At 42.5% G+C, this 285,657-nt stretch overlaps 17 protein-coding genes, 1 non-coding gene and 1 pseudogene across 33 annotated transcripts in view; 11 read left to right on the top strand and 8 right to left on the bottom strand.

The window, feature by feature from the left end:
* prr36a (proline rich 36a) overlaps positions 1-7,898 on the bottom strand; it is a 21,605-nt gene extending 13,707 nt beyond the window's left edge. Inside the window, exon 1 of the mRNA XM_061830397.1 lies at positions 7,725-7,898. The gene's annotated coding sequence lies outside the window, so the exon portion shown is untranslated. The remainder of the gene's footprint in view (positions 1-7,724) is intronic.
* Positions 1-55,798, top strand: part of LOC133506351 (lysozyme g-like) — a 69,749-nt gene extending 13,951 nt beyond the window's left edge. Inside the window, exons 1-6 of one of the 2 annotated variants that reach the window (XM_061830409.1) lie at positions 51,434-52,592; positions 52,744-52,803; positions 52,925-53,002; positions 53,784-53,980; positions 55,381-55,519; positions 55,602-55,797. In XM_061830409.1, the coding sequence (XP_061686393.1) occupies positions 52,800-52,803; positions 52,925-53,002; positions 53,784-53,980; positions 55,381-55,519; positions 55,602-55,738 (555 nt within the window). In that variant the 5' untranslated portion in view covers positions 51,434-52,592; positions 52,744-52,799 and the 3' untranslated portion in view covers positions 55,739-55,797. Of the gene's footprint in view, positions 1-51,433; positions 52,593-52,743; positions 52,804-52,924; positions 53,003-53,783; positions 53,981-55,380; positions 55,520-55,601 lie in introns of those variants that run through there. The other variant, XM_061830410.1, reaches the window with a different exon arrangement.
* LOC133506423 (mucolipin-1-like) lies at positions 13,836-30,375 on the bottom strand. 2 transcript variants are annotated; one of them, XM_061830555.1, is made up of 14 exons: positions 30,180-30,375; positions 23,825-24,102; positions 23,588-23,755; positions 23,139-23,295; positions 22,163-22,247; positions 21,869-21,965; positions 20,602-20,701; positions 20,181-20,287; positions 19,966-20,115; positions 19,796-19,897; positions 19,589-19,711; positions 17,377-17,583; positions 16,372-16,502; positions 13,836-15,690 (listed from the first exon to the last, which is right to left on the bottom strand). In XM_061830555.1, the coding sequence occupies exons 1-14, from the start codon at positions 30,205-30,207 to the stop codon at positions 15,654-15,656; spliced, it is 1,770 nt and encodes a 589-aa protein (XP_061686539.1). In that variant the 5' UTR covers positions 30,208-30,375; the 3' UTR covers positions 13,836-15,653. The 2 variants fall into 2 exon arrangements, with proteins under 2 accessions (XP_061686539.1, XP_061686538.1); XM_061830554.1 differs by having other exon boundaries at positions 19,589-19,897.
* LOC133506424 (EKC/KEOPS complex subunit Lage3) lies at positions 30,567-31,912 on the top strand. The gene has a single exon (XM_061830556.1). The coding sequence runs from the start codon at positions 30,720-30,722 to the stop codon at positions 31,095-31,097; it is 378 nt and encodes a 125-aa protein (XP_061686540.1). The 5' UTR covers positions 30,567-30,719; the 3' UTR covers positions 31,098-31,912.
* Positions 34,859-40,239, top strand: pglyrp2 (peptidoglycan recognition protein 2). The gene is made up of 3 exons (XM_061830401.1): positions 34,859-36,312; positions 37,616-37,826; positions 39,462-40,239. The coding sequence occupies exons 1-3, from the start codon at positions 35,469-35,471 to the stop codon at positions 39,763-39,765; spliced, it is 1,359 nt and encodes a 452-aa protein (XP_061686385.1). The 5' UTR covers positions 34,859-35,468; the 3' UTR covers positions 39,766-40,239.
* LOC133506352 (lysozyme g-like) lies at positions 42,538-49,440 on the top strand. 2 transcript variants are annotated; one of them, XM_061830411.1, is made up of 6 exons: positions 42,538-42,652; positions 42,797-42,827; positions 42,916-42,993; positions 47,230-47,426; positions 49,040-49,175; positions 49,248-49,440. In XM_061830411.1, the coding sequence occupies exons 2-6, from the start codon at positions 42,824-42,826 to the stop codon at positions 49,382-49,384; spliced, it is 552 nt and encodes a 183-aa protein (XP_061686395.1). In that variant the 5' UTR covers positions 42,538-42,652; positions 42,797-42,823; the 3' UTR covers positions 49,385-49,440. The 2 variants fall into 2 exon arrangements, with proteins under 2 accessions (XP_061686395.1, XP_061686396.1); XM_061830412.1 differs by lacking the exon at positions 42,797-42,827 and having other exon boundaries at positions 42,585-42,652.
* A 15-nt stretch (positions 55,799-55,813) lies between the features above and the next one.
* On the top strand, positions 55,814-64,651 carry LOC133506348 (lysozyme g-like). 2 transcript variants are annotated; one of them, XM_061830403.1, is made up of 9 exons: positions 55,814-57,048; positions 57,754-57,834; positions 60,205-60,260; positions 60,863-61,100; positions 61,707-61,746; positions 61,832-61,909; positions 62,002-62,198; positions 64,260-64,398; positions 64,458-64,651. In XM_061830403.1, exons 3-9 carry the CDS (start codon positions 60,250-60,252, stop codon positions 64,592-64,594), a joined length of 840 nt encoding a protein of 279 aa, XP_061686387.1. In that variant the 5' UTR covers positions 55,814-57,048; positions 57,754-57,834; positions 60,205-60,249; the 3' UTR covers positions 64,595-64,651. The 2 variants fall into 2 exon arrangements, with proteins under 2 accessions (XP_061686387.1, XP_061686386.1); XM_061830402.1 differs by having other exon boundaries at positions 55,814-57,834.
* A 242-nt stretch (positions 64,652-64,893) lies between these two features.
* LOC133506350 (zinc finger protein Gfi-1b-like) lies at positions 64,894-69,487 on the bottom strand. Of its 4 annotated transcripts, none has more exons than XM_061830408.1 (6): positions 69,371-69,487; positions 66,116-66,301; positions 65,918-66,039; positions 65,759-65,851; positions 65,397-65,565; positions 64,894-65,307 (listed from the first exon to the last, which is right to left on the bottom strand). In XM_061830408.1, exons 2-6 carry the CDS (start codon positions 66,294-66,296, stop codon positions 65,138-65,140), a joined length of 735 nt encoding a protein of 244 aa, XP_061686392.1. In that variant the 5' UTR covers positions 66,297-66,301; positions 69,371-69,487; the 3' UTR covers positions 64,894-65,137. The 4 variants fall into 4 exon arrangements, with proteins under 4 accessions (XP_061686392.1, XP_061686390.1, XP_061686389.1 ...); XM_061830406.1 differs by lacking the exon at positions 69,371-69,487 and adding an exon at positions 67,949-68,264 and having other exon boundaries at positions 66,116-67,809; XM_061830405.1 differs by lacking the exon at positions 69,371-69,487 and adding an exon at positions 67,638-67,932.
* Positions 69,415-103,800, bottom strand: evi5l (ecotropic viral integration site 5 like). 4 transcript variants are annotated; one of them, XR_009796483.1, is made up of 21 exons: positions 103,348-103,800; positions 100,980-101,148; positions 92,269-92,639; positions 91,218-91,407; positions 89,065-89,289; positions 88,333-88,407; positions 88,093-88,218; positions 87,828-87,971; positions 87,651-87,740; positions 86,389-86,486; positions 86,205-86,265; positions 85,998-86,051; positions 84,363-84,503; positions 80,983-81,099; positions 80,028-80,168; positions 79,739-79,924; positions 78,606-78,752; positions 78,381-78,476; positions 76,324-76,419; positions 72,539-74,146; positions 69,415-69,503 (listed from the first exon to the last, which is right to left on the bottom strand). XR_009796483.1 is itself a non-coding variant. In XM_061830400.1 (20 exons), exons 3-20 carry the CDS (start codon positions 92,508-92,510, stop codon positions 73,838-73,840), a joined length of 2,535 nt encoding a protein of 844 aa, XP_061686384.1. In that variant the 5' UTR covers positions 92,511-92,639; positions 100,980-101,148; positions 103,348-103,800; the 3' UTR covers positions 69,528-73,837. The 4 variants fall into 4 exon arrangements, 3 of the variants coding, with proteins under 3 accessions (XP_061686384.1, XP_061686383.1, XP_061686382.1); XM_061830400.1 differs by lacking the exon at positions 69,415-69,503 and having other exon boundaries at positions 69,528-74,146; positions 79,739-79,921; XM_061830398.1 differs by lacking the exon at positions 69,415-69,503 and having other exon boundaries at positions 71,306-74,146.
* Positions 103,801-105,064: 1,264 nt separating this feature from the next.
* Positions 105,065-125,396, top strand: tmem192 (transmembrane protein 192). The gene is made up of 6 exons (XM_061829923.1): positions 105,065-105,251; positions 106,108-106,260; positions 108,342-108,603; positions 108,689-108,811; positions 123,827-123,932; positions 124,920-125,396. Exons 1-6 carry the CDS (start codon positions 105,225-105,227, stop codon positions 125,032-125,034), a joined length of 786 nt encoding a protein of 261 aa, XP_061685907.1. The 5' UTR covers positions 105,065-105,224; the 3' UTR covers positions 125,035-125,396.
* A 1,557-nt stretch (positions 125,397-126,953) lies between these two features.
* apela (apelin receptor early endogenous ligand) lies at positions 126,954-130,798 on the bottom strand. The gene is made up of 3 exons (XM_061830200.1): positions 130,699-130,798; positions 128,720-128,816; positions 126,954-127,283 (listed from the first exon to the last, which is right to left on the bottom strand). The coding sequence occupies exons 1-2, from the start codon at positions 130,796-130,798 to the stop codon at positions 128,728-128,730; spliced, it is 189 nt and encodes a 62-aa protein (XP_061686184.1). The 3' UTR covers positions 126,954-127,283; positions 128,720-128,727.
* Positions 130,799-138,381: 7,583 nt separating this feature from the next.
* marchf1 (membrane-associated ring finger (C3HC4) 1) lies at positions 138,382-160,358 on the top strand. Of its 4 annotated transcripts, none has more exons than XM_061830195.1 (10): positions 138,382-138,505; positions 141,707-141,853; positions 144,378-144,764; positions 148,510-148,566; positions 148,691-148,764; positions 151,453-152,190; positions 153,039-153,219; positions 154,949-155,093; positions 158,679-158,715; positions 158,880-160,358. In XM_061830195.1, exons 3-10 carry the CDS (start codon positions 144,687-144,689, stop codon positions 159,052-159,054), a joined length of 1,485 nt encoding a protein of 494 aa, XP_061686179.1. In that variant the 5' UTR covers positions 138,382-138,505; positions 141,707-141,853; positions 144,378-144,686; the 3' UTR covers positions 159,055-160,358. The 4 variants fall into 4 exon arrangements, with proteins under 4 accessions (XP_061686179.1, XP_061686177.1, XP_061686178.1 ...); XM_061830193.1 differs by having other exon boundaries at positions 158,679-158,729; positions 158,823-160,358; XM_061830194.1 differs by lacking the exon at positions 158,679-158,715 and having other exon boundaries at positions 158,823-160,358.
* A 244-nt stretch (positions 160,359-160,602) lies between these two features.
* tma16 (translation machinery associated 16 homolog) lies at positions 160,603-164,433 on the bottom strand. Its single transcript, XM_061830197.1, has 8 exons — positions 164,395-164,433; positions 163,881-163,955; positions 163,670-163,776; positions 163,426-163,463; positions 163,269-163,353; positions 162,505-162,653; positions 162,380-162,422; positions 160,603-161,414 (listed from the first exon to the last, which is right to left on the bottom strand). Exons 1-8 carry the CDS (start codon positions 164,416-164,418, stop codon positions 161,240-161,242), a joined length of 696 nt encoding a protein of 231 aa, XP_061686181.1. The 5' UTR covers positions 164,419-164,433; the 3' UTR covers positions 160,603-161,239.
* tmem154 (transmembrane protein 154) lies at positions 163,988-174,702 on the top strand. The gene is made up of 10 exons (XM_061830198.1): positions 163,988-164,092; positions 165,415-165,495; positions 167,530-167,918; positions 168,433-168,528; positions 170,391-170,465; positions 170,670-170,723; positions 171,106-171,276; positions 171,359-171,413; positions 171,556-171,632; positions 173,059-174,702. Exons 3-10 carry the CDS (start codon positions 167,813-167,815, stop codon positions 173,061-173,063), a joined length of 639 nt encoding a protein of 212 aa, XP_061686182.1. The 5' UTR covers positions 163,988-164,092; positions 165,415-165,495; positions 167,530-167,812; the 3' UTR covers positions 173,064-174,702.
* A 1,196-nt stretch (positions 174,703-175,898) lies between these two features.
* On the bottom strand, positions 175,899-182,705 carry LOC133506684 (probable RNA-binding protein 46). Of its 3 annotated transcripts, none has more exons than XM_061831060.1 (10): positions 182,452-182,705; positions 181,103-181,285; positions 180,802-180,982; positions 180,575-180,731; positions 180,376-180,499; positions 178,624-178,718; positions 177,777-178,152; positions 177,491-177,690; positions 177,125-177,259; positions 175,899-176,413 (listed from the first exon to the last, which is right to left on the bottom strand). In XM_061831060.1, the coding sequence occupies exons 2-10, from the start codon at positions 181,269-181,271 to the stop codon at positions 176,282-176,284; spliced, it is 1,569 nt and encodes a 522-aa protein (XP_061687044.1). In that variant the 5' UTR covers positions 181,272-181,285; positions 182,452-182,705; the 3' UTR covers positions 175,899-176,281. The 3 variants fall into 3 exon arrangements, with proteins under 3 accessions (XP_061687044.1, XP_061687043.1, XP_061687045.1); XM_061831059.1 differs by lacking the exon at positions 182,452-182,705 and adding an exon at positions 182,169-182,338; XM_061831061.1 differs by lacking the exons at positions 177,125-177,259; positions 182,452-182,705 and adding an exon at positions 182,169-182,337.
* Positions 182,706-183,446: 741 nt separating this feature from the next.
* Positions 183,447-232,134, top strand: LOC133505796 (cilia- and flagella-associated protein 251-like). The gene is made up of 5 exons (XM_061829258.1): positions 183,447-183,925; positions 195,131-195,291; positions 212,412-212,663; positions 214,316-214,825; positions 231,600-232,134. Exons 3-5 carry the CDS (start codon positions 212,481-212,483, stop codon positions 231,642-231,644), a joined length of 738 nt encoding a protein of 245 aa, XP_061685242.1. The 5' UTR covers positions 183,447-183,925; positions 195,131-195,291; positions 212,412-212,480; the 3' UTR covers positions 231,645-232,134.
* Positions 200,468-200,540, bottom strand: trnat-ggu (transfer RNA threonine (anticodon GGU)). The gene has a single exon. It is a non-coding gene; the product is annotated as a tRNA-Thr (tRNA).
* Positions 232,135-251,213: 19,079 nt separating the features above from the next.
* LOC133505795 (F-box/WD repeat-containing protein 7) lies at positions 251,214-284,547 on the top strand. Its single transcript, XM_061829257.1, has 11 exons — positions 251,214-251,623; positions 257,841-257,923; positions 259,446-259,587; positions 266,345-266,479; positions 267,445-267,568; positions 267,669-267,805; positions 269,601-269,714; positions 272,971-273,152; positions 277,208-277,433; positions 277,514-277,724; positions 281,222-284,547. The coding sequence occupies exons 1-11, from the start codon at positions 251,585-251,587 to the stop codon at positions 281,488-281,490; spliced, it is 1,662 nt and encodes a 553-aa protein (XP_061685241.1). The 5' UTR covers positions 251,214-251,584; the 3' UTR covers positions 281,491-284,547.
* Positions 278,157-278,275, top strand: LOC133506809 (5S ribosomal RNA; annotated as a pseudogene).
* Positions 284,548-285,657: the final 1,110 nt, after the last annotated feature.

Genomic DNA, 285,657 nt, shown 5'->3' with positions numbered 1-285,657 from the left:
TAAAGAATTTTACTAAGCAGCAAACATTTGACATTTCATCAATTTTCTCCTGATCCAGGGAGCTCACGCCTGTCCCGACTCACTTCAGGCAAAAGTGCCAGTCGTACATTTTTTTTTTTTATTTCCCGTTTTTAGAAAAAAAAAAAAAAAATTATGCAAAGAAAGCAGTTTCACCATTAACCCTTGTACTCAACTTTAGATAATGAAATATGACCTGTGCACATTTGCTACTGTCTAACACATTTTAGATTTAAAGAGAAAAAAAAAAAAAAGTAGTACTTAAAGAGAATCAAATGACGCCTGGCGGAGCAACGAGCAGGCATTAAAGCTAGCATAACAATATCAAACATTGACAGACCGGAATGTGATACGAGGCCACGCCGGACGATCATTAACTTTGTGTACAGCCATGCCACAACCAGTGCTAGTAACTCCTAAAAATAAGTCTAAGTTCCAAGAAGTGGGAGGATGATCGGGCAGGTAACAATGCGACTGCACTTACCACAGAAGGGAGTACAGTAGTCCATTTTGGTCATCTTACCATGTGAAAGTTAAGCACGCAATGACCGCTTCCTGGAATACCAACAACTTAACTTTTTGTCATGAGACACACGACAACATGTGAGCCAAAAGGATTCCGAAAATAAGAGTTCCTTCAAGGGATTTTTTTTTTTTTTTAAGAAAAACAAAGCGTGTCCCTTCATCTCCTACTCAACTATAAAAACAAAAGCACGTCCTGTGCCCGAAAAGGCAACGATGTTAAGTGCACGCTGGAGCCACACCGTCATTCAGTAGCGCTACAAGTCAAATGTGGACTCGTGGCTCATCAGCGAGCGCACTTAGAGAACATCACATCCAAGAGCCCAAAGCTCTGAGGAACTGGATGACTGTGCCACTTATTCCTGGTTCTAACATAGACACTTGATCAATGGATGAGCGAGGACCGATTTCGCAGGCGCCGGCACACCAACCCACCTAATGCTCAAAAGCGGTCTGACGACATTACGGCGGACAACTGGACATTTGGGACAAAACAGTGTCCCAATCCAAGTATCAGGAAAACAGTGGAAAACTTTGTAGTTGCAGTAATGCAATCCATGCTGCTCTTAGTTTCATTGCAGCGCCTCGGTCGGTTTAATAATTAATAAGGTCCTTTGTTTTCTGGGCGTGGGAGAAACCATAGACAGCTGCTCCACCAAATCTGGGTACTAAAGGTGCAACCACCAACTAACTTACCAGTTGTGCAACCAGATAAATTCAGACATCCAATAAATTTGATTAAATTGCCACCAATCAACAAATTCATCATGCTGTGACTTTCAATGCGTTTCTCTTGGAACAGGTGCCAAAATATCAGATCCAGAACAGTCCCACTTTTCAGTAAGCAACTGTTTGGGTACTTTTGGTGGAAATACAAGCATGACCTTGAGTGACCTAATATAAACTGAATGTTGATTTATCATATCTATCAAATGTGCACCAAACCATGGATAAAAACGTTGGGATTACTATCATGGTTCCCCAGGACGGCAATCTTCTTGTCATTAATTCCCCACCACACAAGTCCTTTAACAAGTACCAAGTGACTGGAAGCCTGTCAATAAGGCCAACAGTGCCAGGAGGTTAAGGATGGCGTCAAGTTAAACAGAGTAAGCCCGTTAGCCTCGGAGGGGCAGGCAGCCAGAAAAAGGGACCCGATCGGCTATTGCCTGCGCGCCATCCCGTTGGGCCAAAGGGATCAGGGTTACAATCTGTTGTGAACTTGGCAGCAGCAGCGCATCCTGCTGCTACGAAAACAGGCCGTCTGTTGACTAAAGTTGCTAGGACGGTCGTACGAGCCACGAGAAGAAGAGATGAACATGTGGTGGTGGTTGTGGGACCCACAACAATCCAACCACATTAAAAATCAGCAAATGTTCAAAACGTGTTTGTCAACATCTGTGGTGGATTATGGCCACATTAAAGATACCACAAACGGGGGAGGGGAGGCTTATTGTCTCAACACCATCTAACGCTGAGGCGTGGCACTGAAAGGAAAGGGGGGGGGGGGGGGGTCTTGTCCACTGGATTAACTGGTGCAACAGGATTGAGGAGCTCGCACTGCTCAGGTCCATCAACTCCCCCAAGGGACAGCAATCGATACCAAAAATCCAGACAGTCCTATCTGTGACATCACAGCCTTAAAACTACTGTGCTACTTTCACAAACAGACCTTGTCAGACAAAAAAAAAAAAAAAAAAAAAACGTGCTCAACAGTTCTATGGCAAAACCAGATTAGGTCTGATAAGAAAGAAATGAGGTGGCAAAACTTCCTGTCGACATTGCGCTCAAAAGAGAAAAAGGTTCTCACGTTGTTTGCTGGAAAAACATAACCCAAGTTCACAAACCCATCAAGTGATTCAGAACTTTGAACGCATACTAGGGAGAAGACCACAATCTGTATGATGCACAAACTGAATCTCAAATTTTAAGATGAGAATTTGTCAGTATGGTTGTCAAACTACGCAAATTTCTGAGTGATCTGCGATTCATGTCAAACGCAAGTCTCGAGGGTTAAAGTAGGGAACATGCACACAGATACTCGGGCCGAATTTGATCCCAATTCACACCTTCAGATCAAAAAGTCAGCCTCATTTTTTACTTTGGCAAAAAGAATACGAGTCATTATGCTGCGTTTGAGATTTTTTGCTTCTTAACCTGCTCGGAAAAACTTCAGGGCAAACTTTTGTAAACGTTGCGGTAAACCTGTTCCAAAATCTACAAATCGCACATTGTAATGTGCCTGGACAACACCAAGTTAGGCCAATTATGATTAATGATAGTTAATTAGGACAAAACCTGAAGCTCACCCCGCTGCCAGGTAAAACCTCACCGCAATAAATACGACCAGGTCTTGAAGTGGCTCAAGCATCCAATTAAGATGGCTCCTTATCTAGAGATTGGATGGAGCTCAGCTAGGAACTGCAGAAGTGCCCAGAGACAGAAGTCCAAGTTTACCAGCCCCTGAACCAATTCCCCGATCCTGTGTGAAGAAGTCGGACAGAAATCAGCAAATTGAGCGCGATACGAGGTTGGCGAGCTCAAGGGTTCTGATCACTTAGAGATACGAGGCCAGTCGCTATCAACCACACCCACGAAACTGAGCAACAAATCACCAATACACAAGTGCATTATTGTATTATTATTAGCAAAACTGCCTCTCGTGCACACCAAATAATCAACTACTTGCGATAGCCAATAAAAAGGCTCCTAAAACAATTCCAGTTGGGAACAAAAGGACTACTAACATTAATAAAGACAAACATTATAATGGAAAGTATGTGTGCCTTGAGAAGGGAAAACGCAGTTTCCCTAAAGCGACCATAAAGATGACGATTTATTCTTTCGATACATTTATTGGCCTCGGCTTGCAGTACCAGACGGGCTGAGAGCCTTAAAAATAAAAACTGCAGCGCCAGCGTTCATTACTTAATCCTAATGGGCAGGGAAGCGCTAATAGGAAAAGCAACGTTGAGAGGTTGTACGCTCGCAGCAACTTCCGGTCGGGACGCAATAAGTGCCAAAAAGATGAAGCACGAGAACACGCGGGCGGATGCGTTGGATTTTGACCGTTAGCTTGGGACGACTGCTCCTTATGATCCTGCATTGTTCCCATCAGCCTGCAGATGTTTCCTTTGTTTTCTCTACCACAGCAGATAAAATGGGAGTGTTTTTTGTTTATGTGTGGCGTAACGCGCGTGGGACCACGTGGCCCGGTTTCAAATTGCAAGTACAGTCGCTCTCCTCGTACACCTTGAGAGGAGAAAAAAAAAAAAAAAAGGCAGAATTTGTCCTCCAGCCGTTGTTTGAGATCATTTGTTCACGTTCGCCTAATGAAGCTTACGATTACAACGCTTCCGCGATAGTTCTCCAGAAGCTTGTCAAGCATTTTTTTTAAAGTGACAGCGATCTCCGAAATAGTAAACGTTCCTACGACGACCGGCTGCCCCACCTGAAATACTGCACGCGTTCCCAAAAATCACCCCGTGTCTCCCAATTTGTCAAAACACGGTACAAAGTACATCTACTTGACAGGACCGAAGGAAATGATTCGCTAAGCCACAGGTGTCAAACTCAAGGCCCGGGGGCCAGGGCCGGCCCGCCACATGATTTTATGTGGCCCACAAAGCCAAAATTTAGAGTTTCCATTTCTATGACATTTTTACTAAAAATTTCAAATAGTCAGACTACTCAAGCATTTATGACCAAACATGAATAGTTGAAAAACACATGACCTTTCATTTCTGATTCTGGCTCATAAATTATGTAAACGTGATGAGACGATTAAACATTTTTAGTGTTTTACAGTCAAAACGGCCCTCTGAGGGAAACCCGAACTACAACGTGGCCCGCGACAGAAATGCGTTTGACACCCCTGCAACTAAGGAGACCTCAAAAAATAAATAAATTAAAAAAAAAATTCTGGAATATTTAAAATTGGTGAAACTTACAATTTTTGGAGTTACGTGCAATGCAGTGGAGTACAGAGAGGGATTGCAAATGAAACACTGTCTGGAGACCAACTCTATGCCTTCACTACTAAATATATAGCAGGCAAGTAAAACTATGGGAGTTTGCATGTTCATTAATCGGACACTCCAAATTGCCCCTAGGTGTGATTGTGAGCGCGGCTGTTTGTCTCAATGTGCCCTGCGATTGGCTGGCAACTGGTTCAGGGTGTACCCCGCCTCCTGCCCGTTGACGGCTGGGATAGGCTCCAGCACTCCCCGTGACCCTCGTGAGGATAAGCGCTGAAGAAAATTGATGGATTAAGTAAACTATGAGAATTTGGCCTGGCAAAATCCATAAGACATGTCGGCATTTAGGAGTCAGTGACCCTTGCGGGGGTGGGGGGGTGTTCCTCCTGAGTCAGTCAAACACACGGTTTCACATCTCTTTGAGACAAGTCAACTCGCAAGACCGCTGCCATAATTACATTGGAGGTGGGGGGGGACGTGCTGCTCGTCGAATACAAAATGAGTTCGCACAATATCATAACGCTTGTAATATTGCTGCTGCCAACGCTATACAGCTACGCCATGAACTTCATAATCCTAACGCCCCCCCCCAAAAAAAAAAAAACTCAGTATTGCATCATGAGCATATTTTGATGTAAATCCAATGTGGTGCATACAAACTGACATCCATAAATATGTAATTCGAAACGAAAAGTAGATGTTTACAGAAGTATTCAAAGAATTTTGAGTCAATAGTTTAAAAAAAATTAAAAAAAATTAAAAAAAAAAAACTGTAGAATGCTTAGATTGTTGGCCTCACAGTACTGAGGACCCGGGTTCAATCCCGGCCCCGCCTGCGTGGAGTTTGCATGTTCTCCCCCTGCCTGCGTGGGTTTTCTCCGGGCTCTTCGGTTTCCTCTCACATCCCAAAAACTTGCATTCATTGGAGACTAAATTGCCCCAAGGTGCGATTGGGACCGTCATCTCGTCTCCATGTGGCCTGCGATTGGCTAGCAACCACACGGAAGGAGATTAGTGCCACCAGGATTTGAATTTGAAATGTAAAGTAATAACATTTTTCAATCGTTGCTACAAGTCGCTATCTGAAATTCACCGTCTGTGCCATCAGGCAGAACAGGCAGCCAATCGCAGTTCCGCGACATACTAAGAAAGCAGAACTGGATAGGCTGGCTGTTCGGTTCTGACCTGAAGTAACCCTGCGTTGGCGGCACAGACTGCGAATTTTAGACAGTTGAATTGTTAACACTGAAATACAACTATTGAAAATGTGATCACTTTAAATTTCAAATTCAAATCCTGGTGGCACTAATCTACTCCCATAGTAGCCCGCCTCGTGCCCCGAAGATAGCTGGGAGAGGATCCAGCGCTCTACTGACCCTTGTGAGGCTAGGCAGCTCAGATCAATGTGTATTACATTTCATAAAGTTTAAAAAGGTCAAGTGTCATCCCTATAAACATTCTAAAATAGATATTGTCATGAAAAATACATAACATTATTCACTTCAATGTCTACATGAAAAAATATGAGCGGAGAACACGTCATCCATGCGCAACGTTTCGGAAGTCTTACTCAACATCCAAGTGGTCGCCATATATGCTGCATCTTCTGCCCGTGATGTCACCCCAGACGTTCGCCATTGAAAACACGCTGTGCCACCTACTATGGGAGACGAACACGCCCCTTCCGACGCGGAAGCTCGTTTCGAAGAAGAGAACGTCTCACAACCGAGTGAAGTTACCAGGTCAATATTACCCTATTATTTCGAGCCATATTTAGATGATACGCGGCTCGCGGCCAAACCGGCACCCCGTCCGATCCACTTCCGTGGCGGAGATGAGCCAAGGCCGGCTGGGACGCGCCACCCCAGGGTGGCTCATTTTCGGCACCAAGGTGGCTTAACATCTTACTTCTTTACGCAGTTGTCGTTGCATGTGGCTGAGTACGCCATTGCCGGCAGCGTTGTTCAGAGTCGACGCGGCAGCCGTCCGACGCGCACATCTACACATTTAGCACCCCTGTCATACGTACACGGCTATTTTAATACGTTATGAGAGGCTGATTACGTGGTCCACCACAAACTCTTTTTTTTTTGTAGCTGTATACATACCTATCATTTGGGACCCACAAAGCTCTTCCCCTTTGCACCTATGCAATCCATTTTTCATGACGAACCGGGTCTCTTAGAAATTTATGAAGGGTAAATCCACCCCCCCCCCCCCCGACTGTTCGAGCAATATCCAGCAATGCAACAAGCCGGAATTTTGGCTAACACGAAGGAACAACGAGCTATCTTCCCGGAGGAAAGATGAATAGAAACAAATGAGTCCACTGGAGGGCGCTCCTGCCTCTTCTTGAAAACAAATCCCTGAGAGGATTTTCATGACGGGAGTTACAAAAAGCCGTATATATACACACGTCAAAATCATGTTTTGTGGTGAAAAAAAAAAACAGACTGGTCCATACCTGCTGCTGTTTTTCCATTAATAACATACTAAAAGAAAAAAAAAATTCATCCATTTCATGACACTTGACCTTTACGTAAATAAATCCAAGGTCAATTTAATACTCACTGGATACTTTTCACAACAGAAAAAAAAAAAGATTGATATTATGCTTGGGGTGTTGCTGCATAAAAATGAGACTTTTTAGGTCACATACACAAAGTTATTCTTCTGTTTCAAAACTATATGAATGAAACGAATTTAAAAAAAAATGAATTTGCACTGAACCGCTGTTCCCCGGTGGAACAGCTGTCAAGGCTCCAAGCAGAGCATTAATAGCGCCATTTGTCGCTTGAGACAAACAAAACAAACAAACAAAGCGCATTAGTGCAGCCAAAGGCCCAATTGGAGCCTTGGGAAGACAATTATTCCGGTTTCGCCATGGCTATAAAACAGTCCGCCACCTGCCAAGCAAGTGGAGGAGGAGGAGGATGAGGCGGCGGCGGCGGCGGCGGCGGCGGCGGCGGCGACGGGAGGGTCAAGCCGAAACACAAGGCTTGACGCACGGCCGCAATGAGCAAGAAACACCGCCCCGTGCTGGGCGGTGACAAGTTAGCGTTAGTCTAATCATCACAACCGGGGAAATAAACAATTAGCACCTCCCAAGCTCAAGTAGAAGCCATTGAAATCGTCGCCGTCAAGCTTTAATTGACGACAACGAGGAGGACAAAAGTGACGGAAAAGAAGGACGGCAAGTGCGCCTACCTTTCAGCCGACGGGGTCGGGGACGGAACAGGCAGTCGTTCCCTTCCGCGAGCTCAAATGTCCGAGGGGCGGCCGATTTCACCAGGTTTCCCTTGCGTCGCCCATAAAGGATGGAGGCGAGCGAGCCGTGGCCGCAAGCGGGGAAATGTGGTAGCCGCAAAAACGACGACATGCAAATTTAATCCCTGCGCCGGCCAATCGGCGAAAGCGCGTCAGCAGGTTGAGTTCTCGCGATGTCTCGCGGGGCTTCACCGGTCCAAAAATGACTTTAATTGGGACGCGCGTAACCTGTGCGAAATTTCATTTTTTTTTTCACTTCATTCATCAAACTTCAAAATGCTTTTGAAAAAAAAAACGACGTGTCCTTTATGTGTATATGTGTAAAAAATAAATCTGTCACAAAATGTATTTTAAAATGTAATTTACATATTGTTATATATACATTGTTTCATACATTGAAAGTTTGTAGTGTTTGGTAAAAAAAAAAAAAAGGAAATTTCTCTTCCCAAAGTTATAATGTAAAGAAAATAATCTCGGTGACTCAGCCAATATTTTTTAATTAATAAAAAAATGTCCAATTTTTATTGCTAAAAATTATCCATCCATCCATTTTCTTCGCTGCTTATCCTCACGAGGGTCACCTATCCCAGCTGTCAACGGCCAGGAGGCGGGGTAAACCCTGAACTGGTTGCCAGCCAACCGCAGGGCACTGCTAAAAATTAATCATCAAAAATTATTTTACTTAATCACCCTCCTTTTAAAAGTGAGTCTCCAATTTTTATTTTATTTTAGGGTGTGTCAAAAACTTTGTGTTGAAGAAAACCAAAATTAATTCCCCTCGGCACGGTGGAGCAGCTGGTAAAGCGTTGGCCTCACAGTTCTGAGGACCCGGGTTCAATCCCGGACCCGGCTGTGTGGAGTTTACATGTTCTCCCCGTGTCCACGTGGGTTTTCTCCGGGCACTGCAGTTTCCTCCCACATCCCAAAAACTTCCAACATTAATCGGTCACTAAATTGCCCGTAGGTGTGATTGTGAGTGCGGCTCCTGTTTGTCTCCATGTGCCCTGCGATTGGCCGGCGACCAGTCCAGGGTGTACCCCGCCTCCTGCCCGTCGACAGCTGGGATAGTCTCCGGCACTCCCCGCGCGACCCTCGTGAGGATAAGCGGCAAAGTAAATGGATGGATAGATTTACCAAGCCGCAACATCATTTTCTCTATTTTATGAATGTTTAGAAATGATACAATGAACATTTTATTGAGAAAAATATCCTTCTGACCAATAATAGTTATCAATAATGCACTTTCCGGTCCTAAAATATTCACGTGACCTCAAGGAATGTCCTTATTGACGTTCCGATTGGAGTTCTCCAGTTGTTCTCCAGTTGTCTGCCGACGCCTTTTCAAGAAAAAAACAAACGAACTCTAAAAAAAGGCACAGCATTTTTTTTTCGGGGGGGGGGGTGGGTGGCCCACTCCCCAATGGTACAAGGGCCACACAATAATTGCGAGTGGCGGGTGAATGCCTTGCTGTGTGAGCGCGCTCCTTTTGCGTGGCTGCAGCTGCTGCCCGCACAATAGCTCATCAATGAATGGGCACGCACAAAGAGCGGCGACACAAAAGAATGGGACGGGGTAACGCTCAAGTTATATCGGAAGAACTCTGAGAGGTGGCCGCGGGGGGATGGAATGCGGGCCGTTTCGGGGAGGACGCCTCGAGTAAGTTGCGGGCGTCCTTCAAGAATCTGGCAGTTTTTTGTCGTTGCCTTCGCCAGAAAAACCCGTAAACTCTCCCTTCAGTGCACTGACGACTGATCGTGAGAATGTTCCTCTTTGTCCTTGTGCACAATGATTTCACTCCACTACGTTAATTCATCCATCCATTTTCTTTGCCAGTTATCCTCACGAGGGTCACGGGGGATCGCAGGAGTCGATCCCAGCCTGTCAACGGGCAGGAGGAGGGGTACACCCTGAACTGGTTGCCGGCCAATCGCAGGGCACATAAAGACAACAGTCGCACTCACAATGACACCTACGGGCAATTTAGTGTCCAATTAATGTTGCATGTTTTTTAGGATGTGGAAGGAAACCGGAGTGCCCGGAGGAAACCCATGCAGGCACGGGGGAGAACATGCAACCTCCACACAGGCGGGGCCAGGATTGAACCCAGGTCCTCAGAACTGCGAGGCCAACGTTTTCATCGGCTGATCCAACGTACCACCTTACGCTATGTTTATTAGTGCAAAATTAAAATATATTAGATTAGATCTCGTTTGTCTTTTAAACTAGAGAAACGTACAGAAGCATATTGCTGTCACACACACAAAAAAAAATCCTGTTTTTCAGGCTATTTTTTTCTGTTTTTGGACTAATATTTTCCCCATTTTTGGACTATTTTTTCCTGTTTTTCGGACTAATATTTTTCCCCCTGTTTTTTGGACTATTTTTTTCTGTTTTTCGGACTAGTATTTTTCCCCCTATTTTTGGACTATTTTTTTTTTGTTGTTTCTCAGACTAAAAAATTTCCCCCTGTTTTTTGGACTATTTTTTTTGTTTGTTTTTCAGACTAAAAAATTTCCCCCTGTTTTTCGAGTTATTTTTTTCTGTTTTTAGGACTAATATTTTTCCCCCTGTTTTTTGGACTATTTTTTTCTGTTTTTCGGACTAAAAAATTTCCCCCTATTTTTTGGACTATTTTTTTTGTTTGTTTTTCAGACTAAAAAATTTCCCTCTGTTTTTTGGACTATTTTTTTCTGTTTTTCAGACTATTTTTTTCTCCCTGTTTTTCGAGTTATTTTTTTCTGTTTTTCGGACTAATATTTTTCCCCCTGTTTTTTGGACAATTTTTTTGTTTTGTTTTTCGGACTAGTATTTTTCCCCCTATTTTTCGGACTAATTTTTTCTCCCTGTTTTTCAAGCAATTTTTTTTCCCCCCTGAGTTTTCAGAACACATCGAACTCACGCGAGAACCTGTGAACAAATGGTAGCCATATTGCCTCCATCCTCTGTTCATTACATCACACTGCGACATTGGCCGTTGAAAGCACGCTGTGGCCCCTACTATGGGACACGCCCCCTTCAGACACGGACGCTCTTTTCGAAGAAGAGAACATCTCACAATCGAGTGAAGGGACCGGGGCAATATTACCCTATCGTTTCGAGCTATATTTAGATGATATGCGGATCACTTCTAACTAACAACAGACTCAAGGCAGAATGTATGAGCCAACCCGGCCTAAGCTGTGCTTGGCGCCGACGGGTACATCGACACATTTAGCACCCCTGCCTTACGTACGCGGATCTTTTGTTACATTATGAGAGGATTATGCCCCCCCCCACTATTGTTTTTTTTTTTTTTTTTTTTTTTTTTTTTCAGTAGCTGTATACACACCTATCTGTCATTTGGAACCCACGAAGCTCTCGTCCTTTGCACCTGCGCTTTCCATTTTTCACAACGAACCGACTGTTCGAGCAATATCCAGCTATACAACGAGCCGGCATTTTGGCTAGCACGAAGGAACAACGAGCTTGCTTCCAGCAGGTAAAACTAGTAGAAACAAACGAGTCCACCTGGGGGCGCCGCTGTCCTTTACGTCACTTCCTGCTTCTTCTCCAAAACAAATCCCTCGAGAGGATTATCGCGGCGGGAGTTACAAAAAGCCAAATACGTCAAAGTCACGTTGTGCGGTGAAAAACTGGTTGGGTCCGTTCCGGCTGCCTTTTTTTTTTTTTTTTTCATGAATAACATATTAAAAATCATCCCATTTCATGACAGTGGACCTTTAAGCAAGAAATAACGGAAGACGTCAACAGCAACACATGTAGACAGATAACGCTGAGTCGATCCGAACGGGACTAACTGTCCATTCCCAAATTCTTTCCGGTGACGTTTGCACCTGGGTGCGTCCATCTCAGCGATAAAAAAAAATCCCAGACAATTACGAGGAACCGATGACTTAAAAGAGTGTAAACTAGTATCTACTTCCTCAAAGAAGAGTATATTTAGCAGCGGTGGGTTGTCAGGAAGAAACGGGCCTTCTTTCTCGGAAGCGCTGACCTACATTTGCGTCGCCGTGTCACAATAATGACGATATCGGTGTGTCCTGTTCAGATTGCGTTTTTGGAAAATATTCCGGGCTATCAAACACACAAACCCGCCTCTGACGTTCGGGCACGGCGACTCGCTACGCACAGCCGAGAACGAGGGCCGTGTTCCGGTCCGCCGACGACAGTGGAGCGGGTTTTCCTCCGAGCCGAGTTCAATGCAAACAAACAACCGTCGGCCTTCGTTGTGTCTCACAGACCCCGAAAGCTGCGCCGCCCTCATTTTGATGATGCGACGAATTATGACTTGCAAGCGGAAACGGAGTCGTACATAATGCATGATCGTTTTATGATTACGGGAAGGTAAAAACGCCCGCCAAGTAATCAATAAGCAGTGAATAAAGTCATCGCTTATGATCCTGAAAACATCCCGAAAGAGGAAATGCACAAGAGCGCTCCCTGCGGAGTTCTATTACTCATTTGCGATGCAAATATTAGATTGGTCCAAATATGACCGGCAGATATTAAGCGGTAATGTGCCCTCTTTGGAAAACTGAGGGGTACTGTAACTGCAGCCTCAGCCATTTACGCTCACATTTGAGAGAACATCCAGAACTCCAAACGGGAAGGTCAGAGCACAGATTTGAACCCACAACCTCTGAACTGTGCGGGGGGGTACTAACCTCTCAACTTACAGCGCCACCGAATTTCAAGACTCGAAATATTTAGATTGCTTTGGATTCTAACTGCTGCTGATTTGATGCTTTGAATTAGTTGCAAGTGAGAATCATCCATCCATTTTCTTTGCCGCTTATCCTCACGAGGGTCGCAGTGAGTGCTGGAGCTTATCCCTGCTGTCAACGGGCAGGAGGCGGGGTACACCCTGAACTGGTTGCCGGCCAATCGCAGAGCACATCGAGACAAACGGCTACAGTCACAAAATCACACCTGGGGACAATTTAGAGCACGGGTGTCAAACTCAAGGCCCCGGGGCCAGATCTGGCCCACCCCATGATTTTATGTGGCCCACGGAGGCAAATCATGCGTATCAACTTCCATGATTTCTTTGTTCAAATCTGTACCAAAATTTCAAATTGTCATATCATAAATGATAACATTGCGCTATTACAGGCATTTTTGTCTTACCAAACAACAATAGTTGGAAAAACCCATCACCCTTGATTTCTGATTCCAAAATTAGTTCATAAATCCATCCATCCATCGATTTTCTTTGATGCTCAGCCTCATAAGGGTCACTGTGAGTGCCTATCCCAGCTGTCAACGGGCAGGAGGCGGGATACACCCTGAACTGGTTGCCAGTCAATCCCAGGGCACACGGACACAAACAGCCACAGCCACAATCACAATTTAGAGCAGGGGTGTCGAACTCATTTTTGTCACGGGCCACATTGTAGTTAAAGTTGCCCTCAGAGGGCTTATGAATGTGAAACCACGACAATCTTCCACCTCATTATGTTTACAGATGATCGTTTTGTAATCACAAATCAAGGCTAATGGGTTTTTGAACTATTGCTGTTGTTTGGGCAAAGAATATTGCTTGCAATATCTCAATATGATCATTTATATGACAATGTGAAACTTTAGTACAGATTTTTTTTTTTTTTAAATCGTTGAAGTTGATTCTCACAATTTGCTTTCCTGGACCACATAAAAACATGTGGTGGGCCAGATTTGGCCCCCGGGCCTCGAGTTTGACACCTGTGATGTAGTGTCCAATTAATGTTGCATGTTTTTGGGATGTGGGAGGAAACCGGAGTGCCCGGATAAAACCCACGCAGGCACGTGGAGAACATGCAAATTCCACACAGGCGGTTTCGGGATTGAACTCGTGACCTCAGAACTGTGAGGCCAACGCTTTCCAGGTGAGTCCACCGTGCCGCCGAGAATCAACAAAATTCGAAAAATAAAATAATGGAATATTTCAATTTACGTGTGTAGCGAATGTATATAATAATTATTTGTTATGGATGGTCATGGGAACATTTTTAACTTTTTTTTTTTTTTGCAATTTCAAAACTTGCAACTAACATGATGATATGACGTCAAAAGATGATCCAGGACACTTTAATCAGCAACATGTGTAGACAATACTTCATGTTTCCACTTGTTACCATTTTTCCAGTAGTGATCAAGTGTGGAATATTTCTATTTCAAAAATGACACTGAGGGTTGGGGCATCTTCAGATAATATACTGTATATCATTTATGGATCAAATTCACATTGGTTTGCTTTTTATTACAAATTCATGAACGAAAGGGAGACACTTTCGGCAATTGTGCGTTTTAGTTGCAATACAAAGCATCATAGAAAACAGCCGTAATGACGACAAAGGCGGACTTAAAAAAAAAATTTAAAAATTAAAAATAACAAGGAGAACCACATTAATGTACAGTACATTGCCATATAAATTTTGACCTCTTGGCTTTCTAAAATTAACAAAGTTGCTCCCTGAAGGAATTTTGCGTTGAAATAATTAATAATAGTTCCTTTATTTGATAATAATGATCAAATCGCAAGTGCTTATTTTAGTCTGTGAGTACAGAATGCAAAATTTACTACAGAAAACTTTATGAAAAAAAATGGTGCAGCAAATTATAACTGCAGCCTCACATTCTCAACTGGCAAGTAAAAAAATAAAAAATAAAAAATCCGATTTAAAAAAATAATAATAATTTGCATCTGACTTGGGGCTTTTGATTCAAAAAATTTTAAAATTCTCGTACCGCAGGTGCATTTCAATAAATTACAATAATGTTGAAACGTGGATTTATTTTAGTGGTCAATTAAAAAAAAGGTAAAATTCCACATTATTCAGATTAATTCTAAAAATAGCAAAATGCTGTTCAGCAGGCTATTTCTCCATTAAAAATTATATTTGATTGTGTAATAGTTGTATTTTTTTTTAGACCGTGAGTGTGAGCTTTTTGTAAACTGCAAGCATCACAATTATTTTTTAAAAAATAAATCATGGGATATTTCACGGTCAATCTACAGTACACGACTTTTTTTAAATTAAACAACTGAAATTAATGGAGTTTTCCCATCATATTTTAATAAACTTAGACACACCTGAATTTACTTCTCAGGTAAAATTTAGAATTTTGAGACTGGATTTACTTCATCCAATTTCGTTTGGTTCTCAATTTGCCCCTCTAAGTTTTTGTCCTGAAATGTGCTTTGTGTTTTCATATGTATTTTTTTTTAAATGATAAAATGCATGAAGTCCATTTTTTTTTTTTTTTAAACAGACCTGTCCAACTCGACATTGCACAATTGTTTTTGTCTTTTTGATGAATAAATGCAAAAAAAAAAAACCCAGCAAGTTGTGGTCCGGTGAGGTAATCTTCCTTCCTTGATCCATATTTGAAATCCAAAAAGTAAGGAAGGGGGACGGGGGGGAAGGGGGGGGTGCACGGGGTCCTTAAGTGAAGGTCCTGGCTCCACAAAACATAAGAACACTTAAACGGGTGCACCCTATAATAAGGCCAACCTCTCCGAGGCCGCAGTCAAACTGGATCCGCCTCAAAGTTTTGTGTGCATTGATTGGCCTGATAATTGAAATTTGCTAACAAGCTAGCAGGAACAAAATAATTTCTTCTGGATGTAAAAACAATTAAATACAGATTAAAAAAAAAAAACAAAAACCCACTGAGCTGGCACTACTTTTGTGGTGAAATAAATATGTGCCCTATCGTCATTGTCCCTGATGAATTCATGACACGTGCCCTCCTTGGCAGGAATGTCGGTCCAACCGATTGATTCATCCGTCAGTCAAGTGCTGAGAAAAAAAATTGGAGTTGGGGGGGAAAGGGGGGGCGGGCCTCGTTCCAGAGTGGCTGTTCTGAAATTTTAACCGAGTTCCCCCTCAGTTCACCAGCAGGACATCCTCGTATGTTGTCATCCTGACGGAAATACAACGACATGGTTTGGGTGAACGCACAAAACTGGACGCGCTGTTTTAGGTGAACAATTTATCACATTACAAAGTCACACGGTTAGCATCAGGCAGTGATTTAAAGGAGACTTATTTTTATTACCCCCAAGTGTCCAAGCAATGTCCAGCAATGCAACGAGCCGGCATTTTGGCTAACGCGAAGGAACAAAGAGCTACCTTCCCGTAGGTAAAACTTATAGAAACACACGAGTCCATTTGAGGGCGGTCCTGCCCTGAACGTCACTTCCTGCTTCTTGTCAAAAACGAATCCCTCGAGAGGATTTTCATGGCGGGAGTGACAAAATGCCATATACGTCAAAAATCGTGTTTTGTGGTGAAAAAAACGGATGGGTCCATACCGGCTGCTGTTTTTTCATTAATAACATACTAAAAATCATGCATTTCATGACAGTGGCACTTTAAGGTGGTACTGGTGGTAGTCAAAATTGAATTTCAATCGGCGGTTTATCCACTGTGTGCTCAGCAACCAGAACAGCAATGATGCGTTGTCACAACTTGTTCGCATTAAATTGCATTCCCAGCTCAGAGGAGCTCGTTACATTTATCCACTTTGCTATCAAAAGTGGTTGGACTCGTCAAAAAAATAAAATAAAATAAAATCAATGTGGAAAAAAAAAAGTGTTGTCACCTGTCACAGCAGCAGAAGAAGGAGCACGGCGATGTCTCCACGCCCCTGAACTTGCCGGAGCTCGGCGCGTCGGTGCACTCGGCGATGAAGGCGTGCAGGTCTGTAATGTGGAAGGGCTCCTGGCTTTGATGCTGCGCGACAACACACGTCACGCTGACGTTTACATTTGTTGCCAGGTTTTCATACGTAATAGACTTATAACGTTACATCATCTATAAATGAATTACCGCCTAAAGTTCCAGCAAACTTTGGTTCTTGTTATTTTTGGCACACAAAAAAGTTCCAATCTGTCCCCACACCAAAGGTTCCTGGACCACTCAAAAGTACTACCCCTGTTGTAGGCTTCATTTCGGCCCAGGTAAATCACCTCAGAACTAATAAAATAGTTTTTCCGGTCCAAACAGAAGTCTCTGCAACACGGGTGTCAAACCCAAGGCCCGGGGGCCAGATCTGGCCCGCCACATGATTTTGTGTGGCCCGCGAAGCCAAATCTAGTGTCAATTTCTGTGATTCTAGTGAAAATCTGTACCAAAATTACAAATCATCATATATATTTGGTATATATATATATATATATATATTATATCATATATCATAAATGATAAAGTTGAGATATTACAAGCATTTTTGTGTTACCAAACGTGAATAGTTGAAAAACACATTACCCTTGATTTCTGATTCCAAAAAATAGTCCATAAATTGATGATAAATATGGTGAGATGATTCAATATTTTTGTTTCGCAGTCAAATACAGTTCTACCACACAAATAAATCGTAAAAAAAAAAAAAAATCATAAGATTGTGATTTCTGCATTTTTCTTTTTAAATGTTCTCTCTCTCACAGCGGACATGTACCTACGATGAAAATTTCAGAGCCCTCCATGATTTCTAAGTGGGAGAACTTGCAATATAGCAGGGTGTTCAAATACTTATTTTCTTCACTGTAAAAAAAAAAAAAAAACAAACTGCATGACTTAAAGACAGAGGCTGAGTTTGCCGGCCCACCTTGATGGCCTCGTAGGCTCCGGTGATGAGCGCGATGAAGAGCGACAGCACCATGTAGATGAAGAGCGAGATGAAGGTGTACAGGTAGACTTGGCTGAAGAGCCAAACCAGAACGCTGCTCTCCTGCATTCCCGAGAAGGTCACGAACATGTCGTCGCCGTTGATGAGCGAGAAGAGGCATTCCGACACCATGGACAGCGAGCGGAACTGCAGCACAACACGCCACGCGGTCCGGTGAGACACGTGAAAACATGACTTTACTACCGCAGGGCGCTGTAATATTCATATTCAATATGTGGCTTTTGCTTACGGTCATGCTACCCTGAGAACGCCCGATCTCGTCAGATCTCGGAAGCTAAGCGGGTTTGGCCCCGGTTAGTACAGTCAAGCCTCGGTTTCCGAACGTCCCCGTTTATGGACAAATCGGTTTTCGAACGAAAATTTCGAGATTTTTTTCGCTTCTGTTTTCGAACGAAAATCGGTACTCCAACGCCCCCGACAAAACCCGGAAATAACAAACGTCGCGTGGCCAGACCAGCTGACCCACGACGCGCTTTGTTGCGAATTCCCACGCTGCCGAAAAAACCCGAAAACAACATAATGTGCGCGGCGCGAGCAGCTGACCCGCCCACAACGCGTTTTTTTTATTGTCAATTCAAACGCAAATTATTATGTATTGTTATTCTGTATAAGGCAGATGTGTCCCGGTAGTGACTTTTGTTTTTCTTCTTATCGAGGACGACCGTATTAACCCTCGATTGTGGCTCCAAAGAAGGCAAGTTGCTTGCTTAAAGTTATTCTACACTTTTGTTCCTAAAAAAAAAGTTTACAAGGCTGCGGGCCGAGTCGCTACAGATACGGGAATGCGCTCACAGCCTAGCCTACTCTACTACTAAAGCATACGTTTTAAGCAAAAAATAAATGTATTTCTTAAAGTATTTTATTATATAAAGTATTTGTACTCTGCAGTTAATTATCAGGAAAAGCGAAAGAAAATGCTTTAAAAAGCCCAATTTTTTAGACTTGGAACGCATTATTTCTTTTTCCATTTATTGTAATGGGAAACATGGATTCGGTTTTCGAACAAATCACTTCTCGGACCGTTTTCTCGTATGGATTGTGGTCGAGAACCGAGGCATCACTGTACTTGGGTGGGAGACCGCCTGGGAATCGCTGTAAATAGTAACCGGGAAGTGTTGTGTTCTGAGAGCTAGCAAAGCGAGTTGATGCTCCGTCTTATTACTATACCGACCATTGAGCAAACAACATAAAAATAACAATGTACAATGTTCAAGCGTGTGAGCCAGAACACACACAGGCGGAATTCGACGTGTTGGGAGGGACGTGGCGCTGACGCCGTACAATAACAGTCCCATGAAATGGACCGCAGAGATCTGAGGCTTTTCTGAGGAGTTGGTTTAGATGTAGAGAACATATAGCAGATGGCCAGACTTTTTTTTTTTTTTAACACCAAGTTATACTTCTCAAGCAGCGAAGATGCAAACTCCGGGATTGAACACCTGCGCCACCCTTATAACGTATGTTGTTGCTTTACCGTAGGAGCACGAGAGGCTATAATTTAGCGGCTAATACCCAGTAATGATTAAATGACTAATGATTAAACGCGTGCAAATTTCCCCGCTGATGAGCGAGCCTCAACTGTGACAGCCGGAGCTTTATCCTGTCAGGTTGAGGTTAAAGAAGGAAAAAATTTGGGTGCGTTTTCTCAGTTTTGGTGCAAAACAAGTCGCCATCTTGGCTTAGCTAGAATGAATGGTCTGTAATACGACGCACCGGCGACGTCAGGGGCGGAGTCAAGGATGTTTCTTTCGGTTTGGCTCTGAAAATTGGCACATATCCAGATTTTACTTGGATTTCAAATATGTTCTCTATTTTCAACTTTTGTTTTCTCTCCAATTACCGTACAAAATATATGTAATAATAATATTACTTCCCTTTGGAGGGTTTATTGTATGTATGAATTCTGAGGAGGGTCTTCCTTTAAGTTGCTTGGCCAAGGAATTGATATCGGTGAATTTTGCCGGTTACCACGCGGTTAATCTGCCCGTTAACGCGTCCCCCCCGCTCGTCGTGAGCGTCGTCATCTTGCGTCTGGCCGCACGTCTCGCTCCAAAAAAAACGGCTGGAGGTGGATTGCCGACCGTCACGCTAGTTCGCAGCTTCAAATTCAAATCAATAAAGTCGAGGTCACCTTGACGTGGTACGGTCCCAGTACGATCCAGCCGCAGAAGCAGTAACCCAGATAGATGACGGCCACGCAGCAGCAGAAGCGGATCACGTTGGGGAAGGCCGCCCGAAGGGTCACGATCAGGATCTGCACGATTACAATCCGGTGATGAATAATCTCAATTTGCAGCGAGTCGGATAACAAAAGACGAAAAGTGTCCGTGCGGCGTACGTTGTACTTCTGGAAGAAGGTGAGGTAGCGGATGACTCCCACCCACACCAAGAGGGTGGAGGTCCCTAAGAGGATCCCGCATAGATCGTAGGAAGACATGTTCTGTCAAAAGAGAGGGGAAACGATGACCTCCCGGACGTCACGCGTGACCTTTGACATTTTCCACTTACCTTGGACTCGATGCCGATCTTGATGACGCTTCCGGTGATGGTGAGGATGTCGCTGGCGATAAGGAGGATGTACCAGCCGTTAATGAACTCAAGGCGGTCGGCCCAACACACTTTGCGGTTCAGGTTCTCTTTAAAGAACTGCACGAACTCCTGGCAAAACACGGAGACGCCGTCAGCCAGGGGCGGACTATTTTTTTTTCCAAGTTGGAGCTCACCTGCTGCAGCATGACGCCTCGCAGTATGGAACGCCCGCACAGCAACAACGACAGCGTGCATATGAGCGCCACGGCGACATCGAATGCAACGCGGGTGTAATTCTGAGCTGGGGATTCAAATAACAAAACAAAATCTTTGAATGACTTTTTCTGCCCCTTCAACGTGCAACAATCTACTAAAACTTTACAAAGCGAATACATGATAATTAGCATATGGAATGTAAAGAATGAAAGAGTTATGCATCATAATTTCATGTTTTAACGACCTTCAACAGTGTGCTGTTGCCTTCTGCCGTGTGCGCTTTGGCCACCAGGGGGCCACCCAGCAGGCCTCAGAGGAGTGAAGTTTTGGTCTTGTGGCTTGTGTGTGAAGAGGATTTGTTCCGAGTCTTTTTTCTGCGTGCGCGTCGATCACACTCACCCTGCCCGGACACGCTGGGGTCTTTACACTCCTTTATGAACGCTTGGTTCTCCAGTCGTATCTTGACTTTGCCGCTGTGAGCCTTGTTGTCCAGCACGATCTACGTGACACAGACATGAGTCATTTCCTGTTCACAGTTGCGAGGTCCTGGGTTCACCGCCTGTGTGGAGTTTGCGTGTTCTCCCCGTGCCTGCGCGAGTTTCCTCCGGACACTCCGGTTTCCTCCCACAACCCAAAAACACGCAACATTAATAAATTGCCCCTAGGTGTGATTGTGAGTGCGACTGTTGTCTGTCTCCATGTGCCCTGCGATTGTTCTGGCAACCGGTTCAGGGTGTACCCCGCCTCCTGCCCCTTGACAGCTGGGATAGGCTCCGGCACTCCCCGCAAGCCTTGTGAGGATAAGCGGCTAAGAAAATGGATGGATGGATGGATGGATGAAATAACTATTAGCGATGACGCGAAGAATATACGTGACATCATGTATAATGATTATAATGCGGTGATCTGTAAATAAAGCGAATTAATAAAGAATGCCACATTGCAGGGTGCACGGTGGATCAGCAGTTAAAGTGATGGCCTCACAGTTCTGAGGACCCGGGTTCGATCCCGGCCCCGCCTGTGTGGAGCTTGCATGTTCTCCCCGCGGCTGCGTTGGTTTTCTCCGGACACTCCGGTTTCCTCCCACATTAATTTGACACTCTAAGTTGCCGCTAGGTGTGATTGTGAGTGCGACTGTTGTCTGTCTCCATGTCCCCTGCGATTGTTCTGGCAACCGGTTCAGGGTATACCCCGCCCCCTGCCAGTTGACAGATGGGATAGGCTCCAGCACTCCCCTCAACCCTCGTGAGGATAAGCAGCAAAGAAAATGAATGGCTGCCACACTTTGTGGACTTCCTGGATCAGAGACCGACGGCCGAAACTCTCAAACTATTTACATAATTGACAATTGCTCACACAAGGATGCTAGCTAGACGCCGTTTACGCTAACGTAAACAAACCCCATGAACACTTTTTTTTTTTTCTTTAACTCATCCGGGATCGAGAAAAGTACAATCTTGTTATCTCCCAGCCGCGTTCACAGAGCGTACCCAAAAACACGAGCACTACAACGGCCACCAGGACCGCGCTTCATCATTTTGTTTACATGGCCGGAGCGGCGCAGAGTCCCGGGAAAAGGTTCTGCACTCCTGCTTTTAAAAACAGTAGCGCAGGTTTCTTTAACTAGAAGGTTGGAATGTCTGCCCAGAGCAAGTCATGTGCTCACCTTGATATAAAAAGTGTAGCAGTCGGGTATCTCATTGTTGATGATGGTCTGCACGTTGATGGCCTTCAGCTGGAACTCGATCGTGACGTTGATAAACCTTGCGGGGACGACACGGGGACACGGGTTGAGTAACCTCCGTAAAGAAGTGACCCAAAAACAAACACGCAAGCCACGCGAGCCGAAGCGTGCGCGCGTCGCGCTGGTAGTGAACGTGTCGAACGCTGCCAGATAAAATCTTTGCCGTGACGGATTGAAGTGTAAAAAAAAAAAAAATAGTGAAAAATGAAGCCTTACTTGTGGAACTTGAGTGTAAAGTTCTTGTAGGAGCTGGTGAGCGGAGCGGGCTGGGGCGCAGACATTGGGTTAACTCCCACGCAGTCTAGGTAAAGTGAGGAAGAGATGGGTCCGGTTGAGTCAACATGGCAGATAACGTGATTCGTGACAATGGTGAACATCACAAACCTGGTTTCTGGGATATTTTTAGCCATAAGAAATAAAAATTGCCTTTCTAAGACAGTACACAGAAAGTTTAACGCTAGCGCCGCCGCGCTAACTCTAGCACCGCGCTAACAGGGCCAGTTAAAAAAAAGCATACTGGTAAAAGTCACTGAGACACGGCAGTAACACGCTAGTGCAGCGCTAACAGGGCCGGACCGGTAAAAGTCACTTGTTAGGCACATGTATTACACCGGTCTCACTCCTTTTCCCGCTCGAGTGCCCCCTTGCAGCCGGTTGAAAAAAATGCACAAGTTAGCCGCATCACCGCATAAACCGCAGGGTTGAAAGCGTGTGGAAAAAAGTCGCAGCTTGTAGGCCGGAAATTACGGTATTTAAAAATCTTTCAGTAAGTTGCTAACATAAATGCCAAAACCCAAATGAGGAAAATTCACTATTGAGTATAGATGGATATGAATACTGTATGAAGAGGAAGTGAATATTTATAACAAATGAAGATTATTTATAGCCCAGCTCTCTGTGGGCTCAGATACCATTTTTGTTTCCTTTGTTGCATTGACTTCCTTTTAAATTGACAAAACCTAACTCAACAATACTAACTTGTGAGAAAAGAAGCAGTTATATGGATTATATATTAATCAAATTAATGTTTTAAAAAAAGGTGAAATTACCTTACAAATGGAACAAAAAAAAAATTCTTGAGAAATGTCAAATGCTGTATTTCAGGCTCCATCAAGGGATCTTAAAGGCAACGAACCGCAGAGTCTGACAATAAATCATATTCCAGAACTAGAAAAAAACAAAAAATATGGACCTGTGACGATGAGCGGGTCGATGTTGAACGTGTCATTGGCGGGGTCGATGCGGCCCCTCTTGTAGTACTGCTGGCAGAGGGACAAAGCGCTGCCATTCACACCGACGCCGAAGACGTACGCGTAGCGGCCCACGGTGGTCTCTGGCAGGGCCAGATACTGGAACAACATGACCAGAGAGCCATGAATTCATGGCGTCCCGACACGCACGTCCATTTTCGAACGCCCTCATCTGGGGTCTACGCTGAGGTGGGCCCCATCCCCAAGAGATGGTGTTCACCCTGTTCGCCAACCTGTCGCAAGACTTAGGGAAAATCTGAATTCTCCGTTTCAAAGACCACCACAGAATTTCCCATTCAGTCACTGGAGTAACAGACTCGGTGAGACGAACCTTCTCGCGAGCTAAATGCTGACTTGTAGACGATACGTGGATTTTTTGAGGGGGATGTACCTGGTCCACAGCATAGAAGATGTGCTCGTAGACATCCTTTTGTGTGTACACGGCAAAAGAATTGTCTGACGACTCGTCAAAGTCTTTGAGGAAGAGGTACTTGAACGTCATGGTGTTCTCTTCCTTGAAGGTCACCACCACTTGGTTGCTGAGGCCGAACAGCACCAACTGCAGCGATAGCGGGAACAGGCGTGCTCGGAGACGACAGACGACAGACGAAAAATGCGACTTTTGTACCTGAGCAGTGACGACGATGATCTTGAGCAGCTGCAGGATCAGCTTGTAAGGCTTGCGACCCTTGGCGTGGTATTTGTCGCATGGGCTCATGAAGAAGTACTTCAGCTTCCTGCGAATGTCCTCCTCGCCTTGGCTGGCGCTCACAAAATGGCCCGGCACAGTGGCGGGGAAACCGTGGTTGTTGTGGATGTTGGTGTGGTTGCTGCACGGAGGTCCGTGTTCTCCGCTGCTTTCCGTCGAGCCGTAGTGGCTGTCTGGGCCGCAGTGCTTCTTGTTTTCTGGGAAAAATTAAAGAACAGCAACTCCTTAATGAGACTCCAGACCTCTGCCAAGGCCTCAGCATGTCTCTGAAATCAGGGAGCGTGGAATAATATCCTACTTAGAAGTTATCTGACGAAGTGATTTGATCGATATAAACCACACCAAATACGAGAAAAAAGACGGCAGAAACAAGTGACACTAGATTCGTTCTTTGTGAAAAGGGGGCGAGTCAGTTGATAGTTTTGCAGGCATGAGCATTTCACGGAAACGATCGTTCCGTTACCGTGTCGTTACCCAGCCTGAGAAAACACGGAACCGAAAGTCCATTTCCAAGATCTCTGGGCTTACTTTTAATAAAATTTGCCCATGTGTGGAATGTAAAACAAGTTCTCAACGAAATACAACAATCTGTATAAAACGAACCTACATGAACCCCTTTATTTTTAATGATTAAAACGCCCAGCTTTGTCAGTGTGGTTTACAAACGGCACCGGTTTCAGCTTCTGCGCTACGCATGCGCAAGGTCGAGTTATTCATATCCGGGTCACTCAAACGCTAGTCAAACATGTCGGTTGTTAAGCGTAAAAGACAAAATGCTCATGCCTGCTAAGGCTTTATTTTGAAGTACATGTAAAAACCGGTTCCCATGAGCATTATCAATGGGAAACGAAAAAATCGTTTCCCACCGTTTCCCAGGACAAAAATCAACGGAACCGAAAGATCGGTTACCATATTTGCCGAAATCCTCATGCCTGGTTTTGCATTGTTTTTTTTCTTGGGAACTTTAATAATGCTCTGTTTCATTAGCATTTCTGTTTTGTTTCAAAGATTTCTTAAACTCAACTTATGAGTTAATGCTTTAAAAAGATTAAGATTCTAGGCTTGGAACACATTGTTTCCTTTTCCATTCATTGTAATGGGAAATATTGATTCGGTTTTCGAACAAATCACTTCTCGAACCGCCTTCTCGAATGGACTGTGGTCGACAACCGAGGCTTTACTTTAAACGTAGATGAGCCAGATGCCAAATGAAGCCAGATGAAAACGGATTTAGCATAACAGCTACGACATCCATCCACGCGGACGCATTCACATAGTTGAAATTTTCTTTTTTTAAAAATGTCAGCAGTACTGAAAATAAAGCGGTGGTCCTTTACATGGCTGGTTTGCCAACGAACTCTACAGTGGATAGACCAAGCAACCCCTACAAAAACACATGGCACAACACAGGAGAGCAGTCCCTTTAGGTCCAGAGTCAACAGTTCCTTTCCATTCATAAACAAGTGACATTCGTTCGAAGACAACAATCTCCAAACTCCGGATCGGGAGAGCCGCTTGTTTTAAAAGAGGCCAACTTATGCCAAACCATAGAGGTGGTCCGCCACCCCCGTGTCAATGTCCTAAAACCTCTTCCACAAAGATGATCTCACTTATCGGTGATCAGTCTCATTGCCACCGTTCAGGTGACCGATCAGTTGGGTATGGAGGACGGTCGATTGGACTGAGCATTTTCATCAAATAAGAACATTCCTGTTGCATCAGTGTAACCATTCCGGTTTTATTACGCATTGGTCAATGTTGAGTCTAACCTAGCAACTAGTAATTCTTCTTTTTTTCCTTTCGGCTTGTCCCATTAGGGGTCACCACAGCGTGTCATCTTAGATGAACGCATATTTGTTTGGCACAGTTTTAGGGCCGGATGCCATTCCTAGCCGGGGAGAGAAGCTGACAGCACCTGGAATTCCCAGGCGGTCTCCCGTCCAAGTACTTACCAGGGGCGAACCCGCTTAGCTTTCGAGATCTGGCGAGATCGGCCGTTCTCAGGGTAGCATGCCAGTAAGCCTTAGTAACTAGTAATTCCGTACCATATTTAGCTTGTTATCAACTTAAAGGTCCACTGTCATGAAATGCATGATTTTTAGTATGTTATTAATGAAAAAAACGCAGCCAGAATGAACCCATCTGTTTTTTCACCACACAACATGATTTTGATGTATATGGCTTTTTGTCACTACCGCCATCAAAATCCTCTCCAGAAGAAGCAGGAAGTGACGTTAACAGCAACAGCGCGCTCAGGCTGGCTCATCTGTTTCTCTTAGTTTTACCTGCAGGAATGTAGCTATTTGTTCCTTCGTGTTAGCCAAAATCCCGGCTCGTTGTATTGCTGGATATTGTTTGAACACGCGGGAGGATGGATTCATTCTTCATACTTTTCAAAAAGACCGGGTTTGTCGGGAAAAATGGATTACACAGGTGCAAAGAACGAGAGCTTCTTGGGTTCCAAATGACAGGTAGGTGTCTATACAGCTACTAAAAAAAAATAATAGTTTGTGGGGGACGTAATCCTCTCAGAATGTAGCAAAAGATCCACACACGTAAGTCAGGGGTGCTAAATGTGTCGATGTACCCGTCGGCCCTGAGCACGGCTTCGGACGAGGGGCACTGCTTCGGACGGGCTGGCTCATACATACTGTCTGGGAGTCTGCTGTTAGTTAGAAGTGATCCGCATTTCATCTAAAAATGACTCGAAACGATAGGGTAATATTGCTCCGGTCACTTCACTCGATTGTGAGATGTTCTCTTCTTTGAAAAGACCTTCCGTGTCCCATAGTCGGTGGCACAGTGTGTTTTCAATGCCAAATGTCCCAGTGTGACGTAATAAACAGACGATGCACGCAATATGGCTACCACTTGGATGTCGAATGAGACTTCCGCAACTTTGCGCACGGATGACGTGCTCTCCGCTCGTATTTATTTTTTCGGACGGACATTGGAGTGAATAATGTTAGACGTATTTTTCATTACAATGTCAATTTTAGAAAGTTTATAGGCATGACACTTGACCTTTAAACATTCTGTTGACCTTTGAAGTGTGAAATAAAACTATCAAAGTTGAGTTGATAAAGCATAATCGACAATCACCTCTGATATATGAGACCTTAACATAGCCGGGTAACAATATTTTTCTTATTTTTTCATTCGGTTAGTTAGAGTCTTTAGAACTTAATGACATTTTGTGCGAATTCCTGCTCACAAAGAAGGCCACTCGTGATTTAGCCACGTCACATGGTTTTGAGCATAAGGCCAGCAAAGCAGCAGGGCCATCCAGCAACCATCCGGCCGGGCAAAAAAACAAAAGTCAGAACCGTCAACACGCGAGCTCAGAACAAACAAGATGCGCACCGCATTTGAATTTACGCTGTCATCAAGACACACAAACAGCTGATTCAACTTCCTGGATGGAAATGAGAAGTGTGTCATTGAGGGTGAATCAGCGCTAAGTGCGACCGACTTTTGCTGTCACACTGTGGACCGAAAAACAGAGGACAGAAAGCGAGTTTCTTTCGGCTTGTCCCGTTAGGGGTCGCCACGGCGTAACGGCTCAGATGAACGCTCGTATTTGTTTGGCGCAGTTTTTACGCCGGACGCCCTTCCCGACGCAACCCCTCTTGGGGAGCAGAGGCCCCGGCGAGATACGAACTCACGATGACGACAGATGAGCTAAAAACATGTCTGATCAGCTAGTAACAATTAAACTTTTCCAATTTTCTCTGTGGGAAAAAGTGGGACGCCTTTAGCAGCGGCTGCTTTTGATATGAGCGGAAAGGGGAAGTCGCCCCAGGCCCCCCGTCGCCATTTTGTACAGACCGGCAGCATCATGATAACTATGATGATCTTTTCGAGACTTCATAAAACTTCGTAAAAACGGCCTAAGTGACAGGAGTTCCCGTGCGTACGTAGCGACAGCCGTTGCGTGCCAGAGGAGAGGACAAGAATCCAAACACTTGAGATTTAACGCAGACAAAAGGCAACGAGGCCGACGTACATCTCCGATCAGGGGAGCGTGCCGATCGTCGCCGCCCGATTGAGATTGGACAAAACAGAAGCGGAACGCACGCCATGCCTCGACACACACCGTCGCTGAAGCGGAGTGTAATCCGCGCAAATATCCGGCTCTTCGGGTTCGCGAGCATATGCGGAGCGAGGTCGAGAACGGCGACCGGGCGACACGCCTGTCAATCAAAATGCTCTCCGAGCCGCTTATCGCCGCTGACCATCTCTCGTCTGGCAGCGACGCCGGCGGGCGAGCCCGAAGCCCAAACGGTACTTTTTAATAAAACTTGCAATAAAGGAAGTGCCTCGTTAAAAAGTGCTAAGCAGCCCATGCAGCTTTTTTTTTTATGGATTTTGTGTCATGTTTTAAATGATTAGGAAACTTAGTGTAAACATCTTTTGGTCAAATATCTATGGAGGTAGATTAATGCCACCAGGATTTGAATTTGAAATTTAAAGGGATCACATTTTCTATAGTTGTATTTCAGCGTAACTTTTCAATGTTAACAATTCAACTGGCTACAATTCGCTGTCTGAAATTCAACCGGCTACAATTCGGCGTCTAAAATTGACCGTCTGTCCCACCAGGCAGGGTTACTTCAGGTCAGAACCGAACAGACAGCCAATCCAGTTACCCATTCTTAGTATGTGACGTCACGTGACGAACAAAGTGGAACTGCGATTGGCTGGGTGTTTACTTTCCATTTCAAATTCAAATCTACTTCCATAAATATCTTTTTTTTTTTTTTAACTAAGAACTATATGAACTTGGTGTTGCAGTTCAAAGCTGTTTGCAGGTGTTGCTTGTTTGGTAGACTAATACAGTATATGAAAAACTTTCAGTATGATGCAATGACAAAGCAGTTATCTAAATTTATACCCAAAACGGAGAACAACATATTTCAATTTTCTTCATCTTTTTAAAAAAAAAAAAATTGAACACTACATTCATGATTGTTTTGATGAATAGTTGTATTTAGTTCTTGTTTTTACTTCCACCCCCAAGTATAGTTCTTGTCTCAGATCACGTTAAATTATGCGGATGTGCCAAAACAAACCGTGCAAGTGACTCACTTAATGGGACAAGCTGAAAGCTGCTAAAGCAGCGTGAACAACTAAATGAGCTGCGTTCAAATAAAACAAAACAAAAAAATTGTTTGAATCTACAGTTTTTAAAATAGTCAAGTACCGCATACACTCTAAGGATGTAAATAAAAATCTTCACAATGCTTAAATATTTTGTCATTAAAATGTGAATTAAAATGTAAATATATTAAATGAATCAACATTTAAAAATAGTATTGCAAGGAATCACGAGTCTGTTTCATGAGATTATTTATACAAATACTTCACATTTGTTTCACTAATAAATCTAAATCCACACACACCAATTCACAATATAAAGTTAGAAAGGGTGAGGTAGAAAACAGCACATTTTTGTATGTGCATTTTTAAAAAAAAAGAATTTAAAATGCACAAAATAACATTTTTGCAATAAAAATAAACATAGTTAAAACGTACAAAAATTTAAACGGTACTTTAAAAAATGACAGTAGGAAGTTGGTTCGATAGGGATCGCTTGCATCAATGCAATATTGGAAATTACTTCCTTTGTGTCAGTCATGAAAACAAAAGAACACCTTCTGCATTATATGACGAAAGAGAAGCAGTTTGGGAAAAAAAAGATTTAACGTTCAAATGTTTTCTGGATGACATGGACTAATATGAGGTCTTTGCAGTACCACAAAATTTAATCTGCGAAAAAAATGCTCGACAGAATGGATTAATATTAGAGTTCATCGCAGTACCATAGAATATATTCATTAAAGAAATGCAATTTAGCATGTTTGCAGTGATGTTTCCCCCTCGAGTAATATTAGTAACTAACAACTTCTCAAGATCAACTTTACCTTCTCAAACCAGACTAGTTTAGCAAGGAAATCCAAATATCATATTAATTGTAATAATACTGAATTACGAGTTGAATTATATAATCATATGTACATCTGTTTTGGCAACACCTAACTCATGTTATCCAGAAGATGACTTAGCGAAAAAGCCCAACAACAGCTGACCAGAAAGTTATTATTGACCGAACAAAATGCCGTGACACAGAAACAGACGAGTTATGACAGAAGAAGGGGGGGGAAAAATGACCATAACTGTATCTATATATACTGTACTGGTATATCAGCATGAAAACAAAGTGGGAATAAATAACAATAACACGATGAACCAAGAGTTGTGTAGATTATTTTACCTGGGCTGTCATGTTCTGTCGCTGACATATTTATGTGTAGAAATAAAAATACATATGTCCAATGGACAAAACATCGAGCTGTTTACTCTTCTTCCTGAGTTGTCCCAGTTTGTTCTCAGAGTAAGGATGGGCGGTCGGCTGAGCGACCCGTTTCCGGTCTCGGGGTGGTCACGTGATCAAAGCAGAAGTTACCGGCGAGAGGACTACAAGAAAATCTTAGATATTTTAGCGCGTGACATCAGCATGGCCGTTTAACGTGTCTCTTGGGTGGCCATATTGGAAAGGTCGATATTCCCTTATTGAAGACTGCCATCATTGAGGCGAACGCTATCTTTTCACAAAAATTTCAAATCCATATGTGCAAGAAACTCCCAATTTCCGAAATCGTAAGGGTTTTACACAACCGTGTCTATCACAATTTTCCAGCATCCATGATCTTTTATTTTTCTTGAAGTGCACACATGGATTACCTTGACCTCCCTATTTTGGCTTCACCGTCAGCACACAGTTCAAAATGGGCGTATCTAGCCGTCGATATCTATGAGGACGACTCGCAAAGCAAACAACATGGCGGCGCCTGAAAACGACGAGCGTGTCAGCAAATTCGAACTCTCTCTGGATGTTCCGTTCCCGTCGTCGCGCGAGGCCGCCATCGCTCTGCGCTCGCTGAATCCCGACCGCGAGCCCCGACGCGGAGGTATCCACAAGCGGCTGACCCTCGCCGGAAGCGTCTTGAGCGTCAAGTGGGGCGCTGACGAAGCTCGCATCCTGCGCGTGTCCGTCAACTCCTTCCTGGAGCACCTGGGCCTCGTCTTAGAGACCATGCACGCGTTCCCCACCGAGGATCGGGACCAGTCTCCTCAGAATCGACCTCGCGCACCTTCAAATGGCACACCGGATTTGGCTGGCCCCTGTTGACAATGTGGCCAATCAAATTCTTGATTTGAAGTAAACAATGCAGAGGCCCAAATAGTTTTGTCCCACGGACGACCGCCTCACTATAATTTTTTATTTTTATTATGCAGCGATACCTTGACTTGGAAGTCTCCCCCGGCCCCCCGTTTACAATCCATTTATTATACAGGACAAAACTGAGAAGACTCATGGTGTCACAGCTCACACCCAAGCATTCACGCACAGTGGGAGCAGCCAACCAGTCCTCGTGGCTCCATTGTAGGAAAATGATTGGGACTTTTACATTTAATTTCACCTGGATACAATTGTCAATAATGTGAGAAATTGTTTAGGAAATGGAAAACCCGTTGAGAAGCCGACAAAAGTAATAAAAACTGGGTGAATATTAACCCATGAAAATCAGACATTACTTTTGAACGATGGTTGAACAGATTATATTGTTTTAAAAAGTACCAAAACGGGCTAAAATTGATGTGTATTCTTAACATTTGCTTGTACAACCTTACGAGGTAATAAAAATGAATGGATGGGTGGTTGTGAAGTATTTCAGTACTTCAGACTTGCCAAAACTCCACCAGGTTGGATACGAAAGAAGGAGAAAAGGATCTACAGTTTGGCCAGACAATGAATGAAGAAAAGGGGAGAGAAGGAAGAATAGAAGAGCGAAGCGTGAATGAATGACCAGGAAGCGGCAATGATTAGGAAGGAGGAAGTTACAAAGGCACTGAACAGAATGGAAAAATAGAAAGACAGTTGGTCCTGATGACATACCAGTGGAGGCATGGAAGCAATTTGGAGAGATGGCTGTGGAGTTTTTGACCAACTTATTCAATAGAATACTACCGGGAGAGAAGATGTCAGAAGAATTGAGGAAAAGTGTACTAGTCCCCATTTTTAAGAACAAAGGCGATGTTCAGAGCTGTCGAATTGAGGAATAAAGATGATGAGCCAAGCAATGAAGTTATGGGAAAGAGTAGTGGAGGCTAGACTCAGGACAGAAGTAAGTATCTGCGAGCAACAGTATGGTTTCATGCCTAGAAAGAGTACCACAGATGCATTATTTGCCTTGAGGATGCTCGTGGAAAAGTACAGAGAAGGTCAGAAGGAGCTACATTGTGTCTGTGTGGATCTAGAGAAAGCCTATGACAGAGTACCAAGAGAGGAACTGTGGTACTGCATGCGTAAGTCTGGTGTGGCAGAGAAGTATGTTAAAATAGTACAGGACATGAGGTGAGGTGTGCCTTAGGTGTGACAGAGGAATTTAAGGTGGAGGTGGGACTGCATCAGGGATAAGCTCTGAGCCCCTTCCTGTTTGCAGTGGTAGTGGATAGGCTGACAGATGAGGTTAGCCTGGAATCCCCTTGGACCATGATGTTCGCAGATGATGTTGTCATATGCAGTGAAAGCAGGGAGCATGCAGAGGAACAATTGGAAAGATGGAGACATGCACTGGAAAGGAGAGGAATGAAGATTAGCCGAAGTAAAACAGAATATATGTGCGTGAATGAGAAAAGTAGAGGGGGAAGAGTGAGGCTACAGGGAGAAGAGATAGCGAGGGTGGACGACTTCAAATACTGTACTTGGGGTCAACAATACAGAGCAATGGAGAGTGTGGTCAGGAAGTGAAGAAACGGGTCCAAGCAGGTTGGAACAGCTGGCGAAAGGTGTCTGGTGTGTTATGTGACAGAAAAGTGGAAAAAAGGATGGAGCTGCCAGGCTAAAGAGCGAGAGGGAGACCAAAGAAAAGGCTGATGGATGTTGTGAGGGAGGACATGAGGACAGTGGGTGTTAAAGTCGAAGATGCACGAGACGGGCTTAGATGGAAAAAGATGACACGCTGTGGCGACCCCTAACTAGACAAACCGAAAGGAAAAGAAGAAGAAGAATTGCCAAAACTCCACAATGTTGACGGACTGACGCTAGTGATGGAGTTTCACCTGATGATCGATGATGTTGTGACCTTTGCACCTTGTCGGTGTTTTGGAACTTTCCGCGGGCCGAATCAATATTTGTAGCCGTGTGCTCGTTCTTCCGGGCACAAGTGCACGCACACGCGTTGGGAACAGCAGCAAATTTGGAAAGAGGCCACACGCCTGGATTTTGTCCGCCGCGCCGCCGTTCTGGGTCGTCTTTTGTCCGCTTGAGCCGAGATGGCGTCTTTTCGAGCGTCGCTCTTCGTGTTGGCGTCATCCTACTGCTTCGCTTTAATGTCGAGCAGGCCGGCAGGTACGTGTTGGATTACCCTTGCGTGCTGTTTTATTGCGTTTACATATTGCAGACACATGCAGAAAGTAAAAAAAATATGAGTATGTGAGTATTTTAAAGAAAAATAGATGTCTATGAGACCAACTGTGTTGAACAAAATGGTTGTTACAGATCCATTTGCAGTTTTTGCCTAAATTCGTCTGATCAGCATATATATTATAATAGCGTTGCGTTAAACTGCTGCAGATTTTACACCAAATTGAGTGTCATTATTTCAATATACTGTACTGCGTATACATTTTGGGACATTTCTATTTATTTTCTAATGTAAACTCTTCCCTTTGTGTCCCCCACCCCCACCCCTCGTGAAACTTTACCAGTACTACGTGATAGGATTCCTGCAACTGAATCCTGTTGTGCAACTCCTCAATCAATAGATTGTTGGCTTCTGTTTTTTTTTTTTTATTTTGTATTTTTTCCTTAATGCCAAAAATTTTACTGTCATGTTGTTTACAACGTTGGTATTTGGTTTCAAGAGCGGTTGAGAGGTCACATCTCATTGTGTGATATATATATATATATATATATATATATATATATATATATATACATATCCATCCTCTTCGCCTCTTATCCTCACGAGGGTCACGGGGAGTTCTGTAGCCTGCCCCAGCTGTCAAAGGGCAGGATGCGGGGTACACCCTGAACTGGTTGCCAGGCAATCGCACGGCACATTGAGACAAACAGCCGCACTCAAAATAACACCTAGGGGCAATTTAGAGTGTCCAATTAACGTTGCATGTTTTGGGGATGTGGGAGGAAACCGGAGTGTCCGGAGCAAAACCCACGCAGGCACGGGGAGAACATGCAAACTCCACACAGCCGGGGCCGGGATTGAACCTGGGACCTCAGAACTATGAGGCCAATGCTTTTGTACCTCGGTTTTCGAGGGTTTTGGGATACGGCAATGCACTCCCAGCCAAGCATACTCTACTAGGCTAAAGCATACATTTTAAGCAAAAAATACATGTTTATTAAATGATTTATTATATAAAGTATTTAAACTATACATGTATACTACTATTATTATTATTATTATGTATACTACAACTACTATGCAGTTAATTATAAGGAAAAGCTATTTTAAAAAATTCACTTGAAAATATTTTTTAGGCTTGGAATGCATAATTTAATTTTCCATTCATTGTAATGGGAAAATGTGCTTTGGTTTTCGAACATTTTGGTTTTCAACCAGCCAGATTGTTTCTGAGAACCAAGGCACCATTGTGTGTGTATATATATAATAAACTAACAAAGAAATCAGACAAATTTGACATTGTTAGCATTCAAACGGAGCGACATCCAGCGACTACAGCACAGTTCCACCCTTGAGTAACAACTGCAGAACTGGTTTAACGTAGATCAAAGAGTGACCTTTTATTTTGAGTCTTTGAGCAGACAAGGATACCCACCCTCCTAAAATTGTAAAAACAAAAAAAGGGTCCTAATCAGCCTGCCGTCCACTGAACCTGTCTAGATACATAATTCATTCACCCGTGCATTTTTTTTTTTTTTTTTTACAGCGCTTCTCTTCCTTACAGGTGAGCTGGATTGATGAGAGCTATGTAGCTACCGGTAACTAGCGAGATAGCTACTACTAACTACTGACTAAGCTAATTAGCTGCCTGGTGAAGCTAGCTTGGATTTACACTGAGATGGTGCAAAACAGACCACCGCCATGGGATCTTGGTTAAAACGTGCCATTTTAAGCTAAAAAGGAACATTTTGGGAACTGCTTTTTCTGCGTCGACTTCGACCCGTAATATGGGGGGGCGTAACAAAACTGTGGAACAAGGTTTAGGTGGTATGACGGGTGAGGGAGGGGCAAAGTCGGTTGGTGGAAGTAGGAAGTTTAGCAACTGATTGTTACTGATATAGAACTAGACTGGATGACATCCGTGACTCTCAACCAGAAAGGAAGGCGAGACTAAGGCGCGACCGACTGGCACTGAAAAGATTTCAACTTTAGATAATGTCGAGACCTTTTTTTAGGAGAGTTTCCGTTTTCTCCCTCATTGATTTCATGACTTTAGGGGTGAACCAGGACTTGGTATCAGACGCTGACTTGCCTTTTCATCTTGTTTCCTGTTAGGTGTCCACCTGCGGAGCATGCGCAACTTCATCCATGCAGTGCAACAGGTGGAAGAGACCAACCCGGGTCTTTCCCCTTTGGCGCTGGTCAGGGCCCTGCGCAGGACCGCCGGCCACGACGACGCCATGACGATCCACTTCCTGGGTGCTTCTAACAACCTCACCGACGCGATGGAGCTGGAGACGGCCATCCTCAACGCCTCGTCCTTCAGCTTCTTTGACAAGGCCGTCCACCACATCGTGACGGACAGCGGCGAGGAGCGAGGCGTGGCGCTCGCCCCGGACGGCACCACCGTCGCCCTGGCGCCTTTGCTGCTGGGAATCGAATCCGGACTCAAAGCCAAGCAGGAAGCCACCTCGGCCGTTGCGCTCTTTCCGCTCACTTTGGGAAGGACGCTCGGGTTATCCTTCCTCAGCCTCCAGGACATCCCGGCATCTCGTCGGCTGGGGCCGGACGGGTGTTGGGACAGCGTGGAACGCCCCAAGGTCTTCAAACTATCCAGGCCCGCCACTTTGGCCACCGACGCAGTTATTCACGGCGGTATGGACGGCATAATACTGGCCACAGACATCATCCAACTACCCAAATCTGAGGAGCCACATGCTCTTAGTGAGATCCTGAAGGAATATTACAGTTTTACCCTGCACGCGGGCCAGGGTCTTGATGCCTTGTCCAAACACATTAGTCCAAAGCGAAGGGAGCTCTCCCGAGCTATTCTGGAACCGCTTGACCTTCGGAAGGAGGTGATGGACACCCTCGCGCTGGTCTGGAGGTTGGAGAAGACGGAGTGGATCGCTCTGGACACTGGAGTCAACGAGACGGTGAAGGAAGGATTAGAGGCATTTGTGCACAAATACTGGGGTATTTAAGATCAAACCAAAGTCTTGCCCTAACCTTTTCCCTGACACTAACCTCAGACCGAATCCTAACACTCTTAACTCAGACCACTTGCCCGAGGTTCTACCAATTCCATCTCCTCAGCCTTTTTTCGAAATCTTAATCCAACCCGTCTTTTTCCTTTTCCAAGGTGAACTAACCTTTATTTCCCTTCTAACCATAAGACAAAATATTTTTTAACATTTGCTGGGACATTTGCTTCAGTAGCCTTTGTTTACAATTACAGAGGTCAAACGTTTCCTGTAGTTGTTCACCAGGTTTGCACACACTGCGGGAGGGGTTTTGGCACACTCCTCCACGCAGATCTTCTCTCTAGATCAGACGGGTTTCTGGGCTGTCGCTGAGAAACACGGAGTTTCAGCTCCCTCCAAAGAGTAGTCCGCCTTTCGCCCGAAGCTAGCTGGGATAAGCTCCGGCTTTCCCGCCACCCTTGTAAGGATAAGTGGCTTGGATAATGACATGACATAATATTACCTTTACACAACAAATAAAGGGATAACTGGTTTTGAAATCAGAAGACAAGGATAATCGTTCATTCAAGTATTGTTGAAGTTACGTTAGATCAGGGCTGAGCAACCTTTTTTAGGCTGAGGGCTACTTCGTGAGCACCGATCATATCAAGGGGCTACGTGACCTGTTTGCGACAAATTTCAGACTCAATTCATTACGCGTACATAAAATATTTTTGTTTTCATTTATTGTAGTAAGTGACATTCCAGTTATTTTACATTTTTAATTCACATAAGCAAGTTAGATTCAGAATTTAAAGCACAAATAATAGTAACAATTTGTGGGCTACGGTATTTTTAGAACATACCTCGCGGGCGCCTTATATGGTCCTCGCGGGCTACCATATGCCCGCGGGCACCGCGTCGGTGACCCCTGCTTTCGATAAACGCTTTAGTAACAGTAAAATGCAACATCTCCACATTATCTTTACTGTGAAAATCTTGGAATTTGAGCACAGATTTAAGCAAAAAAAAAAAAAAAAAAATACATTCGCAGAAGTTGGCGAACATGATTTTTTTTTTCGCGGGCCACATATGGCTCCGAGGTCTTAAGTTTGACACCTATGCCTTAACCTAACCGCTACTACAAACGGATTCACAATCCATCATCACTCCTCCCATTTATGGACCGTTTGTTGATCAGTGAAAATTTAGCTAACAGCTAAGCATGAAATTGTACTCGTAAATGTTTTGGTGTTGAAATCTGCGCACCTTCTGCATAAAACCCAAGGGGCCTTTTTTTTTTTTTTCTTCTACAGATTGTCCTCAAATCATCTCCCGCTGCCAGTGGAGGGCGAAGGCTCCCAAGGGAACCCCCATCCCGCTGTCTTTGCCCCTGGGCTTCGTCTACGTTCACCACACGTACGAGCCCTCGCAGCCCTGCCTGACCTTCGCGACGTGCTCCCGGGACATGCGCGCCATGCAGCGCTTCCACCAGGACGTCCGCAACTGGAGCGATATCGGATACAGGTGACTCGGGTTTCCCTTGTTGCTCAATCATTTGATAGACCGTTAGAATTTATCTATCTTCGCCGCTTATCCTCACGAGGGTCGCGGGGAGTGCTGGAGCCTATCCCAGCTGTCAAGGAGCCGGGGTACACCCTGAACTGGTTGCCAGCCAATCGCAGGACACACGCAGACAAACAACCACACTCAGAATCACACCAACGGGCAATTTAGCGTGTCCAATGAGTGTTGCATGTTTTTTGGGATGCGGGAGGAAACCAGAGAGCCCGAAGGTAACCCACGTAGGCACGGGGAGAACATGCAAACTCCACACATGTGGGTCTGGGATTGAACCCGGGACCTCAGAACTGTGAGGCCAACGCCTTACCAGCTGACCTACCATGCTGCCTTGATTAATCCCAGCGCCCACTTGTGTGGAGTTTGCATGTTCTCCCCGTGCCTGCGTGGGTTTTCTCCGGGCACTCCGGTTTCCTCCCACATCCCAAAAACTAATTGGACACTCTAAATTGCCCCTAGGTGTGATTGTGAGTGCCTCGATGTGCCCTGCGATTAGCTGGCGACCAGTTCAGGGTGTACCCCGCCTCCAGCCCGTTGGTAGCTGGGATAGGCTCCAGCACTGCCGTGAGCGTTGTGAGGATAAGCAGCAGAGAAAGAAAATGGATGGATGGATGCTCCTAATCAAATGGTTTTTAAATTTTTTTTGTTGGTATAAATACTACACAGTATTGAAAACAAATGTAGTACAATTTCACTCCACACTTTAAGTTTTCATGGCACAGTATTATGATATTGTATTTTCTATACATTTTACAAATGCCAATGTTTGCAAGTGTTCAATCGCGTTTCGTCATGTTTTTAATTTTTTCAAGAGAATTACTCTTTGTGTATTTAAAACACAGGGACCGAGGGCAAGATCCGGCCCACCGTATCATTTTACGTGGTCCGCAAAAGCAAATCATTTGCTTGAACCGCCATGATTCTTGCTAAAACCTAAATTCAATTGTCATTAGGAATAAATATTTACGTTTTTTTGTTACTAAACCAATTTTTACAGTACGGTAACCGGAACAATACTTACAGGTACAAAGTACTACCCTCGACTTTTGATTTCAAAAGTCGTCATCCATCGATTTGTTGTCTATGTTATAATATCAGGCGGCGAGTCAAAATTGATTTCAAAATCACAACGGCCCTCTGAGAGAAACGCTATGTTGATGCATCAGCACACAGGCTAACAATTAGCATCCAGGTGGTGGTGCTAATCTTGAAGCAATGGACATTTGAACATAGATGAAGCAACGTGTAGAAAGAAAATGTAATCACGCTTAACAGGCGTATAGTGAAGAATGACCAATATTACCGCCGTACTGAGAAGCCCAGAGAGGAGCTCAGACTTCCCGACAGGCTGAGGAGTGGCACTTCCATTCATTTCAACGGGAAAAGACGATTTGAGATGCGAGTCATTTGTGTTGCGAATGTGCTTCAGGACCAAATTCAAGTCGCACCACGAGGCACCACCGGACCTTTGTGGTCTATTTATAAGCCAGATTTTCATCTCCCGTGGGCCGGGTCTGTAGGTCTGAGGTTCCGATCGCAAGCAGGTTGCGTGTTTCACGCTGACGCGTTCTCTCCCGCCAGCTTCGTGGTGGGCTCGGACGGTTACGTCTACGAAGGCCGGGGCTGGAACCTCCTCGGGACGCACACGCGGGGACACAACAGCCTCGGCTACGGCGTGTCCGTCGTCGGCAACTACACGTCGGCTCTCCCGTCGCGTCACGCCACGGGGCTCCTGCGCCGCCGCTTGACGCGCTGCGCGGTGGGCGGAGGGCGGCTCGTGGCTGACTACGGCGTGCGGGCCCACAGGCAGATGGTCAACTACACTTCCTGCCCCGGGGACGCCTTCTTTAACGAAATCACGCGCTGGGACCATTTCAGACACTGAGCCTCTGCAGTATCTGCGTCATAAAAATTCACGACACCCCCCGAAGAAAAAACATCATCATTTGTTATTTCGGTTTCGTGACATGTCAAAGTGTTCCACAATCTGTTCTATTGTTTTGCGCTTCCGGGCCACCGTACAATACACAAAAAGAGGCTGCTGTTTTCCGGCGGCTTACTAAAGACAAAAGTGAAAGTATAAATTTGAAGCGTGAAAGTGAAAGTGCTCAAGAATCGATTTCATTTTTCAAGTATGACTTTCACTTGCCATACTTGAATTTTGTTCACGGAATATTTAGAATATTATATGGTATTTTATTCTACACTTCAATGTTCTTTTGGGGGGGGGGGGAGAATGTTATACAACAATATTTTATAATATATAATGAACTTTATTCTGTATGCTTAAATGTTTGCTGCCATACTGCAATTCTACTTTTCCTTCCTCTCACAAGATAAAATTTTCCCTTTATTTTCACTTCATTCTCCTTATTTCTCTCATTATTTATAAACTACTTAGGAAAAAAAAATCTCATAAGACGAGGACCCCCCCTTATAATAGTTTGACTTTATTTTTTTCAATTATTTTTCAAATATCAAAATAAATGCTTGTAATAGAGTTTAAAGGAGTTCATTGTAAAATTAGAACTTTAAAAAAATCATTCCAACTTTTTAAAAAAATTGAGCATCATTCCTCAATATATTCCATAATATTCTTCTATATTTTTACCTATATTCTTGTAAAGGGTTAGGGTTACCTTAATATTTTTGTAAAATGAAAACGTCCTCATAATACACATTTTCATCATATGATATGGCACTGTCGCCGACGGTGCCTTTAGATTGGCAGACTGGGATGGTGGTCCCCCTTTTTAAGAAGGGGGACCGGAGGGGGTGTTCCAACTGAAGGGGGATCGTACTCCTGAGCCTCCCTGGAAAGGTGGATTTAGGGGTGCTGGAGAAGAGGGTACGAGTACGAAGTCCAATCTCGGATTCAGGAGGAGCAATGTGGTTTTCGTCCTGGCCGTGCAACAGTGGGGAAGTTCTACACCCTCGGCAGGGTCTTCGAGGGGAATTCCAATCTCGGATTCAGGAGGAGCGATGTGGTTTTCAGTCCTGGCCACGGAACAGTATATGAATATTAAAGCGCCATGCAGTAATACTATGATTTTCCCCCATAATATTGCAAATTTGTTCAAATTTTTTTAGGTTAAAAAAAAAAAGTTTGACTATTCTGGACTATCTTTTTAGCTTGCTTCTACAATAACACCCCCATCCCCAAAAATCAACTTTATTTTTATGAATTTTAAAATGCCATCCAGTAACACTATGATTTTCCCCCATAATATTACAAATTTATTCACCTTTTTTAGGTTAAAAAAAAAAAAGTTTGACTATTCTGTCCTCTTTTTAGCTTGCATCGACAATAACAGCCCCCCCCAAAATCAACTTTATTTTTATGACTATTACAACGCCATCCAGTAATACTATGATTTTCCCCCATAATATTACAAATTTATTCACATTTTTTTTTAGGTTTAAAAAAAGTTTGACTATTCTATACTCTTTTTAGCTTGCTTCTACAATAACAGCACCCCCCCAAAAAAAAAATCAACTTTATTTTTATGAATATTAAAATGCCATCCAGTAATACTATGATTTTCCCCCATAATATTACAAATTTATTCACATTTTTTTAGGTAAAAAAAAAAAACAAAAAACTGACTATTCTGTACTCTTTTTAGATTGCGTCTACAATAACAGCCCCCCCCAAATCAATTATTTTTATGAACAGTAAAACGCCATCCAGTAATACCATGATTTTCCCCCATAATATTACAAATTTATTCGCATTTCTTAGGTAAAAAAAAAAAAAGTTTGACTATTTTACTAATTTGATTTTTTTTTTAAAGATACAACTGTCAGAAAATGTATTTTCTGCAAAAAGTAAACTACTTTTCCGAGAAATGGAAAGAGAAAGTGAAACATCCAAATGACCTATTGGCCCTAATCTCGTGAAATCTGTTTGAGATAATTGCCTCCACCCCAACCAATAAAGTACACATAAGGGAAAATTAATTTTTTTCTCAAAATGGCAACTTTTTGAGTAAATTTGCAGTCATATAACCACTTTTAAAATGATAATTATCATGATTTTAAAACTACACTAAATTTTCTTTTTTTTTTTTTTTTTCTTAATTCACATACGCGATACTTTTTCTTTCTTGGAATTACAATTCCCTCCTGAAATGACATTTCCACCCCCACCCCCCGTCTACAATAACAGCCCCCCCCCCAAAAAAAAAAAAAAAATCAACTATTTTTATGAATATTAAAACACCATCCAATAATACTATGATTTTCCCCCATAATATTACAAATGTATTCACATTTTTTAGGTTAAAAAAAAAAAGTTAGACTATTCTGTACTATCTTTTTCGCTTGCTTCGACAATAACACCCCCCACCCCCAAAATAAATAAAAATCAACATTATTTTTTATGAATATTACAACGCCATCCAGTAATACTATGATTTTCCCCCCATAATATTGCAAATTTATTCACATTTTTTAGGTAAAAAAAAAAAAAAGTTTGACAATTATACTAATTTAACAATATTTTTTTAAAGATACAACTGTCAGAAAATGTATTTTGTGCAAAAAGTAAACTACTTTTCCGAGAAATGGAAAGAGAAAGTGAAACATTGACCGTAACTTTCCCCCACGCCACCCCACCCAATAAAGTGCGCAGAATGACAAATTCAAACTGGTCAAATCTGCCCACGAGGCCACAGGATACGCCCCTCGGATCCCCTCCCCTCATCAAGTACGGATAAGGGGAAAAACTGAAAGCTGGCATAACAGTGAAGAAAGCGGCAACATCAAGACAGGTACGCTCTTTCTTTTTTATTTATTGAAAATAACATTTCACAAATACACAGCAGTTCCCTCACTGCGTTGACATGTTGCAACTTCTAAAGCACGTCCGCGCTATGGAGTGACACTAAAGCAGACGTTTTTTTTTCCGCCTGTAGGTGGTCACAAACACACAGACGAAGACGATGGGTGACAGCGCCTTTTCTTTGCCCTAAATTTCCACCTGTTCCGATGATGTTTTATTATGTTTTTGTTTCTTTTCCATTTGCACGTTTAGGTTACGGGAACATCATGAAAGTTGAAACAAGCGGAGCATCCCAGCAAACGGCAAACCAAGACGGGCTGCACTACGCCAGTAAGCAACTTATCATTATTATTATTATTATTTTAAACCAATCTTTGTTTATTCGGGGAGGACCAGTCGGGAGAAAGTAAGATAAACTTTTGAGAAGGAGATGACGTATTTCGCAGCGAGTTTTTTTTTCCCCTCAGATGATCAAGTGGAAAACTGCGCCCCCAAGTCATTTGATTGGTCCCTGCAAAGTCATTCGTTTTTACCTCGACTGGCTGAAAGAAAATCATTGTGATTATCCGCGTTATTCCAAAACAATGGATAATATGATTATCACAGCCATAAACGCATTCATGTTTCTGCACTTTGAGTTGTGCAGCATGCAAGGTGCTATACTACCACTGCTGCTAATACTAATAATAAAATTTGCCAGAAAAAAAAAAAAAATATATATATATATATATATATATATTTGGCTCATTTTATAGTAATAGTAGCTAGAGTAACAGTAGAGAAAATATATATTTTTCTGGCAAATTTTATTATGATTATTATCAGATCATGTTCCCCTTAGAATATTACAGGTTGCTTCGACAATAACAGCCCCCCCCTCCAAAAAAAAAAAAAAAAAAAAAAAAAAAAATCAACTTTATTTTTATGACTATTACAACGCCATCCAGTAATACTATGATTTTCCCCCATAATATTACAAATTTATTCACATTTTTTTAGGTTAAAAAAAAGTTTGACTATTCTGTACTATCTTTTTAGCTTGCGTCTACAATAACAGACCCCTGCCCAAAAAAAATCAACTATTTTTATGAATATTAAAACGCCATCCAATAATAATATGATTTCCCCCCATAATATTACAAATTTATTCACATTTTTACATTAAAAAAAAGTTTGACTATTCTGTACTATATTTTTAGCTTGCTTCAACAATAACAGCCACCCCCAAAAAAAACAAGTTTATTTTTATGACTATTACAATGTCATCCAGTAATACTATGATTTCCCCCCATAATATTACAAATTTATTCAATTTTTTTAGGTTAAAAAAAAAAGTTTGACTATTCTGTACTATGTTTTTAGCTTGCGTCTACAATAACAGCCCCCCCCCCAAAAAAATCAATTATTTTTATGAATATTAAAACACCATCCAGTAAAACTATGATTTTCCCCCATAATATTACAAATGTATTCACATTTTTTTAGGTAAAAAAAAAAACAAACGTTTGACTATTCTGTACTATCTTTTTAGCTTGGTTCGACAATAACACCCTCCACCCCCAAAATAAATAAAAAACATTATTTTTATTAATATTACAACACCATCAAGCAATACTATGATTTTCCCCCCTAATATTGCCATGAATGCGGCAGCACCTTTCACGACAGCAAACACATCAAAGTGCATCATTGCGTTTGGAATGATTATAATCAGTTTAAACCCCAAAATGCAAAAGGTACACTGCTGCTACTGCAATTACTTTCAGAAGAAAAATCGCTGGATAATGGGCTAGAATCACTCACTCGTATCATGAATGTATCAGCACATTGGTCTTCCCACTTTCTGGCTGATTGCAGCGTAAACACCGCGGCATGATGTTGCTGTGAATAATGACGCGAAATAGTACCTCCAACTTGTACCTCTTCCCCTTGTTTCTTGTGTTCAAGCGTCCGTCGGGGATGCATTTCCCTCGGTGACCGATGGTGTCGCGTGTAGTGCACTCGGTGCCAAATAGGCAGAAGCAGCCAAGAGAAGAAGAAAGCGTTGCAGGGACCAATCAAATGGCTTGGGGTCGCGGTTTCCCCCTGATCGTCTCAGGAAAGGAAAACTCGCCTCCGCGGATGTGTGAACCGGAAATGAGGCGTTTTATGCCACGAATAGCCACGGCCGACCGTGACAAGTCGAGTCCAGCTTCGTTTTTGCAGTGACAACGAGTCCAGTTGTGTTTGGGTGATTCTCTGTTGTTTCACTTGAAATTTATTTAGTAAGGGGGGGGGGGGGGGACGTCAAAAGCTTTAAAGTTTAACTACAAATAGTTAATTTTGTTTTCTGATTGAATATTTCTGGAGCGACGTGCAGATCAAATAGAGATTTTAATCTTCTTAATTTCCTTTCGCCTTGTCCCGTTCCAACCTGTTCCTGCGAAGTATTTATGCTTCAAGTAAATCCATCTGATGCATTGTTTGCCTTGAAGATGCATTATTTGCCTTGAGGATGCTCGTGGAAAAGTACAGAGAAGGTCAGAAGGAGCCACGTTGTGTCTATGTTGTAGACCGAGAGAAAGCCAAAGAGAGAGTACCAAGAGAGGAACTGTGGTACCGCATGCGCAAGTCTGGTGTGGCGGAGAAATTTGTTAGAATAGTACCGGATACGTATGAGGGCAACGGAACAGCGGGGAGATGTGCCGTAGTTGTGGCAGGAAAATTTAAGGGAGACTGCATCAGGGATCCGCGCTGAGCCCCTTCCTGTTTCCGGGAGTAATGGATATGCTGACAGATGAGGTTAGACTGGAATCCCCTTGGACCATCATGTTTGCAGATGATATTGTGAAAGGAGGGAGCAGGCGGAGGAACAATTAGAAAGATGGAGGCACACACTGGAAAGGAGAGGAACGAAGATTAGCTGAAGTAAAACAGAAAATATGTGCATGGATTAGAGGTACGGAGGAGGAAGCGTGAAGCTCCAGAGAGAAGAGATAGCGAGGGTGGGTGACTTCAAATACTTGGGGTCAACAATCCAGGGCAATGGTGAGTGTGGTAAGGAAGTGAAGAAACGGGTCCAAGCGGGGTGGAACAGTTGGCGGAAGGTGTCTGGTGTTCTACGTGACAGAAGAGTCAAGGGCAAAGTTTAGAAAACAGTGGTGAGGCCGGCCATGACATACGGATTAGAGAGGGTGGCACTGAAGAAACGACAGGAAGCTGAATTGAAGATGTTGAGGTTCTCGCTTGGAGTGAGCAGGTTGGGACAAGCCGAAAGGAAAAGAAGACAGCCATTTCCGTCCTTTTTGCAAAGTCCGCCACCATTTCTCCCTCAAAGTTCTTTTCCCGGATGCCGTACTCACCCATCACTCCTTCATCGCCCCCGTTTCCTTCACCAACAAGTCCATTACAATCTGCACCAATCACAACTCTCTCTCTGCCTGGGATGCTCAGAACCACTTCATCTAGTTCCTTCTAGAATTTCTCTTTCGACTTTAGGTCACATCCGACCTGTGGGCCAAAGCCGCTAATCACATTAAACATAGCGCCCTCAATTTCAAATTTCAGCCTCATCGCTTGATCTGACACTCTCTTCACCTCCAAGACGTTCTTAGCCAGCTCTTCCTTTAAGATAACCCCTACTCCATTTTGTCTACTCCATGGTAACATAATTTAAACGCTGGTCCTAAACTTCTAGCTCGACGACCTTTCCACCTGCTCTCTTGGATGCACTGTATATATATATATATATATATATATATATATATCAACTTTTCTCCTAATCATCACGTCAACCAACTCCTAAGTTTTTCCCGTCGTAGTCCCAACAGTCAGTTGTAGGCTCTGCGCATCCCTCTTCTTCCGACGAGTCCGCTTTCCTCGCGAGATATTTACAAAAGAAAGACGGTACAGAGAAAGAGTTTAACGCTAGCACCAACGCTAACAGGCTCAGTTAAAATAAAACTTACCGGTAGATATCACTGAGACACGCCAACATGCTCGTGCAGCGCTAACCGGGCCGGTAAAAGTCACTTCCTCGGCACATATATTCCACCGGCCTCATTCTTACCTTTTCCGCTCTAATCCTTGCGGCTGTTAGAAAAAAAAAAAAATGCACAAATTAGCCGCATCACCGCATAAACCGCAGGGTTGAAAGCGTGTGGGGGAAAAAAAGTAACGGCTTGTAGGCCGGAAATGACGGTAAATACTTTATGATACAACATTATTTTAGAGCACATCAGATTCAAAGTTTAAAACACAAATAGGAATAATAATTTGTGACCTGTGGTATTTTCAGAACATGCGCCTTAGTTGGTCCTTGCGGGCGACCGTGCGCCTGCGGGTGCTGCGTTGGTGATGAACGCTCAAATTTGTTTGGCACAGTTTTACACCGGACGTCCTTCCTGACGCAACCCTGTGCATTTATCCAGGCTCGGGACCGGCCTACAGATAGTAGTGGCTTGCGCCCCCTCACATAGGGCTGCATCAAATAAGAGATTTTCATAAACGTTAAAAACGCTGCATGTCTATTTTTACATTATTTTTGGTGGTACCTTCGCATTATTGACACCCGTCGCCTCTTTAAAGGTGAGCGGGCGTCCTACAAAATGGCCCAAACGGATCTGGACAGAATGAACAAGTACAAGGACAGGATCAGGAGCGTAGCAGCGGAAAAGGGGATCGACGCTGCTATCATCGCTGGCATCATCTCCAGAGAGTGCAGGGCTGGAAATACACTTCAGAGTGGCTGGGGTGACCACGGCAACGCCTGGGGACTCATGCAGGTCGGTATCATGTTCAAATTACGCCGTAGCGCAAAATCGACGCTTTGAAGTCGGTTTTAATCGGGGGCGAGCTGCATGATTTTTAGTATGTTATTAAAGCCCAAGTGTCATCCGTATCAACATTCTAAAATAGATATTGTAATGAAAAATACATTATAACATTATTCACTTCAATGTCTACACGAAAAAATAAATGTGAGCGGAGAGCGCGTCATCCGTGCGCAAAGTTGCGGAAGCGTCATTCGACGACATCCAAGCGGTCTCCATATTGGCTGCATCTTCTGTCCGTGATGTCACACTGGGACATTCGCCAATGAAAACACGCGGTGCACCCTAACTATGGGAGACAAACGTGCCCCTTCTGACACGGAGGCTCTTTTCGAAAAGGAGAACACCACACAACCGAGTGAAGTTACCGGGGTAATATTACACGATTGTTTCGAGCCATATTCAGATGATATGCGATCACAGTCGAGCCGGGGCCCTTTACTGTGCGCACGCGGCTGAGTGAGGCATTCTTGGCTGGGTTCTTCAGAGTCGCCGCCGTCCGCGAGCCTGAAGCGCAGCCTTCGCTGGGAAAGCGACGCAGCAGCCCGACGCCGTCCGACGCGCACGTCGACATATTTCGTACGCAGATCTTTTGTTACGTTATGAGAGACCGATTACGTGGTCCACCCTAAACCATTTTTTTTCGGAGCCGTATAGACACCTACCTGCCATTTGGAACCCACGAAGATCTCGTCCTCTGCACCCGTGCAATCCATTTTTCACGACGAACCGGGTCTCTTGCAAACTTATGAAGGGTAAATCCATCCTCCCGAGTGTTCAAGCAATGTCCAGCAATCCAACGAGCCGGCATTTTGGCTAACACGAAGGAACAACAAGCTACCTTCCCGCAGGTACAACTAATGGAAACATACGAGTCCACCTGGGGGGCGCCTCTGTCCTTTATGTCACTTCCTGCTTCTTCTCCAAAACAAATCCCTCGAGAGGATTTTCATGGCGAGATTTCCGAAAAGCTGCATACGTCAAAATCATGTTTTGGGGGGGGGGGGCATAGGCATGGCCCATATTGGCTGCCGTTTTTTTCATTAATAACATACTAAAAATCGTCAATTTCCTGACAGTAGCCCTTTAATGGGAAAAAAAAAACGGCAGCCGACATGGACCTGTGCGTTCTCTCCCCCCCCCTCCCCCAACCCACCACAAAACGTGAAAAAAAAAAAATGAATTTTGACGTACGGAGCTTTTCGTAACTCCCGACATTAAAATCCTCTCAAGGGATTTGTTTTCGAGAAGAAGCAGGAAGTGACGTAAAGGACAGACCCACCCTCAAGTGGACTCGTTTGTTTCTACTAGTTTTTACTAGTTGTTCCTCTGTGTTAGCTAGTCAACTTTGCGCATGGACGACGCGCTCTCCGCTCGTATTTTTTCGTGTAGCGTACTGCGGCTTCGTACCAAATTCCCAAAACACATTGGTGTCATTTGGTACCCTTAAATTGTTGTTTGCCCTGCAACCGACTGGAAGAAAGTGAACGCGTGTCCAGGTTTTCATGCGGTTGTAGTCCTAAAGTCTGCCGCCGTCCTTTACTCATCACTGTCATATATGCAAGGTGGATAAAAGGTATCACAACATACAAGGTGGATGGGACAGCAAGGAGCACCTCCGCCAGGCCACAGACATCTTGATAAAGTTCATCAACGAGATGGACGACCGCCGTGGCTGGAGTACGGAGCAGAAACTCAAAGGTTCGCTTCGTCCGCTCTCGCGTGCGCCGCACGCGTCATTTGGGGTCCTCATTTTGCGCTGAACCCCCGCAGGGGGGATCGCGGCCTACAACTGCGGTCCGGGAGCCGTGGGGTCGTACGGAAGCGTGGATGCGAACACCACCGGGGGAGACTACTCCAATGACGTCGTTGCCAGAGCTCAGTGGTACAAAAACTACGGAGGGTTTTAACGCGGTTTCGGGACAAAACAAAAACCCCGTCGACAGTCAATAAACCTGAATCAAAACCTGGCCTGTGTTCTTGTATTTACCCAAAGTTTGCTGGAATAGACTCAGACACACATGTGGCACTAATGTAGTAGTGTTAAAAAATAAAAAAAAATCCAAATGTATAAATCCTTTAAGTTGGCCTCGCAGTACTGAGGACGCTGGTTCGATCCCGGCCCCACATGTGTGGAGTTTGCATGTTCTCCCTGTGCCTGCGTGAGGTTTTCTCCGGGTGCGCACTCTGGTTTCCTCCTACATCCCAAAAACATGCGACATTAATTAGACACACTAAATTGCCCATAGGTGCGACTGTTTGTCTTTATGTCCCCTGCGATTGGCTGGCGACCAGTTCAGGGTGTACCCCGCCTCCTGCCGGTTGACAGCTGGGATAGGCTCCAGCACTCGCCACGATTAATGTGAGGATAAGCGGCAAAGAAAATGGATGGATGGATGAATTCTTTATGTAAACTACCAACTAAATACAATGAAGTCATGCCCACATGAAACGTTTTGCAGTTGCATTTAAATACCACAAGGCGGCAGCAAAGCTAAGACCTAAATTGAATGAGACTCCTCTTTCCAGTTAAACAAAGGTGCCACCAAAGTAATATAATTTATCTGTTGTCTGCGCTGCTTATCCTTACAAGGGTCGCGGGAGTACCGGATCCTACACCAGGTGTCAACGGGCACGAGGCAGGGCAGGCACCCTGAACTGGTTGCCAGCCAAGGGTAGGGGACATAAAGACAAACAGTCGCACTCACAATCACACCTCGGAGCCATTTAGAGTGTCCAATTAATTGGGCATGTTTTTGGGATGTGGGAGGAAACCGGAGTGCCCGGAGAAATCCCACGCAGCCAAGAGGAGAACATGCAAACTCCACACAGGCGGGTCTGTCCGGGATTAAACCTGGGACCTCAGAACTGTGAGGCCAGTTCTTTCCAGCTGCCCCACCAAAGCAATATAATTTATCCATTTTCTGAGCTGCTTATCCTCACAAGGGTCACAGGAGGGCCGGAGCCTACACCAGCTGTCAACGGGTACGAGGCAGGATACACTCTGAATTGGTTGCCAGCCAATCGCAGGGCACATACAGAGACAAACAGCCACACTCACAATTGCACCTTGGGGCAATTTAGAGTCTCCAATTAATTTTGCATGTTTTGGGGATGTGGGAGGAAACCGCAGCGCCCAGAGAAAACCCACCCATGCAACGGGAGAACATGCGAATTCCATACAGGCGGGGCCGGGATTTGAACCTTGGTCCTCAGAACTGAGTCCAGTTGCTCCACCGCGCTGCCAAATGCGAAATAAATTTTCACCAAAGCCACTTTTGAGTTATTTGCCATTTTTCTGTTTTCAGGGTGTGGTTGATCACTTCAGTCTCCTCTTTAGCAGGTAAAATGCTTTATAGGGTTGAAGTCTGAAGATTAAAACCAAGTATAAAAGATGGCAGCATAGGCTCCCCCCCAGACATTTACTGTAGGTCATTTGTAAATGAGTTAAAAATATGATGCTGTATGTTCGGATCCGTATCGCAATTTCAAATTCACTCGCGACGGGTTCTGGCACAGCCGCAACTTTCTCAACGGCTCGCATTTCAAGTTTGTTTGCCAGACATCGTCGCGCCGTGTGAAAAACAAAAAGTCAAACGAAACAGATGATTGCACGAATGTCCGCACCCTCTAGCATAACACAGCTCATACACGAAGATGATTCATTTTTTTGAGGGTTGGATAGGGACAATAATTGTTCCCACGGAAAATGACTTCACATATTACAATTACGTTTTAAATGTACTGACAAAACTCAAGTTGTTGTTTTTTCCCCCTGCATAACAAAATTATGTAAAATGTAAACACGCAAATTCGTATGTTGACCATCATATCGCCAATGCACTTTTTTTTGTCCTTGGAAAAATTACATTTTCCAGACTGTTCTTGACTTTATTTTCTGAAAATTGCAGATTTCCTTCACAATATCTTGACATTTTTTTATTTATTTTTTTTGCAAGATAACGACTCCCACCCATTACATTTTCACTTTTGTAAAATGACTTTTACTTAGCGCTCCTAGTCACTTTTTTAAATTTTTTTTAATTTTGTAATATCAGGACTTTATTCTCCTAATATTGCAACTGTGGCATTTTGCTATATTTCTGTGTCTTTATTTTTGTAGTATTTTGATTTTTGGCTCTGTAAAAATGTAGATTTTCACCCTTATTGCAACATTATTCACCTCAGATGACCTTTCTTCAGCGTTTGACCATCCATCCATTTTCTTAACCGCTTATCCTCACAAGGGTCACGGGGAGTGCTGGAGCCTATTCCAGCTGTCAACGGGCGGGATACACCCTGAGCTGGTTGCCAGCCAATTTAGAGTGCCCAATCAATGTTGCATTGAATGAATGTTGTTTGGAATGTGGGAGGCCTAACGGAGTGCCCGGAAAAAAAAACACACGCAGGCCCGGGGAGAACATGCAAGCTCCACGCAGGCGGGTACGGGATCGAACCCGGGACCTCTGAACTGTGAGGCCAACCCTTTACCAGCTGCTTCACTGTGCTGGCCTCGACCATACAGTATTCTTAAAATAAAAACAACAAAAAAAAAAAAGAATATTAGAAAATCAAAGTTAAAGCTGGTAACAAACATCCATCCATTTTCTTTGCCGCTTATCCTCATGAGGGTCACGGGAAGTGCTGGAGCCTATCCCAGCTGTCAACGGGCAGGAGGCGGGGTACACCCTGAACTGGTTGCCAGCCAGTCGCAGGGCACATCGAGACAAACAGGTGCCCTCACAATCGCACCTAGGGGCAATTTAGAGTGTTGCATGTTTTTGGGATGCAGGAGGAAACCCACGCATGCACGGGGTGAACATGCAAACTCCACGCAGGCGGGTACGGGACTCGAACCCGGGACCTCAGAACTGTGAGGCCAACGCGCCGCAAGTAGCAAAAGTGAAAGAAACGCTTGTACAGGCACCTCCCTGCCATAAACACTGGGGAAATTCCCCCAGGTGGAACTTGACAAACAAAGTGTACACACCCCAGAAAAAGGAAGTAGTCACGTAGACAAAAACAGAGGAAGTGCGCTGTATAAAAGCAGAAGCGGAGGAAACGGCAGAAAGATCGAGGCTGACTAGTTGGAAGACAAGAAGAAGAAGACGACGACTGGTACAGTATTATTGTCTATCTCTCCATCAATCAGCACAACATTTTTTTTTGTTAGTGTCATATGATAATGTGCAAATAAAGGATGCTTATCATCTAATGCCGACTGGTATTACTCATGCTCTTTTGATTTCACCCCCCCCCCCCTCGGTAGTGATACTAAACTGGACTGCTTGCGTGCCTGGTTGTGATTGCACATTGACGAAGACCATGGGTGAGAGCGGCCCCCCCCACCCCCCCCTTTTTTTTTTTTCCTTACGCCGAAATTTCTTCCTGTGAGCTGAAGAAATGTCGACGAGCAGTCTCGTGAATTTCATTTGAATGTACACGTTTAGGTTTTGGCGACATCACCAAGGTTGACACCACCGGGGCATCCAAGAAAACATCTGCGCAAGATGGGCTGACGTACGACGGTAACGGCGTGAACTCCCCCCCCCCCCCCCCCCCCCCCCCTTTCCTCTTTTCAACCTTTATTTTACTCGGGGAGATTGAGTAGATGACGGCGTCGTCCACGTACAGCTGAATTGAGAGGTTTACAATGAAATCATTAATGTGGAGCAACAACCACAGCGGTCCTAAAACAGACCCTTGTGGCACCCCTTTGTAGGCTTTCAGATAATTCGATCGGTAATCATCCGCTACCACAGCTTCAGTTCTGCGGGAGAAATAGTTCTCAGAATAGTTGTAGTTATTCTCAAAGTAATCAGTCTAAAAGTCATAGGTTCAGATTCTTCTCCTCGAAAGCCTTCCAAAGATCTAAATTACAGACAGCTACGAACACCTCAGATGTAGGAAAGGGCCTGAAGGAAAACGGGCTGTCAGTCACGAAACTCCAGTACGGGGGCGGACCCAAATGCAGGACTTCGAGGCAGGGGCATAATGTTCAATGCATCTTATTCTGGAAACTGGGTCATACACTGTGTAGCAGTCCGACAAGGCAGAGGTACAGAAACGCTAAGCTAGGCTAGGCGGAATTCAAATGACATGCAGCAAGGTCCGATGACTATGGGGTGAACCAACAACTCAACAGGACAGGATCAAACAAAAGGGCACAGAATCGCTGTGACTAGGGTTACTCTGGTAGCCACGCCCTCTTGGCACTGTTCCATGTTGCCATCGGCACTTCATTACCGGACGTACGTTTCCCCCAAAACCAACAGCCCAACTACTCACCCGGGTGTGGTCTCTTTGAAGGTGTGCCGGCGTCCAACAAGATGGCGCAAACAGATCTGGGCAGGATGAACAATTACAAGGCCATCATCCAGAACGTAGGAGCGCAAAAGGGAATCGATCCTGCCATCATCGCTGGCATCATCTCCAGAGAGTCCAGGGCTGGAAACGTACTGAATAATGGCTGGGGAGACCACGGCAACGCCTGGGGACTCATGCAGGTCTCGATCATTTTAAAATTGTGCAATTGTAGATGTCGTATTAAATCCGAGACGAGTGGTTAGCTCATCTGCCTCGTGGTTCTGAGGTTTGGGGTTCCAGTCCTGGGTCTGGCCACCCTGTGTGGAGTTCGCCTCTTGTGGGTACGCCGGCTGCCTTCCTTTCCACATTCCATTAACATGCATGTTACATTAAAGCCCAAGTGTCATCCCTACAAACATTCTAAAATAGATCTTGAAATGAAAAATACATATAACATTATTCATTTCAATGTCTGTACGAAAAAATTAATATGAGCGGAGAGCGCGTCATCCGTGCGCAAAGTTGCGGAAGTGTCGTTCGACGACATCCAAGTGTTCGCCAAATTGGCTGCATTTACTGTCCGTGACGTCACCCCGGACATCCGCCATTGAAAACTACTGTGGGAGACGAACACGCCCCTTCTGACACGGAAGCTCTTTTTGAAGAAGAGAACGTCTCGCAATCGAGTCAGGTGTCCGGGGCAATATTATCCTATCGTGTCGAGCCATATTTAGATGATATGCGGCTCACTTCTGACTACCAACAGAATCCCCGACAGTACGTAGCGTACTCAGCCGCGAGCGATGACAACACCGTAAAGCGGCCCACCTCGGCACCGCGATAAGCCACCTCGGCGCCGAAGATGAGCCAGCCTGGCCGAAGCCGTGCTCGTCCACGAGGCACGATGCAGCAGCCTTCGCGGGCGAGCCCGACGCGCACATCGACGCATTTAGCACTCGTCATACGTACGCGGATGTTTTGTTACATTATGAGAGACGGATTACATGGTCTGCCCCAAAACTTTTTTTTATTTTTGTAGCTGTATATACACCTACCTGCCATTTGGAACCCACAAAGCTCTCGACCTTTGCACCCGTGCAATCCATTTTTCACGACGAACCGGGTCTCTTGCAAACATATGAAGGGTAAACTCGATCCGAGCGTTCAAGCAATGTCCAACAATGCATCGAGTCGGCATTTTGGCTAACACGAAGGAACAACAAGCTACCTTCACGCAGGTAAAACTAATGGAAACAAACGAGTCCACCTGGGGGCGCCGCTGTCCTTTACGTCACTTCCTGCTTCTTCTCGAAAACAAATCCCTCGAGAGGATTTTCATGGCGGGAGTTACAAAAAGCCAGATACGTCAGAAATCATGTTTTGTGGGAGAAAAAAAAAACCACATGGGTCCATGTCGGCTGCCGTTTTTCCCCCCCATTAATAACATACTAAAAATCATGCATTTCAGGACAGCGGGACTTTAAGTGAACGCTCCGAAATTGTTCATAGGCGGAACGCAAGCGTGGCTCGTTGGTTATTGGTTTGAAAACTTGACCTCTTCATAGGAAACCCCCTTCTTCTATCTCTTGTTATTGCATAGATTGATAAAAAGTATCACACTCCGCGAGGTGGATGGGACAGCGAGGAGCACCTCAGCCAGGGCACGGATATCCTGATCGATTTTATCAATCAGGTCAAGGACAAGTTCCGCGACTGGACTGCAGAGCAGCAACTCAAAGGTTGGCTTGTCTCCCCGAAAACCGAACCCGCATTGACGATGCCGCCATCATGTGGCTTATTTGGTCCTGAACCTCTTTGCAGGCGGGATCGCGGCTTACAACATTGGGGTGGGAGACGTGCGAACCTACGAAAGGATGGACCTGGGCACCACGGGAGACGACTACTCCGGCGACGTCGTTGCCAGAGCTCAGTGGTACAAAACCCAAGGGGGCTTTTAACACTAGTCAAGTGTGAATAAACACGAGTCAAACCTGGACTCTGTTCAAGCCTCGACCACGTCTTTTTATTCGGGACTCTTTCACCACATCGTATCTTTAAGACGTTAGCCTAGCTTAACAGAGCAACAACACAGTAGCACGGACAGGGCCAGTTAAAAAAAAGAAACATACCAAAATCACAGCCGCGGCAGTAACACAGCAGCCACCGCTAGAGGTTAGCACGCTAGCTAGCGGCGTGCTAACCACTAGTGCTAACGGTTAGCAGGGCCAGCTAAAAAAAATAAAATAAAAAATAATAAATACCGGCAAAAGTCACTTCCTCGACATATATTCCACCGGTCTCACACTTTTCCGCTAGAGTGCCTCCTTGCGGCAACATGCACAAATTAGCCGCATCACCGCATAAACCGCAGTGTTGAAAGAGTGTGGAAAAAAAATAACCGCTCATCGGCTGGAAATTACGGCAACCAGTTCAGGGTGTGCCCCGCCTCCTGCCCGTTGACAGCTGGGATAGGCTCCAGAGGAGGCGACCCTTGTGAGGATAAGCGGCTCAGAAAATGGATTGATATTTCAAGGGGGATTGAAAACAAAATTCTTGCGACATCTCAACGTCATCAAAAGTGAAGACAATTTGATATTTTAGCAGGAAATATTTCAGCCTTTGCAGGCCACAAAATTACATACCAACAGTCACCTTGGAAACGGTGGTCCCGAGCTCTTTTCAGGTGACTGACTAAGTCCTGTGGTGTAGTCCTGGACTGATTCCCTACCTTTCTGTGGCTCATTGAGACCCCACGAGGTGATATCTTGCACGGGGCTGCACTCCGATTGAGCTTGATCGTCATGTTTAGCTTCTTCCATTTTCTCACGATTGCTCCAGCAGTGGACGCTTTTCCACCAAGCTGCTTGGCCATTTCTCCGAAGTCCTTTCCAGCCCTGTGTAGTTGTCCAATTTTGTCTTTGGTGTCTTCGGACAGCTCTTTGGTCTCGGCCATGTTACAAGTTTGAGTCTTTCGGATTGTATGTGGTGGACAGGTGTCTTTATGCAGCTAACGACCTCACACAGGTGCATCTGGTTCAGGAGGTGGTGGACTTTTAAAAGCGGACTAACGGGTCTTTGAGGGTCTGAATTCTAGCTGGTAGAGAGGTGTTCAAATACTTATTTGCAGCTGTACCACACAAAAAAATCCTACATTGTGATTTCTGGATTTTTCTTTTTAGGTGATCTCTCTCAGATTGGACGTGCACCTACGATGAAATTTTCAGACCCCTCCATGATTTCCAAGTGGGAGAACTTGCAATACAGCAGGGTGTTCAAATATTTATTTTCTTCACTGTACATGCATGTTTTGGATCACAATTTGTAAACTTACGGCAGCTAAATGTCACTAAGCTCTTCCTGATCAAATATCACGGTTTCAATATGTACAAACATGTATCATCGAAAAGCCAAATCTGAGTCCTTTTGTTCACCAAAAGGGATCGATAGAGGCAGAGGTCAAAATAATGGGGAACAAAACGGGAATTTGAACTGGCAACCATAAACCCAGGAAAGCTGCTGAACATACCAGACGAAACATTTTCGAGACTTTGTACCGCATGCTAAATCTGGACAAAAAAAGCACTTGGTGTCTTTGTACTTGGAACTGAATTTGCTTAGTTCACGCTGCTTCTTCACTGTATGTGGTGGGTCAGGTTTGTCCCCTGGGCCTTGAGTTTGACACCCAATGTTTTTTGTTTTTTTTTTAAATACAAGGTCCACGTTTGTTTTTGTTTTGACCCCCCCCATATTCCCCCCAATTTTTATTTTTTGTTTTTGCAAATCTATTGATTTAAACCTTCTTTTCACAACATCTTACTGTCAACTTATTGTATTTTTTTTTTCAATTCTTTTTTTCCGCTTTTCTCGTCTCAATCTCTCGTTCCAAAAACCACGCACCTCTCGAATCGTCACGTGACCGGACACACCTCGGGCAATAAAACGCAACGGCCGCTCACGCTGTCCCGACAAGAAGAAGTGGAAGAAAGCGGGGCGTTGGCTTCGCAAAAAGCGGACAGGGTGACAGGGTGAACGGCGGCAAGACGCAAGATACAAGGTGGGTGAAAGAACCTGGGGAGGGAATAAAAACAAAACAAGATTACTCAACGATGAGGGAAATCAGGCAACGACTTTTGGGGGAGGATCGATTGAATTACTCTTCACGTCATTTTTGTGTTATTTTAAGATTTGCGTGTGTGGGAGTTAATGAAGTACAATGACTTTTGTTTGCGCTGCTGAATACAACTTTTCGGGTACAACGGTTGGCGTGAGATACGATTTGAATCCGTTCCTTGACGGCGCTCGCGACTCGAGAAGCCGTCTCAAAGGGAGGTTCTCCATTCAAATGAATGGAAATGCCGTTAATCTGTTTTAGCCTTTGTAACACTCACACACACGCAAAACAAAAAACAACGTAATTTCCGGCCTATAACCCGTGACTTTTTCCACACGCTTTCAACCCTGCGGTTTATGCGGCTAATTTGTGCTTTTTTTCTAATGGCCACAAGGGGGCACACGAGCAGAGTCCGAATATACGTACCGAAGAAGTGACTTTTAGCGGTCCGGCCCCGTTAGTGCTACGCTAGGGTGTTACTGCCATGTCTCACAGATTTTTACCAGTATGTTTTTTTTAATTGGCCCTGGTAGCGCGGCGGCACTAGCGTTAAACTCTCTATGTACAGTCTTTGTAAATATCTCATGTTTCAATGTGGGCACTTGCGGCTTTTACACGGCTGTGGCGTATGTATGTACCAAATGGTATTTCCTTTACAAATGGACTGGGTGAGGCTTAGAACCAGGTGCACTCTGTAGGTCAGGAATTACGGTACTTAAATAAACATGAATAGAATTAAAAATAATGAAACCAGTTTTTGTCAGTCATCCTGGCGTGGGTGTGTGTACAAGAAGAATTTGTGACCTATAAATCAATAACTTGGTCGTTATGCCTTGCTTAGCCAACAACTACACTGATGGAAAAATACATTGCCCTGCTTCATGGGCGATTGAGAAAGGTTATTCATAAAAATACATATCTTCTTCTTTTCCTTTCGGCTTGTCCCGTTAAGGGTCGCCACAGCGTGTCATCTTTTCCCATCTAAGCCTATCTCGTGCATCTTCCTCACTAACACCCACAGTCTTCATGTCCTCCCTTTCCACATCCATCAACCTTCTCTTTGGTCTTCCTCTCTCTCGCTCTTCTGCCTGGGAGCGCCATCCCCAGCACCCTTCTGCCAAAATACTCACACTCTCCCCTCTGGACATGTCCAAACCATCGAAGTCTGCTCTCCCTCACCTTGTCTCCAAAACATCCAACTTTGGCCGTCCCTCTAATGAGCTCATTTCTAATCCTATCCAAGCTGGTCACTCCGAGCGAGAACCTCAACATCTTCATTTCTTCCACCTCCAGGTCTGCTTCCTGTTGTTTCTTCAGTGCCACTGTCTCTAATCCGTACATCATGGCCGGCCTCACCACTGTTTTATAAACTTTCCGTCACATAGAACACCAGACACCTTCCTCCAACTGTTCCAACCCCGCTTGGACCCGTTTCTTCACTTCCTCCTCACACTCACCATTGCTCTGTATTGTTGACCCCAAGAATTTGAAGTCGTCCACCCTCGCTATCTCTTCTCCCTGGAGCTTCACTCTCCTCTCATCCACGCACATGTATTCTGTTTTACTTCGGCTAATCTTCCTTCCTCTCCTTTCCAGTGCGTGCCTCCATCTTTCCAATTGTTCCTCCCCCTGCTCCCTGCTTTCACCGCAGATCACAATATCGTCTGCGAACATCATAGTCCAAGGGGTTTCCAGTCGAACCTCGTCTGTTAGCCTATCCATTACTACCAAAAACAGGAAGGGGCTCAGCGCGGATCCCTGATGCAGTCCCACCTCTACCTAAAACTCTTCTGACACACTAACGGCACATCTCCCCGCTGTTCTGCTGCCCTCATACGTATCCGGTACTATTATAACATATTTCTCCGCCACACCAGACTTGCGCATTCGGCACCACAGTTCCTCTCTTGGTACTCTCTCTTTGGCTTTGTCTAGGTCTACAACATAGACACAACCTGGCTCCTTCTGACCTTCTCTGTACTTTTCCCACAGGCATCCTCAAGCCAAATAGTGCATCTGTGGTACTCTTCCTAGGCATGAAACCATACAATTGCTCGCAGATACTGACTTCTGACCTAAGACTACCCACCACTACTCGTTCCCATAACTTCATTGTGTGGCTCATCAACTTTATTTCTCTAGAATTGCCACAGCTCCGAACTTCACTTCCACTGAACAAAATGTACTTGAATATGTTGTTAGATTTGTTTGAGGAAAAACAAAGAAACGTGTCGCATAAAAGAAGGGCTGGAATTATGTTTGCGAGTGTAAAGTCATAAATAGATATGAATTTTTGCCACCTCTTGCACACAGGAATTTATACAAAGGTGAATTTGGACGAGTCAGCATTTCCGCAAGATGTTGCTGTGGTGAGAAAAGCAGATTTCGTTTTGGTGTGGTGTTCACCTCCAGTTGAAGCCAGAGATTTACATCCAGTGTGCAAAATCACACATTTCATTTTTTTGTCTCAGTTGTCTGAAGTCAAATCAGATGAAAACTCTCCCGTTTCAGGTCAGTCAGGACCACCCCGATTATTTCGCTTTGTTCAATGCAACAATCATGAGAGAGAGAATTTGTCAGGAGCAATGGGTCAGGATTCCAGAACCTTGTGGAAGCTGATCCAAAACGTTTGAACCGAGTCATGCAGTTCAAAGGAAATTGATGTAAACGTCTGACATGGGAGAAAAATCATATCAAATTCTCTCCCTCGGTATTGCGGCATTTAACAAAATGAAATAATTTTGGTGATCCTGACTGACCTGTAACAGGGGAGGTTTAGTCTGATTTGACTTCAGACACTGAGACAAAAACTGAAACGTGTTTTTGCTAAATGTATGTAAACTTCGAGCTTCAACTTTACATTTAAATGTAATACAGATGAATACAGTTCAATTTGGTGTGCACTGTATAGTACTACAGTAGATTTGTGTGTGCAAGACGTTTTGTTTTGTACCCGTTTATGTTCCCGCAGGCTTGTTCTCTTGTGGTTCGGCTTCAGTAGGAGTGTTGACCCTTCTCAGTTGCCACGCATTTCTGCGTCCTCAACGGCCGTACCTCCTGTTGCGAGCAGCATTTATACCACCGCGAGCAGCAGTGCAGGGAGTACCGCAAGGAGCACACCTGGTACCACTTCAGGGAACATTCCATGTACAGGAGCCACGGATGCGGCCTTCGATTGCCCAGGGGACGCGTCGGAGACTGCTGGCACAGTTGAGTGTGACTGGCATATGCCAATTTGTCATAGACCACAAACGATCTTAATGTGTCTACTTCTGCAGATTGTTCAAATGATTAGTTAGTGTAATCCCTCGTTTATTTCGAGGGTTCTGTTCCAGCTGGAATAAGTGAAATCCATAAAGTGACATGTTTTTTGGGGGATTATTTGTACATATTTTAAAGCTGTATGAACCCCACCAGACATGTTTTAAGCTTCGCGACACCCCTATTAACATTTATCACTCTCATACTCTTACAAAGATTTAATATATTAATTAGACATATTTATACATCCATTTTCCAAGCCGATTATCCACACAGAGGTCACGGCCGCAGCGGAGCCTGTCGTAGCTAACTCCGGGAAAAAGGCGGACTACACCCTGAACTGGTCGCCAGCCAGTCACAGGGCACATATCGACACCATCGCTGAGCGGGAATCGGAACCGATGTTGCCCGGAACAAAATCAGCCGTGTGTACCACTACACCATCAATACTACATATTTATACAATGCATATACCCCCCGCATTACGTAGATTAGGTGTGATATGAACATGAAAAATTGTAACGTAACGTGATCTCACTGTTGTCTGGTTAAAGGTGAGCACACCGGGTGGAACGGGAGAGGAGGAAGATAACGGTGGGAGTGGATTTTGTGCCGGAATATGTTCATGTAAAAGCTGTTTAAAACGCACAAAGCGCTCAAATTAATGGAATGATTTTAGGTTGCGGCGACATCACAAAGGTCGACACAACCGGTGCGTCAGAGAAAACCGCTAGACAGGACAAACTGAAAATCAAAGGTAACGGCGTCCGCTCGCTGTCGGCTCTCCGCGCTCCACGAGACCGTCGCCCGGGGCGCCCGCCCCGACGTGGTGTGTTTGTCGCTTTGCAGGTGTGGCAGCATCCGACGCCTTGGCGCGAACGGATTTGGCCAGAGTGGACAAGTACAAGGATGTCATCAAGAGAGTGGGCGAGCAAAAGGGAATCGATCCCGCCATCATCGCTGGCATCATCTCCAGAGAGTCCAGGGCTGGAAATGTTCTTAAGGATGGCTGGGGAGACAACGGGAACGGCTGGGGACTCATGCAGGTCGGTACTACTTCTTCTAATGAGTGTTTATCCGTGGCAGTTGCACGAGAGGTTACGGCATCTGCCACAGAGTTCTAGGGTCGGTCTTCCTGTCTGGAATTTGCAAATTATCTCGATGCTTATCTGTGTTTTCTCTCTCGCTTCCTCCCCCATTACAAAAACACGGGCGTGAGGTTCTGTGAAAAATCGAAATTGTCCATCGACGTGAATGTGAGCATGAACGGTCATAGGTAAGGATGTGACCCTGTTCTCCACCAGTTCTTGCCCAAAGTTTGTGTGGCACTGCTGTAGTACTGTGAAAAAATCTGAAGCATAATTTCTTTTTTCTTTCGGCTTGTCCCGTTAGGGGTCGCCACAGCGTGTCATCTTTTTCCATCTCCTGCATCGCATCTTCTTCTCTAAGACCCACTCGTCCTCATGTCCTCCCTCACCACATCCATCAACCTTTTCTTTGCTCTTTTGCCTGGCAGCTCCATCCCCAGCACCCTTCTGCCAAAATACTCACACTCTCGCCTCTGGACATGTCCAAACAATCGACGTCTGCACTCTCGAATCTTGTCTCCAAAACATCCAACTTTTGCTGTCTCTCTAATCAGCTCATTTCTAATCCTATCCGAGCGAGAACCTCAACATCTTCATTTCTGCTACCTCCAGTTCTGCTTCCTGTCGTTTCTTCAGTGCCACCGTCTCTAATCCTCCGCACATCGCGGCCGGCCTCATAACCAGTGTTTTATAAACTTTCCGTCACATAGAACACCAGACACCTTCCTCCAACTGTTCCAACCCCGCTTGGACCCGTTTCTTCACTTCCTCCTCACACTCACCATTGCTCTGTATTGTTGACCCCAAGAATTTGAAGTCGTCCACCCTCGCTATCTCTTCTCCCTGGAGCTTCACTCTCCTCTCATCCACGCACATGTATTCTGTTTTACTTCGGCTAATCTTCCTTCCTCTCCTTTCCAGTGGGTGCTTCCATCTTTCTAATTGTTCCTCCGCCTGCTCCCTGCTTTCACCGCAGATCACAATATCATCTGCGAACATCATAGTCCAAGGGGTTTCCAGTCGAACCTCGTCTGTTAGCCTATCCATTACTACCAAAAACAGGAAGGGGCTCAGCGCGGATCCCTGATGCAGTCCCACCTCTACCTAAAACTCTTCTGACACACTAACGGCACATCTCCCCGCTGTTCTGCTGCCCTCATACATGTCCTGTACTATTTTTCTCCTCCACAGGAGACTTGCGCATGCAGTACCACAGTTCCTCTCTTGGTACTCTGTCATAGGCTTTCTCTAGATCCACAAAGACACAATGTAGCTCCTTCTGACCTTCTCTGTACTTTTCCACGAGCATCCTCAAGGCAAATAATGCATCTTCAAGGCAAACAATGGATTTACTTGAAGCATAAATACTTCAAGTAAACTAAAACTAAATACAATTAAGTTATTTGTGCCCACACAAACGTTTTTAGTTGCACATAAATGCCACAAGGCGGCAGCAAAGCTAAGACCTGAATTGAATGAGGCTCCTTTTCTGCTTGGCACCAATATGCAACCAAAGCAATATAGAGTACGGTGTATCTAGAGTCACTGATGGCGTAGCGGTAAACACGCCTGACTTTAGTGCAGGCCGCGTGGGATCGATTCCCGCTCAGTGATGGCGTCGATATCTGCCCTGCAACTGACTGGCGACCAGTTCAGGGTGTAGTCCGCCTTTCGCCCGAAGCAAGCTGGGATAGGCTCCGGCTCTCCCGTGACCCTTGTGAGGATAAGTGGCTTGGATCATGGATGGATGGATATACTCTATCTGTATATTACTGCAAATGCTGAATCGCGTATTGACACTTGCATGTTCTCCAAATCTTTTTGTCTCAATTGACATCTGTCGCCGTCATGTATGTCGTATTCGAGCGACTGCATCTACCTTGTGTGTTTCTGACATATTTGGAGAATCAATATGATTCTGATCTGACCGTCAATTAGCTTGGCAGAAAAAAAAAAACCAGAAGGTTGGATCATTTCTATTCCAGAAGCAATCCTCGCCTTCCTATTTTATTTGTGTAGGTTGATAAAAGGTATCACACTCCGCGAGGTGAATGGGACAGCGAGGAACACCTCTGCCATGGCACGGACATCTTGATCGGGTCCATCAAGCAGATCAAGAAGAAGTTCCCCAACTGGACTGCAGAGCAACAACTCAAAGGTTTGCTCGTTCACTCTCATCGCACTTGCCAGCTCACTTTGCACCGTACCTCCTTGCAGGAGGCATTGCGGCCTACAACATCGGTGTAGGAGGTGTGAAAACCTACGAAAGGATGGACGTGGGAACCACCGGAAACGACTACTCCAGTGACGTCGTTGCCAGAGCTCAGTGGTACAAAAGCCAAGGCGGCTTTTAGCGTGAAAATGATACAGTTGAGGAAAACCCTCGTCAACGTACTTTGAATAAAAACAACTCAAAGTGCCAGATGTGTTTGAGTCTTGTTCATCGCAAAAGTCCAACAAACTGAAAATAGTTTTATTTGTGATGCTTTTCCGGGCGGCGGGGCATGTTTACGCCCTTCGGTCTCCTCGTCGCCATCTAAAAACCTCTATCGGGTTGAAGTCTGAACATTTACTTGATCAAAGCTCGGAGTCGCACTCATTGACAAAGTAGAGGCCGGAGCCTCCAAGCGAAAGATGCAGTGCAAACCCTGCGTGCGGATGCGACATTTTTTTATTTGTTGAAAGGATCAGGAAAAACAAAATGAAGTCCAGCATGCAACAAGTGAGAGGTCGCAGGATCTATTCCTGTGCTAACTTTGCTAACTTCATCTCGGTCTCAAGTCGTACTGTCTCAAAGACATCAAGTGTCCGAATTCCACAAACCCAACAGAACCTCTCTGGATTCGATGGCGGATCCATCTCCTGTGCCCGCCGAAGCGGCGCCAAAGAGGGCGGCGTCAGCGGCGGGCGCAGTGGTGCCGCCACAGGTCCACCGGCTCCTGGAAGCTGAAGAGGCAGCGAGGGCAGCGGTGGGGCCAGTCACCTTGGTGCTTGCGGCTGTGCGTGATGAGGTTGGAGCTCTGGCTGAAGCCTTTGCCGCATATGTGACACACGTGGGGCTTCTCGCCTGACACGCAAAGCAAACGAGGCGGCGCGGTCAAGCTAGCTTTTCCTTTGTTTGCTACCGAATTCTTACGACGTGAGGCCGAGACTCACCCGTGTGTATGAAAGTGTGCTTTTTCATGTCCGACTTCTGGTGGAAGCGCTTGCTGCAGTACTGGCAGGCGTAGGGCCGCGTGTCGGAATGGATGAGCAGGTGAGTGGACAGCGTGGACGAGCGCTTGAACACTTTGCCGCACACGCTGCAGCCGAACGCCCTGACGTCCTGACGCGCACAAACCCAAAAGATTTTGATTCGGAATACGTCACGATTTGAGGATGAATTCCCAAAACCCGCAGAGGGACAAAAGTATCGTAATTGACGAAATAAATAAGGACAATTTGGGGTTTGAAGTTCCGTTTACCGTTCACAAGGACCCCACGATTGGTCCCACATAAACACACCCATAGAGTCCTACCTTGCCCTTGCACGATTGGCCCTCCGTTGTGTAGGAACTGATTCCGTGACTCTTGTATAGGTGCCTCTTAAAACTGGTTAAATGGGTAAATACCTGCAAAAAAATACAAGTAAGGTTCACCTGCAAACACGGTTGTATTATAATCCGGTTATAGCTCACTTTGCCACAGAGCGGACAATGTTGACTAGTCGAAAGTGTTTTTGCGTTCTGATGAGACACGTCCAGTCGTGATGAGCTTTGGCTATCTGGCCACGTGATGGACTCTTCGACATTGCCGTTGTCTACGATGAACACAAGAAATATTCTAAAATATTGAATTGCAACCAGCGACCGCACTTTCTTTATGGTGCAGATGACCTTCAAAGTGTTGGCCCCGAGGAACCGGCTGCAGCGAGTCGACACCAACCGTGCCGTTACCCTCCGCGGCGTCCCCCAGGGATGAATCTCGGCACACCTTCTCTTTATCGGCTAGGCTCAACCTCTGTTCTGACCGAAGTGGATTCAGCCCTCCTCGCTTTACCAGGAAGGAACGAGGCATTGCTCCTGGGGGAGGACAACCCGACGCTCAACCCGTAAAGCAATCTGTATATTCCCCGCCCTTGAAAGAGTGCAGACCATTTGAAAGCACCGCGGTGGTTCCAGTCTTAAATACAAAAATCACATGGAGTATTTGAGCTGTACACCAGATAGCAGCAGAAAACCAATTTGACAGGAGGTGTCACGCTGCTTTTATTTACACAGATGACAGTACACATTGGAGCTTGGAACCACCGTCAAGTGTCAGGATGAATCAAGAAAAAAAGTGAAAGAAATATAGATATATAGTAAAATATACATATAGTTTCAATATGTATAGAGTCATAGAACTAATACTATCGAATTACTTGTTTACTTCAACCGCCTCCAGGTCGGCAATGTAAAACGACAAACTGTACTCGATTGCCTGAAAGCACAGGTGTCAAACACAAGGCCCGGGGGCCATCTCCGGCCCGCCACACGATTTTATGCGCCCCCGCAAAGGCAAATCTAGTTTGTCACCTTCCATGGTTCTTGTGAAAACCTGGTTCCAAAATTTCAAATTCTCGTATTCCATAAATAATAACGTTGTGATATTATGAGAATTTTTGAATGACCAAATATGAAAAATAGTTGAAAAACTATAACTGGTTCCATTTCTGATTCCAAAAATAGATCATAAATTGATGTAAACATGATGAAGCTATTAAATATTTATCATAATGGCCCTCTTCGGGAAACCATAACCACAATGTGGCCCCCGACAAAAAAATAGTTTGACACCGCTGCTTTAAAGAGAATAATTTTTCAAAAGTTATTGTATTTGCATACCACATAACATCAGTATAACAAAAATCATCAGAAAATCTTCCAATATAGCTAAACTTTAACCCTCTTTGGACCGAATAAAATTTTGCAGAGAGAAAAATCTCGATACTTTCAGAAAATGATACTCTGGACTTGAAATTTTAGATTTTGCAACCCCTGCCCGGAAAGGGTTAATAGTAGTAATAATTCCAAATAAAATACCCAAAAAGAAATTGGGTTGTTTTAAAATTTACCATTCATGATTGTTGCCTTGTACATGTTATTTCAGAAATTGAACTGTTTTCCTCTTTAGCTGTTTTAGTAATTGTAAAGAAATTATTAAAAAAAAAGTTAAGTTTAATAATTAGGACAGTTACAAAAACAACTCAAAATTGTTCTAAAAATGTGAAGATGAATGGAATATATTCTTCATTTCACACAACATTTCATAAAATCGCCACAGTAGGTCAAGAGCTCACCCGGTCAAAACTACAAAGCGGAAACCGAAACGCCGAGCCGAAGTCGGGTCAACAAAAAGGGGGACGTCGAGACTCACCAGAAACGAGGCGCACCCCTGAAGCAAACAAGTACAAATAAGCGAGTGAGAGAAGAAGAAGTGAGGTCAGTGATTTTGAGGACTCAAAAAGCTCTCTCGGGGAGGAAGCGCTTTCATCTGTGACGCGCCAAACGCACCGCTTCCTTACACAAATGCCACATCGTGCGCATTCCTGTCAAAGCAAAAAAAAAAAAAAAAAAAAATCTGGTCAATTACAAACCACACTGGAGCGCACGTTGAAGGCTGCGCGGGCAACGTGTCGAAAGGCAGCCACGAGCAGGCCGAGAAACCCCCCCCCAACCCTCCCTCACTTCAAAGTCGACAAAGGCCCGATTGACTGCCGGACGTCTCTGAAAGATTATCGCGAGCGATTATCCTGTGGTTGCGGGGGGTGATTTTGCCTCCCCTCTCCGATCAGGGCCCACGATCGGAAACGTTCAACCTGTTCAATATTTATGAATCCGGTGAGCAGAGCTGCAAAACAAACAGTTCTTCAAAAATCCACCTCCGGCTGCAACTCTTTCATCCACAGTATTTTTTTTTCCAAGCGGTCTAGTTACTCTTTGGCACTACGCTGCCTCTCACAGCTGAGTCTTGGTATTGCGACAGACGTCCGGTTTAGGGCGGAGTCACAGACCTCGGGTTTAAGGGAGGAGTCAATCGTTGGCGGAGACATGGTTGTGTCGTGTAAGTATCCTGTACCGACTTAGGAGTTGATTTTGTCGCGTAAACACACTTGCAAGTCAAAAACACTCAGACCCGTTTACAGCCCCCTCCCGCTAAAATTTGTAACGTTTTTGCTATGATAACAAAACAGCAGTCGAGCGTCGCACTTTCACAAATAAAATTAAACAACGCGAGTGTCAATGTCATTCATTGGCATTGTGCTGCTCCCGGTTTATCCAACTTTGGGCAACGGTGAGTGTGGTAAGAAAGTGAGGAAACTGGTCCAAGTGGGGTGGAACAGTTGGCGGAAGGTGTCTGGTGCGTTATGTGACAGAAGAGTCTCTGCTGGGATGAAGGACAAAGTGGGTAAAACAGTGGTGAGGGCGGCCATGATGTACGGTTTAGAGACGGCGGCACTGAAGAGACGACTGGAAGCAGAACTGGAGGTGGCAGAAATGAAGATGTTGAGGTTCTCGCTCGGATAGGATTCGAAATGAGCTCATTAGAGGGACGGCCAAAGTTGGATGTTTTGGAGACGAGGTTCGATAGAGCAGACGTCGATGGTTTGGACATGTCCAGAGGCGAAAGAGTGAATATAATTGTAGAAGGGTGCTGAGGATGGACCTGCCAAGGAACAGAGCGAGAGAGAGGAAGACCAAAGAGAAGGTTGATGGATGTGGTGAGGGAGGACATGAGGACAAGTGGGTGTTCGAGAAGAAGATATACGAGATGGGCTTAGATGGGAAAAAGGTGACACGCTGTGGCGACCCCTAACAGGACAAGGCGAAAGAAAAGAAAAGAAGAAAGGCACCAGTACAATAGTTATACAAATACGATCACAACAGCTCAAATAACCCAGGATTTGTTTTTGTTTTTTTTCAGATTAATAAACCTGTATTGTGATATTGTCTGTCAACATGTATTGCTGCGCCGTTTGTGTTCAGATCTCTGTTGCTTAGAAAGTCATCATGACTGCAATATTGACACCATAATATTTTGCCTAGTCTATTAGCATTAAGCCAGTGGACTTTCACGAGGTCAAGTTCTGCGCTTTGGTTAAATCCAACCTGTTTCTTCTTCTTCTTTTCTTTTCGGCTTGTCCCGTTAGGGGTCGCCACAGCGTCTCATCTTTTTCCATCGAAGCTCATTTCGTGCATCCGCCGTCCTCATGTCCTCCCTCGCAACATCCATCAACCTTTTCTTTGGTCATGCAAAAAAATGAAACATTTTTAATTGTGGCTATCAAGTTTTCCCCCCACATTGTTCAAACTTTGTGAAGATGCGCCGGCGGGTCTCCTGGGTGGCCCGACGACAGAAATAAGAGACAAAGGTCGCAAAGGTCAAAGTTTTATTTAGTATCGTACACGGGATACAGAACACTGAAATGTCTTTCATTGTACTAGACTTTATAGAAGCTTTAGTTTTGCGACAAGTACATCAGTTGAAATGCGAGGGGGGGGCGGATGATAAGAATGTCGCACACCACATCGCGTCAAGTTGCCTTAATCAGCAAAGGTCTCGCTACATAAGGTGTTCAAACACGTCAAGGAGCGTGGAGGGAGAACGTTCTGTACGTCTATGGCACGTGAATGATGCTCATGGAGGGCGTGTGCTCGAAAATGAAGCATTAATAAAGCAAGTATCACCAGTATTCAGTAGATTTAAAAAAAAAAAAAAGTTTGTCACAGTAGTTGTCGTCACATCGGAGCACCGTCACTTTTTCATAATCCAGAAGTCCGTAATTGAACGGTGAAATGTGAAGTTGTGCAGATGGTTCAATAAGAAAAAAATAAATAAAATTAAAAAAGTCCCTCGTGGATAGAGCCATAAAATAAAACGCAGGCTTCCATTAGCCGCAAGCCATCGCCGTTTAAATAATTATGAATGAGCACGTTGTTTGGCATTTATTCAGACAACAAGCGGTTTCATCATTCCGATGCGCCTTTCCGACATTTGAAATCCCCCCCACCCACTTTTCTCGAACGCAGCACGAGTAAAATTGACGCAAATCTGCCGAGACGGTCGACAGCTTTCACGTTGATGTTCCCACTCCGGATTGTGACGAATAAAAGCTCGACCCGCGTCGAACGAAACGTACGTTTTGAGATTCGATTGTGCGCAAGAGAACTGAAGGGAGACCACGCAAAACTCCACTCGGGCAGCTGAGAGACGATTTTCGAAACCCGAACGGTCGAAAGACGGGGCGCGGACCCGCCAATCGCAGATTCCACGTAGCCAACAGTACAAAAAGGGCAAAATCTCAGTCCCCCACGGTCTGGTTCAAGCTTGAGTAACAGAAGGAAGTTTTACGACATCGCCAACACTGATTCCAGCGGCGAGATGGGCCTTGTGACACGGACCGCGAAAGGGCTGTTAGTTGCAACAGGACGCTCGTCAGTACGACATCCTCTTTACGGGAAGATCCAATTTCATTTCGGACCGGCCGGCCGTCACGTATGAAAGAAAACAGCCAACCGAAGAATCCAAATCAGATCTTTCTGTGTGTAGTGCAAAAAACAGAACCTGATACCCTGTATCTCGTCAGTCTTGACCTGATGCACTATTACGCCGCGCATACGTTTAATTTCTAATCTGAATATGATCAGGATTTGATATGTAAAACAGGCTCATGCTGGCGTCCATTTCCGCCCGTTGTAGCAAACGCAAAAGTCACACTTTGCTCTAAAATGCGGAAGTCAGCGCTTGTATGAGACAAAAGCTAAAAAGGTTCATTTGACATTTTGGGAAATATATTGACCGACTTTGTGCGCCGACCCAAATCTCTCGTGTTGCGCTAGCGTCAGTGCTAATGTTAATACTTGTAGGTAAAAGTACTGCATTAAACAATTTCAAAATGATGTATACTTACCGAGGTAGGGAGACACAGTGGCCTCACACTTCCGAGGTCCTGGGTTCGATCCCGGCCCTCCCTGTGTGGAGTTTGCGTGTTCTGCCCGTGCCTACGTGGGTTTCCTCCCACATCCCAAAAACATCCAACATTAATTGGACACTCTAAATTGCCCGTAGGTGTGATTCTGAGTGTGGCTGTTTGTCTCCATGTGCCCTGCGATTGGCTGGCGACCAGTTCAGGGTGTACCCCGCTGCCTGCCAGTTGACAGCTGGGATAGGCTCCAGCAATCCCCGTGACCCTCGTGAGGATAAGCGGCGAAGAAAATGGATGGATGGACTTAGCAAGGTCAAAGGTGTTGCATATTGCACACACATAACACTTAGATTTAGGGGGAGCCTGGGAGCAGAAAAGCCCCAATTTTGCCTACTTATTTTTTTTTTTTTTATATTTATGGCCTAGCGAATTTTCTTTCGGCTTGTCCAGTTCGGGGTCGGCACAGCGTGTCATCTCAGATGAACGCTCATATTTGTTTGGCAAAGTCTTTACGGCGGATGCCCTTCCTGACGCGACCCCTCTTGGGGAGCGGGGGGCCCCAGTGAGAAACGAACTCACGACCCCTGGTTGACCAAACCAGTGCTCTAACCGTGGGGCCCCTATTTATGGCCTAGCGATACTTTACATAATTATGAATTATAGTATTAGCACAGATTAGTGACAAACCTGAAGCGTATTCTGCCTCACGTACAAATTCAGGTCGCATTGCCTCCGCGGGAACTCAACCTCCTCGCATGGTGTCTTATTCTGTCGCGATTTATGAATTTAGTGGAAGAACGGAACACAAACAACAACAACAAAAATCAAATTCTCCTTCAGCACGAAACACACACGCCACCAACGAACAATGCCGATTTCATTTTTTGAGCGGGTTCATCCTGGTGCACAGAACGCAAAGAGGATAGCAGCACATGGCGACTGACTGTTCTCGGTTGGCACATAAAGGGGGCGTGGGGGGGTGGGGGCGCTCTGATAGGACCTCAAACATACTCCCATGGTTTGACACTTGATAGTAAAAATCATAGCAAAATAAATTATATAACATACATATTACTTTAAAATACAAAAAAGAAAAATGATTTGGCAATGTTGGAATCCCCACCCCCTCCCCACTTTCAATACATTTGCACTTTGAACGTCCCGGGCGTGTTGAAATGGTGAAGACGGGTGGACGGGCGCCGTTGGGCGACACGAGGCGAGCGCGATCCTGTGTCGCCGCTCGGGCACCCGTTGTGACGACGACCGCCGTGCGGCTCCGCACTCGACCGGGAGATGAGATACGATCCGGTGTTCTAACTCGGTCGGGGAAAGGAGAGTTCTGTCCGCTCACCTGTACATCGTCCACGGATTTCGGAGCGGCGGGCTCGCAGGTCCACGTACGTCTTGTTTAGCGCGTCGGGCTTGGATATGTACTGGAGTAAAAGGAACCGTTTTGCAGGTGCGGGGCTTCGCGGACGTAAAGTATCTCGCAAAAGTGAGCACACCTCCTCACACATTTGTCAATATTTTACGATTTTTTATGGGCCAACACTAAAAAAAAAAAACAAGACACTTTGCTATCATGTGAACAGATTGTATAAATGTAAATTTGTTGTTCCCTCAAAGCAACCCCGAGCCTGAACTACTGCAACAAAATGAGTGCTTCGGTGCCTTGAGATATGACTAATTCGTTCCGTGACCATGCTTGTAATTCAAATTGTGTTTGCCCATTAATCAGTTGCAGCGAACACCCCCCCCCCCCGACCCTAAAGAGCATCTCTTTTACAATAAGGAAACATAGCACTCTATAAATGGTACCTTATAAAAAAAAAAAAAAAAAACACAAGTGATATCAAATAGAATGTAAAAAATGAAACTGTTTGTACCTCCCGATTTAATGGCGCTATTCATGTCATTGTGCTGCTCCCTCTGGTAGGCCACCAGGAGGCAGACGCAAACATTTTTCTATGACATTCCTGTGACTAGAGTGACGTCTCTACGTGTGTTGCGCAACCATTTGTGATCATCCTTTGCTTCTATTAATGCTAACGTTAGCATTAACGCGTGAATGGGACTTTCCAGTTGATCATAACAGTAAGAAGGCAGGTCAATTCTGAAGCAACCTTTGCTTGTTTACGCATCGTGTAATTCTGCTTGTTTTATGTTTGCTTTGACAGTAAACTTTAACTGTGGTTGCCATTAAATAGGTCAAACCCTCTTTTTTTTTTTTTAACTGTACCTCCCAAATTCCAACATTGGGTGACTCCTCAAGCCCCCACAATGTACCCCTAAAGCCGGCAACTGGCTTCCTCAAAGCCCACGAGGGTTAAGGCAAAAAAAATGGTGACCATACATAATATTGAAACATTGCAGACAATTTGGACATTTTTACAAGGGGGTGCACTCCCGTTTTTTTTTTTTTTCCCCTCTCGGCTACGGTTTAGACATTAATGACTGTGCGCTGAATTATTTTGAGGAAACAGCAAAATTGAAACTATTATACAACCCTTTACTTTCTCGATAAGTGTCATTTCTTCAGTGTTGCCCCGTGAAAAGATCTTAATCAAATATTTTCATAAATGTGAAGGATGCATTCATTCTGGGGAGATACGGTCCATCAGCGTCGCCGTAGCAACATTATCAGCGCATCTCAGTTCTCCATGGCCTCGGCGCAGACCATACTACCGTACAGCTTCGGGGGGTCCGGGTGCGTCCGCTCCTCCGCCTCGCTGTCCGTGCTGCCTTCGCTGTCCAGGCGGTCGGGCGGGTGACACGTGCCGGCTATGGCCGGGTAAAGGGCGTTAGGGGGCAGCGGGCTGTGGAGCAGGTCCTCGTCAGAGCTCAGGTAGTCGCCCTCGGCCGAAGCCGGGCTGGCCAGGCAAAGATCCTGGTAGTTGGCGCCCACGGTGCCGAGCCCGGAGCCCGGGGGTCCGGCCTTCTGACCTCGCAATAGCCTGATCTGAAAATGCAAAGATGTCGCACTTTACAAACAACGCGGCTCTCATTAGCCAGGACACAACAGTTCACATATAGTTTAGCTCGCAATTACTAAACAACTAAAATTACCGTAATTTCCGGCCAACAAGCTGTGACTTTTTTTCACACATTTTCAACCCTGCAGTTTATGCAGAAAATTAGTGCATTTTTTTTCCCAAACAGCCCCAAGCGGGCACTTAAGTGGAACATGTCAGAATGAGACCGGTGGAATATATGTGCTCAGGAAGTGACTTTAACTGGCCCTGTTAGCACTGCGCTAGCCTGTTGCTGCTGTGTTACTGGCGTGTCTCAGTAAGTACCGGTAAGTTTTATTTTAACCGGCTCCGTTAGCGTGAGCACGGCGCTAGCGTTAGCATTAAACTTTTTTTTTTTTTTTGTTTTAAAGACTTACAAAAGCACATTACAATCTTGACCTTTCTTGGTGCCCATGAACGCTAGCATTAGCGCTAGCATTAGCGCTAGCTTTAGCGCCGCTAGCGTTAGCACTAGCGTTAGCGTTAGCCTCTTTCTGTGTACCGTCTTTGTAAATATCTCGTGTTTCAATGTGAGCACTTGCGGCTTTTACACAGCTGCGGCGTATGTATGTACCAAATGGTATTTCCAAATGTACTTGGTGAGGCTTGTAACCCGGTGCCCTCTGTAGGCCGGGAATTACGGTATGTATACATTAAAATCTTTCATATTCCTGCTTCTGTAAATATTTGATGCTCCCTTTAAAATTGCCATGAATGTTTTCAAGGCGAATAAGCAGGGAAAAAAAACTGCAGGCTGGTAGCTTGCTTTTGTGCTAAATCCAAAATGGAGCCAGATTGAAATCCAATTAGCATGCAGCGCTACCTTTCTACCGCGGCGTCTGCAGCAAGACGAGACTTGCGATACCCCCGACGAGATTTGGCCGATGACGGCTCGGAGGCGATCCGATATGTGCCAGGCGATGAAACAACCACCAGTGACATTTGCGGACAGAAATTAATGCCGCATTTCTAAGTACTAAGACAGAGGGCCTTTCATTATCAGCTACACGTGAAAGAAAAATCAAAATGGACTGTGATTCTACCCTTGCACCGTGAGAACGTCAATCTGCACTTTCCATATGAGTCGACCCGTAAGAAAAATGTCACACTGAGATTTTTCATCTCGACGTGCGAGTTTCGCTCTCCCTCATAAAACCACAGCTTTGGTGACAAAATGGGGGTGTTGAACCACGAAAGAGCAGTTGAGAGTCCCACTCACACGTTGACTTGCTCTCAAAACTGAACATTATGATCGAGTCAGAATTTGGGGATGGCTTGGTATTGTTGCTGGGATACCAAAATGGAGCGACTGGAAATTCCTAAACCCACCAAAGAGTCACTCACAAAAGTAAAGAACGCACCTTCCGTGAACTTTTACGCTAATGAATAATGACGATGCGAAGGAGTTTCAACAATGACAAAGGTGGAAACTGATGTAGGTGGAAGTGGTCTTTGCTGTGAAGCGACGGTACGTGTACGAGACTTCTGTGGGCGGGCTGGGGGGCAAGCGACGCTGCATGCGTCACCGCATTCGCCGTTGCAGACACTCGAGCTGCACCTCGCAGACTTCCAAAGATCATTTTGGCTGTCAGTTGCAAATGCAGCTTGGCGTCATTTCAAAAAGAACGCCCGGTGAAGTCGGAGTTTATGTGGTCGGTTTCTTTTTTTTTTTGCAGTCCAAACAAAATTACAACAAATACTAAAAATACTGAGTTACATCCATTTTATACAGTTGTAGCAAAAAAAAAAAATCAACTTAAATTGATAACTGTTTTTTTTTGAAGACTTACACAACCACACTACAATCTTGACCTTTCTTCAGAACTAAAATAATGAAAAATTTATTAAAAAAAAAAAATCATAGAACCAGTGAGCTTCAACTGAAATTTGTGACCTCCACAAAACATCTGTCACTTTTTACCAGCGAGTTTTATGGAAAACGCATTTTACTATTTTTCCAGAAGTAAAACGAGATGGTGAGCTCGCTTCCTGTGTGTAACTTCCACACACTGCACAGATTGATTTGTGCCACATTTAGGGTGACATTTCCAAAAGATCATTCCTCCCCTGCTTCATCTCAACTAAAAGGTTGACGCTCGTGTGCATCTGCGTGTTCGAGTCTGACCTCATTTTTGAGCTCAGTGATCTGGTCCCGGAGCCGGTTGATGTACTGCCTGGAGTCGGAGTGGTTCAGCTGGCCCTGGATCAGCCCTTCCTCTTTCTGGGAAAAAAAAAAAAAAAGAAAAGAAAAAAAACAAAACAAAACGCACGCGGTCGACGTTCGGAATCAGGCGGCAGTTCGAACTTGAGGCGCTTGAGGACCACGAACCTCTCCATATTGGTGGATCCTGGAGTAAAAAGGGTCTGGGGGGCGTTATTGTTTTGCTTAAGGTCCCCAGAACATTTACAATACTGTATAGGAGTTAAATTATTATTTTTTTAAGAGCAATGTAAGGATGCGTAATGGTACCTCAGGGTTTCATTCCAGTATGATATGTAATATCTAATGTTATAAGTTTGCGTGTAATCCGGTTTTGCTGCTTACCGAGGATCGTGACGGCCTCAAAATTGCAGCCATATTGCTGGGGTGTCAACCTCACTTTTTGTCGCGGGCCGCATTGTAGTTACGATTTCCCTCAGAGGGCCGTTTTGACTGTGAAGCCATGAAAATCTTTCGCCTCATGATATTCACAGATGAAATTTATGAACTGCTTTATAATCAGAAATCAAGCGTAATGGGTTTTTCAAACTATTGTTCACGTTTGGTAATAGAAAAATGCTTGCAATATCTCAAGTTTATAATTTATGATATGACAATTTGAAATTTCGTTACAGATTGTTAGATTAATTGGATACAAAGTTATCTCAAATTTGCTCTCTTGGTTGTTTTTAAAACCCATTCGTGGGCAGCGTCCCATTTTTGGGCCATCACGATTTTCACGCATCATATCCTTCAGTATATCAAAATATTGAAGTGTTTTAATCAGAAGCCATAATTTGGCGTCAGGAGAGGATAACTCATCAGTAAAAGTTAGCACGGAGTTATTTCCCTTTCCTTCCTGACCCAACATGGCTGTCTCAAGTACGCATGGAGCGTTTTCCAAGAGAAGAAAGGGAGAAAAGGTCAGTATGCAACCAAGTTTCTCTTCAAAATGCTAATCCATCAGTAAGTGTCATTCTACAATAAGAATTAATTCATAAACATATCTCTGGTGTGTACCACTTCACAGAACTGATAACATACCCGTCCCAGTTTTTGGACGCTGCCCGCGAGAGGGTACATCTTTTTTGGCCCTTTGTTTTATGCGTTAAATGAAAAAGAAGTGTTATGTCCTTGATTGTGGCCTGTTAGGAGAATTTTATCTCATTAAGGCAAAAAAATCGCCACCCTGCCCATGAATGGGTTATTAATGCATATTTGCTTAATGTGATGCAATCAAGAGGCCCATTGGGTGCCATGGAAACTTTTGCTATGATGTACTTAAACAATGTGATGCAATCAATTTACATTGGGTGCCGTGGAAACACCGGAGAGTGATGCAGAAGACAACATAAAGACTGACGATCTCGAGAGGATGATGGAGACATCGCAAAGGCGCCATTTTTGTCACATTTTGCTTTATTGTGACACGGAATGCGCTAAGGAATAAAAATGAGCATTTGTGGAGATGCGATTAGAACGGTTAGGAGATTGCGAAAGAGACACATCCCACGTTCTCCTTGTCTTCCTTCCTTGAGAAATTGTACTTTAAATGTGCTTGGTTGCGTAAAACGGACACGTCCCTGACTAAGCAAAAGGCTGCGTAAACCTGACACAGATTATCACAAAAATCATGGAAGTTGATGATTTGCCTTGGCGGGCCACATAAAATCATGCGGCAGGCCGGATCTGGCCCCCGGGCCTTGAGTTTGACAGCTTGTGTTATCATATCTTGCTTCTGCGTCCATTTGACATAAGAGCATTAAAATAGTCACCGACGGCTGGGCATAGAAAATGGATGAATGGCACTTTTGACACAATGCTTTTTATTTATTATGATATAATATTATGGACGTCTGTAAGCTTTTCATATGCACTCCTCTTAGGTTTCATTTTTGAAAATTGCACGGCGGCCCAGATCACACGGTCCCACGGTCGGCTGTGGTCAGCCAACCCCGAGCTAGCGTTTTCCGAAGCCTCACCTGAATTTCCAGCTCCGCGATCTTCTGCCTGAGCTCGGCCATGGCGGCCATGCTGTCGGCTTCCCGCAGTCGCACGGCCATCACCTCCTCTTTACTCTGTGAAAAGCACAACGTGAGAGGAGCCAAATCCCGCTTCGGCCCCTGTGGCTCGCGACCACGTCACGCCAGGCCTTTGACGGCGTTTTTAATGAAGTCAGGTTCTGTATCGCGGCGCTCTCACCGCACCTTGCAGTCCCACTCGGCCTGCTTCCGTTTCATCTCGTTGAGCTGGGCCTGGAGACCTTTGTTCTGGTTTGACGACATCTGGAGACGATCCTGGAGGGCGGAGCGCTCCTGCTCGTGGCGACCAATCAGTTTGCTGTGGATTGTGTTCTACAACGGGGGAGGTGAAAGCCAGCAAATTCATTTTACGGCGCTTTCATTCTCTCATTGGTAAATATAGTGAATTTTCTCATTTTACATAGAAAGATGTGAAAAGATGTCATTAAAAATAAGGTTTGGCAGTTTTGAGATGTCCTTTAACTTAGACCTTTGCAATTCATTGCTGAATGACTAAGAGTTTTGGAAAAATTGCTTTGAATCAAACATCTTTAAAAAAAATGAATTAAAAAATTTCAATGACGTCGTTATGAGCCACTTCAGGAAGGTGCTCAAAAGACGGCAGAAATGGTCTACATTAAATTCGTTCTTTGTTAAAAAGGGGCGAGTCACCCCCACCGAAGACATTTGAAACAGATGATTGTTTTGCATTGCTTTTTTCTTTTGTTCCATTAACGCTACCTCGAGTTGCAAGTTACATTTTTCTTACCTTACGTATTTTCTGTGCAAATAAACAATGTCTGTTTCCCCCCCCCCCCTTATTATTGCTTGTTTAAAGTTATTCTGCCCTTTTGTTAATTAAAAAAAAAAAGTTTACAAGGCTGGGGGCCAAGTTGCTACAGATACGGCAATGCACTCCCAGCCTAGCATACTCTGGTGCTAAAGCATACATTTTAAGCAAAAAATAAATTTATTAAATGATTTAATTATATAAAATATTTCAACTATACATGTATTTCTACTATGCAGTTTATTATCAGGAAAATCTAAAAGAAATAAAAAAATTTTAGGCTTGGAACGCATTATTTCTTTTTCCATTCATTGTACTGGGAAAATGGGCTTTGGCTTTTGAACGTTTCACTTTTCAACCAGCCTTCTGGAACGGATTGCGCTCGAGAACCGAGGCACCACTGTATTGCTGCACGTGTGCAGGGTTTTCATCTTGATGTTGAATTTGTCCAGTATCAACTCGGCAAGAAGGGTAAATTGTAATCAGATTATACATGATATGGAAAACCGATGGGCCAGAAGCGTCAGACCTGGCTCTCCAGCTGCACGGCCTTGAGTTTAACCTCTCGAAGCTCGGCCTGGGCCTGCGCCTCCCTCAGGCGGACGCTCATCAGCTTGTCTTGCAACTCGTTCATGGCGTTCTTCTTTGGTGATTCCTTCCAGTGGCTGCCGCCACCGCCGCCGCCCGTGCTGCCGCTGCGGGACATGTGATGCTGCTGAGACACATGCGTGGCGACAAGATAAAATAGATCTCCTTCCAGGGGGGGCACAGCGTCAGACAAGAAACAACAGCGACTTGTGTGCGTGTTGCGAGTTCACCTGCCAGCGCTGGTTGAGCTCGGTGACGGAATCTTGCATCTCTCGGAACGAGCGCAGCATCTCCAGTTCTCTCAGCTTCATCTGCTTCACCTCCTCCTGCAGAGCCGCAATGTTGTTTTCATCGGGCAAACAGCTGCTCCTCTGAATTGTGAAAAAAAATACATTAAAAAATTGCATTTTCATGTAGATATAAAACATTGAGTATCATATAATGTGCCATCCAATATGTTCTGCAAAAGTATGCCACAAAGTTCAAACCGTGATCATGTGTGAAGAAATCTTCAAACCTGACAAAACTTTAGCTCCCCCTTCCGTGCATTACAAATAGGGCATAACTGCTTAAATCTACACACCTTCCAGGGTGAGCAGCCATCAATTTTATTTTGCGTCTTATCCTCACGAGGCTGTCAACGTGCAGGAGGCGGGGTACACCCTGTACTGGTTGCCAGCCAGTCGCAGGGCACATCGAGACAAACAGTCGCACTCACAATCACACCAACGGGCAATTGATAATGTCAAATTAATGTTGCATGTTTTTGGGATGTCGGAGGAAACCGGAGTGCCCGGAGAAAACCCACGCAGGCACGGGGAGAACATGCAAACTCCACACAGGCGGCTCTGGGATGGAACCCGAGACCTCAGAACTGTGAGGCCAACACTTTACCAGCTTAGCTCACCGTGTCACCCAGGGTGAGCAGTTTCTTTATTTTGTTTTATTAGATAGTGGTTAACTTGCTTTTGCCCTTTTGTGGCCATTATGAACGTTAAAATGTGTGACAAATTGATTTCGCATCATTTCATGTCAGGAGGGAAAGCATTTTTCTGTTAAAGATGTTCCATCCATCCATTTTTTTCCACATTTATCCTCCTAATATTTTACTTTTTGGGGCCCCTGAATGCAAATCTACGTAAATGCGGTGAAATCCTGCCCTGCAGCAAACATCTGCAGGCTCACCTTCTCCAGATCGAGCACCTTGTCCTGCATTTCCTTCATGGCCCCCAGCAGCTCGGCCTCTCGCAGTTTGGACTGCTCCAACTCTGTCTGCAGACCGCTCACAAACTGCTCCGTGTACTGAAACGAGGCGTCGCACAAGGACACACGCGTACATCTTAGTTATGCAGCACATTTTACAGACAATGGCAAGTTGTTGACAAACTGTGTATAGTTATCGAGAGACTCGTCATGCGACATGACAAAGCGATTCGTCACAAGTTTAAGGAAGGCAAATCCACAACTTTTTTTTTTAATACAATCTTTTTTGTTGACAGTCTACTTCAAATGTATTTGCTAAAGTATTTTTAGTTCACAATCATATAATGTTTTTTTTTTTTTTACAGTGATTGAAGATTTGAGATAGCATTTATTCATGCAATCTGCCTATATGTCCCTTATCTATGTGCAACAACGGTATGACACAATTGGATAACAATCAAGAGTTGACTGAAAGATTCACTTGAAGGATAACAAATGCATTTTTGTAAAACCCAACTGAACGCGTTTTCCTTTATCAAATATATTACTTTATACATGAATGAACGAGACACGAAGTTAGGTCAAACTGCACAATCTTTGGAGCTCTAATGCAAAAGATGGATCAATACAGTATTTGCGTCTTTTTAAAGATAACTCTATACAGTATTAACAATGCATTAAATATTTGGGACTACATAAATGCAGAACTAGAATAGTATCTAAGATAATCTATCGATCCATTTTCTTTTCCGCTTATCCTCACGAGGGTCGCGGGGAGTACTGGAGCCTATCCCAGGTGTCAACGGGCAGGTGGCGGGGTACACCCTGAACTGGTTGCCAACCAATCACAGGGGACATGGAGACAAACAACCGCGCTCACAATCACACTTAGGGGCAATTTAGAGTGTCCAACTGGTGTTGCATGTTTTTGGAATGTTGGAGGAAACCGGAGTGCCGGGAGAAAACCCACGCAGGCACGGGGAGAACTTGCAAACTCCACACAGGCGGGGCCAGGATCGAACCCGGGACCTCAGAACTGTGAGGCCAACGCTTTACCAGCTGATGCACCGTGGCGCCCTATTAAATTGAACACATTCCAATATTGTACTAACTTTAAATTAATAAACATATACACATCAAAATCCTTTAAAGGCAAAAAGTAAAACGAAGACAAAAAAAAAAAAAAAAAGATGACAGCTGCAGTGACAAAATAAATAAATAAGACCCCCCCCCCCCCAAAAAAAAACCTAACATTTTAAAACTGTTTATCTCGGGTTTTCCTTTAAGGCGGACGATGAAAGTGAACGAGTGAACTCGTCAGTTCGGCCCTCAAGGAAGGCACTCGGGGGCCGGGAAGGGCTTCAACTTCTATTTGTGGACGTCGGCCACAATCTGGACTTTCCGCCGTTGTTCGAGTGGCACAGCGCAAACTCCGCTGCCTTAAACTTGCTTTCTACTTTGGAGTTCAACAAGCACGTTCAGGAAAGAGCCTTAAATGTCAGACACAATTTTGGAGACTGAACGATCTTATGCCGACGACAGCAACTAGCACACAGCTCGCTCGACCTCATTTCACCCAGAACCAAAAGATTGGATATTTTGTTTTGGTTTTCCTCTGGCTTTTTCCTTGCACTTTCTCTGAAAAGATGTTGTTGATAAGAGCTGATGATTACCCACGGGACACCAGCGTGAACTAAGCAAATTCAGTTCAAGTACAAACACACCAAGTGCTTTTTTGTCCAGATTTAGCATGCGGTACAAAGTCTTGAAAATGTTGCGTCTGTTATGTTAAGCAGCTTTCCTGGCTTTATGGTTGTCAGTCAAAATTCCTGTTTTGTTTCCCATTATTTTGAATTCTGCCTCTATCGATCCCTCTTGGTGAACAAAAGGACTCAGATTTGACTTTTCTATGATACATGTTGTACATATTGAAACCGTGATATTTGATCAAGAAGAGCTGAGTGAGGACTGCGACATTTAGCTGCCGTAGGTTTACAAATTATGTTCCAAAACATGCATGTACAGTGAAGAAAATAAGTATTTGAACACCCTGCTGTATTGCAAGTTCTCCCACTTAGAAATCATGGAGAGGTCTGAAATTTTCATCGTAGGTGCATGTCCGCTGCGCTGTGAGAGAGATCATCTAAAAAGAAAAATCTAAAAAAAAAAAAAAATCACAATGTATGATTTTTATAACGAATTGTGTGATACAGCTGCAAATTAGAATTTGAATACAGGTCTATCAGCTAGAATTCTGACCCTCAGAGACCTGTTAGTTCGCCTTTAAAAGTCCGCCTCCACTCCATGTATTATCCTGAATCAGATGCACCTGTGTGAGGTCGTTAGCTGCATAAAGACACCTGTCCACGCCATACAATCTGTAAGACTCAAACTTGTAACATGGCCAAGACCAAAGAGCTGTCCAAAGACACCACGGACAAAATTGTCATGGGAGAAAGTTTTGTAGTCAGATGAGACCAAAATGAAACTTTTTGGTCAAAATTCCACTAACCGCGAATGATGAGTTCCATCCCAAGAACACCGTCCCTACTGTGAAGCACGGGGGTGGTAACATCATGCTTTGGGGGTGTTTTTCTGCACATGGGACAGGACGACTGCAGTGAATTAAGGAGAGGATGCCTGCGGCCATGTATTGTGAGATTTTGAGGAAGAACCTCTTTCCCTCAGTCAGAGCATTGAAGATGGGTCCAGGCTGGGTCTTTTAACATGACAATGACCCGAAGCACACAGCCAGGAAAACTAAGGAGTGGCTCCGTAAGAAGCATATCAAGGTTCTGGCGTGGCTTAGCCAGTCTCCAGACCTAAACCCAATAGAAAATCCTTGGAGGAAGCGAAAACTCCATGTTTCTCAGCGACAGCCCAGAAAGCTGTCTGATCTAGAGAAGATCTGTGTGGAGGAGTGGGCCAAAATCCCTCCTGCAGTGTGTGCAAACCTGGTGAACAACTCCAGGAAACGTTTGACCTCTGTAATTGCAAACAAAGGCTACTGTACCAAATATTAACATTGGTTTTATAAGGTGTTCAAATACTTATTTGCAGCTGTATCACACAAATAAATGGTTACAAAAATCATACATTGTGATTTATGGATTTTTCTTTTTCGATTCTCTCTCTCACAGTGCAGTGGACATGCACCTACGATGAAAATTTCAGACCCCTCCATGATTTCTCGGTGGGAGAACTTGCAATATAGCAGGGTGTTTAAATACTTGTTTTCTTCACTGTAGAGTGACGTAGTAACATTTGGTCCACGACCGTGCTCATGGTTCTGACATCTTTCCCAGTGAAATGAACGGAAGTGCAAAGGATGGCGGCGGCGTCAACTTAAGCGTGGCGGTTACCTTATGTTGCTGCAGCTCTCGGATGGTGTCCTGCGCCTTCTCCAGGTTCTCGCTGGCGGAGGTGCACTGCTGCCTCACCACCGCCAGCTCGCGCTTGATCACGTAGTTCTCCTCCGCTTCCTGCGCCCTCGTCACCTGACCCTGAAATGGCAGGCCGAAGCGGCGTTTTGAAACGTGAAATTCAAAAGACACTAATCATGTAAGTAAAGGCGTTAAATGTTATCGTCATGCTTACAGGTAACCGAGTTGCACGGCACGTGTTCAAGCCTTAAAGGAATGATCATTATTTGAGGGGGAAAAACCGCATTTGTGTTCTTAGAGAGCTGGATGAGCAGCCATGACAATAAACAGAATAATATACAGCAGAATGCCCAAATTAGAGCAAACATTTTTTATTTAAAAAAATAAATAAAGCTCCCAAAGTTGCACAAAAACTTGGATTATCATTCAGTTTCCTCATGAGACAACATGACTATGCTCATACTGCAGATCGATTCTGATTTTTTTTCCCCCCACCCAATGTAACATGTATATGATTTTTTTCATATCAATGAGAACAGTACAACAACACAATTTGACCAAAAAGAAACCGCCGGTGTGACGGCCTGACCGTTCCCCCGTGCTGAAAAGTCTCCTTGTGATTAATGCGCATCCGTTACTGACAGGGGAACTCTGGGTACGTAGCAGACACTTACTGGGAAATCCCACGGTCTCATAGAGGTAGATAACATACGTTATATCCTCACCCTAACCTTAAAATAAAAGTTGATAAAAAGCTCTACACACATAAGTACGTTCGCTGTGTTTTTCTTTCTGAGATGTCCGTAGCGAACATGAACACTCGGCGACAAGTTTTCAAATGGCACATGTTGAAGCATGGATGGGGATGCTTCAGACTGGCTGTATATTTACAAAATACGTCCGCATGCACGTGAATCACAAAGAGACTTTTCAGCACCCGGAGCGCTCAGACCGTGACACAAACCAACGAGTTAGCGAAGAAGCTTTCGCTGTAGTTTTTACGACAAACAATGCTAACTCACCACAACGAAATCAAACATTCAGCAAATGTTTTACTGAATTCCCAATTTTAACATCATAAAAAGGTAATTGTGTTTCCATGCCACATGCGGGACTTACACGGTCTCATAATAGACTTTCTATTGCGTAAACAAAAAAAAAAGAAAAAAAAAATGCCCATGCACTTCAGGATGACATAACAGCTTTCTGGATCCTACATATTCATGTTAAAAACATCTCTCATGCCGGTTTGTTAAGTTTGGGTCAGAAGGGCAAGAAGAAGTGGAGTTTGTAGTTGAGGTGAGGACTGAGGCGAGCCGGAAAGTGGGTCATTAAGTACTCTACCTGGATGAGTCTATCTGCCAGAGCAGCACTCTCCTAGAGCGCAACGAAGAGAGACGCCAACGAGACGTTGAAAGAAGAGGCCACAAAGAAAGCCAAAGGCAGGGGAAAAAAACAAAAAAAAAAAACAAAATGGAAGCACAACCAACGTGTGTGGGGGGGGGAAGGTGAGGAAGAAAAAAAAGGGAGCAGTGAGATCAGTCAGAAATTTCGGAAAGGAGGAAAAAGAACACTGTAATACTACGCATGGTACACACCGCGAACATCTCTTACCTTCTCCAGCGTTTCAATCCTCTGCTTCAGCAACCGATTTTCTGTGCGCAGCCTCTGAAAATAACAGCAGAAAGTTTATAAAAGCTACTCCAGGTTTTCATGTGGAGATGGACAATTGATCGTTACGATTTTGGGTGTGTACTGAGGCGCAAAAAAAAAAAAAAGGAAGCGAACTACTACAGTCATGAAAAACAACATGCACAACACCTTGATCTCAATTTGCTCCTCCATTTCTTTGTTCTTGATGGTGGTATATTCTTTCTCCAGCCTAATTAAAAACAGAACACCACCACAGGCTCAAATTTGAAACACACAATTCATTTGGCTCTGGGTTTTGCCCCGGGGAAAAAAAAAGCCCCCCCTCGGGCTCTGAGTTAACGAGGACCCTCACTTCTTCATTCTCTTGGGGTTGTATTTGATCTGATAGGCCCTGAGGATCAGCTTGTCCGGGCAGCTGTCGAACTGGTGGGGGATCACCTTCTGGAAATGCTGCAAAGACACCAGAAAACATTTCAGTCAGGCAAATCTGTGGCGATATTTTGACACGCCGCACTAAAAACAAAAAAAAGCTTGTACATTACCGAAGTACTGCTTTGCTCTTCGATGCGTCACTTGCATCCAGATAGATTGAATACATACAAGTAAAGTACTGTAATTTCCCCACCTATGAGCCGTGACTTTTTTTCCCCACACGCTTTCAACCCTGCAGTTTATGCGGTGATTTGTGGGTTTATTTTCTAACGGCCGCAAGGAGCCACTCGAGTGGAAAAGGTAAGTGAGACCGGTGGAATATATCTGTCGAGGAAGTGACTTTTACCGGTCCGGCCCCGTTCGCGCTGCGGTAGCGTGTTACTGCCGTGTCTCAGTGATTTCTACCAGTATGGTTTTTTTTTTTTTTTTTTTTTTTTAAACCGCCCCTGTCAGCGCAGCGCTAGCGTTAGCGTGCTCGGCGGGGCTTGCATTATACCCTCTGTGTACCATCTTTCTTTGTAAATATCTTGTGTTTCAATGTCTGTTTCAATGTGGGCACTTGCGGCTTTTACACGGCTGCAGCATATGTATGTACCAAATGGTATTTCCTTTACAAATGTACTGGGTGAGGCTTATAACCAGGTGCGCTCTGTAGGCCGGGAATTACGGTAAGGCCAAAATTGCACATACCATCTATAAATTTGGAGTGGAAGTGAATTGAATGGGGGTCTTGGAACTGACAAGGGTAGCTAAAGAGCAGTGTTGGGAAGATTACGATGAAAAAGTACTTGGTTACTCTTTGAAAATGCAATAGTTGTAACTTTTCAATTACTTTCCCAAAGTAATGTAACTTAAATTCCTTTTCTCAATTTTTAATGAATGCATCAACAAGACCCTTGGATGTGTCCTCTAAAAAATGTGAATTAAAACCATATCATCATTACAAAAGATAGATTCTTCAAGAAGAAGCTCACCTTAACCAGAACTTTTGGTCTTAACTGTTAATTGTACGATATTTACTGGACCATTGCGCTGTTGCACTGAACTCCAAAATCAGGAATGTGAGGCAGTGGGATTTTATTTAAGGCACTCAACGAGGGCACTTGAAGTATTATAAGTCAACATGTGAAATATGTAATAGCATGTACATAATGTTAATTGTTGCACTGGGGGTCAGCTTACCTGCGACATGCCCTCCATGTCCAGCTGAATGAGGTCCGTCTGGTTGTACTGCAGAATGGCCATGCCCACACGGAAGATGATCTCGAGGCCCTTTCGGAAAGGTCACACGGCACAGTTTTTACGTGGTGACTGCATATCGACAAAGAGCGAAACAGAAAAGCCTCTAAATCCTCTTACCTCATACATAAAAATGTCAAAGATGCGCGTGGCAACGGGCAAAGGGAGGAACGTGAGGAAGAGGGTGAGGAACCACGATGAGGCGTACATGGACGTGTGGAAACTCTGGGACCGGAAATGGACGTTGAGCTCTGGAAGTTGCTCCTGATGTGAAAAGTAAAAAAAAAAAAAAAAAAAAAGCAGTTATTTCTAAGCAACCATCAGGAGATGGTAGGGAAAAAAAAAAGGTGTTACGGTGCTGCCCTCCAGTGGACGTGCCGTTTACCTGAAGCAGATATTCAAACTGGTAAATGCAAAGTCCCAGTTCGGCCATGCTGGGCTTGAAGAGCTCTCGCAGACGATATTCCTGCATCAGACGTACAAAGACGCAAAACGCCTCTTCTTCGGGCATCTGGCACAGAGTGAAGAGTTCCCTCGTTAGCAACTGTAGCATCACACGGTGACCTCCCCCCAAGAAGTTCCATTACCACAGACTATTTTTAAATTGTTACGACACATTTATTACCTGCATGAGCAACAGGCCGACAATGAAGGCACTGCCTTGGCAGTAGCCCACCTCTCGATCCACGAGGGAGTACGCCTGAAAAACACGCGTGCAAAAGAAATTTACGAGGCAGATTCAAACATCTTTTCTGGGATTTCGTGTCGAGTCTGGTAGACAGGCTAAAAATTAGAACGGGAACATTTTCTCAATTGCTGAGCGAGTCCCATTTTGCAGCAGTTTCAAAATGGCCATCACTGCCTTTAAATTCAAACAAACAAACAAAACCAATTTAAAATGAGCCGCTACTTCCAAGGTGAGTCCAAAATGCCTTCCAGAAGTAACTTTTGCTTTGTCGAATTACCTGCCATATTTACATAAATGTAGGATTTAAAATTACATTAATTGTAAAGAAAAAAATGTCATTTGTATAACTTTTTTTTTTAAATTTACTTTTGGCTTTAAACTCTTGTTTTACTTTTTTAATAAGTATTAATTTCTTCTCTGGAAAGCTTCTTTTTTTATATGAAAAAATATCTAAGAGACTAAATCTTATTAAAATGTGCTGCATCCATTATTTTACTTTGTTTTTCAGATTTATTTTTTTTTACAAGTAAAATTGCAATAATAAACAATGCAATCATCTTTCAGCAAATCATGAGTGCAGGAATGTTATGATCTTTATTCTACAAGGCAGCGCACATCAGAGTCCTGTATTTAAAAAAAAAAAAAAAAAAAATGCCGCTATGCATTTACCTTCATGACATTGAAGAGGACCTCCTGGCCCAGGCTGTCCTGACCTTTGAAGAACTCGTGCTCGGGGTAAGTGCGGGCGATGTCTCTGCGGATCAGCTTCTCGCACGGGGACGACATCTTGAGCAGCTCCGAGTACTGGTTCTTCACCGGCATGTCCGTGGCGTTGCCCAGCAGCTGCCACACGATGGCCCGGAAGTGATGAGGAATGCCCTTCCGGATCAGTTCCTGGACGACGGAAACACACGAGAGGCCCATTTACAGATGAACGCGGCACTTATTCATCACGGCAGGGGGTGTGAAACTCGTTTTTTTTCGTCACGGGTCACGACGGTTTCTACAAACAAGCAATACATCGTCAACCAAATATGTCGTTACATGTATAGTACGCTACTAGGCTTACATCCATCCATTTTCTACCATTTATCCAAGTCGGGTTGTGGGGGAAGTAGCTTCAGCAGGGATTCCCAGACTTCCCTTTCCCCAGCCACTTCCTCCATAGGGATCCCGAGGTGTTCCCGGGCCAGCCGAGAGAAAGTCTCTCCAGCGTGTCCTGTGTCGTCCCCGGGGTCTCTTTCAGGTGGGATGTGCCCGGAACACCTCATCAGGGAGGTGTCCGGGAGGCATCCGAATCAGATCCCCCAGCCACCTCATCTGGCTCCTCTCAATGCGGAGGAGCAGACGCTCGACACTGAGCTCCTCCCGAATGACCAAGCTTTTCACCCGTTCTCTAAGGGAGAGCCCCGACACCCTGCGGAGGAAACTCATTCTGCCCACTTGTATCTTGTTCTTTCGGTCACTACCCACAGCTCGTGCCCATAGGTGAGGGTAGGAACGCCTTCGGCTTTCGACTGAGCTCCCTCTTCACCACAAAGGACCGATACAGAGTCCGCATCACTGCAGACAGTCTCTCAGTCTATCGAGCTCCCGCTCCATTCTTCCCTCACTCGTGAACGAGACACCAAGATACTCGAACTCCTCCACTCTTGGATCAGGATCTCATCCCCGACCCGGAGAGGGCACGCCACCCTTTTTCCGACTGAGGACCGTGGTCTCGGATTTGGAGGTACCTATTCTCATCCCGGCCGCTTCACGCTCGGCTGTGAACCGCTCCAGTGAGCGGTGGAGAGCACGGCTTGATGAAGCCGACAGAACCGCTACGCTTCCAATCGATTGCTAAACTGGATCTGAAATAAGAAGTCATGGGAAATTGATTCACGCATATATCGAAGTATAAAACTACTATGTTGATGTTACGAAGAGATTGGATGAGAAAGAAAATCCTTGTGATATGTGTTTAAAAGTACAGGTACAGGTATTCTGACAAAACACTTTGGAGTTGCGTACTGAAGACTAAATTATCCACCCACCGCCTTTATGAAGACAACAAGTGCTGTAGAAAATGAATGTTTTTTTTTTTTTTTGTATTTTTGCAGTGGAGGGAAAATCTCCCGTTGAATGTTCTGAACTCCTGCTTGCGTACCAGTGTTACTCGGGAGTTTGAGGGAATCCACAGTAGCACACTCCATTTTCTTTCAAGACACACCATTTAAATCAATATTCCCAGTCATCAGGACCAATGTTTTTTGAAGAGCCGGTCATAAATGTCATTCATAATCGCCGTCATGTTTTGCCCTTGTTCCAAACGCTTAAAAATATCTTCTTTTCCCGCCCCTTATGTCATCGTGACTCACTCGGCTGTCCGCCCCTTCATCCATTTTCTGTCCACGACTGAGGTTTGCCCCCCCCCCCCGTCCCCCCCTCTTCTGCGCGGCACTCAGAAAGGTCCAGGGGACAGAAGGGCTACTATTGTGCATTTAAAAGCCGTAGCGTCTTCGAACACGTCGGCTTTGTTCCCTTAGAATGATGCGTGTCTCCTCAAGATGATCATCATGTCGCCGCGGCAATGCAGATTCTTCCATTTGGGGCGCATATCACTGCAGCGGAAGGGCCTGCTTGTTTGGCAGTATGTTTGGAAAATCAATAAGCTTTTCAAGAATGCCGTGTCTCACTTTGTCCTACAGAAACGTCTCCATTTCCTCTGGCTTCGGAAAACGGGTTGCTTGTTTATCGAAGCCCCGAGACGGGGGAAAAAAAAAAAGCAGATGAATATAAAGAGAGGAGGTGAGGAGGAATTAGCGCACGCTGCAGCTCACCTTGAGGAGCTTGTCCTTCTTGCGTCGCCACTCCTCCCACTCGTTGACGATGCGGCCCCAGAGGATCCAGGTGTCCTCCTCCAGGTGGGACAGGTTGGAGGAGGCCGAGGAGCTCGACACCAGCGAGGAGCCGCTGTTGCGCCGCGAGCCCGTCATGGAGCGCATGGACTTGGAGTCGGCCTCCAGCAACCTCGTCGGAATAGAGGAGAGCGACGGCGTTAAAATGTAGCGGTGGACGGAAAGGGGCAGAACAAAAAGCAAATAACATGAAAAAAATAGCATGCTCTTTTCCAGAACCATGTCAAATTTAAAGTTTTATTAGGGCAGTCGTATAATGCGCGGCAAATTGGGATTTTAGTTCGTTCACTTTTCTCATTCGCAGCTAATGTAATGGAATGAAATGTTCCGACATGCATCCGTTATGCGTTTTCAACAAAAAGTGGAATATTAACTCAGTTTGCACCTGTCATTTTAAAAGAAAATTTGGAAGCAAAACAATACATTACAAACAATACACAAAATGTCACATTTGTAAACAAAAAAATACAATTCACAATATTATGTATTTCTTTATGAAAAGGTAAACCATGAGATAAAAGTTGCTTTTTTTTAATAAGACTAAAATGGTAAGTATTTTTTTTATCTTTATTTCCCGACAAAAGTGCAAACAGCAGGAGTCGCTTTCTTTCTCACGACATCAGTTGAAATTCAATTTTTCTTCCGAAAGTCATGATGATAATTTCAATTTTACCACTTCATTCTCGAAAAAATTGCAGCCATGACAGCTAAAAAGTCATTTTTTTCCTTTTTGTTGTGGCCCAAATACTCGTTCGAAACTCTGCGTCAGACTAAAATGGAAACTTTTTGGTGACCTTGCGTGAACTTCATTTGTTTGTGAATAATGCACGAATCCTAATGACAAAACTGCAGCGAATTAGTTGTCTGCCGCCTGCAATTCTATTTTGGGATGGGAACTCATGACGTAACCCTTGATTTGATATTGTTGTTGACTATTTGGAATGTAAAGACATCAACAAATACTTCGTGTCACCTATTCTGTTCCTCCAGCTTAGCCAGCAGCTCCAGTTCATCTGGACTGAGGTTCTCGGAGTCTGCCGGGGAAACCGCAGGCGCCGACAGCGCTGCGTCGTGGGAAGAAGAATCCGGGCTGAGGACGGGGCTCCCCGTCGACAGGGGGTCTGGGTCCAAAGCGGGAGGGGAAGAGGGGCAGTCCAGGTGTGTGGGGGCCACGCTGGAGCATTCTCGCTCTGGGCTGCCGCCGAGTAGAGACATGATTATTATGGCGGAGTGGGAAGCAGCGCAAGGGGGGGACGCTCCTCAGGATGGAAAGGGGGGGGGGGAGAGATCAGCCCACAGTCACCTGGTTGGCGGAGGAGCCAATAGGATCAAAGGTCTCCAATCCTGGTATGGAAGAACAGAGATTTAAGACAAAAAAGATTTGAACCATCGTTTGCTGCCATTTCTCTGCCATTCAGAATAATGAACACGCAGTTTCCGCTACTCTTTTATTAAAAGCTCCTAAATACAGTAGTAAATTGAGATATGAATTACCTGACTTACAAGTTTTTTGAGGTACAAGCAGGCATTTGCCCCCCGTTTTTTTTTTTTTTTTTTTTTACATTGGCTTCCAAACGAAAACTTGAGACAAGCGCATTGTACGGTGGCAGTGAACTCGACTCCACATACTTCATGATAATCAGCAGTTTGGCTATCGGTGAACAAGTCGTCTTCCCCCCCGACCCCGGAAAAAAAAAATCCTCAAGATGTTTAATGCCTCATCCAGTTAACGTTTACTGTCAAACTAAATATGAAACAAGGAGAATTTCAAGTTATGAATTTAAAACAAATACATAACTTTGCCTTAGTCAGCATATTTAAACAAAAACTGGATTAAAACATATAGATGAATAATATTCACAGGCATTAATTCTTTATCCTATATGAAAAATGACTAACATTACAGCATGTTACTAATTCCCTTACAGTAGTAATAGTAGTACTCTTCATTGGTGTATCCATGACATTACTATACTGCCTCCTGGTGGCCAAGGCGGGCACACAAGCCGGAGTAGCACACTGAATCGGATTGCAGCAATGAATCATGGTGCACAAACAGTTTAATTCATCCATCCACTTTCTTTAGCTGCTTATCCTCGCTAGGGTCGCGGGGATTTCTGGAGCCTATCCCAGCTTTCAACGGGGCAGGAGGCGGGGTACACCCTGAAGTGGTTGCCAGCCAATCGCAGGGGACAAAGAGATCAGAGCTAGGGGCAATTTAGAATGTCCAATTAATGTTGAATGTTTTTGGGATGTGGGAGGAAACCGGAGTGCCCGGTGGAAACCCACGCAGGCACGGGGAGAACATGCCAACTCCACACAGGCGGGGCCGGGATTGAACCCGGGTCCTCAGAATTGTGAGGCCAACGCTTCACCAGCTGACCTACCATGCCTCCCTGTTTAATAAATTACATTCTATTTACTTATGTTATTAGAAAGTATAATACAGTTAACCCCCACTACTTTAAAAAAAAAAAAAAACATTCAAACAAGATTTTGATTGTGCAGTGGTACACATGCCTGACTTCGGTGCAGGCAGCGTGGGATCGATTCCCGCTCAGTGCTGGTGTCGATATCTGCCCTGCGACTGACTGGTGACCAGTTCAGGGTGTAGTCTGCCTTTTGCCCAAAGCTAGCTGGAATAGGCTCCTGTGACCCCTTGTGAGGATAAGCGGCTGGGATAATGGTTGGAGGAAAACAAGCAGCTCGCAAGATTACTAACTGTAAGCTTCCTCTTTTCATTATTGGGCCAAATCTCAAGTGTGTTCTAGGCCTTAGTGAGTGAATTTATTAATATGCTAATTAAGAAGTAAACATTGGAGTAAAACAAAAACACTGGTAGTTGTGCATACGTCCCCAAATGCTGAAGCAACAGCAGCGAGCTCATCATGACTGAGCAGGCGCACACACACACACGGCCTCCTCTTAAGTGAGGTCATCGCACAGCAATCAAAACAGTGGAGTCTGAAATTAGCAGTGGTGCTTTTGCAAAGTCCTGTAAAACGGCATTAAAAGAAAAAAAACGATCATTTTGAGAGTTCAAAACAGGGCTTAAGTCAAGTTACTCATGGAAACTCACTCCACACCGCGCCAAAACATTTTAAGTCAATGGAACACAGACGGTTTAGCTTCCAGATGATGACCTCACTTTTTCCGTGGGCTGTTTAATGAATGTCAAAAGGTTCTGAGGGTTTTTGTGCTCTACTGTCCACGGTTTATATCCAGTCGTTCGAGGCGTTTGAGTCTTCAGCGCGACATTCATCTTGCTCATGTAAACAAAGTTTAGCGCGTTAGGTTTTCTCAACGTGTGTAGTCGTTAAGCTTCAGCACTCCCGCGACCGTTTCGAGGATAAGCAGCTTGGAAAAATGGATGGATGGATGGATGGATGGATGGTTGGCCTATTAATTCCCCAATGTCAAATTCATTTTTTTTAACACATGCTTGTGTTGGCGATAAAAAGCTCCATGTGATCATTTCACACATTCCAGAGAGGGGGAAAAAAAATTGAATTCTGCCTGACATTTTCCGACTGCAACCCGCTTTTCGTTGTATAGTGAAATGGATGGCAAATCATTTGTACAAGCGTCAATATTATAATAAACATCGTGTGAAGTCCACAGCATTGTCAACGATTATCATCATCATCATGAAATTTATGTCATAAACGCGACTGTAAAAGGTTCTCGAGAGGTCGCCGTCGCCAATCGTTTGACACAATTAGAGAACACAAGGCAGCGCGTGACACCGAGATCCACAACCAAAACAAGCGGGGCAGGAAAAACAGCGAGAACAGAAGGGCAATAAGAGACAAGGGGACGCTTTCATGCGCAGCCGCCGGCCCAATCAAAAGAGCCATTAATGAGCGAGTGAGACCAATCACTTTTGGAGCGAGGAACGTATTCACCGGGCGCTACGGGACGTCGCCGCTAAAATGCATTCAAATTGAAGCGATGTGGAAAATTTATAATATAACTACCTTCGAAACCGGCGCCGCTACTATAGCTTCATACGCAGGGCAAGCAGGCAGAAGTCAATGGCTGTGATGTTACAAAAAACAATCAGGAAATACCAATAGCTAACCAGGACTCGAGCAAACGATAACAGTCTGCTTTGTCAGACAAGCGACGTTGACGGCGACGTCGCCACAACAACAAGGACTGCTCAGTGTCGAGGTCAGAGTGCGCAATGTGTCAATCGTCCGCGGTTACTGTAAAGCGATACGCGCGCCGCCGACGATGATTTGAAGCCCGCTGACAAAGCCGTGCAGATGTTCCGAGTGTGACGCCGTATGACTGTACGATGACTCAAGCGTCCAAAGAAAACCCGCCCATAGGATTTGTCTTGCCGTCTCGACGTGCGAATTAACCGGAGGCTCCCGAGTCTCAGCTCATGATTACTGGGCGGCTTCCAATGTCCATCTTTTGTTAGGTGTGACTTCTCCAGCAAATCTACTTTCCTCCCCGAGTGCTTTCTACGTAGATTTTTCTCCAGAATGCGTCCGATTTCCAAAAGTCCTCGTCCTTGGGAGGGAGAAGCCTCGCATACTCGATCCCATCTGGCAAGCAGCCTGGGGCCCTGGCCCTGTTTGATCGCCTTCACCTCAACTGTTTTCTAATTAAATAATAATAACGCTCTGCTCCGAGACAAAAACCTCCATGTCGTTAACTGTTTCCTGAAACGCAAAGCAAAAAAAAAATAATCTGTTCAAACCCCCTCCCCAAAAAAAGCAAAGCAAACTAATGACTTACTGCTTTGAGGTCTCGCATTGTTTGAAATGTGACTTTTAAATGAAGCTTCAAATTGCGGTCGGCATGCCAATCAAAACCGTTGCAAGAAAATCCGCTTCACCTAAATCGTGCGCCAGCTCCTCCCTCTGCCCGGCTGGCCACGCTTCGAGGCTCAGGGCCGCTCCGGCAGCCTTGCCTCCAGGCCGACCTCGCTGTTAACGTGCGCTCATAAGTTGGCTGCTGACACGTGGGCTCATTTCCACGCAGTTCACCTATTTAGACCAGTCTTTGCACCAGCTGCTCGGCCTGACATTGCTCAAAGTGTCTCTTGATACACTTGCTTTGTTTAATTTCCATAGCTTTGCCATTTGTGAAACGAGCACCCAGGCTCCACTAATGCAGATGTATTGACGCGCTAACTGCATCGGACGCAAGCCCCGGTTAACAAAATCTGATTATGTTCTCCAGCGCTGCATCTGACAAGTCCAGACGGCGGACCTCGTTGTTCCATAGACTGGCAATAGCTACCCATTAACCCGGGGAACGGGCCCGGTTTCCACTGGCAACGGCACAGCCACAAATATGTAAATGATTTGGACTTAATGGCTGAACCCACAGCCGAGAGGCTATTTAACTAAAACAAAGACTGGAAGATTTTCTCCAGTTTGGTGCCGAAACTGTTTCTGTGTGTTTATTGTGACTGATGCTTTCCTGTGCTGAATTCAGTTAACGGCATCACACTCCAGATAATAAGTTCCCTGGAGTGCTGCTGGGAGATGTAATTGTCCGGAAACAACCTCACAAATCCATCAATTACTTTACTGTTGCTGTTTGGACTGTTTTAAGTGTCTAATGCAGACATGCTTACTTATCGCCATAAAAATCTCCACCAACCAGATTGAAACGTCCATTTATCACACACATATAATATATGTGATGAATGAAGGATTATTGGCAGCTCCAAACTGGAGGATAGCACAACTAGTTAATCTCTAATTAATACGGTAAGTGACTGCACTAAAGCAGCGTGTATGGAAGTAAATTAGTGCCACCAGGATTTGAATTTCAAATTGATCACATTTTCAATAGTTGCTACAATTCGGTGTCTGAAATTCACCGTCTGTACCACCGGGCAGGGTTACTTCAGGTCAGAACGGAACAGCCAGCCAATCGCAGTTACGCTTTCTCAGTCACGTGACGTCACATACTAAGAAAGCATAACTGCGATTGGCTGGCTCTTCCGTTCTGACCTGAAGTAACCCTGCCTGGTGGCACAGACGGTGAATTTTAGACAGCGAATTGTAGCCGGTTGAATTTCAGACAGCGAATTGTAGCAACTATTGAAAATGTGATCACTTTACATTTCAAATTCAAATCCCGGTGGCACTAATTTACTTCCCATAAGCATGGACAACTTCCACTGTAATAAATCAACTTCTACCTCTTTACTTCTCTGCTCACAGGTTTAAGCATTTACTTCAGTCGGGTTTATTGCAAGGCAAATGCAAACAACGTTTTTCTCACGGCTGGGCGCGTATTTACTCAACCAGAGAGAAATATATTAGGGGTAACGTGATTATTAAGATGGGAGGCACAAAGACCTGTCCGATCCGAGGATCTAAATGTTTCATTAAAATTTAAAGTTATCATACCAAAGGATTATTTTTCAATACAGATAGCAAAAGCGGTGTTTATTGAAGCGTAGTGAGAGCCCTGCTACATCGAAAAAAAAAAAAAAAAAGCCTAAACTTTGCTCATAGCTTTATGGCGTCAAATATACTCTCAATGAGTAAATGCTCAACCCAAACTATTTCTTAAAAAGAAAAAAAAAAAAAAGCATGGACTATGACCTACACATGATATTGTTCGAAAGAAAACGGATGTATTTCAGTGTTTTATTCCTGGGAGTTCAGTCAGTTGATGCTTTAAACAAGCTGTGATGCCAGGAGGAAAGCAACGTCAATTGGGCATAATGAAGAAAATTAAAATATTTCATGAGCTTAACATTTAGAAATGGCACATTTTGATTCCCGGCTAATTATTTATACTACATTTGCATGTTGGCGTCGATACAAGGGCGGACTGCACAATTCAGTCATTGTGCAGTCCGCGGAACCCGTCAGATCCCGTAACCAAAGTGCAGCCTACGGGAAGAGAAGGGGGGGATGCAAGAAGAGTAAAAGTCACACGGACAGGAGAGGAGCTTGGGGAGCACTTCGGCAAGCTCCTCCCTGGGTCAGAAAAGTAGAGGAAGTGCACCAAGAGTGGACCACTCTTTGGATCAAAGTGTCTATTTTTGAAAGTTGAAAACATACGAAAGAATGGGGAATAGAGTTAGCATGGAATCAATGGAATGAGAGCTGGGAATTTGATATTTTCATTATTACGCAGGGTCATTATCAACTTTTCACCAGAAAGTAATTCTTTGAATACAGTCTACTCAACTCTTGTGCATACCTTTCGACATTATTAACAGCGCACTACGACTTCCAATATTAAATATTTATTTTTAGCGAGTATCTAATAGTTTGTCAAGTACTCAAATAATTGTTGCCCTATGTTTTTTTTTATTATTATTTTTAACCATTAACATGCATTTTATTCTCATTTATGAGTCGTGGACTTCCATCCTTAGACTCCATATTTTGTTACTGAGTGAGGGCTATAAGCGCCGTACAAAGTTTGAGGCAAAAATAGCCTTTGCTAAACTGTTGCCATTGGCGATTAGCATTTAGTGAACTAGCGATTACCATTGTTGGTAAAAAAAAAAGAACTATAATTCAGCTCACCCATATTCATGTTATATCTACATCACACATCTAATACTGTATTAAAAATTACTTACCGATGCTCATCTGGCAATATTTTTCACTGGTCCAACAGTGCGTCCTTCTGCAACTAAATGCTGTAAACATGGAGCATGAGGCAATGGTTCCGGGCAGCCCAAATATGCTATTATTATTTTATTTTATCTCTATGCGGAAATTTTTGTGTTGACCAACTTTTGTGATCGACTTAGCTCCCCCCCCCCCCAACCACGTCCCCCCTTCAGCGTACAATGATTTGGTTAGTACACCAGCATTACAGTACATACTGAAATCATACTCAGTTCCTCCTCCTCTGCTATCTTTCTATCCATCCATCCATTTTCTTTGCCACTTATCCTCACAAGGGTCTCAGGGAGTGCTGGAGCCTAACCCAGCTGTCAACGGGCAGGAGGCGGGGTACACCTGGAACTGGTTGCCAGCCAATCCCAGAGCACATTGAGACAAACAGCCGCACTCACAATCACACCTAAGGGCAATTTAGAGAGCCCAATTAATGTTGCATGTTTTTGGGATGTGGGAGGAAACCGGAGTCCCTGGGGAAAACCCACGCAGGCATGGCCAGAATATGCAAACTGCACACAGGGAGGGCCAGGATTGAACCCGGGACCTCAGAACTGTGACGCTAACAGCTGAGCCATGGTGACACCCGCTACTTTTCCATTTATTTTAATACTTACGTCCTAGAAGTGTTTTTCTTGAAAATATCGACTGTAGTTTTTATTCTCCTGCGGCTTTAGCATAGTTTGGTGACAAACTATAACATGTTTCAATTTTCAAACAACTTTTGGCTCCGTCGCCATCAGAGGAATGCATCTTCCTCTGAAAAGTGAGAACTTCTTCTCATGTTGGCCACATTAGACAGCAAATTATTTCACAACAGCGCCTCTGCAGGCTATATTAGAGTAGTGCACCCCATTTTTTTCTAGATGACTTATTAATCTTGATGTTACATGTACTTGCAAAGATATTACAGTGTAAAATGAGGTTAATGAAACTATGTTCATCCTGTTTGTAATGAGCGGTTTAAATATATTTGTCTCTCATTTACACAAACGTTCAAAATTCGGATTGCTTATCCCAATGACTTCGAAACTCTCACATCGCTGCATCGTGAGGCCAGAGCAGAGGCAAATATTTGAATGAATGAACAAACTGGGTGAGTCACAAGTGTAGTATTTCTTTGGGTCTGTGCCCACGGGATCAGAACAAGAAGACTTGAAGTACGTGAAAAAGAGATCACTCGTGAGCGAGAAAGAGTTTTGTTTCCCTCGGGCCGAGAGACGTGATATGCCTTTCGCGCGTTGTGACGATTTCACAGATAAGGCCGAAAATCGTCTCATTGTATAGGACTCATCGCTTCATCAGTGGGACAGTCAAGACGAGATTAGAGCCAACAGACTGTAATCAATGGAATGGTGAGCTGACCCCTTGAAATTGAGATATTGGGAGTACTCGGGAGTCAGATGGATGAGGGATTTCCAAAGCTTTTTAAATTACTATGCACAGGGACGTTGGCTTACCAAAACACATAATTTCAATTATGTCAACTTGAGAGGAACAAAAAAAAAAGTTGAAATAAATTTCTCAAATGTTTACTTTTTACAGTTAAAAAAATAATAATTTTAAAAAAACCAGTACCATCATTTATTGATGCTACTGTTCACACAAAGTCATTAAATAGTGACAGTAACTGCTGAAGCGATTTCCACACTGTTGGTAACCGACTAATGCGTGTAAACGGTCTTAGATAAAATTGGGGAGTAAGTTTAGAGTCTCGCTGGACATTTTAAATTAGTTCCCTGCACAGGACTAAAGATTTATTTTATGCAAATAAGTCAGTGTTACAGTGCATTCTCGTAATGCAGCGCCGCATTGTGTACGTCCCACGTTTCTAGTACCTTGTCTTGAGTTTTGCCATTTCCCCATTCAGTCATCTTATTTTCTCCACCTCTCACTGCTAGCCTTCCCAGTTAACATGGATATTTGACGTCGATAGCTGTCAACGGCGGGGAACGCGTTAATGGAAACGTAACCGCGATCGCGACTTTGACTCCCACAATTTAATTAGCTTGATTGTCAGCGACTTGGTCGATTACAATATAGTTACAATATAGTTGCGAGTTAGTACCTCATGCTGAGAGAAGAAAGTCCAGCAAACACTGGCGAGGGGCTCGTGTCTCCAAAAGGGATCGATCTCTCTTTTCTGGCCATGACTTGAATCAGGGGAAATGACAAACAAGTCGACATGTAAAGAGCGCCGTGCAGTTGTCTCCTTTTCAAAGGTAATCTTTAAATATCTAAAAAAAAAAAAACAAAAAGGATAAGCGCCCAGGAAATAGATAGATGTGATAGGAATAATTCAGACACAGAGTTCGTTGATTCGTTACACGCGGCAATGATGCGATTTAATCTTTAAGTGACACCGAGGAGCAAATGTGTTATTCCTGCAGACATTTGTCCCTGTTGTTGTCCTCGAGTCCCCGACGGGTTATCTGGTGAGAGCCGCTTACATGTAAACAGAAAAGCGAGGAGGCTGTAAATAAAAAAAAAAAAAAGAGATTACGCCACTGCATTCGGCCACTATACTTGGGGTTCAGCTTCACAGCCTTATAATCCATCCATCCATCCATTTTCTTTTGCCGCTTATCCTCAGGAGGGTCGCGGGGATTGCTGGAGCCTATCCCAGCTGTCAACGGGCAGGAGGCTTGGGACGTTTGGGATGTGGGAGGAAACTGGAGTGCCCGGAGGAAACCCACGCAGGCACGGGGAGAACATCCAAACTCCTCACAGGCGGGTCCGGGATTGAACCCGGGACCTCAGAAGTGTGAGGCCAACGCTTTACCAGCTGAGCCACCAGCCTTATCATATAACTTTCAATTTAAAATGTACAGTAGTGCTTTGATATATGAGTGACTTATAATTTTTTTTTTTTTTAATACAAGCGCTTTATGAGAGCAGTGAACAACACATTTAACCGCCTGATACAAATATTCAATAGCATCTATGGCGCAGTGCTATAGCCCTAGCAACAGCTTGAACACAAAAACTGTAGCAACACACGTAGGCATACAGAACAACAGTCACATAGACTTTATCCTCTGCAAAGAATAACTAATATGAGTGCCAGACTGATGAACCGAGAGGAGTTACGATGTCTTAATGAACAGTGTCTTATTTCCGCCCTCGAGGTGGCCAGAAGACCATCATACCAGAAAGAGCAACAATGGCCATTCAATTAATCCAGTATGACTTTTGCAATTTATCCCATTACTGTTTATTTTTATGAAGACCAATGTGAACTACTGCTATTATTTTTCTCGTTAAAATACATATGAGAGTCGGCTAGAACAGACGCATCCTGTTTGCATCCATTTTCTTACCCGCTTATTCTCACAAGGCCAACCAATCGCAGGACACATCAAGACAAACAGCCGCACTCACAATCACACCTATGGGCAATTTAGAGTCTCCAATTAATGTTGCATGTTTTTGGGATGTGGGAGGAAACCGGAGTGCCCGGAGAAAACCCACGCAGGCACGGGGGAGCACATGCGAATTCCACACAGGTAGGGCCGGGATTGAACGTGCGACCTCAGAACTATGAAGCCAACGCTTTACCATCTGATCCACCTTTCCACCGCATAGCATTTTTCATGGGAAAAACTATTTGATGAGTGTTTTTTTTTTTTTTGGCTTAAACTCATAAGTTTAGCTCATAGGTGAGCAAAACTACCATAGACATGAAAATGGAATTGAGCATATAGACCTGCAGTATGAGGCCAAAGTAAGTCAACTACAACACATCTGGACACATAAAAACAACAACAAATAAACCAGAAAAATGAATAAATAACTGCCATTTTTATAAAGGAGAGCATGTCTTACACGAACGCTTGCCCCAACTCCTTTTTACATAAGATTTCTCCGAGTGAGCAACATGACAGCTCATCTCCCACATCAGAGCTCGCCTGCTTCGTAACTTGGATCCCCGGACAGGCCTGCACGGTTGAGGCGGAACGAACGTCTGTGCTCTTAAATGACATCCAGTATCTCACCACCACCCCCGCGGGAGGGAGTCAACATATACCGGGCGGCTTCCCACGACAGGCAGCGTGCTTGTGTAACAGCGTCCGAACGACAACAGGACATCATCCTCCAGCAAAGGCGACAATAACAATAATGCATAAACGGGGTGTGCAAATGATATTGCAATGTCGGCGTCTTGTTTGACCGGATATGCGACGGAATGTAGCATCGAGCACACGTAATATTCATAATGTGATGATGATAATAACAATAATAATCATAATAATAGCAGGAGGAGGACTGACACACGTGAACATTTACGTCCACATCCGAGAATGATTTTAAGCTAGGTGGGCCCGCGTAGTTTAGCACTGCAATTTGAAACGAACCAAGGTGGTCTCGTAACAACACTTTCACCTTGCTAAATGAATATATGACTGGATAATGGATATAAATCCCAAAAGGCTTACCAGACGTGTTGTTCCATGTCGCGGCAGTGCGGTGAGAGTCTTGCCGAAGACACGACCGTCTAAATATCAACTCCGTGGTGGTGTTATCGGCTAATTAAAATCTTAACAGACCGCCGCGGAGAACACACAGGCGGATGGCGTCCAACGCTGTGCCATCTCCGTCCGGGCGCTGACAGCCGCGCTCTGTCATAAATAAAGTCGCGATTAATGTATTAACGTTTAAATATTTTTTGGTTTGAAATCCGCGGAAACAAACATGACGACTCAACGAAAAGGTGTGGGGGGGGGGGGTGAGAAGCGGCGCAAAAACGGGCAGCGGCATCAATCACGACGAGGAAATCGTTCGGAATGGCCGGCGTGCGGCACCCTCGGGAGGACGGGCGAGCCAATCGGCGGAGAGAACGGGATTTGATTGACGTGTCACTGGCCAGTTGCCTGCTGAACGTACGGTCGGTCGCGCGGAAGAGCGGCGAGAACATCCAATCAGCGTCGATATTTATTATGACGAAGGGCGGGGCTTGCAGGTGTTGCACAGAGGCGCAGCCAAGAGGAATTAATTAAGCATGATAGATAGATATAGATAGATAGATAGATAGATAGATAGATAGATAGATAGATAGATAGATAGATAGATAGATAGATAGATAGATAGATAGATAGATAGATAGATAGATAGATAGATAGATAGATAGATAGATAGATAGATAGATAGATAGAGATAGATAGATAGATCACTGATCTAAAAAAAAAAGACTGGATGGCTCATTGGACACCAAAATTGAAGTCGCCTTCCGCCATCTTGATACTCCCAAAACAACCATGCCGACCTGTCCAGCGACAGCGATTAATGCGTGGCTGTGAAAAAACATTCAACAGATAAATGTGAAAGATTTTCTTTGACACTGTTAAAGTTTGTTTGTAAAGGTTTTTTTTTTTAATTTTCTGATTATCTTAATTCACTTGAATAAAGTTTTGTTTATGGTTGTTCGTGTTCATTGTTAACTCTCTGCTTCACCTTTATAGGCCGACAGTTTTTCGCGGAAAAGCGATGTAAATATTTTCCCAAACTTCATCAGCGGATAATTTTCTTTGAATTTTTTTGATGAATTTCATTATTCAGAACCCACCAAATTTAATTTGATTTTCAAATGCGAGGAAACAAGTTTAAATATTGAAATAGGACATCGGAGAGACAACAAATGAACAACACATTTAGCATGTATTTTCCCATTGCAAGTCCTTATTTCCAAAAATATATCTGACTGACTTAAAATTCAATGTTTTTATAACAAAAAAATGCTCATTTTTTTTACTATGTTATGATGATAGTGCTTCACAGCGAATTTTGGGAAAAGTTAACATGTCACGGAAATCAGGCCCCGAGGCAATGCAAGTTTCCTAGCTATTCACGGTGTTCTGTCTTTCCTTTGCACTTAGCCTTTTTTGGCTGACCACTTAAAATTATCTAATTCAACTATCGAATTAAAAGTCCTTCATATTACCAGAACTGAAAAAATGTCAAGCTCACACGACCAGTTCTAATTCTGCATTCCAAATTTTGAGGAAAAACCCCGCCATAATCCAACCTATAAAACATGTCCTCCTCGTGTTTTGGGAGTACCAAGATGGCGGCCAACTCACTTCAACCAATCGGCAGCCTTTTTTTTTTTTTAAGATCAGTGGTCATCACACAAATGGCGGAAGAACTGTGACGTAATGCCCCCCCCTGCCTTGTTAGTCACGTGGTCATGACGTACCCGAGTTGTGGTACTGGAGCCGAGAGGCAGCAAAATAGCACAGTTTGCTTTTCGCCCAAGTCGTTCACTGTTTTGTAATGTTTCGTCTTTCCGTCGAAAACAGCCAACATTTGACGCGGAATGGAGTCAGAGGGAGGCTATTATGCTGTACGTACCCGAAGTTTTTTGTTTAATAATTTTAACCATTTCCACGTCTATTTGTATGTAGTCGCCTATGGCCTTAGCCAAAGAAGCTAGCATGGGCAAAACCAGGGTGTAATATATTATATAAACTCTTTTGATTTTTTTAATATTGGTGTAAATGACTAAAACGTCACCTTATTTACATTTCATGAGTAGTAAATGCTGCCTTTACAACAATTTTTACCGCTCACTTTGTCTTGACAACAAGAGAAGAATTTGACTAAAAGTCTGCTGGTATTGACTGCTAAATTAATTAACTACATTTATAAACCAAAGTTGGATTTTCAGGTAGACAAAGGAAGCCAACTAAAAGTTGGGGAGCATGGCATGAAGGACCCCAACATAAAAACAAACCAACATACAAGTGAATATAATAAAAAAATAAAACGATGGATAAGCAAAGATATAATTTACCAAACGATCAAATTCAATAAATATTGCAAATCCTCCACCACAAATATTAGTATACATCAATCCCTCAACTATTCGTGTGTCTGTATTTTGGGTTTTTTTCCAGTGTTGAGCCTTTTGCTGAAAAACATACCTATTATATTTTTTTGTGCACTTGCTATACAGTGTCATAAATTGATGCCAAAGCTGTGTCTCAATAGGAATTGGTCTTACTAAGCCCTTTCATGGGGACTAAATTATTTTTATTTTTATATATTCTGGCACGGTAAGGTCGCTATCCCCTGTGGTTCGGGCATTAAAGGAACTGTAAACTGGCTTTAGGTATGAACACAGTTCGCTGGAGTAATACTTTGCGGGATGAAATCAAGTGTTGTTGAAGTAAAGTAATTCCTGTGTGCTGTGTTTGTAGCATGCAGGCTCTTCAGTGGACATGACGCGCAGCGAGGAGGAGTCCCTGGTGGACGGGCCGCTCATTTCAGCTGACGCGCTCCACGCCGCCATCAGGAGGGAGTTCCGTACCGTGCCCACCGCCTGCAGCGCCGTACTGCTGTCTCTCCTCCACGTATGTACACACACGCACATCCCTTGAGCGTTTTGCCAAGTCATACTGTGGTGTTCTATTTGCACAAATTTTGCTTCATCATCAAAGAAATAATGTAATCATAATTTTATTGCCCCACCCCACCCCCCATTTTTTTTGCAGTGTACAATAGAGTGAAGGATTTTGAGGCTATTTTCGCAATGTCGCTTTCCTGTAATATTGCCAGATAACACCAGCGTTTTCAGCCAAGGAAAAAATTCCGAAAATACGAATACTACAGTGTGTGTTTGGGTATTTTTTGCAAAAACAATGAATTTTCTTTGCATCCTCTTTTCATTATGCCTTAGTTTTTTTCTCTGCAATATAGTGGGATCTCAACTTACAGGTGACCCGACCTTAGGAGTTTTTCGCAGTTATGAACAGTTGCTCGGCTGATTAGTTTTTAAAAAAAAAATGGTTTTGCCCTTTGCTTTGTGAGCAAAAATTTGAGACACAGTTGCTAGAAAGTGACAGCAAACCTCATTAAAAGCAGCAGTTTGCCAGCTAGTGAACACATTTACTCTAAAACTAATCACAAACTATTACCGTAATTTCCGGCCTATAAGATGTGACTTTTTTCACACACTTTCAACCCTGCAGTTTATGCGGTGATGCGGCTAATTTGTGTATTTTTTCTAACGCCTGCAAGGGGGCACTCGAGCGGAAAAGCTAAGCGTGAGACCAGTGGTATATATGTGGCGAGGAAGTGACTTTTACCGGGATGTTTTTTTTTTTTTTTTTTAACAGGCCCTGTTAGTGCCGCGCTAGCGTTAGCAATGCGCTAGCGTTGGCGCTGTGCTAGCGTGTTGTTGCTGTGTTACTGCCTTGTCTCAGTGATTTTTACCAGTATGTTTTTAACCGGCCCTATTAGCGCCACGCTAGCGTGTTTCTGCTGTGTTCCTGTCAAGTCTCAGTGATTTAGGTGTTTTTTTTTTTTTTTTTTTTTTCTTTTTTTTTTTTTTAAACCAGCCCTGTTCATGCTACCGTGTGGTTGCTATGTTAGGCTAAGATAAGGTATTCAAACTTTGAAAACTCTTTCGCGTGTACCGTCTTTCTTTGTAAATATCTCGTGTTTCAATCTGGGCACTTGCAGCTTTTACACAGGTGTGGTTTATGTACGTACCAAACAAATGTACTTGGTGAGGCTTATAAACACGTGCGCTCTGTAGGCCGGAAATTACGGTACACATTGTGCATTTAACCAAAACACACAAGTTAGCCTAAAATCCGCGAGCTTAATGCTTACACAGTAAGGGAAATGCTGTAGGCGGGACAAAACAAAACTGCCACCAAAATTATGGAAGTTATAAACCTTGAAACACATACTTTTTTAAACGCAAACAGGTACAACAACAACTGACAGAGGATACAAGAGTGCTTACTTGTATATTTTCTTCATCCTCTGTGAAAGAAGACTGATATTGCTATTGCTGCTTGGTTGCAACAGCAATCAATGGATAGCATGTTTGTGTTTTTACTGCCCCCTGGTGGCCAAGACATACACACGACTGCCTGTAGAATTAATGCTTTTGAAATCATGATGGACAAAGTGTTGATTAATTTAACAGTTTATTGATTACTGTATAATTTTATAAGGTGCAATACTGTAGATTTCTATTTATTTAACATTTTACAAAATGTATTTTTTGGGGGGCGGCACGGTGGATCAACTGGAAAGCGTTGGCCTAACAGTTTTGAGGTCCCTGGTTTGATCCCGGACCTGCATGTGTGGAGTTTGCATGTTCTCCCCGTGCCTGCTTGGGTTTTCTCCGGGCACTCCGGTTTCCTCCCACATCCCAAAAAAATGCAACATTAATTGGACACTCCAAATTGAGCCGAGGTCTGATTGTGAGTGTGGATGTTTGTCCCAATGTGCCCTGCGATTGGCTGGCAACCAGTTCAGGGTGTTCCCCGCCTTCTGCCTGTTGACAGCTGGGATAGGCTCCAGGACTCAAGCGAGCCTTGTGAGGATAAGCGGCTAAGAAAATAGATGGATGTGTTTTTTTTTGGGGTGGGGCTGGAACTTCTCAGTAGCATTTCACCTCATCGCTTGTGTCTTCCAGGTGGTTTATGTGTCCCTGTCTGTGTGCGTGGCCGTACTTTGCGTGTTGAAGCTGGGCCAGGAGGAGGTATGCGCTAACATCCTGGGCCACGTGCAGGGTGAAAGCGCGGTGGTCTTCGGCAAGGCGGCTTTGTGGGTCCTGGTTCTGGTGTTCACCCGGTGCGCCCAGTACCACCACAGCCGGGCCCGCAGCAGAGGTTACCTCCGCTTCTACAGAAGGACCAGCAGGCTCAAGCAACTGCCTCTCGCCGTGCACTCCACAGGTAGAAAGAAGCCCGCGATGTCACATGGCAGACGCTAGGTAGAGCTCATGATGTGCTGAGTGTGGAAAAAAACGTGTGCACGCAGGGAATGTGACGCTGCTGGTCGTCATGGCAGCACCGCTGTCACCCACTGTCCATACCTACATGGTGATCAGTGTCTTGGCCTTGGAGCTACTTGTGGCATTGCCCTGCCTCATCTGCTATACAGGTAATAGGGAGATTATTTGTGGTTATTAAAAAAAAAAAAGTTTAAACAAATCAATATATAATCAGAGGTACTCAATTCATAAAAAAAAAAATACAGATTTATTGATCGACTTTTTGTGCCAAAAAAAAAAAAAATCGGGATTCAGTGAAACACTCCCAGATGAAGTTTAATCCCAAAGTACACAAAAATAATTACGCGTGTATTTGAAACAACCACGTTCCCCTGCCTTCTGAGAGTCCATTTAGCGTAATGCTAACATAGCGTATTTGGAAATTCCATTTAAATTACTAACAGTTACCATTGGTTCGTTTTGGTTTTGGGAACCTTTAAGTCACTGGTGTCAAACTCGAGGCCCGGGGGCAGGATCTGGCCCGCCACGTGATTTTATGTGGCCCGTGAAGCTAAATCTAGAGTGTCAATTTCCATGATCCTTGTAAAAATCTGTTCCAGAATTTCAAATTGTCATAGATCAAAAATGATAAAGTCGAGATATTACAAGCATTTTTGTGTTGCCATACGTGAATAGTTGAAAAACACTTTACCCTTGATTTCTGATTCCAAAACTAGTTCATGAATTGATGATGTAAATATGATGAGATGAAAAAATATTTGTTCCACAGTCATATCGGGCCTCTGAGGGAAACCGGAACAGCAATGCGGCCCACAAAAAAAAAAAAAAAAAAAAGTTTTACACCCCTGCTTTAAGTGATAGATATCCGAACACAAAAGGTGGCGCAATGTAGATGGATAATACTCCCAAGCACATAGTAGTATAAAAAAAACCCTCAAGTTGTGGCGATACGATGAGACCTCAAATAGCTGCAAAATGGCATTTGCGAATTTCCCCATTCCCACATTCACGGGCGAAAACTATCTCCTGTTAAGAATCAAACATTTGCGTTTACTATCTACGAGGTATGTTTGCGGCTTCAAATACTGTGGTTGTAATTTTGATAGGATAGGAAAATGTTAGATTTCACTGCTCGCACGTGCACACACAAAACCCCCACACGATGAGAGAAGGCATTGGCATGACAATGGCCGCCCTGCCCTTTTCAAACTCGACAGCATGACAATCACGCATTCTCCTCCGTCTTCCGTCCCTCCCTCCATCTCGCCACTGATCTGCTGATTTTTCACTTTGGATCACACACACCATTCCCGGCGTATTATTAAGTACCCGCATTCATGCGTCGCCACCATTGTCGTACGCACGCACTTCCTTGGAAAATCAACCCGTCGGGTTTTCGGCGTCTTCACTTTTCGGAAACTTCAACTCGGCCACAAACAACGTGCTATTTTCAACAGTAATGACTCGCGATGATGATTACGTTCATTTAAAAAGCAATTAAATGTCATATTTTCAAACAAAATCAGAAATAATATACGTTTCCCAATTAACTTTTTTTGTCCCCCCACCCCCTTTTTTTAACATGAAAATACTCTAAAACTATTTGTTACTTCCTATCTTTTGAGCTTCCTACCATACCTCAGTTAATCGAACTTTGTGTCTAAATGCAGTACTGCATCTAAATATATTTCATATCCAATGATTTCTAAAAGCTTTTTTTGTGTGCGTGCGTGAAGGAAAACTGCATTTACCAAGTGTCTGATAGGATATTGATCAGGTAGATAGTAAGAATGAAAGGAAATCCATATTAAAGGGGTGTTTTTGCCGCCACAGGGCGCAGATGTTCCAGATAGCCCCACATAGAAACACACAGGTGCAGATAAAGTATTCGTGTTTAGCCTAGCCACAGGCTGGCTAGCCCTCGGCTGCTCCGCCCGCACGTAGACACACACACACACACACACACGGATACATTGTCCCGGTGTTTACAGTGTTTGTAGAGGTCAATCCGTGCCACATTCCAGCATGGATCAGTGTAGCGAGCTGTGACAAAGTGAAGCGTGGAAATAAATAAATAAATAAATAAATAATACCCGTCACGTACTTTACAGTCATGAAAAAATGCAATTCATCCACCCTTGTTTCGTGCTTGGTTGTTCATTTTAATGTCCGGTAGAACTACAGGTGCGTTTGTTCCGACCAATATAACGATGACAAAAATTGCTCAAGAGTAGTTTAAGAGGCGTCGAGCCATTTTTTTTTTTTTATTGCATCCTGCTCATGTCACTGATCCAATAATAACGGCTTCTCCATCCCAGGAACCTGAAAGGAGATTCCTTAGATACCCCATTAGAGAAACTACCGTGGTACGAAATGTTCCATCTGGATTATTTAGTTCCTCGTCGGAGTTGGAATCTTCCTAGAGCAGTGGTTCCCAAAGTCAACTTGGGCCCGGACCCCCAGCGAGTCGTTCAAAAAGCCCTAACCTCGACTTTCGCCAATAATGTAGTGCTGGACACAGCTATGCCATTCTGGTACAAAGAAATACTCAATTTTAGTGGCTCACGTGCTCTTTCTTTTTATTTTTGGATAATAAATCAAAACGTGGTTCAACACTGGAAAGGGCAATTCTCACATCATGATTAGCTTCCAGACGATTTTGTTTTTTCGTCTTCACATCTAATAGAGTTGAAAACCCCGCCTCACACTTGTACGTAGTAACGAAGGGAACATAGTATTCCACGGCTGATTTGGCGAGTTTTGGGAACAGTTCTAACCCCTCGGACCAAAAGGTGCCGTTTGACTTGTTCTCAAATTGTTGACGGATGGCTTCTGACTGACGGAGTTCGGTGAGTTCTTCTTTCTGTCGTCGTCGTCGTGCATTGTGTCAAGATTGAAGCCAAAAGGATCTTGAACTGTTGAGTCTTCTTTTCCAGACAATTCATCAGGCGTATTATTACTCTGTCTCAGACGTCATGTCGCGGACCCCCTGGAAAGGCGTTTTTCACCCCCTGGGGGTCCGTGGACCCCACTTTGGGAACCACTGTCCTAGTCCTACCAGGAACTCTTTGAGGGGATGGGCTTTGCTGGTGAACGTCGATTGGTTGACAGAGCTCTAGACGTTTACAGAGCCACCATTACTGGATTCGGCCTTACTTACAAAAGGCTTGAAATAGGAGTATTAAAATATAATGAAAAGCAAAACTGCAAATCACTGATCGAGTGAGGGGTGCGGGGGGGTCAGGGGGGCAGTGGACCTCACGTCGATTGACTTCAACATGGGCTGTCCATGAAGCCATTTATTTAATTTATTCATTGAACCTTATTGGCCAACTTATCAGTTTGAATCAATCAATCAATTTTAAGACTGCATTTGACTATAAATGTGATTGTTCTCAGATGGCCGGCATGGTGGTAGAGCTGGACGGTGTTGGCCTCACAGTTCTGACATCCTGGGTTCAATCCAGGACCCACCTGTGTGGGGTTCCACTGGGGGCTCCGGTTTCCTCCCACATCCCAAAAACATGCAACATTAATTGGAAACTCTAAATTGCCCCTAGGTGTGATTGCGAGTGCGGTTGTTTGTCTCGATGTTCCCTGCGATTGGCTAGCAACCATTTTACGGTGTACCCCGCCTCCTGCCCGTTGACAGCTGGGATAGGCTCCAGCACTCCTGGTGGCCCTTGTGAGGATAGGTGGCTAAGAAAATGGATGGGTGGATGTTCTCAGATTTGGACCCGTGTGAGGCTTCAAACTCATGTCCCGCTCATTTTCCCGATACTAAATCACATCTACCTTTTATAATAATTGCAGCCTTGTGTTGCACAAAGCAATTGAGATTCACTTCTCAATTGCCTCACCTAGATGAAGAACGACAGACATTCACTTCTAGCTCTGCCTTTCTGTGACTCTTCTAATCTCTCTGTTGCAACCAGGTGACAAAATTCAAGATCAGTGGCCGCTTCTCCCGGAGAACGTCCTTTTTGAAGCCTCGCAATGGTGCCATTTATCAATTGTCAGGTGTTGTCTTGGTCTGTTGATGTCAAAATGTCAACACAATTTCAATACCAAATCTAATATCCATCCATGTTCTTTGCCGCTTAGCCTCACAATAGTCGCGGGGAGTGCTGGAGCCTATCCCAGCTGTCAACTGGGAGGAGGCGGGGTACACCCTGAACTGGTTGCCAGCCATCCGCAGGGCACATGGAGACAAACAACCGGACTCACAATCACACCTCGGGGCAATTTAGAGTGTCCAATTAATGTTGCATGTTTTTTTTGGGGGTGCGGGAGGAAACCGGAGTGTCCGGAGAAAACCCACGCAGGCACGGGGTCAACATGCAAACTCCACACAGGCGGGGTCCTCAGAACTGTGAGGCCAACGCTTTACCAGCTGAGCGCAGTGTGGCGCCCCAAATTTAATCGAACCAGGAAATTCATTGGTACATTCGTGAATCAAAGACATCAGCAGATTTCAACATAGACGGAAAGATTGGAGGAGCCACAGATAGGCATAGCTAAAAGTGGATGACCTGGGAATTACTGTACTATATTACTATATGTAATTACTGTAAAAGTACTGAAACACTGAACAGTTGGACACATTTGAAAAAACGTTAAAAGTTCATTAGTAAAGGTTATCTTGTTTTTTGGCCTGATCACACGAAAAGACAACATCCTTAACCTTTTTTTTTTGCGAGTAGAGTTGGAGAAGGTAATGTAGATCAGTGATTTTCAACCACTGTGCCGCAGCACACTAGTGTGGCGTGAGAGATCGTCAGGTGTGCCGTGAGAAATTATCCAATGTGACTTTTTTTTTTTAATTAACATTTATTAATAATTTTCTGCAAATATTATGTCATTGTCCAGTGTCCGTGCTGTAAAGGCTGGCAGAGTAATGTAATATTTGTCCGTGTGGCAACACGTAGCTGATTGCCTCGTTCCTCCAAGAGAATTAGTGATGCACCTGAGAGGCCGTGGTGACAGTCATGGAGAAGTTTTTAAAAAGGACAACTGCAAACTCCGAACTGGGCCCTGGACAAGATTCTGACCCGGATGAAGGCCCTAGTATGAGTGGGGGGAAAAAGAAAGCAAAGACGGTGAGCTCAAGGCAATATAGTGAAAGCTATTTTTCGTTTGGATTTACTTTCACCGGGGATGAGACGACACGTATTCCGTTATGCCCGGTGTGTGGCGAGAAGCTATCCAACAGCGGCATGGTGCCAAGCGAGCTTAAATGCCATCTCCAAACGACACACCCGTCGCTTCAAAACAAGCCGATAGACTATTTTGTTCGCCTGCGTGTAAACACAGAGAAACAGGCAACGTTCATGACAAAAACCACAATGGTAAATGAGAAAGCGCTCAAAGCTAGTTACCTAGTCGCCGAACTTGTTGCTAAATCAAAAAAGCCGCACACTGTGGCAGAGACATGATTATACTACCAGCCTGTAAAGCCATTGTCAACGAGATGCTCGGCCCTGATGCGGTTAAAGACATAGCTAAAGTCCCGCTCTCTGATAACACAATTGCCAGGCGTATTGATGACATGTCTCCAGACATCGAAAGCCATGTTTTGGAAAAGATACGCATCAGTAGGAAATTTGGGTTGCAAGTTGACGAGTCTACGGATATTAGTGGACATTGTCAGCTCCTGGCCAATCTGCGTTTTGTGGATGGAGATGCCACTAGAGAAAACTTCCTATTTTGCAAGGCACTGCCAGAAAAAAACAACTGGAGAGGAAAATTTTCGGGTCACACACTGATGGAGCTGCAGCCTTGGTCGGGCGCACCTAAGGCTTCGTGAATAGAGTGAAGGAAAGAAACCCAGATCTGATTGTTACGCACTGTCTTTTTGCACCGTGAGGCCCTTGTTGCTAAGACTTTACCAGCAGAACTGGTTCCTGTGTTGGACGATGTGGTGCGCATAGTGAACTTTGTAAAGACACGACCTCTGAAAAGCCGTACATTTGCATCTCTGTGTGAGGAAATGGGAGCGGAGCATAAAGCCTTATTGCTCCATACGGAGGTCCGTGTGTGTGAGCTGCGAGAGGAACTTAAAATGTTTCTGACAAATGAGAGGTCTGATTACTCAAATCTGTTTGCAAGTGATGAGTTGTGCGCAAAGCTGGCATACCTGGCTGATATATTTCATCATCTTAATGAACTGAACACAAGGATGCAGGGCCGAAATGAAAACCTGCTTACAAGCACAGATAAAATAAATGGATTCCGTTTAAAGGTGCACCTCTGGCAACAACATGTGCAACGTGCCAACCTGGAGATATTCCCACTCACAGACAAACGGCAAAGCAACACTGCTGCACTGTCTGATGTAATAGGTAAACATTTGAAAAGTCTTGAGGAGAAGTTGTCATTTTATTTCTCTTCAGCCTCCACTGAATGCTTTGACTGGGTTAGGGACCCATACAGCTCGGCATCAGTTGTTGGAAAGGACATGACTTTACAAGAGCAGGAGGAACTAACTGGACTGAAACAGGATCGTGGTTTAAAACTAAGATTTGCTGATCTTCCTTTGGACAGTTTTTGGTTGACTGCTGCCAAGGAGTTCCCCATTCTGGCCAACAAAACTGTTCTGACATTGCTCCCATTTTCCACAACGTATCTGTGTGAGCTGAGCTTTTCAAGCCTAACTGCTATAAAAACTAAAAACAGAGAGAGACTGAGAGCTGTTGAAGAAGAGCTTCGTGTGTGTCTTTCTTCTATTCCTGCCAGGATATCGGCTTTGTGGTCATCTAAACAGGCCCAGGTTTCACACTGACTGAGTATAAATAAATTGAGAAATTATATTGTAATTAAATATACTATGCAGAGTGTCATTTTGTAACATTTTTGGTTAGTGGTGTGCCACAAAATTTTTCCAATGTAAAAAATGTGCCGTGGCTCAAAAAAGGTTGAAAAACACTGATGTAGATGATGAGTTCATGGGGGGGTTCTGCGAGGAGCCGAAGATGGGGAGACCCTGCAGCCATGGAGTCCATACAGGAAGGCCTCGTTCTACTTCTCTTTGAAGTGCGTGTTGGCTTGTGAGCGTGTGTTTGAGGTCTCCGCTGTATGGTTCTGGCCTCTCATTTGAACATGAATGCGGCCCACGGACTCCACGCACATCAAAGCCACGCCTTGGCCTTCAAAGGCTCGACCGCTCATGCATCTGCGCTGCAAAAGCACTGCGGGGCACGTGGTGGCTAGAGCATGCGGCAAACTCGAGAGTGTACCACTGCGTGCCAGTTCACGGCTAGCACAAGTTAGGCTAACGTAGCGGTCTGTATTGGAGCTTGGCACAAATTGCTAATGTTAGCTGCTAGCATTGGAGTTTGTGCGTGTACGCAAATGTAAGTAGCTAATGAAACTATCTATATCTTCACTTAGCACTTTTTGTCAAACAGTACAGTTGATGATAACCAAAAGAAAAGGCAATGAAACAAACCGCGGTGTGGGGCAGCCTCACATGCATCTGTTTTCTCTGTCATTCGGCGGCTAGCTCAAGCTAATGTAGCAGTCTACATCAGTGGTGTCATACTTGTTTTTTTCATGGCCCACATTGTTGTTTCAGGTTCCCTAAGAGGGCCGTTATGACCGTGGAACAAAAATATTTAATCACTTCATCATATTTACATCATCAATTCATGAACGAGTTTTGGAATCAGAAATCGAGGGTAAAGTGTTTTCCAACTATTCACGATATGTGTCGCAAAAATACTTGTAATATCTTAACTTTATCATTTAAAATATATGACAATTTGAAATTTTGGTACACGTTTTTACAAGAATCATGGAAATTGACACTCTAGATTTGGCTTCACGGGCCACATAAAATCATGTGGTGGGCCAGATCTGGCCCCCGGGGCTTGAGTTTGACACCCGTGGTCTACATGTTTACTCTTTTTTTGTGGATGAAAATACAGCAGTTGGTCTTAAAGTCCAATCAAGCTCTGGCCTCTTTTGTGCTACTACCACCGTCCTGCCATCTGAAAAATTTGAATGAAACGTAATGCTAATCTATTAGTATTTACACAGTTTGCTCGAAGATTGTGTTGTCATGCGCAAAGTTTACTCTTTCACATCGCGCTTGTTCACAATGTTTGCCCGAATGAGAGTGTCCACAGTTTGGGATCCAACCCTCAGAACAAAATGGTGTCGCTATCCAAATGCAGTGGAACTTCTCGAGTTGGACCAATTCCGAAGTCGCCTTCAATGTTAAGAGATTGAGACTTTGTCTCAGTGACCATTTAAAGAATTAAACTTTGGAGTGTTTTGTCTTTCTTTGGCTTTTTTGGTGGCTTTTGAAAATTTGGCAAAATCTGTGTTTAAAGTAAAAGAATAAACACATAATGTGGTTTTGTGAAAAGAGCAGGGTCATTATCAAAGTCAAGGTTAAGAACGTTTTGTTGCTCTTCCGACTAAAATGGCCACTTTCAACCAAAATGGCAGATTTCTCCCTCTCTTCTGTTTGTTTGATTAAAAAATAACTTTTGTTTGTATACTCCTAAGAGGCACTCATACCCCAATTTACGTTGCTCATTAAAACTGGCTTCGGGGGCTAAATTAACGAAAAACAATTGTGGAGGGCACAACTGAGCCACTCAAAACCCAAACTTGTCTTGTCTTTGCGTACAATACAACCTCGGTTCTCTACAACAATCCATTCCAGAAGGCGGTTCGAGAAGTGATTTATACGAAAACCAAATCAATATTTCCCACGTCTGCATACAGAGGGTGCGTGATACACAATAACAACGCGCGTTGTGGATCAACTGGTTGGGCCGTGTGTGTTATGTTATTTCTGGGTTTTTTTCGCAGTGCATTCAAATTTACAATAACACGGTCAGCTGATCGGGCTGTGCGCATTGTTATTTCCAGGTTTTTTCGCCGGCCTGGGAAGTGTGTTGTGCGTCAGCTGGTCGAGCCGCACGCGTTATGTTTTTTCCAGGTTTTGTCGCAGGCGTTCGAAAACAGAAGCAGAAAAATCTCTAAATTTTCGTTCGAAAACCGATTGTTTTTTTTTTTTTTTTTTTTTTTTTTCAAGAATTGGGTCGTTTGAGAACCAATTACTCACTGTATATGGTTTCATGTGATATTTTTACATCTATTAATGATACATGAAATTCATCCACATTTTATGTTGCGCTGTAAAACTAGCTTTAGTTTAAAATTCAGGAGTGCGTACTGGAGCCAAAATGGCCACTTTCAACTCAAAATGTAGACTTCCTGATTCTTTCCAGACTTTTGAGGAGCTAGTCGCGACAGCTACTGTATGACTACCAGCTTTCATCTAAAGAAAAACATGACTTCAGATGCTGAATTCTTTTCTAACTTTTTGAAGGCCCTAATTAGCTAGATTTTCCACTTTAAACGAAAATGGCAGACTTTTGTCTTTTCAAGTCTGGTTTCTTGGGACATTTTTGTTGGTCTCATCATGATGGATACGCCTGGTAAATTCCATGTTGCTAAGGGTCTGAATTAAGAAATACAAAAACTAAAATCATGCAGCTAATTTGACTTGTTTGGTCAAGAGAGTTCTGTCGTGTGTCAGAATTCTGCCCGCAAGTGACTAACGTACTGTCATATCTCCTTTTGCTTACAATATTTCTCTCTTCCTTTGATGGGTCGCAGCCCCATGTCCGTTGGGAACCCGCTCGCAAGGTGGGCCCAGCATGAACCGCCATTACCCTTTAGCGCCTCAGCCGCCTCGCTGTAATCACCTGGAAATGTCCGCCCTTCCCCACAACTGATTGCCGCTCCTCAGATCTCTGACCCGGGCCCGGTCTGAGCACTGTTCGTGCACTCACGTGTGTGTGTGTGTGTGAGAGAGTGAGAGCGCGATTGACAAGAAGGTGTGAAATGTGGCACCCCCTTTTCAACTGCTCCTTCCTACCCTTACATCCATACCTCTATCCATCACTCCTTTATTTGTGACCGTTTCCAGTCAGCATCACGTCATCAAATTGCCCAACTAAAACACAGTGCAGTCGGTATGAAAAAAAGATAAACGATACAATGTTGGTATGTTGGATACTAAATATGGCAGCATTGTAGTAAAAATATATACATCTCAATAGTTCAGAATTAAAGGGGAAGTCCACTCATTGAAAATAACAATGTATCAGATAGGTGATGTCATTGGTACTGTAACTTTAAAATAAAGATTTTCGTCAGATATCATTTAAGGTTGTTTGTATCGGCAATTTTGAATGTTCCCGGTCGCTGGCATTTTGGGAGTCAGATGAGCGGATGTGACTTGTCATGTGCTTGGTTGCGTTCCTACGTAGTTATTGTCAGCGGTGATTTCTCGGATTTATCCTCATCTGATGAAGAAATAGAAGTATCGGTGGATCGGGAAGACGGAGGAATACGTCCATACAGATTTGAACCTGTGGCTGTAGGTAATGTTGAATATTCGGATAATTCTTGGGACGGGAATGACGCGGAGTCTGGCGAGCGAGCTCCACCGCCGAAGCTCGGCTAATGGCCTCTACCGCCGCCGAAGCTCGGCTCGCGGTCCGCCGCCGGAGCTCGCTCGTCAGACTCCGCGTCATTCCCGTCCCAAGAAAACATCTGCGGCTGCTGGCCCGGAGCTCCGGGGCCCTTTGTTTACGCAGTTATGACCTGCACGTAGGCCTCCAAGTAGTCAGACTCCGCGTCATTCCCGTCCGAATAACTATCCGAATATTCAACATTATTGACAGCCACAGGTTCAAATCTGTATGGGAGGCCGCTGGCCGAGCTTTGGCGGCGGAGCTTGCTCGTCAGACTCTGCGTCATTCCCGTCCCAAGAACCATCCAAATATTCAACATTATTTACAGCCACAGGTTCAAATCTGTATGGAACTATTCCTCTGTCTTCCCGATCAACCGATAATTCTATTTCTTCATCAGATGAGGATAAATCCTAGAAATCACCACTGGCAATAACCGCGTAGGAACATAACCAAGCACATGACACATCACATCCGTTCATGTGACTCCCATAATGTCAGCGACCGGGAACATTCAAAATTGCCGAAATAAACAACCTTAAATGATATCTGATGAAAATCTTTCTTTTAAAGGTACAGTACCAATGACATGACCTATCTGATACATTATTTTCAATGAGTGGACTTCCCCTTTAAGTAAACAGCAATGGATTACATGAACACATACAGTATTATATGAACACTATTAATATGCATATGTGCAGTTCTGAATGGGAAAAACAAAAGATGCAATGCAGTACCGTATATGATGACGAAACGGTACATGGATTAACAATACTACTTGTGTACATGCAGTTAAGAATGAAACCATGTTTTATAGTCTTGTTGAGCCTCGTCTACAGCAGTTGCATACACCATAATTGTATTACATAACAGGACATTCATATTTGATACATTTTCACAACTCTAGAGTACAGAACAAGTGTGGTATATTCCAAATATTATTCCTATCATGATGCAGCAGCATTTATTGGCAACCCCCTTCCCCTTAAAATACAAAAATAAATGACATACATTTGATTAATTTGTATTTAATGTAGTTGTCATGATCCTGAAAGTCAGTAAATAGGGCAGTAGCATCAAACATACGATTGTGTTGCTCTTTGCTAAATGATTCTCACATACCACTTGTATTTACACACACACACACACGTATTTAGGGCCTAATTATGCAGGAATCCTCAGAATTTCTTTGGATTGTGTGTCAACGCTGCGATGGAGCAAAGCAAAGGTTGCGCTCTTTAGAATCTCCTTGACAATTTCCCCTGAGTGATGGCGCTCGAGCCTTATCAATACCGGGTCCGCTATGCCCTGATAACACTCGCGCTGCTGCTTCCATCTGAGCCCGTCCATTCTCATAATTAAAAAAAAAAAAAACATGTATTGTGAATTCAAAGATGCGTGTTTGCAGATAATTGGTGAAAAAGTCCAAAGACTGATAAGTACTTGGTATTCAGTTGTGGCGATTATAGCATTCAAATGTTTTTCACCATGAGAGTTTTTTTGCGGAGGAGGGGGGCACTCAAACAGCAGCCATTGACACACTTGGGCGACCGGCATGAGTCCCTCCTCCTCCACTGCACTGTAATAGTCACTACAGCGTGCAGTTTAGAGGTGCAGCAACGAATCAACTATCAAATTAATTGACTATTTTAATAACCAATTAATCATTTGGAGACATCGTAAACTTCAACTCAGCTTTTCGCTCGATTAAACACTTTCTGTAGTCCACTTTGAAAGCAGAGTAGACCGATTTGTGTTGTGGAAAACTATGATCAAAATGGCGGACTTGGGGATGACCGGTTAGAGCGTCTGCCTCACACTTCTGAGGACCGGGGTTCAAATCCCGGCCCCGCGTCTCTGGCGTTTGCCTGTTCTTCCCGTGCCTCCGTGGGTTTTCGCCGGCCACTCCTGTTTCCTCCCACATCCCAAACACATGCATGGTAGTTTTCTAAATTGCCCACAGGCCTGAATCTGAGTGTGAATAGTTGTGTGCCCTGCAATTGGCTGGCGACCAGTTCAGGGTGTCCCCCCGCTTCCTGCCCAACGATACCTGGTATAGCCTCGAGCACTCCCACGACACTTGTGAGGAATAAGCATTTCAGAAAATTGATGGATGGATGCTTGAAATGTTTGCCGATATTCAGATATGTTACAAACCAAACTAGTAGCTGAATTTATAAAATGTCAATTGAAAAAAATGGACAAATTACTCTTATTTAAAATAGTCATTAGTTGTAGCTCTAATAGTTAGCTAGCTACCTAGCTAGCTATGCAAATAACTCTGAAATTACATGGTCCCTGGATACTGTAATTTACAGAGCAGAACAATTCCTTATTTATCGGTCTTCACATTTCCATCAATCAATATGTTTCCGTACAGTTCAGTTTGGTGGGAATTTTTTTTGTTTTACATTTGGATTATAAAGTCTATGATGACCCAAACTAGGCGGCACGGTGGATCAGCTGGTAAAGTGTTGGCCTCACAGTTTTGAGGACCCGGATTCAATCCCAGCCTCACCAGTGTGGAGTTTGCCTGTTCCCCCCGTGCCTGCGTGGGTTTTCTCCGGGTGTGCACTCCGGTTTCCTCCCACATTCCAAAAACATGCAACATTAATTGGACACTCTAAATTGCCCTTAGGTGTGATTGTGATTGTAGCTATTTGTCTCTCTATGTGCCCTGCGATTGGCTGGCAACCGGTTCGGGGTGTATCCCGCTCCCTGCCCGTTGACAGCTGGGATAGGCTCCGGCACCCCCTGCGACCCTCATGAGGATAAGCAGCAAAAAAAAAAAATGGATGGATGGATGATGACCCAAACCCAATTTCTAACATTATCTTGCTGGGGTAATGCTGGCAGTTTGACCATAGGAAAGCTGCCCCAGATCTTCGAGAGGATTATTACACTTTGGTGCATAACAAATATTATATAAATTTAAGTTTTTGAAGTTTATCTAAAACAGCAGAACTGTGCTTTTGACTATAACTATAACTATTATGCATGCTCAGACACATAAGCAGACTTTCAAATTTTTTACAAATTTCCACGTTGTTCACCCCAGTAACTCAAAAATTGAATTTGATTTTGCGACTTCCCATATATTCCGCCTCCTCCGGTGGTAACCACCGCTATGCTCCAAACCTCGCCGCTGGGCCCACCCCGCCCCCCTGGGGTGAAGATGTATGTTTAGGGCGTGAGAATTAGAGCTCTAAGTGCAGGATATGGCGGCCCATAAGCGCTAAGTGCTGGTTATAATGTGGCGTGTGTTTGGGTTTGGAAGGCGTCTAGGGAATGGAAACCTGTGTTTTAGAAAAAAAAAAGGGGGGGGGGGACATATTTCCTGCGCACTTTCCCACCTGGGTCGTTATACCGGCTACGAAACTCTCACTTTTTGGTTACGAATTTGTGTCTTGTGGCGGCAACAGGCAGACAACAATTTTTGGGATTGGGGATGTCCTCGGCTTTTTTTCGCTCATTAAAAAAGCTTTGTGACTGCAAATGTTAGTCGAATGTAATTATAGATACTGAGTATAAATGGCTAATAAATAAACAGTGCTAGCTAATGTTTAGCATCGATAGTCACGATCTGAGAAGCAAAAGATATTTGAACCAAAACGGCGGACCAACAGATGTACATTGATGTTATAAAACGACTAACTGGCATATCTTTTGTATTCACTACAAAAGAAAGACTACTATTACTACATCTTACTGAGTCACTTAGTAACTTATTACTGTAGAAGAAGTCTGTTGTTCTTAGTGTCCGCATGACAGTACAATATTTTCTGCCTCTCGATGACCAAGCCAGGCATATCAGAAGGAACAGCACAATGAATTGGATTGGAGCATGAAATCATGATACGCAAACCATCCATCCATTTTCTACCACTTTTCCGGGTCAGGTTGCGGGGACAGTAGCTTCAGCAGGGATACCCAGACTCCCCTTTACCCAGCCACTTCTTCCTGCTCTTCCGGAGGGATCCCGAGGCGTTCCCAAGCCGGCCGAGAGACTTAGTCTCCCCAGCGTGTCCTGGTTCGTCCCCGGGGTCTCTTTCCGGTGGGACTTGCCCAGAACACCTCACCAGGGAGTTGTCCAGGAGGCATCCAAATCAGATGCCCCAGCCACCTCATCTGGCTCCTCTCAATGCGGAGGAGCAGTCGAGCCCCTCCCAGATGACCAGCTTCTCACCCTATCTCTAAGGGAGAGCCCGGACACCCAGCGAAGGAAACTCATTTTGACCGCTTGTATCCGGGATCTTGTTCTTTCAATCACGGAACAGTTTTTTGGTCACAAACTGTTTGTCCTTATATTGTATTAAATTGTTATTACTCTATTTGTGTAATTATGATATTACAAAGTGCTATTTTTCCTTATTAAAAAAAAAAACATTTTTGGGTTGGTGGTGTTGGAACAGATTAATGACATTTCCCTTCATTTCAATGCGGAAAGATGATTTGAAGTTGTAAAACTCGAATGCTTGGTGTTTTGAGATGGCAGCATGGTGATCAGACAAGGAGTAGCGCTCATATTTAACACTAACTTGGGACCAACTTGAAATGTAAAGGCTAGGACTTAAGTCTTCTTAACGTCTTGCACATATGTGATTTACTCCCGCCAAAGACAAATGCTCGCAGTGCCAAAATGTCCTCTGCTTTTGCTCTCCGCAGTTAAAGTGATGATCTTCAACGCGGAGCGAGCCCCGCCCGACGTCAGCCAGGAAGAACACTTGCACAACTTCAGTGTTGCGAGCCAACCCATGGAGACGGGATTCAGGTAGTGACCCCCCACTACATTATTGACGCTGTAAAAGAACTCCCCCGCCATGCTTGTTTAACACAGAGGTTAACTGTGGCACTAACAATGCTAAAAGCTGCCCACCCCCCAGGCATGTGATTGCTCACAGCAAAGAAAAACTAAAAGGTACTTGGTTCTTTTACTACCGCAGTACTCCTGCAAATAGCTGTAACTATTCGTACTTGTAGATCCTGAAACTAAAAGGTTCAAATCGGATGTATATCCACATCAAGTTCCACAAACTTTTAGTTTGTGATACTTGTCATTCCTGGAAGTAAAAACATTGAAATGATAGTCGTACAGAGCGACAGACACCAACCCAAATATATCCGGACCGCCCTTGGGGAGGGTCTTCTGTCCGCACCGATAAATTACCCAAGTGCTACATTTAGATAATCGTTCTGTCATAATTTGTGTAGTTGCTCTCCTCACACGGGCGGCGATACGGCAATGCACTTCCAGGCTAGCGTACTCTACTACTAAAGCATACATTTTGAGCAAAAAATAAATATATTTCTTAAATTATTTTATGATATAAAGTATATCAACTATACATGTATTTCTACGATGCAGTTTATTACCAGGAAAAGCTTAAAAAATGCTTTAAAAAGCCCAATTTTTTAGGCTTGGAACGCGTTATTTCTTTTTCCATTCATTGTAATGGGGAAACATCGATTCGGTTTTCGAACAAATCACTTCTCGAACCGTTTTCTGGAACAGATTGTGGTCGAGTACCAAGGCATCATTGTACTTGGAACTACAAAAAGATTGTCAACCTAACTGCCAGAAAATGCACAGTACACGATAATGCCTTGATCATTTTAAATATATAAAACTCCAAATATTGTGTGAAAAGAAAAAAAGTGTTGATTTCATCATATTTGTATATGAAATTTGTACTGGCTTGTTTGGAGCAGCGTCTGTAAGGTACGTGATAGTCTGACGCAGTATTTGTGTGTGTTTCAGAGAGGTTTCCTGTCTGGAGGAGGTGGTGGAGAAGCAGGCAGACCTGATCGAGTACCTGAAGCAACACAACGGCTTACTGAGCAGGAGGCTGCTCAACCTCACTGCTCAGCACTGAACACCACCATCACCATTCTGGACAACCCGCTAAGCCCCTCCCCCTACCTCCATCCTCCACGCAGTAACGCTGGATTAATGTTATACCTGTACCTGAGACCTGAGACGGACAGCTATGTTGGGGGGGGGGGTAGTTGCACTGAAAATGGCAAGCAGTAGAAGAGGCAACGCGGTTGACGGATCACAGGTGAGAAGGGGGGAGGGGGGGGCGTCAGGGGCAGTTTATCACCGAGTGTCCCGAGAAAGCTGCTACTTCTGCCTTTTTTAAGGACTCTTTGAACATAATGTAAATACCGCTGTCGTAGCCAAAGATCATTTATTGTATATCAATCAATGTGTGCTTCAATTGCGAATAAATGTTTTCCCCTCTGGTCTTTCTTTTTTTTTTTTTTTTTTTTTTTTACACAGCAGCGCCACCTGACTTTTTAAGACCTGGATCTTGTTTTTGTTGTTGTTTGTTTTAACTACTTGAACCATGTGACCCTCATCCCTGCAGGTGAAACGAATAATTTGGCGTATATTTAATGGTACCTCGAGATACAAGTGACCTAAATTGCGAGTTTTCCGTGATAAGAGTTGTCATTTTAGGGATTTTTTTTTTTTAAAGATATGAGAACTCTATGGTGGAAGTAACCTCATCTCATCTCAACTCACTTCACGATAAGTAATGTATTTTTGCAAATAGAAACGATTTCATTGAAAAAAAATAAAACAGGCTTCAAGCTGTTTCAGGCCACTCTCGGTCAAAGTTGACTGTCAAACTAAACATAAAACAAGGAGTTACAATGTACATTAAAAACTGCCAAACTGTCTAAACCAGGGGTGTCAAACTCATTTTTGTCACGGGCCACATTGTACTTACGGTTTCCCTCAAAGGGCCGTTATGGCTGCGAAACGATAAAAATCTTCAACCACCTCATCATAGTTACACATGAAATTTGTGAACAAGTTTTGGAATCTGAAATCAAGTGTAATGGGGTTTTCCAACTATTGTTGTTTGGTAACACAAAAATGCTTGTAATAGTGCAACGTTACCATTTTATGATATGACAATTTGAAATTTTGGTACAGGTTTGAACAAAAAATAAATAATAATTGAAGTTGATAGACATGATTTGCCTCTGCGGGCCCACATAAAATCATGCAGCGGGCCAGATCTGGCCCCCGGGCCATGAGTTTGACACCTGTGGTCCAAACAGAGGCCTTTCTCGCTTGATGCTGATAGTAATTACTAATCTTTTTTGCCGTGCTTTATCACTTTAAGCAATGACTTGAGCACAAGTGGTTCAACATGTACTCAGTTACAACAGTACTCTAATATCCCGTTTTTCCTTTGAGAAAAATGACCAAGATTAGTGCCGCACTGATGATGAAGAGTTTTGACAACTGCTTTCAGTAGCAGTCACTCATCCCTTACCAGGGAGGGATTCTTACTGACATCATGAGAAAATTATTGATAAGCAACCTGTGGAAATAACAAATACCAGTATATTTTATATCGTGATATACATTTTAGGCCAGGGGTGTCAAACTCATTTTTGTCGCCGGCCACACTGTACTTGCGGTGTCCCTCAGAGTGCCGAAAACTAGTTTTGGCACGCGAAATCAAGGGTAATGGGTTTTTCCAACTATTGTTGGTTGTTAACACAAAAATGCTTGTAATATCACACTGTTATCATGATATGACAATTTGAAATTTTGGTGCAGATTTGAACAAAAAAAAATAAGTCATGGAAGTTGATATACATGATTTGCCTCCGCGGGCCACATAAAATCACACGGCGGGCCGGATGTGGCCCGCGGGCCTCGAGTTTGACTCCTGTGTTTTTGGCCATGTCGCCCAGGCCTCGATGACGCACACAATGACAAATAAACAGAAAATAGACTTCACCCGTTTTGTTTTAAAAGGAATAAAATGTCTTTAATAAACATTTGAAGTGCATACAATGCATAATAACAGTATTTCTATACACGTTTGTCAGAAACATGGCCACAAGCGGCTCTTTGGTCCACAGCTTGCGGAGTCCAATCGCCTTTTCCAAGCGTTGCCTGCTTGGCTTTTCTTTAGTACTGACTGTATTTTGGTTTTGTTCATTGGTTTCTTGATGGGTCAAGGTGCTAGGACATTTTCAAGACAGTCTTTCGTGGCCCCCCAATTCTGATCATCATCATGAGTCTACGGTCCATCATATTGGGCCCACACATGCGAGGTAGCTGTACCGTATTCCTTCCCATTCCCGAGTGTCGAACCTGTAACGGAGAAAATAAAAGCCGTTGGATTATGAGGGCAAAGTGACAGCGACGGAGGTAAATTCTAGTTCAGGGTGTTGGACTGTGCCTGTCCCGACATAAACGCGAGACTCGTGCATTCCTGTGCCGCTTTTAATCCTTCCTCCGCATCATTAGCCAGATTTATGGCGACCGGGAGTCCCGCGTACCTCTGCCAGTAATCACACACACCTCCTTAAGTGCCACCTGCAGTCTCTGGTACCCACAAGAGAGGGTGGAGGGGGCGGGCAACTTCAAGTTAAATAAAAGTGGAAGACAGCGACAAAGGGGCTCTCACACCTCCTTATTCAAGGGCTGGCCTCAAAATGCTCAGGAAACTTTGACAAAATGTTCTGTCCGCGAAACCTCACCAAGTTAGCAAGGCCCATCTGGCTCGAATAGCCGTCTACGATTGGGCTTCGTCTGGCCAAATTCTCTAAGTCATGGCATTTGTCCAAAACTGGCTGACTTCCTGTTTAGTTTCACCCTTGAGTCCTTAAGACTTTTTCATATTTCCTGTTATGACAGACATGCCAGGTCATTTGGTTGTACAAGTGTCTGGTCTGTTTTATTAATTTAGTTACATTTTACTTACTACTACTATGACCCGTGCCTGAAATATCAACGGAAACTGGACAATTTGTTTCGAAGCAGCCATTTTGAGGATAAATGAGACATAAAAGTGGACCCACGCCACAGATTGAACAGGAAGTCATCGTATTTTGGGCAAATGTTTTTGCTCGCACTTGGGGATTTAATGAAATGAGTACTTTGGCCACCCATGGCCTCCTTAACCCTCTCTGGACCAAATAAAATTTTGCAGAGAGAAAAATCCGATACTTACAGAAAATGATACTCCGGACTTAAAATTTTTGATTATATTTTACCTGTTCCAAATTTGCAACCCCTGCTCGGAAAGGTGCTGGTTTGCCTTAACAATGTGTCCAGTAGGTCATGTAATATCTCCTCTATTTTGACAATTTGATTTTTCAGGGGCGCTGCCATTTTCATGAGTCACATGACCGAGGGGCTCGGCCGGTCGGTTGATCGGGATGATGTGCTCACGGCTGTGTATGGAAGTATTCCTCCGTCTTCCCGATCAGCCGGTACTGCTATTTCTTAATCAGATGGGGATAAATCCGAGAAATCAGCGGTGGGCATAAATGGCGTCTGATGTAATCAAGTGTTTTGAAACCCACGTAACACGTCACATCCGCGCACGTAGGTCATGCGACTTGCAAAAATGGCAGCACCCCTGAAACTCCGTAATTGTCGATAAAAATCTTCTCAAAACACGATTAAATGAGAGAGGATTTAACATTAAATTGTCAAAATAGAGTACATATTACATGACCTATTGGATACATTGTTAATGCAAACCAGTGGAATTCCCCTTTAAAAACACCACAAGTCCTTACCGGTCTCGTCAGGGGAAGGGGACTCTGGAGTGCAGAGGCAGGCAGCGTCGGTGCAGGCAAAAGTGTCTGTGGTACTTTTTCCTCAGATTTAGGAAATCTGCGAGAGAAAACAGTCACTCTGGAGTGTGAAATATACATCATATTTGAGTCATTTTCATGTCATTTGATCACTCACGGTAAAGACCCCACTGAATTTCATTTTGAAAAATCAATCGACGTTACTGATATGAGTACTGTGTTTGAATTATTGGCACATTAGAGTTTGAAATGTAAGGTTTCCCAGAAAACAATATTCAGAAGTAAAATTTCGTCACACTTTTAATGCAAAAATGGCGTCTCAAATGAAATCCCACGATTTTCTTGCGCTTTGGCTTCCATTTGTATTGGACTGCCATCAAATGAGTGTGTGACACAAATAAACCCGGATGACTTCACTTCTTCCCCTTACTGAAGAACGTGGAACACAAGCACCAAACACTATTTCCAAAAGTTCCCAATAAATCCACAGAATTTACAGAACGGCGGACAAAGCAAGGAAGAGCATAAAAAGTGCCAGATGACTTTATTGCTCTCAATTCCCTTCCTTCCTCACCCTCCTCCCCCATCCCCGGACGGAGGGAGAACCCCACGCCTCGAGGCATACGCATCTTTAGATTCCCCTCCCGTGTCATTTTGTTTCATAAAAGCTTGGGGGGGCGTATTTGCATGGCATTTTTCAGAGCCGGGATTAACAAAAGCGCCGGACAATGGCGGCCCGCCGAGTGTGTGATGTACCCCGGCGGCGGTGCTCAATCTGATGAGGATCAAGCCTCCAAGATCCCACTGTATGGGCCTCACCTGTTGCGGTGCTGACAAGTGTGTAATTAAATGTAATCTCGTTAAAATGAAAAAGACACTAAAATGGCCACACGCACAATTTCTCGCTTGTCAAGAGGTGAAAACTCCGATTTACGACGTTTTGTGGAGGAAATTGAACGCATCGACCAAATCAAGACACTCAAAAAGGACTTTTGGTACTTTAAATTAGTCCTTAAAATAGAACAAAACTAAAAGTCCAACGTCCACTTTTAGCATCATTTTGTAAAGGCAATAATTTATCCATTAATGGATTTTGAGGCAGCAAAGGTGTTCGTGGTTGATTAACGGTCTTTAAAAAAAAACAACCAAAAAACACGTTAGCACTTCCCCCTGAAAAAAATGACAACTTTGAACTATAGTACTATAATAGTTTTTGTATTTCCGATACATGAGCGTTATTTCACTTTTATCAATTTAGTTTTACCCACGCTTGTGTTACTTCCGATAAACACGAATGCATCAAACGCCATTAACAAATAAAGAAACCCAAATTGTCAATTATCTGCCCATCTTCCATTACTGCATGTTATTTCTATAATGATACTATTTTTTTAAAAGGTCCATTTTTTTTTTACTCACTGGATTGCATTACTTACGACGTTGGCGGGAGAGCTTGAACGCAACAATCATCTGTTACGATAATAGGTGGTCGCTACTTTTAATTGAATTTAACCAGCTAGCAAAACAACGATTTAAACCAAAGTATCTCCCAGAATACACTTTTATAGTTGCTATTTTTTGTATAGTTGCGTAATATTTGCTAAATATGTCCACAATTTATCGTTGTTGTAGTGGGGTATATGTTTCTAGGTTGGCGATAAAAATATCGAACGCACCGTTCATATTTACGACGTTGGAAATCAAACGCATCAACCATGTGGAAATTTAGGAATCATACTCCAATCGGGAATGATTTATTTTTAAATATTTCATCTTTTTAGTGTGTTAGCGATTGTTGAGATACCTATTTTGATCCGTTTTGTATCGTTAATTTTATTGTTTTAAAAAAAAAATATATATATATATATATAATTATAGCAAATGCCGAGCCCGGAAATTTCCAGTTCAATCGGGATTTGGGAAGTTATGGCGCTTCCTTCCTTCCTTCTTCTTCTTCTTACTTGGCCTGGCGATGGAGGCTGGCTCGACTACCGCCACCGCGGTGGCTAACAGGAGCAGCAGCAGTAACGTGAGCAGGTAGAGCAGGTTGAAGGTCCTCATCTTGGGTCTTGGTAGTCCTTATCCCACCGCGTACTTTTTTTTTTCCCCAGCCCAGAAAGAGACAACACTGCCGGGGTTGGCAATCCTGGAGGAGCCCCTTAAAATGGACGATGTCCCCTGAGAGTGTCCAGCGCGTTTTCCAGTGAGTTAAAAGTAAAGTGACCAAGGTACTTCCCCCCCCCCCCCCCGACCCCCTTTATACTGGCTTTCTAATAGGCCCCCACTCCCCACCCCACTCCCCGTTCCACCCACATCTCCCCCTCCACTTTAACTCCTATACACACAAATGCTCACAAGCATGGCACATATTGACCCCACATGTAGAGGGTAATTCAAATGGCAGGAAGCCCCCCCCCCATTGCAACTGTCCCCTTGAAGACACACACACACACACCATTTGTGTTAGGGGGATTGATCCAAATATCGATAATATTGATACCAACTCAGGATCCGTATCGTGTTGATACTAGTGTGAAACTGTTGATAATGTACTTTTAGTTTCGCTCTTGTAAGCAATACTTCAGCTGTGCGGTTTCTGTCTTAGCATGGAGTAAGCACAAATTAAATTGCTCTTTCTCCCCACTTCTTGTGCTCAAATGTTGTGCTGGCTCATGACTTAGCGGCACGATACAAACAACTATATGCTGTCCATACCTTACTTTAACTTAAAAAGTATAGACTCTATTATGATATGACCTTGATGGAATACATTAATTCCATTTGTCATTGAAGTGAATACATTTACTGGATTTTTATATAATTAAAATAAAATCCACACATGACAATAAATATGGAAAAAATCTTTCTGTTCTATTGTTTGACATTATTATTATTTTTTTTATTAATAATAAAATATGCTATTTTTACCAATAAACTCGGCCCTGGTTCTGTCCTGGGTTTCAAAGGGCGTAAAAATGAATTGAGCTTTTGCAATTTGATAATGTAGCCACATTAATGATTGAAAAGTATCGGTATCACTATCGACGATACGGGCCCTGTATTATAGGGGCATATGTAGTATCGGACACGACTACAATCTGTGTGTCTGATTTGGTATACTTCAGTTACTCCTCACTAAAAATGTGCAGATGGACACCCTTGACTAAAACCTTTTTTTAGTAGAGTAATCTAGGACTGTCCCGATACCAGACTTACTTTTTTTTAACAATCACAGTCTTAGTATTCACTCTTGAGTACCCACTGATACCTAAAACTAGTACTAACACTTTCTATTAATATATTGGCAAATAATTGTAAACAGACCTTTCTTCCTTTTTTACCAACATCATGAGTCACGTCCAAGTCAAACCAAGACACTGTAGTGCCAACTAATATCTATCTATCTATCTATCTATCTATCTATATATCTATCTATCTATCTATCTATCTATCTATCTATCTATCTATCATCTATCTATCTATCTATCTATCTATCTATCTATATATCTATCTATCTATCTATCTATCTATCTATCTATCTATCTATCTATCTATCTATCTATCTATCTATCTATCTATCTATCTATCTATCTCTATCTATCTATCTATCTATCTATCTATCTATCTATCGCACAGTACGAATGTTGAATGTATAAGTGGACCATGAAGGCGAGAGAGGAAGCGTTAGTTTGCTGAGTTCCAGCCCAATGAAATTCCATCGATGTACCGTACCTTCCTTTGCCATATTGTCTGCGTGTTTAAATGTGCGGCGCGCATTTCGCCGTCTGCCGCGGTGATGACGGCAGACTTGTGATGAGGTACGTGACGTCACCCTGCATTCAATGTTTACAACTCTTGCGGGAACACTACTTTGTCATCACTGTGACCACGAAACTACCGTAATTTCCGGCCTATAAGCCACGACTTTTTTTCACACGCTTTCAGCCTTGCGGTGATGCGGCTAATTTGTGCATTTTTTTTCTAACGGCTGCAAGGAGGCACTCTGGCGGAAAAGGTAAGAGTGAGACTGGTGCAGTATATGTGCCGAGGAAGTGACTTTTACCGGTATGTTTTTTTTTTTTTTTTTTTAAACCGGCCCAGTTAACGCTGGGCTAGCATTAGTGCTGTGCTAGCGTGCTTCTCCTGTGTTACTGCTGCGTCTTAGTGATTTTTAATGGTATGTTTTTTTTTTCTTTTCTTTTTTTTAACCGACCCTGCTAGTGATGTGCTACCGTGTTGCTACAGTGTAGCTGCCGCGGCTTTTTTTATTAATTACTGAAAAGCTATTTGATGTTGAAATAGTGACACTATGGAGAAATCTAGTTCAACGAACCGCGTCACTAGTACTGCTGTGTTTGGTTGTAAACATAATGTTACCTGCGGAGCACAGCGTGAGACCTCCCAGGCTCCCTTTACGAGATGAAAACTATAAACCTTCAGGCAACCAATTCACTGGCTCGTGATATCCGGTCCACAGACGTCCGACGTGTGTACTTAAGAATTCCTGGTGGACGTTGTATCGATTGTCTAGTCTGCTGCTGATGCAAGTCGTCTCTCCGGCCATTATGAACGGATATACACTCGTCTCAGTTTATCGTACCTCACACATGTGCACACTCGCACACACAAACATCTGTGGGGGTGGGCAAATATCATCTGGTAGCAAACAGTGGTTGAATGAAGAGATGCACTGAGCCGCCTCCTTGCCTTGTGTGTCCGTCAGTTCAAGGGCATCAGGAATGCAGCAAAAGTCTCTTTGTACGAAATACGCTCAAGCGCAATCCATTCAGGGAAGCTGCTCTCCCTCAATTTTGTTGTTTCCGCATAATGAGTGATAGCAATAGAAATAATCTGTTCCAAAGTCAAATTGCGACCTTCATATAATCAACAGGCAATGTTTTAAGTGATGCTTCAACATTTGTGGCAATCATGCAAGTGCAAAAGGTAACCAACCAATGTATCAAATTAAGCAGTCATTGTCAAAGTGGCCTCCTTTTAGTGATATATGAAATTGTAAAACAATGCTTAATTTTATAGTTGCTTGTACAGTTTAGCTGTATTTAACTTTTGCTTTTAATCTTTTGGAACAGTTTTCAATTATTTATTTAGGTGCGTTTTCTATGTAACCTATGGTGTCAATATTCAAACTGCGCCTAGTAGTTCACTATTATAATATTAAATGTACTTTTTCAGAAGAAAACCTCCTTTTTGCTTCCTTTGTGATGAACACTTAAGCCTACCACTCTACTGTATTTTTAATGGTGGTGATTTGAGAACGAAGTATTTTTTTAATCCAATAATTGGAGTGAAAATGTCTGCGCTTATGAGAAAATATACAGCGCATTCTGGGCAAAAACATTGAAGAAAAGGTGCAGCTCTTGTATTTTGACGCCTGATTAGTGCGTCTGCTTCCTCAGCCGGCCGGCGTTGTCTCCACGGAGGCGGCGACTCCTCTGGCGAGCAACCACTCTCCATTGAGCGTTCCGCTAATCAATTAGCACATTAGGATGAAATGTTGCCCATTACATCTGAATGAGGATTAAGGGAAGCAGCAGGACGCTAATGGAGCGCCAGGCCTGCCAAACACTTCCCCGAGACTTTGAACAAGTATCTCCCTTGACAAAAGCACAAAAGACAACGCAACTGTGTGTGTCTGTGTGCGCCTGCGCGCCTTTATGACTTTATGGTATTTGCAAAAATGTCTCTGTGGATGTTGCTGAGATTCCATCCGAATTTGTCAAACACTCTCCTTGCCCGGGTTTGTTTCTTGTGCTGCACTTTGCATATCAGCGGCCATTGTCTTTTAAACAACTTTTATTTTGCCTCATTTGAATATGCTGATGCATCTCCAATTGTTATTCACAGCCACCTGGTATCCAAGTTGCTGTGTGTGTGCGCGTGTTGCTTGTGTCTCCCTCTTAAAGAAAGTCTCCCCCGTCAGTTTTTTTGGTGTTGTAATATTTGTTCTTGCTGGGGGATTACACTCCATGACAGGGGAGTTCCCAACACAGAAACACCCAGTGACCCGCAGAGAGGAATTCAATCAGTGTGGGAGCCCTCATCATAGTCAGCGTCACTTTATTATTTTCATAATAGTGTGGAAGAGGCACACCTAATCATATTAGAAACAACAGACAGCCTTTGGTCGGTCTTGTAACAATCCAGAGACCCCCGCAAGAATAACACGAGGCCATGCGAGGAGACGGCTACAACGTACACCAGCAGGCATCGTCCAGTTGTCTGTGGTATTGCATGAGTTGGATAGGAAAAAAAATATACACACCCCTGTACAAACGCCAGGTTTATATATATATGTGTGTGTGTATCTGTATTGTGCTTGTGTGTGTTATATACTGTATATATTAGACTTCATGCAGATTTGATCGGTGAGCTCTGTGTAGTGACTGTTGCATTTATTTGACCAATTCTGGTGTAGATACAGTAACTCTCATAGCTGTTTGCAGAAGTTCATTGTGTACCGTAATTCCCAGCCTACAGAGCGCACCTGGTTACAAGTCTCACCGAATACATTTGTAAAAGAAATACCGTTTGGTACATACATACGCCATAGATGTGTAAAAACCGCAAGTGCCCTCATTGAAACCCGCATTGAAACAAGAGATATTTACAAAGACGGTACACAGAAAGAGTTTAACGCTAGCCCTAGTGCTACGCTAACGCTAGTGCTAACAATCGCTTACAGGGCTAGTTAAAATAAAACTTACCGGTAAATATCACTGAAGCATGCCAGTAACACAGCGGCAACACGCTAGCACACCGCTAACACGGCCGGTAAAAGTCACTTCCTCGGCACATATATTCCACCGGTCTCATTCTTACCTTTTCCGCTCGAGTGCCCCCTTGCGGCCGTTAGAAAAAATGCACAAATTAGCCACATCCCCCGCATAAACTGCAGGGTTGAAAGCGTGTATAATAAAAAAAAAAAAAAGGCAGGGGCTTGTAGGCCGGAAATTGCGGTACGTTAATGTATCAACGTTATGCTGAATTTTCCGATGTAGTGGCTGCCGGTCATATAAATATATCCGAAATATTCCCTCTGATCTCAGGAACTATTTGGAAGCACATGTGCATCGCTGCTGTCGGGCCGAATCTTTCAGGAAATCTAAAACGTACAATTTCTCTTGAGCTACTAAACACTGCTTTCTTACCTCTATTGTGCATATAAATATACTGTTGTGCAATCACAACATGACACTACCCCAAAGTAGGCACCGGGACCCCGTGACCCCAATCAGGATAAGCGACGTTGAAAATGGATGATTAAAAGAATGGTTGATTAGGTCATCATACCATCAAAGTCTACGCATAGGATGAGCCACAGAGCGTATGAAAATCCTTTAACACGTGACAATTGTAAATGACTTGTGTTACGTCATCTTTCCAGACTCATTTTCAAAGGTCTTAAAGCCTTGAGTCATGCAATAATTGGAAAAATTATCTGATTGAATCACAGGTATTATTAATCTGCATGCAAATTTACCACCATCACAAATGAGCTTCCTTCTGATTGGCTGTTTTAACAGACCTGTTCTAAGCTATTTTCACCTGTGATTCTTTATTTAAAAATAAAACAAAAAACATCCAGACAATTAGTATCTTTAATGTGTGATAGGCTCCAGCACTCCCACTACCTTTGTGAGGATAAGCGCCTAAGATGGATGGATTTTTATTTGCTACGGTACCACTTCTGATTTGTCCATCATGGACATAGCCACTTGTGCAACTTCTGTTTGTTTGCTAGTGCTATTAAAAGAAAATTGCATGAGTGTGTGCGTGTTACTTGTGATATGCTGCGCGTCGTCAAAAGAGTGCTAGTGACGCCGTTGTCATCACACAAGGCTGTCGGCGCTAATGAGACCTGTGGCTGGCCACTGCTTAATGACCCCCTTATCTGTGATGTGACCATCCAAAAGCCCGAGAGAGAAATAGTTGCATATGCATGTGAACGACCTCGCTTGCAAAAAAAAAATCATATATATATATATATATATATATATATATATATATATATATATTATATATATATATATATACACACACACACACACACACACACACACACACACACGCGTGCGTCATCGTCATTACAAATTCGGTGAAGTAGAAGCAGCCTGAATTTCGCGCTATTAGCAGGCCGCCTGTCTGTCTTTATTGTAGCTAGACGGCTGACTGACGGAGGGCTCAGGGGTCAAGGGGCAAACTCAACAGGGAGCCCGCCCCGCCATCCCTCCCGGCCCTCCGTTCTGGTCTTCCCCATTCAAGATGTCACCTTGCCGGGTATTCAGAGGCCAAAAGTCAGCCACTTTGTTAAAGCCCAACGCAGACACGGCAGCCGCGGCAGACCCACAGGATCCTTTAAGTCATTTTGCTTTTTTCAAATATAACGATTTACCATTCCGAGTGCTTTAACGATTCTCTACAAGAGGATAGAAGCGGCTCTTAAGGAAATTTACGTCAGCAAAGCCATTAAAAAATATTTTTAATAACTTCAAGAAATACAGAGGCTTATCAAAAGTAAACTCCAAAAATATGAAAAGACTCTTACTTTTTCTCAGCTAATCTGAATTTCTTATTAAAAATATTAAAGCGCTATTTTGTTGAACTTTGCGTGAATTTAATTTTAATCACACATTGAGAAGCATGAACCCTCGTTTCTTATTTTACTTTAATAAATAATACAGAAATGAATGTTTTAGTGGAGGAAAATGAAATATTTTCTCTTTTTTTTTGTAATTGAGTTTTTTAGTCACTGCTAACATTTTACATTATGAAGTATTTGAAATAATTCAGGCCTTTTAGTTTAGAACTTTGAGGACAATTTTTTTATTTCATATGCAAATTTGTTTGGACAATGAAAATAGGTACAATTTTGCAGTTCATTTTAATTTATTAAAAACAAATCTAGTTTCTCAAAATACCTAAATATTTAATCTATTTGTGAGTATCTAGTACAGTATTTAAAGGCAATATTTAGCTATTCTTATTTCAGTTTTTGTCCATTTTAACATGTATACACAATTAAAAGCTTGTATCTGCGCTACTTTGTTGAATTAAAAAGAGAAAAAAACATTTTTAAACATTTAAAACTCCAAATTCTTTTTTTAATATATATTTGGTCCCATGAAATATTGTCACATTTTAAAAATGGTGTATTTTTTTTGTTGAGTCCTTATTATTGAAATTTAAACAGACAAAAATATTTTATTTGTAATGAACTCAATAATTGTGTAAAAGGACTTGTTTTGCCTTTGGCATTATTGAACGTTTTAACTACTATATGTTTTGTAATTCTCTGGAAGAACAGTAGATGTTGCCAAAGAGTATTCATTGAATAGCTGGCTACAAGCATTTTTAACAGAACCATCTCGGAAGACCGTTGACCAGTTTTCCAATCCATAATAGAATCCATAATTTCCTTTGAACATCCCACAAGTCGGACGTGTGTGTTGTAGGCTTTCCTTTATTGACACTTGTCGGATTTACGGTTCATTTACTGTGTTTGGCCTGCCTGCTGACCGCTCTCACAGCCTCAGAGACGCTTCCATCTGAAGAACACCCACACACGGTCCGGGTTACAAAAGTTATTTATGCGTTTGTGCATTGTCTTTTTCTCACCTGACTCCAGGTCCTCGTCTGGCCGGATGCAGACGGACGCGACGCCGAAGAGCGAGAAGATGACAAAGGCGACTGTGATGAAGGCCAGCTCAAATCCAGAGAAAGGCACTTCCATAGCCTCGCAGCTGTCAAGTAACTCACTATGCACTATATCACACACATTTGGGAAAAAAAAAACATTAATGTAAAATTTATATTGTGCTTATGATTTTTCAGTGGTGTACAACTATACTATAATATCACACTGTTCCCAGTATTTTGATTCTTTCATAGAAGTAAATTTGGTGACCGCAAGAGAGCAAGCAGAGGTTGGGATTGGGGACTGATATTTCGAGAGACACATGGGGAAACAAGTGATTCCATTTTCGAGTTTTTGGAGATACTAACTGTTAACGTAAAACATGACAACCTGGTCTGCGATCCCTGTCACAGGTCTGACGTTACCTCTGCTGCTGGGTTGACTTTTCCTTTTTATTTACAACCCCAATTCGAATTCCCTTGGGATGTTGTCTTATACATAAATAAAAACAGAATACAAAGGCTGTCAAATCATGTTTTGGAATGTGCTGAAGCCATAAAATTCTAAATTAATGATAATCTGCGAGGCGGCACGGTGGTGCAGCTGGTAAAGCGTTGGCCTCACAGTACTGAGGACCCAGGTTCGATCCTCGCCCCGCCTGCGTGGAGTTTGCATGTTTTCCCCCGTGCCTGAGTGGGTTTTCTCCGGGTACTCTGGTTTCCTCACACATCCCAAAAACATGCTACATTAATTAGACAATCTAAATTGCCCTCAGGTGTGATTGTGAGTGCGGCTCTTTGTCTCCATGTACCCCTGACAGGTGGGATAGGCTCCAGCACTCCCCGTGACCCTCGTCGTTTTGTGAAGAAAATGGATGGATGGATGATAATAATAATGTGAGCAAAGGAGACAGTTCGAGGGTTTTAAAAAGACTCCATCCATCCATCCATCCATCCATTATCTACCGCTTTTCCGGGTCGGATTGCGAGGGAAGTAGCTTCAGCAGGGTTACCCAGACATCCCTTTCCCTAGCCACTTCTTCCAGCTCTTCCGGAGGGACCCCGAGGCGTTCCCAAGCCAGCCGAGAGACATAGTCTCTCCAGCGTGTCCTGGGCAATCCTCGGAGTCTCTTTCCGGTGCGACATGCCCAGAACACCTCAACAGGGAGGCGTCCGGGAGGCATCCGAATCAGATGCCCCAGCCACATCACATCTGGCTCCTCTCAATGCGGAGGAGTAGCGGCTCGACACTGAGCCCCTTCCGGATTTCTGAGCTTCTCACCCGATCTCTAAGGGAGAGCCCGGACACCCTGCGGAGGAAACTCTTTTCGGCCGCTTGTACTTTCGGTCACGACCCACAGCTCATGCCCATTGATGAGGGTAGGAATGTAGATCGACTAGTAAATTGAGAGCTTCGCCTTTCGACTTAGCTCCCTCTTTACCACAACGGACCGATACAAAGACCGCAACACTGCAGACGCTGCACCGATCCGTCTGTCGATCTCCCGCTCCATTCTTCCCTCACTCGAGAACAAGACCCCAAGATACTCGATACTCCTCCACTTGGGCAACGATCTCATTGCCGACCTGGAGAGGGCACGCCACCCTTTTCCGACTGAGGACCTTAGTCTCGGATTTGGAGGTGCTGATTCTCATCCCAGCCACTTCACACTCGGCTGCGAATCGCTCCAGTGAGAGCTGGAGATCACAGCTTGATGAAGCCAACAGAACCACATCATCTGCAAAAATTAGAGATGCGATACTGAGGCCACCAAACCGGACACCCTCTACGCCTTGGCTGCGCCTAGAAATTCTGTCCATAAAAGTTTAAAAAGACTCACCCTGAGAAAACTATCAGCATCAATGTGTAGAATTCACACATACATGAACAGGAAACGAGCTTCAATCTTCACGAGTTCTTCCAACACGCAGGAGGGAGTCCAGCGTTGGTCCCGGAAGTAAATATTACCACATCCTAGCACAAGGTACACACTCCGTCACATGCGCACTTGAAAAGGTAACCACCACGTGGACTTTGCTGTGAAATAAAATACAGTCTGTGTTTTCCACATGCTCACAAGAGGCGGAGGAAGTTCAATGTGTAAAGTTGTTTTTTTTTTTTTTTTTTTTTTTTCTTCCTCATCGTCAGACAATCAACTCTTGATTGTGCGTGTTGATGCTCCTTCCTACATTAAAACAATAAGAACAACAAAAGTATTCAGAGTACTTCATACACTTTTTGCCCATTATTTTAAAGCTTTATTCCAAACTGGATTTGTTTTTGTTCTCTACAAAATGCTGCACACAACAAACCCTATTTATAAATGAGAAATTATTTATTCTTTCCTTGCCAGTTAAGAATGTTTAAACATTACTTGAAACGGATTGCTGCTATTTCCATTACTTTCTCCACAGGAAATATTTTTCAGTGGTCCCTTGAGATAGCGTTTAATTTGTCCCGTGGGATTTGGCCACGCTTGTAAACTCTTATTTCAAATCAGCTTTCACCATTTAAATAACTCAAAATGCTAATAATCTGTTCCAAGGTACGTCCGCCCCCCAGATAAAAACAACAACAATGTTTGCAATGTGTTTTTCAATAAGGACAATTCCACTCATTAATACTGCACTAAAACTGAGTAATAAAATAAATAAAAGGTAAAGGATTAAACAGTTGGTGCATTAATACTGCAGTTCAATTCATTATGTTTCGACTTCTGCTGTGCCCACATTGGCTACTTGGGATGCGGGGGGCATAGAGGTAAATTTAAGAGTCACCATTATTCTCACCAGCTTTTTCCAAATGGGATTAATATACGCCTTTTCAATTTTGTGATATTGGTTGACTACATGTGATGCTCCACCATTTGAATTCAAATAATGTTTTAACAGTGCAACTATTGATGCTAATCTTTGGGATTTTCCACTATGTTAGCATTGAGCTAGCAAAGTTGAATGTCTGGTCATTTGTGTCTCAAGGAACCACTATGTTTGAAATCCAAATACATTTGTATGACAGTTGGGAATGTGAAATTCTTTAAAAATAGATTTTTGTTAACAAGTTGACAATTCGACTACTTCCATGATTTCCAGTAGGGGGAAATGTTTGGAAATCCCCAAATAGTTATGAATGTTACTTTAAAAAAAAAAAAAAATCCATGTACTCTTTATGCCTTTAAACTTTAACAGACTAGAGTATTTATTTCCATTATTTCCTGTAGAGTAAAAGTTTTCAAATGCATGCTCTAATAGCATTATTATGATTATAGATACTCATGTACTTCATCTTGAAATTCACTTACATGTATTCATCAGTGAGAAGATAAAACTCATACCAGAACGACGTCTACGCTCTTCATGGATTATTCCGGCCAGGGTAAAGAGGCCGAAAACCAGGAGGGAAAAGACAACGATCAGCGCCTCAAGGTCTCCCGACATGGACACCATCGTCAGCCAACGCGGGTAACCAACCACACGGAAGCTACATTAGCATTCGAGCTTCCTCTCACACACGGACGTACCGAAATTCAGACTGGTGAAGAGCACGCTTACACCTCTCAAGTTCCAGCTAGATCATGTTAACCCTAATTATTAATGGCCTTTGTTTGTGTGTGTATTTTAACAGTAGTGTCGACACATTGGGTTCTATTGGGCATTTGTGTACACCTTGCTTCCTTTTTTTTTTTTTTAAAGCATTTTAACCGTCTAAATTTCCCAAAGGTGGAGATGTCGCCATGGTTTTGTCATTTACGTCTTCAGCTGTTTAAATATAACAATTAAGGTGCTGCAGCTATTGAATATTTGCAAATTAAGTGTTCTAATGATTTTACCGTAATTTCTCGTATAGTGTGTCCTGAAGTATAATGCGCACCCCCAAAGTTGACCTAAAAAAATATCAGGAAAACCCTTCTACCAATATACAATGCGCACCACCAATTTGCTGTTACCCATATGTTAAAAAAATTCTGAATTATCTGTATTTATATTTTGTTAGGTTTGTACTTGTATAGTTAAAAAAAAAAAAAAGTCTGTACAACAATCATTAATAATAATCATTGTGCACGTGCTGATGTAGCTGTAATATAACGCTTGTCCTGGTCCCTGTAATCTTCAGAATGGAATCCCTCAACCAACTAAAATAAATGCTCAGTGACGGCATAACATTTTATTAATACTGTTGATAACATATATTCCAGTCTTAAATAAATATTTGATACTATTTGACTTGCATTAATAACTGGTTATAGATAAATATTTGTTTAAGTTAAAACAAACTCACAGACAGTCGTTTCTGATCTTTGGTGGCGTAGCAACAAACATGCTACACTAACTATCGAAAATGCAAGCTCCCCGAGGAGGTCATAGAGTTCAGTTTGGGGGACGCACATTACCGTAATAAATATAAATGTGTAACATAAGACATCGAATATCATCAAAATGTATATGTATACCTTTTTTTTTTACCAGTCTTACGTATCTATATACAACTATACAATGTGATTGTATTTTTTATTTTTCATCCTTACCTAAATATAATATGCTCTATTAACTTTTTGAAAGTATTTTTTTGAAAAAAATTGCGCATTATTTTTGAGAAATTACAGTATTTGTATGAAAAATGATTTTGTATTACTAAACACAATAACATAAAGCAGTACATGTCAGTTCCCACTCAGTGATTGTGTAAATCCTAGTCTGTCTCTATGTGGTCTGAGACTGACTGGCGTCCTATTCAGGGTGTCGTCCGCCTTTGGCTCAAAGTCAGTTGGGATAGGCTACAGTACCCCGCGACCCAGAACAGATAAAGATGTATTGAGATCGGACGGTTGGAACATGTAGATGTGATGTGGAGTTTTTTTATTGTCCAATTGGGGTCACCATCCACACATACTATTGCAGTATCTGTGACTTCGTGCTTGGCTTTAAAAGTTTGGAGCTTTCATGGTGATTGATCTGGGTGCCAATGAATATGAGTGTGGGCTTACTGTTCTGCGTGTTTGACTCACTGCGAGTCGTGGTCATCAGCAGGTCATTTATTATGTATTTATTACATGTTTGTTTTTTGACTGTTTGTTTACTAAAACAATTGAAAGCAGACCGGAAGTTCTGTATATCCTTGACCACTTGCGAGGGCCTTACAATGTGTTTTAACCAGCAATTTCTGGCTATCAAAGGTATTGCTAGATCTAATTTCCAAATTACAGGGATTTAGGTGAATATGCCTTTGTATTAGATTAGTTAACATTGATTTGTGACACACGCTGGATTTCATCTTTGTATGAAATTATCCCAAACTTTAAACCCTTATGGACTCTTTCCTGCTGGCTCACTGCCTTCGGACCACGTTATGTCTACATGGTGTTGTGTGGAAACCCAATAACTGGTTAGGCTATTGTCAGCAGGAACCGCTGAAATTAGGTGTTTTCTGGCAAAGAGTCTTTATTGTATTTTATTCCGGTCTTCCTTGCAGAATTGTCCCCCCCCCCAAATGTAGGGTTTTAAACCATAAAAGGACTTTTTAAGGTCATCCCACAGCATTTCAATTGGATTTAACTCTGAAATTGTACAATCATGCAGAGGGGTATTTGTCTTCTTAAAACTTTTTTTTGTTGTTTTTTTTTCTATTGGCATTGCCTTTCGCTTATAAGCACCACCAGGGGCAAATAAAAACTCACATCTCAAAATTGAGAACCATTGGTATCGAGAGTTTTAGGATTTACTATATTGAGATCACACGCACACACCCGTTTAGTATTTTCAAGGCAAGTATCTATCTTGAGGAAACAACAACGTGCGTTTCATTTGTTGTGGGTGTGTTTTGAGCTTCCACGCGCACGTTGTGTAATCCCATTAGTTCCGAGGTGGGGGCTGGGGTGGATTGAGGTTAGTCTAAGCCTTAATCCCCGTGCGGAGCGTATGCTTATTATTACCCCCGCATGCACGGCAAAATCCCTCACACCAACGCACACCTTTTTTTTGTCCGCAGGCTCTCTCGCTTTCTCAGCAGGGGAGTCCACGAGGGCGTGACGAAGCCGCTGAGTAGTTTCCCAGTCGCCATGACAACCGCACACTCGGCCATCTCCACCGCCGTCTTCGTGATCTAATTCCACCGTCCGTATCGGGAAGCGCAAGGAGCACCTGCTTGTTCTCCTTCGCCGGGATGGCCGCCCGTGGGCGGATGGGAAGGCGCGGCGGGGCTGCCACGGGAGGAACGCCAACGTCCGTGTGTGCTTGAGAGCGACTGTGTGTGTGTGTGTGTGTGTGTGTGTGTGTGTGTTGCCTGGAAACCACTAGCATGCCAGTACACCAGATTACGGTGGTCCCGGCCAGGGAGAACGGCAAGAGCGCCCTTCGGCCCAAAGACAGGAATGAGGTAAGGTCCTGACACGTTACTTAGGAACACGGAGAAGCACTTCAAGTACCTCCAAAGTCAAGCAATTTGGATTTAAACCAAAACCTAACGGGAAAAAAACTTGAAAATAAACCTACTCAAAATTCAAACTATCATGTGAGCAAATCTGGTGGGATTTCAGTTCATTGAGCATCAAAAGGAGGGGTGGGCTCCTTTCTTGAATATGGCCCACTGAAAATTTACGTAATCACTTCCACTATAATATTTGTTGTATTAATTTTGCTTTTTTTAAATCTAAAACTGGTGCATTAAGATATGTTCTATTTATTCTATCTATTCTTATTAAATCATTAATATATTGTAAATAAAAAATATTACAATAAACTAACACATTTCTTTCCTATTAGCTTGATTTAAGTCTTAAATCATTTCTAACTTACATCACCAAATCATTAAAAATACTAATATGCTTGCTATTTTTTTTCCCCCAAAATCGTTCAGCTATGAATTAAGACAATTGTGCCATTTTAAATATCTTAATGATATGTAGTATATTTGACATTTTCAAATACTATCGACTCCCACAAATTTGCAGTTCATCATTCACAACAAATTCACCTATTAGCAGATATTTTGGGAACCTCCCCCCACCTTTTTTTTTTTTTTTTTTACAGCGGTTTTAATGATGTCTTAATTTGTGTATTTATTACATTTACTCTTTTGGCCTGCAAATAGCCGGAGTCTGCTATAATTGGTTAATGAATGAATGAAAACAATACAATTACAAGATGTAATATTTTCTTATTAAAATGAACAATAGTAGTACCTTGTGATGAGTTTTTTGAGGTAGGAACTATCGCTGGGTTGATTTCATTTTTTTTGTTTTGTTTTTTTTAGTAGCAATTCTATACCTTATACTGGTGCTGTATTGAAGGGATTTAAAAAAAATGGAGCAGTTAAGGAATTGTAATAATGCCCTTGCATGTTGGCGAGAGTAATGGCTAATGCAATTTTAGCCATTTCTCAAATGGAACAAAACCTCAAACAAAACACTCGCAAAGAACATGAAGAAGATGCTAAGATTGAATAAACGTGTGGTAAACAGCCAGCCAGAGTTGAAGTGAGAGCTCCTGATGTCATTTACACAATCAACACATGCTACAATGTGTGTGTGTGCGTCCCTTTTCATCAGTTGACGGTCTTTTCCATTTAGAATTGTACCACTCTTTGCAGACTTTTTTTTTTTTTTTAAATTAGGACATGGTACGTGTTGATGGGCTCAAATGGTTACATCACAGATGCGCGCGCACAGAGGCAACATGTGTTTTCCTAGACAGTGAGAAGGGAACAGCCGGATTTAGACATGAACTGTGATTTGAACTCTGCGCTGAAGAGCTGACAGATTACAGCATCGTTACTCAACATAATGCACATTTGCCCAAAGGCACTTCAAACATTGATCACACATAATTTGTAGAAGTATTCATTGAAAAGTATTTTTGTATGCTTTTGTACAGTGGTGTCTTTAGATACCGTAAAGGTTTAAATTGTTCCGTGAGGTCACACTTGTTTTCAAATCATTAGTATACCAAATGATCTTTTCACATTGAAATGAAAGGAAAGGCCTTTAACCCGTTACAGCCTCCCCTGAAAAAATACACATTTTTAATGCAAAAGATACCATAGCACAGTGATTCTGAAACAGTGTGCCGGGGTACATTAGTGTGCCGTGGGAAGTTATCCAATTTTATGTAATTGCTAAAAAAAAACCATTTATTCCAAGAAATAATGTCTTTATTCATCTATTTATGCCGGTGAGGCACAATGACAGACATAAAAAAATCCTCTTCTATTCGATGGCAGGAAGTACATACAGTAATTAATCAATCAATTTTTGGTAACATTTACTTTTGTTGGTGTGCCGTGGGATTTTTTAATTGTTAAATATGTGCCTTGGCTAGCACAAATAGCATTGGAAAGAATTCTATTGTACTTTTAACTGCATGTAAACATACTGTAATGAGATAATTGAATCCAATTAAAACAAGTTTGTTTGCATCAATTGAGTGGCCATCATGCTGCTCCTCCCCTTGGCCACTTGGGGGCAGTATATGACAGACCGTATTCGAAAGACCGCAGTATGGATGGCTCAGCTCCTCACAGAAGATAAAGAATACACGACTGAGTTTTGTTACAATGAATGTGTTGCTACACTTTCTGTTCAAGTATCAGTTTCTTCAAGGATTATTTCCCATTATGTTTTACCATAAGCATTAAGATAGCAGATTACATACTCTGTGTTTGTTGTAGGTATAAATCTCCTAGTATCATATTTAGTTTGACACTTGGAATTGTTACTAAATGGCTTGAAGCATCTTATTTGCACAATATCGCCTAATTATATCTGCCAAAGTGCCTCTTGATGTGAAGTGACTTGAGGTCACTGCCATCATACCGTGCTCGTATCTCAAGTTCGAGCTGACAAGTCAAAGCAAAAAAATCAGACAAATGACATCTTGTAAAACGAAATCTGGTAACATGTATCTCAAGGTAGATCTGTAGTTTGTAGAAGTGTGAAATATTATTGACTCTTAATATCTTGAACCCCATTATGTAGCTAAATAAGAAAGAAAGGAGAAACAGTTTTTAGTATGTTTAAACCAACCATTTTCTGAGCCACTTATCCTCACAATGGTCGTGGGAGTGCTGGAGACGAGCCCAGCTATCTTTGGTCAGGAGGCAGGTTACACCCTGAACAGCTTACCAGCCAATCACAGGGCACAGATAAACAAACAAGCATCCACACCTATGGAAAATTTAGAGTCATCAATTAACTTACCATGCATGTTTTTTATAAGTGGGATGGAACTGGAGCGCCTTGCAGGCACGGGAAAAACATCCAAACTCCACACAGTTTGGGCTGGGATTTGAACCCCAATTTTCAGATATGTGAGGCTTTATTTATTTAGGTAACATGGAATTAAGTATTTTTTTCTTTGTCAACTACAGGATGTAAAGGGTATTTATTAGTGGATAAATTACCATACTTTTCTGTTAGTTTAAGTGCCAAAAGTCCTTTGGTAACAAAGCGAGATTCGAGAATGTAGACTGCACAAATAAATGAGTTAAATGCTAACCACCAAATGTTAGTTTGCAGCCGTTTTTCCCAAGTTTTGTCAAAAAAGTGGTCGACCAAAAACAAGTTATGGTGAACTGAACCATAAATCTGACAACAACAACAATTAGCGTCTTTTAATAACATTTCCAGACTCATGATAGTGGTTGAACACACATGCAAGCACAACCGCTAATAGCTAATCAGGCAGCAAATCCCTTGATCAGCTTAAACGAGACGCTCTTGTCTTTTTGCGGAGGTGTTGCTTTTCTTTTCTAAAAGTACAAATTTTGTGCCTTTTTTTAACAATTGGACAAAATTTGCCTTCTTTTGGGGGGGTGTTATAAAACAAAGCATTTTCATTCAGTTCAATAGGCAAAGATGATTTGAGATACGTATTTTGAGAAACGAGCATGATCACGGAGTGAATTATTAATTAATTATCTAAAGGCACCACTGCAGTCTGCTTATCGTTTAATAGCTTTAGCTCGTTAGCTTGATGATACAGATTGTTTTAAGGACTTTCCGAGGTGTTGTCAGAGTTGGAACATAAGAGCTTGTGCAGGTTGATTGTGCCATTTTAGATAAAAGCATCATTCTGCTGTAATGTTTTTTTTTTTTGTCCTCTCCTTTTCACTCTTTACGCTTCAGGGCCCTCAAGTCAAGACCCCCGGTCGCTCAGGGAGTCGATCTAGCAACATCTCCAAGGTAACCAATCGCACGGGTCTCTGATTCCATTGGAGTATTTTTGGTTTATCAAAAACAACATTTGACTCCACCATTGGAAGTAAAGTGTAATAAAAATAAAGATTGACCACACTTTCACTTGCAGGCGAGCAACTCGACAGCGGGACAAACCACCGCCTCCAAGACATCCGCCACGCCGTCTTCTCAGGATATTTGCAGGTAGAGCGTTTACTGTCTCTTGAAAAATTGCCCAACATATGGTAGCAACCCGCTCTGGAATTGATGAAACTGAAGAACTTCCTTGATGGGGTCAGCGGTTTGGCTATGAAAGTGTTTTGTGTGTGAGTGTGTGCGCGCTTTTGTTCATGACCTCATGTTTTGATGAAGGGCCATTAGGGTCATTAGTCAGACTTACCGTAATTTCCGGCCTATGAGCCGCGACTTTTTTTCCACATGCTTTAAACCCTGCGGTTTATGCGGTGATGCGGCTAATTTGTGCATTTTTTTTTTTCTGATGGCCGCAAGGGGGCACTCGAGCGGAAAAGCTAAAAGTGAGACCAGTGGAATATATGTGCCGAGGAAGTGACTTTTACCAGTCCGGCCCTGTTACCTCTGCGCTAACGTTTTACTGCCGTGTCTTAGTGATTTTTACCAGTATGTTTTTTTTTTTTTTTTTTTTTTTTTTTTGGACTGGTGGCCCTGTTAGTGATGCGTTAGCACCACCGTTAAACTCTCTGTGTACCGTCTTTGTTTGTAAATATCTCATGTTTCGATGTGGTTTTCAATGTGGGCATTTGCAGCCTATACACAGGTGCGGCGTATGTATGTACCAAATGGTATTTCCTTTAGAAATATACTGAGTGAGGCTTATAACTGGGTGCGCTCTGTAGGCCGGGAATGACGGTCCATTCTATACACACGAGAGAAATGGTCTCATAGATTTAAAGCTCTCATACACAATCTGAAATGCATACATGAAACAGTGGTGCCCTGAGATACAAGTGACTCAACTCGAGTTTTTCGAGGTACGAGCCATCATTTGGCTGATTAATATATATATTTTTTTATTATTATTTGTATTATTTTGCTTAGATTCGAAGGGACAAACTCGAGACACGAGTCCTCTACGGTGGCTGTGAACTCATTTCAACTCACAGGTCACAATAAGAGGCTTCAAGCTGTGTTTAATGCTCTGTCAGTTTAAATTTACTCTCACACTAAACAGAAAACTGAGATAATTACACTGTATTTACAACAGCATAGGTTTAAATTTTGGAAAGGTTTGTTTAGCTTAATGGTAACAAACAATGCAAAATATTGATTTTTCTAATGGTTAGCAACAAATTTGAAATGGGTATTTGAACACAAACAGTGGCGAAAGACATTCAGGCAGGCATTGTAACAAAACTTACAGGCATTTATTCTTTAGCATATACGAAAAATTACTTGTATTAAGGCATCTTATTTAGTGACTTGTAGCAGGAGTAGAAGAAGTCTATCGTTTGTCTGCATGTCTGTTCATTGTTATACAGCTTGCTGGTGGTAAGACAAGCATGCGCAATAGAACCAATGAAACTCGTATCTTATGACACCACTTTATTATATGAGTGCATTTTAATTTCAGTAGCGTGTGTGTGAGACCATTTCAGTAGTGCCTGTAAGAATGTTTCACAAGACTAAGAGGTAATCTAAAATAATGTTCCTGATGGCCCCTCATATGTCACCACACTGTATTCATGTCATTGCCATCTCCCTCTCATATATCATAAATATTGTGGATACATGTTTACATACCTAGATATAAGTGTCTGAACACTTTTAATTATGTTTTACGTGTTAAAGTTTCACATAATTCAGATGAAGCCTGCTTCAAGATGCATATAGGATAAATATGCAGTACATGGATTTTGCAAATTGTCTCTGAACATAATGTTAAATTGAAATAAAAATTATATATATATATATATATATATATATATATATATAAAACCCCTATATTGTCATGTAAATACATAATAATTGGATAAAATTTCTTATCCAGTTAATTTTATAATTTTTTTTAAAATGCCCAAAGAATCCTTGTCAAGTTGTTACAGAATAAATATCCATTTACAAAATAAAAACTATTGGGAGTTTTGTATTTGAATAAAAAAAAAAATGTTAGGCATTGGCAAATTAGCAAACTAATACAAAAAATATTTTTAAAAAATCACCATTATTTTCTCATAAGAATTTAATTTTTAAAATGAGGAAAAATATTATTACAACATATAAAATTTCAAAAACGTCTCATTAATAATGAGTTAATTGAATACAATTAAAATTTACTACATAAGTACAGGCTCACATCATTGAATTTTATTTCCTTTTTTAAAACTGTTAATTTATTTGCTTACGTGGGTTTTCTCCGGGCACAAAATGAAAGAAACATATAAATGACATTTTCTCATTGTAAGTCTAATTTTAGTATTCGTATTGGTATTTATTATATGTGGTTTTCGTTAAGAATAATGTAATTTTAATGAATGGAAGAAAAGATCTAGGAGGAGTTAAGGAGGGAAGGAGTTAATTCTTTTATGATAAGTTAATTTAATTTAAATAGCGATATTATGGAACCAACTATATCTTAATTTAATCAAATGTGATTCAATCATATTTTTTTCATATGTATTTCCTCATAAAAGTGAAGTTTTAATTTTTAAAAATAAGAATAATTGTTATAAAATAACAGAATAAATGTAAAAATAATCAATGTTTTTTTTGTCCTGCTAACAGAAAAGTTCATTGGATTTTTCATTTTTTAATTTAACATTTTTATTTTGTCACCTCATTGATAACACAGTCATCTCATCTCAGCATCCATCTGTGTGCATGTGTGTGTGCCTGTGTTTGTGGGAACATGTTCAGCGTTGTCCAGCTGACCCGTGTTGAGGAGGATACATCCGAATTGCCCGACCCCGGCAACAGCAAGACTCTGCGCCCCGCCCCCATGACAATCCGCAGCGCCACCCGAGGCCCCTCAGCTCCGGCCCCCAAGAAGCAGGTGAAGCGTCGCCACCGCCGCAAGAAGAACATCTTTCGGCCATTGGACTGCGTCGAGGCCAAAGACCCGGAGCGGACCTCTGACCGCAGCGAGCATGGCGAGACGCGGGCAGAACGCCCCTCGCGGACACACCGGGAACTCCCGCCGCGGTTCCGCTGTTTGGACTCCACCTCGGAGGACGAGAAGCCGACGACCAGAAGTTGGACTAAGGAGAAGTCGAGGCGGGCGCGGCACCGCAGCAGGAGCAAAGGCAGTGAGGATGTGACAGAGGTGATGGAGTTACAGTCTGTGGGCTCCGATGAAATGAAGGAGAACCAACCCTTGGTGGTGGACGATGGCGTGAAAAAACGACGTGTTGGCGGTAGCAGTGGGAACAGCTCGCTGAGGGAAAGCTTGCCCAGCGTGGACAAGGAGCCGAGTCCGGCTGAAAGTTCCTCGGAGGACGGTGAGGAGGAGCTGATCACTAAAAAGTATCAGGAGAAGGGGGCGGGGCACGGGGACATGGCGGCGCCCGTGGGGGCACCCACACCTCAGAAGTGCCGCGGCGTCAACGGCGCCCCGCCTCGCGCCTGCTCCGACGACTCTGAGATGGAGGTGTGCAGGTCAGTCGGCGTGTGGACGGGGACACGCGACCTGCAGGGCGTTCCTGACAGGCTCCACGATACTTTTGCACATTTAACTCTGAGCTGGAAACAAAAACACATGGGAACTGACATGAAAATAATGAGGTTGATGCTAATTTGATTTAAAAATGGGGGGTGGGGAGGTATCGTTGTCCAACTACCAAAAAATGGAATCAAATATGGCAAAGATGATGGTGATGATAATTTTCAAATTGCAAGCTAACTTTAAAACACATTTTTATTGAATATTTTGAATCCTTAATAAAAATGACAACATCCGTGTCACATTAATTAAAGTAATCCTATATCCATCCATCCATTTTTTTTTTTTAGCCACTTATCCTCACGAGGGTCGCGGGGAGTGCTGGAGCCTATCCCAGCTGTCAACAGACAGGAGGTGGGGTACACCCTGAACTTGTTGCCAGCCAATCGCAGGGCACATGGAGACAAACAGCCGCACTCACAATCACACCTCGGGTCAATTTAGAGTGTTAATATATCTCCATCTTTAATATTTTTTTCTCATAAAGAATTTAAAAATGAGAAACTGAAATATGTGTCAAAGATCATGAGTTAAATTGTCAAGGCAACAAATTCTGTAAGTAAAGTGATCTATAATTCTTATATATATAATTCATATTTCCTACATTTTGATTCATTATTGTCATGCATATAAGCCTTCCACTTTTCTCCAGCTCAGAGAACCATTGCGAATTATGTATGTGGCACCACCTCAGTCTGAAAGAGACACATGTACACAAAGGGGATTCCTTTTTTTTTTTTTTTTTTTTTAATAATAGGAGCGCTTATGTGTTTACATGTTGCAGGATCTGCCACTGCGAGGGCGACGACGAGTGCCCCCTGATCATGCCGTGCCACTGCACGGGCAGCCTGAGCTACGTGCACCACGCGTGTCTCTACCAGTGGATCAAATCCTCAGACACGCGCTGCTGCGAGCTCTGCAAGTTCGATTTCATTATGGAGACCAAACTCAAACCTCTGCGCAAGGTACACGCAGCAAATACCGGCGGTGGCCAAAGTACTCACACTTTGTAATTAAGAAGGTTGTCCAATTAGTAAACGTAGAGGTACTGAGCCAACCTATGTAGTGAAATGTACTGTGTACGACTACTGTGCACACCGACTAAGAAAGAATTGCAGTAATTGAGCCTGGACCACTTGTATTTGTTTTTCCATCCATCCATTATCTGAGTCGCTTATCCCCACAAGGGTCATGGTCCTAGTTTTTCATCATCAGGTAATAGCAAGATTCTTTTTTTTTATGTTGCGCGGGTGAAAAAAAAAATCCTGTGATTAATGCCTTAATACTTTTTGTATGTGTTGAATGATAAATGCCGGTGATATGGTTCCTCGCTGTGCTGTTTGGTCTGAGTACAAAGTTGCCTAAAGCAGTGACAGTATATCACTAGAAACTTTGCTTCTGAGGTTATGGGAACCAAGGAAGATTTTCTCGGTTGAACCAGAGTTCAGTAGCAGGAAATTATTGGTCATCCAACACTTGATTTCTCGAAGATTTGTGGTTGCTGTCCTCAGGTTTGATGGATAGAATAAGTATAGTTGCACGTCATTGCCATAGCAATGGTGAAAGAGTGCTTTTTAATAATACTACCCAACAGAAACATGTACCAACCGATTTATGGGTACTAGTCTGGGTAATGACCCCTGCGGGACACCACTATGAAAGGCTTCTTTATACTTGGGCGTGTGCCCACCGCATGATGTCACTGCGAGTCTCCTCCATGAAGTTTGCACTTATGTTTTTTGCAAATGTTCTCAAGTCTTAAGTATTATACTCATTGAATCTTTGTTACCAATATTTGTAAACCGATAACTCCCCAAGAGGGGTTGCGTCAGGAAGGGCATCCGACGTAAAAACTGTGCCAAACAAATATGAGCCTTCATCTGAGATGTCACACTGTGGCGACCCCTAACGAGACAAGCCGAAAGAAACTCTTTTTCATAAAGCGTTGGCAATAAGATGTCGTAATTTGTTAACAGTCACGCACATTTGAAAAATGTACGGGTGTGGTCAGTCATGCCCGCAGATATAAAGTTGCGGGTGTGTGTTCTGTTTGTAATTATGAGTGTACCCCTTTAAGAGCGCAGAGGGGGTGGTGCCAGGTAAACTAGGAAGTAGAAGTAGGCTGAGCAGCAGCTAGTTGTTCAGCTGCTCGTTGCCTCCGTGTTAAAAACAAAAAACAAAAAAGTCAGGCTGTGGTTCACTGGGCCGGATCGGTTTTCATGTGCGCTGAGTGTGCAACAATTGCGCAGTGGCGCAGCTTAGAGGGAACATTGCTCAAGACTACACAAATAAGCGACGTCTTTCAATACCAATGTATTTCTACTCGCAACAAATTTTATGCCTGTGATTTTTCGTGCTTGACTGTGCAGATTTGCGAGTGTGCGCGGGCGCATGCGCGCCCGTCAAATCACAGTGAGTGTGTTAATGCTAACGTTTATTGAAAAACGTTGATGATAAGATTGCTAAAGGTCACTTTATACTCTCGCGGTCGATAACGATAAGTGCTATTTCTTATTGAAAAACATTGTTTTGTTTGTTGGTTGGAACGGATTAACAACATTTCTATACATTTCAATGAGGAAAAATTATGAGCTGCAAGTGTTTTTCACAGAATTAATTCAAGTCATGACTCCTTGCCACCAATGCTAAATACACACTCATGTGATCCAGTGTTTTTGAAATTTTCTCCGCCAGTGGGAGAAGTTGCACATGTCCAAGAGCGAAAGGAGGAAGATCTACTGCTCAGTGATGTTCCACCTCGTCGCCATAGTGTGCATGCTGTGGTCCGTCTACATCCTGATCAAAAGAACCACAGAAGAGATCAAACTGGGCAAGAATGGTCAGTGCCTCTTCTGTGTTGTCATTACGTCCCCCACATGCCCAAAAAAGGATTGAAAACACATTTGGTCTTAAAGTGATAAATCTTTACATACTGTTGCGATCAAATACTGACAGCACTAAAAGTAAAAATTAAAAATTACCATCCGATACAAACAAATCGCCTTCACACGAGCATTAGCTCGCATATTAGGCTGCATAACACGCTGGCAAAAAGTGACATATCAAACATGGGCAAAGAAAAATATGGACAAACAGTACATAAATGGGATTAACTCAGTTTGGCATTTACACATAATAATAAACGTGAGGGAACATAAAGGAACTACCTGATAAGAGGCGATAAATTTTAAATAAATTGCAACTTTACCATTGCCTAGCAGGAAATGTGGAGCTTGACTGTACCTCCAATGTTCGTCTCTCTCTAAAACACAGGTGTCAAACTCAAGGCCCGGGGGCCAGAACTCGCCCGCCCCATGAATTTATGCGGCCCGTGGAGGCAAATTTGCGTCAACTTCCATGATTCCTGTGAAAATCTGTATAAAAAATATTAAATTGTCACGTATTATAAATGATAATGAGATATTATAAGCATTTTTTTTAATTACCAAATATGAATAATGTTTCAAAACCCCATTACACTTGAGCTCTGATTTAAAAACTAGTTTATAAATTTCACATGTAAATATGATGAGGCAATTAAAGATTATGGTTTTGTCATAATGGCCCTCTGAGGGAAACCGGAACTACAATGTGGCCCGTGACAAAAAATGAGTTGGACACCCCTGCTCGAAAGGTCATTTATATTATGTGGGTAGTCTTTGTCTGCGTCAAGTTTGACCCAAAACAATAAAATAACTTAGTTTTCATAGTTATAGCCAAGATAAATACTTAACACGATGCATTTCATTCCCCTACAGAAGTCCGCATGCATCTTCTGTATGGTTGGACATCGTTTGAAAATTCGACAATTCTGGTTCCCTGTTTCAATTCCGCTTCTTTTAGGGGGCGAAGTCAAAAAAGTTTGCATGATTTAAATCAGGGGTGTCCAAACTGCGGTTTTTTAGTAGCCTGCAGTTTGAACCAAAATGAACATTTGAGAGGGCCCATATCTTTTTTTTTTCTCTTGTAAAATTCCATTGAAATATATAAAGTGTGGTTTCTTTTCCTCCTGTGTCATGGTGTGCCGTGCAGTGCTGTGCGTAGATGCGTCAAATTTAAATGTCATTCCATAGAATTGTATTCGTTTATCTACAATTTAGCGAGAATAGTAGCGGTTTGTGTTTTTGGCGATTGAATCCTTGAAGTACTTTACCATGTGATAGGTCACTGGTACTAAATTGTCAATACAGTACATCACAATTTCTAACATGTATCATGGCCGCTTGTGAAATACATTACATCAAGAATTTAGCTACTTGTGTTTAGGCTTTATGCATACTGTATATGCCACAAGATGCCACCGAATCAGTACATCTATATTATTATCTTTCATACAAAAACAGCTAATTTTTCTGCGATTAACAGTGCATGTTCTCATCCTGTCAAGCTATTGTTTTTGTAACTTAATGAATTTAGTCTGGAAATATTATAACATTGTGTGTCATCGATTCTAATGCATGGCATGGTACACAAAAGAATCACTGCACAAATACTGTTCGGTTGTGTTTACAGTGAAGAAAATAAGTATTTGAACACCCTGCTATGTTGCAAGTTCTCCCACTTAGAAATCCTGGAGGGGTCTGAAATTTTCCTCAAAGGTGCTTGTCCACTGTGAGAGAGATTATCTAAAAAGAAAAATCCAGAAATCACAATGTAGGATTTTTTTTTTTTTTTTTTTATGATTTGTGTGATGCAGCTGCAAATAAGTATTTGGTACAGTAGCCTTTGTTTGCAATTACAGAGGTCAAAGGTTTCCTGTAGTTGTTCACCAGGTTTGCACACACTGCAGGAGGGATTTTGACCCACTCCTTCACACAGATCTTCTCTAGATCAGGCAGGTTTCTGGGCTGTCACTGAGAAACATGGAGTTTTGGCTTCCTCCAAAGATTTTCTTTTGGGTTTAGGTCTGGAGACACGCCAGAACCTTGATATGCTTCTTACAGAGCCACTCCTTGGTTTTCCTGGCTGTGTGCTTCGGTCAGGGAAAGAGGTTGTTCCCCAAAATCTCACAATACATGGCCGTGGTTCATCCTCTCCTTAATACAGTGCAGAAAAACACCCCCAAAGCATGATGCTACCACCCCCATGCTTCACAGAAGGGATGGTGTTCTTGGGATGGAACTCATCATTTGTCTTCCTCCAAACACGGTTAGTGGAATTATGACTAAAAAGTTCCACTTTGGTCTCATCTGACCACAAAACATTCTCCCATGATTCCTCTGTATCATCCAAATGGTCATTGGAAAACTTAAGACAGGGCCTTGACATGTCTTGGTTTAAGCAGCGGAACCTTCCTTGCCATGCGTGATTTCAAACCATGACGTCTTATTGTATTGCCAACAGTCACCTTGGAAACGGTGGTGGTGGTCCAGAGCTCTTTTCAGGTCATTGACCAAGTCCTGTCGTGTAGTCCTGGGCTGAATATTCACCATCCTAAGGATCATTGAGACCCCACGAGGTGATCTCTTGCATGGGGCTCCACTCCGATTGAGATTGACCGTCATGTTTAGCTAATGATTGCTCCAACAGTGGACCTTTTTTCACCAAACAGCTCTTCAATTTCTCCGTAGCCCTTTCCAGCCGTGTGGAGTTGTACAATTTTTGTCTCCGGTGTCTTTGGACAGCTCTTTGGTCTCTGCCATGTTACAAGTTTGAGTCTTACTGATTGTATGGGGTGGACAGGTGTCTTTATGCATCTGATTCAGGATAATACATGGACTGGACGTGGACTTTTAAAGGCGGAGTAACGGGTCTTTGAGGGTCAGAATTCTAGCTGATAGACAGGTGTTCAAATAACTATTTGCAGCTGTATCACACAAATAAATTGTGAAAATATTTCTTTTTAGATGATCTCTCTCACAGTGGACATGTACCTATGATGAAAATTTCAGACCCCTCCACGATTTCTAAGTGGAAGAACTTTCAATATTGCAGGGGGTTCAAATACTTATTTTCTTCACTGTAACTGTGAAGTTCATTACATTTGCGTGTAATCTTTCCGAATTGTTTGAAGTTAAACATTTATTCAGGTACAAATTTGATTGATTTTTTTTCTTTTTGATACATTGCAATTGAATTACCCAGTATAAAAATAATTTTGCTTTTCTATACTTGAGCATCAAATAGTGTATAATATCATAGTGGCTTATTGTAATATTAGATATACAGTACTGGACTTTTGAATATTTGGGCCTACCGCACTGCTGTAATTTGATATTGTTCATGATGATGATATTACTACTGAAAGTATGTTGTTAGATGGTACTTGATGTCAAAAGTTGGGGAACCCCTCCTTTGGATCGTCTTTTTAGATTCCTGGATCCAAGAGGCAATTGCGGCCATGATACATGCTAATACAAATAGAACTTTGTGGAGGTGATTTGTGGAAAAGAAACAAGAGAGAAATTAACACTGTTGATTGCAGAAGAATTTTGGCGGATTTCTCTCCTGAAGTACTACCGGTATGCACCCAAGGGTAAGCGCAGCACCGCACCACGACCGCCGACTGTGATGGATCGCGGCGCCCCCTGAAGGCGGACTAACTACTATGCCGCGTGTCATTCCCCAGGCGTACTTGAGTGGCCCTTCTGGACCAAGCTGATTGTGGTGGCCATCGGATTCACAGGCGGACTCATCTTCATGTACATCCAGTGCAAGGTCTACCTGCAGTTGTGGTCCCGCCTCAAGGCCTTCAACCGCATCATCACCGTGCAGAACTGCCCCGACAAGAACCGGCTCGCCAACGGAAAGCGGCAGACGGCCGTGGAGATCCCCGCGGGCCCCGCCCCGCCGGACTCTGATGCCTCCCTGGAGGCGGCGGTGGCGCCCGGACACGATCCGGTTTGAAGGTGCCAATATTTTGCGTCGAGGTGGACCGGACTCAAGTGTGTGATACGGTTCATGCGGTTTTCTTAGTTTATGGTTCTACGGATAAAAATAGTAGCTAACAAACACGAGTACATTGGTACCTTGAGATAAAAGTTTCATTTGTTCCGTGATTGCGCTCTTAACTCAAATCACCTTTAAATCGTTCACTTCAAGTGTGTTTGTCTCCCCCCCAAGGTGAACACAAGCAGGCAGAGGACCACCGCTGTGGCCACGAAATGAGGATGCGGTCTTAGCACCTGAAAAACTTGCTAATTCGGAGTAATTATTGTACGTCATCTATTTTTGACACTTTTAATCCTCTTATGCACTTTTTCAAACTGCACTAATACCTTCAGTGAAGCCAGGGGTGGCCAAAGTATGCGGCCCGATCTTCCACACGTCCGTTTTCCGAGCCGCTTATCCTCACTGGGGTCTCTTCTTTAGGTGAAATCAAAAGTGAGTGTATTATTTACATGACTGAATGAATATATTTGACATCTAAATTTGAACTTTTTTCCTCATTTGTCCATTCTAAAAATCAAATGGCCCCTCGAGCAATGAACAACTTTTCCACCCCTGCAGTTTAGATTTTCACTGACCACTTTAGAGGTTTGTCTACGTTTGTATGTCAGCTATTGGGAATGTTGCGTGTAAATATGTCATTTAACGTGATGTAGTGTGATTAGGATTATTGTGCTTTGGTGAATTGGGTGGGAGAAGACCGATGGTTTCTACTGCCTCACAGTGAGGCAACCGTTTGGAACGCCCTCTAGTGTACAAATACATGATGCTCGAGCTGGTCAACAAGCTCACAAAAACTGTTAAATACATCCATCCATCCATTTTTTTGCCGCCTATCCTCATGAGGGTCACGAGCCTATCCCAGCTGTCGACGGGCAGGAGGCGGGGTACACCCTAAACTGGTCGCCAGCCAATCGCAGGGACAAAGCGCCTCACTCCCAATTACACCTAGGGGCAATTTAGAGTGTCCAATTAATGTTGCATGTTTTTGGGATGTGGGAGGAAATCAGAGTGCCTGGAGAAAACCCACACAGGCACGGGGGAAAACATGCAAACTCCACACAGGCGGGGCCGGGATGGTCCTCAGAACTGTGAGGCCAACGCTTTACCAGCTGAGCCACCGTTTAATACAATCTCAATAAATAAATAAATGAGAACATGAAAAAGTTCATTTTTCTCAGTAGTTCCAATTCAAAGTCAAACTAATACAGTATAGCTAGAGTCCATTCTGAAGTTATCGATTTTATTTTGATTTTAGTTCACAGCAGTCCAAAAAAATAATAATTCACCTTCAGAAATTTGAATAGAAACAATTGAAACTTTTTGATTCATGATTTTAAATTAGAAAATGATTGAAATTGGGTTGGAAGGAGCATTCTAAATAGTTAGTTTTAGTTTTTCAATGGATCTATTGAAATAAATGACATTTTCTTGTATATTCAAATTTATTGATATTCTCCAGAATTTTTAAAAAAGGGGCTCAGTCACTTATTTTTTGACCACTTCGACAATCGGCTCTCCCGAGTAAACATTCTTTGTTTTTCCTTTTAAAGCTTTAAGAAATGATTTTTGGGGTGATGTATGAAATTTTCAAGGTCAGATTGAAGTCTTTCTATGGTGGCCTGCAACATCACAAATTGTGAAACATTTCAGGAGACAAAAAAAAAATGACAATTTATGGATAGGTTTCCAATGACGTCACCACAGTCCCAGGTTTCCCTTAGACCAATCGGATAAATTAACGATAGAAAAAAAAAAAAAAAAAAACTTCGCTTCACCTCTCACCTGTGTTCTCTGACATTTATGACACACAAGATGGTGTAATTGGAAACTTATCCATTACTAAATCACTTCCAGGCCACCGTATCGTTCACTGTCTAAAAAGAAAAAGAAGTTATTTACTTTAACTTACGTGTTCACTTTTCTCCAAGAGATCCCACAAAAACCATAATGACTCCACTTTTTCTTGTCTTTGGATAAAAATATATTTTGCTGAGCTACAACACTTTTGTTTGTGCAATAAACAAAGTGTAGCAAGCTTGTTGTTTGCGGTTAAAAAGTCTTTGACAAGGCTCCCGAAAGACAATATTACGTGTCTTAGTTGGAATCGGACATCGGAGTAATTTTGTCCGACTCCTCCTCAACTTTATCATCGTCCAACTTTTCTTCCCGTTGGTCGTCGTTCTTCTCTTTCTCGTTGACTTCCGCGCCCATGCTGGAAACCTTTCTCAGTTTAATGTTGGGAAGTTTCTTCAGATCGCCCGTCCATTCCCTGCAGTAGAGAAAGATTGCTTTACTGATTTAATATTTACTTTGAAGATCTACCTTGGCCATTTTTTATATGAATGTATTCTCTTTATTAAGTCAGTTAAAAGGACAATTAGTTTAATTTTTTTTTTTTTTTTTTTGGCCGTGGTCACAGCTGTCTGAATAAAGAGATTGTTGATTGACAGCGGCTCATCGTCTTTTCATCATCTGAGAAGACGCAAGAACCGTTTATTGATCATCAGAGTCTGAACCAAGTATTGGTTTTAAAATCATGTCGCCACCTGTCTTTCTGTGCTCGATCTTAAATGAGCGTCACGCCTTGTTTTTGGCTTTTCGGAGCTGATGACATCGGCAAATGCATTTTTGAAGGGGAGTCGATGTTTTAAGATCAAGAAAATGTTGAAGAACAATAAAATACGTGTTAATAATTCACGGAAATTGCTTGATTAAATGATCATAATGGTCGTCCTTTTTCTCAACTTGAGCCAGGAACGTTGCATATTTATTCATCTCTAATTGAACTGCAGCTAGGGATCATGAATGCAATACTTTATTAGTATCAATTAACAGCTCCTCTATTGAGGTTTTGATAGATGTAGACTTTTGGTAAGCAACCCAAAAAAAATGTACTACCATAATTTCCGGCCTACAAGCCGCGACTCCCCCCCCCCCCCCCCCCCCCCCCACGCTTTCAACCCTGCGGTTTATGCGGCTAATTTCTGCATTTTTTCTAACAGCCGGAAGGGGGGACAAGGGTGAAAAAGGTAAGCGAGAGACTGGTGGATTATGTGCCGAGGAAGTGACTTTTACCGGTCAGGTCCTGTTAGCGCTGCACTAGAGTGTTACTGCTGTCTCAGTGATGTTAACCGGCCCTGGTAGCGTGGCGCTAGCGTTAGCATGCGCAGCGGCGCTAGTGTTACCGCGCGCGGCCGCATTTAATCATGTCCCTCCCTCGAGAGACTCTCTCACCTGAACGTTTTCAGATGTTTTGCATTGATGAAGTCTGGAATCTCTGTGACGACAAGAAGCTCATTTATTTCAATATTTATGATCACAAATGTGTATGGACATACAGTAAATTAGCGAGCACGCACCAAACCCGGCACCGTGGTAGAGCGCCCGCTCGCGCTCTATGGTCTGCTTGATGAAATCCTCCCTGGAGCCGTGGAGGCGCCCCTGACGCCCCTTGATGCCGTTCATCATCTCGATCTGCTCCAGCTCGTCGTCAAACCGCTGCAGGTACCTACAACACACACAAACATTCAGTGGTACCATCACTTTCGAATGACGTAACTTGAGTTTTTTTCAAGCTACATTTTTGGGGGTGTCTTGAGGTGCAACAGAAATGACAAGAGTTACAAGCTAGTGCTCAAACTCAAGGCCCGGGGGCCAGATCTGGCCCGCCACATGATTTTAAGTGGCCCACAAAGCCATATCTGGAGTGTCAATTTCCATGATTCTTGTAAAAAAAAAAATGTACCAAAATTTCAAATTGTCATATATCATAAATGATAGAGTTGAGATATTACAAGCATTTTTGTGTTACCAAGGAGTAACAAGAGTGCTGAGCATAGGTGAATATACATATACATATATATATATATAATTAAGTGTGTTATAACCCTTGAAGTAACGGATAATAGATGCAGACTGACAGTTTGACAATATTTACAAAAGCATATTCTTAGTTCTTAATAAAACGACTAATTACTCCAGCTCAGTTGCATTCTGTGCTTTGATGTTTTATGTTTTGAGCTGTGAGCCAGTCTCTAAATAAATGAAAGTGGTAAATCAAGGTACCATTTTTTTATAGTATAAGATATGAATCAAATAAGATCATATTCAAGTGTCTGCCCACCTTTCAATGATGTCACAAGCATCCTTTTTGCAGAATGCTGTCTTTTCTGGGTCCAACTGGCTCTGAAACCATAACAGCTTTTCGCCTGTGTATGGAAAGTGTTACCCTGAATTGAACATTAAAATAACGATTAAAAATCAATAAATGGGCATCTTACCAATGTTGTTGAGGCGTGCAGCTTTGTCAAGTTTATGTCTGCAGAAACAAAATACATACGAGTCAGGGGGTCCTCACTTTACGACATTATTCCGTTCCTGCGGCGGCGAATTTGTACGGAACGCAGTTAAGTTACAAATCGAGTAAATATTTCATAAAACACACTTGTCAGCCATAAATTTAAAATAATCGAATCAAAACCAGAAAGTACGGCATACATCGGAACTATCGTAAACTAAACCGACCGTTCTTTCTTTTGGAGTCGGATTTCCTCCCGGGCCATGTAGGCTGCTTTCCGGCTGTACGGATGCACAACCTTATCCGGGGCTTTCCTCTTCATCTGTGTCTTCGGCTGAGGAAAAAAAATACAATGCTATAATACGACGGAAAGTCGTACATTACATAGCAAAACTGTGACCGTTTTCTTTCGTTCTTAACGCAAAGGCTCAGGCTTACCATGAGGTCTGCTTTGGAAACTCGTGGCCTGTTTTGTTGACAGCTCCACCGGAAGCGGACCGTGTTAAATTCCGTCTGTAAAAAGGCTCCGGGTAAAAAAAAAAAATAAGATGGATTTTTTTTTCCCTTTCCTCTAGAGAGGCCAATTATGACTGTAAAAACGAGATACTGCATTAGGATGTAATTTTTTTAAAGTATTTTTCAAAGAGCAGGTAAGATAAATGTTACATGTGGCGCAACTTGGGTAAAAAGTGAAGGAAAGACTGGATAATTTTTAGTACACTATACCCTTAAAAACAATTCATAGCAGTTCAAATGCAGTTTTTATTTGTGTTTAGCATACAGGCGACGGAAATCGCGATATGTGGCGCAACATACATATATATAAAAAATTATCTTAGTGTACATGATAAGTAGAACTAAGTAAAGTAAGAAGTGCATAAAGTGCTGTAAATTTATTTATTATTTAGAATAACAGAAACATTTGTCTGTGCGTAGATTACAAAAAGATTACATAAAGTTTGCTCTGACTATCCATCCTCACTAACTGTAACCTAAATTTGTCCGTCGTCCATCACGAACTTAAACTTAGCAGAAGTAAAAGTTAAAACTTTCAAAATTTGAAACTGAAAATGTCAATTCGTCCTAAATATTTCAATGAGAAATATGGACAAGCGTAAAACAAGCCAATGAAAAACGGAAGTTGCTTTGACTGGAAGTGACGTATGTCGGTGCTAACACGTTTAAATGAGATAAAACGTTACTCAAAAATGATGACACGATTAAATAATCAGGAACAAAATATCTGAAGTAGTCATGTTTTGAACTGTATGTATTTGAAACATCAAACGTGTAAAAGTGCAGTACCAAAACCAGTATATTTAAAGAAAAAAAGAAACCAAATGTCAAAATTATAGTTCATTCCACCAATTCTAAACTTAATTTAAACAATACTGCAGATATTCTAGCATATATTCTAATAGCTACACGTATTTTTAAACCATAAATGATTTGGATTACATGTGTCATTACTTTGGAAGCATCTTTTTGTTGTTCTTCTTAAGAGCTGACGTCCATATTTCTAAATCCTCCTTGTAGTTGAGTTTCTTCTGAGAATTATGCATCACATTTTTGCGGAATGACCTCGTCATGATTGTAACACAGCCAGCATAAACAGCTGTGATACCGTGACAGATTTTATTCAAGATCGTCTCCTTATTTCAACCTCCAACTAATAAAAAGCTAAGGTATTATTACAATCCATAAAGTGTGGCAATTTAATTCACCTGCATTAAAAGTATCTACAGTATTTATGAACGGGAATGTCAACTATGCTTCAGTGTACTTCATAAAATGTACTATTTTGTTTTATTGGGAAAGTCGCCCAACCTGAATCTGCACGAGGGGCAGTGCCCCACCAGCTGTAGCACACGCTGCTGGTTTTCTTTTTCTCCACTACGTGTTTTCAAAAGAATTTGTTTGATATCAGAAATAATGGAAGCTATAAATAAATCATGTGAATTCTTCCTTCCAGCCGGCAGCCCAAATATTTTCGTTGCTTTTTGGAGCGCAAAGGATTGCCCCCTGTGAATTCCCCCTCCCAACAAGTGGTCAGGTATGTAGCCCATCCTAAGTACTGGTTGTTACAGTGAAGAAAAGAAGTATTTGTACACTCTGCTGTACTGCAAGTCCTCCCACTTAGAAATCATGAAGGGGGTCTGAAATTTTCATCGTAGGTGCATGTCCGCTGTGAGAGAGATCATCTGAAAAGAAAAATCCAGAAATCACAATGTATGATTTTATTTTAACGATTTATTTGTGCGATGCAGCTGCAAATAAGTATTCGAACACCTGAGAAAACCAATGTTAATATTTGGTACAGTAGCCTTTGTTTGCAATTACAGAGGTCAAACGTTTCCTGTAGTTGTTCACCAGGTTTGCACACACTGCAGGAGGGATTTTGGCCCACCCCTCCACACAGATCTTCTCTAGATCAGACAGGTTAATGGGCTGTCGCTCCCTCCAAAGATTTTCTATTGGGTTTAGGTCTGGAGACTGGCTAGGCCACGCCAGAACCTTGATGTGCTTCTTAAGGAGCCACTCCTTGGTTTTCCTGGCTTTGTGCTTCGGGTCATTATCATGTTGAAAGACCCAGCCACGACCCATCTTGAGGGAAAAAGGTTGTTCCCCAAATTCTCACAATACGTGGCCGTGGCCATCCTCTCCTTAATACAGTGCGGTCGTCCTGTCCCATGTGCAGAAAAAACACCCCCAAAGCATGATGCTACCACCCCCATGCTTCGCAGTAGGGACGGTGTTCTTGGGATGGAACTCATCATTTGTCCTCCTCCAACCACGGTTAGTGGAATTATGACCAAAAAGTTCCATTTTGGTCTCATCTGACCACAAAACTTTCTCCCATGACTCCTCCGTATTATCCAAATGGTCATTGGCAAACTTGAAACGGGCCTCGACATGTGCTGGATTAACCAGGGGAACCTTCCAAACGATTACGTCTTAGTGTATTCCCAACAGTCACCATGGAAACAGTGGTCCCAGCTGTTTTCAGGTCATTGACCAAGTCCTGTCGTGTAGTTCTGGGCTGATTTCTCACCTTTCTAAAGATCATTGAGACCCCACGAGGTGATATCTTGCATGACCGTCATGTTTAGCTTCTTCCATTTTCTAACGATCGCTCCAACAGTGGACCTTTTTTCCACCAAGCTGCTCGGCAATTTCTCCGTAACCCTTTCCAGCCGTGTGGAGTTGTACAATTTTGTCTCTGGTGTCTTTGGACAGCTCTTTGGTCTCTGCCATGTTACAAGTTTGAGTCTTACTGCTTGTATGGGGTGGACAGGTGTCTTTATGCATCTGATTCAGGATAATACATGGACTGGAGGTGGACTTTTAAAGGCGGAGTAATGGGTCTTTGAGGGTCAGAATTCTAGCTGATAGACAGGTGTTCAAATACTTATTTGTAGCTGTATAACACAAATAAATCGTTAAAAAAATCATACATTGTGATTTCTGGATTTTTCTCTTGAGATTATCTGTCTCACAGTGGACACGCACCTACAATGAAAATTTTTTGTGACCCCCTCCATGATTTCAAAGTCGGAGAACTTGGAATATAGCAGGGGGTTCAAATACTTATTTTCTTCACTGCATATATTTAATATAAAGTCTTCCTGTTTTCTCCTCATATTTTCATTTGCTTATTCCTTCTGCCGACTAAATGATACCAAAATATTTTCGACGGATTGTCTCATTTGAGCAATGGGAATTCTGCTTAGCGACAAGCACCCTGAGTCTTTTTTTATCGGTTTATGGGGCATATTTAATCGAGACTGGTGAATTCTGAATGTTTTCATTGGCTTATTGATCCGTGCGAATTGCGGCTAGCAAGAAATTGTCGGATTCTGGAATTCTGGTACGAAGCCAGCCTCGTCTGACTGGTAGTAGCTGAGATTTTTCTATTTGACTTTTAAACTGTATTTTCATTGGCCAATTATTTCTTCCCAGTAACTTTGAATATTTTCATTGGTTTATGGAGCTTGTTGAAATGAGCCCTTCGAATTGCGCCTTGCAACAATTCAATTCAAAAGGTCTCTGAAGTGTATTTTTCTCATCCTGAACTTTCAACACGCAGGTACAGGAAGAGCCCGGGCGACCAGTTAAGTTCACAGAAATGGTTTGACACTCGTGCACGTCGCCTGCAGCCGGAATGCGAGTGTGCGGCGGCAAACTTGTGGCGACAAGTTCCAGAAAGAAAAAAAAAAAAAAAAAAAAGTTGCGTCACACCCGAATGACTGGTCTGGGTGGGCGTGCCCGTTCTTCTTCTTCTTCTTCTTCTTCCTCTCCCATCCACCTAAGTCAGACTGTCAGGAAGTTGCGATGCTCTGACACACGACACAACACAACAGGATGGCAACATGTCCGCCCCTCGGCCTTCTTCGAGCAGCATGAGAGGCCCCCGCGGGAATGCCCGACTCTTCCTGCTCCTGTTGTGGATCCTCACGGGCACCTGGACCGGAAACGGTAAGGACTCTGGACTTTTTTTTTTTTTTTCCCTCCCCGCCCTCCCCCGTGTTTGCAGATTCGCACATTTCTGGTCTAATGCCGACTCCTTGAATACATTTCAGGTACACTTTGTGCATGTCTATTCTCAATCTTGGTGCTTCTAATACTTCCATAGTCAGAATAGAACCACCCTGTAATTATTCCCCTAAATTGCAACATTTTCGTGATATTTGATAAAGCCTGAATGGAACAAATTGTTCATCGCGGTGACAAAATCTCTACTTGGGCCTTTGCGACACTTTTGATTTTTGTGGCAAGTGCTAAACAGGAAGTGGTAACTTCCTGTATGTTGTCTTCCAAGTACTGCGATAATACAGGGCCGCTATCGCCAATACCGTAGGTGGCAAGGGTAATAACTATGTAATTATGTAGTAATATGTCTTTTTTTTTTTTTTTAGGCTTCTGAACTCTGCGTGTGATTTTTGTCATCTGTATGATTTATTAAAGTCACACAAGTGTTCATTATTTTTAGTGTCAAGCCAAGATGATGCGAACCAGGAAGGAATCGAAACGGTGGAGGAAGTGACTGCGGACCAAGAACAAGCCGCGGGGGACACGGAAATCCCAGGTCAAACTTCATGACGTAAATAATGATGTATTAACATTGTTATATACTCTATCGTGCTAAGATGTGACGCATTAACAGGAAGTAGTTGAAAGGGATGACTAACGAAACATAGACTGGAGACGATAGACTTGACTTACAAGTTTTAAGTTGGTCAGACACCACACTTGTAACTCAAAACATATCTCAAATTCATTCATCCTTATTAAAATTAATGGAAATGTCATTAGTCACTTCCAGATCCCCCAAAAAACACCAACAAAAAATGCCTATTTTCAACGAGAAAAACAAGCATTGTATTGTCATTAAATAAGCATACAGTAAATTAAAGAGCCACTGTCATGAAATGTATGATTTTTTTTTTTTTTAGTATGTTATTAATGGAAAAAAAGGCAGCCGGAATGGACCCATCCGTTTTTTTTCACCACAAAACATGATTTTGACGTATACGGCTTTTTGTAACTCTCGCCATGTAAATCCTTTCGAGGGATTTTTTTTCGACAAGAAGGAGGAAGTGACATTAGTAGCAGACGCCCACTCAGGCGGTCTCGTGTGGTTCTACTAGTTTTAGTTGCTGGAAGGTAGCTCGTTGCTCCTTTGTGTTAGCCAAAATGCCGACTCGTTGTATTGCCGGATAGTGCTCGAAAACTCGGGCGGATGGATTCGCTCTTCATGCTTTTCTAAAAGACCCGGTTCGTCGTGAAAAATGGATTGCACGGGTGCAAAGGACGAGAGCTTGGTGGGGTTCCAAATGACAGCGAGGTGTGTATCCAGCTACTAAAAAAAAAAAAAAGTTTTGGGGTGGGGGTGTAATCCTCTCAGAATGTAACTAAAGATCCGCGCACATAAGTCAGGGGTGCTAAATGTGTCGATGTACCCGTCGGCGCCGAGCACGGCTTCGGTCGGGCTGGCTCATACATACTGTCTGGGAGTCATTTTGTCAGTTGGAAGTGATCCGCATATCATCTAAATATTTCTCGAAACGTTAGGGTCATATTGCCCCGGTCACTTCACTCGATTGTGAGATGTTCTCATCTTCGAAAAGAGCTTCCGTGTTTTCAACGGCGAATGTCGCGGTGTGACATCACGGACAGACGTTGCAGGCAATATGGCGATCACTTGGATGTTGAATGACAATTCCGAAAATTTGCACGTGGATTTATTTATTCATATGGACATTGAAATGAATGTCATATGTATTTTTCATTACAATATCTATTTCAGAATATTTAGAACACAGAACAGAACAGAACACTTGACCTTTAAATCAAATGTGAACAAGGAAACAATTTGTTGCATTATGATTTCATGCTTTATTCAATGGGCTTTGTGCAGCTCCTTCCGGTGTGTGTACGGTGGCCACTGGGGGGCAGTATAACACAGGTGCACGGGTGCCTTGAGATACAATTGAAACGACTTTCGGGTTTTTCGAGATACACGCCGTCGTCTGGCCGATTTTTAGCTTTGACTCGCGAGTGGAGACTTGAAATATGAGCGCTGTGTCTGCCAGACAGAATTAGTGTCCTGAGGTCCCGAGTGTGAAGTTTGCATGTCCTCGCCGTGCCTGCGTGGGTTTTCTCCGGGTACTCCGGTTTCCTCCCGCATCCCAAAAAACACGCAACAATAATCGGAGACTCTAAATTACCCCTAGGTGGGCATTGTGAGTGTGGCTGTTTGTCTCCATGTGCCCTGCGATTGGCTGGCAACTGATTCGGGGACTACCCCGCCTCCTGCCCGTTGACAGCTGGGATAGGCTCCAGCACTCCCTGTGACCCTTGTGAGGATGAGCGGCTGAGAAAATGGATGAATGTGAAACTAGAATCTCGTGGCTGCAAAACAACGTGTTTTTTTGTTTTTGCTTGTAGATCCCACATTATCCCCCAAGGTCGCCTCCCCAACATTAGAACCCTCAACCACCCAGGAGGGCAACCCGGACTCAGGTATGATGACCCAAGACAAGTGGACTGGGACTAGTCCTGGTACACAACACTCTGGAGCTCAGGACCTCAGATGTCTCGACGATATTTTGTTCTGAACACAAATTGCACGACTTCACTTTTGAGGTTACGCTAAGCATCATTTATGTTTGGTTCAAAGTAAAGAATTTATCTTTTTTTGAAGAAAAATTATGTTTTTTTTTCCAGTGGTTGCAACCGATGACAAAATTGAAGATCTCGGCTCAGGATTGGACAGTTCAGGTACAACACATGCAGTACATGGGATATTGTTAGTGGTACCACTTGTTTCATCATTAATAATTAATATTAGTCACATATAATAAACTATATATCATAATAATTTAGAACCAAATTTTTATAACAAAGATGCTTATTTTGATGTTTGTTTTATTTTTAGATGTTTTACAGTATATACCTACATGTCATGTTTTATATTTTATTTGTATATATGTAGGTCTTTGTATTATTTTGTTTTGTATTTTTATTCGTAGTTTTTAAACTTTCAAGGGATGCGATGTTTTTGTGTATTTCTCGATTTACATTTCAAATATATATTTTCTCTATTGTTAGTCTTATTCAAATTTTTTGGTCAAGGTAATTCTTGTCTATTTCTCCTGGGAAGGGCCCACAAAGGAGCCCGACTGGTTGGCCTCGACGTCGATGCCCGACAGCGGCGAAGGTCCGGGGATCACCTTCATCCTCATCCCCGTGGCCGTGGTGGTCTTCGTCATCGTCGTCGTCATGTTCGCCCTCTTCCTCAAGCGCAGGTTCAGTATTGAGGCTGCCGTTCAAGGTGAAAAATGCCCCCCAAGTACAGATGGCCTGAAATTTGCAATAATACACTGAATTGTTGTTATTATTTTTTTTATTTGAAGATTCCGCAAAGGAGGATCCATATCTGGACGGCTCCAGCGCAGACAAAGTGCCAATGTGCGTACAAGGCAAAAATATATTGCATGTTATTAAAATATAAATATTTTAATTTCATTTGACGATTTTCACAAATAAATCCATTGTAAGATTAAAAATGAATCTTTCTTCGGGGAGCTAAAATATTGTTTTGTGTGTCCAGGCCCATGTTTGAAGAAGATGTCCCTTCGGTGTTGGAGCTGGAGATGGAAGAACTGGACCAGTGGATGATCAAAGACGGTACCGTCTTTAGCAATATCGCACAACGTATTTAAAAAAAGAAAAAAAAAAAAAAAAAGAATGCAAAGTATGACATTATAACAAGTATATTCAAACCACATGCAATTAAATGATTTATATAACACGACCTTCCAATTAACCGCCCACACATATGTATATGTGTAAATATATATGTCTGTGTGTGTATATGCATAAGTATACATACTGTATGTATGTATGTGTACATATATATATATATACACACACACACACACACATATATATACTGTAAGTCTACATATATATGTATGTGTGGCAAGTTAATTGGTTGGTTGTGTTATATAATTCATTTAATTGCGTGTGGTTTATATATATATATATATATATATATATATACACATACGCACACACACATATGTGTGTATATACTGTATATACACACACACACACACACGTGTATATATAATGTGTGTATATATAGATATATATGTATGTATGTATTTGTGGCAGATTAATTGGTTGGTCGTGTTATATAATTCATTAATTGTGTGTGGTTTATATATATATATATATATATATATATATATATATATATATATATATATGAATACACCGACACACCATTGTGTGTGTGTATATATATATAATTAAGTATTTATAAAATGTACAATAGGTATATCAAAACCGAGTAATAATACATAAAACCAATAAAATGCAATTTTTTCCAAAATACGAAAAATGTAAAATAAGTCTCTATCCGTAAAAAGATCACATTAATACATTAAAATATATCTATTTTTAAAAATGATTGTATATAAATGTATAGAAACAGACAAGAAGTCTGAAAATATCAAGGGTCGATGTATTAATATGACAATTTGGAGGTGAATAAAGAATAAACAATAACGTTTTACTTGACCAACATTGAAGGGGGCGTGGTGAGCAATGAGCCCCCCCCCAAAAAAAATTGTGCTTACTTACATTGTTATTACATGCTAGAATATTTCTGTTGCACAGTACCTGCAAGACCGCCCGATATGTCGATAAATTAGTCTCAGTTATGTTCCAGATGTTTCCGTCGTGTGGCCGAAGGATTACGACACACACAAACGCGTCAGCAGTTACGACACGGCGGCGACCTCCGCGTGGCCTTTTCCGCATCGGTCGCCACATAAATCGGGGGCGCTCAGAAACCGAACACAATCAGCGGGGTACACCCTGAACCGGTCGCCAGCCAATCATAGGGCACGTAGAGACAAACAGCCGCACTCGCAAGCACACCTATGGGCAATTTAGAGTGTCCGATGAATGTGGCATGTTTTTGGGACGATCTGAACCCCGGTCCTGGAAAATAAATAAATCATAACTTCCCTGCATTGCAGAGTTCCACTTCCCGTTCCGTGGTTGTCATCTCACGCGACGTCTCCCTTTGATTGTTTTGCTGCAGGTTAGCGGCAGCGCACCCTGAAGTTTTGATACATTTTCAAAACGACGGCTTTCCTGCGGGTCCGCCCCCCGTCCGAGCTCACCCTCTGGATCCGCAATCGACGGGAAATTTCATCCTGAAAATGTCCGACGGGCAGCGGCGCTGGAGCAAGGCGGGATTCGTGCGCGGCCTGTGAGGTAACAAGATAAAGAAAAGCCAACAAAACGCACGTGCAGGCACACACAAAAAAAAAAAAAAAAAATCCATCCAACATAGTTCAAATTGAAGGTTTTGATGAACCCTTTCCAGATATGTATTTATTTTGTCATTAAGTATGTATATGATGACAAAATAATTTTTTTTTACTTTAAAATGGGAGGGGGGAAATCACCCCCTATTAAACTTACAGGTGAAACTTAAAAGTATTTCAAGTATTTGCAACAAAACAACGAGCCAGATTTGGTATTAATGGACATCACTGCGGTGGTCCAGATCTCAGTTTAATTTGTCAAATAATGTATATAAAAAGTTCACACACCCCTTTTCCAACACCATATTTTTGTGAAATAGAAGAAAAATACAAAGCTTTTTCCATCATTAATGCGACCTATTACCTCAACACCTCCATTAATTAAAAAAAAAAAAAATATATATATATATATATATATATATATACTGAGGAGAAGCAAAAATACACAACTGAGAAAACCTAGTTGCACAAGTGTGCACACCCCCTTTTAACTGGGGACATGAGTTTGTTTACAATAAATCCAAAATCATGTTAAAAGAGTTAGCACACACATCCTACCATTTGAAATGCTTTTGTTTAAACCGAAGTAAAGTTCAAAAGTTCTAGTAGGCTTTTCCTGACATTTTTATAGTCACATTTTACAGAAGAAAGCAAAAAAAAAAAGCCTACTACAACAGCTGAGATTTTTTTTTTTTTATCAGGGTTATTCAAAGACTTTTTAAATGGTGGCAGGTGTGTGCTGACTCCCACTGGACACAAGTTTGTATGTTCACACATGATTTCAGTTGTTTATTTATGTCACCTTTTGGAATAATGTATGAATACACTATTTATAGTATTTTTATAGGTCACATTAATCGTGGGGAAAGCTTTGTTGGGATTTATCTTGTTCTAATTTTTCATGACAGAAGCCTGCCGTTTGACGACGGGTGTGAAGATTTTTTTTATATCCTTATGATGAAACAATGGCAAATACACAAAGTAAAACTTGCAAACACCCACATGGGTGAAATTTGAATATTTGAAACAAACCATAATGAGTCATATCTTATTTTAAAGACATTTAGGAGGACTCCATCAATCTGTACTTGTTTTGACATTTTGTCCAATGATGACAAAATGTACCCAATTTTTTTTTTAAATTTGAAAGATCACCCCATTTTAAACTCAAATTAAAAATGTGAAAAAGAAATCATTTTTTTTCATAAATTCCTTGTTGCAGTTTTTTGTGTCGCTGACCTCAGTGTGAATCCAGTTGTGTTTCGTTGTGCGTTCTGTTGTTGTCAACGCAACGAAGGGCTTGCAGCCAAAGATGTAACTTTCACTCAGTGCTTTTTTTTTTTTGTAAATATGAAATGTCGACTTGAGATTTACAATATGGAATGTCGAACTGAATAAAATGTATTAAACTTCAATGCTGTAAAATAACAGTTGTATTTTTGTAAAATTGCAAAAAAACATTTTTTACACACACACATACTTGTTTTTTCATAAAATCACTTTCCTTGCAACATTCCAACTTTCAGTAAATTAAAAAAAAATCCTGTAAAAATAAAAGAAATGATGGCAGTATAAAATGACACCAATTTTGTGTCTTCGTATACTTTGGCGTAATTTTTGTGATAGTATCACGGTATTTATTTTTCATAAAAATGGTTCTGTATTCACAAAATCACTGCTTTATTTGTTGTACATTACAACTTGTTTTTTGTATCATTTGTCCATTTTAATTCTCGTAAGATTGGATTTATTCTCTTAAAAGTACCGTTTTTTTTTTAAATCTGAGTACTTTGACTAATAAGTACAAGTTATTACTTGACGAATATTTTTAAACTCACTAATGTAAATTATTTCATTGTATAACTGTATTATATATATATATATATATATATATATATATATATATATATATAATAATAATACAATAATAAACTTACAAGTATAAGTCCAGAAAGTTTCTCGTCAAATGTAAAACTATATTCTTGGAAAAAAAAAATTGTATTTTCTTAAACAGGTTTCATACTTCTCATCAAGTGATACTAAGTAATTTCAATTGAGGATAAGAGGCTTCGAAAATGGACATGGACTATAAATCTATCCTACACATCAGTATTAAAATAATTACATACTTAAAAAAAAAATCATAAACATTTTGAATGCATTTTTTATAATCAGCACCTCAACCTCCACAAACAAAAATATCATTTTTAATCTGATAATTGTTTCTGACCTCCAACTCCAATGCTCAATGCAACAAAAATCCCCAAGACCTCAACGATCATGGGCCAGATTCGGCCCGCCACACAATTTTATGTGGCCCTCGAAGGCAAATTATTTGTATCAACTTTTAAGTTCAAATCTGTATCAAGATTTCATACTGTCACGTCATATTAATGATGACATTTTTGTGTTACAAAACAACAATGGTTGACAAGCCCATGACTCTTGATTTCTGATTCCAAAACTGGTTCATAAATTTCATTTGAAAATATGATGAGGCGGTTTCGCAGTCGTAACGGCCCTCTGAGGGGAACCATAAGCAGACTGTGGCCCGCGCCAAAAACGACTTTGACACCCCTGATTTAGACCAAAGTAAATGTGGACGACTTCATAAAGATAACATTTTTTTTATTTGAGGCTGTCCACAGCGACATTCAAAATCTGCTGAAGATTGCAACTGATAAATGTTATTGACAGAAGAAGAAATGAACGATGGTCTGGAGCAAAAATGAAGCTTGGAAAAAAACAAGATGCACATGTACAATATAACAGTCATATATATATACAACAATAAAACAATATTTTTCCAAGTCATTTCAAAGATGTCGTCATCAGAATGGCTATTGATAACGGGAGGCCATCTTCTTAACAGGTCTGACTGACAACTGATAGCTTGAAGTTAGCTATGAATGTCTTTTAAGTGTAGAACTGACCAGAGTGAACGTGCCGTCCTCAGCTGAGGAAAGTAATGAAGGCTACGGGTGGTGACTTTGTCTAACAGTCCATGTGAGTGTGCATGTTACCAATACTCCACAGTACGTATTCTGCAGCCAGCTCTTTCGCGACATCCACCTGCACGCATGCCTTGTCTGGTATGAAGACTTCTTGTGTCAGCGGCATCACCACCTATAGACACAAACACACGCAGTGAGTGTCACAAAGCAGCGTGTTGATTGGTGGAAAAATACCAGCGACAGTAGCCTTTTTTTTTTTTCTAACTCTGCGATCACAGAAAATTTCCTTTTGAAGTATTTTGCTAGCGGCTCGTATTTTTTTTTTTTCTGAAAGCTCTGCTCCTTAAAAGAACTTCACTCATCGAAATGGCTCAACAATGACTTAGATTTCAAATCTTTTTTTTTTTTTAATTAGATCTCTGTCGGGGCGGCACGGTGGACCAGTTGCTAAAGCGTTGGCCTCACAGTTCTGTGTTCCAGGGTTCAACCCGGATCCTCCTGTGTGGAGTTGGCATGTTCTCCCCATGCCTCTGGGCACTCTGGTTTCCTCCCACATTCCAAAAACCTGCAGCATTAATTGGACACTCTAAAATTGCCCCTAGGTGTGATTGTGAGTCCAATTGTTGTCTGCCGCCAGGTGCCCTGCGATTGGCATTGCTATAGAACGGCAGATACTCTTTACTATTGACTACGTAAGCACAGTATTCAAACGAAATTACTTTTATTGGGTTTATCTCATACAAAATTTTAAAAATGCACGTGCTCCTTCAAAGCGTAGCAGGTTATGCGGTGTGACGCGCACACCTCACTGGCGACGACCCGTCTGCTACAGAAAATATTTTCCACTTTGAAATGTGCCATGTGATGGCGTAGCGGTACACACGTCTGACTTTGGTGCATGGGATCGATTCCCACTTAGCGATGGTGTTGACGTCTGCCCTGCGGCTGACTGGCGACCAACTCTGGGTGAAGTCCGCCTTTCACCCGAAGCTGGAATAGGCTCCGGCTCTCCCGTGACCTTTGAGAGGATAAGCGGCTTGGATCATGGATGGATGAATGTGCTATATTTTCCAAATAGATTTCTACGCCATTCACAGTTCTTGCAATGAAAAATGAGTCGGCGGGTGGCGGTTGTACGGAGAATGCGTGTAGCTGGAATGTGCCGCGAGCTAAGTGCATTAAAAAAAAAAACAAAAAAAAAAAACTCATGCGTGAGTGGACTGATGAATGCTAATGTCGTCATCATCACCTTGTAAACCAGCAGGAAGCCCCCTTCTGGAGCCAGCACAAAGAAGAGCTCGTAACATGGGGGCAGCAAGTTGTTCACGCAGCAATACAACTCCAGCCGACTCACAGCGGAGCCGAACTGGTTTGGTCGGAGCAGCTGCAATTTGCCGCGGAACAGCTGACAGCCACGACCGAGCGAGAACACACCCTGGTCCCTTAGAACTGAACAAATAAGGAAGGACAAAGGTGAAACAAAATATTGCCCGCCGTCTTGGTTCTGAAGGAACTGAAGTGGTCTGATCTCATACGTGGTGCTCCGGGAGTCCGAGAGCTCCACTGGACATGAGGGTTCATGGATTCCACAGCGTAGCTCTCATCCGTGCCAGCATGCTGCCGGTTGACCACCCCCGTGGCTCCACCTTTTTGTGCCTTGCTTTGCCGCCCGCCTTTCCAGCCGGATTTCCTCGACGCCCCTTCGTAGGTATCCAGAGTCACGACCACGGCGTTTCCGTCGATGTTGGTTCCATTCATCGCCCTGGCGGCATCGACGGCATCCCTGTGGCAGCTAAAGTGAACGAAGGCGTGGTGGGTGAACTTCCGCACCCGCGCCACTGCGTCTGGTTTGAAGCGCTCAAACTCGCACTGCAGGGTTTCCACTGTGGTGCTCGGCAAGAGGTTCCGTACCTGAAATGCATGTCAGACTTTCAGAATAAAAGAGTGCTTTGCGGTATGGACATGTTATGGTTTTATTTTGACAAACATGCTTGTGCGATTGATTGCTTTGGCCTTGGCACGATACCAAAATGAAGACTTCGGAACTCTTATACCTTCATAGAGTACCTCGATACCGGTACCGAAACGATACCAGGTCAAAAAGAGAAAACCAAAGTAAAAAGCAGTGGAATAATAGCGACCCAAACAAGTTCAAAATCTTTCTATTTTTGTCAATTCAAATATTTTGGGTTTCTGTTAGCGAGCAGGTTATTTCTTCAAAGGATAGAGAACAGAATATGATTCTGAGGGGTGTGCAATGGTTAGGTAGGTGCCATATTCTTTTTGCTGACTCTGTGTCACGGTTCGGTTTCGGTACCGGTACTCCGTGACGAATCAAATTGTTTAGAAAGCAATCATTCATCAGATCAAGACTTGACTAACTTGGACTGCTTTGATGGAATCTTGGTTGGCTCCCTTCCTGTTCTGGTCCCACTTGGCCCAGTTCACCCAGATCTGCTTGCCCCACAACCTCACCCCTACGGTGAGAAGATGACAGTCAGCAAACTCATAAAGACGCACGGCATTATAGGGCGCGCCTTCAATGAATGGCCAATTTTAAATTTTCCCCCCCACATATCGGGCACATCGCATTATAAGGTGCATAGAATAGACACGACAGGGAGGACATGGAGCAGGTGGAGAAACAATGAGAAAGATGGAGACGCGCACTGGAAAGGAGAGGAATGAAGATTAGCCCAAGTAAAACAGAATATATGTGTGCGAATGAGAGGGGCGGAGGAGGAAGTGAAGAAGGAAGTGCGCGACAAGTGCACAGATGAAGAGACCCAGCAGAGGCCTTTAGCCTAATTTCGGTGTCCGGGGCAAACGGCCTCTGCCGCCTGGAAGCTCGGCTAGCGGCCCGCCGCCGGAGCTCACTCGTCAGACTCTGCGTCATTCCCGTCCGAAGAACCATCCGAATATTCAGTATGAATTATAGCCACAGGTTCAAATCTGTATGAAAGTATTCCTCCGTCTTCCCGATCAACCAATACTGCTATTTCTTCATCAGATGAAGATAAATACGAGAAATCGGCGCTGGGCATACTTCAAATGGCGTCCCATGTAATCGAGCCTTTGTTGCGGCACGTAACACGTCACATCTGCGCATGTAGGTCATGTGACTCGCGAAAATGGCAGCGCCCCTGAAAGTTTGTAATTGTCGATAAAAATCTTGTCAAAACACTATTAAATGAGAGAGGATTTGATGTCACATTGTCAAAATAGAGTTGTTGTTTCTTTCGGCTTGTCCCTTTCAGGGTCGCCATAGCATGTCATCTCAGATGAACGCACATATATGTTTGGCACAATTTTTACACCGGATGCCCTTCCTGACGCAACCCTTCTCAGGGAGTGGAGGCCCCCCCTGGGATACGAACCCACAACCCCTGGTTTACCAAACCAGTGCTCTAACCACTGAGCTACGGAGCCACCTATTGTCATTTTGACTTTTTTTTTTTTTTTTAATTGTCAAAATAGAGTACATATTACATGAACTATTTGATACACTGTTCATGCAAAGCACTGGATCACCTTGGCACAACCTAATGGAGGATTAAAGCACAGACGATAGAGTGCCCAAAAACCCAATTCTGTATTTTAAATATAGAAAGCAAAACTGTTTGGGAGCATCATTCAGCTTTCAACATCCACTGCTAAATATATTCTGGGAGCAATAATTCAGTTTTACACCAAGAAAAACAGACGGGGATATCATTGCGGGTTAAAAAAAATAATAATAATGGAACAAAGTTGGACGTGACATCTCAAATTTATAGTTAATAGTTGGCTTGGTTTGGTTAGCAATGTATTTTTTTGTTTGTTGACATTTTCAGCGTAAGTTTGCAAAAAATTGTTCTTAAAAAAGTTCTGATGGGAATGTAATGTGAACCTTTTAATGAGCCGTGTAAACTTCAATGGATGAAACTGAGTGACCACAGTGCGTACGTCTGATGTTGCTCACGGTGGTCAAAGGGGGCGCTCACGGCCTTTGTGTGTTTGCTCAGAGATGGCCAAAAATTAGAGGGAACATTGCCCGGCATGCACCCCGCGCTACTTCTTCTACAGGTGAAAATGGAGAACATTACAGGAACACGTGAGTGAAACTGCTTACTTCTGGCTGGGACGAAAACTTACTCGCCATCAATGCCTTCCGGGCAAACGCCGCCGCCTTGTGGGTCTCGTACTCTAAAAAAGCGTAGCCTTGGTTTTTGCTCGTGTAGCTTGGAAGCACGGTGACGTCCAAAAGACCCTCCGTTACCTAGGAGGGTCAGTGTGATTTTGATGTGAGGACCATCCGACATTCATTCACAGACAAAGACGTCCTTGTGTGTACCTCATTGACCTTCTCCATGATCTCCCCTTTACTCTTGTCCTTGGGAATGCAGCCAAGGAAGAGGCTGCATTTATTCAGGGAGCGGGAAACGCCGATGAACTTTCCTCGGCGGACCTCGTAGTTATTCAACATCTGGACAGCTTTTCGGGCCGCCTCCCTGGAACACAGTCACAGTCGTTCTTATCATTCACCTCAAAGCTTCGACATGCTCAAACGTTGGGCTTTACCGGTCAGTGTACATCACGAAGGCGTAGCCGCGGTTCTGTCCGTTGAACTGCATCATGAGCCTCATCTCATAGATGGTTCCAGCTCTCGCGAACAGAGGGACGAGCTCGTCTTCATACATGTCGGTTGGGATCTTGCCAACAAAGACCTCGCAGTCAATGCGTGGTGCGGGACCCTCCCAGTCTGCAGATAGAGACATGAGTCCGTTCTTAAAGTGTTCAAGAAATCCATCACACGTGTAAAGGTATAAATTACATATGCAAAATAGGGAGCTCAGAACATCTGTTTTGCATTTCCACTCACTTGGTGGCGGTCCGCCGTACCTCCTCTGCCCATTCTCCTGGATAAGATCATATCCCGTGCTGTCCATGAGGTTCACCAATGACAACTGAATGGCCTGTTCCTTCCTGAACTCTTCCATGCCACTCAGATGGATGATCCCCACCGAGGATGCTGCGCTCTGTTCTTCCATCACTTGGTCATCATCTATAAAACAGGATTTTTGCAATAGTAATAAAGTGTACACGGCCCTTCACAAGCAAAAATAACCATTCAAAAGGGTTAGGGTCTCCCCCTCCCCTTATTAAAAAAAAAGGGGGGGGAGACTTGGTGATAATAGGGAAGCTGAAAACCACTTTTATTCACAACATTATTACATGTTATTTACGTTCAGTTAAACTTTCATGACAGCTAAATCCATCCATCCGTTTTCTTAGCCGCTTTTCCTCACAAAGGGGGTGCTGGACAAACAACCACACTCACAATCACACTTACGGGCAATTTAGAGTGTCTCACCAAATAATGTTGCAAGTTTTTGGGATGTAGGAGGAAAACCGGAGTGCCCGGAGAAAACACACGCAGGCAGGGGAGAACATGCAAATTCCACACAGGCGTGGCCTGGATTGAACCCGGGTCCTCAGAACTGCGAGGCCCACGCTTTCGAGCAACGTCATCGTGATGCCTGATAGTTAAACAATTAACGTAATTAACAAGCTAAAGTTTAAATTAACAATGATAAATCTATCGTCCAAACATCGATGGGGGTGGGTGGGGGGAGTGTGGGCTACATGTTGCTCTCTTTTGTAACGCATGCTACTGGCACAATTATGCTAATTTTCTCCTCGCCAAACTTTGTACCATACTCCAAAGTACAGCAAAAAGGTAGAAAACAACTATCATAAAATTAAAAGCAAAGAGGGGAAAACACAATATCAATTATATGATATAACAAGATATTATATAGAGAATATACGATATCAGTTATAGAAGCGTCAGGTTAAATTAAGTAACGTTCGCCTTCAAGCTAACTGCTGTTTTTTGCTAACCAGTTTCTGTACGATATTTATGAAGACTCACTTAAAACACTTACAATTTCTCGCTTCCGCCATTCAGTCCGGAGTATTTTATCGAATTACAAAACGAATTTAAAATCCAAATTTGATAGTTTGGGAATGTTTTTCGGGAAAGTTCTACGGTCCAACTCGACACGTCCACACCTGTTAAGGCCGATCAACTATTTGATTGACGTGAATGCCAGCGAATCAGCGGTGGCCATTTTAGGATGACCGTTGCCAATGTACAGTAAGAATATTACAGAAGCGAAAAGAATAGTAATATTTATAATACAATTTAAAAAATTGTCTAACTCATACCTGTAAAAAAAATGGGGTAAAAATAACCATCTTGTTTGAACCTCACAAGTAAAGATGCAAAGTGTCCTAACTTTCCACGATTGAACAAATATTCAATTTCACCACGAAAATGGCTACCAAAAAATGGTTGTTGTTCCGGTGGAATTGCAAATGTTTTAGCATGGTGTGGAATCGCTGAGCTCCCCCTTTCCCTGCATTTGCGTGCTTTTCAACATCTCTTTGACCGGACGCCAGGGTGGATTCTGCCCTGTTCACGATCACATGCTGGGCCCTCGGGGATATCGCCATGGAGGAGTCCAATTTTTTGGCGAAAATGGTGCCGCTGAATATGCTGGAAAGAATCAGGTTAGTAGTTGGAAGTGCAAAAGAAAGAAAGCAGCTGTAATATTTACCAAAAAAAAAAAAACTCTTATATAATCTACGTAATGGCAAAACAACCCACCACAAAAAGTATTGTTTTAATAGTTTAAATGACTTGACATGATTTGTTTAAAAAGTCAATAACCATAAAAGGGGAAAAAAGGGAATTAGGCATACTAATTATTTTTTTTATAAATGTCGATAATAAAACAAATACCACCGTTCAAAAAGTTAGAAATTCAAATAAAACAACATTTTGATACATACAATTGCATTTTAATAGTATATCCATTTTCCATGACGCTTATGCTCACAAGGGTCAAACGAGAGCCGGAGCCGATCCCAGTTTACATTGGGCGAAGGGCAGACGACACCCTCAACTGGTCGCAGGTCAGTCAGGGCACAAGCGGAATCGGAATCGAACCCATGCCGCTCGCACCAGTCAGGCGTGTGTACCACTACACCATCAGTGACCTCATTTTAATTGATGATAACAGAAATACTGTTCTAAATAGTAAAGAAATAATTTTAATGTTTTGATTAAAAAAAAGAATAATTTCACGGGTAGATCGTTTTTCAAAACTTTCTTGTTCCGCCACACGAACAAAAGCGTCATTTCTGAGCGCCTGGTTGAATGCGGGTCTTGACGTCATTTTCATGCGACGGCCATTAGTCAAGTGAGATGAGCCGACAACTAGCGTTAGCCTTACGGTCTCTACAGCGGTAGCGATTAGCGGCATTGAAAACCAAATTACTCCCGTCAGGAAAGCCATTTGCTCCCACCAAGACGCGACGCTTCCCCGTCAAAAGACAGACGCCGCGATTGAGGAGAAGGGATCGTCCGAGTCGCATATCACTCCCGACTCCTTTGAGCCAAGCGGCGTTTTTTTCAGCAGCACCCCCGCGCGGACGGATGCTAAGTTAGCCGGGTTCGCTAACGTGGTCGCCCTCTGCCGTGCCAGTGTGCTCCACACTGGGTCGGAAAGACACGAAAGCAGGGCATCGAACTACCGGAGGCTCCGGCTTTTCCACCTGAGACCCGTGTGGATACTTCGCAGGGGTTACACCGCCGCGAGGATTTACAGGAGAGCCACGCCGTCCTCGCGCTTGTGAGGTAAACACACTTGGGCTTTTTCACACACACGAGCCGGGGAGCGAGGCACCACTTCACGGGCCTAGCATTTTAGCATTAGCGTGTTAGCCTGTTAACTGTAGTCCGCCTAACGTGATTGTTCTCCCTAAAAGATTCACGCTTTTATTTGCATTTCTTTCCCTAAAGCTCAACCAAGTGGATTGCGTCCAATTTGTTTACATGGTTGGCGTAATTTAAAACAAAAGACTTCACTCAAAGGAGCTAGTTCACATCTAAATCCCCAACTCTTTGAGAAACTTTGTGCAGTGTCCCATTTAAAGAAGTTTAACTTCATCCCCACATCACATGTTCTTGGGGGACTTTGACTCATACTGGAGCACCTTCCTTCTTGACCCTCTCATGTTTTAATATTTGTGTATTTCAAGATGGTAAAACAAAACTTGCTCAATTATAACAACAACAGGAGACAACTAGCGTGCTTTGAGGTGACCAAATTTACCAACAACGGTATAGATTGGATAGATTACTACAGTAAACCCATGGCCACTGCCTGAAGACTAGCGTAATCGAAGTAATATTCCGGCAGAGGTCCCACAAGCAGGCGAGGCTCCTCGGAGAAAGCGGGGTGATAAACTTCTCAAGATGATGCGCAGAAAGGTCCGGCAAGGCGAGAGCAAAGCCGATGCTAACAGCTAGCTTCACAACATTGGCAAAAGTAACAACGTGGAGTTGTTTACAGTGCTATATTTTTTGAGTGTTTCAATTTAAGAGTTCTTCAAGATACTAGCTGTCGCCTGGACATTTTTTTCCTCTTTTTGCTTTGACTTGCTAGTGCAAAAAGTTTGAATGCTGTGTGATGGCAGCGAATTTAGCAAGTACTACTGTTGCAAATAGTGAAAAAATATAAAAAAAAGAGGTTTCCAACTATTTATGCCCACTCATAGTTGAAGTTTGCTCCCACGTGAAACATAAAACGAGAATTACACATTGTGTGTTTATGGCAAATGAATAGCTGAGCTGTCTAGTCTGCTAACTTAATGCTATAATAGTATTTATTCTGCAGTGACATAACCCATTAAGCAATGAGTCGAACACAAACACTGTGGCAATGCATGTGATCAGACAATATAACATTACTCTATCGTATATACTTTATCCTCTGTGAATAACGACTATATTAGTGCTGTACTGATGAGGTGGGTCACATTAGAAATCTAAGTGAACCATATAGCTGCCAGTCTTATACTGCCCATAGGTGGCCAAGGTGGGCACACGAGAAAGACCACCACAATGGCCATTGAATTGATGCAGTGTGAAAAAAAATAATAATTCTATTTGACTTAGTAATAAACAAATGATGAATGATTTGAGATGCGTGTTTTGAGGTACGAGTACGGTGTAATGTAAACTGTATCTCAAGGCACTGCCGCCCAAGTATTTAAAAATGACATTATATATCACTGAGTCCAAAACGTAATAAAATGGCAAATGCCAAAGTAGTAATTGGTATTTTTTTCAGTTTGCGGAGAGGCGACATCCACACTAGCATCCTCACACTTCCAGAATGTTTTTGTTGAAAACAAATCAGCTGTTGTAAAACGAGTCTTACATGATATCAACGGTTCTTGGGATTGAGATTTGGGGCATACTCATTTTTTTTAACAAATGAATATCGGCAGTAATTAGCATTTATGCAGGTGCTGCCTACTATTCACAAATTTTTACCTCGGGCAGCAGCTTGATCCGGAAACTCGTCGAATAGCGAGAGTTCACTGTGTAAGAGAAGAGACAGTCACTTATTGACAGATTAGGACACTCGGGTTTAACCTAGTGTGACCTACAGCCCGGAGTTCCTACGCTACTTATAGATCCGTGTCCATTTAAAAGAGTCATGCGTATTTTTATATTTTTTGGTAACAATTCAAAACGCCCACTAGCAGAAAACCAGACGAGTGGTTAGGATTGCCTCTTGTGTGGGGTTTGTACGTTCACTTTATGCTTGCGTAAATTTTCACTGGGTACTTTTGTACATTGTTACAAAATAAGAGGAACCAACCGATCTGATAATTATTACAAATACAAGTTAAAAAAGCCGAGGAAACAAGATTTTAACTGGGCTTAATTATCCGGGACAGACAAAGCTATCCCCTTTTTCGTGTCAGGTAGTTAGCCAGATCCCTCCGGTTTTCATCAGGCCGGATGCTGACCCGTCTTGTATTTTGACTGCGGCTTGGATAAACGCCTACATGGTTGTCTCAATGAGAGTTATTCCATGTTGTATTTAAAGGATCTTTGTCATAAAAATCTCTCTCTCTCTCTTCTCTCTCTCTCTCTCTCTTCTCTCTCTCTCTCTCTCTCTCTCTCTCTCTCTCTCTCTCTCTCTCTCTCTCTCTCTCTCTCTCTCTCTTTATATATATATATATATCGGTATTATTGTTGAATATTTTTATCTTTACTTTATCGGCTTGATTATCTAAATACAACCCCACTCCCACATTGACAACAGAGACAAACATTCAAGTATATTTTGATCCAGGACCCGCCTCTGTGGAATTTGGATGTTAACCCCCGTGCCTGCATGGGTTTTCTCCGGGCACTCCGGTTTCCTCCCTCATCCCAAAAACATGCAACATTAATTGGACTCTCTAAATTGGCTGTGTGGCTGTTTGTCTCTCTTTGCCCTGCGATTGGGTGGCAACCAGTCCTGGGTGTACCCTGCTTCCTCCCCATTGACAGCTGGGAAAGGTTCCAGCACTCCCGCGACCCTCATGAGGATAAGCTGTTAAGAGAATGGATGGATGGATAGAAGATAACCTTGGTAACGCTGTTCTCTCGCACTAATCTCAGGATTCCACAAAAGTCAGCGCAGCTCTGCATACCTTTTCACATTGACTGTATAGTGAGTCCTGCTTGATATTGGCTCTGGACCTTCTCCCAGCAGCCGAGCCGCCAAGTCATGTTCGGAAAAACTGTATGGGGCTGGATTTTGTAAATTAGATACACTTTTCTTTCCAATTCAGTTGAAATTCAGAAGGTCTTGGTCACAGACGCATTTTCATGAAAAAGCATATAGCAGAAGATGTATTTGATTATTTAATTTCACTCTTGATGGGTGTGCAGGCATCTGAACTGGAGGTGGCAGAAATGAAGATGTTGAGGTTCTCGCTCGGAGTGACCAGGTTGGATAGGATTAGAAATGAGCTCATTAGAGGGACAGCCAAAGCTGGATGTTTTGGAGACAAGATTCGAGAGAGCAGACTTCGATGGTTTGGACATGTTCAGAGGCGAGAGAGTGAGTATATTGGTAGAAGGATGCTGAGGATGGAGCTCCCAGGCAAAAGAGCGAGAGGAAGACCAAAGAGAAGGTTTATGGATGTGGTGAGGGAAGACATGAGGGCAGTTGGTGTTAGAGAGGAAGATGCACGAGATAGGCTCAGATGGCAAAAGATGACACGCTGTGGCGACCCCTAACGGGACAAGCCGAAAGGAAAAGAAGAAGAAGAAGAAGAAGATGGGTGTGCAGGCACTCTAGATACACAACTATTTATGTACATCCTATGAAATCATTTTAGCATATGCTGCTTTTGAGTAAGATTATTTGTTCTTAACTGTCGTTTAAAAATGATTTAACCACTGTTCATATAAGTACATTAAAAAATAAAGGAACATCAACACCACCTTTGCAAAAGTGTAATCTTAAAGTGAATTTGTGCCATATATTAGTCCCACACTTCTTAGAATCAGAACCAACTGTATTGGCCTAATATGTTGAAGCACGCAAATAATTTGTCTCTGGTAGTTGCAGCCACTCTCATCCTAGAGCAAACAAGCTACGATAATGAAATATACATTTAGGTTTATCTTTAGGACATAAACACAAAGGTACAGCAAGTCATTGTTAAGCAAAAAGTATCCAGTTGTGTGGTAATACTGATATAATGACAGTTGTGCGAAAGACATTGTGCAATATAAAGTGTTGAAAGTCAACAGTAAAACATATTGACAAAACCCAAAACACCTTATCCATTTTTTTTTTCAACAGAAGTGTAAAAATGTATTTTACCACCTTAAAACCAATAAAATAATACAAGATTAAGCAGGATAACAGGTGAGAAAATGTTTGGTGACAATGTGTATGTCCTCCTATTAACATTCCCGTTATGGGGTGTATAATACATTTAAAACAATGAAAACATGGTCCATCATAAAATATATTGAGCAAAAATTGAATTTTGGGTGTTGTAAAATGCCAAAGAAAAACGATAAGCATGGTTAATTCTTTGCTGTCCTGAACACTCGTAGTTTACCGGGAGGTTTCGTAATTCTTCAAGAGCATTTTTCCTGAGAATTTCGCTCAAAGTTCCAGCTGTACAATCTCATTGGCTCTTCTTCCTTGGACAATTAAGTTGATCTCATGGGCGTCATAAGTTTGTCAGAAGAGGCGTGTTTTTGTATTTGTCCTTTAAAAGATTACAGAGCACACATAATCAGAATCATCATTTTGCCAAGTTTGTCAAAAACAAAAGGAATTCGTCTGGTAGTCTGTAGGAATATTATACATTTTTTTTCATTTAAAGCAACGACTGAAGAATTGCTCTTTTTCACCATTCTCACGATTCATAATACATTGAAAGATTGCATATAGAGAACGAAAGTTTCTAAGTAAATGTCTTTGTTGATCAAACACAGTCTCTGTATCTGTGGAAACATGGTTATAAGATGTTATCACATTTTCTCCCTATTCTCGTAAACACTTGTATCATTCTTCGTCATTTATTGCCCATTATCGTTATTTGCCAGCAACAACCTCCTGAAATTTAATGAATACTCCATTACTGTTCTAGCTCTCCGTAAAACAGAGTCAAAGAGTTTAGGAACTTAAACTAAACATTTTGTGCATCATGATTTCTTACGCTTTCTGTGAGTTGCCATCTGGTGCATGTGCCTTGGTGACCAGGGGCCAGTAAGATAGAAGAAATGTATATTTTGCGTTCGTATGTGTCATGCTTGCTATGAGCGCACCAAAGACTACCGTGATTTCCGGCCTACAGAACGCACCTGATTATAAGCCTCACCCAGTACATTTGTAAAGGAAGTACCATTTGGTACATACATAAGCCACACCTGTGTTAAAGCCGCAAGTGCCCACATTGAAACACGAGATATTTACAAAGAAAGACAGTACGCAGAGTTTTAAAATTTTAATACCTCAGCTTAGCTTAACATAGCAACAACACGGTAGCACCAACTGGGCTGTTTTTTTTTTTTTTTTAAAGAAAAACACTGGTAAAAAAAAAAAAAAACAGCCACGGCAGCTACACAGTAGCAACAGGGTAGCACAGCACTAACAAGGCTGGTTGGAAAAAAACATACCGAAGTCACTGAGATGTAGCAGTAACATAGCAGCAACACGCTAGAGCAGCGCTGATGCTAGCGCGGCGCTAACAGGGCTGGTTTAAAAAAAAATACCGGTAAAAGTCACTTCCGCGACACACATATTCCACCGGTCTCACACTTACCTTTTCCGCTCGATTGCCCTCTTGCGGCCGTTAGAAAAAATGCACAATTTAGCTGCATCACCGCATAAGCCGCAGGGTTGAAAGCGTGTGGAAAAATGTTGCGGCTTATACTGTAGGAAGGAAATTATGGTAGTACAATTTTCTACGCACGTTAAAGATAGCTTTGTCGTCTTCTACGCACAATTGAGGTAGATTCTCCTTTTACATGCGCCTGAGGTAAATTCTTCTTCTACACAGGCTTGAGGTAGATTTACTTCTTCTAAAAAAATGCTGAAGGTAAAGTCTTCTTCTTCTACTACACATTGGAGGCATCTGTGCATCCCCAAACCCGAGTTTATTATAGGGAACAGTCATGTTTTAACCACTACGTTCAAACAAGTTTTTGTTGTACGTTTAAACTGATAGCCGATTTCTGACAAAAAACAGTATAAATATATATTCCAGCCGCATTGTTAAATATGCCTCAGGTTTCGCATCGATGGAAAAAAGTAGTAGTTGTCGCCTGGAAAAATAGGGGAAAATGAATCATCAAACTGGATGTTTTGGTTTGTCTATTATTAAGCGAAAGCTCCCTGGCAAAAATATTTGCCGCTTGGAAGCACATACCTTGGGTCAAACGTTTCCAATGTGTTTAGATGAGTCACCGCTTTTGCGACATATAAATGGCTACCATGTCTCTTCCAGCACAGATGACTTTGTGATTGCCTTCCACTGAGCTTCTTTGTTGTACGCGAAGCAGTTAAAAAAAAATGGTCCGCCAATTAAACGCACCAGTCACTTTTTTTTTTGGGGGGGGCAGTTGCTAGAGGGCTCGTAAATTTTGCTAAACAGCGTCGAAATCACTAAGTTGACAACAGTGAGTGCATGTCAACAGGAAGGTGGTTTCCACTATAAAAACTGCTAAAGAAATAATAAATTAAAAAGAAACACCTTGATAAATAGTCAAATTAATTGGATATCTTGTTGCTATTTTTATGGTTTAATGTACACAAGTTACTGTACTGTAATGCACTCGACCATAATTTGTGTGTTTTGAGACGTCTTTAAAGCATATATCCCAGAACCAGATTTTCAAAATCGCAACCCACTGTACTGTACTTATAACAGACCATCAGACCTCTTGACCGGTGTAAATAAATGAAACTGTGTAACTAGCGAGAGTCTCACAGGTGGCGACGCATTCCTAAAGCCTGAGAAGCTTCAGTAGTTGGAATGCCTTATCGCCTCAGTGTTTGTTTAAGATTAAAGGCTTGTTTTGCGGGAGCACGACGATAAGAGTGAGCGGGCCGCGAACAAGCTCACGTCATGGAGATCAGGAGGAATGGCCGAACGTTGGGAACAAAAAGCGCGTTGGGCCTTTTTCAGAGTGGTGTTCGGGCAGTGTGAGATTTAGGAAAGAGGAAATAAAAGGGCTTTTCTGTCGTTTCCCGTGAGAGAGACACATTTAGACATGCACGCACGTCAGCATGTGTCGGATGTGGCGTACGTGGCCATCAAGTGTGAGTGTCCTATTAGTTCATGCTTTAATTTGTCATCCTTTGCTTTCATACTTTTGTACTTAACAACCCCTCAGATGATTACGCGTCATTGACAGCACTGATACATTGTGCTTACTTCAGGCTTTACACAATAAGGACTTTTGGTGCTGATTAATGATGAGCGAGTTTAACAAAATTAACTTGTCAGGTCCTATTTCAAACAGCAATGTTAAAACAATATTACAACATGATAATAATGTGTTCCAACTTACTGTAATTAAATTACATTACTTTACTTAAAGTATCACACACCACAGAACCTTGACCACAGCAGATGTTTTTCCCTGTTTTGTTTTAATAATATACACTACCGGTATGTGATCCATTATTGCTGTCGTCGCTGTGATAACGAGTGTATCCAATAACGTTTGAACGAACAAGATAGAGCCCAGTGATCATAAAAAAACGGAATGCTATTTTAATGAATCAGATTTTATCGCAGTAGTCTGACATAATGCAATTGTGAAAGACCAAAATTCTCTTGTAGTCTGATCGAAGCTTTACTTGTTGTCTGTTTCAGATGTCTGTCTCACACTGTCGACATTTTTTTAAATAACTTTATTGGCTGTCAGATATTTACGGTACTACGTCAAAAGACTAAAAATAAAATGGTTGTATTAACAGACCATTGTAATGAAGCCCAGCACTCACTGTATACTTCAACCAGCGTGATGCTAAACCTACAGTGCAGTTCTTCATGATGTGGGGTTAAGGTCTGCTCACTTGGAAATGTATGCAGATTAGCTCTCTGACCCACATTCGTTCTCACTCTGTGGATGAATTATTTGTGTAGATCAAAACTGAGGTAAGACGCATGCTGTTGCTCCTAAATATTGACACTAGTATTGGGATGTCTAGGTATTTGTGGAAGTTTTTCTATCAAGGTCGGATAGAATTGTCTGAAGCCACTCCAATGGTGTTTCTGACCTTACTTTGCGGACTAAAAACAGAAAAGAGTCTTCCCCAAAAAGTTGCAGGCATCAGCCTATCCAAAATGGCTTGACTAATGTCCCTTTCTGCTACGTATACCTTACTCGCTATTGATACTTTTCCATTGATAAAAACACCTTCTACCAGGTATTGTTACAAGTACCTTGTCAAGTCAGGCTGATCCATTGTTATTCTAACAGGACATATTGCTGCATAACACCCAAAAATAAACATGCTAACATTAGCTTGCCCCAGACACTGCAGGATTTCGTTCCACAGGCACCACTTTGCTGTAGCCATGCCCTCAGTCTCCTCTCGGACAATATGAGTTTGTGTGAGAGACTCTTATTCTCCATTATTGGTGTTTGTCTCCTTTCAACTGAGCGGTTTTTATCGTTTTCCCCCCCTGTTAAGACTGCACTACTTGGGAAAACGATTGCGCAAACGGACTCCTTGGGGTTCTAGTTCAAACTTGTGAGAACTTTGAATCAGCTTCTAATCTAGGTGTTAAAATCCATCTGGCTATCTGTAAATTTAGGCATTTTTGGGATCTCTTTAGGATGTATTTCTTGGTTTCTGACCCAGATCAGAAGGCTTCCCGGTGGAAACGCAGACAGCCGGGAGATCAGTTAAAGTGCCTTTAAGTCTATTAAGAGGGGATTATCCTTTTGTACTGTCGAAGTGAACTAAGCGGTGAAGGAAAACAAGTCTGTCACTTTCTTCAGTATTTACCATCCGATTATGTCCATACGCCCCCTCCATGTAGAAACTGCAACACATGGACTCTGTACCCAAGAAAGTCCATCCCAACCATTTGTCTTTCAACACACCACACCAGACCAGACACTGCCTTTCCAGTTAATAAAAAAGCCCAACACATTTTTTGGGGGTGCTTCTCCCTCTCCACCTGCCATCCAGACCGGCAGCATTGCAATTTCAAGGTCAGGAAATTACTGTGCCGTGCTACTGCCAGGCCGTTTGGCTTATGGGAGTTTCCATGGCAGCGGCATGTTGCAGACAGCTCAGGTCTGCCGCTGCGCTTCCTTTCCCTTGAGTGAAACACCAACCTCCACCCCTCCGCCCTCTCCTTTAGCACCTCTTCAAGACAGCATTTGTGGGTAGTATGGTGATGCAAGACCACCGTGCGAGCAGGTTGTCAGTACAGTTACGAGATCCAAACAGCTTGGTGAACAGCTACGTTCTGAACATTTTTGTCTCGTGTGTGTTGTCTGTGTGCAAAAGAGTAAGTGGATTCACATGACAGTGAAACCCTGTTTATCGTGGTCGAAATGTTCCTGACCCAAGCCATAATAGGTGAAAAACTGCAAAATGGTGAGATCTAGCATCCATCCAACCATTCATCCCCTCTGCCCCCTCTCTCCCTCCCAGCTGACTTTGGGCAAGGGCCGGCATAGACCCTGGACTGGTCGCCAGCCATTTGGAGACCATAGTACTATGGCTAACCATAAAATGGCTTATATTTTCTTTTATTGAAAACGGGAACATTTTTAAAGTCATATGGGCTTGTTTCAAAATTTGAAAACAGTACATGTGTCATAACAGGCCTGTGACACGCTTTTATTAAAAAAAAGCCCAAAGGGTCAAGAATTGGAGTAAAACTGATTTTGCAAATCCAATTTCTTCTCTCTGAAAATAGGTTTATCCTGGGCATGGGTATTAATCCTGCCCTATTTTACTCCTTGTTAGACCAATGGCTTTCGTTACAATGACTGGGGAAAGCAAGGGCGTTGAGACAAGGCGAGCAGCTTGTAATAGCGGAAGCAGAGCCGAGAGTGTGGGGAAAATCGTGTCCCTATAAAGACAGTAAATATGTTCCCTTTTGCAGGCATCACTTTATACCTGATACGTCATTCATTCTGTGCAGCTGTCAAAACTCACTATAAAATGGCCTAACACTTAGGTGGCTTTTCCATTAATTGTAAAAGCAAGTCCTTCACTTTTTTACAAAGTTGAAATACTTGAGATTTCCCATTGCCCCTACCCCCCTTTCTCCCTCGTGTCCCACAGTTATCAAGTGTCGCACTACAGCTGGATTGACTGCATGCACATCTGTTCTTTTCCCAGACCTCAATGTCCAAAATTCACTTTTTGTTGACGTCAACTCGGTACAAAAGCCAACTTTTTGGAAGGGTTTGTATTGTTGTTGGACAGCTGCTCCATTCTTCACGAGGAAAAAGACTAGTTGAGGAATTACAATGGAACCTCAAATAGGGGACCTGACGTAGGTGGAATTCCATGCTGTTCAAAACAAATGAATGTTGCCCTCAGTAACCGTTTAATATAATAGTAAAAGAAAAGTTAACCACTGTACTGTAAGGCTATTTATAACTCGGATACAGTAAGTCCTGGAGATACGAGTGAAATATGACCGATTTATTTTGCTTTGACTTGCAAGCAGTAAGTTGAGATACAAGCTCTCCCAGCTTTTTTTCCCCCATAGGATGAAGAATATAAGGCTGTATTGTTTTATTGTCTTGTCTGCATATGTTGCTGGACCGTTTGTTCATGTTTAACATTTTTCGACGACAATATCCATGCTATTTTCTCAGCCATTTCGCATTTGCATTAGCATTAAGCTAGCGGACTTTCACAAGACGAAGCTAGGTAATGTGGTTGGATACACGTCATTATTTAATTTTAGTCTTAAAGTAGTTTTAATTTTAAAATTTACCAATGTAATTTAGTAAATTTCACCTGGAAGTGGCAGTCAGCTTGAAGCAAGCACCTAGGCTCTTTTTTTTGTGTGTTTATTTAAAGAATTCTACACTGTATGCTGGTTCCTGTGAAGCTTGCTGACACCATAGTTAGTGCTTATATTGCAAATTTTTGCTTTTAACCCAGTGGAGGGGTGGGGGCTAGGGGTTGAAAATAATTTAATCTTGAAAGGGGGGGGGCACTGCAAAAAAAAGTTTGGGAACCAATGTTGTCTGTTGATAAGTCGAGGCACCACTGTATTGAAGAAATAACAATGTTCTCAACATCAACACGACTTTGATCACATTTGCGTCGACTGGGGGAAAAAAAATCTTACGTTCTGCAACCCGTAGCACTAACACATCTGTGGGGCTGATTCTCTCCAGGTGTTCCCCATGTACCATTTACCCAACGGCCCTTTTCGGTGTTATTTCTAAGATTAACAACAAAACTCTCTTGTGCTTGCCTTTATCGTGTCTTCCTGAGGGACTTATGATTCTTCTTTCTCTCTCCTTCGCTTCCAGGCGGCACCGCGGCACCGTGACCCTCTAATGACCTCAGAGACAGAAACGACGACGGCAGCACTGACGGTGCTTTTGTCCACAGTAGGGATCCGCGTGCCCGAGCCGGCATCCGGTCCCGAGATCAGAGCTTGTGCCCTGAGCAAATACAAGCAGAGGGAACTGTGAGTAAATGCTGTTCTTTTTTAATAACAATAATCATTAAAAAAAAAAACGAGCGCGTGTGTGTGTGTGTGTGTGTGTGTGTGTGTGTGTGTGTGTGTGTGTGTGTGTGTGTGTGTGTACATGCAGCACGTTGGAACAACTGGTTAGAGCGTTGGCCTCGTAGTTCTGAGGACTGGGGTTCAAATCTGTGTTGAGTTTTCATGTTCTCCCTGTGCTTGTGTGGGTTTTCTCCAGGTACTTTGGTTTCTTCCCACATCCCAAAAACACACATTGGAGACCGTTAATTGCCCCTAGGTGTGATTGTGAATGTGACTGTTGTCTGTTTCTGTGCCCTGCGATTGGCTGTCAACAAGTTCTGGGTGTCCCACACCTCCTGCCTGATGATAGCTGGGACAGGCTCCAGCACTCCTCTGACCCGTGTGAGGATAAGCAGCTCAGAAAACTGATGTATTTGTATTTCTGAAACAGCTCAGGTAATGCTGAACGCACACAGGATGAGTGGAATGATTTGACTTTTGTAACTAGTGTCGTTCTACATCCTGTGAAGGAAGAACAGGACAGTATTGGACAGGACAAGAGGGGGAGAGACCCGGATGTTTGCTATGCTTAGAAATATGTATAAATATATATGAGATGTATAGGGTAGAAAGCAAGATATCAAGACAAAAGCTACTAGAGCAGGTTTATTTGTATGTGGTGTTAATCAGCGGCAGGCGTGTGCTGCCTCGTGAATTTTTTACGTGATTAATGGTGTTAATTCTAAACACAGCTGGAATCCAATTGAATTTATTAAATCATTTAATTGTCCGTCCCTAGGTCATATTAATGGAGGAAAATGTTTTGAAATGACACATCTTGGTCTTATTTTTTCCCATATCACAAAAACGTGGGATTTCCATTTTATATCCATAGTACGTTCATTGGTATGCAAAGGCTCCTTTGTTTCTGGTGGTCCCGACAAATGTGGTACAAACGTATGTGTGGTCAAGTGGTACAAGGAGACACACTCAAGTACCGCTGTACTTTCTGTTTATTTAATTGTTTTATATTTATGACTTATATATTGTGTATATGTATCTTGATATGCAATGCTTGGACAGCTGTGTCGCAGTCTATAAGACGGCGAGTGGCACCCAAAACGCTGTGTGTGTTTGCGTGTCTGCCAGAGTGAGCATTGAATAATTCATCTCAGCATGCATTGGTGATTTGAAGGTAAAGCGATAGCATCGTCTCGCTGCATATCTTGCCCTTAAAGGTGTTGATGGCTTAATCCTGGTGGACCAGACACAAGGTACACAAGGGCTGTGTTGCCTTTGTAAAAATGAGCATCACACGCTTCTTGGTGTTTTCAGGTATCTTGGAAGGCTGAGTGGTGTTACTTTTTCTATTTCAATTCATTGTTCTTATCTACATGAATATATATAATATGTGAAATTACAAGTCAAAATACAAAAGAAAAAATTGAAAAAAATCCAATTTAATTTGTAATCATGAATGTTTAGTAATGTGGCTATAAAAACATTAAAATAAAGTAAATATATCAATAAAATTCCAAAACATAAATATTTAATAAAATACAAAACAATGCATATAAAATGTAAAAATACAATTCAAAAGCTATAAAAGTAAATATTACATACTATTAAGAATTCTGAAATAAAAATATATAACGAAATATAAAACGTGACGATGTACGAAACGTAAAAATACAACTCAAAATATCCAAAAGTAATTGAAAGTAAAAGTTTGAAAACCACTGCCTTAACCAGTCATATGCCCCCTGGTGGCTGGCTGACTAGGTTGCAGACACTGGTATAAATGAAGCAAGCACTTTTCATATAAGGCAGCATTCACATTTTAAATATATAAAATCAGACGATCTGGGTTTTTTAAGCCAAAATTGTGATGAAAATTTGATTAGTCGTGCGGCTTTAATATCAAGCAACAAAAAGACTTCGTTTCAGAGCTTATTCCTACACAACGACGTGTTTGAACTCGTGGGGCCACAGGCATATTTGACACTTTTGTCACTCATGCTTTTGGAAACCCTTCCGAAAACAGGAAATCCCCAACAAACACGCTGGGGCAGGAAGCTGCCACTGCAAGATGAGAGAGACGTCATGTCTGCATTTGCAATGATCCAGGGTCACTGAGCATTACAGTGTAATGAAATGGTATAGCAAAAACTGTGCTCTTACAAAGTCTATGCATTTTAATCCTCACTTTTGATAAAGTAGCATTTATTTAACATTGTTTTATTGTGGTGGTACTTAAAGTAGTGTACTGCATCATAGTTATTTAGTGTAGCTAAATAAAGTCACCCAAATATTAGAAGCGGCACGCAGCATATTTGCATAATACTACCTCCGCACTGACTTTCTCCATTCATGACTTTGAGACAGGCCAGACTACACTGTCTGAAATACTGTCATAAAAGCCAAGTGTTTTGTTTGATGCACAAAGTAGTGTAAAGCATGGTAGAGTGAACCCCACCTATTTGCAGGGAAAAGGAACCTTGCCTTGCTGCAATTACCAAAAATGGAAGTGATTATAAAGCACTAATAGCATGCATCTAGAAGGTACACAATCATGAACCCCTGCTACATAAATGATAATTATATACCAAGAGCACTTTCATATAAGGCTCACCAATAGTTCACCTAACAAGGTAGCACAAACTGGTCTGACATCGCACACGGCAAAAAAAAATGTGAAGCAGAAAGTAACTTACAAGGACCAACAAAAACATCACAAATTTAGCTGTAGAGCTCGTGCACGTGATGTCACCATTTTCACCTCGCCATATTGCCGGTCAAACAGAGCTGCTCGACATTGTTGGAGACAGAACCGAAGGACAATATTCACAATACCCGAGACCTATTGTGCTGTTGGTTGTCACAACAGACGAGACAGATATTCAAAGAGATCATTCTATGGAATACCAGCTGAAAAGACCAGAAAAGATCGATGGATTTCGGCAATTAAACGTGATGAATGGTGCCCGACCAAAATACACTTGCTTCATTTCAGGTAGGAATTATTCTTCTCAATCTCAAATTACCAAGAAGTATTTATGATGCCAAGCTGGCTCATTTGAGAACAATAGGTATTAAAAAAAAAGTGCGACCGCAATCGCTTCCGCCTGCGTTCCGTGGAGATGACTCCGCCCCTCCCCTTTTTTTCAATCATAGTTAATAAATGAGAGTTTGTGTAAAACCAGGGGTCATTTATTTAAATATTGGTATTTGTATTGAAAACTAGCTGAAAAGATCGATGGATTTCGGCAAAGGTTACCGCGTAGCCAAGTACACTTCCGCGTTCACAAGCTGTCTCCCTGTTGAGAACAGATCCAGCAACGAAGTACTTGTATGTGTCCAGACTTTTATACGCTTTCAAACTTTTCTGTGTAAATCTCGACGACTTACTCACCAGATCCATGTGTATACCCAGTTGTCCAAGACAAGCGGAAGCGTATTAACGCTCCAATTCCGTCTCGGCGAAAACATCAACTTCGGCATTAAATATAGGTCCTCTATGCCGACTTTATCAATTTTTTCCAAGTACCTTTGTTTATTTTCACCTTTAACGGTATCGGACAAGACTGGGCGTCGTGTTGTAAGACATATTTTTGTGTCGTCTCCATCCGACTTAGCATTGAACAAAGCTTTGTTAGACCAGCAATATGGCGAGGTAAACAAAAGTCACACGATTTTATGACGTAGGTGCGCGAGCTCTATTGAAAGTGGATAGATTGAAAATGCCTAAAGTGTCAATGCATCTATAATGGAGTATTTGAACTCCTTTTGAAGCTCTTATTTCGGTTCTCAGTATCCTCAAAAATGTCCTGGCCGCCACAGCGATCTTCTCATGTTGAGCAAATCAGATTTTTTTTTTTTTGTGACAAAGTCATCACGCAGCAGGGGGCATTTTTAACAAGTGCTGATTTGGATGCCACCTGCAGTAACACCAAATTGATGATGACACTTCACCACCTTTGGCCAGTAAAGCGCAAGCAACCTCGAGGAAGAAATAGTCTGCAGTTGATGTAAATTTTCATCACCTGATTTGAAGAGACAGGCTTTCTGTGTCTGCTGGAGTAAAAACATTACCATGATTCACATATGTTGTCCTGCCTGCTTCGATTCAGTGACCACTCTGCTTTATGGATCAATACACAGAGGCACTGAGCTGACACGGTGAAAAGCCATATTCATAAATAATGAACCCTCTTTTCCTGTGTTTGGTAGGAAAAGACTGTAACGGTAAATAGGATCGTTGCCCGCCTCCCCCACTCGGAGATGAAGCACAAACTGGACTCATTCAGTTTCGTTTAAGATGTGCTCTTATTGTCAATGCAATAAAAAAAAAAATGCAAAAAAAGAGCTCGTGTACGAGCAGCGTTTCAAGTGATTGTGTGTACATACAGTGACATCTGTGCATTAACTGTCTTTTGGTCAGCTCTTACCGAAAAAAACATGTCACTAGTATATTCTTACCATGTGTTTAGCTGAGGTGACAGTCTTTAGTTGCCTTCTTGAATCTGTTTTATGATAACAGCGCTATCAAAGGGAACAGTTTAAGGAAAAAAGTTATTTTTAATAGCTTGTTTGTGTACGATCATCATAAAATGTGCATATCAGCAAACAGTTGAGATCGTAATTTCGCCATTCGGCTCATTTCCTTTATCCTGCCTCCACACAGTTTATCTGCCCGTGGCTTGAAAGCTACGCTGGGCAAAGATCCGCTGTTTCTTTGATTTGTTAAGATACTGCACTAACCTGTCAGAGCCATCAACTTAGCTCCACGCGGTGTTGTTAGATGCTAAGATTACTGTTATCTTCTGATAAGGACATGCATCAAGACATTTTTGTTTCAGAGTGTCCGCTGCATGTAGCACTTTTGTGCCACTGAGAACTAGTGTGCGCTAATTTATTTTTTGTCATTTTTCCCAAAAACTGATTTAAAGTTTAGTTTGCAATTAACCCTTGTGGATTTTTTGTGGATTTTTAGATTTTGATAATTCATCCCTCAAATCAATCAAAATTCAATGTTTTTCCTTTCGGCTTGTCCCTTTCGGGGTCGCCACAGCGTATCATTTCAGATGAACGCATATATATGTTTGGCACAATTTTTACGCCGGATGCCCTTCCTGACGCAACCCTTCTCAGGGAGTGGAGGCCCCAGTGGGATACGAACCCACAACCCCTGGTTTACCAAACCAGTGCTCTAACCACTGAGCTATGGGGCCTCCAAATCAATCAAAATTCAATGAAAGTTGAAAAATAATATCTACTCATACTAATGTGCAGACACACTAGCACCCAAGCATGGTTGCTTTGTAACTCTTCTATCAATCCCTGAAACTCATTTTCTGGGATGTTTTTGCAGGATTTTTCAAGGGTGCAGCCATGTTGGTAATGGGAGTTATCCCAGTACGGGCACCAATGAATCAAGAAGGGTGCTGAGTGCGATCATGGACTGCTCCCTATAAGTCAAAATTGCACAGTAGGGTAGAGGCATGACCAATTGACGCAGGCTTAATAAAACTACACAAGTAATGCCTTTTGTTTACATTTATTGAATGTATTCATACACTATTTTATAACTGTTTTGTCATACGTATATAGTCAGTTCAGTGGTCAAGGCGTAAAAGGTAGTGTACTATTCGAAAGAGTTGTTTGATTCACGGTGAAGTTGAACTCTGTTATTCAATACACCACCAAATTCAGTTTTTGCTGACAAGTGAAATAGAGAATTTTGAAAGCAAAACATATCTTGAAACTGTACTGAACCGTGGGTTACCTGTTTGTACCATCTCACCGTCAGCACCATACATCCATGGGATGCATGAAGACAAAAATAAGATGGTAGTGGATAAGAATAGTGGTTACCCTCGCTATTGTCAGTGATTGTGATTGCTACTGAACTTCAAAATATTCATACCAGACGCACCATGGGACTAGTAGCGAGGAATGAGGGCACCAGTGTAAATTGAAGTCACCATCTTCACTGGAACAATATTATGACGAATAATGCGCGGCCCCTGTGTGATAAGACGTTTGTCTTTGTTTTACAACACGCAGTAACACCAGACTTGCCACTCGTCGTACTATGCTCCAAGCATGTGGAAATACTTCACCAAAAATAAGACTTACCACCGTCACTGCAAAATATCCAAGTCTATTGTCAAATAGATATAAAAGCATAAGTTGAAATGTTTGGAGCCTGCTGTCATGTGGCGTCATTCAACATACTATGTCGTGACACACGAGACAAGACTTCATTTTTGAGAAAGCCGTGTGGAAGGGTCCCACTAAGCGTAATGATAAGTCGTATTTTTCATTTGTTTTTATTTCTCTCTCTCTTGTCTGTTGAAATAGGTCTCTTGAAAAAATATCATTAACATCATCAATTAATCAACATTGGCTTACTTTCATCACGTTATTGTCGACTAAAAAAAATTCTCAAGTCTTTCAACGATTAGTTGAAGCCACGTATCAATCTGTATCCCGACCAGCTTGAAGGACTGGAGTGCTATAGCATATAGGTCGCAATTTTTTTTAAAATTAGACTTTTTGTTAAAGTTGACTGTATTGCATACAGCAGAGTAGAAAAGAAGCCTTTCTGGTAATCACGTTTGTGCTTATGCGCTATCATTGTTTTGAAACTAGGGCCCATCAGTATTTAGGTCAAACAGCTTTTGAGTTTATTTTAGAAGACTCCTCTTGCCAGATGTACATTCAATCAACGTTGCACGCTGTTTCTTTTCTTTTTTTATGACCTTTTTTTTTTTCCTGTTCACTAAATATTCCCAGAATTACCTCGTCTGACTTGTTGCATTAATTTCGTGGTGTCATTTCATTCTCGTGGGTTGTTTCATTACTTGCCGTGCCTTTCTCCTGACACAATGCTTGCAATAGGGAGGACAGGGAATCAATCAACATAATGCCTGAGCTATTAATATCACCTTGCTGCCGCGCTTCCTTTTTGGAGAGTCATCCTATCTTCCCCATACTCCACCACCCCAACCTTCAATGGCATCCGATTACTATCAGATTCTTGTCATCGACCAACGTCTCAAAGGCACGAGGAAAGCTGTACTAATACTTGTGTATTATTTGGTTGTTGCCAAGACAACTTTATTTGCAAAACACTTTGAAAACAGGTACTAAAATTTGAATTTCTGTTCGAGTGAGCCAATTAACCATCTGGCTTTGACAAGCATGTATCAATCAAACTGAAAAAGTGCTTTTATTGTAAACTTCTCTCCCTAGGTAAATGCAGAGGAGTTGCATCGGGAGGGGCATCCGGCATAAAAACTGTGGCAAACAAATATGCGTTCATCTAAGATGACACGCTGTGGCGACCCCTAATGGGACAAGCCGAAAGGAAAAGAACAAGATTATTGTCGATCATCTGCTCAAAGTATTACATACATTGTCAGTTGGTTTTCTTACAACAAAGTAAGGCCCATCGAGTCTTGTTTTGATCAGTGTTTTGAGCATGAACAACATTTTGAATGACTTGCTACACTGGAAGTGTGTGTGTGGGGAAATGTCAGATTCTTCTGCTTACAAATGTAAAATTGCAATTTTTTTCCTCACTTCCTCTGCCTGTGGTAGCACACATGCATGCTAACACACACGCCTGTTTGCCTGCATGCTATCTATGTAACCAGCATGTTTGAAGACTTTTAAGTGCATCTTATGACCGCGAAAAAATGGTAAATATCATACATAGGTGATTTCATACCGTGTCCATTCACAGATTTTCGGGATTCGCGGGGAACAGCCGCGAATACTGAAGCAACCCTGTACTGTGCACAATGGCGACGCTGAGTAAATGTCCTTCTTGAAGCCGATCAATGATGACATTGATTGTATCTGCAAATTATGACATCAAAACCGATCAGCCAAAAATGCCAACTATATGTACGATGCGATCAGGCTGATAAAATCGCCATAAAGTCTATAAAATATGTTCCTTGGCTCCATAAAGTTTAGAATTCGTTGGTCTGGTCAGATAATCTGTTCTACAATACTACAGCATATTTAGGCAAAACCACAAGCAGTAGCAAAGGATTGCTAGCTTACTTAATATTTTGTTGATGGGTTGCAAGCCATATATCATCAAAAGTGGACATACTTCAAGTAAGCCTTACAGGAAGTCCTCTCCTGTCCTGACCACTAATGACCACCAGCACGTTCACCCCCATTTTCTTCTTATGATACAGTCAGCATGATCTGCTTGGGTTGTCATTCCCACGGTAACAGTTGTAGTCGGTCTCATTTGAGTTGACGAGATAAAGTTAAGTGATTGTTTTAAAAAACAGGATGCGGTGGTATTGGAATATAAGATTTTATTGCATTAGTCTGACATGGGGCAATAGCATTACGTCTCTCTCAGCCGTTTTGTCCCCCCCATGATGCCGGTGTTTTTTGAAATAAGTAAATTGCCCATCAGATATTTACAGTACGACATCAAGACACGAAAATACTATATAAAAACAAACATCATGCATGATGGCGACGCGCAGTAAATGTCTTTCTAGGAGCGATCGGGTCTCCAAAATGCGACATCAAAATGAGCAGCAAAAAATGCGAATTATGAGCCAATCCAATCAGGACGATCAAATCGGTCTTCTTCTTTTTCTTTCGGCTTGTCCTGTTAGAGGTCGCCACAGCGTGTCATCTTTTTCCATCTAAATCTATCAGTGTCAAGTCTAGTAAATTTCCTGCCATTTTTTTCGTAGGATCTCTGTGTTAAATGGCTAACATCACTTCCACTGAGGACATTTCTACATTTTCACAGCCTTCCCCCCTTTTCCATACAGATTAAAGGAGTCATTTGCTGCATTGTGACAGATAACCATGGTAATCTCGTGTGCCCTGTCATCGTTGGCTCCCTAACTACTTTACCCCCCCCCCCCTCCACAAGCGTACCACTGCATGCAAAGTGGCTTTGGATTTCTCGTATGATTCTGCCAGCCTGCCTTCCCACACTCCCGATTAATGGAAGCGTCTGGAGCTCAAATGTCATTCGGATGAAAACACATTTATCAGCAACTTGGAGGAGCTCAGTCTGAGTGTAGCTGGTTGTGGTGGTGTTAGGGTGTGTGTGCGTGGGTCTGTGTGTGTGCGTGCACGCGCATGTGTGTGTGTATACAGTGGTGGACGAGGATAGCGTCCTCAGTGCACAGCGAACAAAGTCGGGAGAGGAGCCAGACATCTTTTTGTTTTTGCAACATCAGGTGGAAGGTGTTTTGTGGATGTAAGTGGATTCGATGGAAAAGCAATCACAAGGGATTTGCAGCAAGAAACTACTTCTTAATGTTTGTGTGCCGGGAGATAACCTAATCCATGTCACGGAGTCTCCAACAAACCTGCGCCATGCGGAATACAATGCAAAAAAGGAGTCGCAAGTGAGGAAAACTGAATTGGTGACACAGATAACAGGAAGGAGTGGTCTTTTTAAAAGAGAAAAAAATTGAAGCAGCTCCCCTAATGAGCAGGTGGATGTGCGGCTGTGGTTGCAGCATCATCTCGTCTCTGATGAAGAGGCTGGGCCGCACGGTGTGCTGCTCAGACCTCCTCTCCTCCAGCCACACTTCAGAGCAGCTGCAGCAGCTCGCCACCGGTGGCCGGCCCAAATGCAAGGTAAACGGCGCTCACGTTTGCGTCTTGCCCTTGAGTAGTCAAAAAGTCTGAAGTGGCATGAACAGGTACATCTCAACTCTTCTACGATCTGTGTATGGCTGGGAGGACCTCATTTTGCTGAGGCTGTTAGTTGAGGATTTTATGATGTAAGTTTTTCTCTGCTGAGTGGCTATTAAAATTGAAGTCACTTAAGAGTTTTACTAGGTATAATGTTGTGAAATAAGGTTTCAATTTTGCAGTTGAATCTTATCACAGGAAAGTCTAAATTAATTAATTGGAGTGTCAATTGTACACTTCGTTACCCCCAGTATGGCTCGGTTCCTATCCCCGATGAGCATTAGGGTTTTTCTGTACTCCAAACGACCAATGAAATCTATCACACAATGTTATATAAAAAAATTGTGATTCTTCACCCTAAAGCGGATGTTTGTCAAGGCACCAAAACTGCTCTCTTGGAGGCAGCGTGGTGCCATAGTGAGTCCAGATTTTATTACTTCCCCTAACACCTTGGGCGAGATTTAGCTCCTCCGGACATACAAAGATGAACAGCCCAGAACTATCAGACCAACATACTTTCTTGACACCTTTTGCTACTTAACTATTAGTCAGGGGTTTGAGGTGATTTTAGGGTATTACAGAAATAAATAATCGCTGAAAGTCACGTCTGAGTGGTGTTTTCAGTGGTTTGTTTTTATGATCCACAAGAAAAATAAACTCCAAGGAATTAGTTAACCACGAATAAGTAGGGAGTTCACTTTTGATTATCAGAAGCTAACACTGTTAGCTAATGCAAATGTCTGATGGTAATCTTTCCATCAAAACTCAGTGCAACTATTACCTTTTGGGTTTGGCTTGATGTTATTGAAAATTGCAGCTCTTTCCCAGCCTCACTGTGGAATTATGGGCAGAGGAACTTGGTGTAAATTAGATTAGTGATAACTTCATTTGGTCCGCACCAGAGTTGCTTTAGGTAATAGACAGGAATTGTAAATGCCTCATGCTCTAGCTACACATCTACTTTGTAAACAAGTCGAGCGCAGCTCAGTCTCTGTCAAGCAAAATGCTTTTGGCTGTACATCAAACGTGTTAACTCATTTGAAACGAAGATTTGTGCAGCCCTTAAAAAAACAGCACGGCACAAATACGGCGTTCATTTAAACAGCTTTGTTTATTCTAAGGATTTTGAGTTTTACTCAACTTTTTAAAAAATGTTTCTAAACGTACTGCTGTTACTCTGAACAACTGTACATATTTGCGATCATGGATCGGTTCTGATGTGGTGTAGATCTTCCAGGCCTTGACTGCAAATTGCACAAAGCACAGTAGCCTTGTGGATCTGCCTCAGTGCTTCGAAACAATTCTTGCACTCAAACAAGTGTTGCATCAGAGAGCAGCGCAGTAATTGATTCTTTAATGGAAGTGGCAGCCTTGACAACAGTGGGGTAGAAATCAGTCTTTTATAATGGATTACTTCAGACTGCCAGCAGTGATTGCTGCTCCTCTGAAAGTGGCCAAATAATACCCCCCCCCCCACCCTCACCCGCCTCCAAATAGGAACAAGTAACAGGCAAAACAAGATTGCACGTGTTTGCGTCGCTGTGGACGTAGTTTCTTGTATTTCCTCTGGTCCGTCCAACAGGTTGGGAGGCACACAAAAGCTAATTTTGCGTCAGCTAGATTGCTTCAGGGTAAAGCCCTCTTTCACAATAGAAGTTACAAATTCTCCAAGGCAATTTATGCTCTTCCAGTGAACAATAGAAATGCTCAAAGGAAAATTGCCACACTATGATTACATTGGTATCTATGTCAATGTGAAGAGAAAATGCTCAATTTTTTTAGGGCGTGGCCCTTGTTTTTGAAAGATTAGCAATTTTTTCAGAGCATTCTCATACATCTTGATAAAGTGTGACATGATTTTTATCCGTGTACCCCAAGCATCAATAATTCCATTACACTATACACACCCAATTATTTTTGTTTTTTCTGAAAGTAGCCTGTCTTGTTCTCGTTTCGTGCAGGCTTATACTGCTTGGCCAATGGTGTGTCCAGCTTTTGCTACCACGACGACCGAGGGCAGGGCTCTGTGACATTGAGACTTGAGTGCTTTCTACTTGTCAAAGCAAACACTTCACGGACTAAACTGTTTACATGGCACATGAGCACTTTCTTTGTCCATCCGGTTTTAGCTTTTTTTAATAGAACTGTTTTAAAGCAGATTCATTGTAAATGTTTTGAATTTAGTACCAAATTTAATTAGACTTGACCTGTGGTCTCTCCCCCGCCCTATACCATTGGAAGGAGCCTGCGTACCACACTTTGACAATCAGAGGTCAAAAGCCTCCTCACTATATATTTAACTAGTTTGCATTTAGACAAGTAGACACAGCATTGGCACTGGCGATGGGTGCTTGTGTGCCTTTATGGAAAGTTAGTATATTTTCTTTTCTCATCTGCTGTGCTCTGAAAGACACACACGTGTTACATTTCTTGCCTAATATTCCACGCAGGTCATCCTGTAAACATGTAGTTGTTTTTTAAGATTATTGTGGCCATTTTCACCACAATAAATTTTGTCAGTGTCATCAATTATTATTATTTTTTTTAACCACATAGATTACATTGGTGAATAAACAGATGTCAAGTTTGGTACCGTTTCTATTTTATTTGTGTTATTTAGCAAGACGCCAAGGCTGCATTTGCACATTTCAAACACCTGTAATGGGAGAAAGATGGCAGCGTCCCCCACCCGCCAAATTTAGCGTCAGGTTAATTGTGCGGAAAGCGCTAACGTGAGCGCTAATGGTCGCTACACTGTCTTTAAAAGCCCTGTGATTGACTGTCGACCCTAATCACTTACAGGCCCTTGATCACACAGTACAGAATAAGTCTTGGTTGGGTGTACATCATGATGAAACATTTTGACGACAAATTAAATTCTACTGTGGTTGGAAAAAATACATTCAATGTGGACTTGGACTTTCCTATCGCTCAGAACTCCTTTTACCATATGAAACCTCATAAGAACTAAAATTTTCATCCCTCGAGTGAAGAGACGCTCTCCGAGTTAAATTATTTAAATTGTTATTGCGGGAATGCTAAATAGCTACTATTGAAGCAGTTGCGTGTAGTTAAAGCTGCTTCTTAATTTGTGGTTCGAATTTTAGCCCATGTGGAGCATGTATTTTCTCCTGTGCTTGCGTGGGGTTTCTATATGGAGGCTTGTATGTGCTTCGCAGTTAGCATTCAGTTTTTTTTTTTTTTTTTTAGCATTCAAAGCTGAAGTAGTCATCAGCTCAACCCCTAACAGAAGCCATATTTGGGGTTGGCCCCACAATCAAGGGGGAATGGGGAGCAATGTCTTACTCCCTTGTGACAGGACTAGAGCTGGCGCTACTGACTGTTTTAGTATTGGAGTATCCCTACTAAAATGTCTGCCGAATAAGTATTATGAGTATTTGGATGAACTAGAAGCCCCTTCACTCTTTAATGAACAAGTAATTGGTTTCCTTTAACTAACCAACATTTTTTATTAAATTGGCTATAGCATCAAACTGCATTCTTTTGACAACTTTTTTTTTCATTGTAGAAGTTTCAAACAAATTAAAATGTAACATTTTCGCTTTTCCTTGGGGCATGTCCTGTCAGGGGTCGCCACAGCGTGTCATCTCCGATGAACGGATATTTGTTTGGCACAGTTTTACGCCGGATGCCCTTTCTGATCAACCCCTCTGCATTTTAGCTGGGGAGAGAAGCTTATAGCACCTGGTATTCCCAGGCGGTCTCCCTTCCAAGTACTAACCAGGGCCAAACCCGCTTAGCTTCCGAGATCTGACGAGATCGGGGGTTCTCTGCTGTAAGCGTTTATTAAGGTGCATAAAGTCAAATCTCATCGCACTGATTTGCGCTGTAGTCATTTTAGTTGTTTGACTTGTTTGAGAGACGTTGCTATTGAAATATGCAAGGCCTGTGTTCCGATTTTGTTTTCCTTGCTACGTTTTCTTTTTGCCCGCATTTATCTTCTCTGGCGTCGTCGTCATCTTCTTGCTCCTGGAACCAAATACTGCAGGTACACCTTGTTTTTCCCCTCGTTCCCTCTTTTGGATGGTGTTAACCGTGTTGTCTTGAGCTTCACAACTAAGTAAGTGGTTCCCTGTGGAATTCCTCGATAATTTTTTTGTACTTGAGTACCATATTTTCCGAATTGTAAGGCACACCTAAGAGCCTTTAATTTTCCCAAAAGCCGACAGTACGCCTTATAATTCAATGCGCCTTATATGTGGATCAATATTGAACTGCAATAGGTCTCAGGAATACGGGATGCAGCCGCTGACTCCAATTTGCCATGTAGAAGAAGTTGCACGCAGTGCATGCTGGGATATATGACTGCGCGAAGCGTCCCATTTCATTTCCATTCGTGTGTTTGTGCAAAGACCCCAAAATGACTCCTATCCTACATCACTGACTTTACCTCTGGGGAAAATAATATGTTTATTAATTTTGGGAGTGAACGGAGTTGCCAGAACCCTGCTTTGTAATCTATTAATAAATTTTGACTGCCCTATCTACTACTACCCTTTATTGACATTCCCTTTTGCCCAGCTCCATCCAATGGATGCATAACGTAACCCCAGCCTCTACTGTCGCCTCTTTTCCATGCGCCTTATTATGCGGTGCGCCATATATATATATGACACAAGTTTTAAAATGGGCCATTAATTGAAGGTGGGCCTTATAGTGCGGAAAATACGGTACTCGTTTCACCCCTAAAATTGACCACCCTCTCATACTGGCTCATTTCGGCAAGACATAACTTTTGTGACCTCTGGGATCCGTTTTAAAAATGCAAAAGTAAAAAAGCATGCGGTCTCCTTCAAGTTACAGCCTGGCTCTCATTTTTGGCTACTGGTGTCTTGGGTAAGATTGTGTGTTCAAGTATCCTACACTTCCTGTCCGGCTCACTCGTGTGCCCCCATTTCTTAAGCCACGTGTCCTCTGGTAAACAATAGGTTGAATGGCTACAGCAACAGAAGCAACAAACACATTTCACCACCAAAGTGCATGAACTTAGAAAATTTTAACCATTCATATCCCTTTCTGCTCGGGGCGGCCGGTCACGGAACAGCGCTCCCGAGGGGACCGTGCAATCTGAGATCTATCTTGCGCTCCCCACCGCAGTGCCGAGACCATGAGCCCAAATGGAGACTCGTGACATTGTCTGCTAAGTCAAAAGCCCGGTCTTTCTAAAGGACATAAAAAAGTGTGCCAGCTTCCAAGAAATATTTTCTTCTTCTGTCTTATGACTTGAGAGAATTTTGGACTTGTCTTCTTTGGATCAGTAAACTTTTGCCCCAATGAAAATGAATTTCAAGACCCGACGTGGACATTAAAATCTCTTTTAAAAAGCTGAAATTCCATTTAATGTCGTAAACCAACCAGCTCAACTTCTCTGTATGAAAGTTTCATTTTTTTTGGACTGTTCGTTTTTACTCAATCACTTGAAACAAAGATGTGGATGTTCTTGAGTAGTTATTTGCAAACATCTAGTCTAAATAATTGTTTTTGTAACCTAAATTTATTCGTGCTATAGCTCACTGACACCTATGCAGTAATGCAGTCATAATTACTGTAAATATTTGTATAATTTTTTTTTCTTTTCTAGCACGACACATGGGAACGACTAAATAGAGAAATCAATTAATAGCTTTTGTGTGAAATTTGAGAGGCCAAGAAAACACACAGATGGACTGGATATGTAGTATGAATAGAGGAAGACACTTGTATTTCATCCTTTTCATACCAATTACCTCCTTAAAAAAATTCTAATCTCCCCAAGTACCACCCTCGTGACCAACACTAAAATTCTGCTCTCTAGTAGGCTTAGGTGTTCATCAAAAACAAGAAGAAATACATTTAATATACTGTGCTATTCTTGTTTTACCTTAATTTTACAATTTGCTTGTTTGTTCTTTTCTTCGCTGATATTCATGTCACTCCATCAGGCCAGGCATATCCATGCACAGATACTACAGTAGAACATGAGGATGTGACCCCAAGCAGACACATCATACAACTGTCCCTCATGTGCGTTTTTTCACAGTACGAAATACATTTTTGTCCCATTACTCGAGTAATGGAGGGGATAGTTGGTAGAATATCCATCCATCCATTTCTTTAGCCGCTTATCCTCACAAGGGTCGGAGGGAGTGCTGGAGCCTATCCCAGCTGTCAACGGGCAGGAGGCAGGGGACACCCTGAACTGGTCGCCAGCCAATCGCAGGGCACATGGAAACAGAGAACAGTTGCACTCACAATCACACTTGGGGGCAATTTAGATTGTCCAATTAATGTTGCATGTTTTTTTGGAATGTGGGAGGAAACCGGAGTGCCTGGAGAAAACCCACGCAGGCCGATCAGAGATTGAACTCGGGAGCTTAGAACTGTGAGGGCAATATTTTCCAGCTGCTCCATCGTGCCACCATTGGTAGAATACTTGATTCAAAAAATATTTGATAGCCATGATAAGAATTAAATGATTTCACAAATGCAACACTCCAGTCTTTGTCTCGCATGGACATTTTAGAACAGAAATGTATGCATCTTAATTTTAGAGGTCAAAAAGCTTTTGTTACCACTGTTGTATTTTCTTTCCTGCGGGAAATTGGGTCCAAGTGGATCATGGAGTATTTTTGGTTGCTGATCGCTAGTCTAAAAGATTCCTCGATATGCTTCACGCGATATTTTGAAATATCTTAATCCAACTGTGTGAGCTGCATGTCCAATCAATGGATTTATTGTAAATGCTTGAAAACACTGTGGGGACTGTGACACAGACAAACGATGTGCCCTTTTTATTTTGTAGTCATTCATTTTTTTCCCCACAAACATATCTAGACCGTATAAATCTCAAGACTAGTTGTTTCCCTTCTTCCCCCCCACCCCCCGTAATCTGTGTTACTGGGTTTTAGAAGCATGCCGTTGCTCAAGGTGACTCTTTGCAAGCTCCTGTGAGTGGAGCCTCTAACGCTGTGTGATCGCATATAAAAACCACATACTGTGCTCCTCTTTCCACTGTCTGATGCTGCATGACATTAATTCTCATCTGAATTGTTCTCCCTTTTTATAGGTGCTTATTAGAAGGTGTAATGGTAAACCCAATAAGTGAAGATTGGGTACATTTGATTTAAGTTTTCTCAATGTGGTAATGAAGTCAATACTAATAACTGCTCATCATTTTGGGAAACTCTAAACTGCTGGCAATAAATTAATATAACCTATTAAGACCGTCCAAATTGTTATAGATAGGGAGTCTCAAGAGCCCGGTTTAGGCTATTTCAATGTTGCTGGTTTTCTAATATGTTGAACCATATTTACATACCAGTTGGCTACATAATTTATGAGCTCATTTTATTATAAATCTGACTTTGTCCCTTTTTTTTTTTTTTAACTTTTTGTGTCTCTTGCAGCATGTCAAGACCTTCTCCTCCTCAGACAGCTTAGCGAAGGTGCAGGAGGTAGCAAGCTGGCTTTTGGAAATGAACCAGGATCTGCTGTCGGGGGGCAGCAGCAGCAGGCGGAGTCGGGGGTCCGGGGGGCCGGCGGCGAGAGGTAACGCCTCCTCCTCCGCCGCCCGGGCACCCCAGCAGCCGGCCGAGGAGGCTGACGAGGATGAGCACATGAACCGGGTCCTCGAGGATGAGGAGCAGCCACAGCAACTCGTGAGGATGATGACATTTTTACATTCTTATGAAATACAAACGTTTAACAATGATAAAAATGCATAACAGCGCAGTCGCATTCTTGTCAAAGTGGCTCAAATGCTCGCACCTGAGGCCTGGTACAAAAGAAGGATTTTTCCCATCTTGAGACTTTTTTCATTTCTTACTGGTCACAGGCCCCCCCACGCAGATTTAACCCATTCGTGGGTAGCGTCCCATTTTTGGGACATCATGATTTTCACGCATTATATCCTTCAGTATATCAAAATATTTGAGTGTTTTATTCTGAAGCCATAATTTGTTATTGGGAGTGCACTGTTCCTTCCTCTTCCACACGAAGTAGACTTCTCTTAATGTTTGATATTCTTCTGATATCTGCAACTTATTGATAATAGTACTGAAACCCGTTTCTGTTAGCTGTTTAGATGAAGTTTCTCTGACACTGGTTCCCTAAGTTGGAGCGACATAGGACACAAAGTTTGGAACGTTGAAAAGATGATGTTTATAATTTACTTATTTACAGTACATAACTAATCAACAAGTTGGATTACAGCTATACCATTTTTGAGCAAGGTCCTATTTTTGGGGCAATCTACTAAGAAAACCCAAGTAAGCTCTCGCGGGCAGCGTCCCATTTTTGGGACGAGATTATAAATGAGTAAAGTTATCATATAATTTAACCATAAACAAAAAAGAAGTGTTATTTCCTTGATTGTGGCCTGTTAGGAGACTTTTATCTCAATAAGGCAAAAAATTGCTACCCTGCCCATGAATGGAATAAAAAAAAAAAAAAAGTTTAACACTTTTGGTCAAATTGCGTTTATGTGTTCTGATAAACTGAAGAGTACACACATAAAGATGAAGTTCCGCTGACGATCTAGATATCTTGAGTGTACACACGTGGTCTCACAAAACTGAAGAAACACTTGTGGATATGCGAAATTGTTTGAGTGTTGAGTATTGCAAAATGGCGAAGGGAAATACTATTTGGAAAATACTTCTTGCCCTTTGAGGAGCACACTTTTGTGCAAAAAAAAAAAAAAAAGTAGTAAAAGACACCAGCAAGATGTACTTGTTTTCATTTGTGGCCGCGGCATTGTCAGTATGTACACTTTTTTTAATTGGCTACATTCCGTTTCATGTCACAAAGAGATGCCGACTTTCTCCGTACGTAGTTTTGATCGGAAATATTGAACGTGTTCATCGTTTAAGCTTGTCAACCCCGACTTGTGTCAGAGGCTGAAATCAGGACGAATCCGCTCTTAACACAACTAGGACCTAAGAATCATCTTATTGAGTACTCGGTAAATAAAGATTTGCACAAAATGACACGTTTGTGCATATGGACTCCAAATGTAAATATCTCATCACTTCATTGTTAGCACAAAAAAATTAAGTGCATGTGAAGTAATAAAAATCGTTTCCTGCAGGAAATTGTCAAAATAAAATGTGTGCCTCGCACATCTTACAGAAGACGTTTCGATTTCCTGTCTTATTTCCTGTGTACCGGATTTACAGGGGAATCCAAAATTCCCTTGTCAGATTACAAACGTACCAATCCTCATCTTCATTTGTTCATCTCTGAGGTGCCACTTTTTTGTGTGAATTTTTTAAATATCTAAAAAAGGTTTTTCCTTTGTATGACTCTCCAGCCTGAGGCCTCGCAGGTGGACGTGGACAGAGGACCACCATGGGCACCCGACGAGCCTGTGCCGAGCAACGGTCCCAGGGGGGACAATGGGGGAGGCGAGGAAGCTCCCCCCAGCAAGGTGAACCGGGCCGAGAAAGGACCCCGCTGGACGTGGAGGGCTGCGCAGAGGGAGCGGACGCAGGAGGACGAGGAGGAGGAGGAGGAAGAAGAGGAGGAGGAGGAGGAAGAGGAGGAGACCAACAACAACAGCAGCAGTCACCAGGAAGAAGAGGAAGAGGAGAGGACAGAGGGAGGGCAGGAACAGAGGAGGACGAGGGACGAGGAAGAGGGGGATGATGAGGAGGAGATGGACCAGGACAGCGATGACTTTGAGCACTCGGCAGAGAGTGGGCGCGAAGAGGAAGAGGAGGATGAGGAAGCAGAGGAAGGGTTGATGTCTCCCTCCATCAGGAACAATGTGACAGTCGCCAGCAACAACGTGGACTCCCACCAAAGCTCCTCCAACAAGAAGGTGAGTCTCGTTCCCTCCTTGCATTTGGAGTTTTCTCCACATTCACATAACCCAGCTGCATCTTATTTTCTTAAACTTTGCTGCCCTCTTTAGACCACAGCACATCACTGCACATGAGGCCTCTTAAAAATGTAATTGTTTTAGACAAATATCACAGTACAGTAATGTACCCCAGATAAGCAATCTTTACTTGTGTGCCTAAAAGTTTTTCGGACTTTTCAGAGACTGTTTTTGGACTATTAAATGTCCAATTTGTGTATTTAGACCTCCAGAGAGCGACTCTGTAAGGTAGACTAAGTAAGAAAGTGTCAGTTTCATGAAAACAACAAACACTTTGGTTTTCGTCAAATGAGTGCCCAGAAAAGGGACCTACTTCATTTTGACCCACTTTTATATCAGCTTTGCCCATATTTGGCTCAGACCGTGACCGTAGACCCTGAACTGGTCGCCAACCAATCAGAGGGCACATACAATACAATACAAACAACCAACTACTCCGACTGGTGTTCGCAGTTACTGGCAATTGAGACCCTTCAATTAACCTACCTTGGATGTTTTAGTTATGTGGGAGGAAACCGGAGTACCCGGAGAAAACCCACACAGACACGGGGGAGAACATGCTAACTCCCACAGGCGGGGCCGGATTTGAACCCAGGTCTTCAGCACTGTGAGGCAGATGTGCTAATCAACCATGCTGCTTATTGGAAGTATGCCAACAAATTTTTCTGCGATTGCCATTATTTCCGGCATATATGCCACGACTTAGTTGACACGCTTTCAACCCAGCAGTTAATACGGTGATGCAGCCAATTTGTGCATTTTTTCTAACGGTCTGAAGAGGGGACTCGAGGTAAGGTAAGGTCGAAAAGGTAAGAGTGAGACCGGTGGAATATATGTGCCAAGGAAGTGACTTTTACCTGTTACGCCCTGTTGGCGCTGCGCTTGCAGGTAACTGCCGTGTCTCAGTGATTTTTACCGGTATGTTTTTTTTTTTTTTTTTTTTTTTACCGGCCCTTTTAGGGCAGCGTTAGCATAAGCTAGCGTTAGTGCCACAGCACTAGCATTAAACTCTCTGTGTACCGTCTTTCTTTGTCAATATCTCGTGTTTGAATGTGGGTTTCAATGTGGGCACTTGCTGCTTTTATACAGCTGCGGAGTAATTATGTTCCAAATGGTATTTCCTTTACAAATGTACTGGGTGAGGCATATAACCAGATGCGCTTTGTAGGCCGGGAATTACGGTATTTCATTAATCGATGGAATGGTGGGTAGGTTAATCAAATTACTTCCCCATTCCTAGGAAACTTACATCAAAGTTGTGAGTCTCCTTGCCCCCACTGTCCAGTAACTAAAATTCTTGTACTTTTTTTTTTTTTTTTTTTTTTATGAAATTAAAAATCTAACAAAAATGTGTGTCTTTGTTGTGTGGCTGAAACAAGCTGATGGCATTTTAATGGATTTAATTAAGGAATTGGTAGGTGACATTTGGGTAAAATGAGTTATAAGCTTGATGATGTGGCGAATTATGGCTTCGATATGACTCACGGAATGAATGAAACCTGGAACCCAAGGTGACGCAAACAAGGCTAGAGGTCTCTTATTCAAAGCTGCACGTCTGGTATACTAAGTGTGTTTCAGAACACTTGCATCTAATCCATCCAGGTTCTTATGTAGATTTTTTTTCCTCCAGTTTACATGTTAAATATCATCCAATTGTCCTAAATGCTGATCCAATACATATCGAACGAACTTAACACTCATCGCTCAAGGTTGAAATTACACAAACACTCGTTCCATTGTGATTCTTGTCATTTATGTTTTGAAAAGAAAAATGCGCAAACAAAAATGGCCACCTAATTATACTTCAGCAATATAATCTGAGGAGTTGTTTTTTTTTTCTTTTCCATGGGTTGGGAATGGGGGAGTGAAAAGGTTGTCGTAGGTGGCAGCTTTTGCATGTTAAACTTGTCAGCTCGTGTCGTCATTCTCCTCCTCTCTTGCGTTTCCTTTTGCACTCAATCCAGTGGACCATTGAAGCTGTCATTTCCCAGCACACCAGCCCTTCCTTTCTTATGTATTGTATGGATTCTCAAAGGTGTGAAATAGTGATTAGAACATCATACACTTATTTTTGACTTGGGCTTTTTTTGTTTGTTTTTTTTGGGGGGTCTTTGTTTTGGTGTCATCGGCACAGAACGGTGTAATAATAAAGCCAGGAAATGTAACTCTGGAAAGGGCCTGGTAGTAGTACAGTGGTAACTCAGTTTACAAGTGACTTGTCTTACTCGTCAATATACGAGCCATCGCTCAGTGGATTATTATCCACCCATCAATTTTCTTTGCCGCTTATCCTCACAAGGGGCGCGGGGAGTGCTGGAGCCTATCCCAGCGATCAACGGGCAGGAGGCGGGGTACACCCTCAACTGGTTGCCAGGCAATCGCAGGGCACATTGAGACAGACACCCGCATTCATAATCACACCTAGGGACAATTTAGATTGCCCAATTAATGTTGCATTTTTTTGGGATGTGGGAGGAAACCGGAGTGCCCGGAGAAAACCCACGCAGGCACGGGGTCAACATGCAAACTCCACACAGGCGGGGCCGGGATCGAACCCGGGTACCCAGAACTGTGAGGCCAACGCTTTACCAGCTGATCCACCGTGCTGCCAGTTGATTATTAATCGACAAAATAATAAAATAAATGGGTTTGATCCTCTTCAAGTATTCTAGTACTAGTGGCTGGAATATCAAAACGTACACACGGAGATTTTATACTGCCTAGAAAAAAAATATGCGTAAAACAAGTACACATTTTCCTGAAGTGTTAAATAATGCTTTATAAATATACCAAATATGGAATAAACATATCATGGATATACGGAGCCAGTACCGATTCTGACAGGGGGATAACAACTTGGCCTCTGGTAGACTCACTGGGCCACCAATCAAAAAGTAAAACAATAGTAGTAGTCGTAGTAGTACAATAAGCGACAGTGTGGCGCATAGTGAAATCCATCCATCCATCCATTTCCTTTGCCGCTTATCCTTGCAAGGGTCATGGGGGGTGCTGGAGAACATGCAAACTCCACACAGGCGGGGCTGGGATTGAACCCGGATCCTCAGAACTGTGAGGCCAATGCATAGTGAAATATTATTCAAAAAGAGGCTTTGAGCTTTTTATTGCCACATTATGTTGATGTTAACTGTCAAAACTAAACGGCACAACAACAACAAAATAGATGGATGTTCTGATGTACAAGATGCCACTGCTTTCCAACAGGGGGAGGCATTTATCCAAAAGCGAACCAATATTTGCTTAGGCTGAAAGTAACCCATTGCTTTAATATCACCTTGCGGAGCTTGTTACCCGTCTCGGGTCAGACACACACCGACGGTTATTAGTCGGGCGATTTGTGGATTTCTTCTCTAAGAGTTATGCCTCCGGTGTTTGGCTGGGTTTCCAGCTTCCCCGTTAGGCTTAGGCAGAGACACTTCTTTTTCTTTGCAATGCTAATTTGAAGGCCATAAAAGCAACCGGGGAGTTAATGGGCAATTTGTTGGTGCAAATGACAAGCCGCGCTCGCAGTAAAACATCTCTCGCTTTGCCTTATGTCCTTATTTAGTAGGCATAATATTCTGGACAACATAAACACCATTATCATCCTTTATCCTGAGTTACTGGGCTGAGGCAAGGAAGTTTGTTTAATGAACTACTCCTGTGTTCTACAAAATGATAGTTGGGAGTAGGGTTGGGGATCGTTCAAATCTGAGTGATTCTGGTTCTAAACGTCATTCTGATTCTTTTAGGGGGCTGAGTAAAAAAAAAAAGTTTTTATGGTTTAAATTTCAGGTGTCAAAGTCAAGGCCCGGGGGCCAGATCTGGCCCGCCACATGATATTATGTGGCCCGCAAAGCCAAATCTAGATTTTCCTTTTCCATGATTCTTTAAAAAGCTGTACCAAAATTTCAAATTGTCCTCTATCTTAAATGATCAAGTTGAGATATTACAAGCATTTTTGTGTTACCAAACATGAATAGTTGAGAAACACGTTACCCTTGATTTCTCATTCAGATTCTGGTTCATAAATTGATTATGATGAGACAAACATTTTTGTTTCACAGTCAAAACACCCCTCTGAGGGGAAACCCGAACTACAACGTGTCCCGTGAGGAAAAAATGAGTTTGACACCCTTGGTTTAAAACATTTGACCCTGGATTCTGTATAAACAGTACTACGATCAAACTTATGAACTAAAAGTCTTTGTGGAACTATCCCCATTAACTTGTTGTTTAATTAATGTTTCAGTTAAAAGTTAAATAACACTAAGAGTTATTTAAGACTCTTTCATCAAGTTAAATGGTTTATATGTTCAAGTTTTAAGTTGACTTCCTGTTTGAAGGTTGTAGCCTTTTGTTTTAAAAGGTAGACACCAGAACTCAGCATTTTGGCACAAGAAGTAACTTGACACTGACTGAGAATTGACTTCACTGAGGCGCCGCGCAGTGTAGGCTGAGGCTCGGAGCGCGTCAGACGCAACACATCGAAAAAGCCTCTTTGCGCAATTTAATCTTATTCCATGTGTTGCACTGACGCAACTGGTCGTTCATTTTAACAAGGTTAAAACACTTTTGTTTGCTGCTTCCGTTGGATACAGCAACACCTTCGTGCGTGCTGTTCTTCGTTGGGTTTCGGCATTTATTATCAGGGCTTCGGGAGACTAGGTTTCGAAGTGGAAAAGAAATTTCAGTAGAACTGGAACATTAGTCCCAGTTCCAATTGGTTCTCGATCCTCTCCCTATTTACAGTACAACGAAAGTCAGGGTTTGGTACCTACCTCACCCTGGTTTTACAATTAGTTTATATTTGATACCGTATGGGAACAAAGTGGAAAAACAAAAATGCAGGTTTAATGACAGCAGAAAATTATTCCAGAAGGAGTTTGTAATATACAAAATATATGTAGTAAAATAGAAATACTTTAAACTTTGTTTTTCAGTAATGTGCAACATAAGTACTTTCTTATTTTTAGGAAATAAACTACAGACACGTGCAACAGTAACACTTGTGTGTTCTAATGGTGTTAGCACAGTGAAATAGTGGTTGACACATCTGTCTCATACGCTGGAGGTTCTGCGTTTGAATCTCAGACCTTTCTCTGTGGCGTTTTCATGAGTATCTTGTGCTTGCATGGGTTTTCCTAGCATTCATTCCACCACATGCCAGAGACCAGTTCCGTATTGTTTGAATCATATGCAGCATGAAAGAAAACAGACTGGACACACATAATAGCTTGTGTAACTCAATGCAACATGAATATGGAATGCATACAATGAGCAATTCACTCGACGGGGATGGTAACTGTGGCTAAATAGTTTCCACACAACTCTTACCAAAATTCCTCTGAGGCTCCTTCCGTGCCAGCGTGGGTGCTGCTGTTTTGGTGACCAATGAATTGCCATAATGGGCTCACTAGTGCCACCCATGTCTACGTATGAGCAATTTGAACCGCGAATTGACTACGTCCACCAATTGTGCTGAACATACTTTTACAAATTGAATGTGCAGGGTTGAGCCTCAAGGGCATCCAATGGCACAAGCTAATGCGTCGTGCCTGCATGGTCTGCTCCGATAGATGTTTTGGTGCGCTAATCCTCCTCAAACAATGAAGGCTGTGAGAACAGAAGAGAGGTTAGGCCAGCTAATTCTTTCTGCGATCACATCGTTTAGATGTTCAAATGCACACGGGGAAAGTCTGATGTTTTGCCCTGCCCCGGTTGTTGTTATTGCACTGTCACCATTTTTGATCCAATGTACAAGTATAGCTCAATTAATTAGAATAGTGTCAAAATCTTAGTTTAGTTATTTCAATTCAAAAAGTAGAAATCCTTATGGAGATGTATTACATACACAGAAAAATGTCAAAAAATTTTAAAAGTACATGTACTACATAATTTATTGGATTAAAGGTGCACAATATTGGAAAAAAATGGCATAATGATTTTAACCGTGTGATATATATACAGTGCACAGTACAGTACAATCTTTCCAACTTTAAAAATTCTTCTAATTTTGCAACCCTATATCAACTGTGGGGGTTAATCAATTTGTGATGAAATACTTTTGTTATGAGGAAATCTCTCCAGTGTTTCCAGCTCAGTTTTGCAATATTGAAGCACTACATTGCTTGCATCTAATTTTTCCTTTCTGGACATTTTGTCTTCTTAAGACAATAAGATAGTTGATATAGAAATGCTCTAAATGGACAATACTTTTTCTTGACACCTTTCATCAAAATAACTGCTCTATGATAGGCTAAGCTCCTTTACAAATTATGACCAAAGTTCAGGGATTTCATTTTTCAGTCCGCTAATGATAACATTAACTGTCTGAATTTCCACTACACTCATTTTTTAATCAACATAAATATTTATGTTGTAAATTATGCCCGCTTTTCAATCTGGCTATCATGTAGTTTACCTCAATTTACATCACGTAACATCTTTTTTGACAGACGTGTCACAGTAAACTATAGAAGTAGAAATGGCTAAAGTCATTATTGTGGCTATTTGCCATTTTTTCTCCATCACTCTCCCTTAGTCTTGTGACAGGTAAGGGATTTTTTTTTTTTTTTTTACGAGTGGTGCCATTGGAGAAGTTTTAAGTTTTACAATATTGCCCCACCCTCCTTCATGCTGCAGACGAACTCCTGTCAAAATGTCATCCTTTTCTACCAAGAACGCAACATTGTCCTATCCAAGGAACTACATAGATTTCATAATATATATAAGATGATTCAACTGATTTTCCATCTCAATAATACAACGCTAACCTGTAGATTTTCCTTTTCCTTGATTGAAAATTTGTCTGTCCATCCCCATTTCCAACCTTATTTTTGTCTTTCAAATATTGACCTGTAACTACTATGTAATGATGTCCTCAGCCTCTTTGCTAAGTCAGAAGTATTGATATTCCTGGAATGACCATCGTTATTAAGTTGTAAGGCCTCCATGGGTGGGTGGGGGTGTCGAGCGTCTTCGCAATGAGGAAGTTCCTCGGACACGTGCGCAGCCGTGGGATTCATTCCTCAGCCAGAGGGGTCACGGGACCAGATTCCACAGCCCCGCTGGGTGGGCGGGGTTGGGGGAGGCCATACGTCCGAATGGCAGCTGCTCAGCGGTGACATCGCAAGCCAGACACTTTTAAAGGGTGCCCGTCAGCAGGGGAGTTTGGACTCGACTGGTGTGAGGAGTTCATGACGCTCGTTCAAGCCATTTGAAGAGCTTCCTGACTTCTTCCTGGAACATGACTTGTTAGTTTCGATTTCCCCCGCCATTGCAATGCTGCGGCATTGCCCTATCCCCCGTTTCTCGTCCGGCGGAGCCCGGAGAAAGACTGCAAATAATGGGAAAGACAGGACTTCCGCCAAATCTCCACCGGAAACTAAAACCCTCGATGTTGCCGATCCGAAGGACACTGTTGCCGACCCTTTACCCCCTCAGAAAATCCTCAGAATATTTAGTATTAACATCATCGCTCACGGTTTGCCCTTCTGCCGCCGACGGGTGAGTGTCGAATGTTTTATGATTATGACAAATGTTGAGCGACCTCCCAGCAACCCAATGGAAAATAACAAAATATCAGACATCTTTTATGGAGGACATCGAAATGAACGACTCTTGATCAGTTTTTAGTTTCAATAGTTTGAGATATTTTTGACCAAAATTAAGTTGGTCAATCTTGCCTATGCTGAGACAAATTCCAAAGGGCGGAGAGAGTTATTCACCCACTGACGATTATTAATATAATGGTAAAGTTACACAAAATGAATATTGGCACTGTGTGGATATTTTTCCCACTGTAGCTCCACCCACAGATAAATGACACCCGACAATGCAACGTATGACCTTAAAAAGTCCGTCGGCGAAGAGCCTAATTTTAGGTTTGATGTTAAAACGTTGCGACGGCGATTATGCGTCATACTTAAAAAGGAATATACTGCGTAGCGTCTATGACAATCAATCTATATGCTATATTTGCACTTGTGGACCAGTGTTTGATTCATTTTAAACCACTTGAAAAAATAATTAAAATCAAGCCCACTATATGATATATGATAATTTCATCCACTTAAAATCTCCCAGTTTATTCCCAAATTGTATCGTGAACCCAGTGTACCAAGTTTAACCAACCATCTTAATGTAGAATTCATCCATCCACCCATCCATTTTCTTAGCTGATTATCCACGCAAGGGTCGCGGGGAGTGTTGGAACCTGTCCCAGCTGTCAACAGGCAGGAGGAGGTGTACACCCTGAACTGGTCGCCAGCCAATCGCAGGCCACATCGTGACAGTCGCACTCACAATCACACCTACAATTTAATCAATTTCAATTTAATTTAGAGTGTCCAATTAATGTTGTTTTTGGGATGTAGGAGGTAACCGGAGTGTCCGGAGTAAACCCACGCAGGCACAGGGAGAACATGCAAACTCCACAAAGTCGGGTCCGGGATCGAACCCGGGACCTCAGAACTGTGATGCCAACGCTTTACCAGCTGGACCACCGTGCTGCCCTGTACAATTCTTGTTTTGAAACATTATGGGATTTTAGCTTTTAAAAAAATGTTGACAACGGACACGAAGCGAACGTTCTCCTCGATGCCTTAGCATCCTATTTAGCTGCTATTAGCTTTAGCTTGTAGATCGCCCCGGCAGCGCATTCCTCAGTAGTTGCCGAACAGCGGAAAGCAGCGAGTATGAGCGACTTTCTTTCTATTTATTTTTCTCAATTCTACACGACCACGTGGTGGCTGCTGTTTTTGCTTGCATCGTTACAGCATACTGCTCTTTTTTTTTTTTTTTTTTTTCCCTGTGACTAAAGTCTTTTGGTTGTCCCCGAAAATGCACTTTAGAGGCATTTTCGCCCAAAACATTTCGGTGGTTGCATTTTGAGTGTATCAGCAAAATACACAAATTTGAACATTTTCCAGTGAAACGTTGACCCGTTCTCGCCGAGCAAGAAATCTGGTCACTGACTGTTTTTCCGAGAAGTTTGTATAAATTTACATGGAACGTTTCCTTCCTTTCACAGATGTTTTTTTTATGTCAGGACACGGGGAGAATTAATAACCTCCTCCTTGAAAGGCTTTATGTAGTACACTGTCTTGTATTGACGCTCCTGTTTTGGGGGGTATTTTTGGTACGAGGTTTCAGTACAGTGAACCCGTGAATATTTGCGGATTTGCCTATTTGCAGATTTTTTTGGGTGGGGTCGCCATCATTATTTGCTGAAAACTCACCTGTTTGCTTTTTTGTCATCAGACCAGAGCCATGTCTAATACACTGTTGCTTTAAGATATGAGTTTCATTCATTCCTTGACCATGCTCGTAACTCCTCTCCAATTGCCTTTTGCAATTGAAATAAATAGAGATCTTATTCATAACAAAAGAAATTTGCAATATTTTTAATGTGCATGACACCATTTGATAATATTATACTTTATAAAGAAAAACAAGTAATGACAGTAAGCAATAATGTTAAATGAAGTATTATACAGTTTTTGCCACATCAAGACAAACCTGCATTGTGAAATACACAGTCGGACATTTTGCTTTAAGTGGTGTTACTCCCCCCCACCCCACACACACCGATTTTACCCCCAGGTGTTGGTACTTTTTATTATGAACGAATACCCAATTAATAGGTCATTATAGATACCTTCCTTCCCTTTGTACATGCAGGATTGGGCATCCAGCTGAAGCAGTAAAACTATGAATATATATTTAAAAAATACAAATATAACTGGATGTGTTAGTAATCAGTACTATTACTTTTTCCTCGCCCACACCCGCCCCATGCCTTGAATTGCTGGCATGAACTGTAAGATGATCCTGATGTTCCCACAACAGCTACGGCCACGTCAAACCCAGGAGTGTAGGCTGAAGTGCTAAGAGCGCTTTATTACTAAGACCGAGTGCTATTCACAAATCAGTGATGATTTGAATCTTGATTTGAGGGGGCCAGTCTTAGAATAATTTATGCTAATTTAACAAGCTACAACTGATATCCTGTCCAATTTACTTTAAAAAAAAAAATACAAAATATTCCACAATTTTGCAGCCCATTTTTGGCCAATGCCATTTTGACTTACCGCGAATATTTTCTTTACATGTTCGCCGTTGTACTTCGTTCTTGCAATTGGTCATGGATCACGGATACAAAGAGTACAATGATTATCTCTATGGAAGGAAGCGTCATTAGCTAACCCCAAGGAGGGCCACGGATGTTCATGCATCACAACTGAAGGAGACATAGCTGGAAGTGGACGGCAGAGTTGTGCAGCATCCAGCACACCGTAACGATTAGAGTGAGGTTACTAGCCAGCAACCTGGTCCCATCCATTGATGACTGTGAAACCGACCTTTGGCCACGGTATGGAGAGAGGTCCTGGTTCAAGTCTGCCATTTTAAACAAAAAAGAAAAAGTCTTTCCAGTTTAATTAATACCGTTCAAATAATGAAATTGGATTTTACATTTATTGATCTATGATATCTTTATTTCGGAGTAGCACAAGAAGTAATGATTGGATTATTATCGTCATTACTCACACAAAGAATCGGGATTTAGAGGGCGAGTCCGAACATACTTTCTACTTTTATATAGCACTCGGAATTGACCAAAAGCGACATGATACAACTCCTGTGAGCTTTTGTCACCTCATCCAATCCATGATGGAAGTCTGTCCACTATTAGATTTCAACTGAGCCCATCAAACATTTTGTCTTTAGTAGATAAATGATCTTTTCTTGGCAATAGTTAACGTAATGCCGATGTACCCATGCTTAGGGTAATTATTGAAGCTTGTGTCCTATCATTTCTTATCAGCGACTAACAAAATGTACTTAATCCATAAATGCCAATACAACATTATTCGATGTACGTTTAAACTTTCATTTAGCTAAAGATGTCAGCTGTCAAGTAATTATGCGTGCTGCTAACAAACATTTATTTTACTGAGGTGGAAATGTATTTATCTAGGTAAGGGCGTAAGGAGCGTAGAGCAGAATACTGCAGGAGGTTGAATTCTATCGCCCCTGGGCTTCAAATAACACGGGAGGGGACCGTTGGGGGGCATCTGCCATTGACTATTCTGAGAAGCACACCCCATTCCTGGGGATATGGAGCCGACCAATGCTTTAAGTGCGAAGTAGCCGACTTAGTGTTTCCCCCAAATTTAGATGGCAGAAAAACACTATGGGATGACACTACTGTATTGTAAGTTTAAAAAAAAAAAAAAAAAGATGGTTTATGTAGTTTGTTCAATGTTTTTGCTTGGTTGTCGCTATTTTTTTTTTTTTTTTTGCCAAGTCTGAAAAGTAATTTTTAAGGAAAAATAACCTTTTCTCACCCACCCACTGCCTTTGATGTCTTCATTTTTTTTGCAATTTAGTCCATGTAAAGCTGCGCTGTAGCTCCATTTTTTGGACGTTTATAACGAGGCGCAATCTTCAAATAGTTGATTTATTCATTGTTTCCTCAGAACTCTTGTCACGTGGAATTGATAGTTGATAAAGCCTTAGGTTTGACCAGTTGAAGGGAGTGTAGTACTCCCAACAGAGTCAAAGGCATGTGCCGCAAAAATTGGTTTCGCCAGTGTTCTGGGGAGTATTAAAAGAAGAAAAAAATCTGCCCCAAAAGCCAGTTTTACTTGACAACATAAAAGTTGATTCATCTGTCACGAGTAGACTCACAAAAAATTATACTATCTCTGCCTGAAAATACACAAAGTATGTCATTTTGGTTTAAATCTATCATTTTACAGCAAGTTTGAATGTTTGCAGGCTCATTCCAAGAATCAAAATCAGCTTCATTGGCCACGACACCCTTGTCCAAGAAGAGATTGTCAAATTGTGACCAAATTTGAATGTTTCTTACCAGAAAGGCAGGCAAGTTTGAGCTTTTAAGAACCTTGAGCTTTCATCATTGTGTGTAGGTGTGGTGATTCATTGTAAACGCTGGAATTCTAAAAGGTCAACTCCACAAAGTCTCAGAGCTTGACTAAACATCTTGCTTGTGATCCAGGTCCCACCCAAAGAAACTCATAGGCCTTCCTTACTAGGATACAGTTACTCCACTTGACGCAATTTTCAGACTTTCGAGGAGATTTATCCCTCCATCTGGTGCACCCCAGATGGGTGTGGGGGTTTGAGGATTTGTTCATCTTCTATTAATTATCACTGTTTTGTCAACATATTACACCTTTAGCACTGTTTGAATTTCATCTTCTGCAAGTTTGGTCTTTCCGCAGACACTTCAGCTACAACTCTGCGTGCCTGAACCCTTCATCCAGTTTTTGTGTCTGTGTCGTATTCCCGTTAATGGCCTCCCACAAGGTGGTCTGATGGATGCTGTACTCTGGTCATCAGCAAAGATGGCCGATGAATATATCTTTAATAGGCTGTTACCAATATAGTTTGCCTGATGGGGTGGCTATGAACCCTGTTGACTGCACTCATGATGAACTGCACTGCGATTTGGACGTTTGCTGCAGTCCTTGACCTCTCAGGATGTTATTCCGCCCTACCCCTTTTTTCTCCTCCGCTGCGCGATATCTTGTTTAGCATCTTTTCTGCAATCAAAACTGCCTCCCGCCCTCTCGTTTGATATCACAAAGACCAGCGTGAGGGCTTTCCTCTCTGTTCAAACCACACATCCTGTGGAGGGTGAAGAAGAAGAAGAGAAAAAAAACAAGCTTGAGCCATGACTCTTCCCGGTATTCGTATTCAGCCGGCGCAGTATCAAGTGCGTCTATATTTAACAACTGTAAGGGAACGGTATTGTAGGTGTGTGTGTCTGTGTGTGTGTATGTAGATAGACATACCTCAGCGGGCGTGTCAGATGGCAAGGCGGGGGGAAAAAAACATAAGTTTGGTAACAAAATGATTGAAAGGCTTTTGTTTGCATTTCTGGGATATCAGATATACCAGAAATTTCATTCAAAAATATTTTCATAGTCCAGATCTCCTCACTTTCAGTACCCACCTTCTATTCAGCGAGGTCTTAAATTTATTCGAATCGGCCTTAAATGGTGTTTAGGTTGTATTTGCCTTCCTTCTAACTTGCCTGTATAAATTTTTTAAAAAAGTAAATAATCGTGAACTCCACCAAACCCTCAATGATCCCTCACGACTCAGAATTAGGCTTCTACGCGGTATATCCTCAGTTTTCCCATCTGAAATTACTCCCGAGGTCTGAAAAGGGGTACTTCACTGCAATTTATACCTTGGATGATATTTAGTGTACATGAAATATGTGCCTCTTCATCTGACCCCGGACAGAAATATGTACAGTCTGTCATCTATAGTGCTGTGAGGCCTGGTGTTTGGTAGGCTCCATGGACGGTTGCTTAGTTCTTGCAGTTGTGATCTGTATTCTTTATTTGCTCCATTTCATGACTTTGTCAGGTTTGAAAATGCCAGTTTGAAATGGAAACATGAAATATAATAGTGTCTACCGTGTACAAACCTTTTGCGGCGTTATTGGATTTGCTCCTGAGGAGCCCAGACTACAAATAAAAGGAGCTTGCGCAAGGCCGTTTCTGGCTATTTTGACCATGTTTGAATAGTGGCAGTTGATCTGTAGGTTGGAATTGCAATGTCACGATCAAGCAAAAATCTGAAGGCCTTCATCACCGACACATTGTGGCTAATAGGCAGATAAAAGATTTATGTAGTTATTTTCACTCTTGATGGATCTGCAGGGGCTCCCGAACATCCAACTATTTGCAAACAAGCTGTTAGTCACTTTTGTTACCTTTGAAGTACACTGAAGAAAAACATACCGTATTTTCCGCACTATAAGGCGCATTTAAAAGCCTTTCATTTTCTCAGAAGATGACGGTGCACCTTATAATCTGGTGCGCCTTATATAATGATCAATATTGAGCCTTTAGTACAGCTCCATCTAATGGATGCATAACGTAACCCCAGCCTGTAGGGTCTGTTCTATGCGCTTTATATTGCGGTGCGCCTTATATATGAAAAAAGTCTTCAAATAGGGCATTCATTGAAGGTGCGCCTTATAGTGTGAAAAATACAATAAATATAATACTTATTTAAATTTTTTCATTAGCTGAATTCAAAGATCCATGTCTTTTTCCATGTACAGTGAAGACGTATTTGTCTCAAATATTGTTAAAAAATCTACCAATCTGTATTGCTGATCACCCCTGCGTTGCCGAGATGATCCATCCGCTTCCCAAGTGTGGCCTGTCAATATGCTAATTAGACAGCATGACTATTCCGCAGGTGTGTCTTTGGATGCACACACCACAATTAAGGGCCACTCTGCAAATTTGGGGTTCCAGAAAACAAGTCAGTTTTGGGTGTGACCACCATTTGGCTCATCCAGTCCAATACATCTTCTAATAGTTTATCAGGTTGTTGATTGGCCTATGTAACAATGCTGGTGCACACCACTGAAAAATGGGAGCAAAACGAAATATTTGTTTTTGTCCAACATGTGTATGTCTATTCACTTTCTTAACACGTATGGGCCACTTGAATGTTTAGCATTTTGAACCTCCCAACCGCAGACTAAAATCTCTTTTCAGTTAAACTTTTCTTCTCTTCTGCTCCTAACGCCAAAACACTGAAATTGCTCTTATGCAGCAAAAGCCCTCCTCGGATACATTCCAGCGGATACCAATCTCAACCTGAAATCGATTTCTGTAAGCCAAAAGAGAGTTGGCCTCAGCAACAAAACATCACATCGCACAGGCCAAAATAAATACCTTCATTACCTCTCTTCTGCCCTACAGACACACAAAGGTCCTTTAATAGAACCATTAAATCACGTTACCCAATCAACAGTTTCATGTTGTTGGTACACTTATTTTCTCTTTCCTACCTGGTGGCCAGTGAGCTTTTTTTTTTTTTTTTTTTTTACCCTTCCTGCACCACATTTGATAAGACCACATCTCACACTTTTTTTTGTCTGCCAGTTGCTTATCCTTAATTGGTGCGAATTGCAAACTGGAAAAGTTAAACGCTGCAAGAAGTGCACAAATTTGGAGATAGAACCACAAACACTAAATTCCATTAGGAGCTCACAGAACGCCTTCTTTGCATCATCTGCCCACATTTGAAAGCAGGAGTCCATCTCGGCCCATCCAAACCTCACTATGATTGAATACCAATGTTTTTTTGTTTTTTTTTTTTTTTTTGAGGGGGGGGGTGACAAAGCCATGTGGTTCTAGTTATAGCACCGCACATAACTGAACTTAATTCTTCACAAGAGTTGAGCTATTTTACCTTCTATGAGCGGATAATGCGGTCCATTTCTGATCCTGCAAACCTAATCCAATTCCAAATGACTAACAAAATTGCCCTTTAGTATACCAGGTCCTCTTTGTTTTCCACCATGTCAGTGTAGCACATCAACAAGGTACGAAAAGTCCCCTTAGGAAAAAAATCAAACCTACCCCGTCCCCCTCATTTATCACAGACCACCGCTGCCATAGACAAAATCCACAAAGTAGTGACCAAATATTTTCAAGGTTCATGCATGTAGTTGTTGCCTTTTATTTATTGGTAATGTGACTGCTGACAATATCAGCAAGGGGAATTGAGAAGTGTTTCGTGTGATATTCTCTGCTCGTATTCAGCAAAATGCTTCAGAATTCTTTGGCTCCTGCCTCACAGTGCAGATGGAGAATGACGAGAAATATACTGTGAAAGCAACCAAACAGTTTTTTAAGGCGAAGAAGCAGAATGCTATGGAAAGGCCAAGTCAGTCACGTGACCTGAGGCGGGTTGAGTATTTCACTAGCTGCAGGCGAAAACTAAAGGGAAAATGCCCCAAGAACAAGACGGAACCAAAGACTGTTGCAAACGAGACCTGGCAGAGCATCACCATGGATGAAATACAATTCCTGATGATGTCTCTCCGTTCCAGGCTTCAGGCTGTAATTGACTAAAACTTTGATTTGCAACCAGTATTCAAAAGTGGAAGTTGTATTTATGATTGTTAGATTCTCACAATACTTTTAGTCTGTTAAAAAGAAAGTGAATTCTTGTATCATCCTGATTTGGATGTAAATGCTCTCCAAATAAAGCTTACAATCTGTAGTTAAAATCCATCATATTTGTTTCATTTAAAATCCATTGTGGTGGTGTTTGGAGTAAAAAAAAAAAAAAAAAGATAAATTGTGTTCATGGACCTGACTGTGCCTTTACCAGCTTGACATTGCTGCCTTATGCTGCGAGGCCCTCACTAACAAGAAATCTGTCTTTTCCCCTCGGTGTCCTGCCACCATCACTCTTCTCCTGTGAAAATCACATGAACGCACAGGTAAGCAAAATTTGACTTGTTTCACAGCTTTTTTCCCGTGTGTGTATATATGAAGGGGGGGAAAAAAGTCCTTTGGCGTCTCACTTTGCTTTATGATTGATAGAATCTGCAGGTATTCCGGTTCATAGGGAACTGAATATTTGATCATCACCTCCAGGGGGCAGCATGGCCACAAAATTAGAATGCTCTGTTTTTGTCCTTCATGTTTCAAGAGGGGAATCTTCACTGTCAAATTTTGGCTGTGGTTATGGACTTGAATGGTCTTCCCGCCTACATAGCGCTGCTAATTTGTGAAATTTGGGTCCACTTAGCACACACTCCTCAAACCAGTCTCCTACATTTGAGTATGCGTAAGTAACATTTGTGCTGATTAGATGCGCAGTGTTTCTCCTCTTCTTTTTTTTCCCCCCCCCCCACATGCAGATCCTCCCGGCTAGAAGCTTGGGTAAATATTCTGGAGAGTACTGAGAGTGCACTCACAGTAGCAAACACTGCATTAATAAGCGAGTTTGAAGGAGTCCTTCGCACATAAAAAAATGAAGCTGCCAACATCCTTGGATGACTCACCACAAGGTCGTTGTTGAAGATCAATCAAAGGAAATAGTTGAAAAGTTTCACTTGAGGAGGAAAAATAATCTTCACAGATGCGCCGACCAACACAACAATATATGTCATAATAAAAGTATTCTGATTTAATTTGAGAGCGCCATCTCAGAGTAAAGTAACCTCTCTACCCAAGAGCAGCCTCGTTATCCACTTGGAGGTTGACTTTTAGCATAATGACCAATGAAAACATTAATTTTACAAAACTGTTATTGCAACAAGTATACCCCCAGCTATGTGCTTAAAAAAAACCCTCCAACTCGTCCTTTTTGTCCTCATCTTGAAAGTCCTTAAGATGCTGCCAAAGGTCTCAAAAATGTGAACTGTGCTGCTACTACTTTTTCTATATGCCAAAATCCTTAAATGTTTTGAACAGATGAACAAAGGTATATTTTAGAGTTTGCTGTTCCTGCATTTGTACTTTCACACAGCCACGTAGCATCCTGTAGTCGCATAATTACATACCTGACATGAATCACTTGGCGTCAGTGTCTGGTTGGGGCGGCAGATGAAATCGGACAGTTGCTTCTGACACACAAAGGGTGGGAGAAAATAGCGTTTAATTACAGTCACTCACCCGGAAATGCCTCTCTGGGACTTCTTTTTTTGAGGGGGTGGGGTACAGTTTGTTCAGTTCTGAGCGTCGCCTGTGCCAGGGTTTTAGCAGATTTTCCTTGAGAGTCTGGCAGAGTCTTAACTGGATAAAGTTGTGTGGGGAATAATCAAGGAGCTGGCATAAGCACGTCTCAAAAAGCTCTTGCTTTCTCCAACCAGCGGTACCTTGACTTTACGAGTGCCCTAACTTATGCCTTTGAGTTACGAGCGAGCTTCAAATACGCCGACGCTCGAGTGAAGCAGGGGGAAAAAAACGGAGCAATTGAGGTTCTGTAATGCCCAGGGATGCACGATAACTTTGCTACCAGTTTGATAACTGATATTGGTATTTCTCCAACGCGATACCAATAACATATTTTTTTATTGGTTTATATCAGGGGTCTTCAAATATTTCCTGGTAAAGATCCCCAAACCTGATGGAAGTCTAAAGTGGGGACCCCCTTTTTATGTACATTGTATTTAATGGTGTTTCATATCAAACTTATTCATCCATTCATTTTCGACACTGTTCATTGTCTTTAGTGTTGCTGGTGTGCTCGAGATGATCTCAGCTGACTTTGGGCGGGATGTGGGGTCTGCCCTAAACTGTTTTTAGAGCACATACAGTGAAGAAAATAAGTATTTGAACACCCTGCTATATTGCAAGTTCTCCCACTTAGAAATCCTGGAGGGGTCTGAAATGTTCATAGTAAAAATCCAGAAATCACAATGTATGATTTTTTTTCATTTGTTTTTTAAACAAATTATTTGTGTGATACAGCTGCAAATAAGTATTTGAACACCTGAGAAAACCAATGTTAATATTTGGTACAGTAGCCTTTGTTTGCAATTACAGGGTTCAAACGTTTCATTTAGTTGTTCACCCGGTTTGCACAAACTGCAGGAGGGATTTTGGCCCACTCCTCCACACAGATCTACTCTAGATCAGAGAGCTTTCTGGGCTGTCTCTGAGAAACATGGAGTTTCAGCTCCCTCCAAAGATTTTCTATTGGGTTTGGGTCTGGAGACTGGCTAGGCCACGCTAGAACCTTGATATGCTTCTTACAGAGCCACTCCTTGGTTTTCCTGGTTATGTGCTTCGGGTCATTGTCATGTTAAAAGACCCAGACAAATTTTCTTCACTGTACGAGTAAAAACCATTCGCACTCACATTCACGCCTACAGACTATTTAGTCTTCAACTAATCTATCATGTTTGTTTTTTAAATCTGGGAGGAAACCAGAGTACCCGGAAAAAACCCACACAGGCACGGGGAGAACATGGAAACTCCACACAGGCGAGGCCCGATTTGAATCTGAGTGCTCAAAACTGTGAAACAGATGTACTAACTAGTCAGTCTCTCTTTATACTTGAAAAAAATGACTAGTTAAAACCATCTGTGATACAAATGTAATATTTTTCATGTATCTATCTCAGTGCTTGTATCTCAAGTTTGGGCTCGCAAGTGAAAGCATCTTATGATCGATGACCTCTGTCTCGAAAAACTCATAAGTCAGGCCAGTCGTATGTGAAAGCACTACTCTAAAAGTATATTAAGAGCTTGATCATAGAACGAATTAAACACATACTGTAAGTCAAGGTGCGATTGCTGTGAGGCTATAAAAACGACTCCATTCTACATAGTCCATGCTGTGCTATTTCCTCAATGAGAAATAGCAAACAGCTCATTACCCTAGTGTAAATTGCTTTTTATGGTGACATGTTAACAGTCCCAACTCTTATGACGTTATATCGGGCCTCATTATTCCTGTTTATTTAGGGGGGAAAAAAACATTGTTGGAGAAAGAGCGTGCAAATGGATAGTTGGTATGGGGGGGGGGGTACTCTGAATGTCGTTGGTTTCATTCAAGAAGCATCCGTCATCACCCCGCGCTTTACTGTGTGCATTGGCCTCCAGCGGCAGCCCCCCCACCCGGCCAGCTCTTTATCTCTATATTTAGTAGCATGACTCAGGCCAGTTTTCACCTCCTGCTGAATGCACGTATTTGTCCTCAAAGAAATATTGGTTCGTGGTTTTTCCCAGGCTAGAGTAGAATTCGCAGAACCGTTATCTCACTTTAGGGATGCAAGCTGGCTAAAGCTCTCAATATGTAAAGGGATCTGGAGTCAACCTATTAAAAACTATGCTGATACTGTTGTAGAGTCATAATTACAACAAATATATCGGTGAAAGCACTGAAGGATGCCCTTTTACTCTGAGGACAAATTTGTCAGTACAAATCAACATCAGCAGGTTCAATCATAATCCTACAAAAACTTCACATTGCCAAGGTGTGAGTCAAGACACATCACATGATGGGTAAAAGCAGAGAGCTATCTCCAGACCACCACAAACTAATATTTTGCAAACAAAAACACAATGGCATTGGTTACAGGGACATATCTAAATTTCTGAACATTCCAGTGAGTGCGGTTGGGACCATAATACATCAGTGCAACACCAATCATGCCACCATAAATTCGCCTCATTGAAGTGCTCCTTGCATGATTTCTGACAGAGAAGTGCAAAGAATTATCAGAATTATTCAAGAGCTAATGACCACCTGTGGAGAGTTTCAAAGAGACTTAAAGTGAGCTCATACTGTTCTGGGAGAATATTATCTGGTCTGGTTGAGCAAAGTGTAACTGTTTGAATGCCATAATTGATGCACATCACATTTGGAGGACAAATGGCATTGCACATCACCTGAAAAACACCATACCAACAATAATGTCCAGAAGTGGGAAAATTATGGTGTGTGGCGGCGTTTCAGCAAATGCTATTGGAAAACTTCACATTATTGAAGGAAGGATGAATGGGGGAAAATGTACCGAGACATTCTCGACAAAAATCTGCTCTCATCTACAAGGACGGACATTACAGAAAGATAATGATCCAAAACATACTGCCAAGAAAAAAACTCAATTGGTTACAAAGATTAAAAAAAAATAAAGCTGCTAGAATGATGCAGCCAATCTCCTGACCTGAATCCAATTGAAAAATCTATGGAAGAAACTGCATCTCAGTGTCCATAAAAGAAGCCCACGGAACCTTTAAGATTTTAAGACTGCTTGTGTGGAGGAATGGGCCAAAATCTCACAAGAGCAATGCATGCACGTAGTTTATCTATACAGGATGCAGGCGTCTTGAACCTGTCATTGCAAACATAGGCTTTTGTAAAAAGTATTAAGTAAGTACCAGTTGGTGTGTACAATACCTTTTCTCTGTCTCATTTCACATTATTTGTTCTAATTTGCATGTGGACGACTTGAGTTTTTACCTCATCGTCTGGTTAAATTTCATGCCAGTGATGTCAGTGGCACCTTTGGAAATATATTTGATAAAATGGGTGTTAAATCCTTACTTCAGCCGCTGTACATTGCTTTTTAGTGATCTTGTATAATCTTGATCATATTAATTAATTGACAGTTTTTTTTCCCCCTCTGCGTTTCCATTTTTTTGAATGGATTGAGTGCCTATTTAAAATTGAAAGTGAATGTTTTTGCTTCGCTTCCAAACCATTCTTAGAATTAAGATGTGTGCATTTGATGACTGTCAGTGTCAAAGTTTAATCCCTTGTATAAAAGTTGACAAAGGTTAAAAAAAAAATACAGTACTGTGCTTGGAAAGGTTTACAAATGAAAAATTACACCGAGTCATCACTTCTGACTCAGCCTTTAGCTCTGAATTTACACTCCACAATAGCTGGTAGAATTTGCTAATTGATCCAATAATAGAACGTGGGTATTCATTAGCGAACCGTGTTATCCTAAAGGCAGTATTAAAAATTTACAATTTAGCATTAATCAGATTAACACTCTACCGAGAGCTGTTATTTGGGGGAAAATGTCATATTGCAACGGATTTGCTACTCACTGCAGGACGTTAGACAGACAATTTGATATTCTACTATAGTCAAAGTGGTCGTTGCGTCGAAAAACTGCTGGAGTCTGTTCCGAGTGAAGATTTGCGTGCAGCGCAACTGTTTGAACCTCATTGCAGACACCCGCATGTGTACTTCATGCTTCACCTGTCTTCATCTTCTGTAGACCGCCTTCCTTCACACGCTTTCACCAGATCAGCATGCAACAGTGGTGTTCACAAAGTGCTGATCTAGTCCACCTGGCTTCCCTTTTTAATTTTTTTTTTTTAAATTTGCGGAGAGCTAGTGATTTGGCGGATTCCCACAGGGCCCACCACAGAGCCTCATGGCCAGCATGTGTTCGGTACCCGGAAGGCAGCTGTGGAGAACACCTGCCTCATTAGTGCAGACTTTTTTTCCATTTTAAAGAAATATGTTACTTTTTTTTTTTAATAATCTGAATCAGTGAACATGCTTGTGAATTATTTCTATTAAAATACGAAGAATCACAAATTATAGAGCCCTTTAAAGCGGAACTGGGCAAGCATATAGCCTCATGGGTTTTGTTTGATTTTTAAAAGATGTGCCAGGTAAACAGTAGATGAAGTATTAAAAAAATACCATTAGAATTCTCAAGGATTAATTTCTGCTGGCACAGTGAACGACTGGGTAGCACATCCTCCTCACAGTTCTGAGTACTGGGATTCAAACCCCTCCTTTGTGGAGTTTTGCATGTTCTCCACGTGCCTGCGTGGGTTTTCTTTAGGTACTCTGTTTTCCTTCCATATCCCAAAAACATCCATGGTAGGTTGATCATAGACTAAATTGTCACTAGGTATGAATGTGAGTGTGAATGGTTGTTCATATGTGCCCATGCGATTGCCTGGCAACCAGTTAATGGTGTATCCCACCTCCTGCCTTCAGTTAACAGGGATAGGCTCTAGCATACCGACGACTCTAGTGAGGATAAGCGCTGTAGAAAATAGATGGAAGGATAATTTCATTTATAAAATGTCATGTCTTACATAACCAATTTTAATAAAATGCATTTGTAATCTAACAACATGACCTAACCAATTATTTATCACGTTTTTTTTTGTCCTGTTTGGCAGAATGGAGAATCTGTATTCGTTTTCTGCCAGAACAGTTTTATGAAATTGGAGTTTCAAGGCTTCCTCATTGATTTTTTTTTTTTCCCTTTGTATTGTTTATTGAGGGTCCATCAGTCGAACAGAACAAGGTTTCTAGATGGGGAAGAAAACAGACAATAGATAGTCTAAACATCCATCCATCCGTATTCTACAACTTACTGAGGTCTGGTTGCGGAGGAAGCTTTAGCAGGGACACCCAGACTTTCCTTTCCCCAACCACTTCATCCAGTTCTCCTGGGGGATCCCGAGGGATTCCAGCTAGTCGAGAGACGTAGTCTGTCCAGCGTGTCCTGCATCATCCCTGAGGTCTCTTTCTGGTCTGACATGCTTGGAACACCTCACCAGAGAGCCATACGGGATGCATCCGAAATCCCAGCCACCTCATTTTTTTTACGTTACGAGTATGGTCACAGGATGAGACCAATGTAGTCAACTGGGGTCGGCTGCAACCAGCCCACTCGTCCTTATGGTGATATCAGCTCTAGTGACCGTACCAGTTCATCTGATTAAGCTTTTTCCAATTGCTTGTTACCAAATGGCGTATTGAGTTGTACCGCATGATAACCGTCCGGTTTTGTCGTTTGGTTCAGAGGTAGATGCGTTGACCAATAGTGTAAAGACACTTGCGGTTTCCTTCAAAGATTGAAGATCTGCTGGGGCATGAAATTTCTGCATGAGATGTTATCTTTATTCTTTGTAAGGGGGGGGGGGGTTGTCTTCATCCCCATGAAATTGAATCCTTAATCAGCACAATCTGCTAAACGTCTTCACTAAATTGCCATCCGTACGCATCTCGCCGTAAACAGCAAGCCGGAGCGTTATCCCCGGACGAGGCCAGAGGCGCTCACTGCAGCCTGGGGCCAACACGAAGAGAATCCTGTTGCCAGGCAACAAGTTTACAGATGAGGGGGGGTATGTTGCTACTAGCAGAGTCCTCCTCTGTTGCCCACGCCCCTGCCTGTCCTCTGTCATCGCGACGTCATGATTGGATCTGCAGCTCGCCTGGCCTGTTCATGTATTGATTTGATTTGAGTCTGCTTGGTGCTTCCAGTCAGTGCATCCTTCCACCCTCAAATCTTTGACATCAGTCAGGTTGACTGCTCTTGGGCTGCCAGAAGGAAATAAAATCATTGCAGATCCAGTAGTTGTCATGTATTTAAAAAAAAAAAAAAAAAAAAAGAAATGAAATCCAGTTAGGCAAAAACTAGTACACCAAAAAAGATGCAATGAAACTTCGTTCTCATAAGGTGAAATGGTGATCTTGTTTGATATGTTGGCCTCTCGTGACGTTGTGCTTGATGGCTGAGCATCATTTGGAATAAGTGTCCCATGAAAAAAAAGAAAGAAAAATGTCCACTCAGAATTGTTTGATGCCTGCTGAACTGAGCTCTCGTGGGGTAGAGTGATCTACGGTATGTTGTACTGATGTCCCAGATGAGGTCACGTATGATACAGATGCATATTTTTGGAATAGGTGGACCAAAGAAAGGCACTAATCTCTATTCTCTGATGAGGTTTGCTGAAGTTGGTTGGGTATGATATAGTTACATGATAACTTTGCATCTTTTCGTATTAGTGGCGTAACAAAAGCCAAAGAAAAGTCGAATGCCTGTAAAATATGCTGGCCTCTGGTGAAATCATGCATGAAATCTGGTTAACTTTAGAATATGAATCACCATAAAAGCCAAAGTAAAAGAAAAACACAGAGCTCATTAAGTACTTGTAGAATTGAGCTCTTGTGGGGCGTGCCTGCATCTAAAAGAATAAGGTGATCTGCTGGCACAACAGTGGTGCATCTTTTTAAACAAGTGTCGCAATAAAAAAAACGGGGGGGGGGGAATCCCCAGCGGACCCTGAGGTACTTTAAGAGTATTCTTTCTTTGGCGGATTGTCTCAAGTGTTCTAGCCATCTGATGCAATATGATATTTCATGCATCTTTTGGAATGCAAGTGGTGCAAAAGTAGTCACGAAGAGTCAAAGAGAAATTGAAACACATACACCATCAGCCTTTGATGCTTGCTGAACTGACCTCGAGTGAGGTGGGCTGAAGTCTGGCACAATAAGCTCCTCTGGAAAGCATCTCAAAAAGAAGCCAAAAAAAGAGAAGACAAATAGCCAAAGAAAAAGCAAAATACGACCAGTTTGTCTTCTGAAGTTGCCCTGCTGACATGACTGTGCATATTTTGGGGTGTACTTTGAAAAGAAGAACCCAAAGAAAAAGCACCAGACTGTTTAAAACAGCGCACGTTTTTTTATGTACTCATCATTTCATAGTTTGTCTGCCTGGCGACTGTGACTTTGTTGGGTTTCACACATCTACAGTGTCTGCTGTCTTTTATTTCTTTCCTGAATGTGTAATCTGCCAAGTCACCCCCGCTGTGAAGGGGGCCCCTTGTTCGTGTCGTCTGCCCGCCAATCCTCTGGCCTCTCGTGCACATTACCATACAGCTGTCCTGCCGGATGTGGTCTGAGACGTAGCCACAGCAGATGGAGCGGTCCAGATTAAAAGCGCCATGCACATGGTCACTGTTACGGGTCACCCTTTGTCAAAAGCCGCAGGTCATTTATGGTGTCATGGCTTGGATTGGTGTAACGGGCCACACATCCCCTCTGTGTGAATGAATGGGTGATGCTTAGGCAAACAATTCTTGTGCTCGTCAGTGTGGTTTGATAGATGTCGTAAGAAACAAATGACAACATAGTCATTCAAAGTAGGGAAAATCAACCCAATAAATTTCTGTTTTGAAAAAGTTGCATTCCTTAGGGCAGGGGTGACCAGACTTTTTTTGACCGCAAGCAGCCAGTCTCTCGCGATCTATTGACGGGGGTGGGGGGTTTACTCGCTCTTTGCCGTGACTGTTGTGGAGAAAGCAAGAGAAAGCCGGTAAATAGGAGGCCAGATTGCTAGAACTCGCCTTAATGTGCACGCGATCGATGTATTGGCCTCACCTGAATCAAGCGACGAGATGGATGATAGATAGACTGATGGGTTTTTTAGGCACGCCGTCACGCGATCGACCAACACTGCTTGCTTCAGCGCTCGACTCATTGAGCTCTTCTCCCCTAGGGAATGAACCCCAAAATTCAGCCCTCGAAAGCACTTTCTTTTACAAACACAGATTTTGATGGATATCTCTTCATTAGTAGAGCCACAAAAAGTCGGAAGGATACAAACCGGAATAAACTCAAGTCGGACATTTTGGATTAAAATGGCAATTTTAGGGTCATATGGGCCATCTCCTTGGGTCCTTCAAAGATGAACATGTCCTAGAGATTTGTCTGGAAGTTACCAAATTTGAACCACATTGTACAGGACCGATGGGTAACACTAAAGTATAGACAATTATAGTTTTGTTTTGTTGTGACTTCAATCATCATAAGCGTTAAAAATCTGAAAAGTCATGTTTGTAAAGACACAGGAAGTCTGCAGTTTTGGTTTAAAATGGCCATTTTAGGGTTATTTCCAGGGGTCCTTTTTAGGTGAACTGGGTCCTAAAGATTTTTTTTTAAAATCCAATAGCTACCAAATTTGAACCACACATACAAGACACCGTGTGATGCTAAATTCCAGAATTATCTTGTTTTGGTCAACGCAAAATCTTAATCTTAAAAGGACATGTCAGAAAAGATACAGAAAGTCCACCATTTTGTGTTGAAGTAGCCATTTTAGGCTCACTTTGGCAAGGGTCCTTCAAAGATAAACACAGTTTATTGCTGTTCATAAGTGCATCGCAGGCCAGAGGCTGCCCGTCCCTGATTTAAAGGCACACTGAATGCTTTGTGTCTGCATCATTCAAATACAAGGGCATGTTTCCCTTTTTCCATGCCATCTGCTGCCTCAGTGTTGTAGACACTCCATAAATCCTTCTTAGCCTGCCTTAGCCCAGGGATTCCCAAACTGCAGTTCTCCGAGATTAAGTGTCATGGTGGTGTGGTATAATAACTACACGTTTACATTGGGATTCTTTTTTTTTTTCCTCTCTCAGAGTGTGAACATGCTTTGTTTTTATTCTGGCCATAACTAAAATAATAGTTGTGACCAAAAGGCCATTAAAAATCAACCCATGCCTGGGAGTTGGTGGTGCATTATTAAACAGTGCATTCATTCTTTCATTGTTTGTGGTCTCTGTGCAAACAATTCAATGAACAGCACCTCCTACGAGCCTTTTTTCAAAATGGTCCACGACAGTTTTGACCTCACATTTGTTTTCTATACGAGGTAGGAGGACGGTGCCTTATGCGTACTCGTAGCGTGGAGGCGTACACTACTGCAGGAACACTGTTTGCGTCTCACACACACAACACAGTGTATTGAGGATGGAAAGAGTGCAGAAAAGCCTGGCACAAAGCGCCGCATCCAGCCATTTCCCCTTTTTCTTGCACTGTAAGCTGACTCACCGCGATCGCAAATGCAAGCTAAACTATTGGCCTTATTTTATGTAATCAGTCTGTCCTGTAATATAACGTTTCCACCTTTGTTCTTTGGTGAGCTTGTTGGACATGCTTTCCAATGACAAACACGATACAAAACTGTATTATGAGGAAATATTTCATTTCATTATCCGTAAACAGTGGTGCCTTGAGATAAAAGTGACTTTTTTTTTTTTTTTTTTTTAAATCTTGCAACCCAAGTGAGGATGAGCGGTGCAAAAATGTGAACACATGATAAATTTTACTTACATGCTAACGGTCAGTATCAATAGTTGCAGTATTACCGCCCTTTGCGCAAAAGATTTTTGAACACAAATGGAACATGTAAATGGATAAAATAATAATACTCACAGCTATACATTCTTAAACATCTGCAAAAAATGACCATTCATTTTCCTTATCGCAAGCAAAGGGGGAACTTGCAAACTCCACATAGGCCAGGCTGGATTTGATCCTGGGTCCTCAGAAATGTTAACCAGTCGCTTACCAAAATAACTAATAAAGATATTTCCTGAGTAATTATGTAAAAAGTTCATTCTCTTTTTGTGTCTGCATTACTACAGAATTGTACCGGCCAGGGCAGGCCCATCAGGACTACATACAGAATTGGATTTTAACGTTAAATTATGACGAACAAATTGTTTAATGCTTTAAATTCTATGTCTTTCTCAATTTTAATGTACAGTATTATAGAGTGCCATTTTTCTCTCTTTTTGGGGGTGGGGGCGGTCCTTCCTTTCAGAGGGCAAAAATGACTTGAGATTTTTGTTCTGAGTTACTTACTAGCATGGTCACAGAACAAATTAAACTTGTATGTCAAGGCATGACTGTGAACAAGGCTTATTATTAGGGATTTAGGCCTAGGGGTCTAACACTATGGCAAAAATCCTGCTTTGGCATAGCCCGGTTGTACAGCCAAATGTGAGTGCCAAATTTAAATAAATACATCGTTGAATTAATAATTAAATGCAATATTAATGCTTTGTCCTTTTTTTGTCGGAAAAGCAGTACGAATAGTTTGTCTTCATTCTCGGAAACAAAGTGCAACAGGCTGAGCAGTCTGAATTGTTGTGCTGGTTTGGTTTTGTGGTCCTCATCACATCCATGTTAAATGATTTGACAAATTTGATGTAGTTCCAAATACATATTGCTAGCCATGACGCCCTCTAGCTCAAGGGTGAACAACGCTGTTTACGTCCAGACTACGTGTGTCGCTGTAGCTTGTGCCAGTCACACCTCCTGTCTTTTACTATATTTAGTAAAAGATATTTAATTTCTCATCAGACAGTCACAATTCTAATCATTTCCATGCATTCTCCATTCTCTTAAACGTCAGCTGGTCTTGCATCATTCCATGTATTGTCTCAGTGATACTTGCGGCAAGTTGCATCATTCTCATTCAACCCCCAAAAGATTTTTTTCACAAAGATATTTTCATTTTCCCCAAGCTTCATCTTGCTTGGATGGCCGCCTGCAGTTCACCTGTGCGGTCTCCGCTGGCCCAAAATTGTCTTTTCCAGTCCAGTCAGGTCGCGCTTGCCATCAGCTGCTCTGCTGGTGGCCCTTCAGAGATAGAGCTAATCTCAAACGGGACACTTTGGACAACCTTTGCTCTGCAAGGATGCTGGGTCGACACATTTAAACGAGATCAAACGCACCTTTCAATGCATCAAATTGGATTGTAAATCAACACGAGTTGCCTGCATTCTTCACTCTGATCCATTTGTGCCGCTGCACTGTCAAACGTAGCCGCAAATACCCGCTCTTTACATTTCACAAACCTTGCTAATTATGCTACTTCCTTACACGCCTTAGATTTGTAGCCATTGTTAAACCATTATAACACTCCAGGTGATGTTTTAAGTCGCTATTTTTGTCCTACCTTTCCTAGGCCCTTTTTTGAAATTTGCTGCTCAAATAGCCACTTCAAACCAAAATTGGACATTCTGATTAATTTAGGGCACAGGTGTCAAACTCACGGCCCCAGGGCCAGATACGGCCCGGCACGTGATTTTATGTAGCCCGCAAAGGCAAATCATGTGTGTCAACGTCCATGATTTTTGTTAAAATCTGTTGCAAATTTTCAAATCGACTCCTCAAGTAAATATTTTGATGGTTTCACAGTTATAACAGCCCTTTGGGTGAAATGATACCTACAATGTGGCCCGGAACAAAAATGAGTTTGGCACCCCTGATTTAGAGCATGCATCCTTTTTTTTTTTTGTTTTGTTTTTTGTGCACCCTGTTTTCAAAGACATGTCCACTCAGTTTTGTGTCTACCGATGAATTATGAGTGAGGTCGGGGGTTGCACTAGTTTATCAGGCCCATTTTTGCTATAATTCCCCTTCAAAACGGACGTTTCCAACCTTCCTCTTCAATTTTTGGCATGGCTCCATGAGATGTTTTCATGTGTTATTCACCCAGTTTTGTAGTGATTGGTGAAACTGTTGTCAGGGGATTTTCTTTTCTTCTGACTTTCTAAAGGGCTTTCACGAGTGAATTTTTGGGCGATGCTCATGTTGTGGACCCCTAAAATACATGAAAAGATACACCAGACAAATTACATCTTCTGTCAGATTTAATACATTCCTCTAGAGTTGAGACTCATAACGGATAAAGTACCTTTTGTTATCTTAGATATGTTATCACCTCAAATCAAAGGAGAAGCGAAGGCTTTTCCAAATTTCTCTAAGGTACAAAAAATGATTACAGTTCTGTAGATAAGTGAAACTCTTCAAAGGTAGTGAGATGAAATCGAGGTCAAGGCGAGACTGTATCAGGAAGTCCCTAAATGGATTTTCTCAAATGATTTTTGGTTCCTCATTTTGAGAGTCAACACCCAACAGGCACAGCAAAGTGTGTAATTTGTGATGATTAAAGACCTTTATCCACCCGCGTGTACAATAAATGTGGATGCTGCAGCCAGGAATCACCTGGCATGTCACAGATAGATTTCCATAACTTCCCCCTCTCTTAAATGCCACAATGGGCTATGAACAGCTCCGACTGCATCCACACGCAAAAGCCTCTCATCGTTATAGTATTAATTAAACATGAGGGAACAATTTTACGAGTATCTGGACTAAAGAGTGCCGCACTAACTTGAGGGTTTTTTGATTTACGAGGTGTCCCTTGGCCAGTTTATTCTTTTTTTGGGCTGTGTTTCAAATCAGAAGAAATATAGAAATTAATGGTGCCGCCGTCAACATGACGCTTTTAGCCATTTGTCGAACAGGACGTGCGCGCGCACACACACGAATGCAAAATGAGAACACTGAGATGAAGATGTAAGCCCAACACACGCAAACTAATTGTCCAGCTGGACTCCACCTCCTGACGTCACTCAATCAGCCACACCCCTTGAAGGCACACACCCAGCATGCGAATACTACAGTGTAATTAACCCATGTCTGGGCATTTTAATAACTACCGTAATTCCCGGCCTACAGAGCGCACCTGGTTACAAGCCTCGCAGAGTACATTTGTAAAGGAAATACCATTTGGTATAACATACGCTGCAGCTGTGTAAAAGCCGCAAGTGCCCACATTGAAACCCGAGATATTTACAAAGAAAGACGGTACACAGAAAAAGTTTAACACTACCGCCACGCTAACACTAGTGCTAACGCTAGCGCTAGCATGTGACATATTCCACCGGTCTCATTCTTAACTTTTCCGCTCGAGTGCCCCCTTAAACTGCAGCGTGTGGAAAAAAATTGCGGTTTGTTGGTTCGAAATTATGGAACTCGTACTCATAGAAGTCCACGTTGTCATGAGCTAATTCGATTACACAGTTAATTTATCATTAATTATATTTCAGGGTGACAGACGAGCAGTTAACCCTTGCCTTACAGTTAGGATTTCAGAGGTTTGAATCTCTACTCCATTCTTCCTATACGCAGTTTGCATGCTATCGGGGAGCTTGTGTAGGATTTCTCCCACGTTCCAAAAAACATGCATGTTAGGTTCGCTGAAGATAAAGAATTGTCTTTCGGTGCGAATGTTGAGTGTCTTGGGATTGTCTAGAAACCAGTCTGTGTTGTACCCTGCCTCTCAGTCACCTGGGATAGGCTCCAGCTCATCAGTCTCTCGAATGAGGGTAAGTGGAATATAAGATGGACGGATTTTAGGCTGAAGTTATTTTAAACAATTCACCATTTTAAACAGGAAATTAAAATCTTATTACAGCATTTTTTTTGGAGGGGAAGGGGATCTCTTCCCCCCCCCCCCATTCAGGACAAATGACTGAGCATGTTTTCATATTTTCCTTCAAATATACTTAGACGACCTCTCAAGGGTTAAGAAAATGTGATTTATTCCAATAACCCGAACACTATCCTTTTGGGAGTACCTAATATCAGAGGATTAGCTCCTGGCTGTGTGTGTTAAAGCTAAAACGTTTGTAATTTCCCCTAAAGCTGTCCGGCTGCACTGCAGTGTTAATGAGCGTTTCCACATAGCCTCTGCTGCATAAAAGAATTTCCTTATTTCCCCCCCACACACCCGAACAAAACCAACTTGCTCTATTTGAGTTTTTGTAGGTGTGACCAGTGGGATTTAGGTTTTGATGAGCAGTAGGTCAGTATCGGGCTAAAGGGGGTGGTTAAGGCTTCACAAAAGGGCCAGAAGGAGAGCAACAAAGGGGAGGCCGGCCCATTGAAAGGCCACTGCGCGGCCTCTCCTGCATGCCGGGCATTCCAATGTACCGTGCAAAGGTTGGGCGACGAGATGGCCTTTTCGGACCGCGGTCTTGTCAGATACACCCGGCGCTTTCAAAGCCATTCTGTGCACACCTGAATTGCTCCGACGACACCTAACAATACCTTAGCTCAGCTATTTGGACAGTTTGTCGGTCGCTTACCTTGCAAAAAAAGCGAAGACTTGCTTACAAAAAAAGAGATAAACATGCTGTTACAAAACAGCATGCAATCATACACGATATATGATCGTGTGAAACAAGAATCCAGTTTGTACTGTACTTAAGTCCATTTAAATGTTTTGTGTCTATATATGCTTTTAATGCAAATATTTACTTAAATTATCACTTAACTATTACGTTAGCGCAGCTTAGTTGTATAGGGTTAGGGTGAAACTTGGGTGCAAATTTGGGTTAGTTGTAAACCAGGTATCCCCTGTAAAAGGTATGAAATTTTGCAAAATGCTTTGAATGGGATGGGATGGGTAGCACGGTGGATGGGCTGGAAAGCATTGGCCTCACAGTTCTAAGGTCCCGGGTTCAATCTTGGCCCCACCTGTGTGGAGTTTGCATGTTCTCCCCATGCCTGCGTGGGTTTTTTCTGGGCACTCCGGTTTCCTCCCACAGCCCAAAAACATGCAACATTAATTGGATACTCTAAATTGCCCCTAGGTGTGATTGTGAATGCGACTGTTTGTCTCTATGTCCCCCGCGATTGGCTGGCAACCAGTTCAGGGTGTACCCCCGTCTCCTGCCCGTTGGCAGCTGGGATAGGCTCCAGCACTCCCGGCGGCCCTTGTGGGGATAAGCGGCTAAGAAAATGGATGGAGGGAGTAGCACCGAATGAGGTCTTTTAAATCAGCGTTTCCCAGCCATGCTGCAGCAGATCCCCAAAATGTTTTTACGATAAATAATGTATCTTGGTTCATCTATCCCTCCCTGTGATTTATAGTTAAAGACACTAATTAAATGCTTTTCCATTAGATGACAGAAGGTACATTGTGAGTGCTTTAAAAAGAGATCATATTTATTTTAGCACATTTGTTGTTTGGTAGTCTGCCGTGAGACTCTGTCATCCTTCACTACATGAGAATTCAATCTTTGCGATCCCACTATATCAGATTTCTCTATTATTTAACTTTTTTGTGTTATTTGTGCAAAATTTTGGGGTTGTCCCTTGTTGTTGCAATATATTGCTTAGATGTTTTTAAAAACCTTTAAGTGGCGCACATGCTATAAAAACACCGTGTGTGTTGAAATAAGGTATTTTCTATATCGAGGATTTAGCTTATTGCAGGGGTGGTCTTTAATGTAACCCCCGCAATGGATGACTTTTCGCATTTGCCCCTAACAATAAAAACTCACCAAATTTGCTTTCAATATTGTACACGCCTAATAACTTCTGTTGTGACACACAATTATCATTTTAGGAGCAAATCATTCTGGATGTTTTGAATTTAAAGTAAAATAAAATGGTCAAGCGTATTGTTGTAGTATCGTCTGTTTTATTGTAGGGTGGTTAAAATCGGATGAAGGAACACTCTTTGTTGTACGTGCTTTTTTTTCATTTGGTGGTTTCATATTTATGGCCTTGATGTGTTTTTCATTCAAATAGGTTCCGTAGCATAAGATTGTCTCAATCTGTTAACAGAGAAACCACCTGCTAAGGATGTGAAGTTTTACTTGAATGCTTTTTCTTATATCATCAGGCCCTTTTGAGAAATCTGCATTCATCCAAATAATTTTGAAAAAGTACAAAAATATATACCCTTTCTTTTGCTTGGTGAATGCTTTGAATTTGAAGTAAAAAGAGAATTCCCATAATAGCAAGTTGTTGTTTCTCTCTGTGTGCCACTTAATAACCGGTGCAAATACTTTTCGCTCAAGATGAGGGAAGTGAATGATATTCCGAAACAGCTGTCGGGCGAAAGACTGCAGCAGTTCCTCTCGTCCCAAATCCTGCTGGTGGGAATTCTTCCAATTCGGGGAGAAGAATGGGCCTTAATGCCAGGTGGTGAACTTGAGGTCAGAACACCTCTCAGGCAGTGACGAGTCACTAAACATGAAGTGCATCGTTGTCCAATTGTTCTTTTTTTCGGGGGCGAGAATGAGTATTGGGGGTCCCCCTTTTGAATGAGTCCCAAATAAGAAAAGCTGAAGTGTGAGCCTCATTCCAGGCATGGCAAATGCAAGGCGTTGGGTGGGTGGGGGGTTGATGAGTAAGGAAACGATGAATCATGGCAACGGGCGAAGGATAATGGAGCGTCGTCTACGGGGGGGTCGAATTAACATCTCCTACAGCCACCCACGCGACTGCGGCGTTCACGTTTGGCGGGGTCGGGTCAAAAAGGAAATGAAGGCTAGAGCCACGGCTATCTCCCGTGTGACACCAACGGGCTGCGGAGAAAATAAATAAGTGAGCAGAGGTCAACGTTTGCAATTATCGGCGGTCGTTTCGACACTTGAGTTTGTTGCGAATGCAGCCCTTTCGTATCTAGTAGAGGCAGGGGACAAATATCGACAAATATCTCTCGCACAGATGCATTACTTGCGTCAGAACTAGAGGTGCACATATAAATTAATTAATTAATCTAAACTAATTGATTATCAAATTAGTCTGACAATTTTGATTTTTGGGGGGATTTTTTTTTCTGAATGGAAACTTTTTTTTTCCCCCAAGACTAAAAAAAAATCTGAAATGTAATGAAATGTAAATAGTAAATGTATAAATATATAATATATAAATAATAAGTAATATATGAAATAGTAAAAGTAAATGAAATGAAAAAAAAATTTAAGACAAAAGTCCTATCGTAATAGTGTAATTCCCCCCCGCCCCTCCAAAAAAATACTAATTTCACTTTAGTTTTTTAAATATCAGGTCTACATTTACGACTTTATTCTTAACACCCCCCGCCCCTTTTTTTTTTTTTTTTTTAATAGAGATATACGGACAGCCCTGTCTTCTATATGTGAACATTTCGATAACACAAATTAAAATTCTGACATAATCACACCCTTCTTTGTCATCGGATCTGCTGCCCGGGCTTTTTTTCCTGTGGTGTTTCATGGAGCCATCTGATGCATTACGGAAGTTTGCACACTGTTGACTCTTCTTGGTGGACAAACATTCAAATATTCAGAGATGCAGTCTTGAGCAAATATTGGCGCTGCAATGCACTTTAAGTACAAGTACTCATGATGACTGCCTATAAACACAAGTTTTACAGTTTTTTCTCTCTCTCTCTCTTGGACAAATGACGAAAAGGTAGGTTTGGGCAATCTTTAGCCTTCTGAGATGGATCAACCGCTGAAATATGATAACCTGATTTTATTTATTTTTTTACCCCTCTTTTCCATTGTATTTTGTTTAATACAGAGCTGGATTTCATTTTTTAAATTAACTCGTCTATAGATACATAAAATTGCAGCTCTGTTTCTTGAAAAAAAAAAATTATTCTTCCAAAATTTCAAATTACTTTCCCCCCTGAAAATCTAATTTTGATCTAGAAAAAATACCACTGTACAGTATTGTCATAGTAGGATTTTTTTTTTCATAGTAAAAAGAAACGGGGAAAAAAATTGGGGAGTGGGGGGGGTTCTGAGGGAACAGTCTGATTTGGAAAAATAAAATGACTTTTTTTCTAAAAAGAAAAGACTTTCTTTACATTAGCACATCACCTCTAAATACATGTAACATTTTATTTTTTGATTAAGTGATTATTTTTTTGTACTATTGCACAATTTTATTTTTAAAACTTGGGAAATTTACTCATACAACTTCATTCTTGTATTAATTTTTCCCCGAGTATGTTCAAAATAATCTGAGATATTGTGAATAATACAATATTTTTTTAAATGTTTTGTATAAAAGATGAAGTGCTGAAAGCTCGATTCCCCTACATTGTTGTTGTTTCAGCTCCCCTTAGCTCCTCATAGGGGATAAAATATACTGGAGGATGTAGTTATTTTGAATGTATAAATGTGTTGCTGCACCATTTGTGCTCAAATTTCAGTTGCTTAAATATTTAATACATGCCTATCTATGCATTTCCCCTTCTGTTTTAGCATTAAAGTAGCAGATTATAGTGTAATCTGTGTGGATGTTTTAAACAGTGTAATTATATTTTAGTCTGTTAAACAGTAATTTAAACTAGAAGCCTATTTTGTGAAAAATACTGTAGTTTAAAGTTCTGTTTATTGTGAGTGTTACGTTGCTTCTATCTCAAGTTTGTACTCGCAAGTCACAGCAAAAAAAAATAAAGTGACGGTAGTATTAAAAAATAGTGTATTCAGGGAATATCTCACGGCAACACTATTTTGTGATTGTGTTGCTAAGTGATATTTTTTTTCCCCCAGCACTTCCTTGATGTAAAAATAGCAATAATGCAAGGAAGAATTAGTTTTAGGGCGTGGTGCATTGTTCGCAGTTGCTTGTCCAACAAGTGGTGATGGTGGTAGGGTAGGAGTTCACCTTTCCCGCTTCAATCGGGTATGCGTGCAAATCCTGGGAGAGGGCGCTGCACGCAGGACTGCACCATTCCTGTCCACCGGGGAGACTCTCATGCGATCCATGCGGAGGAGTCGCTTTTTTTTTTTTTTTTTTTTTTGTGTGTGTGCAGTGTGCGCAGAGGAAGAAGGGGACGCACACTCTACTCTCTGCTTTCCGCTCCTCCTCCTCCTCCTCCTCCTCCTCCCCTCCGATTCTCACTCCCAGCTCGCCGGTGCTCGAGCCTCCTTCCAGTCGAACGCCGCATCGCGTCGTTAACGCGGATACGAGTCTCCGTTTTCGAGCCGGGGCGGTCGGACTGGAGCTCATCGTCGCCATCGCCGGGAGGGGTGGGGGCGGTTCTACCGAAAGCGACGCGGGCAGAGGGGTGACGTGCCCGAGCATGTTCACACCCGAGGCGGCGTCGGATCTACCTGCAAGTCGGCCGCCGGCCTCACGCCGTCACAGCCCCGCCACCGCCCCCGCCGAGGCACCGCCACACTCCAGTCAGCGTCACTGAGCAGGAAGGAAGCGTTCGCCGGCTCCGGGGAAAAAAAAAAAAAAAAAAAAAGCAGCACCATGGGGTTCTACGGCACTTTGAAGATGATTTTCTACAAAGTGAGTCACCGCGTCGCCTTGCTGTTTCATCTAGAGCGGCTTTATTATTATTCGATCTTTTTTTTTTTTTTTTTGGGGGGGGGGGGGGGGGGGGTTGCCACTCGCCGGTCAGGTTGGTCGGTCACTGCGGAGGACTTAAAGCGACGCAGCGCAGAGGTCCAGCAGCCCCAGGAGGCCTCGCTATATTGCGTTTATTTCTTTATTTTCCCCGCTTCGGTTTCACCCTGCTGACTGTTACCAGCTTCGACACCGAAGTGAAGGCTTTTCATTTTTTTTTTTTTTTTTTTTTTTTAGTATCTGAAAATACGCAGACTTCATTAATTTGACGCAACGTGCTGTAATCTCTTGCTTTAGCGAATACACTAAATCCGCAACTGGTGGGAGGCGGCCCAAAAGTGGTTCCGTTTTGGGATTGACTTGTGGACAGTTGATTGCATCCAGGGCTTTTCTTAGTAAATTGTTTTATGTTAAAAAGCATGCGCCATATCTCATTCATTGGATTAGTTTTACATCAAGTGTGCATTTTTTAAAATATATAGTAAAAAAGAAGATAAGCAGAATTTTGTCCTTTGTTTTTAATTTTATATTCAACTTTAATATGGGTGCGTTCACCAGCAATGTAACAGGGCAGTTTTTGTCCCTAATATTTTTTTATTTTTCAATATATCTTTGTAAATTATATAATGGTTCAATGTGAAACATCACAACGGGATGGTTTTTAAATTCTTCCAACACAAAGGCCTTCATTTTATTTATATATATATACATATAAAGATACCTGATACTAAAATCCACCTTAAAAATCCCACAATGTCAATGCTCAGTCTTTGGTCATATTTGTCACGTGATATGTATTTGTTTTAATATTTTAACATACTAATTTTGGCATATTGGTGCTCGCAATGAGCCTAATCCCAGACTATAATTTGATGAAAATTAGTTTTTATAAAATGTAGATTTCTACCGCCTTGTTAAATAATTAATGATGGAAAGGTCCAAAATTGAATGAAAGTGGCTCATAAAGGTGTTTTTCTATTTTTTTATGCATTAAAATTTCAGTTTGAGGCAAACCATTGACAACCATTAGGTTCAAAGATGTATGAAAATTTTTAAAAGAAAAACATGCTGATCATTATACATAGTCCGTATCGCCCACTCCTTAGTCATATTTAGTGAAGGAGAGGTATTAAGTTTGATTAAATCTGCCATTTAAAAATCTCACTTGACTTTCTGCAGCCTCCAAAAACCCAGTTTTTGCCTTGCTTTGTTTTTAATGTTCTGCAATGCGCTTTGGACTCATTTGTTTCAAGCTGTCACAAAAGGCTATTGTATTTTAAAAATATATTTGTTGACTCGTAGCGAACTGACAGGAAAGTGAACAACATTGGCTTGTTATGCAGCAGCGGTCGTCTCGCATGCATGTGATCTGTTGCCTTTCGCAACCCCGCACTTGAGTACATTGAACAGGCTCGAACCTGAGGTAATGGGTCACTATGTCACCCTGCCTGAGGTAGAATGCCCTCCAGGATACATTGGGTGGAAGCCCTGAAAAATGAACGTGACGGAACGTTTGGACAATACACAGCGCATGCCATATGCAGACTTGGGTTGTGGTTGTTCTACAGTGGTGCCTTGATTTATTTAAGTTTAATTATACTTTTCAAAAGTTGAAATCTCAAATCAACTATACTTATTGAAATTAATGTCTTGGTCACTAATCTGTTTCAGAGCCCCAAAACAAATGTTTCTAGCACTTTTTCAATAAATAAAAACAGCTATAAATATATATAATATATATATATATATATATAATTTTGCATTGACACATACAGAAATGGGGTAGTTAAATACTAAGTAAATTATGACTTTTTTTTTTTTTCAACTTGTATTGCTGAGTTCTACAGTAAATTTCAATTGGATGTGGCATGAAACAGCTTGGAGCAAGCACACTTTTTTTTAACAAAAAAAATTCACTATCTTCCAAAATACACACACCTCAGCGAAGGCAGAATTGACGACATAAGAGATAAAAAAAAGATGACTCAAGTCCATTTTTTTAACAGTAAACTAAAGCGAAAAATCGACCGAGCAACACCTCGTAACTCAAAACTTGTAAGTTGGGGAACTCGTAAAGTGATGGTACCACTGTGTTTTTTATTATAAGACAATGCACAAGTTAGTGTCTGGAGCCATATTGTCTTTTGAAACACGGCAGGATTTTGCCCGTTTGTTCAAGACATCAAAATATCATCAAATATCCTTCGTTGTATGTCTGACATGCCAGATAGAGTGGGGGGGGGCTAGATACGCTCATTAGTTCACATTCCCTTCTCGTTCTTCTCTTCACGCACAAGAAGAGGCTTGTTAGATGGTTCCTTTTACTTCTCCACACCGGTATTTTGCTTGATGGTCTCTTACATACGTATACGCGCACACACTTTAAAAAAAAAAATAAAACACTTCCAGGATCTCTTTGGCTACTAAACTGCCATTGCAGTGAGATCACCACTTGGTGATTGGCTTACAGAACCGCGATTTTCACCAAAACAAATTACCTCTAACCCTGACGCGAACACACACACACGCACGCAGATTATGTCTACATCAGTTCTAACCGCTGGCACTCCCATCGTTGGCTTTTTTTTTTGGGTCCATTTCCCGCCCTTGCCAACCAAAATGCGTCACAGCATACCAAATGACTGCACCCCTTTGGCTTTTTGATCGCAAGAATGTAAACAGGAAGAAGTTTACTGTTTAAAAAAAAAAAAAGTTATGCAGCCACAAAATATTTTTCTATTGTGGATATCTTTTCAATGTGGACAATCTAGCGGGTTACAGATTGCTGGCAAGTAGCTTTAAAAATTAGGCATATATTGTATGATTTTTAGAAGCGTTAGTTTTCCAGTTCTAGTTCTAACAGTACGACGATTCAGGTCTACTTCCACTTATTTCCAGTTGTCTGCAGTAAAAGTTTAAACTGTTAAAAAAATAACAACATTGTTTTGGTAGTCTGTAGACATATAAAACCATAGCCACAATACATTCTAAAACCAACAAATGAAGGTATTGTGCACTGCATGACCAATTTAAGCAGAGTCTTGATAAAATTATTGAAATTTGGAAAGTTCGTCTGTTTCTGCTAGTCTATGCTTTAAGTGCTATAAGTGCAGGCAGTGTTCAACGCTGCCGTTAACTGTTTTGGAAAAAAATAAAAACAGCCAAATGCGGAATTGTGTAGATGGGCATTACCATAATAGCATAAGCATTCAGGGGCAGAAGTTCAGAAAATTAAATGGTTTCATCTGTTTTTGCTACCTACGTCACCATTTTAATTTTTAGTCATATCTGATTAGTTCCTTAGATTGAGCTTTGATCGCTTTCTCGTGAAGACCAAATTACAGCAGAATATTTAGCGTTTGTATTATACTATGTCTGTACTCTAGTAGTCCACATCAAAGCAAAGCAAATTTATTTGTATAGCGCATTTCATACACGAGGTAACTCAATGTTTTACATGATTAAAGGCATTTGAAAACAGAGAAAACATTTAAAACTGCATAAAAACAACGAAAATGACAAACAAAATATATAAAAACAAAAGGACAAACCCCCATACAATGCAAGAAATATGAAAAATGGCTATATTCTAAAAAGCACGAGGAAAAAAGTTTTCAACCTGGATTTAAAAACATTCACACTTGGGGCAGACCTCACCTCTGTTTGCAATTCGTTTTATTTGTGTGCGCAGCATAATAGCTAAATGCTGCGTCAGCATGTTTGCTTTGGACCCTTCTTTTTCTTTCGGCTTGTCCCGCTCTGTGCTCCACTATTTGACCTGAGTCAGTCGATCTCAGAGCTCTACTGGGTTTGCATTTCTTTCATGTATTCGGGACCTAAATCATTTAGTGATTTGTAGATCAGTAGCAGAACTTTAAAATCTATTCTAAAGCTGATGGAATCCAGTGCAAGGACTTTAGGATTGGAGTTATATGATCTGACTGCTTTGTTTTGGTCAGAATGCAGGCTGCAGCATTCTGAATTAGCTGCAGCTGTTTAATACTCTCTTTTTTTTAGGGGGGGGGGGTCAGAAGACCATTACAGTAGTCAAGTCTTCTTGAGATAAAAGCATGGATGAGCATCAGACAAAATTAAACAGATGCTCTAAGATGTCAGCGTCATATCGACACAGCCTTCACAATATTTGTGTATCTCCTGAAAAATTGCAAATAGGGAGCAAAAGTTCCCGTACTAGTGGAAACCTTGCGGGGCCAGTATTGAACCGAATTTCGGAAGTCGGTGTTGTCGTTATCACCACCGAGACTCATGTATAACCTTAACTGACTGTCTTTGGCTGTAGAAACCGCTCATGACCATTTTCTAGCGACAATGACCGTAATTTACCAGATTTCTGATGGGGTTAGGTTTTTTTTTTTTTTTTTTTTTAAAATTTTGTGTTCTCAAATACAAAGTTGGAAAACTAAATTTTCTAGTTAATGCTTTGTTTGACATGGGTACATTTGTACTCTGCCATCATTTCAAACATTGCAGCACCACCATGATCCCGGTAGGGCAATGCTGAAATTACCGAAAACACTAAAAGTGATCATCAATTGCTTTCATTGTGTTGGCAACGGAGCCACCTTCACCATGGACACAGCTTAAGGTATTTAAGGGCCGTCATGGATCACCGCCGCCCACTACGTTGCCTAGTTTTCAACATTCTTAATCCCCCCTCCACTGTCGCCATGTTTGTTGTCGAAAGGTTACTCCGAGTGGGTAACGTGCAGCTTTAGAGGCTCTCGCAAAGTCTCATTTCGCATGCAAGTGGGAGGAGGAAATCATCAGTTGTGCTTTAGATCACAGTCTTCATGTTGCCGAGGGGGGAGTTCGGGTGGCTGTGGTGATACATTAGCATGCTAGTCATGTACACGTGCTTCTCCTTCCGTCAGTTGCTTCATCACATTTATTCTGTAGTATGTTTTTGATACTGAAGAGGCTGGAGACAATAACTTGATAGCATTCCTGGCTGTGTTTTAAGGATTTGGGTCCTAATTAAAAACCCCAAATGTCCCCCCTTGGAACTGACTGTTCAGCAGGGGCGACACTGAAACTGGCCAAATTATAGAGGCTGACCAATCTGGAGGAGAGACGTGTTATCAAGCTTCTGCAGGGGAGGAAAAAAAGAAAAAATCAAGCCTCTGCAGAGCCAGCCATTACGGCATCAACTATTCAGGTTTTCTCAGTAGTTATCACACAAACAGCAGAAAAGGTAATGTGGGGAAGTTTTTTTTTTTTGTTTTAATTCTAGCAGACCTCACATACCTTTATCACGGGCAAATATAGTTATTGTAATGAATCCTTGATGCCGACGTCAGAAAAATGCTCTCATATTGCTATCAGTTTTGATTGAGTTAGGACATGCTTCATATACATGTGCATGATGATAAATTAGAACAGAGGTTCTCAAACTTCTTGATTTGGTGATCTTTTACATGGGAGAAATTTTCCCACCTTCTCCTTTAAAATTCCAACACTAAACACAACTACCATATAAACCCCTAAATGTCAAGGTAATTGAAAACTCACCTATTTTGGAGTGTGTTACATTGTTGTGTCCGAGTCCCCAGTGATATCCAACATGGTGATTCAAACCCAGAACCTCTTGACTGTGAGGCAGGGGAGCTCACCATTTCACCCTACAGACGTCTGACTCCATAGGAATATTTTTCGTAAATGAGTTTTTCTATGTTCCCTCTGAGTGGCTGGCCTCCTGCCCGTAGATAGCTGGGCTAGGCTCCAGCACTCTCGTGACCCTTGTAAGGATAAGCAGCTCTGCAGATGGATGGATCGAGTACCTTAACGGCTGGATTTTTATATGCTGCTCTTGCATTGGCTCTCATTAGCTTGTATACAGCGTATTGCCTAAAATATTGATCCTCTGTTGTTTGCCTCTCCATTAGCATAAATGTGATGCTAGGAGATTTTTAATATGCTGAGTAGCAGACACAATGCTAACAATGTCTGAGGTAATTCTGCACCATGTTGTGGAGGGGAGGGGGGGGGGTGTATCATGACCTGCTTTTTACCTGCCTGTAGAACTTGGCTTTGTTGGATGTGAAACCACAGCTATTCATAAAAAAAATGTCTTCCCATCTCCTCCAGAAAAGCTTAATTGATGTTAGTGTGCCTAACAGCATCCTTTTGTTTTTGTTCTTAGATGAAGAGAAAGTTGGACCATGGTCCAGAGGTCCGATCTTTCCCTTCAGGAAAAAAGCCCTGCAAAGGTCCCGAGTACCAGAGGTGAGCTTCGGGCACACAATAAAAGCCCCCGCCCCCCCAAAAAAGTGACTTTAATGCGAGTAATTAGTAAGCTTTTATCTGGATTAAGAGTAGCAAAAAAAAAGAAAAAGAAACTGGGTCATTTGACAAAGGTGTCATTTAGAGTGTTTCTCACCCATGTTGAAATAGTCAAAACGTGGAATTTCGAACATATTGCAAAAAAAAAAAAAAAAGGCAAAAGAGAAAAATTATTTTAAAGTAGTTGGGCTCTGCTCTCATTGGTATAAGTTCAGCCAAAAATAAATGGAAAGGAGCCGGTCTCTTGACTTAATGACAAGCAGTTTTTCTTTTGGAGTGTGTTGCAAAAAGCCAAGAAAAACTTCAACTTTGGCTATGACGATTAGTCAAGCTTCTTAAAATAAGTGTCACCAAAAAAAGCAAAAGTGAGTAGTTTGATAAAAGTCTTGTTTGGAATAAGTGTCATTAAAAATAAAAGAAAAAAATTAAGTATTTTGATGTAATTGGGATTAAGGTCCTCAAGTGTCCAAGGTGAGCTTCATCCACCTCACACCGACGTTGTCACATGCCTTTCGTGCCATCCAACATCAAAAGAAATGAAATTTTTATCGGGCGCTAGTTTTAGCCTCAAAGCGTATTAAAGGCCGTCAAAGGGAAACAAATCCGAGATGTTCAAACGGAATGCTTTCCCGCCAACCGCCCCTGACGTTTTCCCATGAATACTTGATGCGTGTTGTTGCCACATTAAAAATGCACACACAACAGGCACTTTAAATGTGACCATGTAGCCGGCAATGTATCGGCATCCTGGCTCATTAAATATGAATCAATAATGAAATAGACCCTGGCTTCCCCCCTTTGCTGCACTCTATTTCCAGCACACAGAGGATTCCTTCTGCATCAGTCCTCATAGTGGTGTGTTAAAAGAACATCAAACAATAATACATTATGTGGGATATATTGTACATTCATGTGACATAGATTAACATTTTCAATCAATTTAAAGCAGCACAACTTTATTAAAACGTTTTTTCCCCCAACAGCAAAGAATAGAAATAGATAGGCCTTTGACTCGGGTCTTGTTTTTGAATATAACTCACAAAAACAGCCAAAGAAAAAGCAAACGCGCTAGTCACACCTTCGATACTTTAAATAAGTGTAATAAAATCCTTAGAACAATCAAAATAGGCCTCTGGAATAAATCCTACTGATGCTTGCGTTAAACGAATACAATAAAAAAAAGTGAGCATTATTGTCCATGATTGGATCCCATTCTGAGATCCCCCAATATTGTGTAATTTGTCCCTTCCAGGCAACCACATTAATGATTCAGTGGCATTTCATATCACGCTCCACTAACTCAGGATACCTGTAATATTGTAATAACAATGAGGAAAGCTATTTACATTGTTTTTAGCCTCCTGCGCGCAATTGATGGCGGTGACCTTTCCCGGAATAAGTGCTCTCATGAATATTGTATACTCCCCATTCATGTTTTCCCCACTCGACGCGTTTATCGTTCCAGCCCAACGGGAATCGTGCCGTGCCCGGCCACACCCACCACGTTCGGACACATCCGGGCAGCCAACGGGCAGGGCCAGCAGAGGCGCCGCATCACCTCCATCCAGCCACCGTCGGGGCTCCAGGAATGGCTCCGGACTTTTCAGGTTGGCAAGCTTTTTCCGGGCTAAAATTTAAGTTTGCATCTTTCTGATCATTCCTCCGCCTGTTGCGCAATATTTAAGCTCCTGCTGGTTTTCATTTGGTAAAATATCCACTATATTGTTCTCCCTAAAATAGCAACTCTCAATTATTATTAATATTTTTTTAACCATTTATTTTTGCAGCTTTTAAACTAAAGTTGGTGATCCCTATTATGCATTTTTCTTTCTACCGCTGACCTGTGAAGTAACAGCGGTTTTAACATCGCTCTACTAACGTCGGCTTCAGTTTTTTTCATCGAAATCGGACATGCTTGGTTACAAAACAAACACGGTCTACCAGCATGAAATCATCCGCCACATCTGCAGTAGGAAAGAAAATACCACTTCCAACCGTTTCTAAATCAACATTTAAAATTAAAGATGACACCCAACCTCAAATAGTAAGTGGCCATCTTTAAAATTTTATATGCAGGAAAAACCCTCGGTTGGGGGTAATCAATCCATGTTCACTCTTGCTCTTGCATGATAATTGTTGTTGTTCCAGCCTTGCACGTCACTGGAAGCCACTGTTGCGTGGAATTGGAATTAGCCAGAGCTGTGGGGGGGGGGGGTCGAAAAGCAAATGAAGGGACGGCATGTCGTCTGCTTAAAAAGTTAAACAGATGCGATCAAATATTGGGTATGGATATGGTGGAATTATTTTTTGGAGCTTGTTATTAAGAGGGCCAACAAGGATAAGATGCTAATCCGTGGATAATTAAGGCAGTCTGTTTGCAGGTTTCACTCCATGAAGGCCAGATCGTACAATTAAACCGATACATGGAGTTGTTTGGTTGATTTTCAGGTTGTTTTTTTTTTTGGTTTGTTTTTTTACTTTGAATGTAGCAGTGCTGTTTTGACATTTAAGGGGAGGGGATAAGAGAATGTGAACACATTTAAGGACTTTAAGTGCTACTTTTAAGGTTCAAACAGTGGCATTAAGTTGAAATTATGAAAGGTTGAATGTTGAAACCAGTAAATTAAAATTGAAAAACGCCACGTTAGCCCTAAATTTTTGGCTAAAGGCAGATGAAGGGAAGACACCTGGACTGAAACAGTTTTGTTGTTGTTTTTGGCTTCAACATATTGCCATGAAGTTGAACATCAAGACATTTGAATGAGGAAGTTGAAAAAACAAATTGTTCTTCTTTTAGGCAGCAAATGATGCGAGTGACTCAACAGCACTTCTGCTCGTTGCAGCCACCGAATTAGGTTTCCTAGCAGTCGTCTGTTATGCCCATCCCTGTTTATAATGTGGCTTTTTTCAGTAACTAGTTGGAAGCATAGAGTGCTTTTAATTGACTCCCCTGGAACTCAAATGTAACCGCAAACATGGTCATCTCCAAGTGATGACAGATGAGAGTTGAAGCCGCTCATTACGGCTGATTCGCAGTGACACCCGTGTGCGTCTGTGTGTTTTTTCTGACACGAGTCCTCCGGCCGGACGTTACAGTCTTTTCACTGACACTTTCTTGGTTGTACAGGGAGCTCATAGCCAAATGTACATTCTCTGCATTCCCCAGTACCCGTCTTGGCCTGTCGCGCTTTGCGGGAGGGAAAAGAGAAAGCGACAACGTGACACATGTAGAATGGCGCTGCCCCCTGCCAAGATGGAGCTGTCAACAAAAGAGTGACATGTTTGTTTGCATGAGCAGGTTGCGGCAGGGAGCATTTGTGCAATCCGCAGCGCCCGTGTTAACCAGAACGAAGCAGCGGATGACAATGAATGAATGGCCTGTGTTGACTGACCAAGTTAACACCTGCTGGAAAATAAGCACTATTTGTATTTGACGGTAAACATGCTACTCAATTTTGATCACTTATTTGCACAGACTTGTCGCTTCCATACGACCGTGCAGAATGACTGACACAACTTCTCTGATGAATATAATTTTTGCCAGCACGCAGTCATTGTCTGGAAATGATTTGACATAACATTTTGGTGCTAAAGATGGAGTTTAACTTTGCACGGCTGCCTGAGGTACCACAGATATGAGTATAGTTACAGAGGCTTACAACTATGCTCTATTTCAACGTGCTTATTTTGTACTTTCAGACCTGCGCAGACACATCACCGTGTCATTTTGTTGGCTGTACATTTTGGTTGAGTTTAAAGTCCTCTGTAATTTGGATCACTGGAAGACAGGCTGCCAAGAACCCGATTAGGAATTAGCGCACTCCAAGCTTTGAAACGTCAGTACAGAGTAGTAAAGTCGACTAATTGCTTCCCCCCTTAACCACGATCGTCGGTCACTAAGACAAATCGACACATCTGGTGTACAATAGGACGACGAGAATGCTTCCTTTTAACTGAAATGGTAAAAACAGAACAGAAACTCTACAGCATTGTATTTTCATTTTTCCCGGTTTTTAAAATGACTAACAGACTAATATCAGCTATCATAAATGACAATTTTGCACTGAGATAAAAAAAAAAAAATACAACACCGGGAAGTACCATTGTTACCTAAAGAGGGGTGACTCATTGATTCATCCACCCATCCCTCCATTTTCTTTGGCGCTTATCCTCACGAGGGTCACAGGGAGTGCTGGAGCCTATCCCAGCTGTCAACGGGCAGGAGGCGGGCTACACCCTAAACTGTTAGCCAGCCAATCGCAGGGCAGATCGACACAACCAGCCGCACTCACAATCATACTTAGCGACAATTGAGAGTGTGCAATTAATGTTGCATATTTTTGGGATGTGGGAGGAAACCGCAGTGCCCGGAGAAAACCCGCGCGGGCAACTGGAGAACATGCAAACTCCACAAAGGCTGGGCCAGGATCGAACCCGAGTCCTCAGAACTGTGAGGCTGACACGTTACCAGTTCCCCCACCGTGCCGCCGACAATTTTGCACTGAGATAAAAAATACAACACTGGGAAGTTACCTGAAGAGGAGTGACTCTTTCATTCATTCGTATTAACTAATATATGAAAATTTTCTATGCACAACTTAAACCCTGTAGTCTTTTTTTTTTTAACATGATGCTAACTGCCTCCCACAGTACGTACTGTATAGTGTTTTTCCACAGAGTGAGTGTTCAAAACCTCCACTTTTCTGTATTCTTGGTACATTTGTCACCATTTTATCCACAGCTTACTTGAATATGACTCCTAAATAACAGCTCAGCTGAGGTCCAGACACATTGGTTAGGGGAGTTCCTGAAAATGTTGAAAAGCTCCTTAAATAACTCGAGGGCCCCTGTGTGACATAAGACTGTTTTGCCGGATGACTGTCGCGAAAGAAGAGGAGCATGAGGAAGGAGGGGAACTGTGGCAAGAATGAGCGTTTTGATCAGCAAATGGCAGGAGGCTGATAAAACACTTCAGAGGTGGAAGCGCTCGTCTCTGCACCACATGCCAGGGAGGGAATTCTGCGGGCCTCAGACACCATCACAACGCTTGTTGGAATGAGGCTGACGAGGATGTTGTGCTGGAAATGCATGATTGGAATGCATTGTAACTGAGCAAAAAAAGCATGCCAGAACCACAATAGAAACATTAATGCAAGTGCTGCAAAATCTCCTCAATGAGCTAACTACAAAAGTAAGGTCAATGGCGGTCCACCTCAGGATATTTACAGACACGCCCCCTGACATCTGAAGTAGCTATACAAAATACCAGGGGAAAATAATATTCGTAGAAAAAAAATACGAAACAGAAAAACAAAATATTGTTTGAAAAATAGACTTTTGAGGAAAAATGATCTTAGGTGGAGAATACAACACTTTGGAGCAAATTTACAAATATTTGAAAATCTAAATATTAGATGGCCCAAAATGTGAAAGTTGCACAATTTGGGGGGGGGGGAAATTGTTGCAAAATACGGGGGGGGATGCTTAAAGTGGAAATAATAAGAAAAAAGATTTGACAAATATATTTTGAGACAAATTACTCTTGTGGAAAACCAAAATCACAAAACCATACATAATATATAAGGTGAAGAGAAAATACTAAAATATTAGTGTAAAAATTGTTCAAATATTTGAATATGAAATACAATTATTTTTGTGATATAGAAGTCATAAAAAACATTGGGCGAACCTGCGGGATTGCTTTGTGCTTTAGTACTTGTGCTCGTCCACAGGAGGCCTTTATTAGAAGTTAAATTAATACAAGAAGGGAGAATATAGATACTCCATTTTTAAAATCTCATACCAGGTAGTTTCCTTATTAAGCATCAACATTTTTCTTGGGGCGATTTGTTTACCTTCATGTTGGGAATCATAAGAATGATTCAGAAAACAATACAATTTCGTTAAAGAAAAAAATCTTTAATCACAAACGTGTCACTGTGGGATTGTATTTATTTCACGTTTATCAGAAGAATCGGCTTGCGTCTTTACAGTTTGAGGTAAATCTGAAGCATTTCCCGCGCTCCAGATTTGTCATACTTGTTTTTTGTTTTTTTATAGATCCATACACAAGCTAAACTACTGGTTGGCGACGTGAGCCACAATTTCCATCCGGCTGCTAGTACATAATCATTGTCGGTGTTGTGTGCTTTTCCACTTCATGAGTCTGCATACTGATGTTCCACTTTGCGTGTTTGCAGCCTCAAATAGGCGAATTGCCTGCAGCCATCTTCTGCAGCTGCCGCTTCGTAGGGCACGTCGAGAGTGGTTTAGTCTTAAAGACGCCAAACGCAAGGCGGCACGTCCACAAGGTGCCCGAAGAACAAGCTTACATAAGCTCCCAAATAACTCCCGCATGGCCGATAATTTCTTTTGTAGATTTGCATAGCACCTTGGAACTGCATTGGTTAGCATGAAAATGTTTAACTAGTGCAGTGCCTTGGCGACACTTTTACAATTTCACCAGGGACAAAGCATTTATGATGAAAAAATACCACTCAAAAACTCAAAATGTCAAAATATTGCTCCAAATAGAATGAATGCAAACTTTTTGGGGAAAACATCCCAAACATTCTTTTATTCAGATTCCGTACCGCTTATCCCCACTAAAGTCGCATGGGTGCTGGAACCTATCCCAGTTGTGGCTGGGTGTAGAGGCGAGGTACACACTAAACTGGTCGCCAGCCAATCGCCGGCCACATCTAAACAAACAACCATTCTCACTCACATTCACACCTACAGGCAATTTTAGTCTTTAATTAACGTACCGTGCATGTTTTGGGAACTGGGGAGGAAACTGTAGTACCTGGAGAAAACCCACGAGGGCACGGGGAAGGCAGGCAAGCTCCACAGGCAAGACCGGATTTGAACTTGGGTCCTCAGAACTATGAGGCCGACTTGGTAACCAATTGGTCACCCCCCCCCCCCTCACCCCCATTACAAACATGCTAAGACCATAAATGCAATGTTAAAAAAAAAAAAAAAATCTGTAAAAACTAATTACAAAACTGCTAAAATAAAAATATCAGGTGGAAAAAACAATGCAAATTTTATGACCCAAATACAGATTATTTAAAAACAAATCAGACAAGACAAAATATTAGAAATGCTAGAATTTACTTTTTTTTGTGGTTTCCAATGACTACATGATAAATTAATTTCTTTTTAGCATTTGGGGCAAATATAATTTTAAAAATAATTAAATCTAATTCGATAAAATAGCAACAAATTTACAAACATGGTAATTCACTCACTTTTTTTGTCTGTTATATTGCAGCCATTTGTTAAATTCATTTTTTTTCCCTCATTACACACAACACCCATATTGACAGAAAAAAAAACAATCTGCAAAAACTTTGCCGATTTTAAAATTTGGTGAAAAAGATTACCTGGTACAAAAACAAATAATACAAGAAAAAATACATTGAGGAAGATAAAATTTATTAAAAGAAATCGCACCCAAATTTGTAAAGAAAATATACAAATGAGAATAAATAATACAGAGAACAAATGCATCAGGATAAAATATTTTATACCAAATAGTACACAGTAAAATAAACATTAAATGTGCATAAAATAAAAACATTATGCGGGAAAATATTTTTGACAAATAGTAGACAAAGAAATACAACTATTGAATGAGAATCAAATGCGTGTTTCTTCAGTCAGTCGTGACCTTTGATTTGCATCTTTCTCTGTTTGCTGTTCCATGTTAACATAGAGAATCTGAAACACTATTATTGCTTAGTGATGCTAAGTACTTGAGTAACAATAATTACAATTTGACACAGGAATATCAAGTCTGCACCACAATAAATTTGACATGCTTCATTGGCACAAGAGATTAAGGCAAGGCAACTGAAACAGTTCCAAAGTCACTCATTTTAAGTAGCTTTGCATAAAAGCTGTTTCCATGGACACCATCTCCATACTGCTGTTCAATGCAGGAATGTTTTGAGTATCTTTAAAAAATACATGTTTTGTATGTGTATAGATTCATATATATGTGTAGTGATTGATTTGGAGGCGGCCCGGTGGACCAGCTGTAGAGCGTTTGCATCTTCTACCTGTGCCTGCTTGGGTTTTCTCCGGGTACTCCAGTTTCCTCCCATATCTCCAAAACATGCATTAATTGGGGACGCTCTAAATTGCCCTTAGATGTGATTGTGAGTGTGACTGTCGTCTGTCTCCATGTGCCCTGCGATTGGCTGGCAACCCATTTCGGGTGTACCCTGCCTCCTGCCCGAAGACTACAGGGATTGGCTCCAGCACTCCTGCGACCCTCATGAGGATAAGCAGCTCAGAAAAGGAATGGATGGATGAATCAATATTTATTTAGTCTTTTTCTTTTTTTCTTTTTTGCAGAGCTGGACCGGCCCTGAGAAGTTGCTTGCGCTGGACGAGTTGATAGACATCTGCGAGCCCACGCAGGTCAAGCATATGATGCAGGTCATCGAGCCGCAGTTTCAGCGCGACTTCATCTCCTTGCTCCCCAAAGAGGTGAAGGGAAAAAAAAAAACCACCCCTCCATTTCAATTCGCCACACACATGCACACACGCGTCCCCTCTTTTACCGCTTTCTGGCAGACTTCAAGCTCTTGAATGGAAACACCTGACATGTCGCGAGCGTTAATCCCACTCTGGGGCTGCCTTGCGTAATTCGCGGTGACTCAGAGAAGTAGAGATGCTTGTTGAACAGCGGAATCCATTGTATATTTGCTTTCTCTGATAAAAGATTTATAAAGCTGAGTTCAATTCCCATATGGTGGGCTTTTTTTGTTTGTTTTTCCTTTAGAAAAAACTCTCAAAATATGACCCAAAAAGGTCATGGGCCATTTTCAAATTGAATGCTGGCAGCTAGATCATTTCTCATATCCACTTCCACACACAGATATGACAAAAAAAAAATCTGTGATAAAATACAACAATATAAGGAAAATATTAAAATTACTGCTGTCTTAATTTCAATACGTGAGACAAAAAAGCAGCATGAAAATTATGTATTACAGAAAGTATTATATAAAAAAAAATACACCACCATAAGCAAAGATGACTGAAATAAATGAGAAACAAGATATTAAAGGGGAACAAACTTCAAAAACAGTACATGAAAATACAAAGGACAAAATATAGCGGCGTCACTTGGGGCTGTCGAACCGGTTTCATTGCAGTGTAAACACGTGTCTTGTAGTTAGCCGAAACTTGCGCTAGCAGGTTAACCTCGGAATTTGTTGACCACATTCTGAATTTCCCATGCGGAGCTCTATATTTTTCTAGAGGTTACACAATGAAGCCTTTATTATTTTCTTCTTCGTGACTGATCAAACTGAACCACACTGCCCATTTAAAAAAAATCTATTCCATCATCAGAGTTTACTCTTGTTCGGAGAACACATTCTTGGCTTGACATTCTTTTTGTTCTCTAATTGTGTCTTTCTCACATCTCCTCTTTGCCATTCTCACAGCTGGCGTTGTACGTGCTCTCATTCCTGGAACCCAAGGACCTCCTCCAGGCAGCCCAGACGTGTCGCTACTGGCGCATTCTGGCGGAGGACAACTTGCTGTGGAGGGAAAAATGCAGAGAAGAAGGTGGATGGTTAATCCTCTGCAGCAGCATGTTGCTTTAAAGTCTGTTTGACTTTGAAAAAGTCGTCTTTGTCGTCATCTTTCCCTCTCGCTTCACCACCAGGTATCGATGAGCCTTTGCCCCTCAAGAAGAGGAAAATCGTCAAGCCCGGCTTCATTCACAGCCCCTGGAAGAGTGCCTACATCAGGCAGCACAGAATAGACACTAACTGGAGGAGAGGGGACCTCAAATCACCCAAGGTAGCTTTTTCCTTATTTTTGATAACAATAATCTTTGCAGAAATTAATGGACCTCGATCATCTATATGATTAACTCTACTGTGAATGCCTACATCTTGAGAGCACAGTATAAAGACTAACTGAAAGAGAGGGGAACTCACTTTTCCCCAAAGATAGCATTTTCCATCAAACTGTGATCTGATGAAATCCACTGGTGGTGACCATAACGTTAGCAGAGGGCACCTTACATCCCCTGAGGACATTTTTCTTCAAATAAAATATTTCCGAAAATTACGATCAATTCTCCAAGAACTCCACTGTTCAGTGGCTCAAGTGATCTCACATCACAAAGGTATCCTTTTCCCTGCAAATTGATAAGGTCAGACCTTCTACAAAATGAATGGCTCACATTTACTGGATGAAGTCCACAAAGGGTCTACATTTGGCAGCACACGATAGACAAATTATAGGAGAGTTGACCTCAAATCACAGAATAGCATTTTCCTTTGAAACTCTAAATTGTTTGACAAAATGAAGGTATGGTAGACACTCAAACTTCAAAGTCGATATACTTAAATGTCCAAAAATTAAACGGGCCTTGAATATTTCCATGATGACCTTCACTGGGAGCAACAACTTTTAGCAGTGCAGACCGCCAATCTCAAACAAGGTATTTTCCCTTGAATTCAAAAGATTAAATGTCATAGAAAACGAATGGACCTCCAACACTTCCCTGATGAGCTCCACTGGGAATGAAAATACTGGAGAACAAATTTCAAATCCTCCAAGGTGGCATTTTCCTTGAAATCGATGTGGTTAAGTCTTGTAGAAAATGAATGGACCCCGAACAGTCACCTGATTATCTTGTACTCTGTGCATTCATGCGGCAGTACAGCTTAGACACGAAGGACAAGACTCATAAAGACAATCGGCCCATTTTTTTTTTTTTTTTTTGTGCTGATTTTGCCCTTTCCCAACCAAGCAAGTCCAATGCCAGACAAACTTAATTATTTATAAAATGATCCTATAGATATTTCTTAGGGCTGATAGATGTGTTAAGAGTGGATTCGTCCCAGTTTCAGAAACACGTTGGGCCCGACCATCGTAAATAATGAATTTCACCAAAAGTCTTCACGTGTTGGGCAGTCATGATGACGGTCAAAACCTACTCTCACTCAACAAAATGAAATGATGACGTAAATAAAAACAAACATGTCTTATCTGGTCTTTATAAATATGTAAAAGCGGGTTCCCAGGTGACAAGAAGTCATTTCCAAAGCAATTTGTTTTTTCAGGACAACGCCAAGGCTCCCGGGCTTGGTAAACATTGCGGCAAAGCCAGAAGTATTTTTTCGTATTCTTTTTTGTGAGATCACGTGTGGTCATGCAAGATTTTGAGATGGACTCAGGATCACAATCTTAGTGTGTCTGGTTTTTTGTTATTATTGGCGCATACCACACGCAATACGATCCACACTGTTAAATGCTTTTTTTTTTTTTTTTTTTATCTTCACGTCTGGGGTTTGTCACAGATCGAACACTTTTGAAGATTTGAAAAGTCCATATGTGTGTGTACCAGGCCTTAACTGGAGCGCAGTGGACTTGAAATTTAAAAAACTGACTTGGTAGCTGTGGATATAATGACTGCGCTGTGCTGTGCTGAGCATGCAGCACCTGTGACCAACTTCTCAACTTCAAAGATAACGTGACCCGTCACAGTTTGCCGTGCTGGCTACCACACCTCCAGCACTTAGTGACATTTTACGCCGTTTCTTTGATGTTGAATAAAACGATTGCTCTTTCTCGCTCTGCTCAGGTGCTGAAAGGTCACGATGACCACGTAATCACCTGCCTTCAATTCTGCGGCAACCGCATCGTCAGCGGCTCTGACGATAACACGCTGAAAGTCTGGTCAGCTATCACGGGAAAGGTACGTCTTCAGGTCTGGTGTCCAAAATCAAAAACCGGCAGACCACAAAGGCATTAAGGGAGAGAGAGCGTATAGATCCTCCAAATCAAAGCCAAACTGTCCAAACTATGTACACCAGGTTAACCTTACATACAATACTTTTTGACAAAAAAGGAAGAACGGACCATGGACTGGTCACCGGTTAATCACATTGCGAATGAGGCATTGACTCCATGTATGCACTTTTATCTATTTCGTACCACAACAACTTCATGAAAGTCAGTTATCTGTAACTCTACTCTTCTAATTTTCAGGGTGATTGTGACTGAGGCGTTCAATCGGAATTGGTCCCACGTTAGATGCACAAAGTCAGTCGTGTGAACCACAAAACCTTACACGTTTTATGTAGCCCCCTGTTCAGGGTCAGCTCAGGCCAGAGGCAGACTGGTTACCAGATAATCACAAAATGTATCCTTTGCCAAAGGCACAAAAGCCACCGAGAACAAAAATGATATATCCAGCAGTTTTTCTGTACCGTTGTCCCTGTTTGACCTGGACTCATAGAACGTCAATCATAGTTTGATTGTGAACAGTGAAATGCTGCATGAGACAGCTATCGGGACACTACACAGAAGACCTTTAGCCATTTTATGGACTGCTTATCCTGTTCTGGATCATGACGAGAGGCTTAAGTTCACCTTAAACTACCGTATTTTCCGCATTATAAGGCAAACCTAAAAGCCTTTAATTTTCTCAAAAACCGACTGTGCGCCTTATATATGGATCAATGAAATATTGAGCCTTGAGTGCAACTCCATCTAATGGAGGCATAACATAACCCCAGCCTCTACTGTAGCTTCTATTCTATACGCCGTATAGTCTGGTGCGCCTTATTGTGCGGAAAATACGGTAGTTGCTGTGAGCTGTGTGTGAACCACTATATTTTGAATTACTTATTGATTTGATTGAAAAGCCATGATGTGTTGGGTCGTACTGTCCCACTCCAGTCATGTAGAATGATGCTGTCGTAACGCAAACAAAATGGATTCCAACTCCCAAGTTTTATTTCATCACAGCTCTGTCTGATCATGTAGAACATCTGCAACCACTTGGTATTCCGAGCTCTTGCTTGCGCGGTCGCAGAGGTCTCATGTTGCGGCTTTGTGTGGTGTTGATAAAAGACAAAGGAGTGTGGAATGTGACGAATTTATTATAAATCACCTCATCACCACCGTTGGTGCATTGCTTTAAACAACAATCCTCCGTTCTCTTTGTTGTTGCATACTTGCGCACTGTTTCCTGGCGTGTTTACTTGGCAGCATTAGAAGCAGTTTGAGTAACGAACGGCAAATTTCCCCGCTGCTTTAAAGGTAGCTCACCCCTGTCTTCAACAGGAAAGAGAGAGTGAGGCGAAGTGGAATGAAAACCAGTCAACCATTTCGGCACAAATTGCCTGTCGGTGCCAATAGAAGTGCACTGTAAAAGATACATTAGGATTACCACCATCTGCATGTAGAGAGTTCCACACGGTCAGCATTCCTTCACTGTCTGTCACGGGGTGTTTTAAGTGCTCGGCCGCACCATTTTTCACTGTTGAACCAATTTATCGGGCCATCTTCCCGGTCAAAATGGTAGGAAATATTACGTAAATAGGAGAAATATACATCACACCGAGACCACTGATCTGGGAAGAATCTTTACGAGCTTTTGGGGTGTCTGTAAAGCTGTAGAGAAAACAAAATGGGGCTTGAAGGTCCTAGGTTGCTTGCTTAATTTGTTTATTTGTAGTTTTTGCATTAGTTGGGTGTGTAGTTAGTAAATTTGGTTAGTTTATTAGCTGGAATAAATGTCATTAATTTGGGTGACGTAAGAGTTGGTTGGTTGATATGTTATTTGGTCCTTTATGTAGTTGGTTTGTTTGCATCATAGCTAGCAGGTTTAGCCATTTGCTAGGTAGGTAGTGACCTATGTTACAAATGTAAATGTAGGTTTAATAAGAATTTTCTCCATCATAACGTCAGTCCCATCATGTAAAAACTGTTGACTTTTTTCAGTGTATATCAGTCATCCTTTGTTCTGTCCTTTGAAGAAGCTATAAAAAAAAACACTTAAGATACTTCCTTTGTCCATGAGCGCAAACCATAATATTCTCACTGATTTTAAGTCTAGTGGGATTTTCCCTATGCGGTGCAGTCACGCACTGCAACACTTTGACAAGACTGAGGCTTAGAACGTGTTGCACAGTAATCTTCGTCACCCTCCCTGCAGCAAATCCTCTCCACCTGCGACAAAAGCTGCTACGTTCCCTTGTTTTACATACAGCAGCCTCTACCCACACACTTTTAATTGAATACACGGAAGATCCTGTAATCGAGGCGAATAATGGAGACAAAGACTGCAAATCTAATTGATCAGAAGGATTTCCCATAAGCACGCTAATCAATTGCAAATCTTAGCGCGACTAATGAGGATAAATGAGGGTGTCGTCTTTATTGGACATTTGTCAACCGAAAGGAAAAAGACGCCTTTTTGGCGTCAACCTTCACACTAAGGCCTTTTAAAATAGGGGTTTTATATCTCTTTGGGTCTAGGGCAGGGGGGCCTCGTTGTAGTTCGGTTTTCCCTCAGAGGGCCGTTTTGACTGTGAAACAATAAAAACGTTTATTAGTCTCATCATGTTTACATAATCAATTTACGATCCAGAATCCGAATCAGAAATCAAGGGTAACATGTTTTTCAACTATTCATGTCTGGTAACACAAAAATGCTTGTAATATCTCAACTTGATCATTTATGATATCTGACATTTTGAAATTTTGGTACAGATTTTTACAAGAGTCATGGAAATGGAAACTCTAGATTTGGCTTCGCGGGCCACATACAATCATGTGGTGGGCCGGCTCTGGCCCCTGGGCCTTGAGTTTGACACCGGTGGTCTAGGGACTCCTTACACTATTGCACCAGTAGAGCTATCACAATACTCCAGAGAATTTTTATTTAGCAAGACAAAATATATCGTGCAGCTCTAAGTCTGAGTTAATTTTGCATTAAAAATTTCTTCTCTGTCGCATTTTTTACTTATCTGTAACAGCTGAAAACCTCCTGACTTGCTATTTTTCATGGGAATCATGATGATAGTGACATAGCAGACCCCTAGTTACGTCTTGTGGACTCTATGTGGTCTGGGAACCCCAGTTTGAGAATCACTGCTTTAAAATAGTTCAATTGTAATGTCGTACAAACCCCATTCCCTCATAAAACGACTTGTTTCCCCCAGTGTCTGCGAACGTTGGTGGGCCATACAGGCGGTGTGTGGTCGTCGCAGATGCGCGACAACATCATCATCAGCGGCTCCACCGATCGCACACTCAAGGTCTGGAATGCAGAGACGGGAGAATGTATCCACACCCTGTACGGGCATACCTCAACAGTGCGCTGTATGCATCTGCACGAGAAAAGGTGAGACCGCTTGCTATAAAAGGAACACGTGGCACTTCTGGGATCGGGTTGGTGTCAAGGACCAAAAATATGGATTGTGAGTTGAGATTTCGAGTTGGGTGGGGTTGGTTAGGGTTAGTGTCTGTAGCAGAAATATGGTTTGAGTTGGGTTTAGAGTGCTGGAACTAATATCGACCAGAAATATGGCTTGGAATTGATTAAGGTCCTTGATATGAAATGTGTTTTAAGTTAGGGTCCTAGGTGTTGGTTTTGGTCCCGACTGAAGGTTTTTTTCGGGGGGTGAGTGGTTGGTTAAGGTCCTGTACCGGTACTAGGGTTCAAGTCCTGGACTATGTTTGAAGGTCTTGAACCTGAAATGAGTTTTGGTTTTGGGTCAGTTCGGATGGGATCCAAGTCAGACTTCACAGGAGATTGTCATTGCACTGGACTATCTCTCTAATGGGCATTCTAACTCCTCTAAATGCTAGAAGACTTGGCATCCTTTGCACAACTGAGTTCAAAGAAAAACAATGTCCATGTCCATTTTCCAATGCGCTTATCCACACAGGGTTCACAGGAGTGTTCTCTGTCAATTGAGTGTCTGCTGTTTTGCTTGGGTAGCTCCAACTACCGGAGATAAATTTGTGTTATTTACATACTTGGCCAAGAAAACTGATTCTGGATATGTAAACGTGGGGGGAATATCTTATTCTGTACCTATTTTATGCAAACTATAATTCCTTTGAGGCCGTTTTTGCCCTTCTGTTAAATTTATTAAAAAAAAAAAAAAGTCAAGTTGTTTTTGGACTGCCGATGAACCAGAAAACAAATGGCAATTGAAGTAAGAGGTTGATCGGTGGAAGTGATGAGTATCCTGCAAATGTTTGTTTTTTGGGGAGTTGGGGGGGTGGGGGGGTGGGGGGGCATGATAGCAGCTGTAACCTGACAGGCCAAAAGAGCATCTGTGTCTTTGTGAAATTGAGCATGGAGGCCATTAAACAGGCCCTCTTTAGTGGAGCCCCCACTCTACTCATTCACTCCACAATTGCACCAGGGATGCTCCAAAGTGCTCCTTGCGCCCCAGGGTCCGCCGAGGTTTTGTGTACTTTTTGATGACTTGCTCAGTGGGATGGCTGCGAGCTGAAAAGTAGACTGAGAGTAATATGGTGGGCCTTCCTCTCCTTGGAGCGAGGTCTTTTGTAGTTAAACAGCATTCTTTTTCCTGCAAGGCGTGCAAACGAAGTGATGCAACTCAGCATTTTATCAAGGAATGTGTATCGTCAACCTGAGACCACGAGGTCTAATAGCTTCTAGTGAACAGACATACTTAATCAATGTAAACAAACTTAATAAGAATTCCACCCAAAGACTAGAAAATAATTAAGACTAGAGCTTTACTTTCACTCTCACAGGTACAATGAAAATCAATTAAGGCATCACAATATTTGGATCATTGTGGTAAAAAAAGAAGATATATGACAATTTTCCCTCTAATTCTTTGTTTGCGCAAACACACAAAGTCCCTCTGACCATTTTGAGCAACATCAGATGTTAATCAACCATTGACATTACATGGCTTATTAAAAGAACACTTTCATGAAGAACAGTTTTAAGTATTTTTGGTGTTGTCTGTCTCTGTACCCCACGTCCTGCTTGATGATAGCTCAGATGGGGTCCAGCGCTCCTAGGACCCTTGTGAGGATAAGTGGTTCAGAAAATGGATGGGTGCAAACTTACCATATTTTGCACACTATAAGGCGCACCCAATAGCCTTTAATTTTCTCAAAAGCTGACAGTGCGCCTTATAATCAGGTGGGCCTTATATATGGATCAATATTGTGCCTTTAGTGCAGCTCCATCTAATGGATGCATAACGTAACCCCCGCCTCTACTGTACCGTCTAGTCTATGCGCCTTATAATGTGGTGCGTCTTATATATGAAAAAAGTTTTGAAATATGCCATTCATTGGGGGTGCACCTTATAATGCGGTGCGCGTTATAGTGCGGAAAATACGGTACAATGAAAATGTCAAACTTATGTTCTTTTAACCACCAAAAATTACATTGCTAACCAAACCAACTATGAACTATACATTTGAATTGTTCAAATTTGGGAGACTGTTCTTATTGTAATATGGTCTTTAGTTATTGCACAGATTATCAGATGATTGCAGTCTTTCCTTACATTACACTTATGTGCAGGGGGTGTTGTTAGTCATCAGCTCTTACTATAGGTGTAGGAGGCAGATGGATTTTACAACTCGCTATTGGAATCTGTTGTTGTACTAGACTGTCCTGTGGCAAATTTCTACATGGAAGGGGAGAGACAAGTTAGTGTCCATAGTGAGAAGGGTCCTTTATGATTCCACTGGCTTTTCACATCAGTCTGCCAGGGTCTGCATCCTCGAGACTGGGTAGAGTACCTCCAATCACCCTTCTCTATTTTTTTTTTTTTTTACTGAAGTCCATCATTATCTTGTCTTGGCTGTATACAGGTACAGGTTGTTAATTTCACACCATCGCTTGAGATGCCAGCCCCTCTCACATCTAGGCTGACTCTCGTCATTGTCCTTGATCACTAATACTAGTGTGTAGCTGTCAGCAATTTTGACAATGTTGTTGTTGGGGTGAATGGTACAGCAGTCACGTGCAAAGAGGAAGTAGAGGAAGACATTGAGGACATAACCCTGAGGTGTCTCCGTGTGAAAGGAAAATTCCGGTGGTTTGGAGTAACAATCTATCCAATAGGTCATGTTATATGTACTCTATCTTGATAACGTGTTGTAAAATCCTCTCTCATTTAATAGCATTTTTGAGAATATAATGAAGCATTTGGAATGGCACTCAGTGGCGGAGCCGTGAGCTCGCTCCCCAAGTCCTGGACCTCGCTTGCGAGCTCACAGCTCTGCCGCTTGTCGGACTCTGCGTCACTCCACCCGAAGAACCATCTGAATATTCAATATTATTTACAGCCACAGGTTCAAATCTATATGGAAGTATTATTCCGTCTTCCCCATCAACCGATGCTGCGATTTCTTCATCAGATGAGGATAAATCAGAGAAATCAGCGCTGGGCATAATGGCGTCCTATGTAATCAAGCGTTTGGAATGGCACGTAACACGTCATATCTGCGGAATATGATCAATATATCATGTGACTCGCGAAAATGCCGCTGCACCTGAAAATTCGTAATTGTCAATAAATATCTTCTCAAAACACTATTAAATGAGAGGATTTAACATCACATTATCAAGGTAGAGTACATATTACATGACCTATTGGATACGTCGTTACTCCAAACCACCGGAATTTTCCTTGAAGAGGTTCTTGTCCGACATTCAAGGATCTGTTGCTGAGGAAGTCCAGCATCCAGGAGCACAGTGAGCTACTGATACCCAGCAGTTTGCTCACCTTTGTGACCATTTTGCGAGAACAACTATTATATGGAGAGTTGAAATCCACCAACTGCATCCTCACATAGGTGTTGTTGTCTTGGTGCGTTGAGGGCTGCGTGGAGTGCTGTCTAGATAAGTGATTATCTTCCACAGCCACAGGCTGAGTCTCCCTTCTGCGTCCTTGAGGGTCTTATGTGCAGGTTTTTGTGTCCACTCGAGTACAAAGCTGAGTAGAGAAGAGCTAAGTGTTTCAGGTTGTCCAAGCAGAAAAGGAGAAATGATTCATTGCCAATTGAATGCAGAGCAATTGTATAACTGGCAACTGAACTCACCATAGGCTATTATTTTTGAAAACGGAATTCCCTGGGTCTTCACAGACATGGATTGGTCAGGTTGGGACTAAGGTGCTTGGGCTCCTGGAGCACAAATCTGGTTAGGGGTTGGATTAGCATTCTTCTGTTAGTTTGTTGGTCGGTTTGTCATTTAGTTGTGACTGGATGGCCGGTCAGAAGGTTCACCAGTCAGTTGGATGACCATTTTTTATGGGTAATGCAACTACCCAAGATTATATTTAAGGGGGAGGTTTGCAGTTTTTAGCTTCACATCTAAAACAGACTTCCGCTGTGTCTTTGACTTTTTCAGCAATTCTGTAGAGTGTGACATTTCTTTTCCTTTGGCAGGGTCGTGAGTGGCTCTCGGGATGCTACACTGCGCGTATGGGACATCGAGACGGGCCAGTGTTTACATGTCCTGATGGGCCACGTGGCGGCAGTGCGCTGTGTCCAATACGACGGGCGGCGGGTAGTCAGTGGTGCCTACGACTTCATGGTCAAAGTGTGGGACCCAGAGACTGAGACGTGCCTCCACACGCTGCAGGGCCACACCAACCGGGTGTACTCGTTACAAGTGAGCCACTGACCCTACACGGAGCCATCATCATGAAACAAAACTGCTACAAGATGAAGTTCATCTGTTTCCTAATTCAGTTTGACGGAATCCACGTGGTGAGCGGCTCGCTGGACACGTCCATCCGAGTGTGGGACGTGGAGACGGGAAACTGCATCCACACGCTGACTGGCCACCAGTCCCTCACCAGCGGCATGGAGCTCAAAGACAACATCTTGGTGTCTGGGAACGCCGACTCCACCGTCAAGATCTGGGACATCAAGACGGGCCAGTGTCTGCAAACGCTGCAAGGTTGGTTTAGACCAGTGGTGTGGACCCTTCAAAATAAAATGTTACGAGCGAGAAACAGGAAGTCACGTTAAAACCTCTGCACATAAACCATTTGACGTGATAAAATGCTATATTTGACTTTTAGTTGAAACTGTTAATGAACATTAAGTCGATTGGATGAGATCCACACTCATTGCCTTTTACGTTCTTAGGTTTTATAGTGATACCGGTTATAAATAACCCAGAGTCAAACATTCATTTTAGTCTATGCTGCGGGCATAGACTAAAGAAAATAGATGTTCATAATTTGGGCACCCTTACATCATGCAAATGTTTTTGACTCAGGCTCCTAAATCTGAATGAAGAATCGCTGGGAACCGAAATAGGGAATTGGAAGCACTTAAATTCAACGAATCCCCAAAGTGAAAAATAAGGGAGAAGACAGTTTTTAACGCTTACGGCCATGTTCCCCCGAGAACGCCCGATCTCGTCAGGTCTCGGTAGCGAAGCGGGTTTGGCCCTGGTTAGTACTTTGATGGGAGACCAGCTGGGAATACCCGGTGCTGTAAGCGTCTCTCCCCGGCTGACGGGACAAACCGAAAGGAAAACGCAGTTTTTGTAAACGGTAAATGCGCACAAATCTCTCATTGTATTTCATTATCAAAGAAATGGCACCATATTTGGGTTTAAGGGAACCAAACCTCCCAAGTATGAAAACTGCTTAAGTAAACAAGTGATTTATGTGATTCAAAATGTACTTTTTTTTTTTCCACCACGTCAATCTGGACCTGAGAACCAGAACCACTGTGACTTACTGTAATTCGTAGACCTTGAAGGACTCCATTTGAATGCGACTTTAGTTACTGGTGAATGTTTCGAATCACATTGAGTCCAGTTTCCTTGAACATTCTGAGCAAATTCTCGAGATTTTATTTAATTTATTGCATTTCCTTACCCATCATTATTTTGTTTCTCTAATGATGTGACAAATCATGAACTAGGCCAGTTCAGACCCCGACACCGAGCTTGTTTGTCTGCGTGCGCTAACAAAGCTCATTATATTTCGTTTGTTTGCTCGAGCTCCATTACAACCAACGGTGGCTCACATGAAGTTGCTCGAAAAGCAACCCCTAAATTCCCTCATTAGTAAACAGCAGCGTGAAACAAAAGATGCACCATGGTGTGATGGTGAAAAGGCAGGCGGGGGTGAGGCTTGGGTGGATGTTTGTCTGAGATAGTGGGGGGAGGGTCTTTGTCGGTTATATAATTAGGTCAGCGAACATTGTCTGATACTACCTTCTGTGATACAAAAGGTGGACAAAGCACATCAGCTGAGTGTTGATTAGCATGCTCGGCGGCGGTCTTTGAACGGAGCGCACGCTGCCATGGTAACGGCGGCTATAAACGTCAGTTGTGTTTGCTATCGCGTCAAATTGATTTCATTAAGATATCGCTTTCAAGCCTCTCGCTGGCTCGGAAGTCAGCAGACGCCCCCCGTCTTGACTTTAAGCGTCGGACAAGTTTTGGCGACAGCGGCGCGCAGGCGAAAGCTTTGCCGTGTCACCGCCTACACCTTTTTTTTGGGGAAATTGATCGGAAGGAACTCCCGTAGTTTCTCGAGTATAATGCGCACCCCTAAAGTTGACCTAAAACAAAATCAGAAACCAACCTACCAATGTGCAACGCACACCACCAATTTGTTGCTATCCATGTGCTCAAAATATTAGGAATTATCTGTATTTCTGTATTTTGCTCATTTGTACTTTTGTTTGTACTTGTGTTGATTATTAAAAACAAAGTCGTCCGTCCAACAATCATTAATAATAATTTTTGTGCATGTACTGGTGCAGCTGTAATCTGTATCTCGGGTAAGGCCTGAGGACACGCTTGTCCTGGTCCCTGCAATTGTCAGAACAGAATCCCTCAACCAAGTAAAATAAATGCTCAACGATGGTATAACATTTCATTAATACTGTTAATAACATGTATTACACTCTTAAATAAACAATTTAACACTCTTTAACTTAAACATTTTTTTGCATAGTACAGTTTATCCTCTACATTACACATCCTTGGCAAGACTTCAAAAGAAGCATCTGACTCATCTCCAATGTGAAAAATCTCCATCGTAGCTACCTTTTGTGCATCACTGTCAAACTCATCATTGATGAATTGGTCTCGTGCTGCTGCTGCCTGCATTCGTGAACGGTGATCCCATCTTGTCATCCTCTATGCCAGCCATGGCGTTTGTGAGGAAACATTTTTTGAATCCTAACAGTCTTAGTTTTAAAGCTCAATCTACGTAGAAATTAGCGTCGTGGGCACTTTTAAAAAAAGCAAGCATTTCAATTGTGTGTGAGGTATCTCTTTTTTTCAAATGATCGTACGATTGGACTACTAGTCTCAGTTCACGCTGTTTTGCTTCCGGTTTGGCCGCGTCATGGGGCCGATTGGTGAAACATTTCTTTTAAAAGCCCCTGCACAACTCGCCCTACTAGTCGACATTTTTTCTTTAAGTGGAAACAAACGCACGGGAAGTTATTTCTGATGTTTGGTGCAGTAGCAACAAATATGCTACGCTAACGATCGCTAAATGCAAAGCCCCCCCCCCCCCCCCCCCGCCAGGAGGTCAGCGTTCAGACTTCTGGTTGGTGGTGCACATTACAATAATACATGCGTAACATAAGACCAAATTTCATATTGAAATTTATATATAGACCTTTTTTGTTTTTACCACTCTATGTACCTGTATGCGACTATACTATGTGATTTGTATTTTTTATTTTTCATCCATACCTAAATATGCGCTCTATTGACTTTTTGAAAATAATTAGGGGACCAAATTGCGCATTATTGTCGAGAAATTACGGTAGATGAAGTTGAGACCCATCTGTCAACTCTACGTTTTGCAAAAATAAAATAGATATACAGTGGAACCTCGACTACGAGCGTATCTAGTGTTGAAAATTTCAGGTTACGAAACTCCTCCTCAAAAAAATATTGTCTCTAGTTACCAAGGAAAATTCAGGATATGAAAGGCAAAAACAGACGCTGGCTTCGTAGCCCCCAAATTCTACCGAAAGTGAACGTCCTGTATCTTGTTTTGAAATTGGCCCGATTGAGCAACTGGCATCCCGTTGGCAAAGAGGGAAATCAATCTTTACCCCACGATGCTTTTCGTTTCTCTTGGACACTCGAGCGTCGTCGAATCACACGGTCGCACTTTCATGCGCTGACACGCGCTAGTGCACATTAGTAAAGTACAACTCTTTGTGAGTTTATTTTTTGCAAGTTTATTCATCTTTATTCACCGTCGTCTGCGGGTACATTTTCGCTCTGCCTTCAAACATTTGCCGTCCTCCACAATGCTTTTTGGGGTGTCGCTCTTTAAGACTCGAGACTGAATACACAGCTATCTTATTATAAAAAACAGAAATGCATAAACCGTATTTGTCAGCGCATTATATGCTAGGAGCCGTTTATGCTACTTGGCTAACATCATTCACGGTGTTTCCCAGGTCCGCACAAGCACCAGAGCGCCGTCACGTGCCTGCAGTTCAACAAGAACTTTGTGATCACCAGCTCGGACGACGGAACGGTCAAGCTGTGGGACCTGAAGACGGGCGAGTTCATCCGCAACTTGGTGACTCTGGAGAGCGGCGGCAGCGGCGGCGTGGTGTGGCGGATACGGGCCTCCAACACCAAGCTGGTGTGCGCCGTGGGCAGCCGCAACGGCACCGAGGAGACCAAACTGCTCGTGCTCGACTTTGACGTTGACATGAAGTGAACGCAGGGCGGCTGCGCAGTTGTTACGGGGGGTGGGGGGGCTGCAAGGAGGGACGAGCTGGGGTGGAAGGGGTAACGGGGGGTCTCGAAAAGCTACAGCAAATCACTCGAAAGCGACGCCGATCACGAGAACCACCTCGTGAAACCCGGGGAAGGAGATCTCAGCTGAATTTCACTTTGTCGTCGTTCCTGCTCTGTTCGTTTGGTCCTGGTCTGATCCGCGGCGAGATCAACTGTGAATTTCAAAATCGTTTTCCCCTGCCTTCCTGTAGTTAACGGCAACAGATCCCAGTATTAGAAACCCGCCTTTCCTCACTTCAATGTTAGGGTGGGGGGACAAGAACAGGATCGCTTATCAATGCTGTTCAATGTTTCCAGTTTGTGTTCCGGTCTTTTGAGGCCTTGAGATGTGCTGCCCACTGACCTCCCCGTGTATTAAGGGGGAATAGGAACCAAAATGCGCTCCAGTTTTTTCCTCCCATTTGTTCCGCCGCAGAGAATTTTGCATCAGTCTACGCCCCGCCGAACACCCTCCCACCTCATCTTACGTTGGAAGAAAACAGGAACATGAATGCTGTCCAGCTCTTCACTTGAGCTTGGCGGTGTGTTCCTCCAGTCTTCTGCGAACAGGAATTCTGATGCACCACAACCCCCAAATTGAAGCAGAACCGTAAATGTTAAGCTTGGTGGACTGTTCCATCCTTCTGAGATGTTGAATTCTGCTGCACGTCAAGCGTCCACAAATAAAAACCGTAACGGGAATGCCAGTAGTGTCCAAAGTGTTCCATTTTGATCTTGGGGTGTTCCAGTCAACCTCACAGCACATTTCTGCAAGGAGGGAACAGGACGCCATTGAAGTCCAGAGTTTTTCAGCCTAGCTCGTGCAGTAATACAACCTTTACAAGCCACGAATTCTTCTGCCCCCTCCCTCACCTACAAAATCTCGACAGGAACATCAATAACTGGGTGTGTGTTCCAGCCTCACAACATTTTTGCAAGGAAGGAAAAAAAATCACATTGTCAGGAGCGCCCATTCTGTCCAGAGGTTTTCACTCGAGCATATGGTTGGAGTCCTACCTTCCAAGGTTAAGAGTTTTTCTTCAAAGGACAGGAACGGCAATTCTGTCCAGTGTTGTTTGTCTACCTGGTGAGGTTTTTCGACTGCTCATTAATTTCTCCAGGAACAGGAAAATCACTGCGGTTTCTTGAGACTTGCTAGTCGTGTGTTTTTGCTTCCAATCTCCCACAACATCTTACAGGAGAGTAAAAAGGGGAGCGTCCAATGCTGTCCAGATGGTGCTCCCGTTGAATCCACCACGTCGCCGCTGTAATTAAAAAAAAAAAAAAATATAAGAATAATAATCTTAGAACATCAAAGCTGTCCTCAGTTTTTCGGTCCAGTATTCCAAGCTTCCTAAGGCCAGTGCGCAGCCACCCAGCCCCCTCCACGCTCGTCGTCCTCCTCGACCCGCTCCCGCCTCCCAGCTCGTGGCCAAACTCGACTAATGCTGCTAGATGAACCGGTGTGGGACGAAAATAGAACTTTTGACTTTTTCGCTGTGACGTTTTAGTCCCAGGCGAAATTCCAATTTGAACTGTTTTCTCGAGAGGGTGTGAAAGAAAATATATATTAAGAAAAAAAAAATCCTACTTTTTTTTTTTTTTTTTTTGCCACTGAAACTTGAGCCAAACGTGCCTCTACGAGGCGGAGAGGACGGGATCGCCTGCGAATAAAAGGAAGGAAGCATGAGTGTTTGCGTACTCGCAGACTTGTTCCACATTCCTCGGGACAACTAAGCAGGAAGATATCAATGCTGCGTGGACAATACGACTGATTAAAAAAAAAAAAAAAGAAAGAAAAAAAACACTTTACAGGATGTGAAAGGAAAAAAGAATGAACAAACGTCCTGGCGTGTGATTTGGTTGTCGTCCGTGGAGGGCCTGCTTACCCGTTGGTTATCGGTGGGTGGCAGCTCCGGTGTTGTACACGATGGGCAAAAATAAAGGTGAACCATGTAGCCAAAATGTCTCCAAAAGTCACAAGCTGAACTGTGAAAGTGGTTGTAACACTGTATATTAAAACAAAACAAAAAAACAAACAAAACAAAACAATCTTGCTTTCTCTCCTCGTTTTTCTCCCGGTGTTTTAATTTATGGTCTGGTTTGACAAATCAGATTTAACTTTTTTTTTTTTTTTTTTTTTTTTTTTTGCCAGTTCACTTCATGTAAAACTGCCTGGCAAAAAAAAAAAGACTAGATGGATGGAAAGAAAAAAAGGGATTTTTTGTGTATTTGTTTCATTCACTTAGAATTTTATTTTCTTATAACTTAAAGTGCAATAAAATGTGGGTTTATTTTCCTTTATTTTTTTGTTTTCATTTCAAGCGAAGATCCGTTGTCTGTTTTGTTACTTTGTGTGAAGGAATCTTCTATGTTGAATAAAGAAAATTATTTGGGTAATCGTGTCGTGACAAGGAGTAATTTGAATTGCTGTTTGTGTTTTGGCTCGATTTGATAGGGCGAGAAAAATGCTGCTTCCCACTCATTGGTTGAAAATATTTGTCATTTTGTTTGACTACACATGATTAGAAAGTACCAAAATAAACTTAGCTTGGACCATTGCTGCTCTAAATGCTGCAATGTATACTCCACGGCCTTGACTCTGCTGCGTTTGCTGCCCTCAGTCTCCTGGTGGATAAAATTGCAGTCTCGTTGTAATGTTTTGAGAGTTCTTTGCTAGAAATGACCAAAATAAAACATACGCTAGCATCAGCTAAAACCTGTTGCCGTGTCTTAGCTTCGGAAGCTGTGCTACGACGCTCCGCAGTCTCCATTTTGCTGCAGCACTCCCATTTTTGTGCCCTTAGCTGCTCATATAAAATTGATAGAAACAACCAAATTAATGCAAATTTTAACGTTGGTGTGTCCTGTTGCTGTGCCTACATCCGCGCGCTTGCGTTATACTCCACAGTCTCCACTTTGCTGCTGCAGCCTCCTCAAATAGAACTGCTGTCTGTAACATTTTAGAAATGAGCAAAATAAACATAAATGCTAACTGTTTTAGCTTTTTTTTTTTTTTTTTTGCCCTGATTTGGATGCTGCAGAATTGACTCCACACACTCGAACTGTAAAACAAAAATCAGTTCTGCCTCTTTGGGCTCCATCTTTTTGATTTTTCTTTTCGCGAAGATGATGAATGGTCTTAATTTCTCGAGGTTATTGACCATTTATCAGTTTTTTTTTGGAGCGTCGCCTTCACACTTGACGAACGAGAGGCAGTCGCACCGCCGCCGCATTCCCCGTTTCCCAAGGCTAGGCTCGAGATGGAAGCCCCCCTCCCTAAGCCAGCCAACGTTTTGTTGCTGTGGGAAACGTTGAAGGCTCTTCGCGTCTTTCTAAGTATCGGAATGCTGCCCGGCTCATCCAGGATGTCGCCAGCCTTCCAAATCTCCGCTCAGAGGTGGGTGGAGTTGCCAAATTTTTGTCCTCAAATACCGGGGATTGCTACTTAAGGGTGAAAGTATCGATCCTTCTTCCCTGATGCTCAAAAGTAAAACGTACCGTTCATTTCAAGTATTTTGACGAGAACAATTTATGTCAAATAGTACTTGAGTAAATGTAGCGACAAAAACAATATTTTTAGCCGATAATGTCGTCTAGCATACAATTGTATCTTTGTTGTGTGCTAGTCAATGGCCTACTCTGCTACTCGCCGCATCTCCTGTGTTACCCCAAGAAAAGCCACCTGTACAGAACAGCTGACATGTTGTCTTGAAGGCTTGGTTGCTACATTTTTAAAATGTTTAACTTCGCTCCAAAAGCCAGTTAAACTCCCATTCGCGAAATGTTAATAGCCACGTCCATCTTGATCTGAGGCACAAAAATTCCTCAAGATGTCGTTCCCTAAAAAAAAAAAAAAAAATCATCCATTTTGAAATCGCCAATTTTGCGCGATAGCACCCTGACAATTTTTCAGATTTGAGCACCTAAAGCAACTTGGAATTTAGTTGGCATGTCTGTCATGATTAGACCCACAAAAAATGTCCTCCAGAGATTTGGTCTGACTGCTAACCACTATGAACCTCAAATAGTCGACACAATGGACCTTTCCGATGGCGACCTTAAGCTCCGCCCCCTTAGCCACGTCCCACAAGCTTCCAAAATGGCG

The sequence above is a fragment of the Syngnathoides biaculeatus genome, chromosome 9 (genome assembly GCF_019802595.1).
Source record: "Syngnathoides biaculeatus isolate LvHL_M chromosome 9, ASM1980259v1, whole genome shotgun sequence".
Taxonomy (NCBI): Eukaryota; Metazoa; Chordata; class Actinopteri; order Syngnathiformes; family Syngnathidae; genus Syngnathoides; species Syngnathoides biaculeatus.
This window is presented reverse-complemented; position numbering and strand designations above follow the sequence as displayed.

Bases quoted from the DNA above. Each gene is read 5' to 3' on its own strand.
- LOC133505795 (XM_061829257.1), top strand. From the start codon at position 251,585: ATGGGGTTCTACGGCACTTTGAAGATGATTTTCTACAAA. The intron at 251,624-257,840 runs GTGAGTCACCGC...TTTTGTTCTTAG, and splicing joins TGAAGATGATTTTCTACAAA to ATGAAGAGAAAGTTGGACCA. The intron at 259,588-266,344 runs GTTGGCAAGCTT...TCTTTTTTGCAG, and splicing joins AATGGCTCCGGACTTTTCAG to AGCTGGACCGGCCCTGAGAA.
- pglyrp2 (XM_061830401.1), top strand. From the start codon at position 35,469: ATGCGCAACTTCATCCATGCAGTGCAACAGGTGGAAGAGACCAACCCG. The intron at 36,313-37,615 runs GTATTTAAGATC...TTTCTTCTACAG, and splicing joins ATTTGTGCACAAATACTGGG to ATTGTCCTCAAATCATCTCC. The intron at 37,827-39,461 runs GTGACTCGGGTT...CTCTCCCGCCAG, and splicing joins TGGAGCGATATCGGATACAG to CTTCGTGGTGGGCTCGGACG.
- LOC133506423 (XM_061830554.1), bottom strand. From the start codon at position 30,207: ATGTCAGCGACAGAACATGACAGCCCAG. The intron at 19,898-19,965 runs GTAAGTGGAAAA...CTCTTTTGACAG, and splicing joins AGATCGGCATCGAGTCCAAG to AACATGTCTTCCTACGATCT. The intron at 17,584-19,588 runs GTGACCTCGACT...GTTGTGCTGCAG, and splicing joins TGGGACCGTACCACGTCAAG to TTCCGCTCGCTGTCCATGGT.
- marchf1 (XM_061830193.1), top strand. From the start codon at position 144,687: ATGCCAGTACACCAGATTACGGTGGTCCCGGCCAGGGAGAACGGCAAG. The intron at 153,220-154,948 runs GTACACGCAGCA...TTTCTCCGCCAG, and splicing joins AACTCAAACCTCTGCGCAAG to TGGGAGAAGTTGCACATGTC. The intron at 158,730-158,822 runs GTAAGCGCAGCA...GTCATTCCCCAG, and splicing joins CTACCGGTATGCACCCAAGG to GCGTACTTGAGTGGCCCTTC.
- LOC133506684 (XM_061831059.1), bottom strand. The intron at 178,719-180,375 runs GTAAGTTTTCGT...TTCTCACCGTAG, and splicing joins CCGGAAGGCATTGATGGCGA to GGGTGAGGTTGTGGGGCAAG. The intron at 176,414-177,124 runs GTGTGTACCGCT...TTGTGTCTATAG, and splicing joins CCCATGCACCAAAGTCAGAC to GTGGTGATGCCGCTGACACA.
- apela (XM_061830200.1), bottom strand. From the start codon at position 130,798: ATGAGGACCTTCAACCTGCTCTACCTGCTCACGTTACTGCTGCTGCTC. The intron at 128,817-130,698 runs GTAAGAAGAAGA...TTTCTCTCGCAG, and splicing joins AGCCTCCATCGCCAGGCCAA to ATTTCCTAAATCTGAGGAAA.
- LOC133506348 (XM_061830403.1), top strand. The intron at 61,101-61,706 runs GTTGAGTGTGAC...GTCTGGTTAAAG, and splicing joins CGTCGGAGACTGCTGGCACA to GTGAGCACACCGGGTGGAAC. The intron at 62,199-64,259 runs GTCGGTACTACT...TTATTTGTGTAG, and splicing joins ACGGCTGGGGACTCATGCAG to GTTGATAAAAGGTATCACAC.
- tma16 (XM_061830197.1), bottom strand. From the start codon at position 164,418: ATGGATAGTCAGAGCAAACTTTAT. The intron at 163,464-163,669 runs GTCGGTTTAGTT...TTGTTTCTGCAG, and splicing joins CGACTCCAAAAGAAAGAACG to ACATAAACTTGACAAAGCTG. The intron at 162,423-162,504 runs GTGCGTGCTCGC...TTGTCGTCACAG, and splicing joins CTACCACGGTGCCGGGTTTG to AGATTCCAGACTTCATCAAT.
- tmem192 (XM_061829923.1), top strand. From the start codon at position 105,225: ATGGAGTCAGAGGGAGGCTATTATGCT. The intron at 105,252-106,107 runs GTACGTACCCGA...CTGTGTTTGTAG, and splicing joins CAGAGGGAGGCTATTATGCT to CATGCAGGCTCTTCAGTGGA. The intron at 108,604-108,688 runs GTAGAAAGAAGC...GTGTGCACGCAG, and splicing joins TCTCGCCGTGCACTCCACAG to GGAATGTGACGCTGCTGGTC.
- tmem154 (XM_061830198.1), top strand. From the start codon at position 167,813: ATGTCCGCCCCTCGGCCTTCTTCGAGCAGCATGAGAGGCCCCCGCGGG. The intron at 170,466-170,669 runs GTATGATGACCC...TTTTTTTTCCAG, and splicing joins GGAGGGCAACCCGGACTCAG to TGGTTGCAACCGATGACAAA. The intron at 170,724-171,105 runs GTACAACACATG...TCTCCTGGGAAG, and splicing joins CTCAGGATTGGACAGTTCAG to GGCCCACAAAGGAGCCCGAC.
- LOC133506424 (XM_061830556.1), top strand. From the start codon at position 30,720: ATGAGGACGACTCGCAAAGCAAACAACATGGCGGCGCCTGAAAACGAC.
- evi5l (XM_061830399.1), bottom strand. From the start codon at position 92,510: ATGTCTCTACTCGGCGGCAGCCCAGAGCGAGAATGCTCCAGCGTGGCC. The intron at 87,972-88,092 runs GTAAACGGCACG...TTTTCACATCAG, and splicing joins AGTTTGAATATCTGCTTCAG to GAGCAACTTCCAGAGCTCAA. The intron at 84,504-85,997 runs GTAAGAGATGTT...CTGCCATTTCAG, and splicing joins GGATTGAAACGCTGGAGAAG to GGTCAGGTGACGAGGGCGCA.
- LOC133505796 (XM_061829258.1), top strand. From the start codon at position 212,481: ATGAACCAGGATCTGCTGTCGGGGGGCAGCAGCAGCAGGCGGAGTCGG. The intron at 212,664-214,315 runs GTGAGGATGATG...ATGACTCTCCAG, and splicing joins AGGAGCAGCCACAGCAACTC to CCTGAGGCCTCGCAGGTGGA. The intron at 214,826-231,599 runs GTGAGTCTCGTT...CCCCACATGCAG, and splicing joins AAAGCTCCTCCAACAAGAAG to ATCCTCCCGGCTAGAAGCTT.
- LOC133506352 (XM_061830411.1), top strand. The intron at 47,427-49,039 runs GTCGGTATCATG...CATATATGCAAG, and splicing joins ACGCCTGGGGACTCATGCAG to GTGGATAAAAGGTATCACAA. The intron at 49,176-49,247 runs GTTCGCTTCGTC...GAACCCCCGCAG, and splicing joins TACGGAGCAGAAACTCAAAG to GGGGGATCGCGGCCTACAAC.
- LOC133506350 (XM_061830408.1), bottom strand. From the start codon at position 66,296: ATGCCTCGTTCCTTCCTGGTAAAGCGAGGAGGGCTGAATCCACTTCGG. The intron at 66,040-66,115 runs GTCATCTGCACC...TGTTCATCGTAG, and splicing joins TCGGGGCCAACACTTTGAAG to ACAACGGCAATGTCGAAGAG. The intron at 65,566-65,758 runs GTAGGACTCTAT...TGTGCGCGTCAG, and splicing joins GCCAATCGTGCAAGGGCAAG to GACGTCAGGGCGTTCGGCTG.